This window comes from Odontesthes bonariensis, chromosome 2 (assembly GCF_027942865.1).
Source record: "Odontesthes bonariensis isolate fOdoBon6 chromosome 2, fOdoBon6.hap1, whole genome shotgun sequence".
NCBI classification, from domain to species: Eukaryota; Metazoa; Chordata; class Actinopteri; order Atheriniformes; family Atherinopsidae; genus Odontesthes; species Odontesthes bonariensis.
In genome coordinates, this window is record NC_134507.1 from 44,202,256 (window position 1) to 44,426,921 (window position 224,666).

Here is a 224,666-nt window from a genome sequence, read left to right on the forward strand (position 1 = left end):
AGTTAAGAATCTTCCAGAAGACAGAAACTTGTATGTTCTATAAACTGTTCTGCCTTTTGTTGCTCCTCTAACAAGTGTTCTGTGTTTTCCTCAATCAAATTCTAGATTAGACTTTATCTTCTAATTATAGAAAAAAAATATTGAGACATTATTACGTTACTGAATCATTTCCTCTGTACAGATTCATTTAGTTTGATTTAAGAAAAAAATAATCAGAATTTTTTCCCAAGTTTATTTGGAGTTTGATGTTTCTTCATCTTGGTAAAAAAAAACACTAAAAAAAATAGCTTCAAATGCACGATGTCATGCACTCACATCCACATGAATCCATCATCAAAAACAATATTTCCTCTTAGATAAGTTTACAGGAGCAACATGCCATTTCTATCTGGTATCTTCATGAGGAACGCCTTCATTTGTGGGACTGCAACACTCACCACCCTGGCATAACTTGGTGTAATAGTTCTTTTTCCAGTTCATCCGATCCTGCCATCCTTACATGTATGCAGTACAAAACTATTGTGAAAACAGACTACGGTTGTTTCCATCATCTTTAATATGGGCATTTATAAGTTGCAACAACATGGCAGCTCTGAGCTAACAGTGCAATAGTACGCGTTTATTCATTCATTGGTCTTATAATTTACAACTGAGGAATGCAAAGAAGTCCTACTTCTCTGACATCATCACCAAAAACAGTCCTAATGCTCGGGCCTTATTGGCTACAGCTGACAGGCTAACAAACCCTCCTGTGTTAGTGGCAACTGAACTTCATTCCACCATGGCCTGCAATGACTTTGCCAAATTCTTCACAGACAAAACCCAAAATATTAGATTTAGTAATATTAGTTGGTGCATCAGCAGCAGGCTCAGCATATGTACCGTCTCCACCGAAAACCAGTTTAAACACCATGACACAGTTCCAAGCCATTAACAGCAAAGACCTGGAGGACATCTTACGTCAGCTGAACTCCTCCTCTTGCTGTTTAGACATCCTGCCAACAGCTTTTTTCAAAAGGGTCAGACCTGTTACTGATGGTGAACTTGTCCTTAATGTCGGGTGTGTTTCCAGAGCCACTAAAAACAGCTGGAATCAAACCTCTGCTGAAGGACAATTTTTTTTATATATATTTTTTGGGTTTTTTTTTATGCCTTTTAATGATAGGACAGTTGGAGAGAGACAGGAATGCAGGGGGCAGAGAGAGGGGGGAGACATGCTGCAAAGGGCCCCTCGGTGCGGGACTCGAACCGGGGCCGGCTGCAGCGAGGACTGTAGCCTCTGTACATGGGGCGGCTGCTGTACCTACTACGCCACCGACCGCCCCAGGACAATCTTGACAAGACACAAATGAACAACTCCAGGCCCATCTCAAATCTCCCATTTTTAAGTAAGATCATTGAAAACAGCTTAATTACATTTTAACACAAAATAACTGCTATGACACCTTCCAGTCAGGTTTTAGACAGCACCACAGCACTGAGACTGCTCTGACCAAAGTGTTTAATGACATATTTAAAGTGTGGAACACTTTAAAACAGGCCTGAAAACCTTTCTTTTTACTCAATGTTGTTAATAATCTCCCTTTGAATGCTCTATCCTGTATTTATTTCGTTTTTGCATTTAAGGGACTCACTACTTTTATTTGTGTATTTTATTTGCATTTTACTGTCCCTGCTTTTGAACCTAATATTTGTCTTTTATCCCACTGTAGCACTTTGAGATTTTATTGTAAATGTAAATAAAAAATTATTTTTATTATTATTATTATTATTATTATTATTACAGACGGTGAAAAATGTCAGTCTTAGTTTTACTAGATCTCAGTGCTGCATTTGATACAGTTGACCACAATATATTACTGAAACGACTGGAGAACTGGGCGGGTCTTTCCGGAACTGTACTAAACTGGTTCAAAACATACTTAGAGAACAGGAAGTAATTTGTGTCAATAGGTAACTTTACATCTGAGCAGACATGAATCATATGTGGAGTTCCCCAAGGTTCCATCCTGGGACCTCTTCTGTTTAACATCTACATGCTCCCACTGGCACAGATTATAAAAAATAACAAATAAACTACCATAGCTAGGCAGATGACACACAGATATATATTACAATGTCACCAGGAGACCGAGGCTCTGTACAGGCTCTTGGTAAATGCATTGAGGAGATTAATGACTGGATGTGCCACAACTTTCTCCAGCTAAACAAAAACAAAACTGAGGTAATTGTCTTTGGAGCCAAAGAGAAACGATTACAGGTCACCACAGAACTTCAATCATTACACCTAGAAACTACCAACCAGGCCAGAAATCTGGGTGTAGTGATGGACTCAGACCTACATCTGGAAAAACACATTAAGGCAGTAACAAAGTCAGCCTACTATCACCTTAAGAATATATCAAGGTTAAAGGATCTGATGTGTCAGCAGGACCTGGAAAAACTAGTCCATGCATTCATCTTCAGTAGGCTTGACTACTGTAACAGCATCTTTACAGGTCTACCTAAAAAGTCAGTTAGACACCTGCAGCTCATTCAGAACTCTGCTGCTTGAGTCCTCACTAAGACCAAAACAGTGGACCCCATCAGTCCAGCTCTGAGGTCTTTACACCGGCTGCCTGTCCATCAGAGGATAGACTTTAAAGTTCTGATGCTGGTCTATAAAGCTCTGAATGGTCCAGGACCAGAATACATCCGGGACCTCCTGACCCAGTATGAACCTTCCAGACCCCTCAGGTCATCTGGATCCGGTCTTCTATCAGTTCTCAGAGTCAGAACCAGACATGGAGAAGCTGTGTTCAGCTTCTATGCTCCACATGTCTGGAACAAACTCCCAGAAAGCCTCAGATCAGCTGAAACACTCAGTGTGTTTAAGTCCAGGTTGAAGACACACCTATTTTCAGCTGCGTTTGAATAAAGCTCCAAATCTGAAGCTTGAGTTTCAAAACTTAATCACATTTTAACTCCTGATTTTATATATTGTTCTTATTTCTTTCTTTTTTGTTTAAAACTTAAATCATGCTTTTTATTTCTACTGTTTTAATGTCTCTGTAAAGCACTTTGAATCGCCCTGTAGTTGAATTGTGCTGTACAAATAAACTTGCCTTGCCTTGCCTTAAAGTATTGGTGAAATAAAGACAGATAACGCCTTATTTAGAGGCTGTATTGTCTCTGCCCTGTTCTCTCCCGTTATATGGATATAAGCCGATCTCCAGTGATCTAAATATCTTCCAAAGGACGCCGACTTTCACCAAACCGTTATCGGTGAGTAGATGAAGGTATTTCATGCCAGAAATAAAAAGAACAAACTTACCCTTTGACCTCAAATTTGCTTCACAAGTGGATGGAAATATTGTTCCCACCAGCCAGGAAGCTAAATGAGCTAACTGAGGTCAGCAACTGTTTCCCTGTCACATATTAGAATGCATCTGATTCATTATACCATGTCTTATAGAGAATTAAAAAACTCTCAAACATACACAGAGAAGTTCCACATACATGAAACACCATGCAAAGGGCAAACCGATGCCCCTTTCAGATTCATGCAGATTTTTGGAAAAAACTTCCATTTTGTGTGCTCTGTGTTTTAAAATGCTATCAAAAACTGGGGGTCATGCTCTGGTGGTCTGAGAGATCATTTTCTGACTCATCCTGGGATGGTAAGCACACTCTCATCCGGTCTCCCTCCACTTAATGCAGGGAGGATCCCGCCATCTTCCCCTGCAATTTGTTTCCTCAGAGAATTGGAAAAGGACCTTTAGATTGCACTGGGTTGTTTTTCAATGTCGTTGAGCTTGAGTGTTATTTTCCAGGATCATTTTATCCCTGCACCCTGAGCCTGTGTGTCTGCTTTTAAGATGAATCCTATTGTGGTAACTGATAAGGATGGAAGAGACTTGTTTAAGCTAGGATTACATGAATACTGTTTCTGAAGCTTTTGTTTATGGATGATATGGCTCTTATAACGCAAAGCTACATAAAAATGTACATCATCCTAATAGCTGTAAGCTGCTTGGACTTTCTCCTCATCGCTGCAGAACCTTCGCAGCTAACAGTATGACCCAGGTAAGGCGCATTAGGCACATATTTCCAGTCTCACACTCCAGTCATGGAAAGAAATGGCAAGCAATAATGACCCCTCTCGGGCTCTTGATCATTCATTCATTGCTGCATTATATCACACTCACAGATGGCACTAGAGACTTTTCTTCTTAAAATGATTACATTTCTCCAAAGCTATTTTTAGATCAACTCGTAAGAGTGATTTGCGGCCGTTCGGTCATTAACCAGAGGACAGTTTTAATAGAGGAAATGCGTTTTGCTCCTCTGCCTCAGACATGGTGACAAAAATTCCTGATATTCCTCCGAGTGCGTCTGTCACTGACGTCACTGCTCGCAGACCTCCCATTACACTGCACAAGCAGTTTTAATGGATCCCATGTAAGAGCTTATTCATCACAAGGGTCGGAGAAAGTTTTCATACAGTAATGTTTGAATGTCCTCAGACTTCTGATATGATGTTCAGGTTTGTGAAGAAGGAGCTCAGGGGTCTTTTAAAAGTATTTTCTAGGATATACTTTTAAAATTCTATTTGGATTTTACATGATCTTGTACACTGGGCAGGTACATACAAACCATCTTGCACACATTTTTTTGGTGTTATGTGTTATAAAATGTCATCTAAAAAAACTACTGTTAAAAAACAAGCAAACACTGGTTTTCTTGTAACCGATGTAAACTAAGTTATCATGGTTATTTTAGTGCTGATTCAATGCTTCTAAAATAACCCAAATTTGAATGTGATTGTTTCCTTTTCTTAACATCTACCACACATAAAACAAATATCAGTAACTTAAGAGTTCCTGTACATGACATGGTATTTGTCAGTTTAGCAACCTAATCTCAAACTCATGTCATGTCTTGAGTTTGAATGTCAAATAGTTTCCCCCAAAAATATGGAGAAGCTAGAATCCCTTAAATTATTTTCAGCCACTTCATTTCAGCAAAGAAATGTTTAACCACTAAACAAATTGTCACCTTCTGTAAAACTACTATAAAACTGTCATTTTGCCAGTTGTCTCAGAACTTAGTTGGGGACCGGGGCACTGTACATGCTGTTGCTGCATCTACGAGCCTGCCAGCCTGGATCTGCACAGCGTATCCCTGTCACCCAGGCAGATGCTCTCCAGCTCTGAGACTGAGTTGGAAGCATCGGTTAAGTGATGGTTTTGGAGAGTTATCATTTGGGGTCAAAGACTTGGTTTTTTGTTGGGTCACTCAAAGACCAGTAGTGTTGTCACATTATACCAGCTGTCAAGCACGGTGGTGGAGGGCTGATGATCTGGGCTGGTTCTGCAGCCACAGGACCTGGGCACCTCGCAGTCATTGAGTCCACCATGAAGTCCTCTGGATACCAAAGTGTTCTAGAGTCAGATGTGAGGCCGTCTGCCCGACAGCTAAAGCTGGGCTGAAACTGGCTCATCAACAGGACAATGATCCCAAACACAGCAGCAGATCTACAGCAGAATGTGTGAAAAAGAGAAGAATCAAGGTGTTCAAAGTGGAACCTTAAAGATGACATATTATGATCTTTTTTTTAAATTTCACACACTTTTCTGAGTTGTTATTGCGATACATGTGACAGGCTTTGGTCCAAATGTCCCTTGGTTTAAACAAAGTGGCCCTTCGCTGACCTGAGGTCAGAAGCTAAGGGCTGTGGGCAGTTTGAACCGGACTCAGACCCTGGGAGGGGGGGGGGGGGGGGGGGGGGGGCATCGGTAAAGGTTTAGTTAGTTTCTGTATGTGTGTACACTGCTAAGGACACACTGTGATGCCGGCTGTGGGGAGTTACAGTGGGTTTACGTACATTATCCATCACCACATCCTGGACATTAGGTGTGTATTTCAATGCAGAAAATGCAAACAAAATGAAGCTGTTCCTCCAGTAATATCAAAAACACTCCAGCTTTCAACATCGACAAAGTAGAATTGAACTTGACCTGTTGTGGCCTATTTGATTATTTTTTATCAAATAGGCCACAACAGGTCAAGTTCAATTCTACTTTGTTATATAACCTCCTGCAGCATTGGCGTCAGCTCACCATTTTTGTTTACGCTATACACTGTGTCAGTTCTGGGCCAAATCAATACATTGTCAAATTCTCAGATGATACTGCTCATTAAACATGATGATTTGAACATTCATCAAACAGCAATAGATACATTTGTTAATTGGTGTGATTCACACTTCTTACATATTAACACAAAAAAAACAGTAGAGATGGTGTTCGATCCTAAATCCCTCTGTGGCCAGGGTACAGTGGCTGTACATGGCCAGGCTATTGATCAGGTGAACACTTTTAAGTACCTGGGGGTGCATGTAGACAGCGATCTCAGCTGGCGTACCCAGGTGACCAATGTCTGTGCCAGAATACACCAGCGTCTACATTTTCTGCGCAGACTTCGAGTCTTTGGAGTATGTAAAAACATCATGTTAATCTTCTACAGAGCCACGATAGAGTCTGTTCTCCGTTATGGGATTACCTGCTGGTTTGGCAATCTCACGGTAAAACACAGGGCAGAAATCTCAAGCCTCATTAAAACAGCAGGCAGGATTATGGGGGTGATGTCCCCCCTTAACCCACTGGAGCTCTTTGAGCAGGCCACTATCAGTCAGGCGAATGTCATTGCATCAGATGGTGATCATGTACTAAATGGGGAATATATTCTTTTAAACTCTGGGAGGAGGTTTAGACTCCCTCTGTGTAAACACAATCGCTACAAACATTCCTTTATACCTCAGTCTATTAAGATACTGAATAAACTTGGGAAAAATGGGATTGAGTGGGACAAAAGTTAGTGTTTGTACTGTGGTGATGGAATGGAGTAATGACTATGAGGGTACTAGCTGAGAGGGGGGTATACATGGATGAATGTATCCTTGTTTTTACTATTTTTCTTAAATTATGGAATGAAGGAATTCTAGATACTTATCATAGAGTGAATGTGTGTTTGGTTCTGGAGGATGGGTTGGTATTGGGGGTGTGTATGGGGGGGGGTATGGACTGGATGGGACAGGGGCAGTGGGTTAGGGCATCCAATGTTTCTGAGTGCTGTAACCTCCCTGTCTCCGAGACAAATTTCTCCTTTGTGGAGACTAATAAAGAAACCTAACCTAACCTAATCTATTAAAGGGAAATAGTTTAGCAGTGTAGCTGTAAGTTGGCAGCAGATGCTTTCTCATTAAGTAATGGACCAAGTGGGGGATGTACACGGTAATAGTAATGCATGTGCACCATTAATTACTGTGTGCATTGTTGTGGAGTCATTTTGAAATTAAAATCAGAATGGCTCCTTCAATGAGGAATTTTCATCCAAAGTGGCACTAAAAAAAAGGCCACGGTTGTTTTTTTTGGGAGTTTTTCACTTGCTGGTGACTTCAGACACATGTTCTTCCATATGTGCTCAGAAAAAGAAAGAGCTTACCGCTCGTACGGCTGTGAAGCCGGGTATGTCCACACATGAGTCTGGTGTGTTGTCGTTCTGCCAGGACTCAGACAGACAGATCAAACTGCTCTCCTTATACAGCCGTTGGTTCCACACAAGCGCCTCTAACTCATCACACTTGTTTGGTAGTGAGTTAGCGTTTCCCATAATCACAGAGGGTAGAAAAGTTTTGTACCTCCACCTCCTGTTGGGCCTCTTTGCCTTTAGTTTGGCTCCAGCTCTGCATCTACAGCTTTCTTAGCTTGGTCAGAATTGGATGTTTAATTCCGCGTCCAATCCTTGACAGTGCCAACAGTTCTTCTCTTGTGTACACTGCTCTAGTAGCAGTGCACATTGTCAAAAAATAAAAATAAAACGAAATGTAAATATGATATAAATATAAAGCAGATCACTAAAAATCAATAAAAATGTTTAGATTAAAACTAAAATTACATAAAATTCTATAAACGACAAACAAAATTCAGAGCTACGCAGACTTGCTGCTGATAAGGCCGGCGCATAGCAACCCAGAAAGAATACTGTGCTAAAAGAATTTAAAGCTACAACAATACATTTTGAGAATCTTTTTTATGTCTGACTGTTAGTTCTGTTGAGTCTTATTGGTTCAGACAGGTGGAATCTCCAGATATCAGTGGCCAACACAAGAAAATTGGTGGATTTTGAGTTGTAAGATGAAGATGAAGGAAAATCTTTTCCAGCGTGACCCTCACATCAACATGGTGTTAAGCTTGCATAACCGTATTCAATACCTGAGCTAAGTAAATGAAGTGCATTTTGCAAGCATGCCAAACTTTCTCCCACCATCCAAAAACATGCATGTTAGGTTAACTGGTGACTCTAAATTGACCCTAGGAGTGCATGTGGATGGTTGTTTGTCTCTGTCCAGGATGCACCCTCCCTCTCGTCCACTGACAGCTGGGCTTGGCTCCTGATTAAGCAGGTATGGATGATAAGAAAAGCATTTTTTAGATTTCATGCTTTTTCAATCTTCACATCTCATTTGCCAAAAAAATCTTTGTGAGGGTGATCTTAAACCACTCTCATTTCCTCACCAGCAAAATCTCCCCCTTAGATTACCCCCTTCCCCAAAGGAGCTGTAAACAATATATGTCTGGGTTCTGCTTATTATCAGCACTAAGCTTCCAAATTCAGCAGCAGGGCGCAATGCCAAGATCTGTCTCACATGTATTTTGCCATAAGGCAGACGAAAACACATTTTCAGTCAGACTGAGTACAGGAAGCATTTTCCTTCTCATGCTACCAAAATAAGCTCCCATGGCGTCACTGATCAGAAATAGCTGTAGATGCAAGAAGTCGCTACATATGACCACATGGGGTCGACACAAATGTTGGCCTTTCTGTGACTGATTTCTCATGGAACATGAGAAAGAACATAGAAAGAACCTTCTCATCTGTCTCCCCACCTCAAAAGCCGCTTTGGGACTGTAGGAACCTTTGGCAGTTCTAATAACCTTTTAATCCGCGGGGCCGTTTTCTCCCGTGTTCGGACATACAGGAACTCGGGGCTTTCTCCCTTAGTTCCTATAACTATTTAGCTCCTTCTCTGAGGTCGGGTCTTTTCATGGTTCTATAGAACGAATATGACGGAGGTGTGTGGTGGTCGGTAGCTACGCCCCATGTCATGCTATCACGGCTGAAATGTTTCCTCATACGACACAGACACAACCGGCTGGTGTTTAATAAGTTAAACTTACACTGGTCTCATTTGTCTGCAGCGCTCTGCTCTCCTTTCTTCCTTCATGAAATGAAAAAGTATCGTCTCCAGACTCTCTCTGTGAGCTTTTCCAGCCTCGATATTAGACGCCTGATGTGATCGTCCATGATTAATATCACCATCATGCAGACCATAAACACAGTGGCCTCCCCGCTCTCCATATTAGCTTCTTGGTGGTGTTTTTTCTACTCTCCTTACTTTTACCGTTTTGTTTTGTGTTTGAATGTAGCGCTAAACGGCTAACGGCTAACACGTCACTGAAGCAGACGGCTGCGCGCGGCGCATCAGTCCCTATCAGGTCCCGACTCATGTGCGAATGCAGACTGAAACAGTTCCGCTGGGGAAGGATAGTTATCAGAACGAAATTCGAGGAGGGTAGTTCTGATAACTACTTTCTTAGAACGGTCTGTCCGAAAGCGGCTAAAGATACCCAGGTGCGATGGTTGCTAACCAGTTCTCTGTCTCTCATCATGTTGTGTGTCTCTTTGTTCTTATCAACATGAACGGCCTCGCTGACCTACCTATGCCCCCCTACCCTCGGACCAGGTCCCAGTAAATCTCTCACCTCCCTGACATGTTCTGATAGCTTATCTCCCAGTATATGCACCCAGTGGTGTGTCTGCTACACCATCAATCCAAAGAGGCATTTAAAGTCTATTTAAAGATATTCATAAAACTATTCATTAAGACTATTTAAACTGAATCATTCAGGCTTTTTGCACTTTCTCAGTCACTGTGCTTTTCTCAGGAATGTTGTCTAGTTTAGCCATCCCTATAAGGCAGTCCCAGTACAAACTTGTCTCGTGTGGTTCTACATTGAGAAACCAGCTAATGCTGTACCTTTCTACCAGAATCTCTTCCAGACTCCAGCACCCTAACATGCATAAACTGCACCTACTCTGCACATGTTCTACTTGTGCTCTGTACATTAAAAATATCCATCCATCAGTCTATCTGGAAGACGGAGGCTTTGGATACGATGTGCAACCTTAACTGGATGTAGGATAATACTGAGGCATTGGAAGTCAGCTAACATCTGCTGTTTTAAAGAATGGACAGAGCTGATGACAAAAATGGCCTTACATGAGAGGGTAACCTTCAGTAGTAGAGGGAGAGAAGATCTGTTCAATCGGGTTCAGGGGGTATTTTTGAATTATATAGAAGACATGACTAGATAAATATGATATATGTGATACTCCTGTACTGATTTGATTTGCTCAGAGATCAAGGTTTGATATATGGTATAATGTAGGCACTTTGTTTGTCTGTTTTTTTGTTTGTTTTTTTTTTTTTTGTCATTGTTGTTTGTTTGCTCAATGTTCATTTGATATATTCAAAAGGGACAGAAAACTGGTGTACATCTATAATCTTCTTGATTTCACTGATTTGTATGTTTATCCGTCTGCCAAAAAGATTAATGAAAAAAAAAAAAAGATCCATCCATCATCTCCCGCTGGTCCGGGGATCGGGTCGCGGGGGCAGCAGCTTGAGCAGAGAGACCCAGACGTCCCTGTCCCCGGCCACTTCCTCCAGCTCTTCTGGGGGGACCCCGAGGCGTTCCCAGGCCAGCCGAGAGACATAGTCTCTCCAACGTGTCCTGGGTCTTCCCCGGGGTCTCCTCCCAGTGGGACGGGCCCGGAACACCTCACCAGGGAGGCGTCCAGGAGGCATCCTAACCAGATGCCCGAGCCACATCATCTGACTCCTCTCAATTAAAAAGATTTAGAAGTTAATTCTTACACAAAGGTAATTACTGGACTTCAGTAATAGTATGTTACTTTTGATAAAAGCTGCTTCTCAGTGATAAAAGGCGAATGAGGCCACCATTTTTCTTATTTCGATCCTTTTCATTGCAATGTTCTGGGGAAAAACGGTAAGAGACGAGTTGATATTTCTGTTGCAGATTTAGTTTGGTGTGATGATTTCCACATTTATAAAAATGAACGTGGCACGACGATGTTCAGACTGTCCAACAAACTCTACATCTGTTCTAAATGACTGTCACATCAGCAGCTACTGGAGGGAAATGCTGTTTCGTCCACAGTATCCAGAACTTGTCCGACTGAGTCTACGGAAAAACTACGCAAAAAATGTCCCAGCTGACATTTCTTCTCACTTTTCAGCAACTATAGTCTTTGTGGGATCCTTCACTTTGCAGACAATGATGTCTGTTCATATGAATCAGTGTGTGTACGGTAAAAGTTGGATACACTTGCTGATATTATTTATTTTTATCCTTCATTTATTTGTTTATTTTTATTCATTCACGATATTCAACACTATATATAAAACTAAACATGTCGATGCAAGTTGTGGGTTAAATTCTGAAGTCCATAGCCAGCAGTGAGAAAGCAGACATTTTCCTGTGTTTATTTGTCTATCTTTTAAGTTGATAGAAGGATTTTTGTCCCTTGGAACTTGGAACAGCACAGCCTAAGTGCAACAAACATACTTGGGAAAGCATTCCCATATGATATCAAATGTTCAGCTCAGGGAGATCTCTTTCTCTTTACAAACGAAATATGATCTTTTGAAACTGTCCAGTAGGATGACTGACCACTGTTATTGTGGACACTTGTACCCAATCTCAATTGTTTTCTATAGATAGATCTTTGTTTTATCTATTATTTGTTTGCATGTGATAAATAAGACAAAGACAATCAAAGTTGGAGTCTTAATCATTTGGGTGAGCCTGGGCATGGGGCACACGTGTTATAGATGGATAACACAGTGCATCATGGGAGATCCCCCACCAGTTTGAGCCTATAGCAACATAACTTATCTATTGTTTAAAGTTGCTTTTATCAAAAAGGAAAGTTTATAGCCTTATCCCTAAAACAGAAAGGGGTCTGCCTCCTAAACTGAAACTGAGAGCTGGTTCTGCAGGAGAGTGACCGAATAGCTGCTGGGTCTGTCGTTCATTCTACTCACACAAACCACAAGTTATTCTACAAAGTGCCCTTTTGAGATAGTATGCTACTATGTGGTCTTAGATACCGTGGAGCTTTTGGTCATCACGAGTTTTGTAAGAGAGAAGCAAGATTTTAAAATCTATTTGTGAAAATGAATTATTTTTCTTGCACTTGCATTATTTTGGAACAGTTTTGGAACGCTGAATGTTCCAAGAAACACAAGGAATAAACATTAGACCAGTACAAAAGTGTAACTGATCTGATTAGTCCAATTCAGAGTGATGAAGTGCTGCATCAGATGACCAGAAAATAGAAAATTTGAAATGTGTTTTTTTTTCTTTGTGTGTTTTCCTGTTTTCTGTATTCATAGAGTCCAAAAATGAGGAGGTCACTGTACTTGTGGGGCTGAATGATGGGCTCAGCTTTTTTTGGGGGGCTTACTTTAATGGACAGGACAGTTAAAGAGAGGCAGGGGGCAGAGAGAAGGCGAATGACATGCAGCAAAGGGCTGTCTGATGCGGGACCCGAACCGGGGGCCAGCTGCAGCGAGGACTGTAGCCTCTGTACATGGGGAGCCTGCTCAACCCACGACGCCAATGGGCTCAACATATTTAAAGAGATTTGTGAGGATCAAAACTTTGTTTTATAGTTAGGAAATAGGTTTAGGATTAGGTGTGGGTGAGAATTTTCTTGATAATCTCTGCCTGCTGCTTGATAGCTGCCCCAGGATTTGGTGTGGAGATTAAAGGTGTATACAGTGACTTGAGATGAGGCTGAAACCCTGGGTATATGGTACAAGTACAATTACAGGTGTTCCCCTGCTTCAACACACCAGATCCAGATTGATGCCTCATTAGCTGGTTTGTGCAGAATTGAACAATCTTTTGAAGGGATCCATTTAATCTGAATCAGGCGTGTTAAAGCAGGGAAACATCTCAAACCTACAGGACAGCGGCCCTCGAGGACCCAGTTTGAGATCCCTGATTGAAGTCCATCTTTAATCCAAAAACTAGAGCCAGAATTTTGTAATCAATCATCAAAAGTGTACTAGGATGCCAGTTTGACTGCTAGACTCCCAATAACCCCCCTCCCATACATATGACACTAGTCACTTTACATGGACACTGTGAACTCTATTCCACTACTCATACTGTCTATTTCTTTTTATTTCTGTAAATAAGTCATACATTTTTTTATTCTGTCTCTATTTCTTTTATTTTTTATTCTACTTTATATTTCTACTATTTTACTTGTCTTCTTTTTTCTTGCAGCCTTGCAACCAAATCTCGTTCAAATATACATTGCGAATATGCTTTTGAATGACAATAAAGTCTAAATTGAAGTCAGTTGTCAGGTTTAGGGATAAGAGATATGGGTCCTTGTTTTATTGTTGTAGTCATTTCTTTTTTACCCAGCAGTGTTTGTACATACAAAAAAGTGGGTTTTTAATATAATCCCAAAAGTGCAAACATTCCACTGAGCCCATCGAGACCAGGAGCTCTTTTTCATGGAGTACAGAGCTTTCTCAACTCCTTCAGAAAGGAGAGTTTGAGTTCTTCTGCTTGAATTTGGTGGAGTAAAAGCCTCCATTAAAATGGTGAGACATATTTGGAGTGAACGCAGGGTCATTACAGATTACTCCATCAATACTAAGAAATATTAAAGCTTTCCTTTGACCATTGCGTATTGCTAGTGCAAAAGAAAATCCCATTTTTTCGCCTTCCCGTTGCTGATTTAATAAATACGCCTTCAGCCAGCTCCATATGAAGCTCATCAAGTTGTAAACTAATATCTTTTGTCTCTAGTTTTTCTTCCTCTGTGATACTATCTTTTTTCCATTAAGATTTCCAATGTAGTCTAATTCCATTTCTTCACATCTTTTAATTAAATTTTTTATTTTGTTGTTGAAAAACTCCCTTTTTTTTTTACGCCCTTCACTCAGATTATCAAATATTTACCCAATAAGCTTGTTAATGCTCATATAAAGTCATTATCCCTTCATAAGAAGTTTAAGAAGGAGTTCAATTTCCAATATCCTCTTATTATGGAATCATCTTGATGTCCACCAAGCTTTATCAATATCTGCTTGTGAGCAGAAAATGGGACAAATAAACAAACTGCAAAACAGGCTATAGGAGCCAAATGCATTTGTGTGTATCATCTTTTACCAGGTAGTTCACTGTGTGTGTATTGGGGGCGCTGTATTGGCACCTGGGGGAGATTAAAGGAACCATGGCATGAAATTTTCACTTTTTAAGGTTGTTTAACATTAATATGAGTTCCTCTAGCCTGCCTGCGGTCCCCCAGTGGCTAAAAATTACGATAGACCTAAACCATGCACTGGAAATTATTCTCTGCCTTTGGTAATGTGACCATGCAGATGGCCTGATCAGGAAAGCCGCCTCTTATGACGTAGCGCCTCATATGACGTCGAGGTTATTTCCCCCCAGAGCCCATACATGGCTATGCCAAAACTGCCTTGCCGAACGTCTGAAAATGAACCCTGGATCAGTACCAACTCTCTTTGGCCCAACTACAGACCTCGGACAAGTAAGTAATTTAACGCTTTATAATTGTGTTGCTTTCCTGTATCTACAGTATAGTTACATAGCTTGTTACCACAGGAAAGTGTCTGTATCGTTAGCTATGCAGCTATTAGCATGAGGTATGCGTGTGTCATGTTAGCAAGCTCTTATCTGTCCCAACTGGGCTGTTGGAGGTGTTTGCATGCCCATGAGATGGTTAGCTCACTCATTTTAGACCAAAACTTCAAGCTTCCTGAAGAAGAATGAATCCGCAAATTCAGTGCATTTCATCAGGATAATGATTCATTCATGGTTCCAGAGTCAAAACGGTCAGTCTGTCTGTGTCGTTAGCTCTGCAGCTAATAGCTCAGTCACTGTCGCTAATGTAACAGTAAATAGCATGAGGTATGCGAGTGGACACCTCATTTAGTGTAACGCGAGTGTTGTGTACTTATTTGTTGTTTTGATAGCCGTCCTGCTGTTGGTGTTATGGCGCGCACGATATCTGCCTTTCCCCTGATTGAAATGACTCGCGCTACGTGCATCTTTGCAAACCAGAGCAATCAGATGAGAATGTCAAAATCCTCACTCCTGCTTTCCCCTTCACGCACGCCTTTTTTGTCGTCTTGCTGTGTCTTGTGTAGCACTTGCTTGATGTTTGACTGTGTTAGGAGAGTTGTTCAGTAACTAGTTCGTCATATTGTCAAAGTAAGCTCATTTCAACAGGTTTCACTAGTTTTAGTCGCTAGCATCTTTGCCCCGCCTTTCTCCTCCTAATTTGCATTTAAAGCTGCAGGCCCTAAACAGCTCATTCTGAGGATCCCAAGGAAAGCTCATTTTTGGGACTGGCTGTACTTCTGCACCAAGGCAGAATTTTGGGGAAAAAAACTCAGATACAGTATTAGGGGACCACTAAAGCCTATAAAAATATATAAAAGCCTCCATTTATTTTCATGCCATGGCACCTTTAAGGTAAGAATGGAAAATTGGGGTCATCACGTGTTTGGCCTTAAGGCTGATTTATGGTCGCCTACGGAGAGGACTCTCTATCCACGGAGAGCGTCTCCGGGAGGTGTCTTGCGTGCGTCGGCCAACATTCCTATCTCTCGAATTTTCTTTTTTTAAATTTGGCTCTAATACTAGTCGTAAGATCAGTACATAATGATAATATGATATCGGGGCTTGCTTCATTTAGGGGAGGAGCCGAAAATGATGACGCCCGAAGTTTGGTTGCCCGGCCGTACCACGTGACTGCTTCGGGACGGGGTTCAGATTTTGCCGCGAGTATTGACTGGCATATAAGGAGGAAACTGGCGCTTCACCCAGCCAAGGTAAGTCATCACAAAATAACAGACGCACTATCACAATTTTGACATGTTGACTTTTGTTCATTCTGACTTCAGCTCTTTGTGTTTTCAAAGGCTGGAGAAGTGGTGTCAAAAAAAAGGAATGTCGATTAAAGCCAAAAACGGTTGAGAAACTGATTTCTGATTCTGAATAAAAATGAATAAAATCTCCCGTTTTGTACATCGCTGTCCAAGTTACACAATTATATCCAAGTTTCGCAAGCACTTTCACCTTCCTCTGCCTGCCATTTTACTAAAGCGACAGAAAAACATACGCAACCTGCCATATCATATGATACTACCATTCTGGGAGAATTCACACACAGAATACATTAAAAAATGTTTCATTATACACATATGTGATGATTCGTGTAGAGAAATGATTTGGTTATACATTTTTGGTAATCAATTGTCATTTTCAAGAGCCCTAGAAGACAAAAGTTCAACGCATCACAAGTTCTACAGCTGACTGTGATTATACACTTGGTCAGTCGGTGGTTTCATGTGCACATGAAGCTTCCAGAAATGACCCCTTTGTCGAACCAATTGGCTCAAGTGGTTCGATGCCTCATGAGGCTTCATCTCACCATCACTAGCCAAAGTTCCTTGAATGGCTTTGGGTGGAAATCGATCAAGGTTCAAATCAAGGCATTCATTAAAATCACCATCTAAGATAATATAAGAGAGTTTGTTTTTTATCTTACTGGCTATATGAGTAAAGAAAGTTTTGTTAGAAGAATGAGAATTATGCCCATAAATATTGCCTAAAACAAATACAACTTTATCTTGTTTTATAACAATGAATAACCATCTACCCTCATCTGACTTGAACACCTCCAGTACTTCCCATTGAATGTTTTTAAGAGAATAGTCACCTGAGCTGAATGGATACTCCTATAACTAAGGTATATTGAGCTAATCACTAATCAATAATTATCAATAATTTATCCAGAATTTAGCATCTAACTCACTTGAATGCATTTCTTGAAGCAGTATAATGTCAACATCACTTCTTTTACAAAATAGAAATATGGCTTTTCTCTTCACAATGTCACGAATACAGCTCACATTTAAAGACAGAATAGACAGTGACTTAAAAATCATACTCATAACAACGATGAATACAATCTGAAAACTCACCTACTAAAAAAGAGGTGGAAAATAACCGCTATGAAGTATGACAGTCTCTAGAGTCACACTGAACAGAGGGAGCAGAGGGAGCATGGGTTGGAATAAGTCTACGACTTAAACTTGTAACTAAAGTAAAAATTTGAATGTTATCTAATTATAGACCTATATCCAATCTCCCTTTTATGTTGTTAGATTGATTCTTTCAATGGAAGCTCAAGAACAAGCCGGAGGAATATCAAGTTAAATAAAGTGTTTATTGGTAGTCACACGTCAAGCATATCAGCGCTGGGCTCAGTGGAACACAGCTCCCGCAGGAAATCCGTCAGACTGAGCCTCGATTTCCGGGTATCATTTGCATTTATAGCCTCATAGGTTGAACTCACACTCGACCGAGTATGATTGGACATGAATAGGTTCAACATGCTTCGTCATATTCTCTGGATCAGCCAAACAATGTGTGTGTGTGAATCTGCACCTGCTTTCCCAGGCTAATTGTTTAGTCTCCCCATTCCTGGATCACTTTAGGTCATCGTGGAAAAGTACAGAGACTATTTCATTCATAATGTCTAAGAACAAAGCCAATTTTAACAGTGTCTAAAGTTCATGAAAAAATAGTTGCAGCTCAGCTTTGTGATCATTTACAGAGAAATAATCTGTTTGAAGAGTTTCAGTCAGGATTCAGAGCACACAGATGCAGAAAAACTGCTCCATGCATTTGTTACTTCAGGATTGGACTGCTGTAATTCTTTATTATTGGGCTGTCCCACATATTCTCTGAAAAGCCTTCAGTTGATCCAAAATGCTGCAGCCAGAGTTTTGATGAGAACTAACAGGAGAGATCATATTTCTCCAGTTTTAGCTTCTCTTCATTGGCTCCCTGTTAAATTCAGAAGAGAATTTGATGACCAAGCTCCATCAGATCTTAAAGATCTCATTGTTAGATATTTTCCCAACGGAGCACTTCGCTCTCAGACTGGTTCAGGAAGCAGCTCTACCTTTAAGACTCGGCTTAAAACTTTCCTTTCTGATAAAGTTTATAGTTAAGGATGGCTCAGGTGACCCTGAAACATCCCATAGTTAAGCTGCTGTGGAACGACACAGCAAACAAGCCAGTGTTAAATTTAACACCAAGAAAGTGTGTATATGGGTCCACTCTTTTCAGGGTTCATTTAACACTCGTGTTAATGTTTTTACTCTCAGCTATAGTTATTTCAACACTGTAAGGAGTTCAAAATTAGCACTTGCTAATATATATAGTGTCAGTAGTACTCTACACTAGTGTCATTTTAATTAAATGTTACACTGACTGCGGTAGAAAATGCTACAGTGACTACCAATGCATTCACATGGGTGTAAAATTTGACCACCAATAAACCCACCCACCCATAACCACCCGCCAAACCTATCACAAAAAATACTCAACGCAAACACTTCTTTAGAAAAATAGTCTTATTAAATGGCCACCACATTAACAATTAATAGTCTGCATGGATTCCCATATAATTACAGCATGGAACAAGGTACACTTGGTCATCAGTGTCACATGGAAACTGCCTATCACAAGGTCTGTAATATACCAGGTCATTTACACAGATCACTGTGAAAACCTCATTTTTCTCCTCAATACCAAATGCATTTCAATGATCATCAAAAAAAATATTCGAGACTTTACAAATCAAAATATTTTGTTGTCTTTAACAATTATACTGTCAATCCTGTTGAACAAGGGCATCTCATTTTCAGCTCCAGTAACCACATGCATCCAAACTTGATACTCTGTGCCATAGTTTTTGACACAGGAAGTGTTGGAAACTGATGACACATCAAGAGCTTCATTCAACACCTCTCCACCCTCCGTACTGCTGACCAGGACTTCGGAGATCGGATTTTTAAGTCACTGTGGAATTTCTTGCTCCGCTTGGAGTACTGATAATCACTTTATTTCGATCTATAACTTGCACAATTTTGCATAGTTAAACTCTATAGCTTACCGTTCTGTTCTAACACACTCCTACAGATCTTTATTCTCACTTTTTAACGGTGTGTCTGGTTCTCTAGCGTAGCATGGCTACCGGTTCTCTTCCTCCTTCTCCTGCTTTCACCTGCTCCGTGTGTCAGATGTTTAGTTACTCCTCTGCCTCCTTTAGCGATAATGGTACATGTAACAAATGTAGTCTTTTTGTAGTTTTGGAGGCGAGGTTATCTGAATTGGAAGCTCGGCTCTGCACTGTTGAAAATCAACCGATAGCGAGCCAGGTCCCTTTTGCCTGTGTGGAGCCACCTAGCGTAGCTAGCTCAATTAGCCTCCCCCTAGCAGAACCTGAGCAGCCAGGATTACAACGTGGCTGGGTGACTGTCAGGAAGAGGCATAGCTCTAAAGTCAAGCCCGTTGTTCACCATCGACCTGTCCACGCTTCAAACAGATTTTCCCCACTCAGCGACACACCCGCTGAGGACAAAACCCTGGTAATTGGCAGCTCTATAGTCAGAAACGTGGCATTAGAGACACCAGCGGCCATAGTCAAATGCATTCCAGGGGCCAGAGCGGGCGACGTAGAATCCTATTTAAAACTGCTGGCTAAGGATAAACGTAAATATGGTAAAATAGTTATTCACGTCGGCGTTAATGACACCCGGTTACGCCAATCGGAGGTCACTAAAATTAATGTTGCATCGGTGTGTAATTTTGCCAAAACAATGTGGGACTCCGTAGTTTTCTCTGGACCCCTGCCAAATCTGACCAGTGATGACATGTTTAGCCGCATGTCGTCCTACAATCGCTGGTTGTCTAGATGGTGTCCAGCAAACAACGTGGGCTACAGAGATAATTGGCAATCTTTCTGGAGAAAACCTGGTCTGATGAGGAGAGACGGCATCCATCCCACTTTGGAAGGAGCAGCTCTCATTTCTAGAAATATGGATAAATTTATTTGCCACCCTAAAACATGACAACCCAGGGCTCAGACCAGGATGCAGAGTTGTAGTCTTACACACTTCTCTGCAGCTTCCCACCTGCTGCTACCCACCCAATCGATTAACACAAAAGGAGAAAATCCTCTTGTGCAAAAAGAAATTATTAAAACAAAAACTTTAACTGAACATAAACATCAAACTATTAAATGTGGTCTGCTGAATATCAGATCTCTCCTTTCGAAGTCTCTGTTAGTGAATGAGTTGATTTGTGATCATCATATTGATATATTTTGTCTTACAGAAACCTGGCTGCAGCAGGAGGATCATGTTAGCATTAATGAAGCAACTCCCTCTGACTGTTTAAATGTTCACGTTCCTGGAACCACAGGCAGAGGAGGAGGAGTGGCAGCTATTTTCAGATCAGGGTTACTCATCAGTCCCAGACCCAAGATTAGTTTGAGCTCTTTTGAATCTCTGATTCTCAGTTTTTCCCACGCAAAGTGGAAATCACAGAAACCTCTTGTGTTTGTTGTTGTGTATCGTCCACCTGGCCCTTATTCTGAGTTTCTGTCTGAATTCTCAGAGTTTTTATCCCAGTTAGTGCTGAGTACAGATAAAGTCATTGTAGTGGGTGACTTTAATATTCATGTAGATGTTGAAAATGACAGCCTGAATATGAACTTTAATTCTATATTGGACTCTATTGGATTTTCTCAGAGTGTTCACAGAGCGACTCACTGCCTTAATCACACCCTTGATCTTGTGGTGACTTATGGCATTGAGAGTGAACAGTTAACAGTGTTCCCTCATAACCCTGTCTTATCTGACCATTTTCTGATAACCTTTGAGTTTACATTACTTGACTATACAGTTTCTGAGAAGAAATTTACGTATAGAAGGTGTCTATCAGAGGATGCTGTAACCAGATTTAAAGAATTAATTCCATCATCCTTTTCTTCACTGCCATGTGCAGATATGACAGAGGACGACTACCTAAACTTTACTCCAGCAGCACTTGACTCTCTTGTTGACAGCACTATCGTTTCAATGCGTACAGCACTGGACAATGTTGCCCCTCTGAAAAGGAAGGTAATCAGTCAGAAGAGGTTGGCTCCTTGGTATAATTCACAGCTGCGTGCTTTAAAGCAGACTGCAAGAAAGCTGGAGAGACAGTGGCGTTCCTCTAATTTAGAAGAGTCTCAGTTAGTCTGGAAAGATAGTTTAACAATGTATAAGAAAGCCCTTCGTAAAGCTAGAACTGCTTATTATTCATCATTGATAGAAGAGAATAAGAATAATCCCAGGTTTCTCTTCAGCACTGTAGCCAGTCTAACTAAGAGTCCGAGCTCTGCTGAGCCAGTTATTCCTTTAACTCTCAGCAGTGATGATTTCATGAGCTTCTTTATTAATAAAATCAGAGAGAAGATTGATGGAGTCCTTCCCACTATTATCAGTGATGTATCATCAAGTACAGCAGCTTTAGAAGTATCTTTAGAACCTGATTTGTATTTAGACGGCTTCTGCCCAGTTGATCTCTCTGAGCTAACAACAGCAATAGTCTCTTCTAAACCATCAACTTGTGTTTTAGACCCAATCCCAACCAGACTGTTCAAGGAGGTTTTCCCATTAATTGACACTTCCATATTGGATTTGATCAATCTGTCTTTGTTGACAGGATATGTACCTCAGACTTTTAAGGTTGCTGTAATTAAACCTTTACTTAAAAAACCTACTCTTGATTCAGAAGTGTTGGCTCATTATAGACCTATATCCCATCTCCCTTTTATGTCTAAAGTTCTTGAAAAATTAGTTGCAGCTCAGCTTTGTGATCACTTACACAGAAATAATCTGTTTGAAGAGTTTCAGTCAGGATTCAGAGTGCATCATAGCACAGAAACTGCACTGCTGAAAGTTACCAATGATCTCCTCTTAGCCTCTGATAGCGGACTTGTGTCTGTGCTTGTCCTGTTGGATCTCAGTGCTGCATTTGATACGGTTGATCACAGTATCTTATTACAGAGACTTGAACATGTTATTGGGATTAAAGGAACTGCATTAGGCTGGTTTAAGTCATATTTATCTGATAGATTTCAGTTTGTTCTTGTAAATGAAGAATCTTCCTCACACACCAGAGTAAGTCATGGAGTTCCCCAGGGTTCTGTGCTTGGACCGATTCTTTTCACTTTATACATGCTTCCATTAGGTAACATTATTAGACTGCATGGCATAAATTTCCATTGCTATGCTGATGATACTCAGCTGTACTTATCTATAAAACCAGATGAACCCAATAGGTTGGTCAGACTACAAGCATGTCTTAAAGACATAAAGACCTGGATGACTCAGAACTGTCTGCTTCTAAATTCAGACAAAACTGAAGTCGTTATCTTTGGACCTGAGCGTTTCAGGGAGAAATTGTCTAGCTATATAGTTACTCTAGATGGTATTTCCTTGGCTTCTAGTTCTACAGTGAGGAACCTTGGAGTTATTTTTGACCAGAACTTATCATTTGACTCGCATATAAAACAGGTTTCTAGGACTGCCTTCTTTCACCTTCGTAATATTGTTAAAATCAGGAACATCTTGTCTCAGAGTGATGCAGAAAAACTAATTCATGCATTTGTTACTTCAAGATTGGACTACTGTAATTCTTTATTATTGGGCTGTCCCACATATTCTCTGAAAAGCCTTCAGTTGATCCAAAATGCTGCAGCCAGAGTTCTGATGAGAACTAACAGCAGAGATCATATTTCTCCAGTTTTAGCTTCTCTTCATTGGCTCCCTGTTAAATTCAGAATAGAATTTAAGATTCTTCTCCTTACATATAAAGCTCTTAATGACCGAGCTCCATCATATCTTAAAGATCTCATTGTAAGATATTTTCCTAACAGAGCACTTCGTTCCCAAACTGCAGGTTTACTTGAGGTTCCCAGAGTTTCTAAAAGTAGAATGGGAGGCAGAGCCTTCAGTTATCAGGCCCCTCTATTGTGGAATAAGCTGCCAGTAAATGTCCGGGAAGCAGACACCCTTTCCACTTTTAAGACCAGGCTTAAAACTTTCCTTTTTTATAAAGCTTATAGTTAGGTCTGTTGAATCTGATAGTGTGTCTGCTAGTGTGTCTTGTTCTGCCTCCACCTCTGGCACCCTCTATACTTTCATTACCCCCTACCCGAACCAGGGTTTGAATCCCATTCCCGCTTATCTTACCTCTTTTATTTGTCCCCCTACCCGAACCAGGGTTTGCATCCCCACCCCGCTGTGACTGGTGTGCAGTTGGTGAGAGGCTGAGGTAGCTTGTGGCTGTAAAAAGATGGTTGTTGTGGTGTGAGGAGCAGATCTATATAGGGAGTATAGGGAATTACTCACTGAGTCTGGTCCTTTATTTTATTATTTATTTTTTCGTTAGCACAAGTTTCTTGTGTTTACCTTGAATAGGGATGGCTCAGGTAATCCTGAAACATCCCATAGTTAAGCTGCTATAGGCCCAGACTGCTGGGGGGTCTCATCTGTCACACCTTTCCTCACTTTACTCTCTTTATGTATATGTGATATTATTGTGGTCATTAACTCGTGTTTCCCTGTTCCAACAGATATCCTTTGAATGGTGTTACAGTGCCGCCGCCGCTGCAGCCCTCCCCCCCTTTCTGTCTTCTCAAACCCCAGCTGGTCGAGGCGGATGGCCACCCTTCCTGAGTCTGGTTCTGCCAGAGGTTTCTTCCTGTTAAAAGGGAGTCGTTTCTCTCCACAGTCGCCTCAGGCACGCTCAGGCCGGGAGTTTTCAGTGCAATCTGTTGGTTTTCTTAGCTAGGAAATTGTTTTTGACTTGAAATACCTGGCAGGCATGTAAACAAAGAAGCAAATAAAAGTGCCACAGTGTTATAACACAGTGGTTTAACTGCACTCCTAATTCTTCCTCTCCTCCTCTGGCTTCACAGAAGGAAATGTACGTTTTTCTTGATGAAAACCAACATCTCTACCATGTCAGGTTTGAGCCTGTTCCTGTTCTCATCAACGATGTTAGCCATGTCCTCGCCACCTCTTGAAATCCCAAGTTTGCATATGTCACAGTTTGCAATCGAAACGTTTTTGTCATCCACTTTAAAATACCTCAACACCGCAGACATTCGGCCCCCAGCTTCAAGCTGCTGCCGTGTTCTGCTTCGCGTTACGGCAGCAAAGTGACGTCATGCCGCATGCGTTGTTTCTGTGTGGAGCTGAGACCAGAGACATAACAATTCGGGGAGTTATGATTGCTGTGGTTGGGGATATACACCTTCCTCAGTCGAAATACAATGTGGAGGCATTAGAGACCCATCCAAGATGGCGGCCACACTGATACGTCAGCTCCAACAGGCAGCGTCAGTCAATGAGGCATCTGCGTATATTATGTCTATGGTTGAGACGGTCTGACTCTGTACCACCACATAACAGGAAATACTAAGCTGTTATTTTTTCCCATTTGTTTTGAAATATTATATTTCTGATAAAAAAAATAATGAGGATAAATATACATACGGCTATATATCTGATCCCTGATCTGGATGAAACGTCCGATTTCAATCAAGTCTGAAACCACGTGATCGGATCGGGACATCCCTATCCATAATCAAAGCTAACAAATCTTTCAGTCAATGAACTCAGGAATATTGAATTCTTGATCAAACACTGAAACACAAACTTGAACTCACATTGCACCGCTCCTTCCAGCAGGTCATGCATCATGTCTCCAGCGTAACTGTTTGACGAATGGAAAACCTGGAGGGAATTGAGTGGACAGTCTCGTTTGACACCAAAGCAGGATTTTCCTGGATGACACGGACATGCTCAACATGAATGTCTTTTGAACGCTGAGTTAAACCTGGGTGATATTCACTTTTATCAGTTAAACATAACCTATAGCAGTACGTCGCACTGAATGATTCAACAAAACCAAAAGGTGCATGTAGAGCTACATTGTCTCCTGTAACCTGCATGACTGAACCCTTTACAGGTGTAGCTGAAAAGGGAAACTGTATTCCTTCAGTCTCCAAAATCTTAAGATCATCAATCAGAATTGGCTCAAACCCATTTTTCTTTAGATCCTCTGTGTGAAAGAGAGATGAATATTCATTAACACAGAATTGAGCTTTGGTGATAAATTTCTCAAAACAAAATAAACACATCCAAGTTTGTGCACTCCCTTTTTTGAGCCCAGTGGATTGGCAGCTACAAAATCATCGTCATAGTAGAGCTGGATCTGAAGAGCGGGTTCTTGCTGAGAAAATAAACAATGATTTTTAAAGTAGGACCCATCACTTATACCTCTGTAAAATCCCTCCTGGTGTGGTTTTACTTCTTGGAAACCGTTACAGAGTTCACTGTTACTAAACATAGATGAGAGACCCTTGGATAGGTACATACATGAACTTATCACCGACCGGAACTTGCCTATACGTGCCTGTTATTCCATCTTTTCTTACATCAAAACAGACACCCAGAACATGCTCCACAGGTTCTACTTTATTCCATTTCTTTTCTTCTTCCAGAAGCTGGACAGCGGATCATTATACCACACGGCAAAAGCATAATGTGCCTTGAAGAGCTCATCAAAGGCAGCAACTGGGGTCTGCATCCTGCAGGGAATGGCCTTCTGGTCCAGGATGATGCAGAAATCCTGGATACTGTTGCTTCTTTCTCCGACACCGAGAAGAAAAGCTGTGTGGGGCCAGTTTCTTTAAGGTCTCCATGCTTGACCCCACCTGAGAGAGAGAGAGAGAGAGAGAGAGAGAGAGAATGTTTTACTCAAGTCATTTGAATTCATACTGTCTGAATGTACTATGTACTGACTGTATGAATGAATGTGGGCATACACAACTTGATTAATTAATATTTGATAGATAGATGTACACAAGTAATGAATTCAGGGATGGATCTATCAATGTACACAACATTCTTTTATTTTTTGTGTGATGAATGGATGGATGACTTTGGAACTGCACATCCTCAGTACCTCATCCACAGTAGCTCATCCACACGCGGACTCTGGGTTAGATTCTTGCAGCAATCTGCGATGACTCTTGGTTTGAAAAAGTTTGCCACCTGGAGAGGGATTCACCAGACACCTCCTCACCAAAGATCATTGTGAAGTCTTGGTCTATCTTAAACAGAAACGTTTGTGTGTGTGTGTGTGTGTGTGTGTGTGTGTGTGTGTGTCTGTGAATGAGAACACCATTGTAATGGTACTATGGGTGTCAATTAATAAACAGTCAAGCAAAATAAGGCAATCACAAAGTTGTCAGTAATTCATTTTATGTTTACCAAGACAGGCGTATCCAAGAATCTGGGAAAGAGATCCAGGACAGCAGAGGCAGCATCCGGGTCTTGAACCACCTTTTGCCTGTGATGGAATGTTGCCTTCATCTTATTTTTGAGGGTCGTATCACTCGAGTGTTTCATCCCAGAAATGGCTTCCCTGCATTCATCACCAGTCAGCTGCTTCTCATCTGAAGGGATACTGCATGGAGTCTTGGGGCCCTCTTGGAAAGTGGACCTGGATTTCTCGCCGTCTTGAGCAGAGTTCCGCTGAACAGTTTTCAACCTCCACGCTCGGTAGCCGGAACCACTCTGATGATCATAGAAATGTTCCTGTTGAAAAAGAAAAGCATTTTGACTCACATCAACTGAGGAAAAACTCCAAGAAAACCCTTTAACAGGGAAAAAAAATGGAGAAACCTCAGGGTGAGCAACAGAGGAGGGATCCCTCACCCAGGACTGGCAAACTTGCAATAGATGTTATATACAGACAAAAACCATTTACAACACAGAATGTATGGAGATGCATTACTGTTTATACTCACATAGCCTTTCTTGGAATCAGGGTCCTTCAATTTAGGGAACAGTGTTGTAATCCCAAATGCGTAGAGGATTTGCACATTCACTGGAGGGACCCTCCCGAAAAAAGAGAGATCATTCCTCCAAAAACTGAAAATTTCATTTATGTGCACTTGGGTTATTATAGTTAACTAAAACTAAAAGAGAAAAAATAATTTAAGAAACAGAAAAGTAAAATAAAAATTATATTCTTTCAAAAAACGAGAACTAAATAAAAACTACAATAATAATACAAAAACTAAAGTGAATGTCAGATAACATCAGCTTAGTTGTAGTTAGACATGTTAAAGTTGCCTTAGTTCAATATGGTACAAACGAGCCACAGGTAGATGAGAGTGAATGGAAACGTGATGAGGACTGATGGGAACATAATGGGATGCAACTAAAAGGGGAAAAGTTCATCTTCAGAGGTCTCACAGAGGCTTTCTCCTAAAACCTGAAAAGCTAAGACTGAGACCAAATAAAAACTAGTCAATTCCTCAAAACACAAACTGAATTAAAAGTGCTTCATCACTTGTTGAGCCAACTAAAACTGAACTGATACAAAAAAGAAAATTGAATAGCTGAAGAAAAACGATGTGCACATGGGTGTGGGTGAAGACATAATCAGCAGCGACTTTTGGTAAAAAAACAACAACCACAACCTGTTATTGCAAGTTAAATTCACTTACCCATGGCTCTCCACCATATCTGCCACAACAATGTTTACCATCTTTCTTCTTGTGACATCACTGATGGCGCTTGTTTTTTGGTGCTCTTTGAAAATTTCGTTTCCACCAGGCTTGGAATACAGAGCGACTCTAAAATTCACACTGCAGGTACTGTAGGTATTTCAGCCTGTGCCCCAGGCTGATGTAACAGTGGGTTAGGGGGTGCATGATAAATGAGAATTAGATAACATAACGGAGCTCGGGGTCTTCAGTCCGACATCTACTGAATATCCAATACTAATATACTTATTGTGAAATTTTAATGTATTTGACATCAGTCTAATTGACATCAGGGTCAATATCAGGTGGTTAACTTACATCTCTTGCAGCGTTGCTACCCAGGGGTCCTTCAACCAGCTGTCTTTTCCGAGCTTTGGTAGATTCCAGTATTGGTGTTGAGTCAGAACCTGATGATGACTCTTAGGATGCACGTGATGGTGACCAGTCTGATAAAGATGAGCCCTCTGAGAACTCCACCTCAGCATTGCTACCTAAGAAAACACACAGCCTTGCATTGTGAATGACGAGGAAACCAGTTACAGCTCAATTTACCTTTTGTAGAAAACAGACTCAAATTCTTAAAAATTAAAAATATAAGCCTGCAATCCCTTACCATCACATTCTTCAGCCTTGAAAGACACCCCAGATGACCTCAAGAGTTCATCAAATATGTCTGAATCCACTTCCAGCAGAATCTGGCAAATTGAATTTTACTAGCACTAAAACACACGATACTTTAGATAAGCAAGATTTGGGAGGGATTAATGAACAGAGCTGATGAACTATAAATACACCGGAGTTAGCAGGAAAGCTCATTTTCATCTGTAGTCTCTAGGAAAAACATTGGAAAACCCTAAATGCACAAATAAACATGACAGTCAAATTAGCCTAACAGTCACCTGCTTGCAAAAACTGGGAGTAATTGTACTCGTCTTCCGCCTGTGGTACCCTGACCCATTTGCTGACTGTTTATACTCTACAGGAACCAGCATGTCACTTCAAAAAAAGAATGGCATCATTTCTTATTCCTAATTTCTTACATTTACACCCAGTGTTTCCCGCTCAGGTGGGGGGTAATTTGAACACTCTACAATTACCTCGACTACCACGCACATGACAGCGCAACATGACACTGACGGAGACGAAGGAAGGTGAAATGCTGTTTAAACAAACAAACAATAAAAACACTCAAAAAGCCTTTCCTTTAGAGATACTTTTAATAATTTGAGAAACTAATGTTAGCTAAACCCTGGTCCAGCGCAGTGTTGGCCAGGGCTAGCGAGCTGAGCTAACGTTAGCTAGCTAGACAACTTCGCTAGGTAGCTAGAAGCCAAAGTCAACCACAAAAAAATAAACAAGAAAAAAAACAGAAAAACGCTAGTATCAATCCAAAAGAGACAATTTTATCGACCGAAACTTAACTTACCGTAGAAAGAAGAGATTTGGACGACAAGTGTGACCGCACTGCAGTCTAATGGTGTGTTCAGACCGGACACGGTGCGAATTTTTTGCGTGACGTGATTACATACAAAGTCAATGCAAAGACGCGAATAGACGCGAATTCGAGCCAGCGGCGCGAATGATGGTTTTGAGGCGGCGCGAATGACGCGAATACTGCTTCGCGAATGACAAGACGCGATTCGCGCGAGTTCAGAAAATCCAACTTTGGCGAAATATTCGCGTCATGACAGCCTATCAGCGTTGAGATTCTGGAGGACAGTGACGTCATGCATCCCGGGATCTTTTTAATTGATTTATCTGCCACTCACCGGAGACAGATGGACAGGCGCTCCGCAGCTGAAATGGAGTCGTGTCTGGGTCAGTGACATCATCCGGAGGTGCACTCAGCTCGGAGAATTTCACCGCCTTCTCCAGGAGTTGCGTCTGGATGACGGCCGCTTCCAGCGGTATTTTAGGCTCACCAGGACCCAGTTTGAGGACCTGCTCGGGATGATCGGTGCCGTGATCTCTCGGCAGGACACCAACTACAGGCGCTCCACCAGTATGCCAGTCACTGCCAAGGACGAGCGCTTCAAATGGTGGGTGTGGCCAATTGAACGAGCCAGAGTGTAAATCCAGAATGATTCTCAAATGCAACCGTCGCTTGCGTGCGTCGGCCAACATTCCTTTCTATCCGTCGAGGAGATGGAGACTCGCGGAGACAGCAAGGGTTGTGATTGGTCGGCTAACAACATAATTTCCGGAATCACTTTTCCGGTTTAGCTCCTTCCTCTCAGAACAACAACACCGCCATTTTTGAAAGAGTTTACTGTGTGCCGGTCAACATTTGGTCAAAATTATTTGCATTTTCAGCTGTTCATTGTTCACTGTGAGGAGTGAAACGGAGCCGGAAGGTAAACAATCAATCAACGACTTTCACGATAGACGTCTTGAGATTGGGTCGTCTAACATAGCGACGCCTACTGATCGGGAGGTGAACTGCCTTGCGTATCCGACAGCCCGACGGAGAACTTCGAAAGGACGGACTACGGAGACGGATAGTGACGGAGAAGCATACTTAAAGCAATACTATGTAACATTTCTACCTTAAAATAACAGCTTGAAAAAAATTGTGCGGCTAGAATGAGTTTTAATATTACGATTGGCCTGTCTCCTATGCCCTTCGGGGGTCTGAGTTGGAAAAACTGCGCTATGTAACTTTGCTGGACCGGCCCGGGAGCGGCCCGGGAGCTGAGCGGAAGTACTTCGACTTGCTTTCTGGCACACCTACCGCAACAACAAATAGACCCCTCTCACGCTCCCAGGTGCATTTGATTACTCTTACCTTCTCGGTCGACATAGCTTGCACCTTCTGACTCCTCGCCGGTTCGTCAACAAACGTGAAACGTGAAAGCGAAAGGGTGTTGTATTTATGACAGTGTAACTGTACATTACCTCCAAGCCTGTAGGGGGAGCTCCATAGTGGGCTTTTTGAGAAGTTACATTGTATTGCTTTAAGGCCTTAGGAACGGACTCCAGGGGGAGTTAAGTTTGGTCAATTCTGAGTAAAATTAATAGTAACCACTTTTAATTTACACCAACGCTAAAAAAAAATAACACTGACACATTTGCTGTGTAGACTGCTGGGGAGCTCCCATGATGCACCTATGTACATATGACATCATCGTTGTCATTAACTTGTGTTTCTCTCTCTCAGCAGGTATCTCTGGCCTGGTGTTACGGTGCTTGTTGTCCCCTCTTTTCTGTCCTCTCAAACCCCAGCTGGGTGAGGCAGATGGCCACCCTTCCTGGTTGTGGTTCTGATGGAGGTTTTTTTCCTTCTTTCCACTGCTGCCTCCATGCTCAGGGTGGTGGATTGGATGGAAGAGAAGTTTTGGTGCAAGTAGCTTTGCGACTTTTTTGGGGGAGGGTGTTCTGTACAAATTTTATTTATTTAGAATTGAATTAATTTGATTTGATAGGAGGATTGTATTACAAAGACTTGGATTGTAATTTGTTTGAATTGGGCTGTATCTTTAAGTGCCTTGAGATGACATTTGTTGGGATTTGGCATTATAGGAATAAAACTGAATTGAATTATCAAAGCCAAGGGAAAGGAACATATTTTGTGAAACCCTTTCAGTTGAGTGGACTAATCTCTGAGACGGTTTACATTATCCTGTTGAATTGACTTCTTATAATGTCTTGGTCTGCAACTGACCCCCCTTCAAAAGTTGCTTCATAGTCTGTATTAAAACCACAGTTATTTTAAATGTTCAGAATTTCAGTAATATGAATGGTTTGATTTTATCACAAGATGAAATATCAAGTACATCCGGGTTTGTAGAACATTTTTTTCTCCCTCGTGGAACATGGTGGAATTATAGACCCAGTTCATCTGCCACCCCACACTGTGTCCACACAGAAAGTGAAGTGTCTCGAGTTTGTCCGTCAGTGGTTTGCAGCCAACATGATGCACTCATGAACAGGATTGAATTATAGTTATCCATGTTTTAGAAGCAATTATGTGAGCTCAAACTGACATTTTTGCACACAAAGATGACCCACAGAAGAAGACCAGACCAAGTCAGTGCATTGCAAAGCAATAAAAGCTGAACCCGTTCAGATTTTTTCTCTTTTCAAGATGCTCTCTAGTTTTGGATCTATCTGTATCTTGGCAGACTCACTGTGCTTAAAGGGATAGTTCGCCTCTTTTGACATGAAGCTGTATGACATCCCATACTAGCAATATTATTTATGAACATCTTCTTACCCCCTGCTGCGTCCTGTGAGCCTTCCAGCCTCGTTTTGGTGTTGACGAAGGTAGTCCCGGCTAGTTGGCTGGGGTTTAAAAAATAAAGCGTTTTGCTTCTCAAAACAATATGCGTTCAACAGAGTAATACATTTGCGTCACAAAATCGTTCTCCAGGAAAAAGTCAGACGTTTGGCCCTATTTTATCTCCCTTCGTATCACTGCCTGCTGCCGCCTGCCGACCACCGCGCCTGTTACGGTGTTTACTGCTCGGTCTGCGCTTCGGTCTGCACGGTCTACACAGCAGGCAGTGATACGAAAGGAGAGAAAATAGTGCCAAGCAATTGACTTTTTCCTGCACAACGATTTTGTGATGCAAAATGTATTACTCTTTTGAATGCAGTGGTGAACTATCCCTTTAAAGGCTATACTGTATCTGGACCTAGAACCAGGGTGTCACCTTGTCGACCAGCCTTTCTTTCCAATTCCATAATTTTTTAAAATTCAGATGAGGCAAAAGCATGACTGATGTGTGTATTTGTGCGTGGGTGCCTCCACAATCACCTGGAGTATTGATTCCCTGAGAGACAGAACACTGTTTTTGTACCTGGGCAGGTGGTCAGAAGCACAGGAGCACTAGTGGAGCACTGGTGGTTGTTAACAGCTGATGGACTGCTGTGTGACACTGTGTGGGAACACCTCGTTTTGAACTGGAAAAAGACAAAGGGGCTGATTGTTGACATTAGGAGGACCAGGAATAAGCGGAACACTATTTCCATTGTGGAAGACATGGTTTAGACTACCATTACCTGGACAGCAGACTGGACAGACTCTACTTTTTGATAAAGCTTAGGTCTGTCAGGGTTTTTTCAGCAAGATATATATTTTCTAAAAGTCTGTGGTGGAGAGTGCAATCTGCCCTGCAAACATCTGTCTGCTGATGCTGCGTGTACACCAAGAGCGACCTACGCTACCTGAGCGCCGGAAATCATTATTTCTCTATGGCGGGTGAGCTACCTGGACTACCAGAGCGGATTCTCCAGTGGCGAAGCTACCTGACGCTGCTTATACATGTGAGCGATTTCCCCCCGCTCTCAACCCGCCCGCCCGCCTCGCCTAGGCGTGTCGAAGAACGTTGCCATCGCAACCAAGGTTTGTTTTTGTTCAAAATCTCTGTTCAATTACAAATTGTACAAGTAGATAAAAACTCACCAGGAATACCAACAATGCTGGCCACCTTCACCCAGGCTGCATTCTTTTTCAAAGCGTCCCTATACACGTATGGGAATTATCAAATAATATCGGGCTATTCGATACCGCCGCTATTAAAACCTCCTCCATTTTTAAATGTCCCGTGGTGGATTTGGATTCACGTAGTGCTTGTGACGCACCTGACGCCATGACGTTAACGTCATTTGAAACCTATCCCATTGGTTACCGCTTCGCGAACTTCGCTCCTCATTACATTTTTTTCAACCAAGCTCAACTTTTCCGCCCCGCTCGCAAACCGCCCGCCTGCCTCGCTTCCCTACGTCACCACCTTCCGCCTCGCTACCGCTTCCCAACGGAAAATAATGGAACGCCCCGCCTCGCCCGCGTCACACGCTTGCATGTATTACCGGCGTGAGCGACCAGAGCGGATTCAAGCGATTAAACTCAAGCTAACATTATGGTAATGAGCTATGACACGTTTCGGCGAAAACCAATGACAATCCACAGATTGTAGGGGTCCGACAATCCGCGGGGTTTGCGGAAACAGACGTGTAAACTTTGGTTCCTATCCAAACAATAGTCGTTTAATCCTGAGACTGTTGCAATTGCCGTGTCGAGTGCTTCAATACAATAGTGTAGTAACCCCACGCATACCTTTCTCACTGCAATTAAGTTTTATTTCGGATTTATTTCGAATTTAGTTTATTTTCACAGCTGCCTCTGCTATTCCTGCTCTTCTCAGGTGTACCTAATGTAGTTTTACATAATTTGTAACGTGATGTATATCTTGAATAACAAATTGTAAATAACAACACGTTTATTCGTGTCCCTGCCCTCTCTTTCCTCATGTTTTTTTCTGCGGGGGTGCTGCACAGCCGCGGGGCCTTTAAGAATTGAACATTCTAAATGTGACGTCACGAGCTACCAAAGCTACCAAAGCAAATTCTCAAGCGAAGCTTCTCCAGCAGCGGAGGTCGCTCTTGGTGTACACGCAGCATTAGAAGCATCACAACTAGTGACACAACCAAACTGATGATGAAAGCTTACTTTATTTTTTTCTATTTTATTCATTCGTACATTTTAGATAATGCTGCAACACTGTCACTGATCCTCTATCTATCTATCTATCTATCTATCTATCTATCTATCTATCTATCTATCTATCTATCTATCTATCTATCTATCTATCACCCAAATGTGAAGATAAAGAAGTGTGACCGATGACAAAATGATTAGGAATATTATTGCACTCTCCCATCACTGCCATCTGAGTGATGAGTCAACCAACACACTCCTGACATGTGTGGAAATAAAGCTGCTTTACTTCCTAAGAGCTTTCTCATTAAATCTGGGAGTCACTCCAGAGGTCGGTGTGTTGGATATGCGGTCAGCGTGAGTAAGCACATGTGTGGGTGTAGGTAGGGACTCGGTTTGGGTCCCCTGACATCCGTGGGCCCCTAAAAAATTCCCAGCAAACGTTCTTGGGGTGGGTTTGTAGGCTCCCCCTCCTGACGTCATGTCTGGAGGCTGGCTGCTCGCGTTGCTGACACAGTTCATCTCCAACTGAGAAACTTTCCTGGAGTTCTCAGCTCCTTGGACCGACCAAGTCCCGTACCGACCAGAGGATCCAGCAGCAGCCCGGAGGAGGACACACAGCCGGCCGAGTGGCACTCACACACCCGGGGGGGGCTTTGGACGTTACATGCCCAGCTTCATTTCTAACTTTTCAAAGAATTTCCCGGGCCAGCGTGAGCTTCTCCAGGACTTTGGGACACCGGGTTCGCGGTCAGCAGCTACTTCCATGAATATGTTTAGGAATACACAAGTTTTCCAAACTCTTAAGAACTGAACGGAGCCTCTCGCGGGACCTGGACCCCTTTTCCTCTTGTTTTTTTTTTCTCTCCAGAAAACTTTTTCTCGCATTTTTCTTTCTATTTACTTCGTATTCGGTGTGGATATGGCTTGGATAAGATGGGGCCTCTTACTCTTCTTCAGTTTGTTTCTAAAGCCGTTTTGTGTGTCAGCGGAGCGGCCGCAGAGTCGTAGCGGCTTCAGGAAGCTGTACGTGCTCCAGCCCGGGCCGGGGCTGGGGCCGGGGCCAGGTTCGACCGGAGGGGACGGCGGAGTGAGAGTCAGCTCCATCTCAACACGTCACGGCCCGGCCGGGCAGGCGCTCGCGTATAACGTAGACTTCAGAGCCAACTTTGGCGGCCAGGTCCGGACCCGCAGGATGGGGAACCAAGCGGCTCCTGCCCCGCAGTTCAGCCCGCCACAGCCACCGGCGCTCCCGCAGCAGAACGGCCTGGAGCAGAGCCAGAAGAAGCAGTTCATGAAGCTGTCCGGGTAAGAGAAAACTCAGGAGGGAGGAATGTTAGAGAGTGGGGAAACGACAATGAACCCAATGCCTTCCTGTCTGCTTTTATCATACAGCACAGTTAACCTTCGTCTTGTGTTAACGGGTCGGTTTTGACCCGTGTTTTAATTTAGTTGTAAAATACACCAAAAACAATGATCTATCATCCAATTTGTTTCTCATCTCTTGGTTACCTTATTAGGCTTCCTTATCCATAAAAATATTGGTTTTAATATTTTTGGTGTGGGCCCCTGGGCCTTGTTTTAACCCTACCCTAAAACAAGGCAAAATGAGAATCCCCTAAAGCTCACATGATTGGGAGAGGAGCTGGCTGTCAGTGTGTTGGCTGACAGTGAACTTGTGATTTCAGTTTTGGCTCTAATTATTGCTTTATAATCTTATTTTTATAACTGGGTCGAAACCGACCCTAACAACACCAAGGTCTTAATTTCAACTAGAGCATTTTATAATTTAGTGAAAACAATTTTTTTTGTTTTATTTTGTTGAAATAAAGGTTCCTGACAAAGTCATAAAGCCTTGATGCAATAAACAAATCTATATGGTTATTTTATGCATTTAAAACCTAAAAACAGGTCGGTGCCGACCCTAACACAAGACGAAGGTTAAACTGCACTTGAATGCTTGAACGGTTGAGCTTGAGTCTGCTCGAACATAGGAACATTCTGCTGTTAAAGCTGGATAAAGAGCCTCTCTCCCACCAAAGCACAAAATGTCTCTTCATGTCGAGCTGCTGACTTCTCTGACACTAACAGGAGTTGACAATGTTGATCTCAGAGTTTGTTGGCACTCTTACTGCTCAAGCCCAAAAACTGCCCGACCCCCATTAGGGTGGCCTTTGATTGGATTCGTTTTGGGGATAAAATGCAGTCATTCTCAGCTGAAAGTCAAAGAGGAGACTTTATTCAAAATGTATGAAAATGTGTCTGGAGGATTGTAGAACACTGAAGGTGAGACAAGGAACCAAGTTTTGTGTTCCCAGTCAGACACATGCACGGTGCACGTGTTCCCAAAGTGGTTTGAAATGATCTGGGCCTCACTTTGGTGGGTGCACAAAGCCCCCCCCCGTTGCTTTGCTGCACCTGTTAGACCTTCTGCATACAGGTACATTGAGTCTGCTGACCTCACAGCATTCCATCATTGCCCAGACAGATGTGAACTTACTGTGAATACAGCCGTAACAAGGAAAAAAAGGAAACATTTCAAACAAAAACTTGTACAAAAGATGTACATCTTGGACAAATGTGTGCTTCTTTCAGTGAAGAATGACTAGTTTAAACTGAGAGCACACTACCTTAATGTTTCACATTAGGCCTAAAGCATTTGCTGAAGGAAAGGCTCCAAATGAAAGGGTTATGTTTGCTCTTTGCCTTTACATTACAGAAAACAGTCACCATGTTGGTCCAGCGGGAGCAGGGCTCACTCCACAAATGATTTGACAAACCCTTGACCACCCTTATGTGGTGGGTCGGTTCATCAGGGGAACAGAAATTTGAAATATTTTTTTACATGTTGGCACAAGAAATGATTGACTGAACTCCCGAGAACAGCTGCCGGTCTAAGCAGAGGAAACGTAGCTGGGTGAACAATTGTTTTCCATTCCATATGTGTGTGTCCAAGAGAAGGCTTAATGGTAACATGACGGCTGCAGATCAACTTCTGATATCGGCCCGCATCACAAACTGTTGCCACCATCACACAGCAGCGTTGGGACTGCGGTGAAGAGCAAAATGTTCTGTTGCTTGGGATTGAATAAATGTGCTATGAACAGGAGCTGGTGCGTTTTTAGATTCTTTAATACATTTATTTACAACTTTTTATTTAACTCAGTGCATCATCTTTTGCATTTGTGAAGTAAAAATCTAATTAGAACGTTACGCCCTGCAGGGTCTATAACCAACCCAGGTGTAAGCAAATTCCCAGAAATGAATAACATTCAACGGTCTGCGCATCTCTGGCTTCTTTCATTCTCTCTTTAGAGGCGGTTGATAAGACAACAGAACCAGCTGGGATGGGATTTAAAGGGATAGTTCGCCTCTTTTGACATGAAGCTGTATGACATCCCATATTAGCAATATCATTTATGAACATTGACTTACCCCCTGCTGCGTCCTGTGAGCAGAGTTCCAGCTGAGTTTTGGCGTCCACGAAGGTAGTCCGGCTAGTTGGCTGGGGCTAGAAAAATAAAGCGTCTTGCTTCTCAAAACAATATGCGTTCAAAAGAGTAATACATTTGCATCACAAAATCGTTCTCGATGAAAAAGTCAGACCTCACTTCGCTTGGCGCTATTTTTGCCTCCCTTGATATCAATGCGTCCAATGTAAACTGTGCAGACCGAAGAGCAGACCGAGCAGTCCCCTGCTTCCGAGCAGCAAACACCGTAACAGGTGCAGCTGTCGGCAGGTGGCTGGACGCATTGATATCAAGGGAGGCAAAAATAGCACCAAGCGATGTGAGGTCTGACTTTTTCATTGAGAACGATTTTGTGATGCAAATGTATTACTCTTTTGAACGCATATTGTTTTGAGAAGCAAGGCGCTTTATTTTTCTGCCCCCCCCAGGAACAAGTCCTGCCCCCCTGAGAAATGCCCTGTCCATCCAAAGAAAACTGGCCAGAAAAAAGGCCACGATTTATTATCTCTGTTTGTGTCTTGTATTGATAGAATAAATGCAGGTGGTGATATTAAAAAAGCATATATCTGCAAAGTTTATAGCTTTATTTATTTTTTTTGTTATCGTGTTTCCCCCCCTCCGTAACCTTAACCCCTTGCTGCTGACAAAAAAAGGCGATTTTCACATTTTCGGATGTTTTTGTTGTATATAATGATCTGAAATGTAAACTTAATGAAGGTAATAAAAAGCTGGAGTTGGCTGGATGTCTTGCTCCAAGTATCTACTTGAATTTAAACCCTCAATGGAGAATGTGGAGCATGTTAAACAAAAGCTAATGTAAGCGTTGTAATGGTGCGTTTGCATGCATCATACAAGTTCTACATTTCTTTACAAAAAAAAAAAACTTCATAAAAAAATGTTAACAAAATTGACGGTCATGATTTATGCTAGTGTGACCATATTTTCATTGCCGAATTGAATTATTACTATTATTATTATTATTTTTTATTATTATTATTATGCTTGAAGTTGTAGTAGTGGTTTTCCACCGATTTTTTTTCAGGTATTGTTTTCTGCCCCCCCAGATGAGCTAACTGCCCACCCACACATGCCATTCTGGTCACACCTCTGCTTTGTTGCCTGATTTGATTTGATATCAAATTTTCTTTTTAGAATAATAGAAAGAAAAATGTTTTTCATGTTCCGGGACTGGATGTCATGTGACATGCCTTCCAAATCCCTCTGAACCATATGAACAGTGTCCAGCTGTTTTCACACCTGAACACTTGGGATGCTCAGGAGAATGTGTGGACATTTTTTTGATTTTATTTCCTTTCCCAATGTGAGGCTTTCTGCTGGGAATGTGAGACGGGGTCGGGGGAACGGGGGAATCTTTACAACATGTTGATGAGGCTTTTGATCGTGCTGTTATGAATACTGCATGCATCTATATCCATCATAGTAGCGAGCGAGGGAAAACAGCATGCAGGTCAGCAGACAGGACAAATTCTCACCGCACACACATGCTCACTCGCATAACCGCAGCAAATGTTCAGAAAGGGTCTCACCCACTGATTTTCCAGATATTTTACTGTGGGAGCAAAATCTCAAGGGAGGGAGCAAGATCCCTGGCATCTATTCATCCATCCATTTTCTATACTTGCTTTGTCATATTTTTATTCTTATTTCATATTTAATTTTAATGATCTTTTTATTGGTAGGAGGACAAGGAAGAATTTCACTGCACATTGTGACAAATAAAACTATCTTGAATCTTGAATCAAGTTCAGGTTCATTTGGGTGGCTGTGGCCTACCCCAGCTTCCACTGGGAGAGAGGCTGTTCATTACAGAGATAAACAACCACACACACTCACCAATTAATTTTTGGACTTTGGGAGGAAGCCTAAGTGCCTGGCTGGAATCCATGTGTCCAGAACATCCAACCTCCACACAATAAGAGCCCAGCTGAGATTTCAAGCAGGACTTTCTTGCTATGTGAGAGCCACCATGCAACACCCTCCAGCCTCCACAATATGTCATTCTACAGAAATCTATAAGAAAATGATCCCATCTCTCGTTTGATTTCTTCTCCACCGTCAGTGCAATCTGTCGGTTTCCTTAGCTAGGAAATTGTTTTTGAATTGGCTCTATATGAACGAATTGGATTATTTTATGAATAATTATGATTACAATTAATTGAATTCCAATTGGCTTGAATTGGACTTTATTATCTAAGTGCCTTGAGATGACATTTGTTGTATTTGATGCTATATAAATAAAAATGAATTGAATTGAATTGAATTATTCAGATTTTTTTTTTCTCTGTTTGTGATCTCAGTCTTTTAAAGTGTCCATCAGAACAGCTCAATGTTCATTTTTAAACCATAGTTCTGTTTGGATTTACAAAGATATTGAAACGGGGTACTTTGGGACTTTGCTACCTTGTGATTGACGAGCTGTTTCCTCAGGTTCTCAGTCAGATGCATTTGGTCGTCACATTTTTTCTGGCTAAAATGCTCAATTTGAACCCTGAGCTCAAAGACATCCCATTGTCTTTGGAACAAGCAAACAAATAAAAGCACCAGTGATGAAGATAAAACTGGCAGATGAGTGATGTTGTGTTTGACATCCAGCTTGTACCAGACCGGATGAAAAATGTGGGAATCATTAACCTGGGATTTGTGAACAAAGTTGCTGGTGCAAATCCTGACCAGTTGGAGCATTTACTGCATTTAATTCCCTTCACTCCATATTTCCATGTTTCTTGAAAAAGGACCCCTCCCCCGCCCTTGTTTAATTTCTCTTAAAAACACATCAATGAGTTTATTATTTTTGTTTTATGATTGCAATAAAACAGAAAAGGTAATATGATGGTTCTTTTGTCTATTTACCTCTGGCTACCTTCAAACTTATAAAAACTGAATTTTACTCTCACTCTCGCAGGGAAATTGCTGTCAGTCCAGATTTGACTGAAGATTTGATTGAATCAACACGCAGAGATGAGTGAAACTTTTCTTCTAGGCTTGGGTTTCCCTGTGTGGTGCGTGGGTGCTCTCTGTTGCCCGATTCTCTGAAGTCCGTAACGGGGGGGTTATTTACCGTCCACAGCAGCATTCTTACATTCATGAAGAGCTTGTCTAGAAATGACTGTGACTTGTTTTCCTAAACGTGTTGTCCATGTCACGTGCATTATATGTGAACTTTTTCCAATTTGTCAATCATTTTGCTGTTCACATTTAACCATCTGTCTGTAGAATTGATACAGCCCATGTGTAGATAAGGATTCACTGATGCCATCCAAGCATCAGATCTAACTCTAAACATTTACTGTAAATTGTAATATTTCCAGCTGAAGTTCAGTACAGTTAGAATGTTTGTAAGAGGAGGACGAGAAAGTCTACACTTCCTGTCCATGAACCATAAAGTTCAGTCTGTCTTTTCAGCCTGAAAAGGTGAGAATGGCAAGGACAAAAGGGAGGGAAGGTGGCATGGAGTGAAGGAAACAAGGAAAAGGAAATGATTTGAAAGAAAGTCACTGGAACACATGTGTTCGAAGCTTAACAAATCAGTCCTCCAGGCCCTTCCAACTGGAAGGCCCCCTGGAGCTGAGGAGCTTATTTTACTGTGATCGTATGGCTTTTATGTTTTGAACAACTTTTATAGCGGGCCAGTGGTGCCCTTAAATGAAATAGCTTTGGCAAATGGGATCAGTTTAATTTTCTTCATGTGTAGAGTGTTGGGTCAGACTAAAACAAGGGAAAAGGAGCAGCGGGACAACACATGAGCAGCTGGCTGTGTGTGGTCCAGGAGCCCAGCCTCTGCCGCTCCGTCTGCAGCCCGGAGAATGTTTTGCTCTGTGATAAGTGAGGAAAATACAGCTGTGAATTTCTGTTGCTCCCACTGAAAGCAAATGAGTGTTCATTATCAGGTCACACAAGCCTTCAAAATCAGGCAGGAGAGTGCTCACTTTCATGGCTTTCTCACCACAGATTCATGTTGTCTTTGGAAAAATGGTTTAGTTGCAGGAGTTTGAGTTCAGATGAAGCGTGGATCAGGTGCTGCTTCTCATTTCCTCTTTGCAGGGTTTTCCCTTTTTCTTGCAGGTCGTGCATGGCCCATTATTCTTGTGACCTGTGTCGTGTTCTTGTGTTATGACTGAATATGATAAAAGAAAAAAACATGGCAGCTATTTGAAAACATTTCCCCTTATAGTCTTTTTAATAAAGTACAAGCAAGAAATGCTTTTTTTAAAGCTGGCTCCAGTGTTGGAACTTCTCTTCTGTGACTGAAGCCCTCCACCAGCTGAGCTCACCCAGTCAAAAAATATCCAAAAACAGTTTTCACGAGAAGTTGCTTTTGTCTTAAAGGGATAGTTCGCCTCTTTTGACATAAAGCTGTATGACATCCCATATTGTCAATATATGATAATATAATATATGTACATAATATGACTTTTGAACATTATTCAGTGATGCTTTTGTAATAAATGCTGCTGTGTTACATGTTGTCTGGCTCCACATAAATTGGTTTAAATGTAAAAGTGCTTTAGTTTTGGAAACTTATTAAAACATCTAAGAGGCTCTCTTTAATGATGATGTAAACTTTGCTCCAGCTACCTACAGCCTAACTCTTCAAAATACTGGTTGACTTTACAAAGCTAACAAATCTACCAAAATTCTACTTACATGATACTCTATCATAAACCATTCAATGCCTGCATTTAGTCATATTTACCATCTCATGACCAAGCAAAACCCAGGAGCTCCGTGAGCAGCATTCAGATATGGAAAAACGTTATCCAGATGTCAAATAACTGTGACGCTGGGATAATAACAGGTATATCTATCTTATTGAAGTCTGTCAAGAGCAGTTTTTCAAAACTTTCTTCAAATCTTTGCAGTTTAAGGAATTTTGAACCATAACAACACAGCAGCATACAGTATGCATTTATCCTGTCAGGTGTTAAAAGGTTCATTAAAGGAAATACTAGTCATCCAAGGTCCAGTTGAAGGTCAAAGTCTATTCATTGATTCAGAATGAATACAATTTTCCTGCTGGCTGTTCTGTCCAAACAGAGTTCAGCCATTCTGTCCAGCAGAAAGTCCTGTATCATGCAGCTTGTGTTCCTCTCCGCTGGCGTCTGTACCTTACATGTCTGTACCTTACAGGTCTGTACCTTACAGGTCTGTACCTTACATGTCTGTAACTTACAGGTCTGTACCTTACATGTCTGTACCTTACAGGTCTGTACCTTACATGTCTGTACCTTACAGGTCTGTACCTTACAGGTCTGTACCTTACATGTCTGTACCTTACAGGTCTGTACCTTACAGGTCTGTACCTTACAGGTCTGTACCTTACATGTCTGTACCTTACATGTCTGTACCTTACATGTCTGTACCTTACATCTCTGTACCTTACAAGTCTGTACCTTACATCTCTGTACCTTACAAGTCTGTTCCTTACATGTCGGTACCTTACAGGTCGGTACCTTACATGTCTGTACCTTACAGGTCTGTACCTTACATGTCTGTACCTTACAGGTCTGTACCTTACATGTCTGTACCTTACAGGTCTGTACCTTACAGGTCTGTACCTTACAGGTCTGTACCTTACATGTCTGTACCTTACAGGTCTGTACCTTACAGGTCTGTACCTTACATGTCTGTACCTTACAGGTCTGTACCTTACATGTCTGTACCTTACAGGTCTGTACCTTACAGGTCGGTACCTTACATGTCTGTACCTTACAGGTCTGTACCTTACAGGTCTGTACCTTACATGTCTGTACCTTACAGGTCTGTACCTTACAGGTCTGTACCTTACATGTCTGTACCTTACAGGTCTGTACCTTACAGGTCTGTACCTTACAGGTCTGTACCTTACAGGTCTGTACCTTACATGTCTGTACCTTACATCTCTGTACCTTACAAGTCTGTACCTTACATGTCTGTACCTTACAGGTCTGTACCTTACATGTCTGTACCTTACATCTCTGTACCTTACAAGTCTGTACCTTACATGTCGGTACCTTACATCTCTGTACCTTACATCTCTGTACCTTACAGGTCTGTACCTTACATGTCTGTACCTTACATGTCTGTACCTTACAGGTCTGTACCTTACATGTCGGTACCCTACAGGTCTGTACCTTACAGGTCTGTACCTTACATGTCTGTACCTTACAGGTCTGTACCTTACAGGTCTGTACCTTACATGTCTGTACCTTACATCTCTGTACCTTACATGTCTGTACCTTACATCTCTGTACCTTACAAGTCTGTACCTTACATGTCTGTACCTTACAGGTCTGTACCTTACATGTCTGTACCTTACATCTCTGTACCTTACAAGTCTGTACCTTACATGTCGGTACCTTACATCTCTGTACCTTACATCTCTATACCTTACAGGTCTGTACCTTACATGTCTGTACCTTACAGGTCTGTACCTTACAGGTCTGTACCTTACATGTCGGTACCCTACAGGTCTGTACCTTACAGGTCTGTACCTTACATGTCTGTACCTTACAGGTCTGTACCTTACATGTCGGTACCCTACAGGTCTGTACCTTACATGTCGGTACCCTACAGGTCTGTACCTTAGACGTCTGTACCTCACATGTCGGTACCTTACAGGTCTGTACCTCACATGTCGGTACCTGTGTGTGTTCCATTGTGTCATCTGCCTGTGCTTGTTTTGTGTGTGCAGGGTGAATGTCTGTGGAGGGCAGTGCTGTCATGGATGGAGTAAAACTCAGGGATCGCAGCAGTGCACAAAACGTAAGTCTGCGCTAAGCCCTTTTCACAACACCATCTGCGCATTCAAACAACTTCTCACCTCAACATGCAAACACTGGTTACCAGCCAAAAAGGCTCCATGCACAAATCATGTTGTTACAAGTGTCAGACAACAACTTCAGGTGCAGATATGGAATAGATTTTTCTTTTTTTAGGATATATTTCTGCAAAAATATGATGTGAAAACCAAGCAGATATTCAGGTTGTCAATAAAGATAACCCAGTTAAAGATAAATTTCTGAAATGAAAATGATTTGATGTCTATCTGAGTGACAAATGAATTTGGAGCTTTGCCTTCAGTATCTGGTGTAACCCCCTTCTGCAGCAACTAATTGTTTCCTGGAACTGTTGACTGTTCCCTCCACAACAGCTTGGAGGAATTTCAGCCTATCCATCTGTACAGAGCAGCCTCAGCTTTGAGATGTTTGTGGCTTTTCTTCCTTGAACTGCTCATTTCACACCCTCCTACAACATTTCTTTTGGATAAAGTCGGGACTTTAACTAGGTTATTTGTCCTAAAGCATTCTTTGGCTGAGTAATCTGCACGTTTGCAGGAGACACTTTCTCTTGAGATTCAGTTCATGAGAGAGTGCCGTTACCTTTTGGTTTGGTTGTTAATCAGAATTCATTGTTCCATCAATGACGGCTCAGACGCAGTAAAAATGATCCAACCCATGATAGTACCACCACCATGCTTCACAGATAAACTGGAATGCTTCCCTTCTCCAAAGTGACATTTGTCGCTCAAACTTAAACTCATATTCTCCTTTTCATAAAGTCTTCTGGCTGCTCCATCAAATCTTCAGCAAACTGCAGACGAACTTTAAAGTTATTTGAGGAGCAGGAGCGTTCTGAAGTGTTTTCCTGATGAACATTAACACTGGCCTAGGTGAGAGAGGCTTTTACTTTTCTTTCAACTCTGGAGTGATCCTTATTGTTAGACCAGTCCTGCTTAAGTGAACAATTTTTTATTTTGTAGAAAAACAAAACGATTTGATTCAATAGCTGAACAGTTTGGCTCTTTAAAACATACAAAAATATTTTCTAAAACTGTCATTTTCAGATCAAGTAGAAGATAGAATTATGGAATCACTCAATGATTGTGACAGGCCCAGCAATAAAACTTCAAAGGAGACATGTTTTCCCCTTTTCCCCCCAAGAAATGACACGATATCCTGCAGTTTTACTGAGAAGTCTTTCACATGCTTTGGTCAAAATACCAAAGAGATATAGTATGTGTTGTACTTCATCTTCTACTTCCCTTTGTTAGCTATGAATTTCCAGTTCTTTTCATAGGAACTAGTTTTAGGTCAGGGTGGGAGCAACTCTACTGCCACCATATCTCTTCTCCATGAAGTCTGTCTAAATTGAGATCTATCCTACAGCTTCAAGCTACTCTGCAAATGAAAATCAAGACACAAAATTGCACTCAATAGCCCCTTTCACACTGCCGAATAACCCGCGTATAATCCGCGAATGTAGCATGTCCGGTGTTGCGTTCACACTGCCGACACGGCTGCCGCGTCAACTCGACTCGCCTTTCGACCCGCGTCGGACCCTAGTCTTTTTGCCGAGCCGAGTTTGATGTGAACGCAATCGACGCGTGTCGGACGTGGGCGTGACGTGAGGAGTTTAAAAGACAGAATGGACAGCTGATTCAGAACAACAGCGACAGGTGAGGACAAGTTTTACTCTGTTTTAGCCTACATCAAGTTGGAGACATTTTTTAATATGGCCAACTGGGGAGACAAGGAGGTCCGCGAGCTCCTCAGCCTCCGAGCAGAGGACGTTATTTTCCGCCACATTTCGGGGACGGTGAAAGATGGACCTCTGCTGGAAGGGCTGGCGAGAAAGATGGGAGAGCGCGGTTTCCCACGCACCGTAAAGTAACATCTCCATGAACTGCATACACAATTGCATAAACGATATCTCAAGGTGTCCCGCCATCGTTTGTTTGAAAAATTTGAGGCAGACAGGTGTATTTAACCCTACCTCCGACGCATGGCTTGTGCCTACGTCATTGTACACGCCCAGCATTTTATGTGTTTCGTGTGACGCTCTGCCACTAGGCAACGCCCCCTGAACTCGGCTTCAGGCGACACGGGTCACCAACACGCCAAGCGTTCACATTGCTCGACGCGGGTCGAAGGTGCAATTTGGACCCGCTAAGGTAGCGGGTCGCAGTGTGAAAGGGGCTATTAACACATGAAGCACACCATCACCTCATGAGAGGTCATTCATGGAATAAAAAAGAAGCTGAGTACAGGGAACTGGTCCACCACTCATGAGCAGAACAAAACGGATGATTGTGGACTTGGGAGAAGCAGGAACACTGTCTCCATCCTGGGAGAAAATGTGCAGGTGGCTGAGGACTGGAGATAGCTGGGAGTTTACCAGAGAAGCACTGAGAGTGTCAGGGTTCAGTTCATTTGAAGTCAGTGGTGGTTCTTTTTCTTCTCAGAGTGGGCGGAAGCTTTGTAAGATCTTGCAGTCAGTGGACTGATGTGGTTGGTGTGTATGGGGTACGTACATTATTATTCCCTTTTGTAAGGATGATCTCCATGATAACTCTTGCATGGACTCATGAACACTTTGTTTGGTGTCGAGATGCTGCACTGTACATTTCCTTTAAGTTTCTTCTTTTTTTTGGTTTGCATGAGATTTGAAAACATTTCTGTTACTCTTGGAATATATACTTTAGCTTCCTGTTTTGGCTCGATAAGACAAATATTCAGTGTTTTTGTGCGAGGTGCTCCTTCTGGGCCTTTTGGCTTTATGACCAGACGTCCTCACAGAGTAGAGCTTTGTAGATCTCTCTGCTCTCTCTCACTCTTTTTGTGTGTATGTGTGTTTTCTGGGACCACCACTGCAATGTGTATTTTCACTGGCCCTCTGTTGTGTACATTCTAAGGTCATAAATGCAATATAGTTAGTTTAGTCCATTACCTGACTCTTATACACTGCTCATTCAAGGTGGACTCGTGTGTTCACTGAGCATCGGTTTCCTATTCGTCAGTCTTGAGATCAGATGGGGAAGTTGACAGACCTAATCCGATTGGATGTGTGTCTGAGAGAAGGGGCCTGCCAACTGGGGCATACCCCCCCAGGACACGGGAGTCATGGATTACTCTGGGCCAGCTTGGTGTTTGTAAGCACTCACTGATACAGTTTAAGAAGGATTTTTTTTGGGTGAATATAGCTCCAACACATTGTTGGAGCAACTGAAATGACACCTGGTACCTTTGAGGTATCAAGAAAATAGAAAAATATGTAAAGAAGTCAAGAGAACAACAGGATGTTGACATCCTGACAACATCTTTCCTGACAAAAACATTAAAGTAATTTTTTTAGGCTCACATTTCCCATCAAAGATATTAGACTGTGATTGAGCATTGCGGTGTAGTAGATTTCCAATTAATATGATAAGAGGTGATGCATATGTCTCCTTGGTCCTCCCTCTCTTGATCCTTAAGATATTAAACTGATGTGCACATGTGTGTGTTCATTTAGATTCCTTTAAAAGAGAAAACACTGGAGCCAAATAGCATTAAAACATGCTCCAACTCTCAGGAAGGCTGCAGGTCATTTAGAAAAATTAAAAATGGACAATGATGATGATGATGATGATGATGATGATGTTGATCTCTGCAAAATACAGGCTACAAGTGTAGCCAGCGAGCAGGTGAGCATTGTGTTGTTAATGTTGACACTCTATTTGCTAGAAGTAGCAGAATAAAGAATAGTTGTTTGCTGTGTTACCGTCTTCCACCACAACTTTACTCCAGGGAATAGTGCACAAAGCTCCATCTCTGCTGGTAAACTCCCCTGTATCATATACTTCAGCAGTATTTCAGTGCATTAACAAATCAAATATATTCTATGAGACTGTATTTAATATTTTGATAAGAACTATTGGTGTCAGGAGGTAGGGACAATGCACACAAGGTCACAAGAGGGAGTTGGTAGGTTGGCAGGTTAGGATAGCTTTTTGTTTGTGTAAGTGCTTGTTTACTTGGTGATGACATCACTTTAAGTCAAAGTGCTTTCAGTGTATTACTTTGACTAGCAGCAATTTTAATCAGACAGTCTCTCTGTGAAATCACTGCTAGCCAGAGCGAAGATGAATGTATCTCTCTCAGAGTATTAGTGAAGCTCATAAATTCTCAGCAGGCCTTCTTATCAGAGGTAATCTGAACTCTTGAGGGCCAGCAGTGACTCAGATAATGTGGAATTCAATACCTCATATATCGATGTCATATCTTTCCACCGCTACCTGCTTCTGAATTCAGTGAACATCTGTCCCAGCCACATGCAAGGTTAAACAGACTATCGCAGTTACCCTACAGTCTGAGCAGTTTCTTTCCTTCTCTTTGGAATTTTAACGTCTTGCATCACGGCAATGACACAAGGGAATCATTATGCCTCACAGTTTCTGCTTCTCAACTAGGATCTCCCCCCCCACACACACACATATGCGCGCACACACACTTACTTTTAACTGTTGCACACTCCAGCAGACCTCAGCAAAGTTGTGAGGGGGCTTTTTGAACGTCAGGTTGATCAAAAAGGTGTGTGCATCTTATGTATTTCCTGTCCCCAGCTAACAAGCCAACTACCAACCCTTACTCCGTCACCCTTGTCAACAAAAAGAGCTCCTACAGTATGTTGCTGAGCTGAGTCTGAGTGAGGCAGGACAAAGCTATTTGCAGAACAGATGGCAGCCTTAGCTCAAGGCCAGATTGAGGTGGGGGAAATGAAAAGTATTTTTGCTCGTTGGAGAAGGAAGCAAAAAACCCGATTCACCCAAAGTGGAAAATGAACTGTGGCATTGTCAGAATGTTAACATTACTCAGCATCGGGGGGGAAAGACAGCAGTGATGTAATCTCTGAGGTAATCACTTTATGGAGGATGGGTGTAACTCAACTGATATTAGATGTTGCAAGTAGGGACAAATATTGTTGTTGGATTAGAGATGCTGTCTCACACAGTATGAATGGATCCAGGCACTTTTGAACATTATTCAGTGATGCTTTTGTAATAAATGCTGCTGTGTTACATGTTGTCTGGCTCCACATAAATTGGTTTAAATGTAAAAGTGCTTTAGTTTTGGAAACTTATTAAAACATCTAAGAGGCTCTCTTTAATGATGATGTAAACTTTGCTCCAGCTTCCTACAGCTTGACTTTACAAAGCTAACAAATCTACCAAAATTCATAAACCATTCAATGCCTGCATTTACAGTCATATTTACCATCTCATGACCAAGCAAAACCCAGGAGCTCCGTGAGCAGCATTCAGATATGGAAAAACGTTATCCAGATGTCAAATAACTGTGACGCTGGGATAATAACAGGTACATCTAACTTATTGAAGTCTGTCAAGAACAGGTTTTAAAAACTTTCTTCAAATCTTTGCAGTTGAAGGAATTTTGAACCATAACAACACAGCAGCATACAGTATGCATTTATCCTGTCAGGTGTTAAAAAGGTTCATTAAAGGAAATACCAGTCATCCAAGGTCCAGTTGAAGGTCAAAGTCTATTCATTGATTCAGAATGAATACAATTTTCCTGCTGGCTGTTCTGTCCAAACAGAGTTTGTGAGAATATTTAGTGAATATAATGAATTTCACCCATTTCCATACTATTAAAGCCTATGCTCAAATGTATTAGAATGCTATCCTTTTGCAGGTTTCATGTTGGGATGCTGAGCTCTACCTTGATTTTTGCGTTGCTGACAAATCTCAGTGCAAGAGGTGCTCAGTAGTTGCGTGGAAAGGAGCATGTCCCATGTTGCAGCAATTGCTGGTTGAAGTCCTGACCATGCTGGTCTTTCCTCCATGTCTCACGCCCGTCTTTCTCTCCACTGACCTCTCCATTAAAGGCGAAAAATCTCAGTGCTTTACAATCTCCAATAATTATGTAATGCCCACTTGCTCACACACAGCCTTTGGAGAACAAACAACTTTAGAATGATATGAAAAACATTTTCTGTATCCTCAAAAACTGTGTTTCCGGTTTTGCGGCGGCAAAGATGGCAGCCTAAGAGACAATCTCCCCCTGCACAGAACACCGAGACACACGGAAAACAGATTCCGGGATCGTCCCCAGCTAGATGTAGCTCGCGGGCTATTGATAGCGGAGAGGAAGACGAAGCTAGCGTGGAGGCTAACCTGAAAACTATTCTCGCTGAGATAAAAGATTTCCGACAAGACAATAAGCAACAACTCCAAGAAATTCAAGAAGAGTTCAGAAAAACCGAAAAGAGACTCGACGAAGTGAAGACCGTGTTTTAAACACAGAGGAGAGAGCGCAGTCACTAGAAGAAGTTACGGAGGAGCTGATAAAACTCCAAGCGCACCTGGAAGAAAGACAGGATGAGCAGGAGGGACGATCCAGACGAAATAACATCAGAGTCTATTCCCTCCCGGAGGGGTCAGAGAACCAGTCTTCATCCATGATAGAGTTTATCGGAAATCTGTTGAAACATGGCTTGTCTCTGCTGGAAAATGAGGATCTTCATATTGAACGGGCGCAGCGGGCACTTGGACCCGTACCGAGAGAAGGAGCGCCCCCCAGATCCATAATTATTACGTTTCTGAGCTACAAGACAAAAGAGGAAATTCTACGAACAGTGTGGCAGAAAAGGGGCTTCATGTGGAAAAATGAACAAATTAATCTGGACAATGATTACGCCCCAAGTGTGTTGAAGAAAAGACAACAGTCCACGGAAGCTAAGAGGGTCCTGAAGGAAAAAGGGGTCCGCTTTCAGACACCCTTTCCCGGCAGATTTAGAGTTTTTTACGCAGAAGGGACGCGCACCTACAACACGGCAGAGGAAGCAACGAACGGGAATGGCAGAGAAGGGGATGCTTATAGTTACTAATTTAAAGTGAAGTACAGCCTATAGGTGGGAGTTATTAATATTATTGTTGTTATTATTGTTTTTCTGGGACATATTCTCTGTGCAGAGCTTCCTTTTTTTTTTTTAAACTTTATTCAGTTTTCAAAGAGCCTGATTTAGGATGACTAATATGTCGGGGGTACACTTGTGGGTGAGATTCTGGCTGAATCCACTACAAATGAGGGCCCTCTCGTAGAAGAGAGGCTTTCCCTCTCCAGAGCCGCGCTTAAACACCTCACACAGGGTTTTTCCTTTAAGCCCACCTTTGGAAACCATAATGGTTATCAGTTTGTGAGAGTTCATCGCCTCATTGGTTGTTGTTCTGTTCGTATGTTTACTGCAGTTCAAAGCAGAATTAGAGATGTCACACAAACTCCATGTAAAAACTGGAAAACAAATCTTAGTAATGGTACTGGCAAGTAATAACTTGAAAGTGGTCTCCTGATACAAAACTGTAGTGCCGCCGTCGCGGTGGCCACCTGCCCCCCTCCCCCTCCCCCCCCCTTTCTGTCCTCTCAAACCCCAGCTGGTGGAGGCGGATGGCCACCCTTCCTGAGTCTGGTTCTGCCAGAGGTTTCTTCCTGTTAAAAGGGAGTCGTTTCTCTCCACAGTCGCCTCAGGCACGCTCAGGCCGGTAGATTGGACCGAAAAACAAAAAGTTTTCAGTGTAATCTGTTGGTTTTCTTAGCTAGGAAATTGTTTTTGAATTGGCTCTATATGAACGAATTGGATTATTTTATGAATTATGATTATTATTAATTAATTGAATTCCAATTGGCTTGAATTGGACTTACTATCTAAGTGCCTTGAGATGACATTTGTTGTATTTGGCGCTATATAAATAAAAATGAATTGAATTGAATTGAAAACTGAGGAGGGAGGGTGCTCAGGTGGCTTTCCTCCAGGAAACGCATTGATCTGAAACTGACAGTGTTGGGTAAGTTACTTTAAAAATGTAATCCGTTACAGTTACAAGTTACCTTGTTTAAAATGTAATTGTAGTGTAACTTTTTGGATTACTTAAAAAAAGTAATGTAACTAATTACTTTTGGATTACTTTTGGATTACTTTTACCTATTTATGGTATAGGATAATCTGTATATTATCTGCATGATTCCATCTGTATTTATCACATTTATTTATACCATGATATTTTTCTTTTCATTGTACTGCCATAACTACATTATACATTCTCTGCACATACATGCATTTCCCTAGGTAATTGATCTATTCTGCACATATCTATTAACCATCTTTCCTTACACTAGCTGTAAATAACTGCATTTTATCTCTAAATACTGCATGCTATATAATCTGCACGCGTTACACTTGATAAGATGCCAAACTGCATTTCATTAATACATGTGCAATGACAATGAAGTGCTCTACTTTATTAATAAATAAGCAAAGTAAGACTTTTACATCACATTTTATTTTTCTTTGCACACCCTTGCTTGTGTGTGTGCGCCAGTACTTCCGGTGAAAACTTCCGGTGATTTGACAGCTAGCGCGTGAGGTTAGGGCCAGTGGCCGTAAACAAAGGTTAACTTATAGCCGAGAAGAAAGATGATAATATAACGTAGCCAAAAAGACTAGCTTTCTTCAGTAGCCTTGATGCTTAATGCTTACCGATTTAGCAAGCCTAGCAGCCTCGTTGCTAATGCTAGCCGCCGTAACGTTACCAACCATACCCGACGTCAAGGAGTTGGCTGAGCAGGGGCAAGATTATGGGGCTGGCAGAGTTAACTTCATAATGGGTGAGTGCAGGTTTCATTCACTTGTTTTCATTCTTTCACAGGATTGATTCACTTCATTGGTTTATCCGATTGCTGGCCGCCGAGCCATTATGTGTCTGGGTTTGTGTAGGTTACTGATCATGGTTAGCAGTCGATAGTCAGGTTGTGTGATGTGTGTGTGAGTGTGTATTTTTTCTATGGGTGCGTGCCATTGACTGTATGAGCGGTCTGTGCTCGTTTTTTTAATTTTTATTTAATTAGATTGGAGATACTAATTAATATTGAGGGGGGGCTGGTCCCGGGGAAAATTGCCAGGGCCGATTTTTTTTTTCCCCCCTGTCCGACCCTGCCGCTCTGTACTTCTGTCACTGCAACCTCGCACAAATTGTAATCCTGTTAAGTAACCCCCATTCTCACTGAATGTAACTGTAATCTGAGTACATCGTTTTTGCTTGTACTGTAACGGATTACAGTTACTTTTATTTTGTATCCTTTTACCGTAACGCCGTTACATGTAATCCGTTACTCCCCAACCCTGGAAACTGAACATGCAAAACTGAGACGAGGAGGCTTCAGACATGTATTTTACTCATCTTATAAGTCAGGACATAGAAGAGGGTCTGTCATTCTTATCTCAGGTCAAGTCCAATATGAGCTCATTTCAGAGAAAAAAGACGAGGAAGGCCGATATGTAATGATAACGGGGAGGATGGAAGGGCTGATGGTAACTTTCTTTAGCATATATGCTCCTTCTGGGAGTGATTGGACCTTTTATAAAAAAAAATATTTGATATGATGTCTGCAGAAGCTCTGGGCGTGCTTATATGTGGAGGAGATATGAATATTAGATGATCAAAAATGTCTTCTACCTCTAATTTAGGACATAGTAAACCCATGATTGATAAAATAAACTCAATAATGAAAGAAATTGGCTTAGTAGACGTTTGGAGAGAGTTTAATCCAACAGGCCGTAACTACACTTACTTCTCTGCACCTCAATCTACTTATTCAGGGATTGACTATTTAGTTGTCTTTAAAATAGAACAATTGAGAGTTCAGTCATGTGATATTGCAACAATTGATGTGTCTGATCATGCGCCAATAGTTATGACAGTTGATATTGGTAATAACTTAAAGTCTACACTATGGAAATTGAACTAAAGTTTATTGAATAGCCCCCAGGTAAAAGAAGAGTTAGAAAAGGCAATAGATACATATTTTAAGGAAAACAATAATGGTGAAGTGTCTAAGGCAGCCCTGAGGGGGAAAATAATTTCAATTTACTCATCACTAAAAAAAACATAGACAGGAGAGGCTCAATTCCCTATACACCCAACTTAAAGAATTACAAAAAGACCATCAAACTAAACCAGGGGTCAAAGAAGTATAAATTAAAATCAAACAATTGCAAAACGAGATGGATGACATAACCACAGAAGAGGTTAAAAAGAAACTGGTATTTCTAAAACAGGGGTACTATGAGGCAGGTAGTAAGGCAATGAAATTGTTATCATATAAACTGAGGAAGCAACAGGCACTATTAATAAGATAAGATGCCCTCAGACTAAGAAAGTACAGCATAGATCAGAACAAATTCAACAATGCTTTGAAAATTACTATAGGGAGTTATAGTCACAACCAAAACTAGATAATGAAGACGAGATGAAGAATTTTCTCGAATCCCTAAATCTTCCCACAATCACACAAGAACAAAATAAGGCCTTAATTGCGGTTATCTCTCTCTAGGTCGTCCTCAGACGAGCCTTCCATCGTTGCTTCCAGTCTTCCCGATTCTCCATACATCTTTTCAGTTCGCTGGTACTCTGGACTCCTGCGTCCTTCTTGAGTATGTCCACATATGTTAGTGTGGGACCGGCACCCACGTGATGGTTCCCACAGCACCAGTTTGCTGGCTGGCAGTTCTGGGTGCCTTTGGCAATGTCCTGCAAGTCCCATTCTCCTTACAGCAATCTTATCGCTCACCCTTGGTATTCCCTCATACACGATTTCGTTGGTTACATGTGCATTCTTACTGATGCTAAGCACTGCACGCAGCATCCTGGTGTAGCACCCATCAAGGGACTTCTCTAGGGTTGGCTTCAGGGTCCAGCATTCACAGCCATAAAGGAGAACGGACTCTACTGTCGCGTAGAAGAAGCTGAGTTTGATTTGACGGGGGAGATTGGAGTTCCACACACTGGCCATACCGTTCAGGGCCCTCCATGCAAGTGCCTTCCTCACTTTTAGATCTTGCTCAGTTGAGTTGACCCATGAGCCCAGGTATTTGAAGTTGTTGACTTCTTTCAGCACAGTGCCTCCTGCTGTAGTCAGAGGTTGATGTTCCGGTGGAGTGTTGTGGGTGATGACCTCAGTTTTCTTGGCGTTTAGCCTGAGGCCGACCTTGGCGCACTCTAGCTCTACCCTGTTCAGTAGTGTTTGTGCTTGTTCCATGTTGTCGGAGAGAAAACTGATGTCATCCGCATAGTCAAGGTCTGTGAGGACCACTGCGGGGTATCGACTCGACCTCCTTGGAGATAGTGTGAAGCCAAGTTCCTGCTCTCTCCCACTGATTGCCTTCCTGAGCGCATAATCAAGGACTATGATGAAGAGGAAGGGGGCTAGTGTGTCCCCCTGCATAACTCCAGCCAGGATGCCAAACTCCTCACTGTTGCCGTCTGGGGTCACCACCTTGGCCCTTGTTCCAGCATACATGGACTCTATTGCTCGGAGTAGGTTGGGGGGAATACTGTATGCCTTCAGGATCTTCACCATCATGCCTCGGTGGATCGAGTCAAATGCCTTTTTGAAGTCTATGAAGCATAGAACTGCTGTCAGGTTGTTCTTCTTCACCTCCTCAATCATTCTCCTTAGCGCCAAGATCTGGGATGTAGTGGTGCGTCCCTCTCGAAAGCCGTTCTGAGTCGTCCTCAGAAGAGGGTCGATTGCCTGCCGGACCCTGTTTAGGATCATGCGGTTGTAGACTTTCGCAGTGATGCATGTCAGGCTGATGCCTCGATAGTTGTCTGGCTTCGAGAGGTCTCCGGATTTAGGCACTGGCACTATGTTTGATAGAGACCACATATCAGGCAGCCGATTGTGCAGCAGGGCAAGGTTGCTCTAAAATGATGTCGTCCATGTCACAGTTCTTCAGCACCTCTGGGGGTATACCATCCGGACCAGCACTCTTTCCTACTCTTACAGTGGTTTTTGCCCTGGCAAGTTCTCCATGCATGAAGGGGCCATCATTGATGTTCAGGTTTGGGAGGACTGATGGTACTTCTTCCTCAGCTGCCTCTGCTGGTTCTCCCAGCAGCCTTTGGAAGTGGGTTGTCCAGGTTGTCACCCGCTCTTCCGGGCTGTGTCCCTCCACCTGTCCCTCCTTGGTCCTCTTCCGCCCCCTCTCATCTCATTGATGACCCTCCAGGCCTCCCCATACTGCTGTTCGCCTTGCGCCTCCTGCACCCTCCGCACTCTCTCCATCCGTTCCTCCCCTTTGATGGTGTCATACGTTTTGAAAAGAAACTGTTTGGCTTCATTCAGCTCGCCACGACTCTCCGCAGTTGGCTCCCGCTCAAAGTTGAGGCGGGCTTCCTCCACTTTCCCTCGTGCTGCTACGACCTCTGGACGTTTGGATCGCATGGAGATTCGGACTCTCTCCATCATGGGTATGCACAGCCTGGTCGCCTCCTCATTCGCAAAGACGAATCTCCTGTATTCGCCACTAGGATCCGCCTCCCTGTCCAGCTGGAGGAATCGTTTCCTCACCTCCTCTGTGTATCTGGTTTGAAGGCCAGGGTCACTCGAGAAGGCTTTCCAGTTGTATCGGATCTTGGGACTTGGTTTGGGGACCCTGAGGCTCAGGCGAACTCTCATGGAGACCACGCGGTGGTCTGAGCCCACTGAACTAAAAGTACTGTATGGCTCAGCATTCATGATGGAGTTCCTCCACTTCTTCCGCACTAAGATGTAGTCTAGTTGCCGTAGTGTTCCTGTGGCACGGTCTTGGAAGGTCCACCTCTTTCCTGCTCTCTTCTGGAAGATGGTATTTGCCGCCAGGAGCTCGTGCTCCGTGAGGAAGGCAGTGAGGTAGCTGCCGTTGCGGTTGGTAGAGTCGTGGTAGGGGAAGGGTGCATCCTCTGGTCCTAGCCTTGCATTGAAGTCCCCGAGGATTGCCAGGAAGTTGTGCGCTGGGATGTTACGGACCGCTGTTACAAGGTCCTCAAAGAACTTCTCCACCACGTCAGATGGTGCCACGTTGGTGGGTGAGTACACGACTATGACTGTTGTTACTGGGTTGCCCGAGAACTCTGCGCTCAAAATCCTGTCGGTGTGGTGGTAAACCCGACGGAGAGCCTTACGCGCCCGGGATCCCAGCATTAACCCGACACCGCCTGTTGCGGCCTGGGCCTCGTTCCTCCATGCAGATGCAGAAATGAACGTGCATCTCTCCACTCTGCTGTAGACGATCGGGTCATCAGTGTGCACTCTCCTGTGTTCTTGGATCCCTAGGATCTCCACTGCCTGCTCCTCAGCACAGTGTGCCAGCTCTATCAATCTCGCCTCTTCTCTCGCTGTGCATGCGAAAGGTTCCCATAACAAATGGTCTCCGACAGCGCTTTTTTTTTTTTAAATTTCACACAATTTTCTGAGTTGTTATTGCGATACATGACAGGCTTTGGTCAAAATGATAAAACAATGCTGCAAACCTCAATGAGCTCAAGCAACGCTGGAAGGAGAATGGGCCAAGATTCCTCCACAATCATGTGAGAGACTGATAACGTCATACAGAAAACCATTACTTCAACTTACTGCTGCTAAAGGTGCTTCTACACACTGTTGAATCACGGGTTTGTTTTTCACATACTGCTTCTGCATTTTGGCTTGACTACTGATCAAAGATACTTAAACAAAGTCATTTATCATGTAATTTATGGGAGGTTTAATTTATATGACTTTAAGACCTAGTAAGGCAAGAGGATTTCTCATGTTCTGATATATGAAGGAGATTGGAATAAAGGTGGGCTAACTTTTCACCATTACTTTATGTATAAGTCAAATGTTAATATCTTTTCCAAATGGAGAATCTTGAAAGCAAAAAGTCTGAGTCTGAAATGTAGTGAACTCTGACAGTTGCATAAGCATATATGGCCAGCAATGTCTAACCGTTTGTGGCAAGAGAAAGTGTCCTATTTTTAGCATTGTCTTAATTTTTTCCAAAGTGACGTCATCGACGCATGTGTGATAAGCTTCTTGTGCAACTTGGAATTTGATATTCTGTGTACAGTTCCATCTTCTCCTGGGTGGATTACATACAACACACTTTCAGACTGCCTGTTGAATACAAGTTATATTGAGGTTTCTATCAATAGTATATCATAGGTCAAACTACATCATATGAGTAGATGTACTTCGACTGGAACAGATTTGTCCATTTGTGTTTTTGCTTGGATTCAAAGATATTAGAGAAATGTGGGTGGCTCACTGCAGAGGGAGGTGCTTTGGCTTGTGCCATCAAGTTTCTTTCATCAGCTATTTAGTTTTTCTTTCATTAATCATTTTCTCAAATCTTAAAGCCACTGATTAGGCTTACAAGCTTAGCTGAGGAGGTGACACACCCTCAGGGACCCTAGGGAGAGATAGAAGAGATAGAAGCACTGACCTTTTTATGAATCATTTCTCTAGCTGGCTACACACACACACACACACACACACACACACACAAAGTGCATACATTTTCATGCAGAGTGTGTTTGAGTGTTCCTGAACTTCAGTCCACGTGAGAACCATTCCGTTTTAGACTTGTCACTGAGATTACAGAATGTTTACATCAAGCTATGAATACTGATAGAAAAGTGTCTGGATGTGTGAGTGTGCGTTATCTACTATATTTTTCCTTTGCATTGTTAAAACCAAACGCATCAGTGCATGTATGTGCATGTGTGTTGGAGTGGAGTATGTAAACTTCTGCCATATTGTCTGCAAAAGAGGCTTTGTAGTTGAAAAAAAGGATGCCCCTATAATCTTCTTAGGGAGAATAGAGCCTTATTTAATTACAGGCTTTTTGCCAATCTCCAATACACACACAGATGTGCATAAGCTCAAAATATCATAATTGGGTCCAGTAAACAGACATTTTACAGTTAGAATCGGTTAAGTCCATGCTGCTTATAATGTAATTGTAAGAACTAGTTCAAATATATCTTTGATGTTTTGGGTTTATGTGTTGTCTGGCCACATGTTTCTCATGACTAAGAGGACTAGGACAACCTTAGGAATGTAACTGGATATTAGAACAGATGTCACAATTTCATCTTGTTTCAGAAAGCATTTGTTTGGAATGATTTTCTAACGATGTTCTGATCGACTCAACACCAATTATTATCGGCTGATATTTGTCTTCAATGATGTGAGAGGCGGTTACCTAAAATACTTATTTTGAGATATTGAGGCTTCTTATCATCTTCCTTGGTGCCAAGGGTTGCTCCCACAGTCCAAATACTTGCATGTTAGGTTGATTGGTGATTCTAAATTGGCCACAGGAGTGAATATGAGTGTGCATGGTTGTTTGTCTCATTTGTTACTGTGTTGACCCTGTGATTGACTTGTCAGTGTGTATCTGGTTCCTAAACCAGATGCCCTCCCCAAGAACACCTTGAGACCTTGTCCATGAAAACCAACAATAGGATTGGTGACAAGGGGCAGCCTTCTCACCATGTGCCAAGAGTGCGGACACAACTCTTGCATTGGTTATACAGGACCGAATAGCCTGCAAAAGCAAAAGTGACTCTGGTTCACAGTACTTCCTTTAGCACCCCCCACAGAATTCCTTGGGGAGCATTATTGTGAGTTGTATCCAACTCTGCAAAATACATGTAGACTGGATAGTCAAATGTCCATGACCCTCGATAGAATCGCCACCATAATGTGGTGGTGGTGGGGTTTGACTATACACATGATTCTGAGAGCTAAGTTATCGTGTTTTGTTGACCATATGCCTATTTGCTATAGTAGGTTCACTCAAGGAAAATTGGTCTCAGAAGAGGGCTCAGACGAGAGCGATTCAAAGACCTTGATGAAGCAAGACCAGACTATCATAGTCACCTTGCCCAGAAAAGGAAAACTAGGCCTGGGAGCTAGGCCAGGGTGGGGAGCTCTCAAGCGAGCACCTGGTGGCCGAGCCATGGCCCCTGGGGCTCGGATGGGCTCAGCCCGCTAGTTGGGAAAGAGCCTGAGCTGTTGTCATTTAGAGCTGTACTAACTAGATGGAGTTGGGCTCACCTTCACACACACACACACACACACACACACACGCACACACACACACACACACACACACACACACACACACACCACACCATAGGCCACACACGACTGGCCCGACTGGTTGTGGCTGGAAGTTCACTGATGCCTGTCATGGTGGCAATCGGTGGACCTGCTGGTGGAATCCAGCGGTGAGGGAAGCAATCAACCTGAAGAATGAGGCCATTTGGCCCTGGTTGACCTGTGGGTTGCTTGAAGCCACTGACAGGTGCCATGTGGTCAAAAGGGCTGCAGTATCGGTAGCTGAGGAAGTTAAAACTAGGGCATGGGAAGATTTCGCAAGGCCATGGAGAAGAACTTTGAGTTGACCTCAAGGATGTTCTGGTAAGCCATTTAGTGGCTCAGAAAGGGAAAGCAGAGTCCATCCCAGGTCATACTTGTCCTAGGTGGAGAACTGATGACCCGAACTTGGAATATTGACAAGTGGTGGAGAGAGCACTTTGGGGATCCACTTACAACAAGCGTTTCTTCCATTGAGGACTCAATGGTGACTCACCTCCTCACATTAGGAGAGGTTGCCAAGGTAGATATAAAAAAGCTTCTTGGCAGTAAGGTGCCAGATGTGGACAAGATTCGCCCTGAGATGCTGAAGGCTCTAAAAATTGTGAGGCTGTCTTGGCTGACATACTTCTTCAATGTCCGATGGAGGTCTTGGACAACACCCGTTAAGAGGCATTGTTACATTTGGTACATAGTTTTTACATTTCTGTGTAACTGTTATCAAACACATTGAGAATGATGAAGCTGGGACAATGAATATCCATGAAAATGTCTTCTTCTATATGCCCTGCTTGGATCTAAATAGGGAGACATTTCGTAGACCTTTATAGTGTTGACTCATAGCTATGAAGGCAGAGCTGAGTATATTTAATTTAATTTCTCCCCTTTACTTTAGTCGTCAAAACATATTCTGAGGGGTTTTGTATTCACAACAACTTCAACCATGTATGATATCTCATAAAGTCTTCAGTATTCTCTCCTAAATAGTTAAGTTTTCCGTTTCAGTGCAGTAGTCAGCAAGGGTTGCAATGCTTAACATCATCCTGTTTTACTTCGAAGGGAAACTTTACTGAGGTGTTCAGTCCTCTTGTATCTCTGCTGCACAGTAGAGCTAAAAGGAGAGCAGGCTGGCAAACAGCCTTCCTCTGGTTGTCTGACAGCAGACATTTACTGTGTAAATGCAGTTCAGCAGGAAGACATTAATATTTATTTAGACTTCACTGCTCCTTATCTTGTGTCAGTCTTGTATCACTGTCTATTGAGGCACAGTTTTCAGCATTCATTTGATTAAAGAATAGAGTTTCACCCAACTACACCTCTGACTATATCTGATATTGGATTAAATAGTGTATGTTGATTTAAAAACTGCATTCTTTTCAGTTCAACAGTTCCTGTCATTAAATCTGTTCATAATCACACCTGGAACAAGACGTCTGAGCTTTCAGGTCATTTTTGTTCTGCTTTTCTGTTCAGTTTCACTTGCCTTTGCCTTGCTTCTGTCGGACTTTTTAAATTTTTTAAAAAAAAATTTTTTTGGGGGGGGCTTTTTATGTCTTTAAAGCGATACTCCGGAGTAGATTCAACCTGGGGTCATTTGAACCGTGATATCCAGCCAAGTAGCCCACCCGCAGTTTTTTCGATATTGGCTGAACATCAGCTGAGTTACTGAGTTACCCCGAATAGCTTCGTACAAGGGTTAATGGATTGTAGCAGTCACAGTGCCGTGTGGATTAAGAGTTTTTCAAACTTTGACTAAACCAACATTCCTGTGGGGGATGTTTACGTATGTGGATAAAAACCAGATCTTCATTTTCTTTCCACAAAGGAAAAAGAGACAGAAACTGCCTAATTTACGTTAACCTTCTACCCTTTTGAGAGTTTTTAGGGAGTCGAACTCGCAACAGACGCTCTCCATAAATTGGGATAAACTCGAATGAACAAAGAACCTTTCTGTTGGAGATGTTGGAGACTTACTATCTTATCTTCACCATAAATCGAAATTGACATTTTAACACCCTTTGCCACCAGAGAAAGAGACCAGATGGCTACACACGAACTGAGAAGACTTCACTAAGACTCACTTTTAGTCGAATCTTAAAACTATATTAAATGTGTTTGATAACCGTATACAATTTCTTTCAGGTTTCCAGCTTGATCACAAGACGCATATAGAGACAATTTGTACGATTCTGGCTTAAATATTGACAAAGAACTGATCTTGGTTGAAAATGCCCAACCTGCCTGATGGAACCACATTGCCCCCTAGTGGTCTGCAGTGTTGATTAGTTGAACATTTAAATCCCCGAGGACTCAGTAAAATGGACAAGATATATGCAACTATTAACTTCTAACGATGTCCCTTCGGTATCTATTTGGTATTTGTTTGGTATCCCCATTGTTAACACAGAAAATTAACATTGTGTGGTTCACTATTCATATGTCACGATTTCATAGATTTTCATCTGAATTTTGAAAGTCATAATCATCAATTACGTTGTGTGTTATTTTGATGTCTTTATATTGCAAGTCTATGTTATATCTTTAATCTGCATATCTTAACAAGATGTGGTGTTTTCAGAATCACCGAGACAAATGTTCTATGAGACGGAGTAATGGAGAAATAAGAGTTTCTTTGTCTCATCCAGAAATCCCCATATAAAACAGATCATCTTACACAGACACCCAGGCAGACATTCACCACAGTTCAGGCATATCATTGGCTGAAAGAGTAGTGTAAGCTTACGTCACGCCCCGCCTCCGAGAGTCAAAACCCGGAGCCCGCGAAAAACACACGCTTTTTTTTTGCTTCTTGCTTCTTGCCTCTTGTTCCAGAAGAGTTTCAACCCAGAGTTTCAGAAGGAGATTTGAGCAGAGAACAGTTGCTCAGAGAGATTTGGAGATGATTTGAGCAGAAGAGAAGAGCTCACCAGAGTTTGGGAGTTTTCCCATAATCTCAGGAGAGAGCGGAAGGACGTGAGGATGAGCGATGCAGAGGACGACCGGAGGAAGCCCTCCAGAACCCAGTGAGACCCCGGAGAAGAGAAAGAAAGACCCGAACAAAGTTAAGAACAGAATGAAGTTTTCCTACCAAGAAGCCAACTCCAAGCAACCTTTTATTAATCTTCTGTGAACTTAAGTTCACTTCATCAGAGAAGCAACGGACCCACTGACACTCGAAAGATTCGATCATCTAACCACAGCCCTCGGCACCATCGTTCCCGTTTCCCGGTGAAAGAAGCAACTGAGAAGACCGCTAAAGTCAGCCACCACAGCCAGGAAGGCCCAGAGAGCGGAAGAGAAATCCCCTCGGACCCCGCGTGGCCGCTGCCGTGTTCCGAGCTGACTAAGCAGAACTTCAGCACAGTAAGACCGACCCGTTTTCACCTTAAAGTGGGTTTGATGGATGTCTCGAGGCTTTCACAGAATGATAAATTAATCTGAAATGTCAGTATTTAGCGTCAAATAGTCAGCCAACCTAAACTATTTGAATACATCCAGTATCTCCCCATTCCCCATATTTTATTTTCCATTCACTAAGTGTTTTATATAATCACCCATATTCAATGCATCTCCTGTTTGTTTTAAAGGTTCATGTTTTGGTCATATCATTGTAATAAATAGTTCATATATCTATATATATATATGTTATAATCACAGATTGTGTCGTATGCTTTCTTTACGTAATGTCTGTCCAACCAAACGAGAACTTCACGAAAGTAGCGAGATATGAGACTGATTATTAATTGATTATTAACTGATTATTAATTTATTATTAATTTAACATACCAGGATCGTAAGATTTTAACAGTTTTCCTCCCTGACTGTAACTTAAAGTTAAAATAACGGTAGGTGGTGCCCTAAATTCGAGGTTTAAGATAAATCCTTATATTTGATGCATATATAATTGCCCAAGAACGCTACAGGATCCTGGCAATATCTCCAAAATTACCACACTAAAATCACATGCCATGACACCAAACTTCTACAGTTGTACAAATATGGTCTGTACTCACAAAACGATGCATTTGGAAGTTTGAAAATAGTCCAGGAGTTTATTATTATCAACACAAGCCTGATAGCTTTTCTGCTGCTAAAGCTGCGTCGACGTCACTTCTGGGAGCTGGGAGCTTCAATGTAAGATGAGGGTTGATCTACTACTGTAGACAACAAAGTATATGCTATATTCTACATGTTTTTTTTATGAATTTTTATGTTGTAGAGTTGTGAAATTATTTTATCAATGGAGAAATTGAGCAGCCTTGCTTTGTTTTTTGGGGCTTTTGTATGCCTTTAATGTTAGGACAGTTGGAGAGAGACAGGAAGCAGGGGGCAGAGAGAGGGGGAAGACATGCAGCACAGGGCCGTCCGGTGCGGGACTCGAACCGGGGCCAGCTGCAGCGAGGACTGTAGCCTCTGTACATGGGACGCCTGCTTAACCCACTATGCCACCGACCACCCCACTGTTGCACTTTTTTGAATGCTTATCACTGCTTATCTTGTTTACTTCCATTGAGCACTCTTACCTTATTGGTTGTGATTTTGTTGGTGCGACAGATATCTATGGTCCTTTTCAATCTGAGATCTGTTTCTCTTGACAATCTTGAACACTCCTGGTCCTCTCGAACATCCCAGACGATCCCGTCTCGTATCAACGAGTCTTTCACCTTGTTCTTTAGGTTGCTCACGTAGGCATCAATGTTCTTTGTTGGACTTTGAGCTCTCATGAAGAACAATACTCTTTGCATTTCCTCTTTAATATATTTGATTTATCAACTTAGCCTCCAGCGAATTCACACGTGCAGAAGAGTGGGGCACGGAGCTTTTCTCGATTTTTGAGCCGTCCCGCTGGCAACAGAAACAAGTGGAATTTCTGCTCCCATATCTTCCAGTTATCAGCAAGGTTTCCTTAAAAGCTTAGTGTAGACGGTGGTTGGAATTGTGTCTGTTTTTAGCCTCATATTTTTTGCTTCTGTGACCGTGTTATGTATTAACAAGCCAACAAGAGACGTAGAGTGAGCCTCTTCTTATGCTGCATCACATAGTACAGGTATATAGAGAATACTATGGGCCTGTAGGCAGTATACATGACAAGGTTCATATTATATAAAAAAGCAAGAGCAAAACTTCCCACTGCAGAGGTACAGAGGGAGGAGGCTGGATCACATTATAAAGAGATGTAAGTTTTACCCATAGATATAGGGGGCCTAAAACAAAATGCTAATTGTTAGTTAGTTAGTTGTGAGTTGATTTTCCATAATATGTCCCCCTTAATGACTAATTTGGTGTCTTTGTGATCATAATGTGGGTTTTACTCTGTCAGTATGGTCAGCATTAGTACAACATGGGCAACATGGGGGCAGGTGACTGGTTGTGCAGGCGCCCCATGTACAGCCACAACATGATGCAACATGATCCAATACAGTTTGTCATTAAAGTCGTTCTGTATTTGACTTTGTCTTTTGATTTCTTGGTTTACTTTTTGCACTTTCATTTTCTTGATTCCCCTTTTATTTTGTAGTTTGCCCTCATATATATCCTGTTGTGTACTTCCTCTTCACACCTGGACTTCAGTTTCTGATTGCAATGCATGTTCCTTGTTTTTTATCACCTCCCTCAGTATATATCCTCCAGAGTTGCCTTTGTTCAGTGCCAGATCTTTGTTGTAATCCAGTGTTTATGCATGAGCCTCCTGTATTAAGTACGTCAGTTATTTCTTAGGCTGTGTTCGAAACCGCCTACTACATACTACATAGTTGCAAACGGCATACTCATCGATCAGACAGTATGCAGAGCGTTTACACACAGTGCACTTTGCTCCTGCCCGAGCCGAAATCAGCCGGCCTGAAGCTGATTTCGCTTAAGCTATAAACTCTGTAAATATATAACTTTAGCAACATTTGAAACATTTTTAGGCGAGAAAGTAGTCGTTTAGATCCCCAACGTGTTGAAAATCTGACAAAATACCGGCTATTTACAATTTTCTTCCCACGAATTCGGCGCTGCTAAAGCTAGCCGCAGCAAGTAACGCACTTCCGGTTATTTTCACAAAATAAAATACCCGTTGCCTTTTATCATAGGGAAAGCCATTACCATACAATATATGCTTTTGTTTTGAAAACAGGAAGTGAACCTACCCTCATTGTAGCTAGCTTGAAACTGCCGTTTTGACAGGAAATGACGATCGGCGACGTCAAGTTACGTTGCATCTTGGGTAGTTTGAGTATGACAAGTAACCTCATGATGAATACTCAACATTTCGGCGAATCTAGTATGCATCTAGTATACATCCGGGAACTTAAAAAAGTTAGTATGAGTAGTAGGAGTAGTAGGAGAAGTATGCGGTTTCGAACACAGCCAAAGTGCTTTCAGTTCATCATTTTCTTATTCTAAAAAAAATGTATTTATAGATATATTTGTTCAAACCTTGGAATAACTAAATGAATAATGTACAATTTGCAACAATGTGCATTGAAAAATGAAGGTTTAATCCCTTCTAACCATGTACTAGCTTTGTCTTGCCAGTGTTTTTATATGGATGACCATAACCACTTGTTGTCATTCTTCATATGTTTTCTTCTTCTTTCTGTCTCTGCTCCATGTGGGTTTTGTGTTGTAGCCAACTGCATCCCCCAGTGCCAGAATGGAGGAATGTGCCTCAGGCCTCAGCTCTGTGTCTGCAAACCTGGTTCAAAGGGGAAAGTGTGTGAACAGACAACAGTGCCCACACACTCCCATCCAGCGCTGCCCGGAAACGGACCCACCAACGGGCACACAAATGGACATACTAATGGAAACAATGTGGTGCCCCAGCGGCCCATACCTCAGCAAGTGTCGCCTAATGGTTATGCCTCGGCCTCTTCTTCAGCTGGCAATATGGCCCAAATGAAGCTAACTGTCAAGGCAGCCCCCCAGTTTGTGCGACCCTATTACATTCAACAGCACATCCAACAGCAGTAAGTACAGCTTTGATTAAAGCTTTATTTCTCTGGGGAGCAGGTCCTGGGCTGGATGCTATCTGTGCCAATTTCACTCTGACACACACGACCAAACTGCCTAATACATACACCTCCATTTTTTTTTTAACTTACTATATAAGAATTAAATTGATTAACCACAACTATTAAAACATAAGAGACAGTGCCATCCTCAAACACAGAAAGAATGTGGGACTGCCATGTTTCTTCATGTTTTCAGAAAAAACCCTGAATTTATTAATGAACTGTCTATGTGCAAACCAACTAAACTTTGGAAGTCCAGATTCTTTATGAATTGAAGGTTTTGCAGAATGGTGATCAGTTGACGTTTTTACACAAACAACAGGTATAAAAGTGGACTGATTTAAAAAGAGGAAAGGGTAGTTTGGTTTTCTGATCTTCTCCCAAGCAGAAGTTTAGCTCTAGTTCACACGATTTTTTTATTTTGATGAAGAGGTAACCTTATCCATATGTCGATGAACAGTAAAACAAACTGCAGCTGTGTTAACAACAGAAGAATTTTTTTTAGGGACGCACAATACAATATGTTTCTATATTATCCTGTGATTTGCAAATAAGATGTTTTTCCACTGCTGATATGTTTTATCAAAAGAAACCACCCTTGTAGTACCTGTTATCTCTGACTAAAGTTGTATTTTTTTTTCAAATTGGCTGTGTTCAATGAGTTCTACCACAACTCCACTTTGGACAGCAATATTTTGAATTCTCTGTTCAGGTTTTTATAAATATGAACATTGAGCTGTTGTTGTCCACATTTGGAGTGGACAAATGTGGACAACACTTTTGAGGAAACACTGGCAATACTGACATAAACACTGAAATGTCACCTTTGTCTTTTAACTTCATATACTCTCAGAATGTACTGATTAAGTAGGATTTTTTCCCAGTACTTTGCTTTAATTCTTACTGTCACTGCAGCAGATGACTGGAGAGTGTACAGTTCACACACAGTAAAATGGCTTCAGCACCTTGTCAATTCCACTTGGTGAATGTAAACTTTAAAGGAATAGTTCGCCTCTTTTGTCATGAAGCTGTATGACATCCCATATCAGCAACATCATTTAAGAACATCTTCTTACCCCCTGCTGCGTCCTGTGAGCCGAGTTCCAGCCTCGTTTTGGTGTTGACGAAGGTAGTCCGGCTAGTTGGCTGGGGTTTAAAAAATAAAGCGTTTTGCTTCTCAAAACAATATGCGTTCAAAAGAGTAATACATTTGCATCACTAAATCGTTCTCCAGGAAAAAGTCAGACCTCACAATCTCTTGGCCCTATTTTCTCTCCCTTCGTATCACTGCCTGCTGCCGCCTGCCGACAGCCACGCCTGTTACGGTGTTTGCTGCTCGGAAGCAGGGGACTGAGGGCAGTGATACGAAGGGAGAGAAAATAGGGCCAAGTGATTGTGAGGTCTGACTTTTTCCTGGAGAACGATTTTGTGATGCAAATGTATTACTCTTTTGAACGCATATTGTTTTGAGAAGCAAAACGCTTTATTTTTTAAACCCCAGCCAACTAGCCGGACTACCTTCATCAACACCAAAACGAGGCTGGAACTCGGCTCACAGGACGCAGCAGGGGGTAAGAAAATGTTCATAAATAATATTGCTAATATGGGATGTCAGACAGCTTCATGTCAAAAGAGGCGAACTATCCCTTTAAGCTTGTTGATGAAAATATTCTAAAGAATCCAACCTTTTGTCCAGTTAATGTCAACACATGTCACACGCATGTGAATGAATACGTTATCTGTGTTCTGGTTTTACACAATGTAAAATGTCAAGAAGGGATTTGTATGCTTTGAACAAGCACAAGTAATTGTTACCAGAACTTTGTCCTCGAAAGCTGCTCTCAATTTGCAGGGGGGATTTATCTCTCACGAAGAGCTATTCTCCTTTTGATTTAAGCCAAAGTCTGCTCGTGTTTTCTAACACAATAATAATAAAAAAAAGATCATTTCCTTGGTTAAAAACATCTCTTCAAGTCAGTATGGAAGCAGCTAATTGAAAGTCTGCTCCGAGCAAAAATATCTATTCCAAATCTACCCGAGACCTTTGCAAATTTAAGACCAATATCCAGAAACATTGTTTCACTGTTCAACTACGTGGATTATCCAGTGTTGTGTGGGCCAAACCTCTGAGCATCTCTGTCCTCTGCCCAAAGAGCTGGGCTATGTCTGTTTCAGATGTACAGTAATTCCTCTGGTCATCATTCAAAACCACATCATTTCCCACATTTTTGAAGCATTTACTCTATCTGTTGGTTCACATTGTGAACAAAAGGTTCCAGTTCCTCAGTGGACCCTCAGTCATTAGTAAACACTTCAGTCAGACCGACAACATGACAGAGATGGGGACTCGAGTCGTGAGATTTGACTTCAGACTTACCCTCAAAAGACCTGAGACTTGACTGGGACTCGAGGTTTGGGACTCGTAAACAATCTTCATTTCATGCAATTATTGTTTCTGATCTTTATTTCATTCATTCCGATGTATGACGAGGCTGATGGCAGGCTGAGCGCCACATAGCCTCAAGCATGCGTGCAGCCACTGAAATCAAAACTACTGGAACCATGGCACTGTGCAACATGTTGCCACATTTGGTTACAAAGCGTTCACGCAGGCAGCAAACAAGCCAACGGCCATTTGCAAAGTGTGTGGTATCAGGATAAATTATGCCGGCTCTACTACGTCCAACTTCATCAGCACCTGAAAACGCACAAGGACAGGCCAGCCTCTCTGTGATGTGAAAGGGAAACTTAACACGTGTCGACAGGTATGCTAGCAAACTAATCAAAGTAAACAGTGTAAACTATCTGCAGATCATAGCTTCATTGTTCACTACAGTGTTGCTGATCCGAGATCCGAAGAGCTCCTTCTAATTGGAAAGCAGACGTGTGGAAACACTTCGGCTTCTACAACGTCGGCGGCGGAAGCCAACTGGACAAGAGCCACATTATTCTGACGTTTTCAAGGTGTAGTGCAGGGAAATATGATCCTCTGTGAACATGTTGTCACTGGCATTTTGTTTCCTGTCCCGCATGATCTGCTCTGTGCTGCTGCGCTGTGCTCCGGTGTCCGGCAAAAATAGAAGCTCCATATCTGCTTAAAGGGACACTATGTAATATATTAATTCATTTATTAGCTCAAATCAACATATTCATTCATAAATTAGTCCTCATTGGTGTAAAATGATCTCTGTCAAAAATCTCAATTATCCTCCTGAGTGAAGAATAACTTGTCTGTATCTACATAGAGCGGGCGAGCTCTATGGAGGCTGCCATGTCCTTCCGGTCTATGAAAAACGACGAAGTGCCGAGAGGGACATAAAGCACTTCGAATCGCGTTTTCCCCAACGCCAGGCCTGCAAGCGGAAATGACGTCATTTTGACGTCACGTCCGCCGAATGGCTTATTACTGGCGCTAAATAGATTTTATCCCACTAATAATGCATTGATTGTTACCAAACTTCTGCCGTAGTACACATAGGCTCTTGACTCACAAAACGAGGCATTAGAAAGTTTGTAAGTTTACCGGGAGTTTATTTAAAAGAACACTTTCCAGACAGCAACTACACACTGCTGCTAACGCTAACGCTGCGTCGACGTCCCGGAATATGACTAATTGCATTGTTTGCACACCAAAGGCTATGTCAACTTCTGTTATCTGACATGTTATCTGTCATCTGTATTTATAGTGTTATTGTATGTGTGTTATGTAATCATTTGTACTGTGTGTCTTGATGTCTTTTTGTTTGTATGGACCTTGAGTCTGAATCTGTAGCTTCTTGATACTTGACACATACCGCCTGCCGTAGTTCAAGAAGTTGCAACGCACATTTGAAAACGCGAGGCGCTAGAGAGCAAATTCATTCGACTTTGCAAAATAAAATTGCACCACTAGATGGGGGAAGAAATTACATAGTGTCCCTTTAACCTGGATTTACAGGTGACGCGTCTGTCACGGCGGTGGCGGCCTGTGACGTCAAAATTACGTATCAGGCATGGCGCTTGCCTTGAAAAGACAGCGCAGCGCGTTGTCGTGCACCAGTCGATTTTTGTAACTTGGCTGCGCCGAGAACGACAAACCGGATGGACCGATGTGAGACCAGGCTCAGTCAGGAGGTCCGTTTGTACAGCACCTGTACGACACTGCAGTGAAACAGCACAGGGAGCACGTAAACTCCCAAAACTGTGAACAGAGATTGGCAGAACTTTGGGGAAAGAGGGAGAGTTCTGTAAGAATGTGTGGAAGAAGCTACGGGACAGATACGTGAAGGCAAAGAAGAGGGCAGAGACTCCAAGTGGTGATGCCGGGGGCTTCAGACCTTCACCTCTATTGACTGAATTGTCTTGGTTCACGAGCTTCGTGAAACACAGAAACACACGAAGCATTTCATCTTCCAGATACTGCAGCAGCATCATTGATGACAGTGTTCCTGCTCTTCATTGTTTTCTTCTCGACTTTCGTGGTTGTAGAGTAGCGGTAACCTTCACGTAGCAGCGACACCTAGCAGACGCGGCAACCATGCTATAGGCTTGAGGCTCCGGAGGTCCGCAGCTGTGACGGAGCCGGTGGAAGCACAGTCATTGGTTAGAATTTAAACGTATCAGCGCCGCTGCTGTGCTGGAGCGCTGACGCTACACACGCATCTGGTGGAATTTAGGGGTTAACTGATTCCACCCCACGTGACTTTCCAGTTTGAACGCATTTCCATTCGTTTGATGAAGGCAAGGCAAGGCAAGGCAAGGCAAGGCAAGGCAAGGCAAGGCAAGGCAAGGCAAGGCAAGGCAAGGCAAGGCAAGGCTATTTTATTTATAGAGCACAATTCGTACACAAGGTAATTCAAAGTGCTTTACAGCTACATAAAATCACAAGAAGGTAATACAATCATTAAAAAAACCCCAAAAAAACCCATTAAAAATAATCATTAATTAATTAATTTAAAAGTGAAGAGTGCAGATAAAATACTTTCAGGTGTCATATGCACAGCTAAACAGAACTGTTTTCAGCCTGGATTTAAACATTGTCAGAGCTGAGGCCTGTCTCACATCTTCTGGAAGACTGTTCCAGATGTTAGGAGCATCAAACTGAAACACAACCTCACCTTGTTTAGTCCTGACTCTGGGCACCAGCAGGAGACCCCTTCCTGAGGCAGCAGACCCCTCCCTGAGGTTCTCAGAGCCCGAGTTGGTTCATATGGCTTTAACATGTCAGAGATGTACTTTGGCGTTAGACCATGAAGAGACTTGTACACAAGCATAGCTGTTTTAAAGTCTATTCTCTGAGCGACAGGAAGCCAGTGCAGAGACCTGAGCACTGGACTAATATGGTCGTATTTCCTGGTTCTAGTCAGGACTCGAGCAGCAGCAATTCTGGATTATTATAAAATATAATGGAAATGAATCCAACTCTGGTTTCTTATTACAAATGCACTGTTTTTCGATATTGCATCATCATCATCAACTTTATTATATAGCCTTTTAACACAGCCGTGGCTGAAACAAAGTGCTGTACAACTCAAAATAAAACAAGGCTTAAAACACAAGAACAATGTAAAAACAACAATAAACAACAACTATATTAAAATAATAATATGCAGGAGCATAAGGGTGGAGCAGCTCAGAGAGGTAAGGCGGGGCGAGTCCATTTAAAGATTTAAAAACAAATAAAAGAATCTTAAAATGGATTCTAAAATGCACAGGCAGCCAGTGGAGGGAGGCTAAAATGGAAGCGATGTGCTCCCTCTTACATGTTCCAGTCAGGAGGCGAGCGGCAGCATTTTGGACCAACTGGAGACGGGCAAGGGAGGACTGGCTGACTCCAAGATAAAGTGCATTGCAGTAATCCAGCCGTGATGTGATGAAGGCGTGGATTACTGTTTCAAAGTGCATGCGTGCGAGGAAGGGCTTCATCTTTGCCAGCTGCCTAAGATAAAAAAAGCTGGACTTCACTACTGCACAAATTTGCCGGTCCAATTTAAAATCACTGTCCATCTTAAAACCCAAGTTTGTGACTGTTGGCTTCCTGTATTGCACCAAGGGGCCCAAGTCAACAGGAGGGGATTCACAGGAGCCACTGGGACCAAACACCATCACTTCTGTCTTCTTCTCATTAAATTTTAAAAAGTTTAAGGACATCCAGGCTTTAATGTCCTCAAGACATAACAGAAGTGGTTTCATAGAAAAAGCATCCTTCTTCCTTAAGGGCACATATATTTGGCTGTCATCAGCATAGCAATGGAAAGAGATACCATGCTTTCTCAGGATGGAACCCAGGGGCAGCAAGTACAGGGAAAAAAGCAGGGGCCCTAAAATTGAACCCTGCGGAACCCCATATGACAGCGGAGCAGAGCGGGACTCAGAAGCACCAAGGCTCACGCACATGGTTCTGTCTGCCAGATAGGACTTGAACCAATCCAGGGCGATACCAGAGATGCCCACTAGGTGCTGCAACCGAAGCACCAGAATGTTGTGGTCCACCGTATCGAAGGCCGCAGTTAAGTCCAGGAGGATAAGAGTCACATAGATAAGAGTCATTTGCCAGGAGGATGTCATTAAAAACTCTTAATAAAGCTGACTCTGTGCTATGTAGTGTTTTAAAGCCGGACTGGTAGACCTCCTGGACATCATGCTCATCCAGGAATGATTTTAGTTGAGTATAAACAACTTTTTCTAAAATTTTTGAAATAAAAGGAAGCTTGGAGATGGGTCTAAAATTGTCAAGCACACCAGGATCAAGACTGGGTTTCTCTCGTGGACTGGATTTTATGTTTCTGACGGAGACGTGGATTAAGGCAGGTGAGTCTATACAGTTCTCTGAACTGCTCCCGCCGGATTGTGTGTATTTCAGCTCCCCTCGCACCACTGGTCGAGGTGGTGGGGTAGCATCGGTTTTTAAATCCAGTTTTAAATGTCGGCTGTCTCCGTCGATCGCCTACTCCAGCTTTGAGCTGCAGACTTTCGTTTTAAACTGTAATCCACCTATCTTGTGTGCTGTGGTTTATCGTCCGCCTCGGTTCAACAAGGATTTCATATGTGACTTCACTGACTTTGTGGCAGGGCTGACAGTGAGCTATGACCGATTCCTAATTGTCGGGGATTTTAATATTCACGTCTGCTGCGAATCGCGCCCCCTCGTACAAGACTTTCTGAATGTCATTGACTCGTTTAATATTACTCAGTCTGTATCTGCCTCAACGCATGAGAAGGGACATACTCTGGACCTCATACTGTCTCTCGGCCTAGAGTTATGTGTCACAGAGGTTGTTGACACGCATATCTCGGACCACTTTGCTGTTTTGTTCAATGTTATTCTACCCCGCTCCTTGGTTAAATTGTCCGCCACGGAGCGCTGTGTGCGCACAATTAACTCTTCAACTGCACATGATTTCTCCGTGGCTTTTTGTGACTCTGCTCTGCAGGATCACGACTGTAGTCTAACTACTGACCATCTCTTGGACATGTTTAATGGCACCTGTACGGACATATTAGAGGCAGTGGCTCCCTTTAGGTGCAAACGATCCAAGCCAAGAGGGGAGCCCTGGCTTAATGACACCACTCGCACTCTTAGGCGAACGTGTAGACGTGCCGAGAGGAAGTGGAAGAAGGATCATCTACACGTTTCCATGGATATTTTAACTGACTCTCTTGCTGAATATCAAAAAGCTGTCAAATGTGCTAAAAGTCAGTTTCTAGCCAATCTTGTGTCGGCCAACAATCATAAACCTCAGTTTCTGTTTAAAACGTTGGATAATCTCTTGAATCCCTGTGTTCCTAGTGCTATTGCTCCTTCATCCAAACTCTGTGAGGATTTCTTGAAATTTTTTATTGATAAGATTTCTGATATCCGGTCCTCTCTTCTGCTGCCTGGTGCTGATCCTGCAGTCTCTTCTATTTGCCCTGCTGTGTTTGAGATCTTTGAGCAAGTCTCCCTCCCATTTTTAACTGATGTCGTGCAACACCTCAGTCCCTCCCACTGTCCTCTTGACAGCATCCCACCACGTCTTTTTAAGGAGGTTTTCCATACCATTGGCCCATGTGTTGTTACTTTTATTAATTCGTCGTTAAGGGCCGGCTGTGTCCCGGCTGCTTTAAAACATGCTGTGGTTCAGCCCCTCATTAAGAAGCATAACCTAGACCAAACAATCCTGTCAAACTTTAGGCCCATTTCCAAGCTTCCTTTTCTTTCGAAGGTCTTGGAGAAGGTGGTTTGTGTACAACTTCAGTCCTTTATTCTGGAAAATGGTATTTCCGAGAAGTTCCAGTCTGGGTTCAAGTCGCGCCATAGCACGGAAACAGCACTTTTAAAGATTTTTAATGACCTTCTTTTGACAGCTGACTCTGGTAACTCTGCTGTCCTGGTCCTTTTAGATCTTACAGCAGCGTTTGATACAGTGGACCATAAAATTCTTCTGGATCGACTAAACACTTGTGTGGGCATTAGAGGCACTGCTCTGAAATGGTTTCAATCTTATCTCTCAGACAGGAGCTTCTCTGTCCACCTGGGCCAGTACTCTTCGGCCACTTCCCCACTAAACTGTGGAGTGCCGCAAGGTTCTGTTTTAGGTCCCCGCCTCTTCTCCTTATATATGCTGCCACTGGGGTCAATTTTTAGAAAATATAACATCTCCTTTCACTGTTTTGCTGATGATGTTCAGATCTATTTGCCCCTAAAGACGAACGAGCAGACCTCTGTTCAGGCTTTGCTGGATTGTCTTAATGATATCCGGACCTGGATGGAGATAAATTTTCTGTCCTTAAATAAAAGCAAAACAGAAATCATTTCATTTGGCCAGCAAAATCTCCTTGATGGCCATGACAGTGCCATTGGCTCCCTTAAGTTTTATTGTCGTCCCTTTGCTAGGAATCTTGGTGTCATTCTAGAAAGGAATTTTAAGTTTGATAAACAAATATCGTCTATAGTCAAGGCAAGCTTCTTTCAATTGCGGCTGCTGGCTAAAGCTAAAGCTTACCTTCCGGGGAATGTCCTGGAAAGGCTGATCCACATGTTTATTACGGCGCGCTTAGATTATTGCAACTCCCTGCTTATTGGCCTTGACCAAGCAGCACTGCGCCGCCTGCAGGTTGTGCAAAATGCTGCTGCCCGCTTGCTCACGGGTACGAGGAGGAGTGAGCACATCACGCCCATCCTTGCCTCTTTGCATTGGCTGCCAGTTAATTTTATGATTCAGTTCAAAATTTTATTAATTGTTTTTAAATGTATGAATGGGTTGGCACCACCCTACTTATCTGAGCTTCTGCAGCTACACAACCCTGCCAGGGCACTTCGGTCCGCAAACCAGATGCTCCTGGTGGTACCTAGATCTAGGCTCTCGACTCGAGGGGACCGAGCTTTCGCAGTCGTGGCTCCATCTCTGTGGAACGGCCTACCTTCCCACGTTAGGGCTTCTCAGTCGGTGGAATATTTTAAAAAACATCTGAAAACCCATTTGTACTCTTTGGCATTCCCTACCAGTTGATTCTTGGCTCTCTCTCCTTCTCTCTATCTCCCTACTCTCTATTTTCTTTTTTAATGTTGTATGTTTTTATTCCCTGTGGTTTTTTAATTCTTTTTTATTGTTGTTTTGTTTTATTTGATTTTACTTCTGTTCAGCACTTTGGTCAACTGTGGTTGTTTTAAATGTGCTTTATAAATAAATTTGACTTGACTTGACTTCTTAAGCAGGGGTTGCACCACAGCATGTTTAAAACTTTGGGGGACCACACCAGAAGACAGACTGCTGTTAATAATGTCCAGAACCGACTGCCCAATACTAGGGAAGACGAGAAAATGAGGCGGGACAGTGTCACAGGGAGAACCTGAAGGCTTAATCTGGCCAACCACATCCTCTAAGGCCTTCAGAGACACAGGCTCAAACAAGTCAAACACAGCCGAGCAAGGAACAAGGTCAGAGGGGTCAGATGCAGGAGTGGAGATGAGAGCCCTTGCAATAGTAACCTTGTCCATGAAAAAGTGCAGGAAGCTATTGCACATTTCGGGGGATACCTCTGTGCACCCAGGCTGGGGGGGGGGTAAGAACAGATTCAACTGTTGTAAATAGCACACAGGGGTTGTGACGATTCGAGTCGATAAGGTTAGAAAGTTATGAATGCTTATTCATTGAGACAAAAAGAAATGTTGTGAAAAGTGCATCAATATAAATAAATTAAAGACCCATCAATAATCGTCTTATAATCGAATCGTAGCCCCTGAGTCGTAATCGAATCGTGAGGTGCCCAAAGATTCCCACCCATTCCCATTTGACTAATATGACACTTGCCAAATTCCAAAAGAAACTTAGGGCAAGATTTACTGAGCTAAAGTGACAAATGGTGTCATTGTGGGTATTCACTTACATTCTAAAGCTGCACTGAACTACAAACAAAGGCATAATCAGCCTATTTGAATATTCCTTTAAAAAAAAAAAAGCCTAGCAAATTAGCATGTAAGCAAAAAAAAAAAAGCTGACCTATTAACAATCAGTTGTCATGTCTGTGGGTTTTTTTTTACCACGTTTTTAGTTTCTGTTTAAGTTCTTAGTTTGACCATGTTTTAGTTTTTCATGTCTTAGTTTTGTTAAGTTTTAGGTTCAGGTCTTGTATTTAGTTGCCATGCTATGCCACCTTTTTCCTCAGTCTTTCTCCTGCCCTGCCATCAGCTTCACTTTCTTCACCTGTGTTTTCCCCATCAGCTGCACTCAATCACCAATCAACCCAGGGACTGCAGATGGAAATTAGCTGCTAAGCTACAATCTGGTGCAGGTCATCTCTTTACTTTGTCATTAATGTACTTTGCACATGGTCCCTGACTAAATAAATAAATAAAATCACCCTCCACAGTATTTAGTCTCCCGGTTTGTCCATGCTCATAGCCAGATCCTCATTTGTGACTTGACTTGTCCCTTGTCACCTACGAAGTTAAAGGGACCTATGTAATATATTAAGTCATTTATTAGCTCAAATCAACATATTCATTCATTAATTAGTCCTCATTGGTGTAAAATTATCTCTGTCAAAAATCTCACTTATCCTCCTGAGTGAAGAATAACTTGTCTGTATCTACATAGAGCGGGCAAGCTCTATGGAGGCTGCCATGTCCTTCCGGTCTATGAAAAACGATAAAGATAGGGAAGGGACATAAAGCACTTCGAATCGCGTTTTCCCCATTTTGATGTCACGTTTGCACGCAGGTATAAACAGAGCCAGTCTACGCCATTAGACATTCTCTGGTATAAACCAGCCTGAACGGCCTGCACTTTTGTTCGTAATGGAAGACCATAGTTATGCCACGCCACAGGAGAAGGGATCCTTGTCGCCACAAAAGCGAAAAAGCAAATCTTTACACATACCGCCTTCCGTAGTTCAACAAGTTGCAACGCACATTTGAAAACACGAGGCGCTAGAGAGCAAATTCATTCAACTTTGCAAAATAAAATTGCACCACTAGATGGGGGAAGAAATTACACAGTGTCTTGTATTCCAAGCCATAGTCACGTTTTGTTTAAACCCAGTCATGTTTTGTTTTTGTCACAGTTTAGTTTTTAGTATCCGGCTCAGCTGCGCTTTTTGTTAAACCCTGTTTTTGAAAATAAATCAAGTTTTGTTTTTTGAAAGAATCTGCATCCGCATCCTTCCTCTCACCCACCCTACCTGACATCAGTAGCCAGTAGTCTACCAACAACACAGGCACTGCTTGGCATACAGAAAAACCGCGCAAAACCCCTGGTCCCGGCCGACGACTCACCACCTTGACTAAGCAATTTCCTGTGGGAAACACTGGCCGGTGTCTCATCCTTGCAGCACGTAGCACAGCCTCATCAAGGGCAAATTTTAAGACGTGCTTTTTGGAGGCTGAACATCATGACACAATCTGTAGTGAGCTACAAGCACAAAGCTTAGTAAAGCAGTCTGCATGACTAATTGAAATATTCACTGTCCAAGCCCCTATACCTTATCACTGGGTCTCCTTAATAAATGCCAGCAGTAACATTTTAAAGCAAAAACTGTGTCTGCCCCAAGTAAAAAGCAAATCTGGCCCTAAACCTTTTATGTGAGTGCCTAATAATGCAGGCTAATATTAACAAACCATCTAATTGATTTTGAAGAATGCAACATTCCTAACGATACTGTATTTCATGGGACTTGGGCACTCCGAAACAGTATAGAATACATTAACCTCCAGCCTAAATATCAGCACTGACTGGTACAACTTCTGTAGAACCAGTACAATAATGGTTATACTGTCGGTCATTTTTCAAACCACCCGCGTTTTTATAAACTCTTTTGTCAAGTGAATCATGTAATATGTGGCCAGCACTTTAAGAAGAAGAAGAAGGGGTACAAACAGAGGGGCATAGACAAATGTCTAGCAGGTGTAGTGCTGTGTGTGTCAGCACTGAAGGCTGAAGGCTGAGTTATACTTCTTTTAACTGCCCTTGCGCTTGCGTCTTGCACTTGTGTTAATGGCTCGAGACGTGTATCTGGAGGACAGGAAATATTTTGTTGAAATTGGTAACTGTGTCTCAGACCAAATGGCTATGACCTGTGGGGTTCCCCAGGGGTCAATCCTGGGACCCGTATTGTTCAATCTGTACATGCTTCCACTGGGCCAGCTAATACGCAGCTATAATGTGTCCTACCACAATTATGCAGATGACACTCAGATCTACGTGTCACTGACGGCAGGGGGAACATGGGCCTGTAGATACATTGTGTCGCTGCATCGAACAGATCAGTGTGTGGATGCAAAACAATTTCCTCCAGCTAAACTCAGACAAAACTGAAATCATTGTCTGTGGCCCACAGAAACAAAGAGAAAGTGTTATCAGTCACCTTGAGACTCTCTCTCTAAAACCTAACTATCAAGTTAGAAATCTCGGGGTAATATTGGACTCAGACCTGAACTTTAACAGCCACAATAAATCTGTAACATCAGCAGCTTTTTACCATCTAAAAAACATTGCCAGAATCAAAGGAATAGTGTCTAAACCAGACTTAGAAAGACTGATCTATGCGTTTGTCTCCAGCAGGTTAGACTACTGTAACGGCCTGCTCACTGGGCTCTAAACGGGCTGTAAGACAGCTGCAGTACATCCAGAACGCTGCTGCTCGAGTCCTGACTAGAACCAGGAAATACGGCCATATTAGTCCAGTGCTCAGGTCTCTGCACTGGCTTCCTGTCGCTCAGAAAATAGACTTTAAAACAGCTCTGCTTGTGTACAAGTCTCTTCATGGTCAAGCGCCAAAGTACATCTCTGACATGTTAGAGCCATATGAACCAACTCGGGCTCTGAGAACCTCAGGGAGGGGTCTGCTGCTGGTGCCCAGAGTCAGGACTAAACAAGGTGAGGCTGCGTTTCAGTTTTATGCTCCTAAAATCTGGAACAGTCTTCCAGAAGATGTGAGACAGGCCTCAACTCTGACAATGTTTAAATCCAGGCTGAAAACAGTTCTATTTAGCTGTGCATATGACACCTGAAAGTATTTTATCTGCACTCTTCACTTTTTAATTAATTAATGATTATTTTAATGGGTTTTAAATTTCTTTCTTTTTTAATTTCTTTCTTTTATTTTTTTTATTCCTTTTTAATGGTTTTATTGCCTTCTTGTGATTTTATGTAGCTGTAAAGCACTTTGAATTGCCCTGTGTATGAATTGTGCTCTATAAATAAAATTGCCTTGCCTTGCCTTGCCTTATGCTTCATTTAGCTTTGCCGGCGCTTGCGTGTGCTGCGTGGCGATTCACCGCCAGGACAGTAGGTGGAGCAGCGGGTTTTTTCAATGACAAGCCTACTACGATGAAAGGAAATTCACCGCCAGGACCTCTTCGGCAAGTCTCTCTTCGAGTGGATTCATCATAGACATAATATATTATTTATATTATGTCTATGGGATTCATGCTTTTTCTTCCTCTTCTTCGCTTTCTACCTTGGCGTTTGAAAACAGCGGTCTTTTTTTAGGGGATGAAACCGGAAGATGAACACGCCGCCGGATGTGATGTAGATAGTGGCTTGTGCTCGCGTCCAGAGTGGCTACTCTATAGCTCTGCTCGCGTCTTGCGTCTTGCGTCTTGCGTCTTGCGTCTTGCGTGAAGTTTAGAAAATTGAGGTGACACACGCAAGCACGCAAGGGGGGGCTTGCAACCGCGCAAGGGCTTGCGTTGCGTCTTGCGTTACCGACTATAAACCAGGCTTGAGTTATACCTCTTTTAACTGCCCTTGCGCTTGCGTCTTGCGCTTGTGTTAATGGCTCGAGACGTTTATGCTTCATTTTGCTTTGTCGGCGGTTGCGTGTGCTGCGTGGCGATTCACCGCCAGGACAGTAGGTGGAGCAGCGGGTTTTTTCAATGACGACCTTAGAGAAGCCTACTACGATGAAAGGAAATTCACCGCCAGGACCTCTTCGGCAAGTCTCTCTTCGACTGGATTCATGCTTCTTCTTCTTGTAAATAGCCGGTATTTTGTCAGATTTTCAACACCTTGGGGGTCTAAACGACTACTTTCTCGCCTGAAAATGTTTCAAATGTTGCTAAAGTTATATATTTACAGAGTTTATAGCTTAAGGGAAATCAGCTTCAGGCTGGCTGATTTCGGCTCGGGCAGGAGCGAAATGCACTGTGTGTAAACGCTCTGCATACTGTCAGATCGATGAGTATGCCGTTTTCAAGTAGTAGGCGGTTTCGAACACAGCCAGTGGCTTGCGCTTGTGTCTTGCGTGAAGTTTAGAAAATTGAGATGACACACGCAAGCACGCAAGGGGGGGCTTGCAACCGCGCAAGGGCTTGCGTTGCGTCTTGCGTTGCGTCTTGCGTCACCGACTATAAATCAGGCTTAAGATGAGCAGTTGCGTTGAGATATCAGAAGCCCTTTAATACAATTCCCATTTGATGCATTTGTGCTTATAAGGTTACAAAATAATGATGAAGAATGCTTCAGCTGAAAGAGTCAAATGCTGTGCCTGAAAGTATTGAAGCTGTAACCTGTGAAAGGTGTGTGGGACCCATTGCTGTTTCCCACTTGGATAAAAACATTCACTTGCTGAAGGCCCATTATTTCAGCACGAGCTTGGTCTTGTGAAGTGGCCTTTCAGAAAAGCTACTCAGCAGTGTTGACCAGACAATTTAATGCCAAGTTCTAAGGTTAAGAAAATAATAGTTTGATTTGATTACATGATTTAAATGAAAAATAAAGCTCATTGATCGTTGTGCGTCATACTTATGTTTCAGTTTTCTTGGCCACGTGTGAAGGATTGAAAACATTTCAGTCTTTTAGGAAGCAGCTATTCTTATTTAGCAAACAGCCTCAAGACTACAGAATAGATGTTCCAGCACTTATTTATTCTGATACTGTTCTCTCAAGATCATGAGTTGATTATTACATGGCTTGTTATTTTTTCAAAAATGGGTCATATGAAAAAGTCAAGAAGAGCAGATCTTCAGATCGTGAGATAAAAATGGGGAACTCTAACGAGTGTCTTGGACAGCGATGGAATGAGTAGGGTTATGAAAATGAAGTGAAACTAAGTGGATTGAATAAGACATGCATTATGCTGATGTGTTGCCTCATATCAGATCAAATAGTCAACTTGTTCCATCTTCAGCCATAGCATTCACTCTGAAAGACTTCCCTGGGGGAGGGACTTTAAGTTTTCCTGATCAATCACTTTGGGGGGGTAGGGTAGATTGACCGCTGGGCAGACTTGGACAGTTAGTGGTGCTGACGGAATACTTCAAGGTTACGTTTTAACCAGGAAACACCTGTTTTGTGTTGACATACCAGACCACAAAGTAAGCTCAACTCAGTCTGGACCGAGGCAAGAGACCAATTCTGCAGACTGCATAGACTATGAAAGAATCTCCAATAAGCAAATCGCACACTCAGACACCCAGAATAAGACTTGACACACAATATAGAAAGACTTCTGCTCTCAGTTGCATTATTTTTATTATGTGAAAGTGCTCTGGTGAGGTTCATTGGGTTCATTACGATTAGACCAGAGTATGTCAGCCCCCTGGGGAAGAACACTTGGATGAATGGAGTGTAGAGGTCGGCGGTGGATTGTGATCGTAGCCAGAGCAGTGAGCGCCAAGACTGAACACTCAGCCCACTCCTCCCACACACACACACACACACACAAGGTATACAGACCTCAATCCTTCAACCCTGAGTCACTGATCTGTTTATGAAGAAATGAGTAAGATCTCCTGTGTGATATTTAACACTGGCAGGCTCTTGTAACCATTCACTGGACTCCCTCCAGACTTTTCTCTCACCTTTTTCATTTGATGGTACAGCCATTGCCAATGCATGCATACCAGATATTTTGTTGAGGCTGGAACAGAATCTTATGTTTAGAACATCTATTCTTCCATTAGTATTCCCTTTAAAAGTCCGGATTTATATGCCTTTTCAAAATTTTTTACTACATTAGGACCAAGTCTATAGAGATATTCTTTTTAATCTGGTACCATAACATATGTGTGCATAACCAGCAGTAAAATCACTTTATGATTTGATGTTTTGCTATTTATAGTCATGGGAAAGGAAAGTACATCCTCTTTCAGCTCTAAGGTTTTACACACCAGAGCATAATAATAAGAATCAGGTTCTCACAAGGTCTTGAAATTATGCAAATACAACCTGAAATGTATCATTATTCATTTATTTCAGAAAAACTTAGGTGAATTGCAGAAGCTGTGTGTGAAAAAGCTCACATTAGATACAGCTCTTATAAGCTACACTCCAGCATTTCAATCAGGTTGAGATCTGGACTTTGACTGGACCATTGCAACGCTGGTCCACTGTGGCTGTAAACAAGCTCAAATCATCAGCCCTCCACCACCGTGCTTGACAGTTTGTATGAGGTGTAACTATGTCTTTTTCTAATTGTATGGTCTAAAGTTGTGAACTTTAACATTTAACATGCTAACTGAGGCCTGTAGTGTCTGAGATGTAGCTCTGGGCTTTCTTGCAGTTTGCACAGACCTGCCTTTGGGTAAACTTGCTGGGACGTCCACTGCTGGGAAGAATGGCAGCTGTCTATAATGTTGTATAATATGTGAATAATCTTTGAATAACAGTTGTTTATCATTTTTCTCACAGTGGAACACATCTGTTTTTTATATGTATTGTAATTGTTTTATTTTTGTTTTGCTTGCTTTTTTGCTGTAATTTATTCTTTTAATTAATAGGTAATTTTGCCATGCTCCTTCTGGCAGGGGGACTACCAATGGAAACTAGCATTTTGGCTATAATTGGGTGCATTTACATTTTCTTTGTAAAATGTCAATTAGTGTACACTGTCCCTCTATAACAAATACAGTTAATAATAATAATAATATTAATCGCCTAGCTATGAGAGATGCATAAGCTATCATATTCTTTGCCGGGCGGCTAAGGTGAGTGTCAGGAGGGGTTATTCCAAATATAGCAGTAATGGCAGAAGGTTCCATAGATGCTTGTAAAACATCTGAAAAAGTTTTAAATATTGACTGCCAGAAATTGTCTAGTTTTGAACAACAGTTATTCTCAGGAAGTTCAAACCCCAAGCCCCCCTCCCATTGATACTTTAATGATGTCAAAGGCTCCAAATGATATGTGTTTAGTTGGGAGTACATGTTCCCATTCTAAAAGAGTGTTTCACAATTGGATTTGAAGTGTATTTAGGTATGGATTCCAAAAGAGGGAGTTTTGAGCTTAGAAGTGAGTGTAAAGAAGTATGAGGACAGGAGGAGATTTCCATTTGTAACCATTCAGGGTTAGTGGCACTAGATGGAGAATTTTTCCAAAACAGTATAGTTCTAATGTTGGCAGCCGAATAATAAAACTGGAAGTTAGGGAGGGATAATCCTCCATGCTGACGATGTTGTTGTAAGATTCTTTTCCGTATTCTGGGTTTTTTCTTGTTCCATATATATCCCGACACCAAATTGTCCACTGACATAAAAAAATATATACAGAAGAGAGAGGGGGAGTAAACTCCAATGTTACAAATCTTGCTTGAGGTGGGTTAATTGTGGTGAAAACTTAGCTTTGAATATGTCTTTGAAGGCATGTGTTATCCAGATTCCTAAGAGTGTGAATTTTTGTGGACTAAATTTAAGCGGAAATAAACCAAAGTCAATTTGCTTAGCTGCTGTATTTACTAGCATAATTTCACACTTCTGTAGGTTAATTTTGTATCCCGATATTTTGCTGAATTTTTCAAGCAGGTTCAGGGTATTTGGTAGACTAGTTAAAGGATGAGACAGATACAGAAGCATATCATCAGCATACAGGTTGCGTTTGTATTTTGCCCCAGGTGTCGTCCAGGTGTCGTTCCTTTGTAGAAGGTTAGGCCTCTGCTTTTCACTTCCTCCATGTAAAGGTGAACCACAACGTTGGACACTGGAGAACCCATGACATAGCCATGCTTCTGTCAATAAAAACGGTACTGTATTTCAAAAAGGTGGTGGAGAGACCGGGGTCCAGCAGGGCACAGTTCTGGTCAGGGGGGAGGTCGGTCAGTTATCACCTATCCAACACTTACATGCAGCCTTCACTCTCCTCCCTGGATGGTTTCACAACTGTTCTTATAAACCTGAAACGCCCCACCTTCTAGTTAGAACTGACAAAGCTTTTCAATGATGATTGAAGCGTCTTCAGAAGAAAAGAAACAAAGTCCAGATGCCTTCTTTTCCAGCTGCTTGCTTTACCATGATCTGGATGACTTGAAAATCAACACCAACATTCACCACAGGACATTTCCAATTTCTTTATGTCCTGTGGGTTTGGAGTTGAGGTATCTGTGGATAGATAGCTTGCTATGGTACATTTTAGGCCTTCATGAAAAGATTGGGATCTGCAGACTTTGGAGGCAGGATTAATGCTCCTCAAGCCCTTCTCCAGCTGTTTGAAACAATGTTAAGTGGATGGTACTTGTCAAAGTAAGATCCAGATAGAACTCAATTTTATCAGCAACATTGGAATGAAATTATCACTGTTCATTTTATTCTACCATTTGTGGTTTTAATGTGATGGGTGATTATTTGGTGAAGAGAGTGGTCAGCTAATAAAAGTATGAAAATAAAAATAAAAGTGCTCTCCCTCCCTTCCCCAGTGCTGGTCTTAAATTAGACTCAACCATCCCCACCCCATATAACACAAGATTCCTGTCAGTGTCCGTGGGTATACATACTGTTCTCACACTTGTGTAAACTTGCTTGTGTGGATGCATATTTCATGCTTAGTGTTGACACAAAGTCACTATTGATAGTGACAGGGAACCATAATCTTGAAGGTTTAATCACAGGATGTAAAATGAGTGGAAGTCAGTTTTTAATGCTTGCATCAATACTGTGCATGTGAGCACATTAGTTTACAGATCCACAAATCCATGAGTGCATAATGGGAACAGAAGCACTATTTAAGACACTGCAGGGTCATAGCAAAGCTATTTACAACGGTCCTGTTTATTTATCCTGTGGCAGGAGACCTATCATATGTATAGTATGAATATTTGTCTGGTTGACAAATGACTCTTCCCACCATGCTTATTATATATTCTCCGTGGCTCTGCATTGCCCTTGAATGTTCTTAAAAGATTCACGCATGTATGTATATATACACATACATACTGTACATTCATACATACATGTATGAGCTTGTGTGTGTACAATATACATATATACTGCTCAAAATAAAGGGAACACTAAAATAACACTTCCTACATCTCAATGAATGAAATATTGCAGTTCAATTATAAAATCGTTATTCATCACATAGTGGAATGCGTTGAGAACAAAATAACATGAAAATGATCAATGTAAATCAAACTTATTATCCCGTGGAGGTCTGGATTTGGAATCGTACTCAAAATAAAAGTGGAAAATCTGATCCAACTTCAGTGGAGTCAAAATGAGGCTCAGTAGTGTGTGTGGCCTCCACCTGCCTGTGTGGCCTCCACCTGTCTGTATGGCCTCCACCTGCCTGTATGGCCTCCACCTGCCTGTATGACCTCCACCTGCCTGTATGACCTCCCCCTGCCTGTATGACCTCCACCTGCTTGTATGACCTCCACCTGCCTGAATGACCTCCACCTGCCTGTATGACCTCCCCCTGCCTGTGTGACCTCCCCCTGCCTGTATGGCCTCCACCTGCCTGTATGACCTCCATCTGCCTGTGTGACCTCCACCTGCCTGTGTGACCTCCACCTGCTTGTATGACCTCCACCTGCCTGTATGACCTCCACCTGCCTGTATGGCCTCCACCTGCCTGTGTGACCTCCACCTGCCTGTATGGCCTCCACCTGCCTGTATGGCCTCCACCTGCCTGTATGACCTCCACCTGCCTGTATGGCCTCCACCTGCCTGTGTGACCTCCACCTGCCTGTATGGCCTCCACCTGCCTGTATGGCCTCCACCTGCCTGTATGACCTCCACCTGCCTGTATGGCCTCCACCTGCCTGTATGGCCTCCACCTGCCTGGGCTCCTGATGAGGCGGCGGATCTTTTCCTGAGGGATCTCCTTCCAGACCTGGATTAAAGCATCAGTCAGCTCCTGGACAGTCTGTGGTGCAACGTGGCGTTGGTTGATGGAACCAGACACGATGTCCCAGATGTGCTCGATTGGAATGGGCAGGCCGGTCCACAGCATCAATGCCTTCATCATGGAGGAGCTGCTGACACACTTCAGCTACATGAGGCCGAGCAAGAATTCTATCCTCAAAGAAGCATCGAGCCCCTCTCTCTCCTCAGCCTACTCCATCGACCAAAGCCCCCCCAGCTTGGTCCCCACCACCGGTGCCCACAGCTGTCATTTCCAACAGCGTCAAAGCTGTTGTCTAGGACGCTAAGCGCCTCTGTGTTGGTAAACACCATCTCAGCCAGAGGTCCAAGGATGGAGTGAAGAGAGGGACAATCAGACTGTCCAATCAGAGAAATCTTATCCATATCCCTTGCAAGAACACAGCATCCAGTTCAACTACAACTAATCTCAAACACGCAGTACTCAATGTCAGATCTTTAAGTAACAAATCATTCCTGATAAATAGTTTTATGTCCTCTCACAATCTTGATTTTATGTCTTTAACTGAGACATGGCTCGACAAAAACACAGCAAATGCAGTCCTGATTGAGTCTAGTCCACCTCACTTCCATTTGGTGTCTGAAACACGAGAAAACCAGAGGGGTGGGGGTGTTTGTGCCATGTTCAGGGACAATATACCTACCCACAAGTTGTCATTTGGGGTTTTTTCATCATTTGAGTATGTGTCATTCAAAATGGAGATAGAACAATCTTCCATACTTTATATCACCATTTATAAACCACCACAGAATTGTTTTATTGATGATTTTACTGAACTACTTTCAATTGTGTGCACTGCTTTTGACTGTTTAGTCATAACAGGGGACCTGAATGTGCATGTGGACGTAGCGCATAACAAGGAAGCTAAAGAGCTCACTGTTGTCCTTGAAATGTTTGGTCTAACTCAGTATGTGACTGAGCCCACCCACAGCAGGGGGCACACTCTAGATGTGCTCATTTCAAGGGGTGTTGTTATTTCAAAAGTGGATGTCATCGATGTTGCTTTATCTGATCTGTGTTTTCTTCGACCTATCTGTTACACCCAAACCAGCAGCTGGGTCTGCAGTTGTTCGGGGAAGACTCATAAATGACAGAACAGGGACACAGTATATGGAAATGATTAGGTTTGAGAACACCCCGTGTTCTTATGTTGATGATCTGTTGAACTCTTATACATCAAGTCTCTTAAATGTTTTGGATACCATTGCTCCTGTCAAGGTTAGAATGGTTAAAAGTAGGCAAAGGGCGCCATGGAGGAAAGAAGAGTCGGTCAGGGCACAAAAAAGGGAGTGTCGGAGAGCCGAGTCAAAGCTCCAGGTTCATTATGAGACTTACAAAGAAAAGCAATGTGTGTTCAACCAGACTTTGCGTAGAACAAGGGAGAGTTACTTTTCTGAAATCATCAAAAACTGCAGTAACAACTCTCGTGTCCTGTTTGCTACAGTAAACAGATTAACAAACCCTCCAGTTTCACTGCCTTTAGAACTCATTTCTACATCCAAGTTTAATGAGTTTGCAATATTCTTTAATGACAAAGTTCAAGGCATTAAAAATGCAATAATTTCCACAGCACAAATAACTACTCTGCAGCCAGCTAGACACCTAGAGCTGACACATTTCACACCTGTTACTGACAAAACAGTCGAAGAGACCATCTGCAGTCTGAGTTCATCAACGTGCTGCCTTGATGAGTTGCCTATTAGATTCCTAAAGTCTGTGCTGAGCAGTTTGTTACCACAACTATATATTTACCACGTGCTTCACCGTCTTCAAGCACGTTCAGGGTCCGTTTATACTAATCTATTTCTATATCGTTTCTATCGCGGATGCACTGTCCATTTACATTAAAATACTGGAATACGACTTCATAGGTGGAAGGATTCAAAGACGCCGGAGCCCACGTAAGCATTTGCATACGATGCTGATTTTAGCAGATGTAAACGGGGAGAAACGGGGATCCGCAGTGCTGAGCTCTAGCTAATCGGCTTTTATAATGAGAACCCAGCCACAGCAGCAACGCAAGCCGTACATGGAGCGCCGCTTTTGGGTTAGACCGGGAAGACGCAGCGCATGGTGGGACAATTTCGTGGACCAAGTTGTTGTCGCAGAAGAATGGTTAATATAAAGCAGTTGCGCATGCTCCAGATGCAAGGGCGATCATGTGATGTGATGGCTGATTAATCATGTGACTAGCGAATCAGCCGATCCCCGTTTCAGTGTAAATGTAAATAGTTTGCAAGACGCCGACACGAAGAAATGGTGAAATGAATTAATGTAAACAGAGCCTTAGTGCGACTTTCAAACGAGTTATCTCGGGGTCTTAACATTGATTTTAACATACCAGAATCGTAAGATTCTGTCTTTTTCCTTCTTTTGAAGGTGGTGCCTACATATACGAGGTAATTAAGGTTAATTTAGATAGTGAGAACACTATTTGTAAATCCTTTATATTCTATCACGTTACGCTACATTGGGCTGTAAGCACAAGCCCCACTTGTGGACGTGGGGCCCTCATACCCCCCTCATGGAGTCTGTTTCTGACAGTTTGAGCAGAAACATGCATGTTAGTGGCAGCTGGAGGTCATTCTGCAGGCAGCGCTCCTCCTGTTCCTCCTTCCACAAAGGAGGAGGTAGCTGTACTGCTGCTGGGTTGTTGCCCTCCTACGGCCCCCTCCACGTCTCCTGGGGTACCGGCCCGTCTCCTGGGGTACCGGCCCGTCTCCTGGTGTACCGGCTCGTCTCCTGGGGTACCGGCCCCAGTACCGGCCTGTCTCCTGGTGTACTGGCCTGTCTCCTGGTATCTCCTCCATGCTCTGGACACTGTGCTGAGAGACACAGCAAACCTTCCTGCCACAGCTCACATTGATGTGCCATCCTGGATGAGCTGCACTACCTGAGCACCTTCTGTGGGTTGGAGACACCGCCTCATGCTGCCTCTGGGGGTGAGAGCACTGACAAAATGCAAAGTGACCAAAACATCAGGCAGAAAGGATGAGAACAGAGAAATGCTCTGTGGTCACCACCTGCAGAACCACTCCTTTTATAGGGGTGGTTCTGCTAACTGCCTCTCATTTCCACCTGTTGTCTGTTCCATTTGCACAACAGCAGGTGGAACTGATCCACAATCAGTGTGTCTTCCTAACTGGACAGGTTGGTTTCACAGAAGTGGGATTGACTTGGAGTTACATTGTGTTGTTTAGGTCCATCCATCCATCATCTTCCGCTGGTCCGGGGATCGGGTCGCGGGGGCAGCAGCTTGAGCAGAGAGACCCAGACGTCCCTGTCCCCGGCCACCTTCTCCAGCTCTTCTGGGGGGACCCCGAGGCGTTCCCAGGCCAGCCGAGAAACATAGTCTCTCCAACGTGTCCTGGTTCTTCCCCGGGGCCTCCTCCCAGTGGGACGGGCCCGGAACACCTCATCAGGGAGGCGTCCAGGAGGCATCCTAACCAGATGCCCGAGCCACCTCATCTGACTCCTCTCGATGCGGAGGAGCAGCAGTTCTACCCCGAGCCCCTCCCGGATGACCGAGCTTCTCACCCTATCTCTAAGGGAGAGCCCAGACACCATGCGGAGGAAACTCATTTCGGCCGCTTGTATTCGCGATCTCGTTCTTTCGGTCACTACCCACAGCTCGTGACCATAGGTGAGGGTAGGAACATAGATTGACCGGTAAATCGAGAGCTTGGCCTTCTGGCTCAGCTCCTTCTTCACCACGACGGGCCGGTGCAGAGCCTGCATCACTGCAGACGCCGCACCGATCCGCCTGTCAATCTCCTGCTCCATTCGTCCCTCACTCGTGAACAAGACCCCGAGATACTTGAACTCCTCCACTTGGGGAAGGATCTCATTCCCGACCCGGAGAGGGCATTCCACCCTTTTCCGGCCGAGGACCATGGTCTCAGATATTTAAGTGGAGGGTGTAGCCCATGTGATCCTGTTGTTTAGGTGTTCCCTTTATTTTTTGAGCAGTTTATATATTGGAGACCTAAGTCTTTTCTTTGAGGAGCAGGAAAACAAAATTATAACAATGCTAAAAAAAAATTTGACATGGTAACTTGCAATTATTGTATTACTTAAACAGGATTTTTGAATCCACATTGTACAAATCCATGCAAGATGAAGTTGCAACATGAAAAGTTGTCAAGTCACCAAATTCCTATGCATTCATCCACTGGACATTATGTCTATGTATAATTCTTTTGCAAGTTTCATAACATGGATAAAAGTTTAGGGAAAGCAGCTGTTAGAGGTCCATCAAATAAAATGAAATAAACAAGGGATATGACAGTATCCCCCAAAATCAAACGTCCCTTACAATGTCTTTTCTAGATGTTGTGTAATAACAGAAATTATTATTCAGATGTTCAAACATTGTTAATGCTTTGAGTTCATGTCATCAGCCATCCTTTCTGTCCGTCCTCAGAGATGGATTTTTGTGACTAAGTTGGGATAAGCTGATTATCTCCACTAATGTTAGAGTACATGATCACAATTCAGAGCACATGCCCTATTTGGCTGAGTGAAGCTCTGGAGTTCAGTGTGCAGTTAACTGGGCTGATTGTAAAAACAATCTCTAACCTAAGTCAGAAGATAAAACATGTGAAACACACATGGGCTTTCACACCATTATTTTTAATATAGAGGATGAAGAGAATACCTGGTTGCTCCAATCACTACCAGATTATCCCTGGTAGTCAGGGATAATCTGACTACCAGGTTTTTTCAGCAGTAGATTTTCTTTAGACATATTCCAAATTTGAAATGCCAAAATTCATTGAGGTCAAATTTATAAAAAGTTGTTTATTGAGCACAAGGCATAATTTCCACACATGGATAGGCCACCAGAGCCCAGAGCTTAACCCCTCTGAGAATCTGTTGGAGAAGACTTTAGGCAGCAGGATAACTCTCTCATCTATATGTTTAAAAAAAAAAAAATTAATGCAGCTCTGGATTGGGAATACATATTGTGACATTATATAAGCTTGTTGAAATGATGCCACAACGAATGCTAAAAGTGATCCAACGAAACGTATTTATTTCTAACTACAAGAATTTGGCAAGACTTGAGGAAGTGATTTTATCTGAGAGCATTTATCCCATGACAGAGCATTGATTCACACAAACTGACAAAGGATTGCATACTTGAAAGGGGGAATCTACAATAAATCACAAAAAAGCAGATTGTGGCTGCAAACTGGTCACCGCTGAGTCAGCAGCTGGTTTCTGAATAGCGGAATATACTTTTTTAATATGTTATACAGATCAGAAAGTACAAAAATGGCAATATTTTGTGTATATGTATATGTTTTGTTTCCGCACGGCACCCCAACCTGAAAATACCACCAACGTGCCACGTTTAACCTATGTTTGAAGTGATTTGGTTATCATTATGCTATTCAAAGTGGGTTCAGAGTACAGCCTGTGCTGCATCCATGTAGGGGCTCTACCATGGAAACCCATCCGAGCCAGAGGGCACCATGGTGGTCGTGGCTCAGTGGTTAGAGTTGTCCAATAACCAGAAGGTTGCCGGTTCGATGCCCACTCTCGCCACTCAAAGAAGTGTCAGTCCACCTCCTTGCTGCTCTTGAGCACCCGGCTGATTAAAGTGAATGGCCGCCCACTGCTCCAGTGTATGGCATCTGTTTCATGAGTGTGTGACCCTGTGCATGTGTGTGTTCAGCAGGAGCCAACCTGGATGGGTTAAAAGCAGAGGAGAAATTTTGTGTATTTCCCTGTAAATGAAATAAATCTGATCTTAACCATGCCCACTAGACTCTCACTATTCTTTCTGGATTATTTTTCTGTCTGTTTATTTATTTCAATTCTTTCAGTTGTTATATTTTAATGGGTTCTCTTTTTTACTGCAGGATCCGGCCTGTACCTATTCACTCTGGACACAGCCAGCAGTACGTTATAAAGCCCAAATACTACCACACACACACCACACAGACGCATGTGCAGACCCAACCTGAGAGGCCCATTCCCTTTACAGTGGGACACAATCCCATCCACGGTAAGCCCAAAGATGACCTTTATACTTTCATCATGTTATTGATGTTTTTGTGTTGTACGTTTTCACTTAGTATGTATTCAACTGTGTTGTACCAGTCTAACTACAATTAATTTATCTTAGACACTCTATTAAATTTATTCCACATTACTTTTGATATCAATTAATTTAGAAAAGAATAACTTAATAGATACTACTGTGCAGAAGGCAGGAATACCAGGTTTCGCAGGGTGTTTAGAGCAGACTAGCATGATTTGGCATCAGATTCAGACAGCCAAGATTGAGAAAAAAGACTTGCATGTTATATTTCTGGATGTAGCAAATGCATTTGGTTCAGTGCCATATAGCCTTATTTGGAAAGCATTTGAGTATTTTAGAGTGCCTGTAGTAGTTGTTAATTTAGTAAGAGCATATTTTCAGGATATTAGACTGTGCTTAAGTACAGCAGGTTTCACAACAGGTTGGCAGAGGTTACAAATAGGCATTATGGCAGGATGTACGATTTCTCCATGAGCATTTACAATGGCGATGGAGATAATTATTAGAGCTTCCAAGTGGGTTGTAGGTGGAGAGAGATGTCAGGATGGCATGCGACTTACACCAATTAGGGCATACATGGATGATATGACGTTGGTGACTACAACAGTGCCATGTATGAAGAGAATATTTGAGAGACTTAATAAAAATCTAAAGTGGGCTGGTATGAAAATCAAACCTACTAAATCTATAAGTATCTCAATAAGTAGAGGGAAATTAAGTGATAGAAGATTTGTAATAGATGAAGAAAACATTCCAATTATTAGAGAAAAGGCAGTAAAGAGTTTAGGCAGGTGGTACCAGGCAGACATGAATGATGGAGAGCAGGCAGTGCAGTTTTGGAAAGATGTTGCTGAGGGACTGGATAGAATAGATAAATCAGAGCTTCCAGGAAAGTTGAAGCTGTGGTGTCTGCAGTTTGGATTGTTTCCTAGGTTGATGTGGCCACTGTCTGTGTATGAGATTCCATTATCTGTTGTAGAAAAAATGGAAAGATTAGTTAGTTTTTATATTAGGAAGTGGCTAGGTGTTCCTAGATGCTTAAGTACTGTGGCACTGTATGGGAAAGGCATACTCCAGCTCCCAGTATCTAGTCTAGTAGAGGAGTTTAAAAGTACTAAAGTTAACAGAGCTCCTGTTAGCTGGGAGTAAAGATGTGGTAGTTAGTAAGGTGGTTCCAAACCCAACCAAGGGGAGGAAGTGGAAACCAAGAATGGCAGCTCAGGAGGCAGAAGCAACTCTTAGACATGCAGAGATTGTGGGTAATGTGCAAATAGGCCGGGGAGGCTTGGGGCTTGTCCCAGGCAAACCGGTGTGGAGTAGAGCAGGTCCAGAGGAGAAGAGAAAGCTAGTTATTGAGCAGGTTCGTAGACAGGAGGAAATTTTAAGGTGTGCAAAGGCAGTGGCTCAGGCTTAGCAGGGACGGTGGTTGAATTGGGAAGGTGTAGAGAAGAAAAAGCTTAGTTGGAAAGAACTGTGGAGTATGGAGGAAAGGAGTATTAGATGGTGGAACGATCTCCCGACTGATGTCAGGACAGCTGAGTCGCTGCCCATCTTTGGCCGCAGGCTGAAAACCATCTCTTCAGGAAACACTACCCAGATCCGCCCTCTTAGGACATCACCTGTTTCGTCCCAGCTCCTTACGCACTTATCTGTTTCCTAAATTGTCTTTGTTTTCTAAATTGTCTTCCCATTTGTCTAGGTACCTAACTTACCCACTCTAGCACTAGTTATGCTCTTAGCTGTTTGGTTTTGGAAGGAAATGCACTTATGATTTCTTGTGACCTGAAGTTCTTTTGCCTACTGATGTGGAACACACTTATTGTGAGTCGCTTTGGATAAAAGCATCTGCAAAATGACCGTAATGTAATGTAATGTAATGATAGGGGCAACATATGATGTATTACCAACTCCCCAGAAACTAAAACTCTGGGTAAATGGGGACCCGTTATGTTCAGGTAGTGCAACTCTAAGGCATATTTTGTCAGGTTGTAAGGCTAGTCTGTCACAAGGCCAGTATACATGGAAACATGACCAAGTATTAAGAAGCTTAGCTGCAGGTATTGAAGATAAACGAAGGCAGGTAAACTTAGGAGGGTCTAAGGTGAAGAGAGTAGCAATTCAGTTTGTTCAAGAGGGGGAGAAAGTTAATAAGACGATAAGGAGGCACGGCAGCTTGGAGGATGCTGGTGATTGGGAGATGCAGGTAGATTTAGGAAATAAGCTTGTTGCTCCCAGGAAATAGCCTCTATAAATCTAAGGCCTGATATAGTCTTGTAGTCTAGGAGTAGAATGAGAGTCTATTTCATAGAGCTGACTGTTCCTTGGGAGGAATTAGTAGCAGAAGCATATGAAAGGAAAAAGCAGAGCAACAAGGATGAAAAGTTAGAATCTGTCCAGTGGAAGTAGGATGTAGAGGATTTGTTGCAAAGTCTGTTGTCTCATTGTTGAGGGAGCTGGGTGTAAGTGGACAGAGTGTGAGGAAAATAGTGAAGGAAGTGTCAGATGAGGCAATAAAGTCTAGTCAGTGGATTAGAAGAAGCAATAGCAGCTGGGGGCCCAGCTGGGGGAGCACTTAGGGTAAACAGACTTTTGGAAGAAGCAAAGAAGAAGTTCAAGATATTTAAGTGGAGGGTGTGGCCCATGTGAGCCTTTTGAAACCAGGCGGCCATTTTAGGTGAGTTGTCATGTATGGCTTTGTTTTTGCTGACATTTTTAGTGATTGTAGGACTGTTCAGGTGAGTTTGTCTTTAAATTCTTTGATTTCAGACATACAGGCAAAACTTGAACTGGAAACTCCTGGAAACTTGGAATGTATAAGGGTGGCAGTTTTGTTACATTGCTCAACATTAATAAACAAGCAGAAAACTCCAAACAGGAGGACTGAAAACAGAACCTGGAAGATCAACCACTATCTGTCATGGAAAATGTTGAATTTTGGAGCCTGTTGAAACATTTTGTGTTGTTCACCATCCAGGAAATACATATAGATACAGATAACATCTGTAACGGAGCTATAAAGCCAAGTGTCGTGATAGTTAGTTTAAGATGTCAAATGCATTTTGCTGTAGAGCTCCATGCAGTGCAACAATTCTGCTATTTTTCTTTCTTGCAAATTTCCCTGTAAAACATAAAGCAACTTTGTGACCAAACCATAATTCAAAAAAGTTTGATGTGCTGTCTTTTCCCACTCTGGGCCCAGACGAGACTCACCCCTGCGGTGTTGATCCAGAATAAAGAGTGGGCTCCAAATTTAAGGGCAGGTCATCAAACTTGATTATATGAGCCAAGTCTATTCAAAAATTGGCATAGAGGACAAAGATGAGCTCTGCAGCTAATTAGCAAATGAAAGTGAGGTGAGAGAGCCTTCTGCCACCTTAAATGTAATCATGTGTAATATGATTATAAGTGTGTATATAATGTGAAAATTGCAGCAGTATAGCCGACAATTTCCTGTGTGATTTGCTACAGCCTCATGTGACCTTCCACATTGTCAACAACACTGCTAAAAACGATTCTAATGTTATAACAAGAAGAAGAGCTGTCTTATCAGAGTGTGATTTTATCAGCAGATATCCAAATTCCAGTATTAATGGAGAAAAGTGGATCACTGCATCTATAGTTAATACAGTAATATGTGATCTGAGTCATTTCCTCTGACAGCAACGTGACTTAGATCTGCCTCAGAGTAAAGTTTCAATTACCTTCACATTAATGTTATGTTACCGAAGGTTACAAGAAGTGCTGGCATGTTTGTCTCAGCTATTTTGTTGCTGTGTCTTATGTCCTTATCAGACAATTAACATGAAAGATAATGTAGTTTATAAACATAATCCCAATTTCTTACACCTATCGACACTCTGCTCCGACACCATGCAGAGATGTTACCTGCATCTATATGTGTTTTCCATGAAGAGAATGTTGTGCAGTGAGATTTGTTTGTAACAACATAAAAATGTAAGCATTGTCTGCTGCTTGGAGCTGTCTAAAATGAATTGGTAGTGTAATTTTCTGAGGGCAATTTCATATAAAGGCGAGGATGGTGAAAATTAGGACATGAGAGATGGAATGAAATAACTGTGTTATCCTGGAAGAATCCTTCAGTTTGCTGAAACAAGTAGGAATGTGTTGGTCCAAACCATTATGGATATGAAGAGAGGTAAGCATCGCCTCTCATTACTTGTAATCTGCACCCTATTCAAGTCTTTTTGCTTGACACACTCCTCTGTTTACAATGGACCCTAGCGCTGAATGGCAGCTGAGCCTCAAAAGCATTAACAGACCCCTGCCAGAGCACCAGGCTGACTTCCAGCATAAGGCTCACCTGCATGCAAATATGAAGAAGGCGGTGGTGTTTCTGACCACAGCCAGTCGGACCGACTCGGGAACATTAATGTGGGCGTCAGAAGACAGAGCCGTGTTGATGTTTGGCTTTGCAGCAGTGCAGACCCAACCGCACCATCTTTTCACAGTTTTAGAATCACCTCCTCTGCTCATTTAAATTTCAGTTAGCAGTTGTGAATACCAAAGAAATGGCCAAATATTAAAGTAAAAAAAGTAAAGGGCTCACATTTTCCAGACACTCATATCCTGGAGAGAAAACACATGTAGCAGCACACACTGCTAACGTATATATTTGTTGTCACTGATGTGCTCTGCTTCACTGCACAACTTGACTGATTGCTTCTTCATACTGTAGATTTATCCATAGCATTATTTTATTTTATTTAATTTTATTATTTAATTTTATTCTATTTGCTTGTTTTTACTTTAATTGTTTTCATATCTTTAACTGTATGCTGCTGTAACAAAACAATTTCCCAAATTGGGATGAATAAAGTATCTATCTATCTATCTATCTATCTATCTATCTATCTATCTATCTATCTATCTATCTATCTATCTATCTATCTATCTATCTATCTATCTATCTCAGCATGCTGCCGCTTAAATGAACACAATTAGATCTGAAATTAATTCATGTAAATTAATTAACAGGCCCATTGTCCTCATGATACCATCTGTACCAGGCTGAGTGCAATTTAATGGTTTAATTTAAGTATAGTTTATCAGAACAATATCAGCTTGGTTGGGCTTTGAGGTCAACTGAAGATCTGTGCTGAGAAACTGCAAGGAGAAATATTGACAGTAATGTTTCCCTACCATTACCCATTAAAACTGCTGGGATTCTGGTTCTGGATGACCATTGTTACTGTCACCGTGTTGTTTCAATCAAACTTTTGTTGATTATTGCTCCTAGATTCCGCAAACACAAAATGAAGTAAATTATTTGCATATAAATATATATATATAACCACTGAATTTTTAGATGTCGAATTTTTTTACTCTGATTTTTGTTTTTAGAAATTGATTTTTTTTACACTGTTGGTTTTTCAAATTTAAAGTCTGATTTTGATGCTGTAAAAATTCAATATTAGAAATTCGTATTCAAAGTCTGATGGCACAGAAAAACTTCCATACAGAAAGCTCGTCTGAGAGGGTTCAGGCTGTGTTGGAGGATAAAGGAGCTCAGAGCAGAGATTCACTTTAAAGCTGCTCGGAACTGAATTAACTCTGTTTTTAAATCGATTAAATAAGTGAATTGCTGCACCTATTTCTTGTCTTTGTGCCAGTATACAAAGAAATGGGCTGTGACTATTTTTCCACTGTACTATACATCACAACATTAGATGATGAAGTGTCACAAGGTTTGAAATATGGCGAAGACGTGAATCTACTAAAAGCAGGCTCTGACTAAATGAATAAGAACCCTATGGCTGCTTTCTGCTCAGCATGTATTCAGCTCCACACTTTGTGAAAGAAGCAGATGTGTTTGCTCGTCTAAATCAGAAATCCCACAGCCTCTGTCAGCCCTGTCCCACACAACAGATGGCTTGTCAGCAACTAGCTTTGGTGCCACATCTGGGAAAGTTATCCCCCGTCTTCTCTGAGATATCCCTAAGCTCTCCCACATTTCCAAAACAACCTCAGACTAATGCTAGCAGTTTTGGCCTTGATAGAGAACTTGGTCAGAGAGAATCAACTCACCAGCACTACAATAACCAAAGAAGAATGCCATGAGCCACCAGAGTAGCCATAAATCTTAGATTTGTTTTATTGTTGGACCGGTTCATATTTAGCATATTTAGCAGTAGCATTTTGGCCTGCAGCCCTCACTAGGGCTATACATGACCTATAAAACATAGGGTTGCAAAGCCATGGAAAATCCCAGGTAAATTTCCAGAAACTTTCCACTGGAATTTAGTTTAGGAATTTTGGACATATTCCAAATTGGATCATTTACACATAATCAAAGACTTTCCATCAACATTAGTCGGTGTGAAATACCTCCACACTGGTGCATGTGTCATTTTTCTGTTGAATAAGACGACAAAATGTGTAAAAATAAAAGCACTAATGCAATGCACAGAGTTACACATACTTAGCTGAAGAAATGGAATGTTCTTCAAAATATTCTACAACTGATCTTTGTAATGCAATTGTGCTAGCTAGCTTACATTTAGCATATCTAGTTTACCAGTTAGCTAGCTACTGCATGAATACATTTTGTTGAAATAGTTGCTCGTTAAATTTGAACACAATAGATCAAATATATGCTTCATGAAATCATCAAAATGTATTTGACTTTCTGTAGTCTTTGGGCTCAAATGTGTGGCTACCATAGTCTGCGTCTGTGCTGTGGGTTAAAAAAGAATAGCTTTTGTCATTTAGAATTCTAGAAATCATCTGTGCATGTGACAGGAATGCACAGTGCATGTAGAAGGTGCAGCCTCACAGCCCTGCAGTAAGTAGTGTAAGTGGTGTCTCAACTGTGTTTCCATGAAATCTGATTGTTTTAGCCAAGATCATGTTACACTATAAATATAATAAAGAATGATCAATATAAAATAACATTATAAAGCTTAAAAATATCCTAGTTCATGCCTCTAGGAAATCTACTTTTTGCTTGAAAGAATTCAGAGAGAATTGACATAGCTACATCTGAAGCTCTTTGGTTTAATCCCATCTTTTAATGACATTTATAACGCCACATTTACACACCACTTATAATGGTGTGGACTGACTGTGTGGTGTATGGCAAAAAGATGAATTTTTGGTTTCAATGTCAATGTGGTTAAAGTCATTTCTTATCGTCACTGGGTTTGGAACTTTTGAGAAGAGCGAGATTTCTGCTCCCAGTGCTGAGTACTGCCATCAGTGCAAGGAAGTCCTGAGGGATGAGCCGGGCCCAGCCTGAGCCGGGCCCAGCCTGAACCGGGCCCAGCCTGAACCGGGCCCAGACTGAGCCGGGCCCAGCCTGAGCCGGGCCCAGCCTGAACCGGGCCCAGCCTGAACCGGGCCCAGCCTGAGCCGTGTCAGTTTTAACTTGTGTTATACACAACTAAGATTTCATCACACGGATGATAGTCAGCAAGACATGTTGTAATAAACGTGCTCATCATCATCTAAGTGAGTTACAACATGATAGATTATTTGAAAACTGCCTTGTTAATCAAGCCCTGACTACGGTCTTCACAGCATCAATCTTCTGAGGGATCTCTATAGCGTTCCCTTGCATGGTTCACTAAAGTTCTAAAGGGTTGAACAGGGACCTCCACATGCTCTCTGTCTTAGAAACAGATGCCACTTCTGGGCAGTCTCATAAGTATGTGGAACAGTCTGAGCTGCAGGCTGCTCTTAGTTGTGTTGGCTCTGTTGTTGGTCTTTAAGCTTTATTTTGCTGTGAGAAAGACAGAGTTCAAAGTAGACAAAGATCTACTTTGTGATGGAGTTCAACCTTATTGATAAAATAATGACGATTGTCCAGTGGAGCTGTTGTCACCTGTGCTTTGCTGTTTATGGTTTTTGGCGCTTCATCCTCTTTGTTATGAAATGTTGGCCCTCTTGGCTCTGGACATCTTGAGCAAACTTTCAACCAAGCAGCATACAACCAATTGTGTCGTGTCATCTCTGGGGCCTGCGTGTTGTTAACGTTTTGCATGTCTGTCCGTCTGCGTTTAAAAAATGGCCATCTGTGCGGGCCGAGTGTGCTGCAGATGAATACCTCCATGAGGATCTAAAACGGCTCAGAAGTGTAATAGCAAACATCTAAAAGAAAAGGAATCCCCTCTGGACTTTCATATTTACGATGTCATTCCTCTCTGCTCCACTCTTTAGGCTCTTTGCAGCCTGGATGAATCTCATCATGACTGTTTTCTTCCCTCATGTTGATTGATGTCTGTGTTTTGTCTGAGATGCTCCCCTGACTTTCTTGCCATATGTTTGACAGGACCAATCCAATCTGCCAGCAACATGTGCAAACTTACACAGAGACAGAAGTGAAGTCATAGAGGGAAGTGGCTTTTATCATTGTTGTTTCCAGGGCCCTGCTTCCCAGAGCCTTGTCAAAGTAATTCTCACGTTAGCGATTCATGCTGTTTGAAAAAGTGTCAGAAAAGAGACTCTACATATTTCTGACATTTTTTCTGGTATTTTTTATGAAGCAAATATCAATGCTGCCTGTCAGAAAGCATATTCACTGGTGGAAATGACAATTAAAACTTATCAAATGTATAAAAACTGATTTGTAACAAACCGATTGATTCTGTGAGCCGCTGGATTGTGTTGTACGTTCATTGTGCAGTTAGAAGCATCTGTTTTGACACGCATCATTTGACATCAGCGCCTGAACAGAAGCAGCTCTGTAAAGAAAGTTGATCTCAAACACCTCCTGAATGTCAGGGTTGGATGTGCAGCCACTGAAAACCAAAGCAAGTTGTTATTAAATGTGAAAGTTTACTTCCTTTTCACAAAAGTATACGAAAATGATATTATTAACTGAGGCCTGTTGTGTTTGACCACACCTATGACTCCTTTCTGTCCAATTAATCATTTCAAAGGGCTCTCAGACACTTTTTAGGAAGTTTGAAAATCTTACATTTTTGTTTCTAAATGAACTTTTCTTTTACCTAAACTGTTTTTTCCTCCAATTGAGGTTTAAAAAACATTCCTTGGGCTGCTTGGCTCTACTCCATGAGTCTGGCGTGCACAGCTGTCAGCCACAGACGGAGCACTGTGTGCAGGAGACAGGGGTTTGGACCCGACACAGAGATGCCGAATATCAGTGCACAGGAAACAGATACAGTACATCTGAGAGAATTAAAGGGAAAAGCTCATTAAAGGGATAAACAGAAGACATTATAGTAGGGGGGCGATTAGATAGGAGTGTCACTGTCAAAGTTTGTATCTTCAGTCATCTTTTCTTTCTATCAATTTGTATTGAGGGTTGACTTCCTGAGGGTGGGAAGAAGATGCTGAGGTCGGGGAAAGGCGTAGTTCAACTTGTCTCACTGGGCATATAAGAGCAGCTTCTTTCCAATCTTTAATGGCAAAGAATTTGTTCGAGCTTTTTGTCTTAATTGCTGAATTAAGGAAAAGGTTATATAAAAAGGAATCAGAAGAGGAAGGAAAAACCACCCCAGAAGCCGAAGTTGGCATATCCTGGTCGTCTGTTGTGAAATAAAGCTTAATATCCACCTCTCAGAGACTTCTGATGAAGAGTTGGACGACGTCCCAGGGTTTTGTTTGCTAACCTCTCCCACGTCTTTTCTTTCTTTTTACTCACATTTCAGAGGCGCCACTGGATTTAGGAGCAGTGGAGGGGGTGGAGGAAGAGATAGGCACGAGTAGTTTGAAGAAGCATACACATCCTTTGGTTTTTTTAAGACTTGTTTTTTAAGTTTTGACTGTAGCCATACCAGTTGATTGTGAATTGATTTGACTTCCAATGGATGAAACAATAACCAGACTTACTCTGTTCTCTTTCCCTCTCCTACTGGTTTGCACCACATTTTCAACGGCAGTGGGCAATCATACAGGAAGGATTAAGGTGGTCTTCACACCCACCATTTGCAAAATGACCTGCATAGGAAGCAGATGTCAAAACAACTGTGAGAAAGGAAATACCACCACCATCATCAGTGAGAATGGTCACACCACAGACACACTGACAGCACCCAACTTCAGAGTAGGTAAGTGATCTCCACTTGATTTTCTCCTCACACCTGAACACTATTTCCATCTTAGAGGCCCTGCTGCCGTAAAGGACCAGTCAGAGAGCAGCTTCAGGTCACCTGCTTTCTAAAAGTGGATGATGTTATGTTTCTGCATTTAGCAGATGCTTTTATGCAAAGCGCCTTACAAATGAGGATATAGCATTACAGCTAACGTCAAAGCTAACGTAGAAGGAACCCACGGGTCAGACTGTCAGAGGTCTTGTGTTTGGCTTTCCTCACACAGGAAGTGTATTCATCCAGCAGCAAACTTTAAAGTGCGTCACAGTCAATCTTTTCTTCTTTAGCTTTTGTTAAATTGGTCTTGTTTCATGGTTCTTGGTCTTTATTTTCTCTTTTTCCAGCTTTGTTTTTGATAGTTTTGCTTTCTGCTCTCCTCACACACCTGCCCCTAGTTTCTTATTCCAACACCTGAATCACTTTGGTCATTACTTGCCTCATTATATATACTTTTGGTTTCCCTTTGTTCTGTGCCAGATCCTCGTCTTAGTTTCCATTTTGTGGCTACTTTCCATGTCCGACGTGGCTTTGTTTTTGTCATGTTTAGCTTTCTGCACTCTTTTGTTTCACTGGTAAAAGTTTCTTTTCTTCTAACACCTGCCTCCTGAGTTTGTCTGAATGTTGGTACTTTTCTTCTTAATCTTCATCTAGTTTATAAATGCAAATCAGAATGCATGATTTATTCTTATTTACTTTTACTTAGTCTTGATTAATTTAGGGTTAGTAATGAGGTTGGGGGAAATAAGAGGATGTTATATCAAACAGTTGCAGTCAACATTTTATTTTAATCTTGATTTTGTACAAAAACTTGGATCTGTGGAAGTGTTTGCTGATCAAAGATGAACAGAGATTAAGTGGGTTTAGAAAATGGATGGATAGATATTTGTTTGAATATATAAGAAAATAAAACTGTGAAAGAGATAAAAGAAGCCTGATGTCAACCCGGTCCACTTCTCTGGGCTCGGAGGCATCTGGGATGGAGCGTCAACGGTGGAAACGTGTGCTGTGGTCAGAGCCATCAGTGTTCCAGATCTTTGTTGGAAGAAATGGAGCAAAGAGCCAAAGGAGCATCCAGCCTGCTGTCAGCAGCGAAGCTCATTTCCACTTCTGGGATGGCAGCATTAATGTAAATGTAGCCCCTTACAAACAATCCTTACGATGTACCAAAGTGCTTTACAGCAGGTAATAATTAAAGAGAATAATAAGTAAAAACAAATAAAAACAATTAAAGAACAGTGAAAGCAATAAAATACAACAAAATCGAATAAGATAAAATAAGAAAAAAGTGTCATCATACTACTGGCTATTAAAAGCCATCCTAAATAAGTAGGTTTTTAGCCCAGATGTGAAGAGGCCCAGGTCAGAAATAAGACGCAGCTGGACGGGGGGCTTATTCCAGAGCCTGGGGGCAGCTTTGGGAAAAGGCTCGCTCACCCCAGGCCCACATAAAGAGCATTGCAATAGTCTAACCTTGAACTTATTAGGGCATGGATGGCTTTCTCAAGGTCTTCTCTCCGGGTCGGGAATGAGATCCTTCCCCAAGTGGAGGAGTTCAAGTATCTCGGGGTCTTGTTCACGAGTGAGGGACGAATGGAGCAGGAGATTGACAGACGGATCGGTGCGGCGTCTGCAGTGATGCGGGCTCTGCACCGGCCCGTCGTGGTGAAGGAGCTGAGCCAGAAGGCCAAGCTCTCAATTTACCGGTCAATCTATGTTCCTATCCTCACCTATGGTCACGAGCTGTGGGTAGTGACCGAAAGAACGAGATCGTGAATACAAGCGGCCGAAATGAGTTTCCTCCGCAGGGTGTCTGGGCTCTCCCTTAGAGATAGGGTGAGAAGCTCGGTCATCCGGGAGGGGCTCAGAGTAGAACCGCTGCTCCTCCGCATCGAGAGGAGTCAGATGAGGTGGCTCGGGCATCTGGTTAGGATGCCTCCTGGACGCCTCCCTGGTGAGGTGTTCCGGGCCCGTCCCACTGGGAGGAGGCCCCGGGGAAGACCCAGGACACGTTGGAGAGACTATGTTTCTCGGCTGGCCTGGGAACGCCTCGGGGTCCCCCCAGAAGAGCTGGAGGAAGTGGCCGGGGACAGGGACGTCTGGGTTTCTCTGCTCAAGCTGCTGCCCCCGCGACCCGATCCCCGGAGAAGTGGAAGATGATGGATGGATGGGTGGATGGTGACGACTTAAAAACATTTTTAACTAATGCAGAAAAGCAACATGTGCTGCCATCAGGACCACATCTTTTCCAGGGACGTCCGTGCACTGTTCAAGCAGACCATGGAAAAGCACGTTCTGCACACGTTCTGCACACGTTCTGCACACGTTCTGCACACGTTCTGCACACGTTCTGCACACGTTCCAAAGGCCCGGCTGCAGTAGAGAACGTGTGGAGAATTTCTAAACAATTCGGATCCTATGCTGTTGTACTCTTTTAAGATGTTTTTGGAGGAAGAGGGGAACCAAAGAACACCTGGGACTCTTCATCAATGCTCAGAACGCCTTTAAAGTGTTGTGAGAAGGAATAGGCAATATAACAAAGGGCTAAAAGCTTTTCTGTTCCAGCGTCTTTTTCAAAGATGTCGCAGGCCTGAAATGAAAGAATGGAAAATGAAACAAATGAAATGAAGAAATTTCTTGAGTATATACTGTCTGCGATAAAATAAAAGTCAAACTAACACTTGGTGTCATTGTGTTTGTTCCAACTTTTCTGCATTTGAGATTGAAGATAAATCTGATTGAGACAGTGAATTTATCCAGCTGATTTCAGAGAGTGAGGTTTTAAGGCGAGACACGGCGGGCAAAAACAGGGATTTTTCATGCAGCGGTCAATTTTTAGATTTTGGGCCAGTCTACTCCTTCAATATGTGTTCTTTCAACCTGCTATAAAGAAAACGTTGAAAACATAAATTAAAATGTTTATTTCATCACATTTTGTTTACTCGTGGCAGTGCGTTTCGCCCAAATTTACCAAAATGAATTCCCCAATTTAAATCTTTAAATGCCGTTTTCTCAAACTCATTTTTTTGTATTTTTCCAGTATCAATATCTCAGCCTATGGAGCACCTACTAACACCAAACTTTCCAGTTATACACTTAGCAGTATTCTGAAGATATTTACTGAAGGATTTGTTGATAAATCATTCCTGGCCTCATTTATGTGACATTATAATAAAAAAATATGGCAAAAGTTGATGTTTTTTAGGCTATGGGCAGTATATTTTGATTTCCTAGGAAATGAAAGCAGATATCCTGAAATCCCTCTGTAATTTTCTTTTCATTTTGTGTTTAAACAAAATGAAAAAAGAATTTTGCACCTGGCTTTATCATATGTTCAGATCTAGCTTCCGGAAATATATGCAAATGTGCGCATATTTAATGAGATAATGCCTAATTTGCATAATTAAACGGACAAATTTCTAAAACTTGTAATACATTTTTTTTTTCATACTTGTATAAGTAACCAACTGAGGAAGTTTCATGGTGATATCTATTATTTTAAAATATTACCCTATTCACCTGTAGTGTCTCGCCTTAACTCGTGCATTTGCTGGGCTCAATGCTTGTTGATCAATCATCCTGAAGCATGGCATACAGCTGTTGGAGTGCTCTTTGGTATTTTTAGGATTTTTGAAAACAGCAAACATGAAACACAAAAATACAGTAAAGAGCCATGGACTGCAAAGCTAAAAGCATTATGAAGCTAAAAATCCTATTTGTGTATCTGGTGTAAATAAATCTCATGGTGTCGAGATGGTTCAGCTGACTGTGTACTGCAGATTAGATTCAGGGTATCATGTTTCTGGAGTTGGTTGATATGTTGCACAGACGGAGCATATTGTGTCTCAGCCTGCCTCAGAACGTAGCAGGAGTAGATGAGGTCCCTGACACATGCAGAAGCACGGAGAGGAACAAGTAGCATTCCTGTCTGACTCAGCTCAACACCATAACCCCAACCCTCACACGAGCTCTAAGAGCTAACTCTGGGTGACCTGGGGGCAGTTCTCTTTTTACTTTTATGGAATGAAATCATTCTCATGTTTGAAGACCCCTCATAGCACTCCGCCCATCTGCCTATAACAGCGTCAGCTCTTCTGGGCGAGCTTCCACAAGCTTTAGGAGTGTTTATGGGAGTTTCTGACCATTCTTCCAGAAGCTCATCTGTGAGGTCAGACTCTGATGTTGGTTGAGAAAGGAGAAAGTACTGTTCTCCTGGCAACCGCCAAACCCAGACTCCTCCATCATGTTGGAACACCTGAATTTGATTATGTGGATGGGTGAGAGAATACCTTTGGCAACATAGTGTATGTGACTCAGATCGGATTTTTTTCATGACAGTGTAAACAGCACAAGTCACATGGAATCTGATATTTTCAGTTCCGATCGAGGCCACAGGACTGAAATCACACTGCAGGTCTTAATGGTCTCAGTATGATTGAAATGCCACCTCCATCAGACTCCAGTGTGAACAGTCTGTGGCCCTGAAGTGACCCGCAGGAGCGGAAGAGATGTGAAATCACACGCTGCACGCTGCATTTACAGAAGGAAATATGGAAGCTGCACATGTCAGCATGTGTCTATCAACTCTGGAGCAGACAAAATTCTGACCAAGTGCTTGTTTCATCCATTCTTTACATTTGATCTTGCTGCGTCCCGCCCCCTCTGGTGCAGAATTGAGATGTGTGTCTCACTTCAGTGACGTGAAGCTGAGATGAAATGCGACCGTTCAGCCAGGCTGTCCTGGTCGTGGGGTGTGATCAGATGGCCTCCTGCGATGGGGTTTCCTGACCTGGCTCCTCTGTATTCAGCCACACGTTTCTAAGTTTATTTTATTTATATGTATATTATTATTATTTTTAATATGTGTGTGCATGTGTCTCTGTGTGTGTGTACATATGTCTGTTTGTGTGTATGTGCTGGGGTGGGGCAGGGTGGGGTGGGGATGGGGGCTCCTTTTAAACATGTATAGCACTTTGTGCTACATTTTAATGTATGAAAAGTGCTTTATAAATAAAGTTTGATTTGATTTGATTTATAACTCCCAGAGTGTCACTTTAAGACTACAGCAACATCAATATTTCAAGCTCTGTCATGGCTAGAACTTTTTATTCTATCAGAAGTAGCTTTGCAGGAAAAGCGCATTTATTTAATTTCTTATTCATCTTATGTGCTCACTAATAACAAATATCAGACGGCTTAAGTCAAGTTAAAAACATAGTGCAGAATATAGAAGATAGATATCTCCTCTTTGCTGTTAAAACATGGTTAGAATTATAAACAGTGAAATAAGTCAAATTTGTAAAGGTAACAAAAATGTAACAAAACAAAAAAATCTGAATGAATCAAAAATCGAGAACATATGACAAATATCTGGATATATTACATTTTTTTGGTATTTCCTGAATAAAGATGACATATTTTTAGATGTATTTTAGACCGCTGTGATGGATGCAGATTGTTCAGAAGGTGTGGCCATCACATAGCAACATGCTGCTGTTGACACTTTTACCCTCAGAGTGCAGTGCAGAAACAAAGCTTGTCTCGTGTACCTGCCCAGACTTGCTTCATGCCTCCCCTGCCTTTGAGCTTTTCTTCCTTTCCTTAGTCGGAACTATCATACAGCCCCAAGGAAGGTGTTTCATTGACAGATTGTTTTGTGTTATGCCGATTGAGTCTAAGTGTGTGTAGCACAGACGTCTTCACAGAAAAGGAAGGAGGGAACAACAATTTGAGCTGATCTTACTTCTAACTTTTATATTTCAGTATGTTTACATGCTAATTAGCAAGCATGATAGCATTTAGTCAATGTCTTTGTCCTGCTACACAGAATTACAGCGTCCCAGAACTGAAAGCATGGTGGTGTATCATGTGTATCATGGTATACTGAGGACAGCTGAAATCTGCAGACAGTACTCAGTTCATTGCTATGAAAGCAGCTCGCTGGCACATTGGCTGAAAAATGTTTGCTAAATTGTGCATATTTGGGCCCAGACAGTGTGTGAGAACTAGTATTTTTTCTCCAGTGTTTGAGCATGCTTCAGACAGTCCACACTGAAACTGAGTTTGATCTTTCACCTCTCAAGTAAATTATTCATTTATGACTAAGTTATGTCCTTAAAATAATATTCACTCAAACGTGCTGCCTTGGGTAGGAGCACAGCTGCTTCTGCTACAAACCCAATCCCATCCATGCATTTCTATCCTGGCTTCATGGCTTCAGGTTGGTGGGAGGCTGGTGCCTGTCCCAGCAGCGATGGGTGAGAGCATGGCTCCCTTAACCTCCATACCATTTCTTTCTCTTTACTTCAGTGTTGTCAGTCTTTTTATCAACTGCGTCTTTAGTAACTAAGGGAAAGTGCATATATTTTCGTCACAATTTATCACACTAGTCTACAACCTGTTTTTCACTTTTCTTAAAATCAAGACTTCCAGTATGTTTGACAATCGGTTATATTCTCATGACTTTATGTACATATTTCTAGACTTGTCTTTTCAGTCTTAATGTTGTTAATTCAGCAGATGTTGGATAAAGACTAGTTCATTGCAAAGGCAAGGTTTTGTATGTGTATTCAGTTTGGCCTGCTGGAGTCCCAGAGGAGTGGATTTAAGTGGTGTTTCTCCAGCTTCTCTGACATATTTTGTCCCTGGTGAGTACAATGGCTCGCCAAGTGCTGAGAGTTTTCTGGCCCTCAGCTCCTGTTTCCTTTATTAAAGATGCCTTGAACTGCCATTACATTTGTTATAGTCCAGAGAGTATCAAATCATTTACAGTTGGATGAAAAGAAATGATATTTTGGGAGTGGCATGGGAGGTGAGGTGAGTACGAATGAAAAATCATGAGGCCTCAAAGGAGAAAGCACTTTATTAAAAGAAAGCTTGTCTGGAAATCTCCCTGCCCATGGCTTTCATTCTATGCATTTGTATGTAAAGTCCAGACTTTGGTATTGGACAGTTGACCGTGGTGGAAGTCATCATGTTAGTATCATTTCTAACTAGCATTACACTGGGGTTTTGTTTCCATACCCAGGCTTCAGTGTTGGTCATTACCGGGCTGTTGCTTTGGATAAATGGGGCTGCTAAATGACACTTGTACACAATAAGCTTTGCTGTTAGTTCATGACCAAAACAGCTCATACAAATGCCTGACACTTGCCATTTAATAGTTAGTTATTTGCAATCATAAAAAAAATATTGTTGTAGGCAGGAATGAACTGTCTGCCTCAAGTAACTCAAATCTAATGAAGCACCTTACATCAACCCATGAGAATATGACACTTGTTGCTTCTGCAGCTGCTAACCCAAGCCCAAGCCCAAATGCAGCTAGCGTGAGCCCCAGCGAAGGAGACGGAGCCACTCAAAAACAAACAACGCTCCATTTTTCGGGTCAGAAACAGGTGACCACCATCACCATTTTATATTCAATATTTATGTTTTTATTTCTATGCATCATATGGCAGGCTGCAATCTATTGAGTTCAAATAAATACCGAATGTTCTAAATTACTGTATATAGTGTTTTTATTCTTCAGTCAGTTAATATAAACATATTTGATGTTAAAGATGTTATAGAACGTAACAGCGTTATAGAACATAAAAAATAACGCCACGGTTACTTTGCTGAGTAACTAATTACTTTTACAATGTGGTAACTGAGTTACTAACTCAATTACTTTTTGGGAGCAGTAACTAGTAACTGTAACTAGTTACTTTTTAAAAGTAACTTGACCAACACTGGTGATACACCTCTTGTAGATGCAGATTTTTATTTGTCACATGCATAGTTATACAAGTACAACAGGCAGTGAAATGTATCCAGATTTGCACTTGAGGCTGACTGTGCCAAGGTAAAAAGTCAAAGTTAAAAGTATAAGACTCAATACAAGGATAAATAACAACGACAACAACAAAAAAAGTAACACAAATAAGCTAAGAATGCATGCGGATATCATTTGTAGTGGGTGTAGGATGAGGAACAGGTGGTGGTCAAGGCTCCTACATGCCTGTATACAATTCTGCACTTAGGATCTCTCATTTTCACATGCACACATGGGCACCACTCGGCACCTGGACTAGCTCATGATGCAAATGATGGAAGACTCACCTAAACGTAGGACCTAATGGTGTTTCAGACCATAGCCTTCCTAGTCAACTAGATACTAGATACTGGCACCGTGGGTGGCTACCTCGGTTTGTATCAGAGTTATTAGCTTGTGCAAGCTTCAGTGCACATGGTACAATGTAAAAAGGAATCACGGGGAGAAGGATATTTTAACCACTTGCTGTGGGTCCAGTTCTGCTTAAAAGGGCAATTCAAATGTTACTGTCTGATTTGTGTTTAAAGTGTTAGGTTTAACAAAGGAGGATGTTAGTGTATCATTATCCATAACACTTACTTGGCTAAAATTAAGTAGTTTTGTGCAAGTTTTTTTTGTTTTTAACTACTGCACAAGAGACAAAAAGCGTAGTCATGGCTACTGGCAGGTTGCGCTAATACTGAGTGACTAGCTAAAGAAACCAACAGATTGCACTTCTCCTCAATCTAATGCCCTATCCTGAGAGTGCACAAGGTGACTTTGGAAAGAAAAAAATCCTTTTTAACAGGAAGAAACGTCTGGGAGAAGACTCAGGAAGGGCGGCCATCCGCCTTGACCAGCTGGGGTTTAAGAGGACAAGAAAGAGGGGACAACAAACACAATAACACGAGACCAGGGATACCTGCTGAGAAAGAGAAAAAAAAGTTAATGACAACAATGTTATATGTACATAGAGAAATAAGAGAACAGAGGGAGGAGAGGTGTATCATGGGAGGTCCCCCAGGAAAAAGGGAGATTGGATATAGGTCGATAATTAGCTAACACTCCTGGATCAAGAGTAGGTTTTAAGTAAAGGTTTAATTACAGCAACCATAAAAGTCTGAGGTACATATCCTGTCAACAAAGACAGATTGATCAAATCCAATATGGAAGTGTCGTTTAAGGGGAAAACCTCCTTGAACAGTCTGGTTGGGATTGGGTCTAAAATACAAGTTGATGGTTTAGAAGAGACTATTGCTGTTGTTAGTTCAGAGAGATCAACTGGACGGAAGCCGTGTAAATACAAATCAGGTTCTAAAGATACTTCTAAAGCTGCTGTACTTGATGATAAATTAGTCATAATAGTGGGAAGGATTCCATGAATCTTCTCTCTAATAGAAACAATTTTGTTGGTGAAGAAGCTCATGAAATCATCACTGCTGAGAGTTAAAGGAATAACTGGCTCAACAAATCTCGGACTCTTCGTCAGTCTGGCTACAGTGCTGAAAAGAAACTTAGGATTGTTCTTCTTCTCTTCTATCAATGATGAATAGTAAGCAGTTCTAGCTTTACAAAGGACTTACTTGTATGTTACTGGTCTCTCTTACCAGACTAATTGAGACTCTTCTAAATTAGAGGAAAGCCGTTTTCTTTCCAACTTTCTACTTGGCTGCAAACCACCCCAGTACCTGCCGGAGGTCTCCGCTTGATAAAGTCAACAGGGCCACATCATCCGCAAAAAGCAAAGATGCAATCCTAAGCCAACCGAACTGAAAATCTTCTGGCCCTTATCTGTGCATTGAAATTCTGTTCACAAAAGTTATGAATACAATTGGTGACAGGGCAGACCTAGTGGAGTCCAAGTGCATAGTAAATGAGTTTGACTTACTGGGAGCAATACAAGCCAAGCTCTCACATCAGTTGTACAGCAAGTAATTGGCCCTTAAAAAGAGGCCCGATACCCATTACTCTCAAAGCACCTTCCACAGGACAGCACGAGTCACACAGTTGTGTGGGGAAATCACTGGGGCCAAGTCCGCAAAACACACAAAGACTTGCTGGGCAATCTACCACACACTCTCCAGTATCCTTGTGAAGGTAAAGTGCTGGTCCAGTTTTCCATAACTAAGGCAGAAACCACATAGTACCTCCTGAATCTAGGGTTTGAGTGTTTGCCAAACTCCTCTCAAACACGACATAAACTTTCACAGGGACAGAGAAGTATGATCTTCCTGTGATTGGAACACACCCTCTGGTTCTTCATATGAAGTGAGAGACCACCACCTTAGTCTGCCAACCCAGAGATACTGTCTGAGATTTCCAGGCAATGTGGCACTTCTCCGACACTCTTGAGTTTTTGCTTCTCCAACTGCCTGAGTTACATGCCGCTTGACATATTGTTACCTGTCACCTGTCTCCATGTCCCACAAGGTAACCATATTTTATTCTTATCATTGGGATATATAAAGTATCTTTCATTTAATTTTCATTAACCAAGTTCTGTAGGACTTCTTCCTCAGCCTGACAGTTCCCCACACCTCAGATGTTCCCCACTGTGTTTAGGGGTTGCCACCCCAACAAGCACCCACAATCTTACAACCACAGCTCTGTACAGCTGCCTCAGCAATGGAGGCTTGAAACATGGCTCATGGCCCAAGTGTCTCACAGGCCAGGCACTTGGGTGCACCAAGACTTCCTTCCCCATCACCTTGTCCAACTCACCACCAGGTGGTGATCAGTTGATAGCTCAGCTCCCCTCTTCACTCAAGAGTCCTAGACATTTTATCGCAGGTCTGATGTTTTGATTAAAAAAAAAAAATCATTGATCTGTAACTGAGGATGTCCTGGTGCCAGGTGCACTTATGGACACACCTTTGCATGGTGTTTGTCATGGACAAACCATGTTAAGGACAGAAGTCCAACAACAATATACAACATTGGTCCAGAACAGGCAGACTGTTTTTCCCAATTATACCCCTCCAAGTGTCACTGTCTTTGTCCACATTAACATTGAAGTCCCCCCGCTGGACATCAGAGTCCCCAGGTGGCGCATTTTACAGCATCCCACCCAGAGACTCCAAGAAGGCTGGGTACCCTGAGCCATTGTTTGGTGCATAAACGGGAACAACTGTCATAGTCCTTTCCCTGACTTGAAAGCCCAAGGGAACCACTTTATTCTCCACCATGAAAACTCGTATGTTTGAGTGCACAAATGGGGCGGCTATGGGTAGACCCTCTCTTCCCAGAGCCTAGGACATTGGTTCCAAAATTTCTTTATATCTAGTCGGTATGTTCCTACCTCTTACACAAGCTCTGGGTTGTTTGTCATTACCTTAAAGTAACCAAATACAACCTCAGTTGGACAAAGACACGTGGTTCATTACACTGTGGCATGTTTACCATGTAATTTTACAAAAACTAAGGCAAAATGCAACCCAGATTTTGAACCAGGAACCCTCTTGCTGTAAGGTGATGAGCTAACCACCGTGCCACTTTAAAGCCCTACCTGGTCCTATGGCTACAAAACAAGCCCTAATCATCACCCCTCTACCGTGTTTGACAGTTGGTATGAGGTGTTTATGTTGATATGCTGTGTTTGGTTTTCTCCAAATGTGCTGCTGTGCATTATGACCAGACATCTCCACTGTCCAAAGGACATTGTTGCAGAAGTCTTGTGGTTTATTCAGATGCAACCTTGCAGATTTAAGTTGTGCTGCCATGTTCTTTTTATAGAGAAGGGGCTCTCTTCTGCAACCTTTCCAAACAAGCTATACTTTTTCAGTCTTATTCTAATTGTACTGTCATGAACTTTAACTTTTAACATGCTGACTAAAGCCCCTAGAGTCTGAGATGTAGCGGTTGGGTTTTTGGCAGTTTCTGTGAACATTGCATGGTCTGACCTTGGGTTGGACTTGCTGGGACGTCCATTCCTGGAGAGATTGACAAGTATCTTGAATGTTTCCCACTTGTGAATAAACTTTCTCAGTGTAGAATGATGGACTCCTGATTGCTTGGAAATGACCTTGTAGCATTCCCAGAGGCTGCTATAGTTCTTCTCTAAGATCCATACTGTCGCTCAAGATGCCATTTGTTGTGATTTGGCGCTATTATATAAATAAACTGAATTGAACTGAATCAAGACGAGCAAACTGCCAAAACATCTGCTTTTATAGAGTTTTTCACACTGATGATTAGTTAATCAACTGTATTTGATGAGTAACACCTGGCTGGCACTCTCTCAACTCCCATGGGGATGCAGTAAGAATTTAGTGAGTTTTTATGATTTTTTGTTCAATAAATAATGAGTCAGTGCAATATGTATTGGGTTGTTGTTCAGTTTAGATCGGATTTATGTAATTTTAGAACCTTCTAAAGGGATAGTTCGCCTCTTTTGACATGAAGCTGAATGACATCCCATATTAGCAATATCATTTATGAACATCTTCTTACCCACTGCTGCGTCCTGTGAGCCGAGTTCCAGTCTCGTTTTGGCGTTGACGAAGGTAGTCCGGCTAGTTGGCTGGGGTCGCAAAAATAAAGCGTTTTGCTTCTCAAAACAATATGTGTTCAAAAGAGTAATACATTTACCTCTAACTCCCCAGAATGGCTAAATTAATCCAAACTTGGGCACATAATAACAAAATGAATAAACCAAAGTTTGAAACAATATTTTTTATCACATGTTATAGATGGTTGTTTGTTAGGTGTGTATTGTAGGCTGCTTGACCTTTAAATTAACAATGACACCACATAAGCCAAACAGACACAGAGAAACATGCTTTTGCACCTTCACCCTCTTTAGTTTTTGAGAGTTGGATCTTTGCATCCATACACAGTACACTCTGACTTTGACGTATTTATAATCAGTTATTTATTGATGTGTTGAAAAGTTCATACATCAATTCAGAAATATTTACAGATGTGTTTAAAGTCCCTTTTTGTTATGTGCTCGTATGTTTCTATGTGTGTGGGATCATAATTTTTTTCTTGTTCTTTTCTCTTCTCAGTTGTGTGTCACCTACCATGTATAAATGGTGGTAGGTGCAGTGCCAGGGACAAGTGCCAGTGCCCTCCAAACTTTGCTGGAAAGTTCTGTCAGATGCCGGTTCAGAACGGACAGCAACACCATCATCAGACATCAGGAGCTCACAGCCAGACTCAGGTTCACTCCACACACACCCTGCCTCTAACCTACGCCAATGGCCAAACTTCTGGTGAGTAAAAGACAAGTGGGGCGCCAGTGCTGCTATTAAATATATAAGTAGGAGTTCTGTGACCTACAGTTGACAACAGGAAACAATGAAAAGTTAACAATTTTCTTTTCCATATCAATAAACTTCCTCAAAAGATGATTTTAACCCATTTACTTCAAGGCATATATTGCAGGGACTTCATGTGAAAAACATAGCCCCAAATGTATAATGCTACAGCTGTGAGAGATGGTCAGCAGTAATGCAAAATGGGGATCATTTATTCTCAATGGGCTTCAATCTGATAATTGTGTATAAACACTTTTTTTTAAATTAGAAAATGAGTCTGTTTCCTTTATTAGAACCACTTAGGCCAGTAACAATTCAGTTTCAGTTTTATTTCTGAAGCACCAAATCACAACAAATGTTAACTCAAGCCACTTCAGTGATACAGTCCAATTCAAGCCAATTACAATCCAATTCATTGTAACACAATCATAATCAAATGAATTCAAATTAAATAAATTCCAAAACCTAGCTAAGGAAACCAACAGATTGCATTGAAACTTGTCTTCAGTCCAATCTCCCGTCCTGAGCGTGCCTGAGGCGACTGTGGAGAGAAACGACTCCCTTTGAACAGGAAGAAACCTCTGGCAGAACCAGAACCAGGAAGGGTGGCCATCCGCCTCCACCAGCTGGGGGCTGAGAAGACAGAAAAGAGGGGACAACAAACACTGTAACACCAGGCCAGGGATACCTGTTGGAACAGGGAAACACGAGTTAATGACCACAATAATGTCATATGTACATGGAGAGGTGCATCATGGGAGGTCCCCCAGCAGCTTAACTATGGGATGTTTCAGGATCACCTGATCCATCCCTAACTATAAGCTTTATCAAATAGGAAAGTTTTAAGCCTGGTCTTAAAGGTAGAGAGGGTGTCTGCTTCCTGAATAACTGAAGGCTCTGCCTCCCAAACTGACAGCTGGTTCCACAGAGAGGGGCCTGATAACTGAAGGCTCTACCTCCCAAACTGGCAGCTGGTTCCACAGAGAGGGGCCTGATAACTGAAGGCTCTGCCTCCCAAACTGGCAGCGGGTTCCACAGAGAGGGGCCTGATAACTGAAGGCTCTGCCTCCCAAACTGGCAGCTGGTTCCACAGAGAGGGGCCTGATAACTGAAGGCTCTGCCTCCCAAACTGGCAGCTGGTTCCACAGAGAGGGGCCTGATAACTGAAGGCTCTGCCTCCCAAACTGGCAGCTGGTTCCACAGAGAGGGGCCTGATAACTGAAGGCTCTGCCTCCCAAACTGGCAGCTGGTTCCACAGAGAGGGGCCTGATAACTGAAGGCTCTGCCTCCCATTCTACTTTTAGAAACTCTGGGAACCTCAAGTAAACCTGCAGTCTGAGAGCAAAGTGCTCTGTTGGGAAAATATCCAACGATGAGATCTTTAAGATATGATGGAGCTCGGTCATTAAGGGCTGCTTCTGATGGAGGTTTCTTCCTGTTAAAAAGGAGTTTTTTCTTTCCACTTGTCACACTTAGAGAATGGAGGACGCAGATGCAGGAGATGTAATTCCAATACTTTATTCGGAGGGCAGCAGAATCAACAAGTTCCTCGTTAGAGAAACTAAACAAGCTATGAAATATTATTCTGATAATATACATTTCCAAAATGGAAAAGTATATCTATAAAATTGATCAAACTCAAAATCACTCCTCTAACGGAGGAAAAAACAAAAGACCATGAAACTTTAAATTTAACTAAAGATCACTCCTACTGCGGAGGAAAAAACAAAGAGCCTCTCCTGAAAATCGGAGGAAATACACTGATAAGTTTTACAAACAAAAACCACTCCACCTAGGAGGAAAAACAAGAAGGCTATAAACAAAACTAACACTGTAACTCTTACAGGTTCTAATTTATCAAAACTCAATATGAGAAACAAAAAACACTCTTACGAGGACAAATACCACTTGGTAACTTGGTAACTTGGAAACAGGGCTTGGTTAACGGGCTTGGCAATAAGGCGAGGATGATGCACTTCACATGGACAGATACAACACACTGGCACAAGACAGGGGGAGACGCAGACTCTTAAGCACACCGGGGTAATGGGAAACAGGTGGAATCATTCATACCACAATCAGACTGGAGCACGAGAGGAAGGGCAAGTGACCTGGAACGAGAGGGAAGTTAATCTTTCAAAATAAAACAGGAAATGACGAAACAATACATGAAACGAGACAAAAACCCAACTTAACCTCACCGCGGTGTGACACCACTGTTGCCTCGTGCAGAGAAGTTTCAATACAATCTGTTGGTTTCCTTAGCTAGGCAATTTTTTATGGGTTCTGTATGAATTGGACCAATTTGGAAATAAATTAATTTATTATGATTATGACTGTATTAGAATTAATTATATTCTAATTGGCTTGAATTGGACTGTGTCATTGAAGTGCCTTGAGATGACATTTGTTGGGTTTTGGGGCTATATGAAAAATAAACTGAATTTATATTTTTACAATTATGAGACATCAGATGGATTTCTGGTAAATTTGAATTTGTTAGAATTTTTACGGGCTGCACGTTTTGTGGTGGTTCGCACCGTCACCTCACAGCAGGAGGGTTCCTGGTTGGAATCCCGCCTGGGGCACTTTCTGTGAAGAGTTTGCATGTTCTCCCCGTGTATGTGAGGGTTCTATCCGGGTACTGCGGCTTCCTCCCACCGGCCAGAAGCATGCATGTTGGGTTAATTGGCGACTCCACACATTGACCCTAGCAGTGAGTGTGAGCTGTGGTTGTTTGTCTCTGTGTGACAGCTGGGATAGGCTCTGGCCCCCCGAAACCGTGAGTGGGTATAGAAAATGGATGGATGGAATTTTTACCCATTAGGTAATAGATAAATCCTAATCATATCTTTAGTCTGTGGTCATGGACAGACAGCATAAACCTATCGGAAACATGGGTCAAAAACCGGTACATAGAAAACAGTGGTTTTGCATAATATGGATATGTCTGTAAAATGAAGTTCTATGTTTCCATCAGTGTTCAGTCCAGGCATTGTCAACATCCACATCAAACATCCTCCAGAGGCCTCCGTTCAAGTTCACCAAGTTTCTCAGCTCGACGATTATCATAACAATGGGCACCAGCAGAAAGGCACCTCTTCCTCCAGCAGCTACAGCTTCCACCACACCGAGAGCAGCCAGAACATTCAGCGCCATGGTTACAACGTAGTCAATCCCAACCAGCATGGCTACCAGCATCCTCAGTACCAACCTGTCACACCAAAGAACACACTGGGTCGCTGCTTCCAGGAGACAACAGCTGGTCAGGTATGCTGTCAGAGACAGGATTACCATCAGAACATATCTGACATAACAAGTTTACTTGTAGTTTGTGTCTAAATGTCTGTTAATTCAAGCAAAAGAAAGATTTATTTCAGTTAAGTCTAATCAATTGGAAATAAAGTAGAATAAGTTAAACCTCATGTATTTTGAAGAAACAGATGACATATGACTTTTTTCTTCCAATCAATAAATATTTCCTCTAAAATCCAAAGTAAGCATAGCAAATGTAAGCATAATAGTATCTGCAGGTGCTTAAAGGGATAATCCGGCGTAAAATGCACTTTAGATCAATTTATGGGATGTTGGGAGTACATACGTTGAGTTGACATCAAAATCATGTCATTCGGATGTGTTTTGAGAATTTCGATTTGACCGTTTTTATATTATTTATTTATTTATTATATAGATATTAGTTTGAAAAAAAAGACACCTTATTTCCTTATTGTGAATATCTGTCGAATATCCAATATCAAACCAACTTCACCACGGTCTTAAGCGGCAGCTGCAGCAGCAACATTTCCGGAAAGGTACTGGCTTGATTAAATTAATTCTGGACTCTATATAAACGACCACATGAAGACCTCAGGACACTTCGGTTTGGCTTTAGGGACCCTCTACTCACTACCACGTAAGTGTTATGTTGTTTGGAGCTGTAGAAGAGGTATAAAAATAGCGTTTTGTAGCGGCGATACTCGATGCCTTCATCACTTCCAGGCTAACGACTTTTGGCTAAAAACGGTCAAATCGAAATTCTCAAAACACATCCGAATGACATGATTTTGATGTAAACTCAACGTATGTACTCCCAACATCCCGTAAATTGATCTAAAGTGCATTTTACGCCGGATTATCCCTTTAACAGATCAGCTTATATGATTGGAGACTTGTTTTGTTTACGTGCATCTGGTATCATAGAATTTACTTTCAGAAATGAATTTCAGACCTGTTAAGCCAAGATTAGCACAAAGATTGGAGGCATAAAGACGACAGCAGGCAGTTAAAGGGGACAAATTTATGGTGCCACTGCATAGCTTGAGCCTGGAGGTTGGTGTTGATAATCAGGTCCTGGAGATGTGGGTTGTCAAACGAAGAACAGATTTATTGTCTGATGGTTAAAAAAAGAGAAAAACGGAACAAAAAGTCTTAAATTGCCCTCTGAAGGTTACATTTTCCACAGCAGTTATTGCCATAAAGATAAGAGGTGAGAGAAGTGTAGAGGAGACATATCTGTGCTTGTCCTTCTGATTTAGAGTGGAGGAAATGTGAAAGCAAGTTTGCCACCAGAAGATCAAACATAAAGAGGAAGAAGAAACCAAAGCCCATTTTTTCATAACAAAATGAAAATTCTAATTCATCCTCTTTTTTTTCTTCTTTTATCAGTGTGGGAAAGCTCTACCGGGTCTCACAAAGCAGGAGCAGTGCTGTGGCACCATTGGGACCTCCTGGGGTTTCCACAAATGCCAGAGGTGTCCAAATAAACCATGTAAGCACAGCAGTTTTTCTTAGATATTGTCCGGGCCTTTCTTTCTTTGAGGTCTGCCGGTTGATTAATTTCTTCAAAATACTCGTTAATCCTTCATTTATCCCGCTGGTCCTGTTGTCCCAGTTGCATCCTTGTCATCATGTTCCTCAGGTTCACCATCAACCTGAGTGAGCACAATGTTTTCAGATTATTGTAGATCTGTTTCATGACGATTTTTGTTAAAGTGGCAGTGCATGAAGTTTTATCTGAATTCCTTTTGAAAAATGTATGTTTTGTGCATTTGTTGGCTGATCATAATTAAGAACATTGACACATTTTATTTTTTTTACATTCAAATATCACTGAGTTTATGTATGTTCCATTTATGTCCATCTATTGACAAAAACAAAATATAACATCCATAACTATGTTTTCATTAGTGTAGGAGTGCATAATATTTTTTTAAATATATATCTTGAAATAAGCTATTTCTACCCAAAAATGTGCAGGTCCCTTCTCATCACAAAGCCTTGTTGCATCACCATTTTAACACATTAGCCCAGAGGGGACGAACCAAATAGTAGCTCTTGAATGTTCATTTTACAATTTTTGTGGCCACCACAGATTTTCCCACATGCATTAAAGGGACACTTTGTAATTTCTTCCCCCATCTAGAGGTGCAATTTTATTTTGCAAAGTCGAATGAATTTGCTCTCTAGCGCCTCACGTTTTCAAATGTGCGTTGCAACTTCTTGAACTACGGCAGGCGGTATGTGTCAAGATTCAAGAAGCTATAGCTTCAGACTCAAGGTCCATACAAACAAAAAGACATCAAGACACACAGTACAAAGGATTACATAACACACATACAATAACACTTAAAATACAGATGACAGATAACATGTCAGATAACATAAGTTGACATAGCCTTTGGTGTGCAAACAATGCAATTAGTCATATTCCGGGAGTTACCGGAAGTGACGTCGACGCAGCGTTAGCATTAGCAGCAGTGTGTAGTTGCTATCTGGAAAGTGTTCTTTAAAAGCCATAATGTGTAATATTTCACGTTGTCTATTAACAAATTTGAGTCTTATCATTCACAAGTATTACCTCAATCGTTATTAATTACCTCCATCACAAAAGTGCAGTGTTCTTATATTCTTTATATTCAGCATACGAATGTACATAAGAGTGTTACACTCCAATGAATGTCTCCATGTTGCTCCGCCATTTTAAAACTACGGGATTTGTAGAAGGACATGTCATCAGCTTCGCATTTTCCGTTTCCATGTCCTTCTACAAATCCCGTAGTTTTAAAATGGCGGAGCGACATGGAGACATTCATTGTCCGTGAAATATTACACATTATAGCTTTAAATAAACTCCCGGTAAACTTACAAACTTTCTAATGCCTCGTTTTGTGAGTCAAGAGCCTATGTGTACTACGGCAGAAGTTTGGTAACAATCAATGCATTATTAGTGGGGTAATTTACGAGATAAAATCTATTTACCATTAGCGCCAGTAATAAGCCATTCGGCGGACGTGACGTTAAAATGACGTCATTTCCGCTTGCTGGCCTGGCGTTGGGGAAAACGCGATTCGAAGTGCTTTATGTCCCTCTCGGCACTTCGTCGTTTTTCATAGACCGGAAGGACATGGCAGCCTCCATAGAGCTTGCCCGCTCTATGTAGATACAGACAAGTTATTCTTCACTCAGGAGGATAAGTGAGATTTTTGACAGAGATAATTTTACACCAATGAGGACTAATTTATGAATGAATATGTTGATTTGAGCTAATAAATGACTTAATTTATTACATAGTGTCCCTTTAAGGAAGTTGCAGTATATGCTGCTAGATGTCAATAAATCCTATGAACTTTAGAAGGAGAACAGCAGCACATTTCTGTGTAGTGGCTGTCACGAGCCATGAAAAGACTTGATTGCACTGTGGTCCACAGAGGAAGAGGTTTTGTGGGAAGGCTGTAGCTCAGGAGGCAGAGTGGTGAGATACTGAACCCCTCATTATGTGTCTAACTTTTTAGTCTCTTTAATTAAAAGCATCTGTTAAATAAGTGTAATTTAAAATAGCTTTATCAAATGTAAATTCATACACTTAAAGCAAATTTATTGTTAAACTATCCACCAGGTTGTTCTGGAGCTGACCATGTTCAGCCGAAACATTTTTAACTGCAAGGACTGAGTACGCTGACAGGCATTCACCTGGATCAATCTCCCAATCAACAAACCAGACAGAGCAGAAAGAGCAGAAGAAGAACAGTGGGCCTCATGCAAGAACATTTTCGTATTTTTATTCTACATTTCTCTCAATTTTTTCGTACGAAGGTCTCGTACGAACACGCCACGTCAGATTCAACAAACGCTCTTAACTTCGGAAAAAGTGTGTAAACGACCTGCGTAAATGATGAATCAGACCTGTGCGTATCTAAGTTCACGTGCACGAGGATAGTAGATTTGCATACTCCACGCTCAGAATTATACCATATAAGGCTGAGCTTCCTCGCTCCTGTGCCAGGAAGTGTTGAGTGTTGAGTCATGAAAACGGCATCAAGGCGCAAAAAGAACAACTTTACAGGCTCTGAGACTGAAGTTCTGCTTTCAGAGATCCAGAAAGGAATCGATGACTGCAACTAAAGCCGTGCAATCAGTTGTTGCCTCATCATGATGGCACTTTGATGGGGTGGTCCATGAGGGGGGTCTTCTGGCACCACGCCTTCTGGTGTGCCTGGGCTGGTTCAGGTGGAGACCCTCGTTCATGGCAATATTGAGACACACCCACCTGGCCTTCAGCTCAGTGCGCTCCACGACAGGTGCACGGGTGTTTTGATGCGTATGTGTGTCCAAGTGGCTCAAAACCTAGTTTTACGAAACTCCTACGACAGCTCTGGATCACTCGTAAATTCTGTTCGTACCTGAAAGAAAACGTAAAATACGAAAAGATTGGTGAATGGGCAAATTCTCTTAACGCACAGATTTGTTCTTAAGTCGTCCATAAAACGGTTCTTGCATGAGGCCCAATGTTTGGAGGAGAATCGCTGCAGTCCACATCTTTAAAGTGCTAAATTGACAGAGTAAAAGGACTGTAGACTGAGGAAATGCCTATGACTGGAAAAAGTTCAGTTTAGCTAACCCAAAAGAGTAATTAGTCGTAGCCGGAAGAGTAGTATGTATTATGGGCAGTCCCAACTGGTCATGCATGGTGGATATGGCCACCATGAATTTGCCTTTAAAATGGAATTAGAAGCAGAAAGACAAAGTACCTATAAAATCTAGTGGTGTTCCTGAGATCACTGCTCTGCTGAAGGGGAAAGCTGCTGGTGAAAAGAGTAAAACCTGATGATGACAAACTATGAAAGTCTCCTTCATACAGCAGTTCAATTTGGGGCACAACAAATAAATAAATAAATCAAATTTACTGGCCTAAGAAACAATGACGATTGCATCAAATGCTCACTTCTGCATACATTAAGTGAAAGCTGTTCCAACAATTAAAATGTCATTCTATGTGCTTAAATGGAAGCTATTCACAGCTTTACTCACTTCAAGGTTGTTTCACATGTCTGGCCTAATGCATGACAGAGCAAAGGTGTCCCCAAATAGAGATTCTTAATGAATGATGCAAAATGGCCGTTCCTGGACACTCATTTTAGTTTACCTTCAGTAAGATGAAATAAAGGTTTAAAATGATTATTGTAAAACTCACATTTTCTTTTCCTCAGAAGTTTTCCACAGTCAGTTACCTTAGACATAAATTATGTGCATCTGATTATGGAAATAGTTTTGGGAGTTGTGTTGTGTGCATAATCCAGTTCATATCAAACAGGGCCTACACTTTTTTGTGCTTTGCAACCTTCTCCAAATGTTTCAATCGAACAATCCAGGGGCATCTTTATCCAAAGTGCCCCTGCGGTTTTCAGAAGTCCTGTATCATCTTTCTCACCACCTCATTAACTTGTAATTTTACATACTGTGTTTGGCAGCAGTCACACTGAGATCTTAAATGACAGTGTGTGGTTTCTCAGCACAGGTAAAGTGATATAGGATGAAAAGCTCAGTCTCAGGGCTTTGTCAGAAATGTTCTGGGCTGCTTTACAACAAAACACAAGCAGTTCTGGGAATACAAATTCTGCCAATTAATAATTTCAGGTGCTACTTAAAAGATCAGTTACCCTTCAAATGAAACTTTAGATTAGGCTGTTCTTTAATGAGAGAGCACAGCATATCCAAGTGGCTCAAAACCTACATATCTCTTGCTGCCATTATTGTAAGCTATCCACAGGCAATATAAAGAGTAGTTAGGAAACTTTATATGAGCTTTGTGCTGGGCTGAGTATTAACAAACAGGTGACTTTCACCGCAGGAGTTATTTCCAGAGAGGAGAAGCAATAAATGCCATGGTGGCATGTGGTGCCAGCCATAGACAGCTTTTTTTTAGGAAGCTAAACTGAGTATGAGGGGAAGTTTGAGAAGGGGCTGCCAGCTTTTTTATGTACTAGCTGGCTATTCAACACCACTCCCTTTATAGATGTATGGAACTCATCTTTGAAGCCAAAGCTACTGGATGTAGAGCATGAAAAGTCACAGAGCCACATTTCTTTTCCACACGTGGAGAGGATGGATAGTACTTTCATGACAGCAGTTTGAGAATAACTTTAATATATTCAAAGTAAACACAAGAAACTTGTGTTAAAAAAATGGACCAGACTCAGTGAATAATTCCCTATACTCCCTGTACAGACCAGTCATTGGGGTCATCAGGTGGGAACCTCCTTTCATCAGTGTTTCATCTAGTTGGGCCCACGACACCTCCAGGAGGCTAGAGAGTGATCACTGGCGTCCCAGAGTCACTCCCCTAATGCCAGCTATCACAATATATTTAAACCCAGTGTATATAATCTGAAATGGTTACATTACCAGTGGTTTAATTGTTTCTATATAACAGCGCACTCAGTGTTGATTGCATCAATATTTCAGTCCAAAGCTTCCATCTTCGATGCCAAAAATGAGCAATGATAGAGATACTGTGGATACTAAAGGCTCCTCGAAGAAAACTGTAAGCATTGGTACGCCTCAACACTTAGCAACACACTTTGATGAATACATCTTTAGATATTTACTTAAATAAATTAAGTCATTTGAATACTTAAGCTTAAAGATATTTTGCTGATAGTGGAATCTCAAATATAAGATAAAATAAGATGTAATTTATTAATCCAAGGCTGGGAAATTTCTTTGCTACAGCAGCAAGTATAGAGCACAGTCCAATAGAAAAACAAGTGCCAATTCTAAATATAATATATATAAAAACAAGTATTTACAAATAAATAATTAACAAAAATATGTACAGAAATGTGCAAATGTACAGCGTATGAATAAATAACAACATCAAATATGACCTTGTCTCTCATTAAAAACACAATGAGAAGGAAGACAAATGCTCTTCATGAGTCATCACTGTGAGTCACTACAAGGCCAAGTGTTTGTTCTCCCATCTGCTCCCCTCAGGAATTCAGAGGCATTAGTGCATATTTACTCATTTTGTTGTTTTACAGTTTACTGTGAAACGGTTAATTGTTCCTTGGAGTCACTGGTAGATAAATTGGCTTTCTCGGTCTAACAAACTGTTGTGTTGTTTCCCACTGAACAAATCTGCTTTCAGGTACTTGGTACCACTTCCCTACTGGTTCCTTTGTCCAGTAATATAAGAGGTCCCCTGCCTGCTTCAGAGATTTATAGGAGTTTGACTTCTCAATTTGTGCTTTACTGAAAGCAGCTGATCTGATAAGCTTTTAGCCCTTCTACAGTCAAATACTTTCATCACTGTTTTTTCTGTCATTCATTTTTTGAAAAACACAATTTGTTTTAAAAAGGCTGAAGTTAAAGGCAAGGCAAGGCATCTTTATTTATACAGCGCATTTCATACCACAGGCAACTCAATGTGCTTTACATAAAGACAAGGCATTTAAAAGAACAGCATAAAGCAGCAATTTAAAGAGAAAAAATTAAAAACATAGTTAAAAGCAATCAAAGAAGAGGGGAAAAAGAAAGATATAAACTCAACCATAAGCACACCGAAAGAGAAATGTTTTTAACCTGGATTTAAAAGTGCTTACAGTTGGGGCTGATTTCAGTTCTGCTTGTAGTAAAGGGATAGTTCGCCTCTTTTGACATGAAGCTGTATGACATCCCATATTAGCAATATTGTGCATGAACATTTTCTTACCCCCCCCGCTGCGTCCTGTGAGCCGAGTTCCAGCCTCGTTTTGGTGTTGACGAAGGTAGTCCGGCTAGTTGGCTGGGGTTGCAAAAATAAAGCATGTTTCACATCTGTAATAATGTTGCTCAAAGTGATGTTACTGGAGTGTTTGAATTGAAGGCTTTCAGCTGAAGCCAATGCTCTGCCCCGCATTAGCCCCATGATGTAAAAGATTTTTGATGGATCTGATGTTACCGGTCTCTGCTGAAACACCATTGAACACTGAAGCAAGAAGCCCCTGCATTTAAATGGTAAAAGGACTGTCCTTGTATCGTGCTCTTCTAGTCTAACTGACCACTCAAAGCGCTTTCACACTACATGCCACATTCACCCATTCCCTCACACACTCATACAGCATGTCTTAGTCGATATAGGTTACACAGTGCTTTCTTTTAAGCATTCATACACTGATGATTCATCGGTAGGCAACATAGGATTCAGTGTCTGGCCCATGGACACTTTGACAGTCGAACCACCGAACTTCTGGTTGGCAGGCGACTGCAATTCTTCCTAAGCCACAGCCGCATTTGTCGTGATCCCCGACTGTTGACGAAAAGTTCTGGGTTGGGCATATAGGGTTGGTTCTATGGTTGGGAAGACGATGTAGGTGGAGGAGGCTGGGCAGCTGGTGGAGAGTTGGACCCGTGGTTAATATGATTGTAAGGGAAAATTGTGTGGTTAATTGAGTCACTTGAGGGAGTATGGATTGGCAGGATTCAAAAGGAGACAGGTGAGTGACAGGTAGGTGACTTTATTTATAGGCGATAAAATAATTAGCATAAATCCGATGGTGAACACTGGAAAAACTGGTCCAAATATTCCTCCATGAGTGGTCTGTGGTTCTGAGAGAGGAGAGGTGGGTTCGAGAGAGTCTCAATAAGGAGAGAGTACTGACTGGTGACACTGAACATGGAAGGACTTTCCTGTGAATGTCTCATCTGGTGAAGTTAAGATGGCAGTGAAAGCAGTGGCGGTGCGGAGTGGCCCTTCCTTCCCAAAGTGGTTTTGAGCTGTTTGAAAGTAAATCCATCTCCAGTCTGTTTGTAAAGTAAAAAGTTAAAGTCTTAGCAACAATCCACAAGAACTTGACACGAACATCAAAAACTTGGGAGTACTTTGCTGACAATGTTTCAGTGGGGGAGAAAAAACGATCTGGCACTGAGCAAAGGGAAGACTTAAGAGAAGCTTAAGGGAAGCTTAAGAGCTGAAAAAGCTTGATCAGCCACAGGTGGAGATAACGAGTGAAATCAAGCCATCAGCACTGCCACACACAGTAGGAACAGGAAAACTCATACATAGACACACAGAGAAATCCAACAAAAAACACAGATGCAGACACTTTTCCCTTATGTCAAAATACGTATATGTGCAGTCTATTGCTCCGATTATGTTTGGCAGTCCAGCCACGGCATTAAAGTCCCTCTTAATTTGTACTTTATATTTGGAATAGTCTTAGAATGAATTCTTATATGTAATTGTATAATGAAAGCAAAAGTCCACTAGGTTGAAACACATCTACCAAGATTTTTCTTTTGTTTTTTTAGTTAGAAAGATTTAAAAACATGATTGCAATGAAATTAGGATTCTTTAATCATTCTTACTGTCCTAATGTCTGTACCCTCAAATGGAAACTAATTGTCCCACCTTTTTTTCTCCTGTTTCATCAGCTATTCCCCTGATAGATTGTCCCCAGGGCTACAAAAGAGTCAACAGTTCTCATTGTCAAGGTAAGAGCTTCAGCCTTTGTTTATCATTCTATAAACTTCCAGAAAATTGTCTGGGAAATGTTCTAAAAGGCAATAAAGACTGAAATCTGTCATTTTGTCATTTGTTTTTAACCTTTGTTCAACAGACACCAATCCAAATAAATTCTTTTCAGTGTTTTACTGACTAACTTCATTTCATTAAGACATTTTGTCTTAATGAAATGATGTTGTTACATCAAATATGAAGAATTTGATGTAACAATACAATCAGTAAAAGGTGGGAGAGAAGCAAAGAAAGAGAAAGTCTGTAGAATACAAAAGTAACAGCCTTTTTGGTTATACTACTTTCAGCAGATTGGATGTAACAGGAGCATCCTCTGATGGCTTTGTCTTTCCAAGCAAGAGTCAGTTATGACTCTCCACAAAACGTTATCAGAGAAAACAAAGGAACAAAGCACATATTTCAATTTCTATTGCATTTCAGAACATTTCCCAGACAAGTGAGGTTTGCAGTTGTTTTTATCTGTCTTTGCGTCTGTTGATTCAGATGAAAACATCTTAACAACATTTCTGTAGGACGCAAAGAATCTAGTAGAGAATCAGTATCATGTCAATTTAAGAGCAATATTTCATGATCAAACAGAAGAGCCACGCGTAAGGCATATCGTGGCACAACTGTCCAAGAATCCCAATGTTTGCTGTGGGAATGCACAGAGGCTTGGTAGCATCAATTCTTCAATAAGAAGCCACACTACTCCCTCCTTCCTGTTCAGTTTGAAGTCGGATATTGTACTAATACAAATAAAGACACAAAAACTAAAGAGCAAATGGGGAGGGTGGCTGTAGATTAGTTTTAACATTGTGAGAACGTTCCAGAAGCTTTGAATCCGACTTAAGCAGCCACTGAGATTAGAGAGACTCAGACTCAGAAAGGTGGTTTTTAATTCTCTTAGGTGCTAACATGAGATTTTGAATAAATGACATACTGATAACACACCTGAGCACGATGCATCTGCTGATGAAGATCTTGAGGTACAACTAAAAACCTCAGATTAGCTAAATGGACCATGATGAGGTGACATTATTTGCCCACTGCTCTGTCTTTTGAGTCTATCTAAGCTTTTCATGTCATACATTTTGGTAATGGCAATCAACCACCATAGAGGGCGCTGAGCCTGATTAAGGCCCTCTGCCATGTTATCCATGATGTCTGCCAGGTCTGTGGTTGCAGACAGGGCTGTAAGAGAGGGCCTGCAGCCAAGCCACTCAGCTGCCAGACCAGAAGGAGAGGGAGTATGTGTGTGTTTAGTCTTTGCTACCCTTTGGACTCCATAATCCACCACATCCTTTTTGTCTCACTTCTTATTATGAAGGTTTTTTACAACCCCCCCTCCCTGTCTTTTATTCACAGGCCAGTAATATGTCCACTTGGATCTGTATTTTGTTTAGGAAGGACTTGTGTGCACGTGTGTTTTCTTACTTTTTAAGTGCTTTTGGGGCATTCCATTTGTATCATGGATAGTTATCTAGCTATGTATGTATAGCTATGAAAATAGCTATGTAGCTATTTCCAAATGCTTCAATTCATGTATGAGCACTTCAGTTTAAAAAAAAGGTAAGATGGATAGTATTTATATATTTATAATGTTATATTTTATAAATGTGTTATGCAAAATGAGTTTATGGCTGCTGACACAGCATACAGGATGAGGCATAGGCATCTATGTAGCTGCTGAATACTTTGAATGTCTATCTATCTATCTATCTATCTATCTATCTGATGCACATCCCTTTTATCTCGTGTCTGAGCTGTAGTGTATTTGTGCAGCACTTGGTGGTCCTTACATTTTCGTCACAGCATAACATGACTAAAGACCAACCAAGTAGACTGTGGTCAGTCTGTTAAAGCCAATGAATGAAATGCTTGAGCGCACTATAAACTGGATGTCATGGTGGGATACAGACATGAGTCACAGTCTGTGAACTCGTCCGCGTGTTTTCTTAATGAAGGAATTTCATTTTCTCAAAGCTGACACATCTCACATGATCATCCAAACATCAACAGTAGGCAGAGAAAGATCTACGCGCACAATCTTTGTAGAAATGGATTGTTCGACGTTTTAGTTTCTGATCAAATACTGTTGAGCAGTATTTGATACTGGATGACTTGTGTTCTGTGCTAAAGTGCAAACGTTAAGAAAAACATTTTTCTTGCTTTACGTAGTAAAATCTAGCTTTGTGGTGTCACCATGTAAACATGCTGAGCTGAGCATGTACTCTAAGTTTCCACTGTTGTACAGTGTAACAGATGGCTGTAGCCTCTGTGCGCAGCGAAAACTGTTCATGAGAATGCAGACAGTGGAGCAAGACATTGAAGAACAAGAAGAAACAAGAGAAGAAAAAATGTTTGGGGGGAGTTTAGAGTGGATGATCATTTTTTGAGGGATCATTATTACCCTTTTCACATTACTGTCATTTGAGCCATCTGTTTTGCTTGTTCCATGAAAAGGCCAAAACCAGCTATTTCCTTTTCAAACCTTCAAGGCAAGGCAATTTTATTTGTAGAGCACAATTCGTACACAAGGCAATTCAAAGTGCTTTACAGCTACATAAAATCACAAGAAGGCAAATAAAATCATTCCATAAAGAGTGCAGATCAAACACTTTCAGGTGTCATATGCACAGCTAAACAGAACTGTTTTCAGCCTGGATTTAAACATTGTCAGAGCTGAGGCCTGTCTCGCGTTTTCTCGAAGGCTGTTCCAGATGTTAGGAGCATCAAACTGAAACACAGCCTCACCTTGTTTAGTGCTGACTCTGGGCACCAGCAGGAGACCCCTCCCTGAGGTTCTCAGAGCCCGAGTTGGTTCATATGGCTCTAACATGTCAGAGATGTACTTTGGTGCTCGACCGTGAAGAGACTTGTACACAAGCAGAGCTGTTTTAAAGTCTATTCTCTGAGCGACAGGAAGCCAGTGCAGAGACCTGAGCACTGGACTAATATGGTGGTATTTCCTGGTTCTAGTCAGGACTCGAGCAGCAGCGTTCTGGATGTACTGCAGCTGTCTTACAGCCCGTTTAGAGCCCAGTGAGCAGGCCATTACAGCAGTCTAACCTGCTGGAGACAAACGCATAGATCAGTCTTTCTAAGTCTGGTTTAGACACTATTCCTTTGATTCTGGCAATGTTTTTTAGATGGTAAAAAGCTGCTGATGTTACAGATTTAATGTGGCTGTTAAAGTTCAGGTCTGAGTCCAATATTACCCCGAGATTTCTAACTTGATAGTTAGGTTTTAGAGAGAGAGTCTCAAGGTGACTGATAACACTTTCTCTTTGTTTCTGTGGGCCACAGACAATGATTTCAGTTTTGTCTGAGTTTAGCTGGAGGAAATTGTTTTGCATCCACACACTGATCTGTTCGATGCAGCGACACAGTGTATCTACAGGCCCGTGTTCTCCTGCCGTCAGTGACACGTAGATCTGAGTGTCATCTGCATAGTTGTGGTAGGACACATTATAGCTGCGTATTAGCTGGCCCAGTGGAAGCATGTACAGATTGAACAGCACGGGTCCCAGGATTGACCCCTGGGGAACCCCACAGGTCATAGCCATTTGGTCTGAGACACAGTTACCAATTTCAACAAAATACTTCCTGTCCTCCAGATAGGACTTGAACCAGTTTAAAGCACGACCAGAGATTCCCACCCAGTCTTCTAACCTCTGTAATAAGGTCACATGGTCAACTGTGTCAAAGGCAGCACTCAGGTCCAGCAGAACTAAGACTGAGACTTTACTTGCATCTGTGTTCAGGCAGATGTCGTTTGTCACCTTGATCAGAGCTATCTCAGTGCTGTGGTGGGGCCTAAAGCCTGATTGGAAAGTGTCAGGCTTTAGTAGCATTGTTAGACAGGAGAAAGTCACTAAGCTGTTGGTATACAACTTTTTCTAGGACTTTGCCTAAGAATGGCAGGTTTGATATGGGCCGGTAGTTGTTCAGTACTGTGGCATCAAGACTGCTCTTCTTTAGAAGAGGCTTAATGACAGCGGTTTTTAAGGCCTTTGGAAATGTTCCAGTCTGGTGTGAGATGTTGACTAGATGAGCGAGTTGTGGTAACAGCACATTGCAGTCTGAGCACATTGATGAACTCAGACTGCAGATGGTCTCTTCAACTGTTTTGTCAGTAACAGGTGTGAAATGTGTCAGCTCTAGGTGTCCAGCTGGCTGCAGAGTAGTTATTTGTGTTGTGGAAATTATTGCATTTTTAATGCCTTGAACTTTGTCATTAAAGAATATTGCAAACTCATTACACTTGGATGTAGAAATGAGTTCTAAAGGCAATGAAACTGGAGGGTTTGTTAATCTGTTTACTGTAAGCAAACAGGACACGAGAGTTGTTACTGCAGTTTTTCTCTCCCTTGTTCTACGCAAAGTCTGGTTGAACACACATAGCTTTTCTTTGTAAGTCTCATAATGAACCTGGAGCTTTGACTTGCGCTATTTCCGTTCGGCTCTCCGGCACTCCCTTTTCTGTGCCCTGACTAGGCATGGGCCGGTATGAGATTCTGACGGTATGATAACCTTCGGCAAAAATATCACGGTATCACGGTATTATGACTACAGCTCCAAAATGTGTATTTTGAATATCTGTATTTAAAAAAAAGAAAAAGAAAAAAACTTTTCCATCAGTTATGAAATAGTGTGCCTCAGTGGACACACTTGGGAATTATCTTATTACTTACAGGAAACAATGTAAACAATGTATTCACAAATGTAAGGAAATGTTGTAGTGCGTTTGTTGCTGTGTACATATATATATATATATATATATATATATATATATATATATATATATATATATATGTGTGTGTGGGGGGGGGGGGGGCACTATGAGAGAACTCCCTCTGCAGATAATAAGGCCTGAGACCAACAGCCAGCAGTTCAGTGTCTGGGCAACAGATACTTTCTTTGATGGTAATGTAATTAGGATTGCACCAACGGTTGTTAACTAACATGGCAAGCCCCCCTCCTTTGCGCTTACCACTCTTGGTGAAGTCCCGGTTGGCCCGAATTGTCATCTGTAATATCCTGGGGCCTCAGGTACAAAAAAGTGGCGTACGCACTTTTTCACGTCAACGATGAGATGTATCAGGAGCGAAATGACCGGGGAAATGTGTGGCATCAACTGTGTACACTAGTTGATGCCCTTTTTAATTGCATTTTAGATATCAAGTCATGGATGGCAGTAAGTTTCCTACAGCTCAACCAGGACAAAACTGAAGTTTTAGTCATTGGTCCTGAAGGCCAGAGAGAGAAACTTTTAACAAAATTACAAGATCTTAAACCATCACAAACTGTAAAAAATCTGGGCGTGATTTTTTATTCCACATATCAAAAACATAAGAAAGAAAGGTTTTTACTATCTTCAGAATACTGTACAGCCAGAGTCCGCCCGTTTCTCTCTCAGGTCAGCACGGAGGTGCTGATGCATGCTTTTATCTCTGTGAACACATTGTGAAGACATCCTCTGAGAATAATTGTTCTCCCTTTTTTCCCGATTCACAGATTTGGATGAGTGCCAGCTCCAGGGTGTGTGTCCTAATGGAAACTGTTTGAACACTGTGGGCAGCTACAGGTGTATGTGTAAACCTGGCTATGTCCCTGACCCCACGCTCACCGCATGCATATGTAAGTCCTGCAGGCATGAGCTCTCATCGTTCCACAGTCACACTTTCTTTCATTATCACACAGAGCATCCAACAGCAAGGTGGCAGATTAAATATGGAGCTAAATCAGTCTCAATTTTCACAAATGCACAGCACAAGATTCACACATGTATTTCTGATACACACACAAATATAACTTGATTTACAAACGGCTTCTGGTCCCAACGTCTCTCACGTTGGGTGCGTTCTTATGATTGGCTGAAACAAGGAAGATATCTGATTGGTTGCAGATCATTCCGTGTTAAAAAAAAGACATTTGTGGGTTGACCCAAGTCAGGGGAGTCTCAAAAATCACACACAAATGCAGCAAAGTCCACAGACCAGAAGTCATTTGTAAATCAATTTATATTTGTGTGTGCATCAGAAATACATGTGGGAATCTTGTCCTGCGCATTTGTAAATCGTCCTGCGCATTTGTCAAAATTGAGACTGATTTAGCTCCATAGATTAAACAAGAAGTGTTACATTGAATTTGCATTCTGGTCTCTGTTGTGGAATTTTGCTTATTTGCGTCCTCCATGAGTTCGATATTTCTCATCACCCTCTGATGGAAGATATTGTGAAATGTACCCTTAATCCCCCTTGCATAGGGCTAAAATGTGTGTTTGAAAAATGTGTTGTTTTGCATACATGAATACAATGCATGGATTAAAGCATGGCATTTAACGTATAATCAGGATCCCACATGCATTAACTGTAAGGAAACATGGCCAACCCAACGTGGGTCGCGTCTTTCATATCTTTGAAACTTAGAAGATTAATTTCTGTTTGAAAGCAAAATATTTTCCTGTTCTTGCTTGATATTTGAATTCAGCTGCTCAACAGTTCAGTGCCTCTGTGTTGCATTTTTCATTTTACGAAGCTGCAAATCCTTTTTTAATGACAAACAGGTCTGGACCATAGGCAGACCAATTTAACACCTGGAATACTTTACTAAAGAATCTTGCTGGAATACAAGCAGAAGGTCATATTTGGTATTGTCTTGCTGAAATGAGAAACACCCTCCCTGAAAAGTTGTTGTCGGGATGGGAGCAGCATTAATGGTCGGTCCCCTCACTGCATGCTTTTCACACCATTTGCACGACAGCACCCTTTTACCATCACAGATGTTAAATTTTACATATTTAATAAAATAATTTGATAACAAGATAGGCAGTCCCTTTATTTTTTAGCCTGAAGAACACAGTGTCCATCATTTCTATGAAGTATTTTAAATTTAGATTTGTCAGACGCGTAACAGGTTTCCACATCCCAAAGAGAGAATCAGTGTTCCTCCTCTCTGTTTTAAATGTTTTCTTGAAATGCATTTTGTGTGTATGTCCATGCAAAGTTTCAAATTTAGATGCACTGTATTTGGCACCTAACAAAAAAGTCAAAGGGCGCAGCATAATGATAACGAATGCAGGAAAAGCCAACAGCCAGTTTTCAGAGCTCTGATTTTATTTATATGGGTTTATCCCAGATTATTTACAAGATGCTCACCAGCAGCAGGGTAGATGACAACAAGTTCTGTCAGGGACAGCCTGACCCTCCTCTCTGTCACTCCCACATGTCCACTGTACACAGCTTAGGAATAAGGTCCCTCACACTCTGTCAACAAGTGGGCAAATATTTACAGATTAATTCTAGAAAAATGTACTTACAACATACATTTGACAAACTAAATTAGATGCATAAAAAAGAATCTATACAAAAAAGTCCAATTGATCAGAGTATATATTCACTCCTGTTAGCCCGAATCTTTAATTGGAAGCCCAAGAACAAGCTGGAGAAATCTTAAAGCAAACAAAGTATTTATTGGTGGTCACAGGTAAAGTATGGCAGCGCTGGGCTCGGTGTGACAGAGCTCTCACAGGAAATCCGTCAGCCCGAGCCCCGATATCCAGAAATAGTTCATATTTATCTTCATCACTATCTCACAGAGGTTGTACTTACACGTGACCGAGTATAATTGGCCAGTTTTTAGTGACATAAGCAACCCAACCACCGTCCACGCCATGTTCTTTGGATGTGATAAACAACGTGTGAGAGTGTGAGTGTTGTTTTATCTAATGTACCAGTCTATCTAACAAGATGGAGAAGCTTCATCTGACCCAGTTATTTAGTCCAGTTATGCCATCTTAAAGTCTTGGACCATTCAAGGACATACATTGCGTAGTATGAGCAGAGTGGACAAGTACAAAATAGGAACATAGATTGTTTTAGTGAACTACAGAATATGAATACATAATGTCTAAGAACAAAGCCAATTATACCACTCTCGCCCCTCTGTGATCCAACTCAATGGTTTGCCCTAACATGGTGATTAATCAGGCTATTCACATCGGCTTGAGTCTGCAGGCTGTCCTCATGTGTGCTTTCTAATAAAACCATTCCTCCCATTAATAAACCTCAAAATGCTTGTTACTCTCAAAACATCCTAACAAAACCACTAACTTCTTGTGTAAACTAATAAAAAATGTAGTCACAATGTATGAATGTTTTCACCTTAGAGGGGGGGGCATTGCATAGCACCTAAGAGTCCTTTTTCTTTTCTTTTTTAATTTATCATCAAAATGTTTTGTTATCTAGTTGCTTTTGCATGCTGTTGCACCATAAAGCAAAACAGTGCCATGCCAGGCAGGAAACCAAACTTCTGAAATGTGATAGTGTCACAAGTTTTGAATAAATTGTCAAAAGCCGTCCACTAGACCTAGAAAAGGCTTCCCGGGGTACCACCCTGAAAGGTACCTGTGGTACTTGAAGGTAAGGTGCATTTCAAAGGTTGGTGTACTTCAAAACGAGTCAGAAGCAAAGAGCTTTAAGGTTCAAAACTTTTGTTAGTGTTGCTTTATGGAAATCTGGTAAATTTCCACCAGGGGAGGGAAGGGTGTGCCAATGATGCTGCTGTATGTTTTCAGTATCCTGTTTTGACACTCAGAGGTAAAGTTATGTTCATGTTTTAATATGTTTATGCATTTGGCAGACGCTTTTATCCAAAGCAACTTACACTGGTAGGCGGGTAGGTTAAGGGGGTCTTGCCTAAGGACCCCTACCGGAGGTAGTACCACTCATGGATAGGATATGAACACAGGTCACCTACATACAAGGTGGCAATCTTACCACTACACTATCCTGTCCCTTTGTCGTGAGTTGTGTTTCCGAGGAGAAGGTTTCTGAGGTGAAGGTTTCTGAGGTGAAGGTTTCTGAGGTGAAGGTTTCTGAGGTGAAGGTTTCTGAGGTGAGGAGAACGTTTCTGAGGAGAAGGTTTCTGAGGTGAAGGTTTCTGAGGAGAAGGTTTCTGAGGTGAAGGTTTCTGAGGTGAAGGTTTCTGAGGTGAAGGTTTCTGAGGTGAAGGTTTCTGAGGAGAACGTTTCTGAGGTGAACGTTTCTAAGGAGAAGGTTTCTGAGGAGAACGTTTCTGAGGTGAACGTTTCTGAGGTGAACGTTTCTGAGGTGAGGAGAACGTTTCTGAGGTGAGGAGAACGTTTCTTAGGTGAGGTGAACGTTTCTGAGGAGAAGGTTTCTGAGGTGAACGTTTCTGAGGTGAACGTTTCTGAGGTGAACGTTTCTGAGGTGAACGTTTCTGAGGAGAAGGTTTCTGAGGTGAACGTTTCTGAGGTGAGGTGAACGTTTCTGAGGAGAACGTTTCTGAGGTGAGGAGAACGTTTCTGAGGAGAACGTTTCTGAGGTCAGGTAAACGTTTCTGAGGTGAACGTTTCTGAGGAGAACGTTTCTTAGGTGAACGTTTCTGAGGTGAACGTTTCTGAGGTGAACGTTTCTGAGGTGAACGTTTCTGAGGTGAACGTTTCTGAGGTGAGGTGAACGTTTCTGAGGTGAACGTTTCTGAGGTGAACGTTTCTGAGGTGAGGTGAACGTTTCTGAGGTGAGGTGAACGTTTCTGAGGAGAACGTTTCTGAGGTGAGGTGAACATTTCTGAGGAGAATGTTTCTGAGGAGAACGTTTCTGAGGAGAACGTTTCTGAGGAGAACGTTTCTGAGGAGAACGTTTCTGAGGAGAACGTTTCTGAGGAGAAGGTTTTTGAGGAGAAGGTTTCTGAGGAGAACGTTTCTGAGGTGAGGTGAACGTTTCTGAGGTGAGGTGAACGTTTCTGAGGTGAAGGTTTCTGAGGTGAAGGTTTCTGAGGAGAACGTTTCTGAGGAGAACGTTTCTGAGGAGAAGGTTTCTGAGGTGAGGTGAACGTTTCTGAGGAGAACGTATCTGAGGTGAACGTTTCTGAGGTGAGGAGAACGTTTCTGAGGTGAACCTTTCTGAGGAGAACCTGCTTTTCTGAGTCTCTAGAGAGGGAGGGGTCGCTTTTGTGCCCTTTTGATAACTTCAGGTCAGGTCTTCAGCTAAGTGCACTGCTAATAATTGAACACTTCTGACCCTCCTTACTGCAGGTTTGCTGCAGTGTGTAATGATGTTTTCCAACCCTCCTGAAAATAATCCCCACCTCCCTCAACATTTCAACATTGAGGGCGAGGTTGTGAAATCTGCACTATGCTGTTAGCATGAGGTGGAGTGTGGTGGAGATTTCATCCTTTGTGGTAAAGATGGTTCTGTGAGCAAACTAATGGGTCCGGGTTGTTCAAAGCATTTCAGTAATATGGGTGTGAGAGCCACAGGGCAAAGGTTGTGCAGGCAGTGCTGGGTGTGCTGGGTTTTGGGACAGGAACTGTGGGGGCACTGCTCAGACTATTGAGCACTACTGCTAACGGAGTGAGATTTTGGCTTGCAGTTGGTGTAGGTGGGAACTTGTTGCCACAAGCAACGTGAGTCTCTGCTGCTTAGCTTTCGTGCATACACACTCTTTGCTTCCCTGATCCCCATGGAGATTTCTCCTTGCAATTCTTTGTGTTGCATTTCCCCAGATTTAAATGCCATATCTCTGGTTCTCAGCAGTGAATAGACTTCGCCATTTAACCACAGTTTCTGATTGGCTCCCGTCCTGATTATTCTGACCACAGTCACATCATATGTACATTTGTCGACAGTTTCTGTATATTCCTGTGGGTCAGTTATGTTGTCACCTGTTGCTGACTCATGTTGATTTCAACACAATCTTGCAGATTCCTGTGCTCACCTTCTGATTTCGCTGCGCATTGGTCTGTCCTGTTTAGCGTGGATGTGTTGGTGGTGTGAGCACAATAGTCAGGTGGTCAAAGTTATCAATGTGGGGATGGGGTTATATGCATCTTTCATATTTGTGTACACCAGGGTTAGTGTTCTGTCAACACCTGGTTGCAATATTCACAGGCCGAAAGAATTCATGCAGAACAGATGTGAGCCTCGCCTGATTGAAATCTCCAGTTGCTGTGAAGAAAGCATTGATATACTCCCTCTGCTTCTCACTGATGTTACATATTCTGTCATTATGAAGACTGCCGTCAGCTCCCTCTGCATGTCGAGGTATCGGCATGTCACAGGTATTAACTGCACATGTGGTGCGCAGTGAGTGGGAAACACCATCATCTGTTTGACTGCTTTTAAAAACACCCCATACACAATTATTCAGCATGGGGTTTGCCCCTTACATAGAGATTGTTTTTCCTGGATTCTCTAAATCATTTAATGATTCTATGTAATATAAAATGTCAAAAATGTTACTTTTTTCGAATTTGACATATATGTTGCTCTTAAATCTTTTTAACAAGCTTTATTTCTGAAAGACTTATCCCCTTCTGGTATATTATTTTCTACCAGTCATCTTAAAGAGATGTTGCCAGTTACCCTAATTAGTTGTGAAATCTTGCACAATGTTTCTGTTCTTTCCCTTGTGCCTTTTTTAATCTTCCTTATTTTCAAAGGAATATAAAGGTTGAAATGATTTTCTTTTTGATTTTTACAGTGTCCCAATAGTTTTAGAAATGGGATTGTTGAAGGATGCAATAAAGAGATCAACCTTGAACATGATCAATTGGTTGCATCGATCCTCAGTTTCCAGAGTCTTTGAGCACTTTGGCAATGTCCAGGTGGGCTGACATTTACCATTTACTCAGAAGTGGCTCTATTCGCTCTCTAAGGCATCGAGACCAGACAGGCAGAGGACAGCAGGGAGAGTTTTCCTGCTGACAGGTTGTCCCATTTCTGCAGGAAAACTAACAGTTTCCTGGTTTACCTCTTGGTGAAGGCCGTCCTAACTCCTTTACTCATTATTGCCAAATGGCCTACTGTTAGAGGAGTCTAAGTTTCTTTTTCTCCTGGGAACTGTAAACGTCAAGGCTTTTTTGTACCTTTAGCTAACGCTGCCAAAGTTTCTTCCTTCTTTTGAGTTTAACCTCCTTTGATCTGACATAACAAATGCCTTGGAACATATGCAGAAATGATATAAATGATTGGGACCACATGCCTCTCAGTTTTAATAGTGGACTGCTCTTATGTATAGAGGAACCTCAAGTAAGATCACAGGTATTAAAAAGGTGACATTCTACTTTTTGGGAAATACTGTGACATCCTTGCAACAAAAAACAGTTACCAAAGGCCAACTTTGCACTCAACATTTATTTATTTCCAAGTTGGAGAAACTGCACACACTGAAGCAAGCAGCATGAGCATCCTTCAAAGACTTTTGCAAGATTTATTGTAATTATCACCCCATGTCGCTTTGGATAAAAGCGTCTGCAAAATGACCGTAATGTAATGTAATGTGTTAGATGGCAACCTGTCCAGGGTGTGCCAGCCTCTTGCCCTGGGATAGGCCCTGAAATAGGTCCTGAAATTGATGAAACATGTATGAAAAAAATCTTTCAACTATTTGTACCAGGAGGCTACTGCAGAGCCGGCACATATCCAATAAACATGCTGAGTGAAGCTGACTTCCCTTGGGAGTATTTTAAGAATATTTGCAATGAACTATTCTTTGCTATCTGACCATATTTTTTGTCTAGCATTGCACACATTAGATAGAAAGCACTTGATGTACACAACTGATATGTATATTGGCCAAGATGAAGATCATGATGCAGTTATACATGAAGTCCGCCAAGGTCACTTTCCCATTACAAGTCCATTAGCATCCTCTATGAGCAGAAATTAAATATGATATCATTAAGTATGTTTACATTTGTAAATAAACACTTGCAAACAAAGTGTTAAAGTATTGGCTGCAGAGTCATCAAGCATAGTTGAAACTGGTTACATGCCGGTTACATTCAGAGTTATGGTAGCATAACTCTGAAGCTAAGGGAAGTTTTGAGCAACATGATTGGTTCAAAGTTCAGTCAATGTTAAAATAATGCATAAGGACATACAGAATTGAATCTTCTTCAGAAACCTTGGAAAAAATATCAGTTGATGATTATTTTTTTTTTAAACACAGACGTTTCATCATTATTATTTGCTGAACTTTTTCTATGATGGCAGCACTTGAGCCTGCTTGAGCTCATTTTTAGCTGAACATCATCAGAAGAAGCTTCAGCAAAACTTTTACCATGATCATTACCAATGCTAAGAAACCTGATTATTTGTTCAGAAAATGTCAGTCAAGTAGTGAAACAGTAATTGAAATTATTCACGGGAGATGTTACTGGTTTTCCTAGAAAGTCCTTATTTTGTGTGAGCTCCTTATGAACCGTTTCCCTTTGTTTGGGAAAATTTTTGATGATGCCATAAGACGTAAAACATCAACTAAGCCAAACTCTCCTGCGTGCCTTCATCTGAGCCACCACTTTCCTTTGGGAGTGCATGAAGCAGTGGCATGACAGTGTTGGTGATTTTTTTTTTCTTGTTTTCCTTCAACATGTTGCTTTCCTTTTGTTGTGTTCGTAGCTTTAATTGTTTAGGTGCAAATTTAGTTTTCTTCCTCACTACAAAATGTGGTTGCCTAATTTCTCACGCACATGTCCTTTTAAGGACAAATTAGGAAACCACATTTTGTGGTGTCTCCACTTTTTGTGCTTTGGTCTTATTTTTGGACGTTTATTTCTATATATTTGTGGCAGAAAGTTTACTCTGGTGAAGGGAACTTCTTTATTTCTCCACTTTTTGTCCTCTCTTTCCCCCATGTGTCTCCTGCACTTTGGTTCACCACTTCCTGCGCCTCCCTCCGCTTTGTTCTCCTGCACTCCACTTCAGCCAACACACCTGCCATCCAAGAGGAAAAGGGAGCTTGTTTCCGTTTGGTCAGCTCTGGGAGGCAGTGTTTGCACCCAGTGTCTGCCCAGCTGAGCAAACAGCTCTGCTGCTGCAGTGTGGGCAAAGCCTGGGGCCCTCGCTGTGACAAATGCCCCCCTCCAGGAACAGGTAAGGCTCCAAGCCTCGCTAGACATATATCCTGTCTCAGTTTTGCCACATGCTTTTTTCTTTCACTTGTTTAGACCTCACATCATGACACACATCATTCATATTGCAGTTTAGTTTGGCTTTGTAGTAAGTTGTCGGACATCAATGCTTCTGATACAGCTCACACTCTGAGATCCTGGAGTCTTGCTTCATATGTTTCATCCTTGAATTTAACAAGCAACAAAAGAAGAGTATAGATTATATTGCAGGTTAAGAACTAAGAATAAAAAAAGTTTTGTACATGAACTTTGAGGGCTGCTACCCAAGACATACTAACTTAAGCTGTCAGCAATCACAAATAAGGAATAATCCTGGTCCCACAGTTGAGGCTCAGACGGGCATCTTTGTTGTTTTTTGGTCCAGTAAAACAAATAATGTAGTTCAGGAACATTTCTTTTAATATTTATTCATTTATTGACTTACTTATTTACTTGGCGTGTCTCTGTACAGTGCACTCCCCAACCAAATCCCCGTGGTTATTTTAGAATTACATTACATTACGGTCATTTTGCAGACGCTTTTAACCAGAGCGACTTACAATAAGTGCGTTCAACATCGGTAGGCAAAAGAACTTCGGGTCACAAGAAATCATAAGTGCATTTCCTTCCAAAACCAAACAGCTAAGAGCAAAACTAGTGCTAGAGTAAGTGCGATAATCAGGTACCTAGACAGATGGGAAGACAATTTAGAAAACAAAGACAATTTAGGATTCAATATAAACACAAGAAACTTGTGCTAAAGAAAATAAAAAATTCAAAAAATTCAAATAAAATAAAGGATCAGACTCAGTGAATAATTCCCTACACTCCCTATTATATAGATCAGTGAGCAGTGCTGACCAACATGTCATTGGGGTCATCAAGTGGGAACCTCCTTCCATCAGTGTGTCGTCTAGTTGGGCCCACGTAACCTCCAGGAGGCTAGACAATGACCACTGGCGTCCCAGAGTCACCCCCCTAATGCCAGCCAACACTGCCCCTCACACCACAACCACCATAATCTACCTCAGCCTCTCACCAACTGCACACCAGTCACAGCGGGGTGGGGATTCAAACCCTGGTTCGGGTAGGGGGTAATGAAAATATAGAGGGTGCCAGTGGTGGAGGAAACAATAAGTGCGTAAGGAACTAGGACGGAGCAGGTGATGTCCTAAGAGGGCGGATCTGGGTAGTGTTTCCTGAAGAGGTGGGTTTTCAGCCTGCGGCCAAAGACGGCTCAGCTGTCCTGATATCAGTCGGGAGATCGTTCCACCATCGGGGTGCCAGAACAGAGAAAAGCCGTGACCGTGTTGATCGTGCGCAGGGACCGCTGAGTGACGGGGCAGCCAGGCGCCTGGTGGCCGCAGAGCGAAGTGGTCGGGCGGGGGTGTAGGGCTTGACCATAGCCTGGAGGTATGAAGGAGCTGTTCCTTCCACTGCCCTGTAGGCCAGCACCAGAGTCTTAAACTGGATGCGAGCAGCTACAGGGAGCCAGTGTAGAGAGCGGAGAAGGGGAGTGGTGTGGGAGAACTTGGGGAGGTTGAACACCAGACGAGCAGCAGCTTTCTGAACCAGCTCCAGAGGTCTGATGGCAGAAGCCGGGGCGCCAGCAAGGTGGGAGTTGCAGTAGTCCAGGCGGGAGATGACAAGAGCCTGGATGAGCACCTGTGCTGCCTTGTCGGTGAGGAAGGGGCGAATCCTCCGGATGTTGTAGAGGAGGAATCGGCAGGAACGGGTCACTGATGCGATGTTTGGCGAGAACGACAGTTGGTCGTCCAGGGTCACACCCAGATTCCTCGCGGTCCGAGTTGATGTCACCACGGAGTCATCCATGGTGAAGTACTTTTAACCATTAGTGAACTTTGACTCCCAGACCACGGTCCTCTAATCCCCATTACTTTGTCAAGTAAAAAAGCAAAACAAATAAACAAAAAAAAAAATTGAGTAAGAATTCATGTAGTTGTCCAACAGCAAAATTTGCCTTCAACTATGATGGCTCCAAAATAAAGGTTAAGTCTTGCAGTGTAATTTAAAAAGAAAAAATAATTCTTGTTTTGGGGAAAATGCAAATCCTTCTGACCAGTGCTCACACAAGCTGTACACACACTCTGATGAATGGTGACACAAAATGCACAACAGCTGAGCACACTAAACCAACTCCATTAGATTTGAGTGCACACAGCATGAGAGCTCACACTCAGCCGAGCACCAGTGGGCAGTGAATACAATGTTAACCCATACCTGATATCACTTTGGAACGCTGACTTAGTTAATACATTTCAAGAGCTTGAATCAGGGCAACAGCTCCGCAAGCACATGGCACAACATCGGAGAGCCAGCTCTTCAGGTCCAGACTCAGCAGTGCACCTACCTCTGAAGGAAAAGGGACACCGGGGACAGTAATGTTCACATTCATCACAGAGAGAAACAGAGGTGGTCTCAGGTATCACCTTCCCAGCCCCTACAGAGCAGCATCGTCTCTCCTCCCCGGGCGGTTCATTCACACCTTCAGGGGTGATAATGACTCTAACAACATGCTCATTGGTCAGGGGGCTCAGTAAGGACCCTCTCTGCTTAGAAGCTGACACCCCCCACCATCTGGTTCAGAGCTGAAGAAGCCTTTAGGATGAGGTGAAACATCTTCAAGATCCAAGAAGTCCCAGTTGTTCTTCAGATTACCATGTCCTGGATGACTGAGAATCTACATCATATAAAAATATATCAACAATAATAATAATAATAATATTAATATTAGTGTTGCACCGATACCATTTTTTGGCCCCGACACCAATACCGATACCTGGCTGTGCAGTATCGGCCGATACCGATACCATACCGATACCACTCTGTTTAAAAAAAAATAAAAAAAAAATAAAAATTATATATATATATATATAATTTTTTTATTTCAAACAGAGTGGTATCGGTATATATATATATATATATATATATATATATATATATATATATATATATATATATATATGTAGAGCTGCATACTACTTGGATGTAAAATCTTTATTAGTTTACAAGTTCATAAAACACATGGGGTGGGGGGCTCCGATCTAATGGAGAGAGAGAAGGATTGGGAACGCAGGCTTCCTTGGTCGCGACACACACACACAGGCTAACCCTTAACACAGCACACGGAATGAAAACCCACCACAAGTCAGGCTAGCTTCACTAGCTTTAAGGCACGCTTTAAACACAGCACACGGAATGAAAACCCACCACAAGTCAGGCTAGCTTCACTAGCTTTAAGGCACGCTTTAAACACAGCACACGGAATGAAAACCCACCACAAGTCAGGCTAGCTTCACTAGCTTTAAGGCACGCTTTAAACAGCACACAGAGTCAACACACCACAAAACACGCGGCTAACCTGCAGCATAAGGCGCCCGTTTAACCACAGACCCGTCACTCCTCCCCACGCAACCCCACCAATCAATACCACATAACAATAGGCCGACCTATACATAAACACTAAAACACGAAGTTAAAAGGAGAGGAATACTTAACTCGCCCACTTGGCGAGACCCTCCCCCGGGGTCTGAGCTTGTGCCGCCGTCCAACTCCCCGGGGCTTTGCTGGACAGCGAAGACGGTAACTGGCTGTCAGCTGGTAGTGCGCTGTCACGACCGCACAGGGAGCGATGGCAGCCCAGCACTCTCTATCGTGGACCCTGTTTTGACCACAGGAAGCACCCAGCCTCCCCTCCTCACACTCGCGCTGCAAACTCCCCCTGGCTAGCTGTCTTCGTCGCCGGCAGCTCTAGATGACTGTGAATGCCCCCTTCCCCAGCTGACAGAGTGCAGTGTCGCCAGACGTCTTGCTCCTCACACATAGAAAAAGCTGCCCCGGCATTGGTTAAGAGCGGCTATTGGCCCGCTCTCATTGGTCTGGAGCAGGCCAATAGCGATAGCTGCACAGTGATCACAACACAGTGTAGCGAGTGTCGGGAGACGTTCAAGTGTCATACAAGTATCGGAAATGGTATCGCTGCCCTATTTGTTGGTACTCGCCGATACCGATCCCGCCATTTTAGTGCCGATCAGGGCCCCGCCCGATACTGGTATCGGTATCGGTGCAACACTAATTAATATTAATAAAATATATATATGTACAACTTTTTTCATCCTTCTTTCCTTCTGACAGCATTATCTCGAACTAAAGGGTTATGAAATTTCCCTTTAAAAACGTAGCTATATAACGTCCGTTAGCTGATAACGTGCAGAACATGAGCAGGACTGCAAAACCGGAAAGTCCCAGTCTGAGTACATGCACGTGTATATAAAAAAAAAGTTTTTTGATGTCAGTTGATAATAGTGGTGCAACGGATCATCATTGATCCGTGATCCGTTCGGATCAATTATTTCGGTTCGGCACACACATGATCCGCGGATTACTTTATGAAAAAAAAAAATTGTGCGCATGTTCAGTCCTCACACAGCCGTTACCATTCCTGCTAGTTTCCAGGGACAGAGCTACTTTCCACGCTCTGGGTAAAAGTCTGCAACAGTTCCCTCTTCAATAAGCAAACAGTCCTATGGCTCGTTTGTGATTTATTGTCTTCAGCGTAAAACATGTAGAACAGTGGGCATGGAAAATAAAAGTAGGTTAGACTTCGGTGCAGACTTTGCGGCGACATCACCCCGGTGTTTCACTGACAGGAGTGAAACCGAAAGCGGGTGAACAACCGCGGCATTTAGGCAGCCCCTTCCTTCACAATCCGACCGGGCTAAAGCGATCACAAACGCTATCGGTGTGTTTTTATGTTGCACTTTAAGTTGTTTTTCTTTGATTATGTTGAAAAGAAGATGTTAATTGTGCACTTTAAGTTGATTTTATATATTTCAATTTAATAATTTAAAAGTGTTACTAAACAAAAAGACAAAACATGTTTATTTGTCTTTTTTTTGCTGATCCGAAAAATGATCCGATCCGTGACTCTGATCCGAGGAACGATCCGAACCGTGAGATTTTTGATCCGTTGCACCCCTAGTTGATAATGATGATATTTACAACAACATGCTGACCATAGCTGTGTTTTCATCCAATGTTCAGCCTCCTCACAGACTGCTCATAGACAGTAGAAGCTTCGACCATGCTCTTGTTGTGTGGTCATATTTCTGGGATGCTGCAATCTAATTGGAGCCCGAAGCAGCCAATCAGAATTTATCGCCCCCAAATTTTCTGATTGGTTGACTTTGTCGCGTAATCGTAACGTGAACAGTTTGAGCAACAGTGCAGATGAAGCTGAGTGAACGTGCGGCAGGCTGGCGGCGCGTTGGAAGAGTTTGTGAGAGGGCACTGAGTGACCAGTGTTCTCATCATAGTTTGCAACACCACTGTATTTTTTTTCTTTTAATGTATGAAAGGAGAAACTAAAGAAAGAGGGGGAGTGGTGAGAGACAATAGGAGAGAGCCTGAAAAGATATACACCAACAACCAAAAAACCAGGTAACAAACTGCTGCATCTGTGGAGAGAAAAGAAAGCAAACTGTGGCCGTGCACGGGATCGTCAGGAGCACCTGCAGAATCACCAATGGAAAGAAACACACAACAAACAAACAGCAACAGCATCACCAGCAGCAAGTGTATGAGAAGGAAAAATACCTGGACTTACTGATTATCATTAAAGCCACATTTTAATAGTGGGGTGAGCATGTGATTGAAAGAATGGGGGAAGGCCCCAGGTAGAACCCCCATAGATATGGAGCAAAGGAGCCAGGCAACTAGGGGCAACGGGCCCCACATGCCCAAGGACCACACCTCCACTTGACAGAGGCCCCTCTGCCTGAGAGGACCCGGCCACGCCAGACAGTCTCCTCCAGCAAGCCAGCACCCGCCCCAGCTTCCAAGGCAAAGTTGCCCTGGGAACCCGGATGTGAGAGTAGCAGGGAGGGACCCCCACGTCCCCCCTCCGGGAAGGAACAGCACAGGCGGGCCAAAGGACCACAAGTCCTGAACCCAGGCCTGGCAGTGAACAACCATGCACAAAGACACAAAGACACACACTCCCACAAAGACATACACAAACACACACTCACACAGGCACAAAGACACACACACACTGAAGATTTAAAGCCCTTAAACTCTGATGGCTTTCCAGTGGATTATCTGCTGTTTTCTCCTCAACTTTGCTATGTACACAGGTACGGAAAGCTTAGACCTTTGTGATTTTATTGATGCAAAGCATTTTACTATACGATGTCCACAACAGCACACTCAACACTAACAACAATCAAAGCAAAAATCACAGGCAACTCACCTATGAAGCCTCTCGTTAATTCACTGGCAGACATCTCCCTGACAAAAGCAAATCCTGAGCTTGGAGCTGTGCTCACAGCTGCTTTGTTCACTGTCTCTGGAATCAGAATCAGAATCAGATCAATGGTAATCACCATCCCTGGTCCCTGGGCGTTGTAACATGCTCAGTTACAGAGATCAGTTAACCCGGTTGTAATAAAGTACAGCCTCACATGGCTTTAAATTCTGGATAAAAAAAACCTGAGCAAAGCTCGTCTCAACATTAGAAATGTTAGAAGCCATCTGCAATGTCAACGTATGCACATTCACTAAGAGATAGATACCTCTTGGTGAAATAATTTGCATAGATTTCACTTTTCTGTAAACTTAATCAATAAGTGCACTGTCCATAGAAGCCTTTCAAGCAAACAGACAGTGCTCCGGCTCTAAAACCATTTATTAAAGCCTTTCAATCGCACATGTTGAAAGAATGAGCCTGAAGAACATTGAAGTCCCCTGAGATGACATTTGTTGTGATTGGGTGCTATATGAATAAAACTGAATTCAACGAAATTGACCATGTGTCCCAAGATAATGTAATTTAATCCGAATTCCTTGTGTCGGGACAAGGTTCACAGCTTTGTTGAGAAGATGTCACACCCATGGACTCACGTTTTTAGTTTTATGTTATGTTTGTTTTCAGTCCAGGTTTAGTTTTTGTCATGTCTTAGTTTCCCTGCACTCTGTTTATTAGTTCACTCACTTCACCTGTGTTTTTTCCCTCAGCTGCACTCACTCCCCAATCACTCTCACCCCCTATTTAGTTTTCTGCCTCCCCTTTCAGTTTTGCTGGATCTTTGTTGTTGATTGTCACGTTTGCCCTCCTATGCCAAGTTTATTGTTATCCATGTTCCACGTCGTTGTTACCAAGCTAAGTATTTATTGATTCCTTGCCATGTCAAGTATTTTTGTTTGTTCCTTATAGCTACGTTTTTCTCCGGCTCAGCCGTGCTTTCTGTTGTTACTTTGTTTTTTTTTGTTAATAAATCACCCTTTACTTTTAAAGTCCGCATCCGTGTCCTCCATCCTCACACAACCTGACAGAAGATGCTGTTAGACTTGCTTTAGGAGTCCATTAGAAGAGCCCCCCCCACGCATGTCAGTTTGTCAGAGCAGTTCACTCAGGCAGTTACTGTTGGCACTTGGAAGTAGCCGCATCCGTTTCTTGTGCACCGTGTTAAAGTGATTCTGTGCACACTGTATATGCTCACATCTCATTTAAAGCTAACTTGTGATGACACATATTTCCTGATGCCTTATATCAGTGTCAGATAAGAAGCAAATTAGTTTCAGTCGCTGAATTCAGACACTTTCTTCCATGTCATCATGTTTATTTATATTACATCCAAAAAAGAAACAGAAAAGATGAATTTAGCACTTTTTGTTTATTGAAGATGTTTCCTCTTGCATGAGTGTTTTTTAAAACTCTTTGACTCCATGTTGTTTCCACCTGAAGCTGTAACATTGCTCACACCAAAAATCTTTATAATAGATAAACAAAGAGCACGATCCAATTATAAATGTGAAAAGTTCACTTGAATGTTATCTGCTTGTGTTTTGTTTCTATAGCGAAGTTCAAAGAAATTTGTCCCGGTGGAATGGGCTACACTGTTTTACCAAATCCTCCTGTGAAGAAGCCAGTGACGGTTTACCAGGAGCCCGTTGATTTGTTACCCCCACAACCCCTGCCGACACCAGAGAGACCTGTGGAGGCTTTTGGGAAACCAGAGGAGATTATACCAGGTCCGTTTGACATTTTACTACCTGTGCATGCGCATTTCTTTTTGTTTGATAGCACAGGTGAAAGTGTATGTGCTAAAAGTACCCGAGCAGGTCAGCAGTCCATCACAGGGCCGACACAGAGGCAGATGAGACAAACAAGCATGCATGCTCATTCCACAGTCATTTTAACATCAATGGTTAACCTAACGTGCATGTTCTTGGACTGTGAGTGGAAGCTGCAGTACCCGGGGAGAAGCCACACATGCACAGGGCACCAGCCAAGCTGCCGACTCGGAATGATCTTTCTCTGAGGCGACAGTGCTAACCACCAGACCAACATGTGCCCCCATGTTTTTTTCTCTAATGGCGGAACGTCTGCTGGGACATCGCTGACGGGCCTCTGATTTATGCTGAGTTTTTCTAGAACAAGTAATGACACAATGGAATATGTCACCTGAGGTTAATTTTTTTTTTACTTGTTAAAAACAAGTCAAATAACTTCACTGGACCTGAGATATTTACTCATATGTGAAAGCCAGATAACAGGATAAAGCTCAGAAATGAGAAAGCCAAACTTTACTTGATCAAGTTTCTTTGCAAGCTTTTGAATGAATAACGAGATGAAAGAGACTATAAGGTTCCTTTTATACACCATCCACTTTGTGCTGCAGGAGAAACTGAGTTGTTATCAAGTGGTTGGTAAGCTTTGAGAGCTGTCGTGTCTGTCAGCAAGTAGCTCACACCAAATTACAGTCCAGCAGACTGAGATGCCATCATGACCTGTTCCTCTGGGTTTTCCAGATCATCTCTGCAGTTCCACTTTCTGATGAATCGGGGCCGAGTCAACGACAAACTGATCCTCCTAACATGTTGTGTTAAATTGTCCAAAGCCACAAATCTTATTGCAGTAGAGCTTGATTGTTGTCTAAAAAGTGAAATCTATTGTTGTATTTAACGTTCAGTAATCTACCCGAATCCCACGATACTCTCCACTGTCCTGCTGCCCAAATGCTGTTCAGAGAAACACATTCATGGTTGGAACTGTCCTCAACGTGAACACTAAACTGTTGTTCTATTTGTCCTTAGGGGTGACAGAATTTTATGAATATATATATATATATACATGTACATATATATATATATATATAACCAGTGTGATTGTGTCTTATTGCCACAGGTATTGTAGTGAGCTTTATGAACAGTCATTTTCCTTTTTTTTTTCTCCATACATTATTCTGATTCTGCCGAGCTTTATACTGACGATAGTCAATAAACACAGCAATATATCCTTAGAATAACACCAAACTGAAACCATTTAAACCACCTTCCTACTTTAATGTGTAGTTTGATATTACAAACCTTCCTTAAAAATCTTGTTTTTCTTTCTTCCTTTGGTCAGTAGCAACAGCTTCACCGAACCAGGTAGGTCAGGTGGGAAAGGAAAGCAGCAGTATGCATGCACAGGCACACTCATCTCTGCAGATGAGGAGCTGCATGGAGTCAGCATCACGTCGCATAACTTTGGCTGATCAGCACTGAGCAGCAAGTCAGTGTCTTCCGTGTGTTGTGTGCTACACATGCGCATCTAATTCCTGCTGATGGAAAAACTGAAATCATTGACCTCACTCGGATCCACACAGAAGTCTTTGATAAAGTTTTTGCTCTCTGGCTTTCTTGCTGAACTGTGCATTCTCTGTTATCAAACTGCAGTCAGTTACCAAGCAAGCTGAATGCTTTACTGCTTCCCAGCACAACACTCACTTTGCATGACAGAGCTGCCAGCAAATCTGAAATCATTTGTAATGACTGAAACATACAGTGCCTTGATGATCTTGTATCTTTGGTATTATTGTCTGTATCTTGTCGTTGAAGGGGCTGGTAACTCCTGTGGTTAGCAAAATGCCAGTAATTGATCCTATCCCACCACAGCTACCCTTGGGTGTGCCCACTATCAAGATGGAGGCAGCCTTCCAAGGTGTCTGCTTCAACACCCTTTACATTTTGTAGTAGTGTCAGCAGTTTTCCATAACTTGAGATCATGCTACATGAATATTTTTTCTTGTATACTATTCTTGTTGAATAAATCGTTGTGTCAGATTAGTCTAATCACAAGCTCTTCCTGAGACCAAATCAAGAGACCTGATAATGACATGTTGTTCCCCACTGCAGCGCTCGCTGCTTTTCCCGACCAACTTGATATCATGTGGAAAGTGGTGCGATGGAGGCAGCATGTGTTTTGTGCTGGTCATCTTGTTGGAGTGTGATGGTCGTGTCTTAGCATTAGCAAAAGGGGAAAACAAAAGCAGCTTGTTGATGTTGATATGAAAGGACAGCAACAAGCTGAGAACTAGAAACATCAGTGTTGGAAGAATGTTCTGTGTTCTCCAAAGACAAGACGATCCTTTTGCACTTGCATTATTGCATAGCCATTGTTACTTTAATAGTATATTCATGTCTTTACGAAGTTTGTACATGATCTTGTATTGATTTATCATTTGAAGCCCCAGTCACACTTCTCAAACAGTTTTGGCAATGCTAACCACCAAACCGCAGTGCAAACTCAGTCAAATAGGAATAAAACAATTATTTACAAGTAGTCTTGATTTTAAAAAAAAAAAAGTGACAAAATGAGCAGTGCTTTCTGCTGTAAGATGCTGGGGGCACATCCACTGAGGACTGTCACAATCATGCTTGGCTGTGGTGTTTGCTTGGTTCCTGGGTCTTAGGTTGAGCAGGTTTTCCAGGAAGCGTCTGGTTCAGCTCCTGCACTTGCACCTGTTTCTCACCTGCGCTCGTCAAGACGCCTTCATAAGGATCTGCAGGAGCAACCGGTCTTCACCAGATTGTCTCACTTCTTCACTACTTCAGTGTGCCGATTCCTTCGTTGCTCACCTTGCTTTGGATTTCCAAGCCAAGGATCTTGCATGCTCCTGTGGATTCGGAGATACCTACCTTCTCACTAACCTACCTCCTTGCCCCACAGCTGACTCAGTACAACTGCACCACAGCCAGCATCCTCCCCTCCACTCTGGAACCTAACTTGGACTCAGTAAGGATAAACCCACGCCATTACCTGGATAAATCTCTCTCTCAGACCATCTCTAACTATCTCCCTCCTCCCTAAAAGTTCCCCTGAATCCACTCTCTTGTTCACCACATCGCCTGCCTTTAAATAAACCTTGTCTTTTTACCCAAAGCTTCCAGTGTCAGCGTACGCTCTTGGGTCCTTTTGGGAGTCAGCCAGGCATTAGCCGTGACAAGGACAGCGACTGGTCAGAAGCATTCTCCAAGTCAACAAAACACATGTAGACTGGATGAAAACCACACTGCTTCTCCTGGATCTGAGATTCGATCTGAGATGATCCCCCATAGTTGGAACACACCCTCCAGTCCCCTTTCTTACAAATGGGGACTACCACCCCGATCTGCCACTCCACATGTGCTGTCCCATACCTCCATGCAACATTGAAGAGGCATGTCAGCCAAGACAACCCTAGAATGTCCAGTGCCTTTTGCATCTTGGGCCGAATGTCCTCCACCCCCGGTGCCCTGTCACTCTGAAGCTTTTTAATTACCTTGTCAAGATGATTGATGAGTCTGTCCCCACGTCCTTAGACTCTGCCTTCTCAGTGGAGTTCATGGTGGTTGGATTGACGAGTTCCTCAAAGTGCTCTTTCAACCGCTTGACATTATCCCTAGTTCAGGTCAGCAGTTCCCCCCCCTCCCACACTGGAATGTTGTGATCAATCATATCAGTCCGCTATCAGAGGCTAAGAGGAGATCATTGGTAACTTTCACCAGTGCTGTTTCTGTGCTATGATGCAATCTGAATCCTGACTGAAACTATTAAAATAGATTATTTATGTGTAAATGATCACAAAGTTGAGCTGCAGCAATTTAAAAAAACAACAAAATAAAATTTAAATTAAAAGGGAGATTGGATATAAGTCTATTATTAGCTAATACTGCTGGATCAATGGTGAATATTAAGCTTGTTCTCTTGTTCTTTCTTTGTGAAGGGCTGTCTTACATGTTATCAAAGTATCTTTCCAGGCAAAGTGAGACTCTTCTGAATTAGAGGAAGATTTTTCCCTCCAGCTTTCTTGTAGTTTGCTTTAAAGCATGCAGCAGTGAATTAAACCAAGGAGCCAACCTCTTCTGACTGAAAACCTTCTTTTTCAGAAGGGTAACATTGTCCATTGTTGTACGCACTGAAGCTGTTTCGGCTTACCGGGTCTCTCCGGCAGTCTTCCCCGCCACTGGATCCAAAGGCTGTGCCTCTCTATTTAACCAGTTATCCAGAACATACTGTCACAGGTCTGATGATACTGCTATGAAATTGATAATCGCTTAGCCTGGGGCTCCTGAGTATCCACCTCACTCCACCTCTCCACCCCACACACCAGCTCCACACCAGCAAGATGGTTTTCCACATCCCAAGAGCCAATTTGTGAAACCAGGGATTGGCATGGCCTGGCCCCCACCTTCGGCTGCTCACAATAAACCTGACCTCAATGTTTCTCACTGCAAGTGGTAGGCCCATGGGGAGGTTGTGTCCAGACGATCCCCAGGCAGGGCTCCAGACGGGTGCCCCAGTTTCTTATTCCGGATGAGGTGTATTTCCTCAACTGATGCAACTCCACCGATGTCTTTGAATTGCCCTTGGTGTGACTCCTCCCCTCAGCCCAAATTGCAAGGGGAGACCCTACTAGAGGCCAGTACCCCTGACAACACAGCTCTCAGGAACATGGGGGTACTCAAACTCCACCATGATAAGGTGGCAGTCATTCAGAGCAAAATTGTACATGTGTGCTGTGGGATTGAAATGGTCATCTAATTTTTAAATATTTAACCTGTGTTTTAAGAAAACACTGTTTTCTGTACTGTTCGATAGAACTTTATTGATCCCTTTTGGGAGGTTCCGTCAGGGAAAATAAGTGTGGCACTAATTAGTGCGGCACAACAGCCTGTCATTTTAATGAACACATGACAAACATGGACTCATGACAAATTCTGTCAGCCATCAGAGCTAATATTCAGGTAAAGATGTGTTGTCGTGCTCCTGATGTATCTCGACGCTCACCCAATTTGAGTGATTTGTCTGCTGTAGCCTTGGATTGCCCCTTTTGAATTCCATCATTTTTCTCCAGCGATAACTCAATTACTCTGAATGATGTAGTCAATATTACTGTCATACTTAGATCTTCTTGGAATAATTGTGGCTTTAAGTCTTGTCCTGGAACTGCTGAAGACTGTACAGGTTTTGATTCCAAACCGTAGTTTCTTTGGTATTTTGGTATAGAATGCCAAAATATTTGGCAAGATGTTCAATATACCTGAGATGGCTTGGCGACCTGTCATGGGTGTACACCACGTCCCTCGCCCAATGACTGGAATCCAGCCTCCCCATGACCCTGAATTGGATTTAGGGGGTATGTAAAATGGATGGGTGAAGGGATGCTCTATATACTTGGTTTTCTACCTCATTAGTGCCACAAAGGAGCATTTTTATACACAAAGCTACAAGTACAGTATGGTTAATAGTTTGATTCCGCTGAGAATTTGCATAACAAAATGTGTGGTTCATTGAAGCAGTAACAATAAAGTGTCTACTGGAGGTATCAGAATGATGAAGATGTCTTAAAATCGACAAGAATTGTTTGTTGAAAAAGATATGTTGAAATAATAATAATAGATTATATCTTAATATGTATGTTAAAACTGTAAATGAAAAGAATGTCTATAACTGTGTGTTTGTATGTTTAATTTGATAGAGGTTGTTGAGAAGACCTCTCCTCCTGCACCAGTGGAGATCCTGCCCTCTAACGCAGGCCAAGACATCGCTCCCACTCAGTCAGCTGGTAGGACTAAAATATTAACAGTTCTGTTTTTGATTTCTTTTTTAAGTGGACTTTTCTCTGCTCTGCAAAAAATGTAATTTCGTATTTTCAAACCTACAATTTAAAATTGGTTTGCACTATTCTTGTCAAGAATTATCACAGACACCAGCTGCTCCACCTGCAGTAGCTAAATTCCAGCAAGTTGAAGTTTAGAGGGGAACAAAAAAAATATTGAATTATATGTGTATTTCACAGTGGGTTATAATTATACAGTTTACAGTAAGTGGAAAGTATCCAAGCATGTTAAAGAAGCTGTTATCAGGCCATTAAGCGAGTTTGATATGTGGGATTACTGGCAACCATTTTTACTGAAGAACTATTAAATGTGTTTCTTTTATCAAGTGATGTACAACAGACACACATTTTATGTAAACTAGCTACTTTTAAACTCAAAGAACGTCTGGCCAACCACCAGATCTCATTTGAAAGATGCCATAAAAGTGTACTCTGAGGTGTTAAACAAATAAACAAACAAACAAAAGAAGTAAAAAAAACATCAACACACAGGTTATTATTTAGGTTGAGGATAAAGTTATCCGTAGCCATTCCCTCAAAGCCCAGTCTGCTTTTGCTCAGCAGCAAATGCAGCATTCATGTCTCAAAGTCCACCGAAAACTAACTGAATTAAATTGATTTATTTAGCTTCTACAACTGTATTGTAGGAAACACATTAATTCCATTGAATTAAACCAATTTCCTAATTAGGTTTACTGTCAGACCAGGACTGTTAACCTGCATATTTAATTATATGACTGGCAAGTATCAGGTGAGCTTTCAGGAGATTTTCATGAATTATATGAAGTCCCTTCATCAGTCACCTCACCTGCCGTCATCTACTTGAGACTCCTTTGTCGTACATGTTGTGAACTGTTGGTGCTCCTCCATTATGCAGTTAACTCATGATATATTGTGGACTCATCTTTTATATTGTGAGGCCCATTGTTAGCTGTTGTTGCCACACTGATGCTTTGCTGTCTCTCCCCTGGCCCAGAGGTGGATGAATGTCAGATCAGCCCATACATTTGTGGGCAGGGGATTTGTTACAACACTGCTGAGAGCTACACCTGTCACTGTAATGAGGGATACCAGCTGGATGACAGCCAAGCCACCTGTGTAGGTAAGGAATCTAATGGACAGTCATGAGCTCAGCTTCTCACCTACTGGTTGATCATCAGGGTCAGGGCTGTAGTGGTCAAATTAGAGGTGGGTAAACTATGAATTTTTTGATCAGACAGACCGTGACGCGACGCAACGCAACGTGACGCGACACAGCACAAAGCAATGCAAGGTGTCGCGAATCTGTATGGCTGTCCTGGCCATATTCCATGACGTTATCAGTTAAAGTCATATTAAATCAATGACAGTCAACAAATGTGTTTGTAGTTTGTAGTTTATTAAATTTCAAATTTCAACAGTAAAGAAAAGTATGTGTAGAGTAAGAACTATCTACAGTAGATATGGTGTGTGTGTGTGTGTGTGTTAGTATGCATGCTTTTTAAAGTAGTGCCCAGAGGGCCTCCTTGTCCGCTACGTCAGGTTCTGCCTTGCAGGGGCGTGTTCCGGGGTCCATGGCTCCCCTGTGCTTCACCAGCCAGGACTTCATTTCCAGGACACCAAATTTATTTTGGATTACAGTGAACCCTCGTTTTTCGCGGGGGTTACGTTCCAAAAAGAACCCGTGATAGGCGAAATCCGTGAAGTAGAAACCTTTTTTTTTTTATTTTACAATTATTATACAATGAAATACTGCATAATGCATTGAAACCAAAGAACAAAGCCGTTTTACAGGTCCAAGCATTTGTTTAACAAATAAAAAGTACGGTATAAACGTTTTTTTTTTTTTTTTTTTTTTTACAAATAACTACTGTAGCCTACTGTAAAATAATCATTTTCATCATCAATACGAACTGAAGGCTTCAAATTGTGGAGATCAGCACTGCCTCACCGCGACCCGAGTCATTGGATTAGAACGGGAGAAAATGAAAAATGATTTTGAAAAAAAATACAAAGTACAGTGGGACAAATAGTGACTCGCGTGTATTTCACTGCTCTTCTGACTGAGCCGCTGCATCCTGACTCCGCTCTGTAGCGTTTTTTTCTTCTAAAGCCCGCGGTGCAGGTGTGTTTTTTTTCGAGAGAAGAGCATAGATCGGTAGTTGTTGTTGCTCTTTTTTCTTCTGGGCAAAAATATTTATATATACCGACATGCCACCATCGATTATGTTTGAGAACTGTAATGAACGTGTACGTGTACATATTAAACCACAACGTTATTGACACACAGGTAGAGAAGAAGTGGAGAGACTGTTTAGCCAATCAGAATGCAGAACACAATGCACGATGCAAATCCGTGAAGCAGAGAGACCGTGAAAGGTGAACCGCGTTATAGCGAGGGTTCACTGTATTCCAACGGCAGATCACAAGGCGCAGGGAACTTTGACGTGCGTAATTGCCATTAAGAGCTGCGTAAACGCTATTTAGAGGTGGGTAAATGCTATTTAGAGGTGGGTAAACGCTATTTCCTAAATTCCAGAGGTGCGTAAACGGCGTTTACGTGCGTTTACCCTCCACTACAGCCCTGGGTACAGAGATCTTATTTCACAAAATGGCATGAAAAACTGGATGTGGCAAAATTGTACTTACTGTTACAATACAAATAATATGTATTCAACAGACTGTGATTCTTTCAGTGACTAACTGATCTGTTTAAAGTTTAGTTGTTCTTCATACAGTTTGAACAAAAAGCACAGCTTACTACTTTTAGCCTGTTGCTTTGACTGCAGGTTAAGCTACCTGCTAGCACCGTTAGCCTTCTGCACTTGTGGTCTTTGTGGCTGTGTTGTGAAGGAGGCCCCCCATGACACACTCGAAGAAAGCTCCACTAGTTTGAATAATGAAACAGAAATGCAAACAGAGGAGTTTAAAAAGAAAAATTGGAAATTAATTCAGTTAAGTTCAGTTTATTTATATCGCGCCAAATCACAACAAATGTCATCTTGTGGCACTTCAATTATACTGTCTAATTCAAACCAATTAGAGTCCAATTCATTGTAATCATAATCACAATCCAATCAAATCAAATCCAATTAATTAAATTAGTCAAATTCATACATACAGAGCCAATTCATCCTGGAGAGACTCACACGGAGAGATAGGGAGACAATTGCAAGGTTTATTGTCAATATTTCTTTGGCGCTCGGGCCCCGGCGGAGGACATGCAAGCTGAACCGCTGTGAACTTGCAAGTCCGGCATAGGGAGATGGATGCTGAATATCTTCCCCCCTTGGGACCCGAACCTGGTGGCGGAGTCATACAAAGGAAGGAGATGTCGAGACTTGAGACATCGGGTGGAGATGGGGAGGTGGTGGGATGCAGCTTGCCGACGAACCGGTAAAGCCCCATGCAGGAGCGCTTTATTTGTGGATCTGGATGGTTGATGAGCGATTGCCAACACCTGGAGGTTGATGAGCGATTGCCAACACCTGGTGAGTCTGCCATGTTGAATTTGCGGCCAGCCTTCATTTCAACCTGGAGACACTCACACGGAGAGATAGGGAGACAATTGCAAGGTTTATTGTCAATATTTCTTTGGCGCTCGGGCCCCGGCGGAGGACATGCAAGCTGAACCGCTGTGAGCTTGCAAGTCCGGCATAGGGAGATAGATGCTGAATATCTTCCCCCCCAAAAACTGAGCCGGGGCTGAGCTGGTGAGGGACTGGCTGCAAGGTGAGGAAGGAGCCTGTGAGAAGGGTTGCCCACCCTCCAAAAAAGAAGAGAGCCCGCCTGGGCTGCCTGAGGAGAGAGAGAACGGGAGAGTGAGCCCGCCTGGGCTGCGGTAGACTGAGCCCGCCTGGGCTGCGGTAGACTGAGCCCGCCTGGGCTGCGGCAGATTGAGCCCGCCTGGGCTGCCTGAGGAGAGAAAGAACGAGAGAGTGAGCCCGCCTGAGCTGCGGCAGACTGAGCCCGCCTGGGCTGCCTGAGGAGAGAAAGGGAGAGTGAGCCCGCCTGGGCTGCCTGAGGAGAGAGAGAACGTAAGAGTGAGCCCGCCTGGCTGCCGTGGATTGAGCCCGCCTGGGCTGCCTGCGGATAGAGAGAACGTAAGAGTGAGCCCGCCTGGCTGCCGTGGATTGAGCCCGCCTGGGCTGCCTGCGGAGAGAGAGAACCTGAGAGTGAGCCCGCCTTGCTGCAGTACAGGCATGCAAACTTGCCACCTTTCGGCGAAATTCGCCGTTTTGAAATCAAAATGGGTCATTCTTCTGAATCGCGTTGATCCGAGGAGAAAAAAAATGTGTGTGGGGGGGGGGGGGGGGGGGGGGGTGAGCATGTCAACTAGCGAGTGGAATTGTGAACCTCAAAACTACACTAGACCTATCACCGCCGCTCTCTTGTTGTGACAACAAATGACTGATAAGAGTGGCGTGTGAGGGCGAACCCCTATCCCCCCCCCCGCCCGGACCCCACACGGTAGAAATTGCGACAAGGACAGGTCGGGATTAATGTTTGCAGTTGTTAACTTCTGAAGCTAAAATGCTACAATTTGACTGATGTCCTGAAATAGTATTCATAACGAATTGTGTCATTAGATCAATACCTGTGTATTTTCAAAATGCAGCTTCGCTGGACTCAAAATCCAGGATCTCCTACCCTACCTTTAATACAAGTGTCAGCTAAATGTCTTGATAACAGACTTGAAATATTCAACAATTCCTCGATATTTCACCGCCTCACAGAACGCTGTTTGTGTTAGTGCTACTCGAGGTAACTGTAGAGTGGCTAACTAGCGCCTCCAACACAAGTTCAGGGCTTTGCTAATACTTTTAGCCAACGTCAATGGAGACCTTAATTGTCGCCGGACTTGACTTTTTAACGAGGTATGCCCCTTCATAATACCCTCCGATAATCACGGAAAGGGAACATTTTGCCCATTTGAGGAGGTCGTTTCATTCGTCGTGAGTTTATCAATGCAGAGTCCGGAGAGCTCTGCCACAGGTCGACCCCCATCCCCTCGCTGTTCGCCCACACCCCCGTTGATGATGACAGCCTACAGGTGCACTCGTGTTCATCCAGTATGATGCACCATCAATCGAAGTTAAAAGGGGCACAATGTAGGATTACGTAGTGCTCGTGGCATGCATGTCTCAAAACTTACACTGTCATGAAAAAATGCCGTTTAACTAAGCTTGCCGCGAGAATGTTTTTCATGTTAGAGTGCCAGCTCTCGATACAAATTTGTCTCTGGCGGTACGTCAAGTGAATTGCTGATATAAGTTTTTCCCGTGGAGCTCTTTTGGCTCGGCATGCCAAACGTTCACTTTCGTGGTTTAATGACAGCGGACCGCGAAAGTGGTCGGGAGAGTCATCGTTCTCTTACTAATGACATGGGCTATTACTAAGCATAGGCTGTCTTGGGGCAGTAATTAATTAAACGTTTAATCCTACATACTTGTAGTATCCCTTTAAGGACCATGGGACTAACTTTTTCGTTAAATTTAATGTAATTAAATGTATGATACTACAGTTAAATGTTTTTGAAGACCTGTGATGTTATATATCAAACACATAATAGTACAGTAAATGCAATTGACAGGCCTACTGTACCTATAAATTCATCTTTTATGCTGCACAGCTGTTCTCTACTTAATGCAAATGGGACATACTGTATATTTTATAATATATATTTTGTATAATTTACAACTTAATGCGTCTCATGTTTTGATTTCAGGATGAGAGATTTAGGAGTGGAGGATGCTCTTTGTATTAGTTAGTTATTTTGTAGTGTATTTATTAATTCAATAGTTGCACTTATAACACATACTACGAAATCCACTTTTCCGCGCATGCCGTGTGTCCGTGTACCCTTGTCACCTTTTTCACCCCTGACCAGTTTGCATGCCTGGCAGCAGATTGAGCCCGTCTGGGCTGCGGCAGATTGAGCCCGCCTGGGCTGCGGCAGATTGAGCCCGCCTGGGCTGCGGCAGATTGAGCCCGCCTGGGCTGCCTGAGGAGAGAGAGAAAGGGAGAGTGAGCCCGCCTGGGCTGCCTGAGGAGAGAGAGAAAACGTAAGAGTGAGCCCGCCTGGCTGCCGTGGATTGAGCCCGCCTGGGCTGCCTGCGGAGAGAGAGAACGGGAGAGTGAGCCCGCCTGGCTGCTGTGGATAGAACCCGTCTGGGCTGCCTGCGGAGAGAGAGAACGGAAGAGTGAGCCCGCCTGGCTGCTGTGGATAGAACCCGTCTGGGCTGCCTGCGGAGAGAGAGTGAGCCCGCCTGGCTGCAGTAGATTGAGCCCGCCTGGGCTGCAGCAGATTGAGCCCGCCTGGGCTGCAGCAGATTGAGCCCGCCTGGGCTGCAGCAGATTGAGCCCGCCTGGGCTGCCTGAGGTGAGAGAGAACGTGAGAGTGAGCCCGCCTGGCTGCTGTGGATAGAACCCGTCTGGGCTGCCTGCGGAGAGAGAGAACGGAAGAGTGAGCCCGCCTGGCTGCTGTGGATTGAGCCCGCCTGGGCTGCAGCAGATTGAGCCCGCCTGGGCTGCAGCAGATTGAGCCCGCCTGGGCTGCAGCAGATTGAGCCCGCCTGGGCTGCCTGAGGTGAGAGAGAACGTGAGAGTGAGCCCGCCTGGCTGCCGTGGATTGAGCCCGCCTGGGCTGCCTGCGGAGAGAGAGAACGGGAGAGTGAGCCCGCCTGGCTGCTGTGGATAGAACCCGTCTGGGCTGCCTGCGGAGAGAGAGAACGGGAGAGTGAGCCCGCCTGGCTGCTGTGGATAGAACCCGTCTGGGCTGCCTGCGTAGAGAGAAAGGGAGAGTGAGCCCACCTGGGCTCCCTGCGGAGAGAGAGAAAGGGAGAGTGAGTCCGCCTGGCTGCAGTGGATTAAGCCCACCTGGGCTGCCTGCAGAGAGAGAGAGAGAGAGAGAGAGAAAAAGGGAAAGTGAGCCCGCCTGGGCTGCCTGCGGACAGAGAGAAAGAGAGAGTGAGCCCTCCTGTGCTGCGGCAGGAACAGTGAGCCCGCCTGGGCTGCAGGGGAAGTGAGAGAACGGGGAGAGTGAGCTCACTTGATTTGCCATAGAGATCGAAAGCCCCCTTTTTCTGCCAAAGAGATAGTGCTGCCAGAGAGAGAGAGAGAGAGAGAGAGAGAAGCGACAATTAGAGCTGAAGGACTCCACCACCAGTAGTTGCAAGAGCTTACCTATAAGCTGAGCGAGCGCTGAGCAGCGAGCACGGATTGAAGGGCTGGACGGATGTAGGAGGAGTAGGCTGCCGAAGACCAGCGACCGAGCTGTTGGAGAGATGCCTCAGGAACACCCTGGACGGCTGCGGAGGTAGCTGCCCCAATCCGAAACTAATGTCCGGAGTACTGGAGAGGGGAAAGGCCAGCTAGAGCCAGGGATTTCCTAAGGAATCTGATGAACCATGCTGCAGTCATGGGGGAGCCGTCGGGAGTGAGAAACGAGGGGCCAATGAAGGGGCGGAGCTTATGGCGTTTGTCAGCAAATTAAATCATGGCTAGGAAGTGACAAAACGGGCCGCCGAGACAGGATATTGAGATGTCGGCAGGGCCGTTGCCCTTGGAATGTTTGAGGTGGAGGTCAAAGTGATCGGGAACAAAACCAAGTCGTCGGGCATCAGATCTACTGACGGGTTGAAGACGCCCCGAGATGTGAACTCGCCTACCCTAAGGAGTCCGTAGAAGGCCAAGAGAAAACGCTTGACAGGTGTGCTTTAAGGTACGAAGAAAAGGGGGACGACCTCTGGGTTAAAAGAAGGCTCTTAAGAAAAGTGATAGATTTTCTGCCATCGAGCTGGGGAGGAGAGTGCTTAGCCATGCCCTTCAGGAGGGGCTTAATGGCATGGTTAGAGAACAGACTTGGGCATGAGCCCAGATGATAGAGTTTTGCATGGAAGTTAAAGCCAGCTAGGAGGGATCGAATATAAGGGAGCTTGAAACGTCGCTGGTCAAAGCTATGCAGGAGAGCCTAAATAAACTATTAAATGTAAAACGTGTTTTCGTCCTTTACAAAAGGGGAAAATTCAAAGCAAAGGTTAGCAACCCTGCAACCATTGACATGGATGCAAAACACGAGCCGCTGAAAGACAAAGTAGAGCCAGCAGATCAGCTGCTAAACGAAAGCACCCATTTACTTATTCAAGTATTAACAGCTCCGAGTGGCTAAAATCTTTTAAACAATATTTCATTGATCCGGGACGAAAGTAGCTGTGTGAGGTGCGCCCAGACACAATGAGAGATGACTGCTGTCACACTGCCTTGGGAGCGGCTGATTGAGAATACGGTGGCGTCGGTTTAAAAACTACTAATAACAAAATCTATCATGCGGCACGATACTCTGCAAATGTCCCGCAGATCAGTGTGGCCTTGTGCAAGAGGCAGAAGCGTCACAACATTCGAGCAGCTGCCAGCAGTAAAGATTAAAGCCCTGTCTAACGGGGCAGCAGCAGGGCGTGAGGCAGTGCCAAAGAGCATAGCCGAGCAGAGCAGGGCACACGGCGCAGAACCGGGCACATCAGAGCAGAGCCGGCTACAGCAGGGCACTGCAGAGCACAGCAGAGCAGGGCACTGCAGGGTACAGCAGGGCACTGCAGAGCAGAGCAGGGCACTGCAGAGCTGGGCACACAGCGCAGAACCGGGCACATCAGAGCAGAGCCGGCTACAGCAGGGCACTGCAGAGCACAGCAGAGCAGGGCACCGCAGGGTACAGCAGGGCTCAGCAGAGCAGGGCACAGCAGGGCTCAGCAGAGCAGAGAACAGCAGAGCAGAGCATAGCATAGCAGGGTACAGCAGGGCACGGGACAGCACAGCAGGGTACAGCAGAGCAGTGCACTGGAGACCAGAGCAGAGCACAGCAGGGTACAGCAGAGCAGGGCAGGTATGTGAGCGCAGTCACTCGCTGTGATTATGTCCAGCTGTAACAGTTTATGCTGCTCCAGAACACGGCAGCTTTAATGCTGCATTGCAGCAGCCGTCGCTTTGCATCGAGCTGTTGCATGTCATGAACACTAAAACAAATGTGCTGCAGCCATAATCCTAACAACGCCAACAGCAGCCCCAGTGACAGCTATTTCATCTCAAGGCTGCACTCACAATCGCAGCTAGCTGTTCGAGGAGCTCCTCTATACATTTGAATGCAGTGGTGTAGCTGTGTACATGTCGCCACGCTGAAGGACTCTTTGTGGTCTGCAACATATCCGCATACCAAACGTATTGTGTCACAGCACAGCCCTGACTTCCCTTGTGGGAAATGCAATGTGAAGACCGTTTAAGGTAATGAGAACATGTCCTCCAATTGTAAAGTTCTGCCTTCCAGACAGCAAGAGAAAAATACGCCTGCATTTCTCACTTAATACACACACGACTGTTTTCACATCAGAGTCAACATCATAGTCAGTTCCATCGTTATCGATATTCCGGTCATCTTTTCTCTTCCGGTCTGATTTAGTCAATATCATTACAAGTTAATAGTCTATCATAGTTGAGCTGCAACACTTATGAAACATGGTGTCACCAACATCTTTACATGCTGATCATGTGTTAACAACGCCTTACCCAACAGTTTGGTCAGTTCTTGGCTGCAACACCATTTCGTTAGACTAAGAAATAAATGGTCCTTGTTAGCAAGACATCATTTTTTGTGATCATTCAAAGAGGCACCACTGAGGATGCTGTGATGGTGGTAACAGAGCTGAACTTTGACTTGAGTGCAAACAACTGTTGATTATACTGCTACGCCCAACGTAGGGCTCGAACCCACGACCCTGAGATTACCAGTCTCATGCTCTACCGACTGAGCTAGCCGGGCTGTTACCTGTACGGTGATCAGCTGGGGGAGCGGAGGGGGCCGGCTTAACGGAATGGAGGGACAGAGGGCGCTACTGTGGCCGACGGCCTAGCATGAGATTATGGGGAAGCAAACAGGGAGACCAGGTGAGGCATGTTAAAACAACGGAGACAGAGTCCCGCATCTTACCCTGTGATGAGCCGGGGCGAGCTTCGGCGAGGGAAAACGCACCCTGGAGAAGTTGAGAAGCCTGTTGATTCGGCTGCTCCGAAGAAGTCAGAGGGGAGCTGTGCGGCTAGCAGGTGCGGCGGGCAGGAGGTGTGTGGAGAGAGCTGCGATGGATTGTTGCAATATATCCATGGAGGAGATGAGAGCTGCCGTGAGCTGCTGGGCGTCCAGGGGAGGCCGAGCTGAAGACAGATCGGGAAGCGAGGAGGGGGGGAGGGCAGAAGTCGAAGCCAGCGGAGAACCAACCTGGGCGGAATAATCCGAGTGGCTCGCGGCTGAGGTGGGCCCCGAAGCTGGAGCGGAGGAACCGCAGGGCGGGGACGGCCTCGGCTTCGCTTAGCCGGAGGCCGGGATCGCTTCTTGGACCTTACCAGCTGTGGGTGGGGAAGGAGTGGATGAATCGCCGGTTTGGAGAAGCTCTGCCAAAGAAGCGAGCTGATCGGAGCCGAGGCCATCGGCTGGGCGGATGCTCTTGGACCGGAGAACAGATGCTGAAGAGCCGGCAGCAGAGAGAGGAGCGAGCCGGGCGCTCCGACGAAAGGGAGCGGGTAAAGCAGGTTTGGAAATGCCAGAATGACTCGGAGGCCTCTGAGCGGCGTCAGAATCCGAGTCAGACATGATAATCCTGTGGGGTTGACCAACAAGCGAGAGCTAATGCATGCAGCTTGCCGATGAACCGGTAAAGCCCCATGCAGGAGCGCCTTATATGTGGATCTGGATGGTTGATGAGCGATTGCCAACACCTGGAGGTTGATGAGCGATTGCCAACACCTGGTGAGTCTGCCATGTTGAATTTGCGGCTAGCCTTCATTTCAAAAACAATGTCTAAGGAAACAGTTGAACCGAAACTTCCCTTCGGTCCAATCTCCCGTCCTGAGCGTGCCTGAGGCGACTGTGGAGAGAAACGACTCCCTTTTAACAGGAAGAAACCTCTGGCAGAACCAGACTCAGGAAGGGTGGCCATCCGCCTCCACCAGCTGGGGTTTGAGAAGACAAATCAAATTTATAAGAGGTGAAATACAAAGGAGAAATAATAGAGAAATGCATTTATCTTTAAATAAAAGAAATGTAAAGTAGTAATGCATTGTTAAATCATAATAAATAGGTTAAATAGACAGGTTTAGGGAAATAGATGGAAAATGCAAAGAAAAAACAGACAAATAAATTCAGGGATAATGGAATAAGTTTAAAAATAAATTAATAATAAATTATTATATCAATAATGAAAATTTTAAATGTAAAGTAAATAATTAGAGTTAATAATATAAAGTGAATACATTTAGAAATTAAAACTGAAGTATCCATTTGCTTTCCATTCCATACATTAATTATTATATAGATATTATTTTTTTGCTTTCTCTTTTATTTCTCAATATTTTCTGGGCTCTGGCTCTTTCTTAGGACATTCATGGAAATTAGTGTCATCAAGACACTACTGCATATACAACTAAAGCTTCCAGCACTGGTCCTCACAGTGTGCAACACAAGTTATTTTTATGATCAAGTGCATACAGATGGAGTTATAAACAGGTGGAATTCTGAAAGAAAGCAGCAACCACATTGTTACCAGTGTCTGCACCACCCTCCCCCTGCTTCATCGCCCTTACTGGGACATAAACATGTGCCATGTTATTATGTGGTTTCCTGCCATTTCAACATAGCTCTCCCCACCCACCAAATTGATACTGAATTAGAGCTGTGAGAGCAAATCGGCCTGATGATTATTTCCTCATAGCTGTAGTTAAATCTCTTCTCCTCTGCTGTGGAGGATGAGGGCTCACATTAGAATTTTTTCTAGGTTTGACTATATGATTTAAATATGACCAAAGTATATATTAACAAGAATTACACAAGAAAAGCTTGGTAGTTGTAGTTTTTAGAATTTGGAACCCAAAAACAGAACCATTGCTCTGTGGTATAACATTATTCATTCAACCTCTATTCAACCATCAGACAAACACATTTTTTTAGCTCACATATTCAAGAATATGTTATAACAAGAACTACATTTGCTCAGTCAAACTGTAATTTTTGCCAGTGTAATGCATTACAGCTGGAGATAAAAACAAATTCCTTACTGTCATACAGTAATTAGTCAGCATAAGCATACAGCTACAATTCAGTTCATCCTTCAGTGTGATCCCAGTGTAAGGTTTTCTAAAAAGACCATAAACAGCAAAAATAAAATCCTACAGATGTTGGATAGTATTACTGTAGCTTTTAGTATCTTACCCAAGGACACTTCAACATGTAAGACAGCAAAAGCTGGGGACTGATCTTTAAAATAAAGTGTTTTACGGCCGGGCGATCACTCTATGGGCTCAGCCAATGCCACCCCAACAGTGAATCAGTATTATCAAATTTGATACATAATCAAGAGTAATTCTGTCAAAAAATGACAACAAAAAATGTATTCAGTATTTGGGCAGCAGCCAAAGATTATTTAGGTAATTGATTGAGTAATGAATGGAGTATCAGATCTTTGTTTGAAATGAGGCACTCATTTTTAAAAACCAAATGCAATAAATAGAATTATTCAACTGATTATCACAAGAAAGAAAGAAATTAATCCATTTAAGTGCTACATTAAAACAGGCATCTCTTAAGCATCTCAGGGCAAATCTCGTCCACCCCTGGTGCTTTACTGCCAGGAAGTCCCCTGGCAACCTCCTATCAGAGTGATAAACAAGTCTTCTGCTTCCTTTAAGGTGGGGTCTGAGATCTTGGAAAAACGGTTCCTGCAAGCTATATTTTTGAAAATACACAACCTTGCCTCTCCCTTCAGCCCACCCCTCGAAACCACGCCTTCAAAATACATGAACGAGTCACGAGTCTGTGAACGCGTAGGGGGGAGGGGGGCTGACGGTTGATTGGCATGTCAGAATCCAATAGAAGTAACTCTCCCTTTAAAGGAGGACATGCAAGCTGGATTGAGGAGACCCTCAAAGTGCTCCACTGACAATATACTCAGTTCTCCTCCAAGGCCAAGCAAAACCTTTATGAGTTGTCGAATGGTTTACCAGAGTCCAACTGAAAATCCCTCTCCAAGCGAATTCCTCCCACACCTGAGTTTTAGCTTCAGCAACCACCAATGTTGCAGGCTGTAACCAACCAACCGGGACAACCAAGCCCAAAAGGCCTCCTTCTTCAGCTTAACAGCTTCCCTCACCACTGACGTCCACGAGCAGGTCCTCGACAGGCACAACAACCTCCAGGACACAGATCTTGGAAGCCAGATCTGCAATGGACTGATCATGGTCCATTCAGACTCCATGTCTCCAACCTCCCCTGGTATGTGGGAAAAATACTCCTGGTGGTGCGAGTTGTGTTGTGGAGAAAAGAGAAGTCGGACTCACCTTTGCAGCCTCTTATGGGGGATGTATTAATCGGAGCGACATAGATAAATTCCCAACGACAACAGCTTGTGAGATCCTCTTGTACTTCCTCGTATCATTCTGTACGTATGTGGCCTAAATCCAATCTCTGTCTGGCACCACTGTGTCTGAGAATGCTGCAACATCTTCGTCATCGGCCGGACAGAACATTCTGACCCTAAACAATAAGTGGTTCGGGCAGTGTCAAGGCCCTGCTCTCTCCCACAGTTGAAGACATTGCGGACAGGGGCCTCCGCCCATGTGGGCTTACCAGGTTTGTCTGGTGGTCTTCCCTGCCAACGAATCCAACTCACCAAAAGGTGGTGAACGGTTTACAGCCCTAATATGAGCACAGGTCTGATGACAGGAATACAAAGTCAGTCATCAACCTTTGGCTGAAGGTGGCCGGGTACCAGGTACACTTATGCACCACCTTATGCTTCAACATGGTGTTCACAGTGGACAATTCATGACTGGCAAAGAAGTCCAAAAACTTCCTTCAGTTTCAGGTCAGGAAGGCTGTTCCTCCCAGTCACGCCTCACCTGTGCTGAGGTCTGAACTGAGACGTTTGGGGAACTGTGAAAGCTCACCTGAACCCTGGTGCCGACCAAACAACTGAACTCTGGTCCTCACCAACAGTAAAACCAAAGAAGCAGCGGTAAACAAAGAAAAAGTTGGAAAATGTCTTGTGGGCAGACAGGAAATAGTGAGAAGGCGCAGGCGCTTATCGATATATGGTCAGAGGACAATATATTGCGATTGCTTGTGGCTAGGGTTATTGCTTGCTGTGAACAAGCCAGCTGTAGGGGTGGATTACTGTTTTCTGTCCTAGCCAATCAATTAGCTGGGTTTTCTTTTTCTTCATGCTTTTTTCCTTCCTGGTTCGTGCTCATTTCAGGCAATAGCCCCTCCAAAACGAGCATCTGTTGTAACTGCGTGATGTTGTCCAGGTTTGGTCTGCTTTCAAAAGTGCAGTGTGAAAGGAAACCAAACTAATCCAAGGTGTGAATCAACCTCACTACTGTTTTTTAATGCCTTCTTTTTTTCCCGCAGATATTGATGAATGTGAAAACAGGGTAGCATGTCCTTCTGGTATCTGCTACAATGAGCCAGGGGGGTACACCTGTGGTTCCTGTCCTCATGGCTTTTTGGGGCAAGGAGGCCAGTGTATAGGTAGGTCTAACACTGTGTGCTTACTGCAAGGAATACTGAATGTGGTCCTTTATTTCGAAGCTGCAATAAAGGATTGTGTCTATACCAAGTCAAATTTAGAACTGCATCTGAAAGCACAAAGATGAATTTTGGCTTAAGCTGGACTCATTGGTCTTTTTGTTGTGTTACTGTAAACAACGATTCTATACTTGAGACATGAAATTGAGAAGCTTACGTTAGTAACCTTCGTATAGAAGTGCAAAAAACCAGGGGAGTGTTTTAGACTATTGGTCTGTTTCTTTTGATTGTCTGTGTATATGTATTTTAACCAGACCCCTTCCCCTGCATAACCAGTCAGCTGTTTTTAGATACTTACAATAGAGCCATTCGGTCGCTCTGCCTTTCCACTTTGAGTCAATAGTCCCTTTATTTTTATTTTGCAAACAAAAAGGTTAGACGATTTATTTATTTTCTTATTTTTTTATTCATTTTTCTATTTATATTACAAATCTGATTCTAACTTATTTGGTTATTATAATAAAACCAAATGTGATTAATAAAAGCAATAGAACAATTCAATTCAATTCATTTTTATTTATATAGTGCCAAATATGACAAATGTCATCTCAAGGCACTTAGATAATAAAGTCCAATTCAAGCCAATTGGAATTCAATTAATTGTAATAATAATTATTCATAAAATAATCCAATTCGTTCATATAGAGCCAATTCAAAAACAATTTCCTAGCTAAGGAAACCAACAGATTGCACTGAAACTTTTTTTTTTTTTTTCGGTCCAATCTCCCGTCCTGAGCGTACCTGAGGCGACTGTGGAGACAATGTGTTGCATGAAATTAATCAGACCAGACCATGGATACCATTTATAATAACCTAACTACAATCCACTAATGATATATTATTATCCTAAATAAGACTACACAAGAGTAACTTTGCCTTACACCGCTAGTATTCCGCTAATGGACCAAATAACAGCTAAGTGGTACTTGACATTAACTGCAGGAGTTTCCAGCCTGTTTTGGGGGACTTTTTTTTGGAATAGTTAGACGACATCCTAACCTCACGGTTCACAATGACGAGCCACCAACCCACAAATAAGAATAGGTCCAAGAAACCCATGCAGAATGAAACACCCCACCAATCAATCAGTAAAAGAACAAACCATTCCAAAGAACACACAATATGGGCCTATTCTTTCCCCAAAGTCCTAAACTTTCTAGCAGAAAAGAAAGATGTGCCCATCTGTCCTTTTTTAATGTTTGCTACTCTTGTATTCCATGTGACATGGGGTTAGCTGTGAGGTTTTGGCTGTTCACACACTCCAACAGGCAGGCCAAGCCGCAGTGTGGTGGCAGAGAATGATGGTGGCATCAAGAGGAAATAATTAGACCATGCAAGGGATTCCTTTATAGAATTTAATAAACCACGGAACAGATGTTAGCTCAACATTGCTAGACTCAGGAAAAGGCCACTTCTCCTCAACTGTGTGTGTTCATGTGTGTGTTAAGTGTGTTCAATCTCAGAGGCTTAGATTTGACTGCACTTTCATGGGGACAAACTGATGTATTTGACTGTACAGTAAGCTGTAAAGTTCCAGTGTTGGGTATTCAGAAGTGATTGTTCAAGGCAGACCAAGCTGATATTTCTAATTATTGTTTGTAAATACAGCATTTAAACTTTGACACTTTAAAAAGCCAGAGCTGAGAGTGACCAGTGGAGTTCAGAAAGTTCAAGTTCGGACACTCTGCAGCAAGTTATTCAACGAAGCAGCGAAACAACAATTATCGATTGGGATTTATCAATGTGTGAAAACACTGAAGTCACTCACAGGCAGCTTGTTCGTCTTTTTTTTTTTTTTTTTTTTTTTTTTTTTTTTTAACCCCTTGTCCTGTCCAGTATTATGGCAGCAGAATTGTAATCTGAATACCGTTTATGCCAAACACATTTGCTATGCCAAGGGAAGCTTTATGAATGTAAAGCTCCCCTTGATGCCCATCAACTCCTTATTTATTTATTTATTTTTGTTACAATACTTAACATGTGATAGTGTCGAACCGGACCGGGGGACAGAGAGAGAGAGGGAGAGCGAAGAAGGGGAAAAAAGGAACAGAAATATGAAGAGACAAACAACATAGAAAACAATGAAAAATCAGACAACCAGCTGCTACACCTGTAAAAACAAAACTGAAGACAATGCACAGCTTTTGTGGGGAATCCAGCCTTAGAAGCACCAGGAGCACCTGGAAGCAGACAAGCAGAGAACAAACACACAAACAAACAAACAAAAAAGCACAAGCAGCAGCAATCACATATAACACAACTGTGGATAGAGATGACCTTAAACCACAGGACAACACAACAACTGCTTAGCTAGCATGCTACTGGGCTAGTGTGTGTGTGAGTGTGTGTGCATGAACATGCAATACACATAGATGGTCCCACATAATAACCATGCTTAAATATCAGTGTATAGGGCCACAATCCACCCCCCACCCCAGAAATCGGAAGCAGGCCGAGAGGGCCCCCAGACCTAGGCCACCAACAGCCCCCAAGGAGCACAGAACCCGGGAAGCCCACCGTAGGGACAAGGGACAGGACAGCTTGTTCGTCTTTACAAATGATAGATTTATGTTTCAAAAGAATTCACTACACTTAGCATACTGTTTATCTCATTTCAAACAGCACTGCTCTGAAATGTGAGATCACTTTAACGTTTAACCTATCCTGTTCATATGATATAGCTTTCTCCTCCTTGTGCCTTTTCAGATGTAGATGAGTGCCAAGATGAGCAAGTCTGCATCAGAGGCCACTGCTTGAACAGTGAAGGCTCATTCATCTGTGTGTGTGGGCCAGGTTTCAGAGTCTCCCCGGCTGGAGATCAGTGTGATGGTATGATCATTTCTACTATCACTTCTTTGTATGCGAGGGGAACATAGGAACACGGAAGCAGAAATCCCCTGAACGGTTTCTGTTCAGCTGAAGAATCATCAGACAGGCAGCTTTATTTGGCTGAAGTAGAAATTACATTTGTTTCCATTTAAAATAAAATGTGCATCCTATCAAAGTGTGGAAACAGAATCCAAATGAGAGTAGGCTCACTGAACGAGGTATATGATGACATCTTCAGCACCGGGACAGGACTATCAGCAAACTGTAGCGCTTCCTGAAAGGTGTTCACTTGCTTACTCAGGTTTCTCCAGGACTTTCAAGGTGTGGGATGTTCTGGCAACTGGCCTGTAGTCATTTAGGGCAGATGCATTATTTTTTTTTAGGTATCAGAACCAATCAGGATGTCTTCCAAAGCACTGATGTTTTCTTCAACATGTGTTCAAGGTGAAGAAGTGCTGTAGAATAGCAAACAGATGCTCCAAACAGGCCTGGGACTTACAGCTGTTCACTGTCACCTGACTGCTTTGTACTTTATGTTCTGCTTTTATTGGGTACGGCCAGTGTTTAAATTGGCTTTTGTAAAGTGGGGGAGCCCTTCACTCGCAGTGGTCAATGTCGCGAAACTATGTGAATACACTGCTACTAACACACCATTAATTCACATTATGTGTTCTTTATTAGTTATTTATCTCATAAGCACATATCACAACAATAACATAACTTTAAAGGTGCACCGTGTAATATTTTTAGCAGTTTCTTTCCAGAATTCATGCTACCCTCAGCCAGATATAGGGACTTGTTTGAAGACAATACATCTGGATTATCTTGTTAAATGAAATAGTCTTTAAAAACAAATTGTTCTGAGTCGGATTTTTGAATAGGTTTTAAGCTAATTTCAGGATCACCATCCATCCATCCATCCATCCATTATCCTCCGCTGGTCCGGGGATCGGGTCGCGGGGGCAGCAGCGTGAGCAAAGAGACCCAGACGTCCCTGTCCCCGGCACCTTCCTCCAGCTCTTCTGGGGGGACCCCGAGGCGTTCTCAGGCCAGCCGAGAAACATAGTCTCTCCAACGTGTCCTGGGTCTTCCCCGGGGCCTCCTCCCAGTGGGACGGGCCCGGAACACCTCACCAGGGAGGCGTCCAGGAGGCATCCTAACCAGATGCCCGAGCCACCTCGTCTGACTCCTCTCGATGCGGAGGAGCAGCGGATAAGTGTAAGGGAGAGTGAATCCACCCTATCCACCCTGCGGAGGAAACTCATTTCGGCCGCTTGTATTCGCGATCTCGTTCTTTCGGTCACTACCCACAGCTCGTGACCATTGATGAGGATAGGAACATAGATTCACTGCAGACGCCGCACCGATCCGTCTGTCAACCTCCTGCTCCATTCGTCCCTCACTCGTGAACAAGACCCCGAGATACTTGAACTCCTCCACTTGGGGAAGGATCTCATTCCCGACCCGGAGAGAGCATTCCACCCTTTTCTGGCCGAAGACCATGGTCTCGGATTTGGAGGTGCTGATTCTCATCCCAGCCGCTTCACACTTGGCTGCGAACCGCTCCAGTGAGAGCTGAAGATCACGGCCCGACGACGCCAACAGAACCACATCGTCCGCAAAAAGCAGAGACCCGATTCTGAGGTCGCCAAACCGGACCCCCTCAACGCCCTGGCTGCGCTTAGAAATTCTGTCCATAAAAATTATGAACAGAATCGGTGACAAAAGGGCAGCCCTGACGGAGTCCAACCCTCACAGGAAACATGTCCGACTTACTGCCGGCAATGCGGACCAAACTCTGACACCGGTCATACAGAGACTGAACAGCCCATATCAAGGGGTCCGGCACTCCATACTCCCGGAGCACCCCCCACAAGAGTCCCCGAGGGACACGGTCGAACGCCTTCTCCAAGTCCACAAAACACATGTAGACCGGTTGGGCGAACTCCCATGCTCCCTCCAGGATCCTGCGGAGGGTATAGAGCTGGTCCACTGTTCCACGGCCAGGACGAAAACCACACTGCACCTCCTGAATCCGAGATTCGACTATCCGGCGGATCCTCCTCTCCAGTACCCCCGAAAAGACCTTACCAGGGAGGCTGAGGAGTGTGATCCCCCTATAGTTGGAACACACCCTCCGGTCCCCCTTTTTAAAGAGGGGGACCACCACCCCGGTCTGCCAGTCCAGATGCACTGCCCCCGATGTCCACGCGATGCTGCAGAGGCGTGTCAACCAAGACAGCCCCACAACATCCAGAGCCTTGAGGAACTCGGGACGGACCTCATCCACCCCCGGGGCCTTGCCACCGAGGAGTTTTTTGACCACCTCGGCAACCTCAGCCCCAGAAATGGGAGGCCCCACGTCCGAGCTCCCCAACTCTGCTTCCTCATCGGAAGGCGTGTCGGTAGGATTGAGGAGGCCCTCGAGTATTCCCCCCACCGACTCATGACGTCCCTAGTTGAAGTCAGCAGAGCCCCGCCCTCACCATACACGGTGTTGACGGTGCACCGCTTTCTCCAGGACATACGACCGCAAGTCCGACGATACAACCACAAAGTCGATCATCGAGCTGCGGCCTAGGGTGTCCTGGTGCCAAGTGCATATATGGACACCCTTATGCCTGAACGTTATGGACAGTCCGTGACGAGCACAGAAGTCCAACAACAAAACACCACTCTGATTCAGATCGGGGGGGCCGTTCCTCCCAATCACGCCCCTCCAGGTCTCACTGTCATTGCCCACGTGAGCATTGAAGTCCCCCAGCAGGACGAGGGAGTCTCCCGGAGGAGCACTCTCCAGTGCCTCCTCCAGGGACTCCAAAAAGGGTGGGTACTCTGAACTGCTGTTCGGTGCATAAGCACAAACAACAGTCAGGACCCGTCCCTCAGCCCTAAGGCGGAGGGAGGCTACCCTCTCGTCTACCGGGGTGAACCCCAATGTACAGGCGCACAGCCGGGGGGCAATAATTATGCCCACACCTGCTCTACGCCTCTCACCGCGGGCAACTCCAGAGTGGAAGAGAGTCCAACCCCTCTCGAGGAGGCTGGTTCCGGAGCCCAAGCCATGCGTCGAGGTGAGTCCGACTATATCTAGCCGGAACCGCTCAGCCTCGCGCACCAGCTCAGGCTCCTTCCCCAGCAGAGAGGTGACGTTCCACGTCCCAAGAGCCAGCTTCAGTAGCCGAGGATCAGACCGCCAAGGTCTCCGCCTTCGGCTGCCGCCCAGCTCACACTGCACCCGATCCCCATGGCCCCTCCCACGGGTGGTGAGCCTGTCGGAAGGGGGACCCGTGCCGTTTCTTCGGGCTGTGCCCGACCGAGCCCCACGGGCACAGCCTGGCTCCAGGGGGAGGCCCCGGTGACCCACGTCCGGGCGAAGGAACACAGTGTCCAATTTTCTTTATCATCATAGGGGTTTTTATGAGCTGTTCTTTGTCTGGTCCCTCATCTAGGATCTGTTTGCTATGGGTGACCCTACCAGGGGCTTAAAGCCCCAGACAACATAGCTCCCAGACTCATTGGGGCACGCAAACCCCCCCACCACGGTAAGGTGACAGCTCATGGGGAGCTCAGGATCACTTTTATCTCAAAAGTCCCAAATATCACATCTTATTTCAAGAAATCTTGACAAGCTGATTTTTCACTAGTTCCATTGGCAGATTTGTTTTGCTTATTTCAAGCAAAAATATCTTGTGTTTGTTGTTTTTCTTTCTTATTTTTGGAGGGGCATTTTTCCCAGTGCAGATGGTCTACAACATGTTTTCTTTGTCAAATCCTATTTTACTGTTTGATGTTTTTAATTGTGCATGTTAAACAACACGGTATATTACCATGGTTACTGCTACCCTTTTGAATTTTAGGTTGGTTGCAAATGGGAAACAGGACAATGTGATTTGTGTTTCATGATTCCAGCTCATTACTGATGGAACATATGGAGGTCTGATGAAGCAGAGACACAGTGTCTGTCATTTACACAGATCACCAGCACTGCAGTCTGTAAACCTGACCTGATGGATACCACAGGGCACAAAGCTCATATGCATTCATCCTAACAAAATGTGTTTAATGTGTCTACATCCCAGATGTGGATGAATGTGTAGAGGAGGCCAGACCATGTGAGGCTGTAGGAGACTGTGTTAACAATTTGGGCTCCTACACCTGCGCCTGCCCTGAGGGCTACCGGCAGATCAACGGCACCAGCTGCAGAGGTAGGCCCGGGTGGGGAGGAGACATCTTCTCTGATCTCAGCCTGAGACCTTAAAATGTCACGGTAATGAGTAATAATCCCACACCTCTGGGCTGTTTCTGTCTGTGTCCCCTCAGATGTTGATGAATGTGTGGAAGAAGCAGAGCTCTGCTCTCCACATGGGAAATGTCTCAACACAGAGGGGTCCTACCTGTGTCTGTGTGACGGTGGATTCACAGCCAGTCTCGACACGCCCTCTTGTGATGGTAAGATGCAACTACGCTTACAAAACAGAAACACGTACACACTTCTTACTTGGAAACATAGCTATGTTTGACTTATCAGTCATATCTATCTCTATGCTATTTTAAAAATCACATAGACATATATATTCCTTCACTGTATGCAGTAACTCCTCTCCAATCCAAAAGGGTATTTGCGAAGTATGGCTTCAGACTTGGTCTGTTCTCTTGAGATGTGTTGTTGGGGCCTGCACTGTCCTTTGTTGCAGCACAGCCGAAGTAGCCTCTGACTGAAGACACTGAAGTCACTGTTTGATAACTTTGTTGTGCAGAGGCTGTCCAACATTCTTCTTTGCACAATCGGTTCCAGGAGCTCCAGAGTCTCTGGCTCTGATGCTGCTGCCCCAACAGATTCCACCACAGACTTTTCTAAGATTTTTAACACCTGGCTGCAAACGTTGAAGGACCTAAGCTTGTTCTGCTGCTGCTGCTTGTAAGCAGCCTCTGTGTTGCATTTCCAGTTATCTCCACCAGTCCTCCACCACCTTGGTGAAGGTGAAGACGAAGTGAAGAGTGATTTATTTCGAATCCTTCTAAAATCTGCAGTCACAGGAACAATTTGTGTACTACTTTTATTTAGAAAATATAAACATCACTGTTAAACTAGTACCAGTTGTTACTGTTATAGTTGGCTTTGCCATATTTGGTTAAACCTGCTTGCTTTTCTTCATATTTCATTGCCACCAAATAGAAAATACTACAGAACTCTATAAGGAGCTCCAGAGTCTCAGGATATCACTTTGTTCTCCACTCGAAGAAGTGTACCATGCTTCTATTTACATGCGGAAATAACTGCAATTAAACATTTCAGATAATATGCACTCATGGGTTTTGGGGGAATTTCTGCCAATTCCTTTGTACAAAAATATTCAGTGCCAGATTTCTGGTGGTTTCCACCCTCAAACTACTCAGAGATCCTTCCACAATAAGTATACTAGATTAAAATCCCGACCCAACTATTACTTTGTTTATATAGAACCGTTTGGTTTCTTGTGTGCTTTGGGTTTTTCATGGCTAAAGAATCATCCGTTGACTTAAAACCCCCTGAAGTGACCAGCTCATGAAGCTGGTTAAGATATTGCCAACAGTGTGCAAAGCTGTCATCAAGGCCCATAGTGGGAGTGTGTCACCACTAAGCCACTAAGGGAAAAGGGAGACGAGGAGAAAGTCACAATTTCTTTCACATATGGTCCTGCTGCTTTCTCCACCTTGGCAGGAGTGTTGGCCTGCGAGCCAAAGCTGTTTTAAATGCCCACACTTGCCTACAGAAACGAATAAATGAATCAAACAAAAAAGAGAGAGAGAAAAGAAAAAATAGTAAAAGAAACAGATGGAAGTTTGTGAACTGGCTGTCTAGACTTGAAGGGATATTCATAGCCCTCCCGCTCATGATTTATGCAAACTCAGACATCAGTGGAAGTGTGTGTGTGTTTATGTATTTTACATTACATTACATTACATACATTACGGTCATTTTGCAGATGCTTTTATCCAAAGCAACTTACAATAAGTGCGTTCAACATCGGTAGGCAACAGAACTTCAGGTCACAAGAAATCATAAGTGCATTTCCTTCCAAAACCAAACAGCTAAGAGCAGAACTAGTGCTAAAGTAAGTGCAGTAAGTTAGGTACCTAGACAAATGGGAAGAAAATTTAGAAAACAAAGACAATTTAGGAAACAATAAGTGCGTAAGGAACTAGGACGGAGCAGGTGATGTCCTAAGAGGGCGGATCTGGGTAGTGTTTCCTGAAGAGGTGGATTTTCAGCCTGCGGCCAAAGACGGCTCAGCTGTCCTGACATCAGTCGGGAGATCGTTCCACCATCGGGGTGCCAGAACAGAGAAAAGCCGTGACCGTGTCGATCGTGCGCAGGGACCGCTGAGTGACGGGGCAGCCAGGCGCCTGGAGGCCGCAGAGCAAAGTGGTCGGGCGGGGGTGTAGGGCTTGACCATAGCCTGGAGGTATGAAGGAGCTGTTCCTTCCACTGCCCTGTAGGCCAGCACCAGAGTCTGAAACTGGATGCTGCAGCTACAGGGAGCCAGTGTAGAGAGCGGAGAAGGGGAGTGGTGTGGGAGAACTTGAGGAGGTTGAACACCAGACGAGCAGCAGCTTTCTGAACCAGCTCCAGAAGTCTGATGGCAGAAGCCGGGGCGCCAGCAAGGAGGGAGTTGCAGTAGTCCAGGCGGGAGATGACAAGAGCCTGGATGAGCACCTGCGCTGCCTTGTCGGTGAGGAAGGGGCGAATCCTCCGGATGTTGTAGAGGAGGAATCGGCAGGAACGGGTCACTGATGCGATGTTTGGCAAGAATGACAGTTGGTCGTCCAGGGTCACACCCAGATTCCTCGCGGTCCGAGTTGACGTCACCACGGAGTCATCCATGGTGATGGCCAGGTCTCAGTACTGGCAGCCCTTCCCCGGGAGAAACACCAGCTCAGTCTTGTCCAGGTTGAGCTTAAGGTGGTGCATCGACATCCACCCCGAGATATCTGCCAGGGATGCAGCAATGTGTGCTTCCACTTGGGTGTCAGAAGGGGGAAAAGACAGAATCAGCTAATTTTTGTATTTATGTTGTGAAACCAAGATGGATGTTTCTGCTTTTTACAGCAACTAATTCAGTTGCAAAGCATGTCAGTATTCAGTTTATTCCACAGCATTTCCTTCATCTGATCGGAAGGAAATGTAGAGGAAAAAAGAGAAGTGTGGGTCATTTAGTCAGTCAACAGATATTTGAATGGCAGGTTTCATACACAGCCATGCAAAGTCTTTTACAATGACATAACTGACAGCAAATTAAGATGCTGGAAAGTAAAGGTAATAACAAAGCTTGTAAGGGAGTTAAAAATGTGTGTGAATGAAAAACCATTTGATTTCTTCTCTGCTTTGTGTGGTTTCAGACATTGATGAGTGTGGGCTCAATGAGACACGGTGCGGACCCCATGGCTTCTGTGAGAACAGACTGGGATCATTCCGATGTCTCTGTGACCAGGGCTACCAGGAGTCCATGGATGGCCAGGGCTGCGAGGGTGAGAGTTTACTATGTGACAGTGTGTATTGTACAAAGAAATGACAGCATCAGTCAGAAGTTTTGAAACTCATTCAACAAACATCTGTGAAAGAATGGCTCGCTCTCAGGAGCTCAGTGAATTCCAGCGTGGTACCATGATAGGATGCCACCTGTGCAACACGTCCAGTCGTAAGTATAGTGCTCAGAGGTCACCAACTTTCTGCAGAGTCAGTCGCTACAGACCTCCAACCTTCATGTGGCCTTCAGATTAGCTCAAGAACACTGCGTAGAGAGCTTCATGGAATGGGTTTCCATGACAACTGCATGCAAGCCATACATCACCAAGTGCAATGCAAAGCGTCGGATGCAGCGGTGTAAAGCACGCCGCCACTGGACTCTGGAGCAGTGGAGACGCCTTCTCTGGGGTGACCAATCAGGGTTCATCTGGCAATCTGATGGAGGAGTCTGGGTTTGGTGGTTGCCAGGGGAACGGTACTTGTCTGACTGCGTTGTGCCGAGTGTAAAGTTTGGTGGAGGGGGGATTATGGTGTGGGGTTGTTCTCCAGGAGCTGGGCTTGGCCCCTTAGTTCCAGTGAAAGGAACTCTGAATGCTTCAGCACACCAAGAGATTTTGGACCATTTCATGCTCCCAGCTCTGTGGAAACAGTTTGGGGATGGCCCCTTCCTGTTCCAACATGACTGCGCACAAAGACTTGGAGGAGCCAGTTTGGTGTGGAAGAACCTGACTGGCCCAAACAGAGTCCTGACCTCAACCCGATAGAACACCTTTGGGATGAATCAGAGTAGAGACTGTGAGCCAGGCCTTCTGTCCAACATCAGAGTCTGACCTCACAGATGAGCTTCTGGAAGAATGGTCAAAAACTCCCATAAACACTCCTAAACTTTGTGGAGAGCTTTCCCAGAAGAGTTAAAGATGTTATAGCTGCAAAGGGTGGGCCGACGTCATATTAAACCCTCTGGATTAAGAATGGGATGTTACTGAAGTTCATATGCGTGTGAAAGGGAGATGAGCCAATACTTATAGCAGTATAATGTGTCAGCCCCAAACTGCAAACATGCAGGAGGAATATCAAAACCTTTTTTTTTTTTTTTTTTTTTTTTTTTTTAAACCATAGAATTCAATCATAGTTCTGCCGTGCGTCCAATAACCGGAAGATTGGCGGTTCGATTCCCACTCTGGCCACTCAAAAGATTGGTGAAACTGACAGCTGGAGGGGTGTCAGTCCACCTCCTTGGCACGGCCCAGGTTCCCTTGAGCAAGGCACCGTACACCCATGCTCCCCGGGCGCTGTGATTGGCTGCCCACCGCTCCAGTGTATGGCCTCTCTCTGAGTGTGTGAGTCTGTGCATGAGCCTGTGCATGTGTGTGTTCAACAGGAGCCAACCTGGATGTGTTAAAAGCGGAGGACACATTTGGTGTATTTCCTGTACATGACAAATAAATCTGATCTCTGATGTTAATTACCAGCTTTCTACACACTCACACACAGCCCATCTGTCCCCTGGCAGTGCTGCTTGGTCCCACCCATCTTCAGGCCAGCCAGCTGGCTCCTCTCCGCTGCCAAACCCTCACTGTACTGTGGATTGCACAGATGGACTCACTTACACGCATTCCTTGCACGAGTCATCAGTGGTGGTGTACCACTAACCATTCAGAAAATTAGTCCCCTCTCTGTCTTCCTTCCTCTTCATCTATTCCTTTTATCCACCAGCATAATATCCCGTTTCCTTCTCTCCTGTCATTTAATCCTGTGTTTTCCATCTTTGCTTTTCCCCTCTATAGTCTCCTAATAGAGGCTTTGTTGCAATATTGCCTGTTTTTAACATATTGCTCCTTGAGTTTATATGATTATTATTTATTTGATTATTTCTATAAAACACAGAGCAACCCATCCAGCTACATGGGGGCCTTGAGGGGAAAGTTAATGTTGCAGCCGAGATTTGATTGAGTGATTATCATCACTTCACAGGAAAAATGTATCTGGAGCCTTTCTGTGTGAAAATTGTATTTTCCGGTTTGAGTCTTCTCTGAGTGTTTCCATTCACAAAATCCTGCATGTTGGGTTAAATGCCTAATAAGCCCCAAAGAAGTTTTTCTTTTTTGTTTGATTGCAGATTCTTTATCAAGCATCAAGTGCTGTCCAAAGAAAGTGTCCTGTTGCTCTTTTTTACACCCTTTGAACTCACACACTGAAGCAGTAAATCGACCCTATTGATGGAACAATTGTTAACCCCTAACAGCACTTTAGAATAGAAAGAATAGAATAAAATAGAAAAATACTTTATTTATCCCCCAATGGGGGAAATTCAAATTAGTCAAGTAGCTCAACATTTTTTTAAATATTTACAAAGATTGTATTAACAACAATAAAACAACAATAATAATACCAATTCTAGTAAAAAATACTACAACTAACTAATAATAATAATAAATGACTAAATATTATTATTATATTATTATTATAATAATATATTATACTATTTATGATACATGTATATTCCTTTACACTATAAGCCACATTCAGTCATGGACACAGCAGTTTTCCCAGTCCCACACACACTCACAGTTTAGTCTTCAGAGCTTGTGGTGTCATTAGGTGCGAGGCTGGGTACAACCTGAGCAGGTCCACAGGGCCACACAGAGACACTCACTCCGAGGGTCAGTTTAGTCACCAATGAACCAAACATGCATGTTTTTGGGCAGTGGGAGGAAGCCTGAGAACCCACACACACACGGCAGAACATGCAACCTCCACACAGAAAGGCCCCAGCTGGGATTCGAACCAGGAACCCTCTTGCATTGAGGGGAAGGTCCTAACCTCCACACCACCATGCAGCCCTCCTTGTAATTTCTCTTTGATTACATTGGTTACATCTCTCTCTTCTTCACCGTTGTCCACATTTGGGTCCTTTTATACGTGACAGAATGATCCGATCAAGACAGAATCATCTCTCTGGAGCCTAAAGGCCTCGGTATGCTTCTCCGTCGCTATCCGTCAATCTGACTCCGTGGACACGGCTAGGCGTCCACTATTCCGGCACGTCAACGTAACTCGCCGGATTGGATGCCTAGTTGTCGCCGTGTTGCTACTACAGTGGGTGTGTGGGGCGTGTAGAATGGCTCCGGGGGAAAGTAAACAACTTGTGATTTTAACCAACCGAAGTTTCTCCCTCTAAAAATTTGAGTTTTGGAGGGAAATGAATGTGTATAAATCGTCAGCAATGGAACATTATTTCGTATTTCACCATGGCTGTGGATCTGCGAGCGAGGAGAGCTGCTGCTGCTGCTGCGACACGGGAGATCACATGATCTACTGTCATTGGATAACGCACTCCGTCTGCCGTGGCAAATTTGCATAAAGTTCGGCCGAGCCCAACTTTTTGACGTGCCACAGGTCCGCCGCTCGCCGTGCCGGAATCCCAGCATGCTTTGCGAGCACGGCGACAACGATCGGCCGGATTTCATTGAAAATGAATTGAATGCGTTGGATACGGCTTGACGTGCCGGAATAGTGGACGCCTACCAACCTTTCCAAGTTCTCCGTCGGGCTGTCGGATACGCAAGGCAGTTCCCCTCCCGATCAGCAGGCGTCGCTACGTTAGACGACCCAAATCTGGCGACGTCTATGGTGAAAGTGGTTGATTGATTGTTCCCCTTCCGGCTCCGTTCCACTCCTCACAGTGAACGATGGCGACCGAGAGAGAAAGACTGCTGTTGGAGTTGGAGCTTGTTGAAATTGAAACGCAAATAATTCTGACCAAATGTTGACCGGCACACAGTAAACTCTTTCAAAAATGGCGGTGTTGTTGTTCTGAGAGGAAGGAGCTAAACCGGAAAAGTGATTCCAGAAATGATGTTGTTAGCCGACCAATCACAACCCTTGCGGTCTCCGCGAGTCTGCGCGAGTCTCCGTCTTCTCGACGGATAGAAAGGAATGTTGGCCGACGCACGCAAGCGACGGAGAGCGTTTTTTTTTTTTTTTAAATATAACTTTATTTTGCTTTACAAGATACAAAAATAGTGCAAAAACAAGACAAGTATCATTAATAATAAATGAAGAACAAATAAGCATACCGAAATAAATACATACACAAGTAGTTTAAATAATAAATGAAGAGAGAGAGAGAAAGAGAAATATAAAGAGAATATACCAGGGGACATGAACAATGAGAATTACACTGAGTTAAAAATTTCAAATTGGGAGACAAGATTTATAGTTTTGATTGCTTTCTTATTGTTAGAAGAGGAAATTGACTTAAAGTATATCTGGAGTTCTATCATGAAAGCAAAAAAATTGGGTTTCACTTTGGCAAATTTACATTTGTGAATGTAATATTTAGCAAGAATTAAAATGAGATTAATTAAAAAATATTCTTTTTCAGCAGGGGCATCACTCTTTATAAAACCAAATATTATATTTTGCAGAAGGAGCTTAAAATCACAGTATATATGATCTAAAATAAATCTACAAATATCTTGCCACAGCTTACGGGTATATTCACATTTCCAGAACAGATGAATAATGGTCTCAGTGTGAGTGTCACAAAAGGCACACTTCAGATCAAGATCAACAAATTTGAATTTGATAAAGAATGATTTAACTGGGTAACATCTATGGATAATTTTGAATGACAGTTCTTTAACCTTATTAAGCACAAAGAATTTTTGAGGAAGAGACCAAATTTTATCCCAACATAAATCATTTACATAACTATTCCAGTGAAAAATTACAGGAGAAACAGATCTGATATTACTTTGGAAAAGCGCACGAATTTTACAATTTTTCTTTTTGCTAGAAGAAGGGACAAAACATATTTTCCCAACTGGTGAGTTGGTTACCTCAGTGAAGGGAGCATCAAGTATAGAGGCAGCTGTGTTGCTTTTAAACAACATTATTACACCAGGTGGGATTGCATCAAAGATGATGGCAAATTGTTTTGGTGTTACGGGTATTCCATAAAATTGAAGGAACTCCTCATAAGAAAATAAGCTACCATTGCTATTGAATAGTTGTTTGACCCAAATTATATCATTGTTGAACCACTCCCTTAAGAATATTGATTTGTTCTTATAAAGTATATCTTTGTTATTCCATATGGAGTAACGGTGTGGTGAAAAATTGTGTTTGTATATCAATGACCATGCAAGTAGTGCTTGTTTATGAAAGTTGGAAAGACAAATAGGAATTTTCCCTATGTTATAGTTACATGCTAAGAGGAATTTTAGGCCGCCAATCTTAGAAAAAATATGATTGGAGATACAGTTCCACATTGAATTTGGGTTTTTTAGAAATTGATTGATCCAATTGATTTTAAAGGTGTTGTTCAAAGAAGCAAAGTCCAAAAAATTAAGTCCCCCATTCTCATATGTGTTTATGACAACAGAATTTTTTATGTAATGCGTTTTGTTCTTCCATAAAAAGTTGAACAACAACTGATCTATCCCTTTAATGGTTTTATTTTCAATATGTAATGAGAGGGCCACATAAGTAAGTCTAGATATTCCTTCTGCTTTTGTTATTAGAGTTCTGCCTCTTAAAGATAAATCTCTTAATAGCCATAGATTAAATCTTTTTTTAGCCTTTTCTATGATTGGGATGAAATTCAAGTCATTTCTGACTTTCTGATCTTTAGTGATGGAAATTCCTAAATATGTTACCTTATCTTTGACAGGAATGTTCGCTATTAAGCTAGTAGCTGAGTCTTTCACTGCCAATAATTCACATTTATTCACATTTAGGTATAGACCAGAGGCTTTAGAGAACACATTAATTATATTAAGAGCATTAGATACTTGAGAGGAGTCTTTTAAGAACAAGGTTGTATCGTCTGCTAGCTGACTAATAACGATTTCCCTTTCTGCCACTGCAATGCCTTTCAGAGTACTTGAGTTAATATGGATGGCTAAGATTTGGGTGACAAGGATGAAGAGGTAAGGGGAGATCGGACAACCCTGCCGAATTCCACGTTCGACATCAAAGCGTGGGGTTGTGCCAGAACTCAATTTAATAGAACAGTTACTATTTGCATATAATGTTCGAATAGCTTGTTTAAAAAACTGCCCAAAACCAAGCTTTTCTAAAGCACTGAAAATAAATTGGTGTTCTACAGAATCAAAGGCTTTATAGAAATCTAAAAATAGGATATAACTGTCTTCAGATATTAAATCAGAATAATCTAACATATCTAAAACCAATCGTATATTATTAGAAATGTGTCTGTTGTTCATGAATCCAGACTGTGATTCATCTATAACAGAATCCAAAATTAGTTTGAGCCTTTTGGCAAATGCAATTGCTAGCACCTTATAATCATTATTTAAAAGGCAAATAGGCCGCCAATTGTCGATAAGCAATACATCCTTTTTAGGCTTTGGAATAAGTGTGATTAATCCTTGAGTTAATGTTGGGGGCAGTGATTCATTAGCTATGCTTTCTGTGAACACCTTCTGTAAGAATGGGGCTAATTGTTCCACAAATGCTCTGTAAAATTCAGAGGTGAATCCATCCACACCTGGAGACTTGTTATGTTTGAGGCTATTTATAGAATCAGTTATTTCTTGTAACGTCAGAGGAGCATCACACAAATCTCTGTCTACATCATTAATATTATTCACAATAACAGAGTCCAAAAAGGCTGAAGCACTTTTATCACAATATTGAGAAGTATAGAATTTTGAGCAATACGTAGCAATTAGCTTGGGGTCATCACATAAAGTATTATCAATCTTAAGTTGTTGGATAGAATTAGTTTTGGAATGAGATTTTTCCAATCTGAAGAAGTAGGCAGAATTTTGCTCCCCTTCCTCCATCCATTTTTGTCTCGATCTAATAAAGGCACCCTTTGCTTTGAGTCTATATAGGTTGTCCAGTTTATTCTGATATTCAATGAGCGTTTCTTTTTCATTTGTAGAAAGACAGAGAGGGAGGTTATGGTGGATATGATCTTGTCTTCCTCTGCATTCCTTTGTTTGGCTAGATTAGAGCTATATTTTCTACAGTATTTGGCAATTTCGAATTTCATAAGTTCCCATTTGTTACAATATTTATCATCAATTTGAGCTTCATTCCAATATTTTTGAATAAGTCTACTAACTTCAGTCTTTACATCCTCATAATTTAAAATTGAGCTATTCAGCTTCCAATAAGAAGAACGGTTATGACAAGTAGGGAATAGAGGAATAATGATGTGTATAGCTTTGTGATCTGTTAATGGTGTGGCTATAATTTGTGCTGTTGCGTTTTCTTTTAGACCCCTGGACATCAGCCAATAGTCAATTCTAGATTGGGAGGATCCCGCTTTATTAGACCATGTGTATACTTTGTTAGTCGGAAATTTTTCTCTCCAAATATCTATCAGATCAAATCTTTGCATGAAAAGCTTTAAATAGCAGCTTTCATTGTTGTTTTGTCTTGATGGCCATTTATCTAAAATATTATCAAGAGCAACGTTAAAATCCCCACCTATTAAAAGGAAGGCATTTGGGAACTTGTTTAACCATATTAATATTTTTTGTTCTATGATATCAAAAAGTTTCTCATTTTCTGCTTTAGTGCTATAACCGTAAACATTAGTGACAATCAAAATAACCTTATTAAAGTCAATTACTTGTAATACAAAATGACCATTACTATCAATAACTGTGTGCAAAATGTTACCTGTGAAGTTGTATCTTAGAGTGCCCACACCTGCTGAACGTTCTGAACAGTGTGACAGCCAGATATCGTTTCCCCACTGTGACCTCCAGAAATTAACCTCATTAGCTGTGGAGTGAGTTTCTTGGAGAAAGACAAAATCTGTTTTACATTTTTTAGCATATAGAAATAACGCCTTGCGTTTCCCACTATCCCTTAAACCCCTGGCATTTAATGAAAGAAAAGATAAAGACAGTTTGAGAAATCTAAAATAAACAAAACAACAAGAAATAGGTAAGTAGTAGACAGTTAAGTCGCAAGTAACTTACCACAAACTCTTATAGTACCATCGAGAACTGTACCATAAACAAACACAACTGAGTGAAATTTACAGGCAAAGTTACCTTTGACCTCTTACGCAAACAAATAAATGAACAAGCTTATGAAAATTAACCATCATCTCAACTAAGAAGGAATGTAGTGTCCATAAAATGTTCAGAATGTTTTTTTTTTTTTAAGGCACTTGTGGTCAAAACCAAAATAAAGAGGCCCATAGCTGCAAATATTTGGCACATACCCAAACAAAAAACAGGGGGAAAAAGCAGTTAAATTCCTGAGCTTGTGTGTTGAGCTGGATAGTAAGTAATTACTTCTCATATACTTCTTAGATGCACTGGACTAAGAGCACATTTAGGGTTTGGCTGATGTGCATTCTGAGTAGAGCAGAATTTAAAGGCTCCGTTTTCTTCTGAAACAAAACACCAAGTCCCAAACAATAAAAAATAAAATCTAAACAATGCAGCACTGTGGGTTTTCTGTGTTCATCTGTAGAACGTAGTAATTTCTTACATTAATTCAAAAGGCCAAATGCACAGTTTGATAATATGACACAAGTTAACAGGGAAAGAAAAATGTTTTTTTTTTTTTTTTTTTTTTTAAAGCCTTGGTTTTCGTTAAAACGAGGGACTACCTTTCTGTTATCGTGTTGAGTACCTTCACATCAGTTTTATCAGATTCATTTATCAAGCTGGAGGGAAGATTTCTTTGTTTTCAATAAAGCAGCGTCCTCCAACGAAGAAAGCCGTTTTTCCTTCCTTACGGGCAGCTTCCACTGCTGGCCACAGAATCTTCCTATTTTCTCTGTCGATCTGGCAGAGGTCTTCAGCAAATCGCAGCCCATGATCACGCAGATACCGGTTGTTCTTGGCGGCGGCCCAGATAGCACCCCTGTGAACCCGGGACGAGAACTGAATGATGACGCTTCTGGGCCCCTTCGGATTTTTTGTACCAAGGCGATGGACAGTGTCAATCACTTCTGGCAGTCGCTTTTTATCTTCTGGCAGGATGGCTTGACAGATTTTAATTACCTCCATCCGTACATGTTGGTTTTCTACTGTCTCTGGAATGCCATTGAGCCGCAGGTTCCAGCGACGAGAATACCGTTCCAGGTCTGTAATCCGATTTTCCAATGCACCTGCACGCTTTTTTTCTTCATGGTAAAGTTGTTCAACTTGAGCCACTTTACCTTTCATTGCATTCATATCCTCACAAATGTGGTGAACTTGTTTCTTCAGGTCCGTAATGACCGTTTTATTTTCTTGTATCAGTGATTCCAGCTTGTCGGACCCAGCGTTAATTAGCTGGGCAAGTGAGGAGACGAATTCAGGCGCACCAACTAGGTTGATTTCCATGGCGTTGTCGGCAGCAATGTTTTGTTTGCCTTTCTTGCTGGGTGGTGGTTTAGAAGGGGTAATTGGCAGTTCGTGAAAGTCATCTTCATCCATCATGCTGATTTTCACTCCTTCTTTGGCCGCGTAATCGTGGTAGTTATCAATTAGTATATTACGGTTGACGCTAGCTTTTTCTTGGTTGCTAACGTCTTCTGCCCTAATATCACTAACTTTTCTCTTCTCCAAACTCAGGTTTGGCATGTTTCCACGATTGTTGTTTACAGAAATGTTCATTAACAGGTCACAGTTAGAGGCAGGCTCTCTGTAAAAAGTTGTTCACTGTTAAATTACTTTTTGGTAGCAGAACTCGAATCGGAGAGTGTGCTCACGGCGCCATCTTGGGACCCACCAAGCGACGGAGAGCGTCTCCGGGAGGGTCTCCGTCGCTCTCCGTCGCTCTCCGTAGACGACCATAAATCGGGCTTAAGTTTGAGGTGAGGGCCCTCTGGTAGGAGGAGAGGACAGAGCGAAACCAGTTCCAAGAGTCCCAGCAGGAGCTGGTCTGGAGCTTTATGTCCTCCAGACAGGCAGTGAGGGCGGAGAGTGATGATGATAACAAAAAGTGTGCGTCTGTTTTCATGTATAGTTGTGTGTTGTCAGCATAGCAGTAGAATGAGATTCCAAGCTGACTGATGAGTTGGCCAAGAGGGAGCAGGTACAGTGTGAGCCACATGAATCCAAGCACTGATCCCTGAGGAACCCCACAGTACATGGTGTGAGTTCAGGATCTTGAGCCACCCATGGAGACTGCATTTATTTATTTTTATTATTTAGTTTAAATATATATTTACTAATGTCCATAATGTCCCGTTGTTTAAAAATAAAAGACTGTTCTATGGAAAAGTTTTTTTTTCTTCTAGTTTTTAGATCTGTAATCTAAGAGGAGCTGTAGTCATAATACCGTGAAACCGTGCTATTTTTGCCTACAGTTATCATACCGTCAGAATCTCATACCGGCCCATGCCTAATCCAGGGTGTCATTGTAGAAATCCAGTGATTCGCTGACTGATGGAGATGCTGGAGGTCCACTGTCAGGGTGTCTTTCTGAAACACATTTGGCGTTTGGGCTTGGTATGGATGGAGGGAAATGGAACATCCATATGGTCGGACTCACTCAAACATTGTGTGGGAACTCTGGCCCATTCCATGCAGAATTGTTTCAGTGCAGCAACAATTCAGAGTTGACTTTTTGTCTCTTTAAACCATTCAGAGACTTCGACTTTTCGATAAGTCAGTTACATTTGAACTGATGACCTGTTTGTCTCCTCCAGCAAGCTAACTCAATGATGATGAAAACATGCTTCAGATAACCTTCCTTTTAGGCAGATGTTAATTTAAGATCTGATCCAGTTTGCAGGTACTTTGCAGGACCCCTACATGTTGATCAGTCCAAAGTCAGTTTAGGAGTTGTAACTCCTTCTCCATAACTGCTAGATTTTCTTTTGACACATCATATTCATATTGCTCATCTCCTTGTGATTGAAGCATTTTTATGAGAACGTGTGGGAAGGAGCAGACTCCGTTTCTCAACTCTTTTTTTCTCTACAGATGTGAATGAATGTGAGCTGCTGAGTAGTGTTTGTGGAGAGGCCCAGTGTGTGAACACTGATGGTTCCTTCCTCTGCATGTGTCCCAGTGGCCAGGACTACAACGTGATGATCGCCATGTGTGAGCCCACTCCCACAGGTAACCTGCACACTGACAGAGGCGCTGAAGATGTAAATGTACTTTATTTCTACAGCCCTTTATAGACAATCCTTACAGTGTACCAAAGTGCTTTACAGCAGGTAATAAATAAAGAGAAGAAGTAGTAAAAACAAATAAAAACAATAAAAGAACAGTGAAAGCAATAAAATACAACAAAATCGAATAAGATAAAAGTGTCATCATACTACTGGCTATTAAAAGCCATCCTAAATAAGTAGGTTTTCAGCCTAGATGTGAAGCGGCCCAGGTCAGAAATAAGACGCAGCTGGACGGGGGGCTTATTCCAGAGCCTGGGGGCAGCTTTGGGAAAAGGCTCGCTCACCCCAGGGTTTGTGTTCTGACCTGGGCACTTCCAGCAGAAACTGATCTGTTGACCTCAGAGCTCTACCAGGACTGTTAAAAGCTCAGATAAATACGATGGGGCAAGGCCGTTCAAGATGTTCAAGTTTACTGCTGTTTTTATTACGCTCAACTGAACACGGTGTGAAACTGTAGCCATGAAAGAAAAAACAGATGGCACACTTCAATGGACATATAACGTAACTGCGAGATGTTTTATTCAATTAACTCAAAGTTTTTTTTACTGGCAGCCTTCCATTGTGGAATATTTGATACACGAAGTCAGAGGAAATTTTTTTTTTTTTTTAAATCCTCAAATAGTTGACACCACCAAGACAGGCTCCAATAGTGTTAAGTGACATTTGCAACATGAATGTGTCCTTGGAAGCGAGTAATGAAAATGAGATTCTCTGATGATTTTCTGTGTGCTGCAGTCCTGGACCTGCTCTTCAAATATAACCCACCGTGACTATAAAGATTTATCTCAACGCTAATCAGAAGTCCAGAAGCCTTGCTGAAAGGGTTTAACCTGTCGGACCTCATTTGTAAAGATGTTTCAGGAGGTTTCCTGGTCCTGCGCAGCCAAAATGAGACGCCCTGTAAATGTTACACAGGCCACCTGCCTCAGTCAGGACGGTCCTGGGCTGGTGCCCATACGCATATTAATTGTAAACATTTGTTTCCTCCATGTCAATTTCCTTTTATAAATGGAGGTTAAAATAACTGCCATCTGCACACTTGATGTGAATTGCACTTACAACATTCATGCCTTTTTCCAATATATTCGATGTGCCGTTACCATGGCAGCCTTCCAAAATGAACCCAACTTCTTCACAAAGTCCGCACACTGCCTCTGTCTACTTTAAGTTATTGCGGAATATCTTTCATAAAGAAAACCACACTTGCACCCTCAAATGTTCTAGTGTGAATTCTACAACAGTGGGAAGTTTGGTTCAGCATGGCACACACAATCTAAAAATGTCAAATGGGATTGGACGGGGCGTGAAAAGTCGTTGCTGCTGCAGTGAAAGCTGGAGACGGCTGGCATAGATCAACTTCACCCATGTTGTGTTCATTTCCTGTTCCTCCATTCATCTCTCAGCTTCCTCGGTGGAGCGAAAGGAGTGCTATTATCATCTGAACAACGAGAACCTCTGTGAGAGTGTGCTGACCACTCATGTCACACTGCAGGAGTGCTGCTGCACTCTGGGAGCTGGCTGGGGGGACAACTGTGAGGTCTATCCTTGTCCTGTCAATGGTACAGGTGAGTCGGGGCAGGAGGGGGGGTTCCATGAGGGATTATTTTATTTCCTGTTTATCAGAATAAAACAGCCATAGTGTCTATTTATTGCAAATGTGCATATTGTATTTATTATTCTCGTACACATCCCTATTTACCAACCATACTCAATTCCACTCTTACTGTTCTGCATTCTGTTTTCATTTTTATTCTTTTATGTAATTGTTGAGTGTTGTACTTTGTGAGTGAAGTTGTACCGGAGTCAAATTCCTTGTTTGTTTAGTCAAACCTGGCCAATAAAGCTGATTCTGATTCTGGTTCTGATTCTGGATGTAGATGCACTTATTCTGATCTCATCTCACAGAGCAGCAGGAGCAGTGTCTCTTTACACTATTTACAGTACTGCATTAATGTAAACACACATTTCAGGAAAATAAACCTAACATCTGGATCTCCATGATTTCCCACTTTTAGACCAGTTTAGCCAGATGTGTCCATCCGGAAGAGGTTTTATTCCCAGTGGAGACATGCTGTATAGAATACCCAATTCTGACAGCTACAGAGGTAAGATGATTGGAAATGACTTCCCGTCATACACCTGACATATATGATGCTTATGTGGTGGCTCTCTGTAGTGATACAGTATTCTGAAATGCAGCTGTATGCCAAATGTCTATTCACAACTGATATCTTGTTACTCGGAAAGTGATTGTATCCATCCATCCATCATCTTCCGCTGGTCCGGGGATCGGGTCGCGGGGCAGCAGCCTGAGCAGAGAAACCCAGACGTCCCTGTCCCCGGCCACTTCCTCCAGCTCTTCTGGGGGAACCCCGAGGCGTTCCCAGGCCAGCCGAGAAACATAGTCTCTCCAACGTGTCCTGGGTCTTCCCCGGGGTCTCCTCCCAGTGGTACGGGCCCGGAACACCTCACCGGGGAGGCGTCCAGGAGGCATCCTAACCAGATGCCCGAGCCACCTCATCTGACTCCTCTGGATGCGGAGGAGCAGCAGTTCTACTCCGAGCCCCTCCCGGATGACCGAGCCTCTCACCCTATCTCTAAGGGAGAGCCCAGACACCCTGCGGAGGAAACTCATTTCGGCCGCTTGTATTCGCGATCTCGTTCTTTCGGTCACTACCCACAGCTCGTGACCATAGGTGAGGGTAGGAACATAGATTGACCGGTAAATCGAGAGCTTGGCCTTCTGGCTCAGCTCCTTCTTCACCACGACGGGCCGGTGCAGAGCCCGCATCACTGCAGACGCCGCACCGATCCGCCTGTCAATCTCCTGCTCCATTCGTCCCTCACTCGTGAACAAGACCCCGAGATACTTGAACTCCTCCACTTGGGGAAGGATCTCATTCCCGACCCGGAGAGAGCATTCCACCCTTTTCCGGCCGAAGACCATGGTCTCAGATTTGGAGGTGCTGATGGTCATCCCAGCCGCTTCACACTCGGCTGCGAACCGCTCCAGCGAGAGCTGAAGGTCACGGCCCGATGACGCCAACAGAACCAAATCGTCCGCAAAAAGCAGAGACCCGATTCTGAGGTCGCCAAACCGGACCCCCTCAACGCCCTGGCTGCGCCTAGAAATTCTGTCCATAAAAATTATGAACAGAATCGGTGACAAAGGGCAGCCCTGACGGAGTCCAACCCTCACAGGAAACATGTCCGACTTACTGCCGGCAATGCGGAAAGTGATTGTAGTTTGTGGTAATGTCATTTTAAAAAATATGTCGAACTGTTTTCTAGTAGCTCTTTGTGTACTTACTTCACTTTAAGAAGAGCCAAACAGGAGCACATGATACAGTTGGTGGATGTGTAGACTCAGTGAGATGTTACAGCAGGGTTTTCTCTGTTTGTGTAGACTCAGTGAGATGTTACAGCAGGGTTTTCTCTGTTTGTGTAGACTCAGTGAGATGTTACAGCAGGGTTTTCTCTGTTTGTGTAGACTCAGTGAGATGTTACAGCAGGGTTTTCTCTGTTTGTGTAGACTCAGTGAGATGTTACAGCAGGGTTTTCTCTGTTTGTGTAGACTCAGTGAGATGTTACAGCAGGGTTTTCTCTGTTTGTGTAGACTCAGTGAGATGTTACAGCAGGGTTTTCTCTGTTTGTGTAGACTCAGTGAGATGTTACAGCAGGGTTTTCTCTGGCTGTGTAGACTCAGTGAGATGTTACAGCAGGGTTTTCTCTGTTTGTGTAGACTCAGTGAGATGTTACAGCAGGGTTTTCTCTGTTTGTGTAGACTCAGTGAGATGTTACAGCAGGGTTTTCTCTGTTTGTGTAGACTCAGTGAGATGTTACAGCAGGGTTTTCTCTGTTTGTGTAGACTCAGTGAGATGTTACAGCAGGGTTTTCTCTGTTTGTGTAGACTCAGTGAGATGTTACAGCAGGGTTTTCTCTGGCTGTGTAGACTCAGTGAGATGTTACAGCAGGGTTTTCTCTGGCTGTGTAGACTCAGTGAGATGTTACAGCAGGGTTTTCTCTGGCTGTGTAGACTCAGTGAGATGTTACAGCAGGGTTTTCTCTGTTTGTGTAGACTCAGTGAGATGTTACAGCAGGGTTTTCTCTGTTTGTGTAGACTCAGTGAGATGTTACAGCAGGGTTTTCTCTGTTTGTGTAGACTCAGTGAGATGTTACAGCAGGGTTTTCTCTGTTTGTGTAGACTCAGTGAGATGTTACAGCAGGGTTTTCTCTGTTTGTGTAGACTCAGGGAGATGTTACAGCAGGGTTTTCTCTGGCTGTGTAGACTCAGTGAGATGTTACAGCAGGGTTTTCTCCGTTTGTGTAGACTCAGTGAGATGTTACAGCAGGGTTTTCTCTGTTTGTGTAGACTCAGTGAGATGTTACAGCAGGGTTTTCTCTGTTTGTGTAGACTCAGGGAGATGTTACAGCAGGGTTTTCTCTGTTTGTGTAGACTCAGTGAGATGTTACAGCAGGGTTTTCTCTGTTTGTGTAGACTCAGTGAGATGTTACAGCAGGGTTTTCTCTGTTTGTGTAGACTCAGTGAGATGTTACAGCAGGGTTTTCTCTGGCTGTGTAGACTCAGTGAGATGTTACAGCAGGGTTTTCTCTGGCTGTGTAGACTCAGTGAGATGTTACAGCAGGGTTTTCTCTGTTTGTGTAGACTCAGTGAGATGTTACAGCAGGGTTTTCTCTGGCTGTGTAGACTCAGTGAGATGTTACAGCAGGGTTTTCTCTGTTTGTGTAGACTCAGTGAGATGTTACAGCAGGGTTTTCTCTGGCTGTGTAGACTCAGTGAGATGTTACAGCAGGGTTTTCTCTGTTTGTGTAGACTCAGTGAGATGTTACAGCAGGGTTTTCTCTGGCTGTGTAGACTCAGTGAGATGTTACAGCAGGGTTTTCTCTGTTTGTGTAGACTCAGTGAGATGTTACAGCAGGGTTTTCTCTGTTTGTGTAGACTCAGTGAGATGTTACAGCAGGGTTTTCTCTGGCTGTGTAGACTCAGTGAGATGTTACAGCAGGGTTTTCTCTGTTTGTGTAGACTCAGTGAGATGTTACAGCAGGGTTTTCTCTGGCTGTGTAGACTCAGTGAGATGTTACAGCAGGGTTTTCTCTGTTTGTGTAGACTCAGTGAGATGTTACAGCAGGGTTTTCTCTGTTTGTGTGTAGATGCAGATGAATGCACGCTGTTCGGTCAGGAGGTGTGTAAAGGAGGCTTCTGCCTGAACACTGAGGGCAGCTATGAGTGTTACTGCAAGACTGGGCAGGACTACGACTCAGTCAAGCTGGAGTGCAGAGGTCAGTGTGTGTCTGAATGCATGCATAGTTTCCAGTTATTCTGGTATGAATGGTATCCTCTGACTGATTAGTGTAGTTTTTCCATGAAATGTGCATTTCCTTCTCTTTCCTGTAGACATCAATGAGTGTTTGGATGAGTCGGTATGTGATGGCGGGCAGTGTCTGAATACAGATGGTTCATACATGTGCTTCTGTACCCACCCTATGGTGTTGGACCCCAGCAGCAGCCGCTGTGTCTTTGTTCCTGATGTGGCCGGTGAGTTTTATTTTACTTCTACTACTTCCTCAGTGAGTGGATGTTTGTGCTTTCACACAGTCACAGACTCCTCAGAGTATTCTCCAAAATCCACTTATTCTTGGCACACCCCCTGCACTATGTACAGTATGTACACTATCATTTGTATCTTCATATGCTACCTGCTATGGGGCTCTACAGTGCAGAAAAAAACCAACTATTTTTGATGCTTCCTCCATCATTTTTCTGTAATTATCAGTCTAAAGATGTGAAGAGTAAAAGGTTGATCACTTTTGACTCAATCAGTGGGGTCACATGGCACTGAAAGGATCAAATTATTGGCTAATTTACAATAAGACTGAGTTAATAAATGCATGTAGACATCTTAATCCGACAAGAAATTGAATCGAATCAAGTTACTCGAGATAACTGGGTTGAAAGTCACTCTAAACCTGCTTGTAGACGCTGAAGCACGTGGTGAATCAGACTTTGCGTTCTGCGCATGCTCCAGATGTTTTCCCGGGGTCGTGACCCGGATGTCAAAGGAGACGATATTCCTGTTGTTGTCGCCGTCAGAAAGAAACAAACAACGCAGAAGAGGTCAACAGGAAGTGGCTCTATTAGCAATAGTTGAAATGGGTACAGCGCCACCTATCATACCGGGGTATGACATGCTTTGTGCCTCTGATCCCATTCATTCACCGCCAAATATCCAAGGAGAATTACCCTCGCTCAACTCATTCTTATTGTAATTTAGCCAATAATCTGATCCTTTCAGTGCCATGTGACCCCACTGAGTGTATCGACTTTATTAAGTGATGGTGTTTGTTTGCAGAGCAACATGAGGCAGAGCAGATCTGCTGGCAGATGGTGACAGCCAGCATGACATGCACACAGCCACTCGGTCCCAACAAGAAGACCACCTACACCGAGTGCTGCTGCCTGCACGGGGAGGCCTGGGGCATGCAGTGTGCCTTGTGTCCTGACAGAAACACAGGTACACACCACACACACTGCTCTGCTTAAATGTGAAAACATTTGACCACTTTCTCATAAATGACTCAAAAAGGAGGCCCAAACTGGAAACGGTTCAAAATAAGTGAACAGGCATGCCATCTCCAGCACAAAAGCTCTAAACACTAAAGTAGTTTAGGAAAAAAAAGTAGTTTTGTCTGTTTGTTCACACCAAAGAATTCAGGAAATGTTGGAACTGCAAAAAAAATTTAAATTTTATTTTACCTTTATTTTACCAGGAAAATAGACCCGTTGAGATTAAAAATCTCTTTTACAAGGGCGTCCTGGCCAAGTGGCAGCACAAGTTACAAAATTAAAATTTCCGTTGCATTAAAATAACAAATCAAGTAAAACAATAACAAATCAATTAAAACAATTACAGACAAGGGACTGTAATGCACATAAAATGTATTAGATAAAAAATGCATAAAAATGTATACATAAAAATGTATTAGACACGGCCTAAAGACTACATTTATGTGATTGATACACTGATAAAGTTTGAAGCTTTTTCGGTCAGCACAACTCGCAGTGTAAGACGGATCAAATATGCCAATCTAGGTTTTGTTTTTTGTTTTTTTTTCTCCTGGTGGCACATTTCTTATTCAGTGACTTGTTCTTTGTTTCCCTGATCATCTCTCTATCTTTCCACCATAGAGGACTATGCGTCCATGTGCAACCTTCCTTTGGGTGGGGGGAGGCGCCCGTACGGCCATGACGCCCTTGTTGCCGGTCCAGTTCATGAATATGAAGTAAGCCCGGACTATTCCCCCTCACCCGAGCAGCAGCTTATCCCACCCTTTTATGAGCATGAAGAGCGTGAGTACATCTTTCTTCCTGCATCCTTCACATCATACATACATACATCATTGTATCTTCACAGAAGGACACATACCAGTGGAGTGGGCTAAAGATGTGGCTTCCAATCATAGACTATAAAAAGAAAACTTTATCAGAATCAATATTTGAATTTTGAGCAGTTTGTGTTGGAGTAGCTCCTCCCTGGGATCAGACAACAGGGGTCCGGCTTCACTGCCCACATCCATAAACTTCGGGTGTTACATGTTACAGTATAAGCATCAATACGTTACAGGTGTGTTGACATGAAATAATCTGTGTGTCAGAGGCTTTTTGTTCTGACTGATGGTGATAAAGTTTCTCTGGTGACACAAACGGATCTGTTTTCCAGCACTTTGCTGCCACCTTGTGACACAGTGAGTGTCACAGTGAGAACCGTTGCAAGGACCAGGATGACTGCATGAAACTACCTGGAAAAACATATTGTTTTTGCTCTCTTGACATTACTTGACATTAAGTCCCCATCAAACAGGTGCACCAAAGGTGAAACTGAAATACTTTGATGAAATAGAGAAAAGGAATTGTGTTTATTTGGTTTTCCTGGATCTCAAATTACAAACAGAAGAGAAAGTGAATGAGAAACAGAAGCTACAGAGGATGGAAGCTCTGCTTTGTGCCCTGTTTTCCTGTTGTCTTCTTCTCTCTTTTCGTTGGCTTTTGTGAGAGGAGATAAACCTTGAAGAAATTTTCTGTTGGCCTTTCACACCGTCCCTCAAGTCCAGCGGGTCAAATTCATACTTCCTCCACAAAAGATGCTAGAAAAAAGCAGTGGGACACTTTTAAATTCAATTCAATTTCAATTCATTTTTATTTATATAGCGCCAAATACAACAAATGTCATCTCAAGGCACTTAGCCAATTGGAATTCAATTAATTAATAATAATCATAATTCATGAAATAATCCAATTCGTTCATATAGAGCCAATTCAAAAACAATTTCCTAGCTAAGAAAACCAACAGATTGCACTGAAAACTTTTTGTTTTTCGGTCCAATCTCCCGGCCTGAGCGTGCCTGAGGCGACTGTGGAGAGAAACGACTCCCTTTTAACAGGAAGAAACCTCTGGCAGAACCAGAACCAGGAAGGGTGGCCATCCGCCTCGACCAGCTGGGGTTTGAGAAGACAGAAAGGGGGGGAGGGGGGAGGGCCGCAGCGGTGGCGGCACTGTAACACCATTCAAAGGATATCTGTTGGAACAGGGAAACACGAGTTAATGACCACAATAATATCACATATACATAAAGAGAGTAAAGTAAGGAAAGGTGTGACAGATGAGGCCCCCCAGCAGTCTAGGCCTATAGCAGCTTAACTATGGGATGTTTCAGGATTACCTGAGCCATCCCTATTCAAGGTAAACACAAGAAACTTGTGCTAACGAAAAAATAAATAAATAAAGGACCAGACTCAGTGAGTAATTCCCTATACTCCCTATATAGATCTGCTCCTCACACCACAACAACCATCTTTTTACAGCCACAAGCTACCTCAGCCTCTCACCAACTGCACACCAGTCACAGCGGGGTGGGGATGCAAACCCTGGTTCGGGTAGGGGGTAATGAAAGTATAGAGGGTGCCAGAGGTGGAGGCAGAACAAGACACACTAGCAGATACACTATCAGATTCAACAGACCTAACTATAAGCTTTATAAAAAAGGAAAGTTTTAAGCCTGGTCTTAAAAGTGGAAAGGGTGTCTGCTTCCCGGACATTTACTGGCAGCTTATTCCACAATAGAGGGGCCTGATAACTGAAGGCTCTGCCTCCCATTCTACTTTTAGAAACTCTGGGAACCTCAAGTTCAAATTCTATCCAGAAATAAGTCTCATTTCTAGGAGACATTTTAAGCCTTCGTGCTCCCAGTTATAAGCCGCATTCCCACTGTAGGAACCTTTGGCAGTTCCTATAACCTTTTCAGGAACGAGGCCGTTTTCTCCCGCATTCGCACATACAGGAACTCGGGACCATCACCCTCAGTTCCTGGAACCATTTCAGCTCCTTCTCCTCAGCTGGGTCTGTTCTGGGTTCTATAGACACATCTGATGGAGGTGTTTGATGGTCGGTAGCTCCGCCCCTTGTCATGTTGTCAGGCTGAAATGTTTCCTCATACGACACGGACACAACCGTGGCGTGTTTAATAAGTTAAACCTCCACGTGGTCTCCTTTGTCTGCGGCGCTCTGCTCTCCTTCCTTCATGAAACCAAGAAGTATGGCCTGCGCTCCATCCTTCGTCTCCTGACTCTCTGTGAGCTCTTCCAGCCTCCATGTTAGACGCCTGATGTGATCGTCCATGATTAATATCACCATCATGCAGACCATAAACACGGTGGCCTCCCCGCTCTCCATATTAGCTTCTTGGTGGTGTTTTTTCTACTCTCCTTACTTTTACCGTTTTGTTTTGTGTTTGAATGTGGCGCTAAAGTAACTTCCATAATGTAAATGACAGACAGCTGTGGGCTACGAGTTGAACTCATTTTTTTTGTTTCAAATGTACACAATTAGGATGTGCTAGAATAAAAGATATGCAGGACATTTGCACACAAACTAAGTGTGCACCAAATCAGCCCACAAAACTGAACTTATTACAGTGGGATCCTAAAAAAACAAACCACTTTAGTCAGAAAACCTGGGAAAACTCTTCTTATTAGAATACTATGGAATGTTTCTCCTCGCAGAACAAGCCCTCGTCTGCTCCCTCTAAGAAAGTATTTTCTTCCACATCCATCATTTTAACCATGTAGCACCCACAGTTGCAGATATGCAACAAGCTTTTTATTTATTTACATTATTTATTTACGTTATATTTTTATTTACATTACATTATTTGATTTTTTTAAATGAACATACATTATTTACATTCATGTGTAATATTTTTTTACATTACATTTTATGTGCCGACAGTTGTCAGCATCATTTTCTTGGCTCAGTGAATTACACTCTGCTTTGCGGTGCTCTGTTCTAGTTGGTTCTGCTCTCGTTTGGTGTGGTGTGCTTTGTCCACCTTTCACAGCGCTAATGGGAGCTCAGGTCTCCAAATTGTATTATTAAGATTATTTTTTTTGCATTTTTTTATTAGCTTCATGTGCACATTTTTTATTTACATTACATTTTTATTTACATTACTTTATTATATTTATTTATTTACATTACATTATTTAAATTCATGTGTACGTTTTTATTTACATTACATTTTTTGCATTTTATATGTGCTTCACTTTTTCACAACAAAGATCTGTGAAATCTGTTTGATTTGTTGTTGAATGGAAAGTTTATGATGGTTGCGTTCCGCACTTTGTATTAAGAATGTTCAGTAAAGGTCTATCTTATACATTTTATCGTGGTAGCAGCAGTTACTGGTGAACTTTCACTAAACCTTTGACTTGGTTTTGTGAACAAAATTAATCAGGAAAGCCCACAGTTGCAAATATGCAACATTGCCTAAAATGATCAAAAATAGCCCAATTCCAAAAATATTGGTTTATTCCCACCCAAAAAGATGCAAGAAGAGCCAAAATGATTTTTTTTCAATGATTATTCATATGCTTGGGTGCTACAAGGTTAAGATTAAAAAAGTTTGAAAGGGTTTTTTTTTTTTCATGCAACAGATCCATACGATGCCTTCGAAGGCTTGCGTGCAGAGGAGTGTGGGATCCTGAACGGCTGTGAGAACGGGCGGTGTGTGCGGGTTCAGGAGGGCTACACCTGCGACTGCTTCGATGGCTACACGCTGGACCTGTCGCGCATGGCCTGCACCGGTAGCACAGCACTCACATCAAAGAAAAACTCTGCCATCTGACTTATTTCATGGTTTAATTCCTTCTCCCTTCTGTCCACAGATGTAAATGAGTGTTCCGAACTGAACAACCGGATGTCGCTGTGTAAAAATGCTAAGTGCATCAACACAGTGGGCTCCTACCAGTGTGTGTGTCTGCCGGGTTTCAGGGCCTCTGACCAGCCCAACTACTGTGTGGAAGCAGAGGCCCAGCAGACGTCCACACACAGGCAGTAAGCGCGGACAGAAGCTGGGGGGAGACGAGAGACACCAAAGCCTCACGCACACAGGGGAGCGTGTCCACGGACCGCTCTCAGCCCGCAGCAACCCAACCTGAACCCTGAACAACCCGGAGCTCGTCTGACTCCGGACTGAGCCGGTGGAACACAGGCAGAGATGCACTTCAACCTTCTTTATTCTCAAACCTTATTAAACATCTGGAAGTATAACATGGGCCCGTGTATAAAACAAAATCTTATTTACGTAGTTTAAAACCTTCTGCTTCACATTTCTATCTTTATTATGTCGTTACTAAGATACTGTATACTTCTCTTTTGTGTGCTGGTGGTTATTTTTTCAAAGAATTCCATAATTCGTTTGGAATATTTGGCCTCAAACATGCATATTCATGTCCAGTCAGATTTCAAGTGTCACTCAAGTATTTCCAGAATCTCACTTCTGGCTCCAAAAAGACCCAAATGGTAAAGGTTGTATGAAAAGCTTGAGTGGCTGTTCATGTGACATCCTAGTGACAACGTGATGACATCATTGAATTGATTTGGATGAAATAATAGTTGTTAGTCATGACTTGACAGAAAAGTCTTGGCTTTTTGCTTTGGGCAGAAATGACCTCCTGTAGAGCTGAAGAAGCCTCTGACTGAACACTCTTTGTTATTTGAGAACATCATACATATTCGGAGGATGTGCTGCATTGTCTGTTATGTGGAGCAGCTTTTGCACAATCATCTCCAGGAGTCCCCAGCACAGAGCCGGCCTTCTTTATCACTTTGAGTTGGAGTCGCTGGTTCTGATGCTGCAGAGCAGATTAGCTCCTGTACCACAGACTTCTGGAGTATCTGACACATTTGGTGCAGATGTTGAAGGACTAGTGCAGCTTGTTCCTGGTGCTCCTAAAATTCACAAGAATCCTTTTTTCTCTGTACGTGTTCCAGATGATTGTTTCCACATCATGCCACAAAGTCACAAAGTGGTCGTCCAGTTCCCTGTACTCAGCCTCTTGGCCTTCATTGATGCACCCAGCACCTGCGGAGTCCTCTGAGTTGTGCTGGAAGTGAAGAGAGACGGGGGAGAGAACAGTGCCCTGTGGTGCTCCTGTGCTGCTGAGCACCTTCTCATGTGTACAAAGCACCATGTTTGGAACCTCTTGCAAGTTGAGCTTCCAAACATGGTGACTTCATCTTTGCTTGCAGCTACTGAATGAATAAGTGCGTCAGCAGGTTCATCAATCTTACTTCAAGTAAACACTGCAGCATTGTTCCGAGGTGTCATCATTTCTTTCAGTGTGCTTCTAGTTTGTCAGCTTCCAAATATTAGACGAATCAAAAATATTCTCCCACTGGCCAACTGTACTTGTACTTATACTGTACTGTACTTGTATTGTACTTGTACTGTATTGTACTGTACTGTATTGTACTTATACTGTACTGTACTTATACTGTACTTGTACTGTACTGTACTGTACTTACTCTGCAGTGAGCAGAAATCTGATTCCTGGTCCATACCACAGCTGGGGTATTAGTGAGCTGGACCCAGGCGCAGTAGATATTTCCATCCCGAACGCCCTGCTGGTAGCATAGCAACACGTTTAGCAATGACTACTGTTGCTCTCAGCGTTTAATGGAAACTCGCATTTTAAATTAGACGACGTCACCTTTAAGGAGATAATAAACGCTTCGATGAATTGACAGTCTTTGTCACTTTTGCCAAAACCCCTGAGAGGTTATTTGGTCTTTAAAACTATAGAGAAAAAAAGCGCGCACACACACACACGTGTCACATAATCAAAGACCATACAGTCTGCCCTGGTTAAGATACACTAAATGGAACAAACAGTAAAATACTTTCTGATGATTCAGCTTAAACAGCCACTTGGGGGACTGAAACACACAGTTGTATAAAATGTAGGTTTTGGCTGTTCCTTTTCTAAGTTGCTTTGTTATGTTGCCTTTAAGTGGAGCATTAAGCGTGTCATTTAGCATACCGACAAACCCAACATATGGACTTGTGCCGGGGGATTCCATTGTATTTGTGCCCAGTCAAACTGATTGTGGATATTTAATTCTATGAAGAGGCCAGCTGTCTGCTTCCTAATTTCCTCCATCCATCCATCCATCCGTCTGCCACAGAGAGAAGCTCTTTGCTCCACCACAGCTCACCAGATCGAGTCATGTGGACATTTTGCTTTCCTTAAGAAAGTTTCCAAAGTACAGATTTGGGAAGAAGCCTTTTTTGGAGCTCTGTCCTTGTTGTGTAACAGTGGTCAGATGCTATAAGAAAACTACCTGTTGACTGAAACATAAGACAAAACCAAGCTTCATGTTTCTTATAGAGCTAGAAGACTGCTGTGTTTCCTGCCCCCCCCCCCCCCCCCCTCTGTGTTTTGAAAGGAATGAAATTCATTTCCTCCTTCTCTTACCTGTTTCACTGCAAAGTCTTGCCAGGTTGCAAAGCTGCTATGGGACAGCAATGGGAGAGAAGAACTTTGTGTACATTTAAAGAAAAGAGTGGAGAAAACAGCTTATGTATTTGTAATTTGTACATGAATAAATATCTTTTCTATGAATGCATATCACATTGTACATTAAGCCCCTTGGTAATAAAACACAGATTATGATATTTAATGCTGGCTCCTTGCCATTTGTTTTTCATGTTTGAAAAATGATACAGTCGTGCACTTTCTGCCACTGATTGTTCTATTTTACATTTGAACGGCATGATTAAAGGGAAAGTTCCGTTTTTTTAAACCTGGACCTAATTGCTAGCTGTATATGTTCGTTGATAACATTTTGGTGTCACTGAGTCGTGCAGGCGCTATTTAGATCAATGGAGAGCTGTGTACACAGTGTTGGTCATCTTACTTTAAAACAGTAATTATTTACAGTTACAAATTACTTCTCCCAAAAACTGAGTTAGTAACTCAGTTACCTCATTGTAAGAGTAATTAGTTACTAAGCAAAGTAACTGGCGTTATTTTTCATGTTCTATACGCTTTTCCGTTCTATAACATCTTTAACGTCAGAGATGTTTATATTAACTGATAGAAGAATAAAAACACTGTATACAGTAATTTAGAAGATTTGGTATTTATTGGAACTCAATAGATTGTAGCCGAACATGGTACGCATAGAAATAAAAATGTATAAAAAATAAATGTGGAAAATAAAATTTAAGTGCAAAATTAAGAAACGTGTAAACTTGGGTAAAAAGAAACAAAGTCAAATCTGGCCATTAAGTAGTGCAAATCTCTGTAACTATATCAAATCAAATTTATTTATATAGCACATTTCATGTACAAACAGTTCAAAGTGCTTTACATAAAATAAAAGCATTGCAGCAGGGAGTGGAAGAAGCATTAAAATACATCAAAGAATATAAAGAGAAACAAATAAAATCATTTAAATGAATTTAAAAACAAGCAACAGTCAAGATAAGTTCAAAGATAGCGTGCAGATTTCATGCATAGACACATGAGAACAGAAATGCTTTTAACCTGGATTTAAAAATGTCTCCATTTGGTGAAAGTTTAATCTCCACTGGCAGTTTGTTCCACTTGTTTGCAGCATAACAGCTAAATGCTGCTTCTCCATGTTTAGTCTGGACTCTGGACTGGACCAGCTGACCTGAGTCCTGGATCTAAGAGCTCTGCTGGCTTTATATTCTCTGAACAGATCACAGATGTATTTTGGGCCTAAACCGTTCTGGGATTTGTAAACCATCAGCAGACTTTTAAAATCTATTCTGTGACTGACTGGAAGCCAGAGTAAAGATTTTAAAGCTGCTGTGATGTGTTTAGGCCTACTGCTCAATAAACAGAACACTATCTGTAAATGTTCCGCAAAGTCAGGCGTTCTGCAGAGAAGTGCACCCCCTGCTGGTCATGCTTTAAAGAGAGTCTGGAATGGAATGATATAATTACATCATAAATGTGTTCATCTGATTGAATTAACAGATGCGAATTTCAACAAGTCCAAAATTGTCTCTATAATGAAAATAATCCAATCTTATAGTTTTCGGTTAATTGTTATATTATTTCATACCGAGTAAAGATTGTTCATAGAAAATGCCTCCAGCCGTCTTTCGGGCTTCCTACAAAAATGTTAGTCACGGCCCTTACTTTGGAGTATTTGTGCAATGATATAATAAAAGGTGAAATAGATGCTCTAAAGTGTACATGTATTATTCATCTACATGAAGAAATAAGAAAAAAGATGAACGAATGAAACACCATTGTCAGCTCAATATTATCAAGGCAAGGCATCTTTATTTATACAGCGCATTTCATACCACAGGCAACTCAATGTGCTTTACTTAAAGACAAGGCATTTAAAAGAACAGCATAAAAACAAGCAATTTAAAGAGAAAAAAATGGAATAAAAATTAAAAACACAGTCAAAAGCAATCAAAGAAGAGGGGAAAAAGAAACTCAACCATAAGCACACCGAAAGAGAAATGTTTTTAACCTGGATTTAAAAGTGCTTACAGTTAAGGCTATCACTGCAACTTTATTGGATAAATGAAATGAAACGCTTCATTCAACCAAATTGTAGTAACGCGCCACTTCACATTCTCAGTAACAGCAACGGCATTGCAACGCTGGGAAAAGTATTTCATTAGATTACTCCTTACTGAAAAAAATAACCAACACTGGTTACCATTTTTCCCACGTGGGATTTGCTTGTGTTGTACTTGGAGTGCATAAATACTCTAAATATTGGAACAGTTCATGAGACTGGATCCGCTGTTAAGCAGGCAGACTGCGGTAACAGCAGCTTTTTTCTCTTTTCTCTTGGGTAGGATGAGAACATCCAAGGCTTGCTGTAGTTCTGGCTTCTTGTTTCACCGTGCTTGTGGATTTGGTTCAGTCCCTTTCTGTGACAAGCTTACTTGGAATATTAGCTGAACTATCCTGCACACCAACATTTGTTGTAACTTCAGAATCTATTAATAGACTCTTATTAATGTGTGTGTGTGTGTGTGTGTGTGTGTGTGAAAGAGAGTTTGTGCATGTAAAAATGTCAGGGACTGTGTGTGTGTGTGTGTGTGTGTGTGTGTGTGTGTTTATGGGAGTTATCTGTTTAGAGTTACCCGGCAGCACCTTATCTTTCTGTGTTTCCACTGGTTCTGTACAACAGGATCATGGTCAGCTAGCATTGATGTTAGGTAAGTGTGTCCTTTAACATCAGTGGGTTTTTCACAAGAACTGAACTTCTTTAACTCCCTGTTCATTTCAGAATAGAATCTAAGATTCTTCTCCTCACATATAAAGCTCTTAATGACCGAGCTCCATCATATCTTAAAGATCTCATTATAAGATATTTTCCTAACAGAGCACTTTGCTCTCTGCAGCAACAGAATGTTGCACAATTTGCTTTATAAAGTGTGAAGCCAAACCCAGCAGATATATCAATAACAATACGTCCCCCCCCCCACGACATCGTGCCCTGTGAGTGGAATTAAAAACAAACCTACTAATACAGGAACTTAAGAAACACTCATATTTACATTTTATAAATCTTGTAGATTTGTTATAAGGAAACACTGGTGGTAGATAAAAGTATTACACAATTGCCCATCGATCCATCCATTTATACATGTTTAATCAACTGTGGGGGGGCTGGAGCGTATCCCAGCTGCAATAGGATCACCAGGGCCATCAGAGATCATTGCAAAATTGTTCAAGTTTAAAATCCTCAAAGGATGCCAACGGACCATGAACAGAAATTATATTTCTATTAAATATTTAAAGGGGATAGAGAATCAAAATCGTCTTTTTCACGTTTTTGGTGTTAGTTCTGAGTCTCCCCGCTGTGGGGAGTACACACGAAGTGCCAGCAAGTGTCAGAACCTCTGTTTCAAGTACTCCCCCTTTTTTGAATATCCCCCAGAAAAAGTGCCAATCCGTTTTTGTGAAAAAGTGACGTCACTTTTTCAGCAATGGCCCCCCCCCCTCCCGCACACCCAAATCCACAGCCACCCCGTTTCAGACACGCAATAAACGGCAATAAACAGGAACAGGTGAGCCTTCCAAGGCTGTGAAAGCGGACTACGATCGTTACATATTCTTCCCCCGGAAAGCAATGTTCGCGATCAATGGCTTTTATTTATTTTTAACAGCATCCCCAGTACATACAACCGCCGACTTTTCCTTTGCTCTGCGCATTTCACGGAGTACAGTTTCACAAAGCTTGCACGATTCCGAGCAGGCTTCAGTCGGAATTTTGCTCAGTAGAGGGTCAGTTCTAACAGGGACAGACACAGACTGCAGCGAGCTGTGCGCTCCGCTGAGAAGGTGATCGGCTGCAGCCTCCCATCTATCCATGACCTGCACGTCTCCAGGACTATGGGGCGAGCAGGACAGATCACAGCTGACCCTTCTCTATTTGCACCACTCCCCTCGGGCAGGAGGCTTCGGTCCATTCGGACCAGAACCTCCCGTCACAAAAACAGTTTTTTCCCCCTTGCAGTCGGACTTATGAACACTTCATAATCACCTCATAACCTGCCCCAGTCACTTTACCATCATTAAAATGAAGCTGCACTGTTGTTGCTCTGTATATTGGATACTGTGTATTGTTGTACACACCTTGTACATTTTATATACATATATTTTTATTCTTTATTTTTTATTATTATATCCTATGTTACATGTTTGCACCTTACGCCGCAGCAAATTCCTAGTGGCAACTAGAAAATTCCTGAAGAAATTTTGATGGGTGCCAATCTACTGCCCGCCCAATAATTAAAAAATGTTTAGTTTAGTGTAAGTCGAAAAAAAAAAAAAGAAGTGCATACAACCAATATAAAGAGTACACTGACAGACACAGAGGCGGCCGCGGCGGCGGCGATCGCGGGAGAAAAATGAGGCGGAACACTGCCTTCTAACACGTCCTGTGAGAAAAGTTGACCAGCTAGAAAAATAATGTTAACACCGTTAGAAGCAGAAGGCTTAGAGGAAGCTAGCAAATTAGTTTTACATCTGTGGAGTGAACTATATTTAAATCGAAGCAGTTTCAACACACACAACATATATAGAGAGATGCGGCGGCTGCGGGAGAAAAATGAGGCGGAACACTGTCTTATAACACGTCCTGTGAGAAAAGTTGACCAGCTAGAAAGATAATTTTAACACCGTTAGAAGCAGAAGGCTTAGAGGAAGCTAGCAAAGTAGTTTTACATCTGTGGAGTGAACTATATTTAAATCGAAGCAGTTTTTATGCCATTCTAAATAAGCTTAAGTGCTTAATGTTAAGTGCTTTTCAATGCATTTACTTTGATACTTGGATAAGGCATCTGGAAGGCACAATATGGCTCCAGAAAGGCTCCATCTTGGCTTTTTCCTCCTAAGCAGTCTGTCTCAGCCCTTAGCAGGCTCTTAAGCTTGTTGCTAGGAGACAGCTCGTTAGCATGCGCACAGGCTCCAACTGACAGGTGCTGCAAATGACACACACTATTACCTGTTAAAAAAGGAGCCTTTCTGATTTCCGCCTACTTTCTCGAACAAACGGTCACAGCTCGAAAAGTAAAGCTCGAATCCGAATCATTTTTGTACCGTGAGCGCCACAAGGGACGGCCAAATCCAGCGGTGTAATTTTCATTCGGCTACCCCCTCGGGCTCGTTTTAAATGGCAGTTTTAAAATCATATTTAAACACTGATTTTAGGATTTTAGCCATTTATAATGGGATTGAGGGACGGCACTTTGCGCTCAGAGGCAATTTGTGATAAATCTGTGTGGCAGAGGTCAATGAGTGTGACATTGTGTGAAAGAGGACAAAAATACCTACGTTTTGTGATAACATTTGTCCAGATCGGCCAGATATTTCAGACATGAGAGAGTTTTGTTTGAAGAATCGGTGATTAATGATTTTTAGAGTGAGAGCTTGAGTGCGAGAGACGCCAGATCTGAGATTTTGGCACCCTCAAACGTAAACTGCCGTCGTGTCAAAGCCGTATTGAATATATTCAAACCCTTCGATTCAGTTATAGCCCAGAGTCTCGTGTCACTTACAAACTTTGAATGAGGTCTTTGCTATGCTGTATGGCTGAGTTATAAGGCCTCTAAAAATGCCCTTTTCAAGCTCGTTAAGGCCCAAAATCTTCATTTTTTGACTTTTTGATGAGGATTCCCTGTTTAAATTTTCCGACATTTTCCCATTTTGCGGGAATTCCTTTTGACTAATGAGAGAGAAAAGTCATAGCACACTATTCCCGATCAATGCGCACCTAACGGTGTGCTTTTTATGTCGGTGGGACCAACGCTGCCAGACTAGTTACGCGCCAAACTTTAGGGCGGAAACAGAATAATAAGAGTCTGGCACAGGAGTAAGATGTTTGCCTAATGCCTTTGGCATTGGCACCCATAATAAAACGAATTCTGATTCTTATGAGCTTTCTTTTCAGTCTGTATTACCACAGATTCTATAATAGTACAGATACGCCACTCACGGTGCATTTCCGGTTTCCAACGAGGCGATTTTGGTTGCAGTTCCACCCTTTTTCCACGTGGGGCGCTCAATTTTGGAGACCAGAATGAATGGAGTCCTATGGAGCTATACGCCCTTTCGTGCCCTTATCTCAAGATATAATTTTTTCTCTAGTAATTCGAATGTTGTTTTCGAAAGAGGATGTTTAGAAAATACCCATGGCTGAGTTTTAGATTTTTAGAGCCACTCATTTGCTTAAAAAAAGGATTTGAAGTGTATATGACGTCATACATAGCTTACGACCGGAGATGCCGCTTTACGGCAACAATCCTGCTTGTTGTTGGTCTCAAAGGCAGCAGCGTTTTCAAGGAAGAGCTGTAGTAAGAGAGAATCTGTGGTAACATCACAGATTCTTAGGCTGTGGTAACATAAGCAGAAAAAGTCCATCTTAATTCTGTTGTCGCTTGGTATGGAGCCAGCCGTCAAGCGGTGCCTCTGGTCGTAATTCTGGTCGAGCGCTGTCATTAGCACAATGCTAGCGCGTGGTGGACAACAAGAAGCCAACCTGTAAGAAATCAAAGGGATATATGCACTCGTTCAGTAGATTTTTGACTTGAAACCCATGTTGAGCTCTCAGAAACTACATTCAAATCTGAGCGCTCTTGAGGAGACTTATGTGAAACTGACCATTTGTAGCATCTAGCTCCATTGGGCCCCATTCATTCTGGTCTCCACCGACGCCCCCAGTGGAATTCTGGTGGAACTGCAGCCAAAAAGCCGGTACAATGGGGCTTAATAGAGAGTGGCAAGGCTGTTCGTTATAATGGCTGTGGTATTACTCTATAGCTCTGTTTTCAGTGAGAGCAAGGGCAGCCAATTGAGCAACGGCAACCGCATAGCGCCAACACCTACCTGCATTTCATAATGAGGTTGCCAGATAAGCTCTGAAACTACGCCAATAAGGGAAAAAGACGCATTCTAAACCCAGCATAGTAACAGCTGTTTCAGAGAGCCTTTTAGGGAGGTTCTGAGCCATTACAGACCCAACCAATTTTTTTGGGCTACATATCACATCACAGAACAAGGATTAATGCCCCATTCAACCTTTCTCTATCACCTTTAAATAAAGATAGAAATATTCTCTATCTATGTGTCCATTAAAGATGAAATGAACCACACGATAAAACAAACAAAAAAAAGAAAAGAAATATATGAAGTAAACAGAAATAATTTTTAAGATGGCTGTCCTATTGTTTACATCAATAACTTTAATTCTAACATAAATCACGGTGGCAACATCACCGGATTGTACAATTTTTGGTGTCCCTTTTGAAACATGACCTGTAGCATTTCTGTTGTGTTGGTAGAATTTCCACGTGTGTCTGTATGTGATGCATTTATGACTGTGTTTTTCTTTGGTTTCACATTCTTAAGTTAAAGTGAATTCATCAGTCAGGGACACTGTATCCTCTTCACACAATGTCATTTCAGGGTTGTTTGGATTATTACAACTACTTTGTTACTCAAGGACCCAATTTTAATATGACTGCTGGTGCCTCATATCAGCTAAATTTACTGGCCCTCATTTATCAAACTTGCGAAAGACGAAAAACATGCGTAGGTCGTGCGTACGTTCTTTTCTGCGCAAAGGCTGGCATTTATCAAATCCATCGTGAGCGCAGGAAAGATGAAATCGCCACGACAGGTCTGAAGCTGTGTACGCACTTTTCCATTTTGACTTGCGTTGACTGCAATAGCATACATAAACAGCAGCGTCACTAGTGCGTGCCTCATGAGTCGCAACAAATCCCTAGGTTAAAATTACAGACTTATCACTTCAAAGAAGGCCCATGTTTTATTTGACTTCAACATAAATATATACATAAACGCAAATTAAAGAAATTAAACAAGTACAACTCCGTAATTGGAAGAGTGATGGCTCATTATTCAACCGCGCACCCTCACACCGAACAGGAGGCGCTCTAACACTGCGTGCCACTGTGGAGAGGTGTACAGGGCTCCTAAAGCTGGATCTGTCTCTCGGCTGCGGGGGGAACCCTTCTATATACGCCCCAAAAGGTATGCAATATTATTATTGCATGGTTCACCATAACATTGCCCAAAAAAATGGAGTGCCATTTCCAGATGTACATCCAGAGGACCCCGTACCCAGAGATCCCACCAGCCTGCACAGCCAAGAGCGCTCAGGAGGAGAGAGGAACTTATTCAGCGATTCTGACTTTTGGTAAGCATTCTGTTATTCAAGGAAAAAAGAAAGGAGAACAACGATTTCTTTCAGCATTTATTCTGTGACTTCAGTGTTTCATTTATGTCTTTCAATGTACTGTCGATAGATTGCATGGTGTGTGTTAAAGCCATCATCCACTTCACGATCTCTGTTTGTCTTTCTAGGACCTCTGTGGTTAACACGGCTGGCCGGTGTGACGCTGCAGACCGGGGGGCAGAGGCAGAGGCAGACGCTTCGGATGTTGACGGGGCCGCGTATTCGTCGCGCGGGTCAGGTTGCCCGGACGCCACTTCGGATTCATCTGTGAATGAAAAATATTAGTTTGATTAGGAACCTCATTTGTGTTGAAAATTAAAGCAACTGTTTTATTTAAACGTCTTGGGTGTGCAGTCATTCTTACCATTCTCGAGCTCTAGCATGGGCGCATCAGTGTCAAGTCCCCCTGGCATGCCCGATGAGGACGTAGCTCCGATCAGGCCAGCCACCCTCTCCTCCAAGGCACTCAAATCCAAACCTGGATCGGAGCTCCCCCCCCCTCTGTTTGTGACATGCTGCGTCGGAGAGCTGCGACCTTCTATTTTGTGGCCAATTTCAATTTCCTTCCAAGTGTGCGTTTTTTGGGTGCTCTTTATGCCAGCTTTCATACTTCCAAACAGCACCAGGCGGTGTTTCTCCACCTGGGCTGTGAGAGTGTCAAGTTCGGCCTCGTTGTAGTTGCGTTTCTTTGCCGCCTTTCGTCTATCCATGTCGCAAATTCTAAAGGTGCGGCCTCTCAGCCCCCTTCTGTAGAAAGCGTGATTAGGATAATTACGATGGATTTCAGCCGCCGGATTTATCAACAGCCGCTCGGTCTTACGATGGGATTGGTGTGGTACGCATGTTCTGTGAATCTCACTTGAGCCTCTGCGTACGACGAGTTCTCCGCTCATATCTACGATGCTTTCTACGACGGCTTGATAAATGAGGGCCACTGTGTTTCTGCATAGCGGCCCGACTGTGTGCATTAGTGTGAACATTGCTCACACAGAGATATAGAAAAAACATGCTTTACTGGGTTTTCTAGTTTCTTTGGAGGACAAGTTGTACGTTTCTCCATTTTCATCCACACATATAAAGCAATTCTTGAAACTTGAGGGGGTTGCCAATATTTGAAATTTTTTTTTTAACACCCTGCTCAAATTGAGACACTAGGACTTCCGGTGGCGCCATGGTGGAGACGGCAGCTTAGGCTACGGCTACACGAAAACGAAACGAGGTTTTTTTTGAAAACGGGTACGATAATTCTTGCGACCACACGGAAACGCGCTGCTGTCCAGACGACAACGATGAAACGATACAGTACACACGCCACTGTGTCACGCCACGCTGTGAGACAATAGAGAGGTGTTAAAATTGGCTCCCAGCGTCAACGTGTGACTGACGCAAAAACGTTTTAGCTGTAACAATGGAAACGAAACGAGGCCGTTTTCAAACTTTCCCACTCTGGAACCCGTTTTCAAAAACTATCGTTTTGGGGTAGTGGGAACGCCGGCTCCGTGTGGCCGCGACAGCGAAACGATAAGAAAAAGTATCGTTTACAGTGAAAAACGTTTCCGTGTAGCCGCAGCCTTAGTCTTTTGCTCCAGAGGAGAACTTTGAAATTAGTAGCCAAACTCTTTGATTTTAATAAGAAATATCCGTTATACTGCTTACAAGAAGTAAATGTGATGCCTGGCGCTCGAAAGGACACAGAAAAACAACAGAAAAAAACGAAACCTGTCAAACAAACTCCGAACGACACAAACGTCAATGAAGACAACATGGCGAGTGTGGTGGAGGAGTTACGAGTGTTGAGAAGAGAGCATGCTGAGGCCTCTAAGGAAATTAAAGAGGCCTTAGCAAGAGTTGAATCCGCATTGAATAGACCCTCCAGAAAAATGCGGGCTAAAATCCTGGATTTTCCGATTGAATATGCAGGGTTTTTTAATGATTTTATGCCGTTAAATTGCGAGAAGTTGCGGAAACTTGCGAATTATGCAAAAAGTTATGAATTATGCAAAGTTGCAAAATATGCTGCCACTGAATGAAAAAGAGTCATTTTAAAGACATAAACAAGCATACTGGAACCAAGTTACTTCACAGAAGGTTTTTTATTTTAACAACTTGAGCAGTTTCACAATACATACACACGCGCGCGCACACACACATACTTCTCGGTCTCATTCTGTTTCATTTGTTCTTTATTTGGCCAATTTCAAGCTTGTGGGCTACTCACCTCGTTTCTGGTAGCCCTCGCAATGGTTTTGGAGGTTGATGCCTCGGTGAACGTCAGCTGTCTGGCTTTGGCTTTCCTTTCCGCAGCTGCAGAAAGCATTTTCAAATGTTTCACCCGGTCTTTGGCAGTAATGTGCGTCGGTAGGTGAGATCAATTAGCTTTTTTCATTTTGTCTCTCGTTAATTTTCGACATTTTTTTCTCTTTCCAACTTTATGCAGAAAAGTGCGGAGATTGTGAAATCAAGTGAGTCCTGCATATTTTGCGCAGAAAATGTGATTATGCGGTGAATATGCTGCTTTTTTGAAAAATATTGACCCCCGCATAATCAGCGGTATTTTGCTGATTTTGCAATAAAATCAGCAATCGCAAAATCGCGTTTTTCTGGAGGGCCTAATTGAAAGAAGTGACAGAAAGAACGACCAAGTTGGAGGGACGAATGACAGACGCTGAACAGAGACTTTGCCATACGGAAGATACAACACAAAGACACCAACGAGCCCTCTGCTACCTGCTACCTGCTACACCGAGAGGCTAATCTTACAGCTAAATGTGACGACCTAGAATCAAGGGCAAGACGGAATAATCTTCGAATCTACGGAATACAGGAAGGCGAGGAAAAGAACGACACGATCGGTTTCATATCAAATGTCATCCGCACCTCGCTGTCTTTACAGGAAGAATTGGACTTGAATATAGAGAGGGCTCACTGATCCCTGACCCAGAAACCTACAGACCCAGACAGCCCCCCGAGATCCATCATCGTCAGATTCCTGGACTATCGAGTCAAAGAAATGATCATCCAAGAAGCATGGAAGCGCAAAGGTGGGGCGACACATGATGGATACAAGATATTCTTCGACCAGGATTATACAACTGAGGTGCAGAAAAGGCGCAAGGACGTCAGAGACGTGATTAAACAGCTGAAGGAGAAGAATATAAAAGCACAGTCACCCTATTCTGCGAAATTGAAAATTCACCTGGATTCCGGAGTAAAGACCTTCCCGACCCTTGCTGACGCCTCAACAGTAGGCTACTGGCAGAATTGGGCGTCCATGTACATGCGGGAAAAGCTTCAGGCGGAACTTCTAAGAAACAGCTGGGCGCAGGCATCCACGAAGAACAAGACGAGAAAACAGGCGAACCCACCAATGACAAGCGCGGACCTGAAGAGTTTTCTACGAGAGACCAACGAATAATAACTAACATCATATAATGGTGAACTGTGAGTAGTAGAACATTATGGCACTTTTAAGTTTACCTTTTAAAAAGAGTTTTGGCAAGATATTGAATTTTAAGGTGAATTAAATGTTCTCCTCGGGTGAAGAGCTACTTAGTTAGAGAGGCTACTCCAGTCTTTCCCCACCCATACCCCTTTCTCCTCCCACGATTTTTTTTTCCTTTTCTGGGAGGCTTTAGCAAAGGCAATTTGATGCCTATTTGCAATTACACTAGGTGTATGTTCATAGAGAGACCGCCACAGCTCTCCTTTTTTGTTGTGACTGATTTTATGTTTGTCAATTCAGACATGTTTTTGGAAGTCAGACTTCTTGTTATTTTTGGTTCATTTTTCAAGTTTGAGATGATAGTAACTTCTTACCATGCAGTCGTGCAGCATAAGTCTTACAGATACAGTTTTACGTGTGGGAAAATGTCCTTGATGTTCAAATTGAAGGGCTTTATATATCCACATGGATAAACTAACTTTGGTGACCTACAATGTCCATGGGCTGAATCATCCTATCAAAAGGAAAAAAATTATGTCTCAAGTGAAAAAGATGCAATGTTCCATTGCATTATTGCAAGAAACACACTTAACAAAGAGTGAACATACAAAATTAAGAAGAGAATGGGTGAATTTGGTGTACAGTGCTTCAAATGGTAAAAAGAGAGGTGTGGCCATCCTAATAAGTAAAAATCTGCCTTTCTGTACTGAGAAAGTGGTAAAGGATAAAATGGGGACATATGTTATGGTAATTGGGAAAGTGGGAGGTGCTGAGATATCTATTCTGAATATATATGCCCCCACTGAATACGACAATGCTTTTTTTGGGGAAATTTCCAATATTGTTGCAGATAACACGAAGGGGTTGCTGATAATAGGTGGGGATTTTAATGCTGTCCAAAATGGGAGATTAGACAAGACACCAGCTGACAAGGAGGTGAATAACGAAAAGACACAGACTTTAAATAATATGTTTACAGAACTGGGACTAAAGGACCCATGGAGAGCCAAAACCCGAAAGGGAAAGATTTCAGTTTCTTCTCCTCTGTTCATAAGAGTTACTCCAGAATTGACTTTTTCTGCCTCCTTCAACAAGATTTATATAGAGTTATAGATTGTCATATAGAACCAATAACCCTGAGCGATCATGCTCCTGTGATATTGAAAATAAATTTTGCTGCTCATTCCTATTTCAAATATTGGCGCCTTAATGTATCATTACTGAATAATGCAGAGATAGTAAAAGAAATAAAACAACACTTAAAAGAAAATTTTGAAATAAATGACAATGGTGAGGTTAACCCCTCTATTTTATGGGAAGGAGCAAAAACTGTCATAAGAGGGAAATTTAGTCAAATATCATCAAGATTAAAGAGGCAAATACAGGAGGAGCAATTGAAACTAGAAAATAAAATAAAACAATTGGAAATACAACGCAGGAACACAGGATCACGTGGCATCTTATCAGAACTAAAAGAAGTAAGAAAGTCCTTGGACAAGCTCTTGTCTTCTAAAGCAGAGGGAGCATTGAGATTCTCCAAACAAAAATATTATGAATCAGGAAATAGAGCTAGCCGTCTCCTAGCTTTCCAACTTCGTAAAGCTCAGGATGATCGCACTGTCTCAAAGGTTACCCATCCTACTGTGGGGAAAACAGTGTCCCACCCTAAAGATGTAGCAAATGCCTTTGCATCATTCTATCAAAACTTGTATAATGAGATGACCAAATCCAGCATCAGACGATATTGAGACCTTTCTTGCTAGCTTAGATATTCCCTCACTATCGGAAGAAGCTTCTGAGCAAATGATATCAGCACTGAAATGGAAATAAGAGATGCAATTAAAAGACTGAAAAACAGTAAATCCCCAGGCGTGGACGGACTATCAGGGGAATTCTACAAATGCTTTGTCAATGATCTTACTCCAATACTAACAAAGGTGTTTAGATACTCTCTATCTCAAGACAACCCCCCTGAAACATGGTCACAGGCAATAATATCAGTGATTCATAAAGAGGGAAAGGATCCAACACAATGTGAGGGATATAGGCCAATTAGTTTGATTTGTAATGATCAGAAACTGCTAACCAGTATTTTAACACATAGAATTCAAAAACACATTACAAACCTAATTAATGTGGACCAAACAGGGTTCATACCAAAAAGACAGGAAGCAAACAACATCAGAAGAACCCTAAACATTATTACCTGTGCTAAAAAACAAAAAAAGACATCTATGTTAATTAGTTTTGATGCTCGAAATGCTTTTGACACTGTACACTGGAATTTTTTATAAAAAAACCTTGTCTGTGATGGGATTCCACTCGCAATTTGTAGATTGGATTAGAGTAATTTATAAAAATCCAAAGGCACGTGTGAGGGTTAATGGTTGCTGCTCAGAGTTTTTTAACATACAGAGAGGGGTGAGGCAAGGTGATTGCCTCAGCCCCCTGCTCTTTGCCATAAATATTGAACCACTGGCAGCTTCTATACGCCAAAATATAGATATAAAAGGCATTAGCGACATGACTAAAAAAGAACATAAGATATTACTCTACGCAGATGATCTATTGGCCTATATTTACGACCCAATCACTTCCTTTCCTTCTCTAATGGATACATTAAAAAGATACGGACAACTCTCTGGATATCAGGTTAATCAATCAAAATCAGAAGCAATGATGTTAAATGGAAGCTGGCCAGCACAACTATCAGGTAAACTTAACTGCCGCTGGTCGCAAAGCTTTAGATACTTGGGTATTATGATAACAACAGATGTAACTAATCTATTTAAACTTAACTATGGTAAACTGATGGGCCAAATAAAAGCTGACCTTTCAAGATGGGAAATCATACCACTCTCTCTTATAGGGCGAATAGAGACGATACGAATGAACAATCTACCTATCTATCTACTCTTTCTCTTTCAGTCACTACCAATATATGTCTCAACTTCAACCTTCAACACAATAGATGAATGGTTGTCAAGGTTTATATGGCAAAGTAAACCACCCAGATTCAAATTTAAAAGGCTGTTATGTTCAAAAGCGGATGGAGGACTTGATCTCCCAAACCTAAGAAAGTACTATTGGGCAGCCCAGATTAGGTCCATGGCTGCTTGGCTATCAAGAGACACTGACACAATATGGGTAGACATGGAACAAGGTGACTGTCCTAATGGTTCATTAGATTCAATTCCACTCTTAAGTCAGAATCAATGGGGGAAAGAGAAGATAGATAATATATGGATTAAAAACACTCTTAGAATATGGTCTATTGTGAGGAAAAAATTACATCTTCCTATGCCCATATCAGGGCTGTAAGGATTGCCAGTAATGTGGACTTTGTGCCCAGCATCTAAATTAGAACATTTCTTTATTGCTACTATTCAAGGCACAATAAAAACCAAGTTCATATCACATATCTATTAGGGCTGGTAACATTCCCCAGAAATTAAATTCGAATGTGGGTTTTAAAAAATGGTCCGAATATCGAATATATTCGAATGTTATTATTTTTTTTTTTTTTCCCCGCGGAGAATATACTTGTTATTGTAACAGTACCCCATTATATCCAACAGAGGGCGTTGCACACTGCCAAATGTCAAGAAAAAGACCAGTTCCCCCCCCCCTTTCTGTCTTCTCAAACCCCAGCTGGTGGAGGCGGATGGCCACCCTTCCTGAGTCTGGTTCTGCCAGAGGTTTCTTCCTGTTAAAAGGGAGTCGTTTCTCTCCACAGTCGCCTCAGGCACGCTCAGGCCGGGAGATTGGACCGAAAAACAAAAAGTTTTCAGTGCAATCTGTTGGTTTTCTTAGCTAGGAAATTGTTTTTGAATTGGCTCTATATGAACGAATTGGATTATTTTATGAATTATGATTATTATTAATTAATTGAATTCCAATTGGCTTGAATTAGACTTACTATCTAAGTGCCTTGAGATGACATTTGTTGTATTTGGCGCTATATAAATAAAAATGAATTGAATTGAAATTGAATTTATTCAGACACAATCCAACACGTATCTAGTGCAACTAAAAACCTACGCCGTCAACTATACTGATTGGCCGCATGTCTTTGCAAATGAACTTCGTTAACTTTTTAGTGATGACCTCTTGTTTTGCAGCGTGAAGAGAAGTGGTCGGGCTGTTAAACGCTGTTAGCCTGGGTTGTTTGGGAAGCGGGCCGTCTGTTTCGTCTTCACCAACTTGTTTCCATTCGGTCGGGTGTGCAGCTATTAAATGCGTCCTCAAATTTGTGGTAGTGGAGTGATATGCCAGCTCTGCATCGCATAACTTGCAAACGGCCTTGGTTTTGTCAACAACTTGACCTCCAACTGACCAGAATCCAAAAAAGCGCCAAACAGTACTTTTTAAATTAGTTGGCTTAACAATGACTCTGCCCTCCGTGGTGGAGTTGTTGACTTCACCGGATTCCATTTCCCCGGTTTGTTTTTCGGGCTCGCGGGGTTGTGTAACTTGTGTTTCATACATTTTCTGCTCATCGGATTCGCTGGTGTGTCTACAGTCAGTGAATGACTACAATGACTGAGGAGGGGAGGTGGAGCGCAGTCCTTGCTTCTTTGTTGTGACACGTGACTGCAGCTACACACATAGGCCAGTAAGGGACGCACCATGGGACATAACGGAGGAGAATCAATGCGCGCGCTGCCCTGAGCAATAGATGGATTGTCGTATTTACATAATAAGTGACTGCATCCATCTATAAAATATATATTTTGTAAATTATTCGAATGTTCATTTTTACGTTCGAATGTACATATTTTTCCCACATTCGAGGAATATCCGAAATTCGAATATTAATTTACCAGCCCTAATATCTATAGTATACTGCAAGAAGGTTTGAAAGATAATAGTATGGACATTAAAGAAAAATGGGAATTAGAAATGAACGTCATCATTTCTGATGAACAATGGGAAAATTCTTGCAAACGTGGACATAAATTAACCAGTAGTCCCAACTTGAGAGAGTTTGGATGGAAGATTAGAATGAGGTACTTCAGAACCTCACAAATTACATCAAAATGGAGCAATACCTCAGGGCAGTGTTGGAGGGGATGTGTTATGGTGGGGGACCATACACATATTTTTTGGGATTGCCCGATTCTCTCAGGTTACTGGCAAAATGTACAAAAAGAAATAAAGAAATGCTTATTAATAGACTTACCACTAGAACCACCATATTTTATTCTAGGGGTACTACCAGATGGTCTTGAGGAAAATGATGACACAGATTTATTACGAACACTTCTCTTGATTGCTAATAAATTTATTACGGCCTCATGGTTGCAGCCACAACCCCCAACAGTTGCACAATGGAAAGACAGAATCCAAGAGGTTTATAATATAGAGAATTTGACAGCATTTTTACACTTAAAAACAG

The 224,666-nt window shown here is 42.6% G+C and overlaps 1 protein-coding gene and 1 non-coding gene across 6 annotated transcripts; one reads left to right on the forward strand and one right to left on the reverse strand.

Annotated features, from left to right (window-relative positions):
• The first annotated feature begins 34,586 nt into the window (after nucleotides 1-34,586).
• Nucleotides 34,587-207,741, forward strand: ltbp1 (latent transforming growth factor beta binding protein 1). 5 transcript variants are annotated; one of them, XM_075482115.1, is made up of 30 exons: nucleotides 34,587-35,395; nucleotides 44,249-44,319; nucleotides 66,913-67,249; nucleotides 93,714-93,859; nucleotides 103,756-103,923; nucleotides 116,761-116,967; nucleotides 119,993-120,282; nucleotides 121,678-121,780; nucleotides 129,703-129,762; nucleotides 135,305-135,427; nucleotides 143,521-143,688; nucleotides 151,584-151,757; nucleotides 153,136-153,158; nucleotides 153,609-153,711; nucleotides 157,511-157,597; nucleotides 158,628-158,753; nucleotides 172,077-172,196; nucleotides 174,960-175,082; nucleotides 179,165-179,290; nucleotides 179,406-179,534; nucleotides 182,466-182,594; nucleotides 193,509-193,646; nucleotides 195,109-195,270; nucleotides 195,721-195,810; nucleotides 198,878-199,006; nucleotides 199,122-199,262; nucleotides 200,077-200,238; nucleotides 200,913-201,074; nucleotides 204,714-204,863; nucleotides 204,945-207,741. In XM_075482115.1, exons 1-30 carry the CDS (start codon nucleotides 35,010-35,012, stop codon nucleotides 205,115-205,117), a joined length of 4,506 nt encoding a protein of 1,501 aa, XP_075338230.1. In that variant the 5' UTR covers nucleotides 34,587-35,009; the 3' UTR covers nucleotides 205,118-207,741. The 5 variants fall into 5 exon arrangements, with proteins under 5 accessions (XP_075338230.1, XP_075338234.1, XP_075338233.1 ...); XM_075482119.1 differs by having other exon boundaries at nucleotides 153,666-153,711; XM_075482118.1 differs by having other exon boundaries at nucleotides 153,139-153,158.
• Nucleotides 167,369-167,441, reverse strand: trnat-ggu (transfer RNA threonine (anticodon GGU)). Its single transcript has one exon. It is a non-coding gene; the product is annotated as a tRNA-Thr (tRNA).
• Nucleotides 207,742-224,666: the final 16,925 nt, after the last annotated feature.

What these genes read in the sequence shown, in the direction of transcription:
- ltbp1 (XM_075482115.1), top strand. Translation starts at nt 35,010, where the DNA reads ATGGCTTGGATAAGATGGGGCCTCTTACTCTTCTTCAGTTTGTTTCTA. An exon ending in GGGACACAATCCCATCCACG is followed by an intron (nt 93,860 to 103,755) that starts GTAAGCCCAAAG and finishes TTTCAACGGCAG; the next exon opens with TGGGCAATCATACAGGAAGG. An exon ending in CAGCCAAGCCACCTGTGTAG is followed by an intron (nt 158,754 to 172,076) that starts GTAAGGAATCTA and finishes TTTTTCCCGCAG; the next exon opens with ATATTGATGAATGTGAAAAC.